The 243,793-nt window shown below is 43.3% G+C and overlaps 1 protein-coding gene across 1 annotated transcript; it reads right to left on the bottom strand.

Annotated features, from left to right (window-relative positions):
- Nucleotides 1–3,296: 3,296 nt before the first annotated feature.
- Nucleotides 3,297–183,215, bottom strand: ETFA (electron transfer flavoprotein subunit alpha). The gene is made up of 12 exons (XM_069222028.1): nt 183,060–183,215; nt 156,638–156,787; nt 125,092–125,173; nt 111,407–111,489; nt 109,177–109,276; nt 99,436–99,546; nt 97,086–97,187; nt 84,770–84,838; nt 83,987–84,069; nt 37,553–37,618; nt 17,353–17,433; nt 3,297–3,472 (listed from the first exon to the last, which is right to left on the bottom strand). Exons 1-12 carry the CDS (start codon nt 183,102–183,104, stop codon nt 3,434–3,436), a joined length of 1,011 nt encoding a protein of 336 aa, XP_069078129.1. The 5' UTR covers nt 183,105–183,215; the 3' UTR covers nt 3,297–3,433.
- Between the last annotated feature and the right edge of the window lie 60,578 nt (nt 183,216–243,793).

Genomic DNA, 243,793 nt, shown 5'->3' with positions numbered 1-243,793 from the left:
GGGTCAAAAATCCAATGAGGGATTATTCAATGAGACCTCCACATTAGAGCTCATTGTTTTGAATATAATTACTCTTGCCTGCTCTAAAATTTGCAAAATGTACAGTCATGTTCAAGTAACAAGGGTGTTTCTTGAACCATCCCGAGATTTCCCGTCGTTCATTTTCAATAGGGTGCAACCTTATGGTGATTTACTTACTCTTGCGCTCCTTAAAAGCGCTTGCTTTTTCCAGGATGTTTTGTTACAGGATTTGTTTCAAGCAGCATATTACTCTTGTAAAATGCATACTGTAAAATGGGTCACATCCAGGTGTTTATAACGGGCCACCACTCAGTTGCTGCTGAAGGCAGTGCGAATCTCCGCCAGTGCCCGTCAGTGGGTCAAAAAGATGTTCACAATAGCTGCCCATACAATCCTTGGCCTCTCTGAAAAGCCCACAGAGCAGTGGGTCAACCTTTGCCAGGTGCAATTATGACTCTACGTAAATGGTAGGGTGGCACTCTGTGGGAATTTTAGTTTACATGTTCAATCAAGCCCTTGCTTAGGCAGGTCACGCCCCTTTAATGGACCCCCCCACACACACTTTTTTCACCCCACTTAAAGCCCTGGGCTATAACTTTAGTTGCCCTACCACTTTCATGCGCAGCGTTATGAAAATTCTCCCTATTCTTTTTTGGGCTTCTTCATTAGGCTCTAAACCATCCCTGCCCATCTATGAACAGAATCTGGGAATAAAAATAGTCTTTGCTTTGATAGTGGTTAACGAGGGTGACTCTGATAAAAAAAATCTTCTAAATTGTTTATCTTTTAAAATGTTCCGACTGGAAACAAACTGTAAATGCATTCACTTCTACTCATTTAGATACTGTAACTTCCCCTGCCTAGCTATTTTATCCATAAGCTTCAACTTCTACAGAACTATGCAGGGAGATTGGTGCCAAGTCCAGTTAGGGCACGGCTCTACAACCTTTTCTGTAGTAGGAGCTACTTATGTTCAATGAAAATTAACATGAGCCACTATTATTATTAGTGTATTAATAGTGACCACATCTGAAACGATTACCTTAGTGGCCACCCATGCAAGATTATCAGCCGTGGTTACCTTAAGAGGCTCAGACAGGATTTCCAGTAGTATTGTAAAAAACAAAACTTCATTGATTTGGAATGCCTCTAAAGGTTTCATATACAATAGCCACACCTGCAATGCCTCAGGCACCAAAGTAATATTATGAGTAAGAAGCCTCCCCAACACAGCGTGATTTTTCACTTAAATGAGAGCTCTAAATATATTCTGGAAGTTCAGCCACTTTTTTTTCTAAACATCATGAGTTCTGGAAATACACATTTTTCTTCTCAAATACACACTTTTCAATTATGGTATACCTATATTAATTCAGCCAACCTAAATCTTTTAACGTAGTGGGCTGGGCAACACACAGGCAAGCTACTTACAGGTAGCTCGGGATCTCCCATTAGCTCAAGAGCTACTGGTTAGAGAAGCCTAAGTTAAGACATCATATCTCCCAGAACTGGCTCCCTGTGAAAGATCATTCTGTAGTGACATCAATGCCTCTCCTGAAAAAAACAAATGTTTCCCCTAATCACTCCCAAGAAGTACTCGTTTTAGTCTGTACCAGCCCACAGGTCTCTTGTAATCGTAGGACTAATTCCTAGTCGTGGCCGTCTCTAAATTACAGCCCTGCAGACTTTGGTGGGCGTGCTTTTTCAGTTGTTGCAGCTCCAAAGTGAAAATCTGCATGGATCTTAGGCAGATGGCGCACCTACGCAAATTCAGACAAGCCTTACAGGTTTGGCAGTTTGCGCAATAACGTTCTTCATGGCGCCAGTTTTACTGAAGTTTTCGTTTTTCTGGGGTATATAATTTATGGTACAAAAATCCCCAGCAGGGGGAGCGCTGCGCTCCACAAAACATCTATTTAATCCAATCTGATCCTCAAGGGCTTTCTCCCACCACCTCCACCTGGGTGGCACCCTGCCTGACTCGTTCCCACACTTGGGGCAGTGCAGACCACTGCCGGGTCTCTCTCCAACACTTTCTTTTATCATGTGCCACCAATGGATAATGCACTCCAACCGGAGCACAGTTCCGCCATTGTGCCAGCCTCCAACTTTTACTCCTGGATCACTTATTTACGCACCAAATGCCTTGGCAGCGGCTCTAGCTCAGCAGGAACAAAGGACTGTCCCATTTATTCCCTAGCCATTGTAGCCCCCATACTGGTGTAAGCCTTGCTGAGCAGGCCCAGCGTTTCTGTACGATTACCGATATCTATGCACTTGATACATGGCTGGCTTCGAACGAACTGAGGTCCTTCTGCACACACATTGTCACAAATAGACGACTCTCTTCAGTTCAGTGTAGAAAGGTGTGACAACTGTGTATTTACAGCTGTGACAGAAACTTTTACAGTCACAAACTAAGCCATTTCCTGGCATCCAACGTAGTAGGGTCGACCGAGGGCTTGACATAAAATTAAAAGTGGCCCCGGTTAACAAACCAGATAGCTAAAGTGTCCCATAGTTGCAAACCAGGGCAGTTTTAAACTTGTTGAGACAGGCCGTTTTGTTCTTTTGCACGGTACGGGCTACTGTGTGCATGTGTGCTTTCTGCAGGCAAATAACAGTAAAAACTGCCCCATCAGACCATAAAATGACCCCACAAACTACTAAAAAAACAGCTGATACACCGATCTGTCAGACCAGGCCTTCGGGCACTGCCTGATTGCCCTGTAGACCAGTCTGGCCGTGAGTATAGGGTACAAACGTATTTGACTTATATTTTTGGCAGCACTTTCTAAATAAAAGTTTCAGTGAGTGGTTCTAGTGTCCCAGATTGGGTTATCTCTGGTACTTTTGGCTCTGTCCACCTCGTCCTCTACCTTCATAATTGTTTATCAAAGGTGCGTAGACAGAAGGGTTAGTTCTTTCTCAAGGCGTTTATGATGTCCTCTGCAGTGTTACATCTGTTTACGCCTCTGCAATTCACCCAAAGAAATGCTATTGTGAAGAGACATCCGCCAGCTGCCTCTGTATTTGTAGTAATTCTCGCCGTTTGCGAGTGACTAGCAAGTAAAACATTCATCAAAAGTGACGCAAGTCATTCAATGCAATTATACCCCCCACCCTAAGAAAAAATACTTCACAGCATCCACCGGATGGACAGCTCCCTGTATTACCACAACTCGCAAATGCAATAATTGTGGTTTTAGCTGCAGAATTAGAAGTCTCAAACAAAAGACTAGTTCAGTGATACAAAAATATAGCAGAAATAACGGTAGAGTGTAACATCAGTTGTTTCTTTTATGTAGGCAAATTTACAGTAAAATGTATAAACAGTTCATCATATACAGGTTTTCAGTTTCAAGGAACTGTTTTGTGATTTTATTAGTCTTAAAACTTGGACGGATTATTTTCACTTCTTTTTCAAAATTTCAGTCATCTCAGGAACAGCCTGTAAAACAGAATTATAGTGAGCATTAGAGTCCATTACAAAGGGGCGGGGGCTCATATTGCATTAAATATTCCTAATGAACAATAGTCATAATAAATACACCACATAGTTAAATTGTAACACGAAGAAACAGTGTAATTACAAACGATAGTTAAATTGTAACAAGGATTACGAACGTAATGACAAATGAGAGACTGCAATAAATAAAACCAAGTCATCTTCAGGTTATATATTGCATATAGTGAGACAGCCTTTACAACGCAGTCTTTACAAGGGTATTGAGTGTCCAGGGTGTTTTTAGGGTTTAGGGATGGGAAAGGGTATAGATAAGGGTGTTTTTAGGATCTAGAGGTAGGTAAGTGTATGGGATGGTGAGGGTGTTTCAGGGTTTAGGTTTTGGTAGGGTATAGGGTGGTAAAGAGGTTTAAGGTTGGTTAAGGGTATAGGGTTGTATGGATGTTTTGGGGGTTAAAGGGTGCTTGACGCTATTAAGTGGCAAGGGTGTTTTCAGGGGTGGGTAAGTGTACAGGGAAGGTTTTGAGGTAGGGGATTCCTTCCCAAAAAGAAAAGAAACATTTATATAATTAAAAGGGTAGTGAGAGCCTGCCCCTCAAATAAGAAAGTATTAATGTGAATATATATATATATATTTTTAAAGGGAATGGGGGTCTCGCAAAAAAAATTAATAACATTTTTATGAAATATCACATGTAAAAAAAAGAAAATGTAGGGGTTTCACAAGAAATTCTTATAACAGTGGGAGGTAAACATAACTATTTCACTTAAAGTTTTTACTAGTGAGGACTGTTCAGTGTAAGTCTCATCTTACCATTTGCTGGACATTAACAGTGTAGGATAAAGATGTATAATTTCGAACCAAGAACAGACAAATATAACTCTAGTCTTCGAATGCATTTATCACCGAGTCTTCTAAACATGAAACTCACACTGGATGCAAAAGACACACACACAAATAAAATCATCTACACGTGCTAAGGTTAGTTGGGAAATGTGCCGGTTTTATCTTCGATTTTTTTTTTTTTTTTTTTTTTTAACTTGTAAACTAATTCCACTGAGCCTCAAAACTGAATCATGATCCTGAGAATGGGCAAAAATTCAGGGAATAGAAATATACCGTGACCTTTCCGCCTACTACTAAAACAGCCATCTTGCAATGATTACCAGAGTCCATAAAACACTAATGGTAATGTTCGGCTATCGAATCTCTCTCCAGTTTTTTGTAGTTACTGAGATAGCCAATCAGGTAGATGGTGCTAGATATGCAACAAAAGTGTTCCTCATACCTGCAAATATGCAAAATGTTTTCTCTATGATAAACCTCAAGTGTTGTCACAGTCACCTTTTTCCATAAGTTAAACATGTTTTACACTAGAAGAGTGAAAGCGGTATTTATAGAAATATAGAAACAAGCAGTTTTGAAACTATTTCTTAACCTCGTACATGACCTGCATGTAGTGGAAGCTTTTAATGCTAGGGACGTGGCACTGGCAGGAACTGTTCAAGCCAGCTTGGAAAGCAGTCCTTCAATTCTTTCTCCCTGCTACAGTGGTAACCAAGTCACTATAGGTTGTGCTCTAAAGCTCATACCTGGCCAGCTAGAGGCAGAAATGAAAATGTCACTTACCCAGTGTACATCTGTTCGTGGCATCAGTCGCAGTAGATTCGCATGTTCTGCAATAGCTCGCCATCTGGTGTTGGGCCGGAGTGTTACAAGTTGTTTTTCTTCGAAGAAGTCTTTCGAGTCACGGGACCGAGTGACTCCTCCTTTTGTCTCCATTGCGCATGGGCGTCGACTCCATCTTCAATTGTTTTTCCCCGCAGAGGGTGAGGTAGGAGTTGAATTGTAGTAATAGTGCCCATGCAATGGAGTGACTAAGTATGCACCTATTTAAGGTTGAGATGATACATATATAAATAATTGAAGGTAACTTCCAAACTGCTACAGGCTCCCGGGGAGGCGGGTGGGCACATGCGAATCTACTGCGACTGATGCCACGAACAGATGTACACTGGGTAAGTGACATTTTCAGTTCGATGGCATCTGTCGCTGTAGATACGCATGTTCTGCATAGACTAGTAAGCAGTTATTTCCCCAAAAGCGGTGGATCAGCCTGTAGGAGTGGAAGTAGTCTGAAATAATGTCCTTAATACAGCTTGACCTACTGTGGCTTGTTGTGCGGATAACACGTCTACACAGTAGTGCTTGGTGAATGTGTGAGGCGTAGACCATGTGGCTGCCTTACATATTTCTTGCATTGGGATGTTTCCTAGAAAGGCCATGGTAGCACCTTTCTTTCTGGTTGAGTGTGCCCTTGGTGTAATGGGCAGCTGTCGTTTAGCTTTAAGGTAGCAGATTTGGATGCATTTAACTATCCATCTGGCTATACCTTGTTTTGAAATTGGGTTTCCTGCATGAGGTTTTTGAAATGCAATAAAGAGTTGTTTAGTCTTTCTGATGTTCTTTGTTCTGTCAATGTAATACATCAATGCTCTTTTGACATCTAATGTATGTAGTGCCCTTTCAGCTACGGTATCTGGCTGTGGAAAGAACTCTGGAAGTTCCACTGTTTGATTTAGATGGAACGGTGAAATAACCTTTGGCAAAAATTTAGGATTGGTCCTTAGGACGACTTTATTTTTATGTAGTTGTATAAAAGGTTCCTGTATAGTAAACGCCTGAATCTCGCTTACTCTTCTCAGGGAAGTAATGGCGATGAGAAATGCCACCTTCCAGGTTAGGAACTGTATGTCGCAGGAGTGCATGGGTTCAAAAGGTGGACCCATAAGTCTAGTTAGGACAACATTTAGGTTCCATGAAGGAACAGGTAGTGTTCTTGGTGGTATAATTCTCCTAAGGCCCTCCATGAATGCTTTAATGACTGGTATTTTATATAGGGAAGTTGAATAGGTAGTCTGCAGGTATGCAGATATTGCTGCAAGGTGAATCTTAATGGAAGAGAAAGCTAGGTTAGATTTTTGTAAGTGAAGCAAGTAACCCACTACATGTTCTGGAGTTGTGTGTAATGGTTGTATTTGATTAATATGGCAGTAGCAAACAAACCTCTTCCATTTACTTGCATAGCAGTGCCTGGTGGATGGCCTTCTTGCTTGTTTTATGACTTCCATACATTCTTGGGTAAGTTGTAAGTGCCCGAATTCTAGGATTTCAGGAGCCAGATTGCTAGATTCAGCGATGCTGGATCTGGGTGTCTGATCTTTTGGTTGTGCTGTGTCAACAGATCTGGCCTGTTGGGCAATTTGATGCAGGGTACCACTGATAGGTCTAGCAGCGTTGTGTACCAGGGTTGCCTTGCCCAAGTTGGTGCTATCAATATGAGTTTGAGTTTGCTTTGACTGAGTTTGTTTACCAGGTAAGGAAGGAGAGGGAGAGGAGGAAAAGCGTAAGCAAATATCCCTGACCAGTTCATCCATAGGGCATTGCCTTGGGATTGTTTGTGTGGGTATCTGGATGCGAAGTTTTGGCATTTTGCGTTCTCCCTTGTCGCAAACAAGTCTATTTGAGGTGTTCCCCAGAGTTTGAAATAAGTGTTCAGAATTTGGGGGTGAATTTCCCATTCGTGGACCTGTTGGTGATCTCGAGAGAGATTGTCTGCGAGTTGATTTTGTATCCCTGGTATAAACTGTGCAATTAGGCGAATTTGGTTGTGAATTGCCCAATGCCAAATTTTTTGTGCTAGCAGGCTTAACTGCGTGGAGTGCGTCCCTCCCTGCTTGTTTAGATAATACATTGTTGTCATGTTGTCTGTTTTGACGAGAATGTATTTGTGAACTATTATTGGTTGGAAAGCTTTTAGTGCTTGAAAAACTGCTAGAAGTTCTAGGTGATTGATATGCAGTTTTGTTTGATGTACGTTCCATTGTCCTTGTATGCTGTGTTGATCGAGGTGTGCTCCCCACCCTGTCATGGAAGCATCTGTTGTTATTACGTATTGTGGCACTGGGTCTTGGAAAGGCCGCCCCTTGTTTAAATTTATGTTGTTCCACCACAGAAGCGAGAGGTAAGTTTGGCGGTCTATTAACACCAGATCTAGAAGGTGACCCTGTGCTTGAGACCACTGTGATGCTAGGCATTGTTGTAAGGGCCTCATGTGCAGTCTTGCGTTTGGGACAATGGCTATGCATGATGACATCATGCCTAGGAGTTGTAATACCATCTTTGCCTGTATCTTTTGTGTTGGATACATGCGTTGTATGATGGTGTTGAAATTTTGAATTCTTTGTGGACTTGGAGTGGCTACTCCTTTTGATGTGTCTATTATGGCTCCCAGGTATTGTTGTACCTTGCGTGGCAGAATTTTGGATTTTGTGAAATTGACGGTGAACCCTAGTTTGAAGAGGGTTTGTATGATATGATTTGTGTGATTTGAGCACTCTATTAACGAATGGGCCTTGATTAGCCAGTCGTCTAGATATGGGAACACATGTATTTGCTGCCTTCTTATGTGTGCTGCGACTACTGCTAGACATTTGGTAAAGACTCTTGGTGCGGTTGTTAATCCGAAAGGCAGTACCTTGAATTGGTAATGTATTCCTTTGAATACAAACCTTAGGTATTTCCTGTGCGATGGGTGTATTGGTATATGGAAATAAGCATCCTTGAGGTCTAAAGTTGCCATGTAGTCGTGCAGTTTTAGCAATGGCAATACTTCTTGTAGTGTGACCATGAGGAAGTGGTCTGATTTGATGAAAGTGTTCACTACTCTGAGGTCTAGGATTGGTCTCAGCGTTTTGTCCTTCTTTGGTATCAGAAAGTACAGTGAGTAAACTCCTGTGTTTATTTGTGTGTTTGGCACTAATTCGATTGCATTCTTTTGCAATAGTGCCTGCACTTCTATCTACAGGAGATTGGAATGGTGTGTTGTTAAATTTTGTGCTTTTGGTGGTATGTTTGGAGGGAATTGTAGAAATTCTATGCAATAACCATGTTGGATAATTGCTAGAACCCAAGTGTCTGTAGTGATTTCCTCCTATGCTTTGTAATAATGACCTATTCTTCCCCCCACTGGTGTTGTGTGGAGGGGGTGAGTGACATGTGAGTCATTGTTTAGTAGTAGGGGTTTTGGGGCTTTGAAATCTCCCTCTATTTCTAGGGAATTGCCCTCCTCTATATTGTCCCCGAAAACCTCCTCTATACTGTCCCTGGTAAGTGGACGGTGTTGCTTGTGAGGTGCTGGCTTGTGTGCTTTGACCCCGAAACCCCCCTTGAAAGGGCGTTTTACGGAATGTGCTGTAATTCCCTCTGCTCTGCGGGGAGTAGAGTGCGCCCATGGCTTTGGCAGTGTCCGTATCTTTTTTGAGTTTCTCAATCGCTGTGTCCACTTCTGGACCGAACAGTTCTTTTTCATTAAAAGGCATATTGAGAACTGCTTGTTGAATCTCTGGTTTAAATCCAGACGTTCGGAGCCATGCATGCCTTCTGATAGTTACAGATGTATTAATTGTCCGTGCAGCTGTATCTGCCGCGTCCATGGAGGAACGTATCTGGTTGTTGGAGATGGTCTGTCCCTCCTCAACCACTTGTTTTGCCCTATTTTGGAAGTCCTTGGGTAGATGTTCAATGAGATGTTGCATCTCGTCCCAGTGGGCTCTGTCATAGCGCGCAAGTAGTGCCTGGGAGTTCGCGATGCGCCACTGGTTTGCAGCTTGTGCTGCGACTCTCTTACCAGCTGCATCGAACTTGCGGCTTTCTTTATCTGGGGGTGGTGCATCTCCAGATGTGTGAGAGTTGGCCCTTTTCCTAGCTGCTCCTACAACAACAGAGTCTGGTGGCAGCTGTGTAGTGATGAAAACCGGGTCCGTAGGAGGCGGCTTATACTTTTTTTCCACCCTTGGTGTGATTGCCCTACTTTTGACCGGCTCCTTAAATATGTCTTTTGCGTGCCGGAGCATACCAGGGAGCATAGGCAGGCTTTGGTAGGAGCTGTGGGTGGAGGAGAGTGTGTTGAACAAGAAATCATCCTCGACCTGTTCTGAGTGGAGGCTTACGTTGTGAAATTGTGCTGCTCTAGCCACCACCTGAGAGTACGCGGTGCTGTCTTCTGGTGGAGATGGCTTTGTAGGGTATGCCTCCGGGCTGTTATCTGACACTGTGGCGTCGTATAGGTCCCATGCGTCCTGATCTTGGTCACCCTGGCTCATGGTGGTGTGAGCTGGGGAGTGTGATGGAGTTTGTGCTGGTGAAACGTTAATCACGGGCGGAGGAGAGGGTGGTGGTGTAACTCTTTTCACCACTTTTGGTTGTGGTGCTTGTTCCGTCTGGAACTCCAACCTTCTCTTTCTCCTAATGGGGGGAAGGGTGCTTATTTTTCCTGTCCCCTGCTGAATGAAGATACGCTTTTGCGTATGGTCCACATCAGTTGCTTGTAGCTCCTCCTCAAACCTATGCTTTTGCATTTGGGAGGTTAGCGAGTGCTCTTCTGTATAAGAGCCTGAAGCTGGGTCGCTTGCAGTTTGTTTCGGCATCGAAACTTTGTCTGCGTGTTTTTTCGGCTCCGAGGTGACTTTTTTCCTTTTCGGGGCCGAAACCTCTCGGCGTCGATCTGTTTCGGTGCCGCTGTCTCGGCGTCGAGCCGTGTCCACACCGGCATCTCGGTGTCGAGGCTTGTCTCCAGCACTTTCTCGGTCCCGAGAAGGCTGCGTGCCGGTGTCTCGACCGGAGTCGGACGATCTCGGCACTGTTTGGGCCTTTTTCGGTGCCGACGGTCGGTCACCGAATTTATGGGTCGAGCCATGGCCTGGTGGCAGTGGCGTCCCCTGGGCCTTGTAAATGTTTCTTTGTGTAGTTTTCGACGTCTTACTCACGGTTTGTGTATCGTCGAATCCTTCGGAGTCTGAGTCTTGGATCGAGAAGGTACCTTCTTCTTCCTGTTCCTCGAACTCCCGTTGGGCTGTCGGTGCGGACGCCATTTGAAGTCTTCTGGCTCGACGGTCTCGGAGTGTTTTTCGGGACCGGAACGCACGACAGGCCTCGCAGGTGTATTCGCTGTGCTCAGGTGACAGGCACAGGTTGCAGACCAAGTGTTGGTCTGTGTAGGGGTATTTATTGTGGCATTTGGGGCAGAAACGGAACGGGGTCCGTTCCATCGGCGTTCTTCAGCACGTGGTCGGGCCGACCAGGCCCCGACGGAGGATCGAAAAACTACCCCGAAGGGCACCGGAGCTCTTCGATCTTCGATGCGGTGTGGAATCTAAGTACGCCGATCCCGAACGCAACAATACCGACGAAAATCTTCCGAAATTAGCTAATTTTCCGTTCCGAAACTCGGAGCGACAGGAACACGTCCGAACCCGATGGCGGAAAAAAAACAATCGAAGATGGAGTCGACGCCCATGCGCAATGGAGACAAAAGGAGGAGTCACTCGGTCCCGTGACTCGAAAGACTTCTTCGAAGAAAAACAACTTGTAACACTCCGGCCCAACACCAGATGGCGAGCTATTGCAGAACATGCGTATCTACAGCGACAGATGCCATTGAACACAGTATTTCCTCACTGGCCAGAAATCCATCACATCAGACAGGTGGGTGTCCTTCGGTTCATTTCCTCCCACACCAGCGCAACAGTTGGAGGAGCTATGCACAAATCTTATGTAGAAAGTCAACTATCGAACAGGTGCCAAACTCCGAGAAGGGAAGAGGATAGTTTTTGGGTTACTTCTTTGTTCTAAAGGATAGAGACCTTGCGCGTCCTTTGGACCTCTACTCACTGAATGCCCATCCTGAGAAAGGACAGGTTCAAAACGTTCAGTCTGGCTCAGATTCTTCCAACGCTGGACCATAAATACTGGATGGTGTCCTTGGACTTGCAGGATGAGTATTGCCATAGATCATCCTGCAGTCTCACAGGTATTAGCTGCAGTTCAAGGTGGGTGAGGAACACATTCAATTCACCATGCTGCCCTTCTGCCTTGCCATGGCCCCGTGGGTGTAAAAATCGATGGCAGTTGTCGCTGCTCCTCATCGGATGTGGGAAGTACATCTATTCCTGTACCTAAATGACAGGCTGCTGAAGACGTGCTTGCTACAGTCAGTCGTAGACCACCTTTGGAAGACAGCTGAACTCCTGAAATTGTTGGTTCAAACTTTATGATGGTCGTTTGATTGCTCTATCTTTAGCCCAGCAAGACCTTGCGGCGGGCACAGTGACAGGTTATTTATCAGGCCTTTCAGTATTTTCTTGACCAAACATCTCCGTTTAAATCACTAGTTGTGAGGCATTTTAGACAAAGCTTAATTTGCATGTTTTGCTTCTTTTCTTCTGCCCCCAATGGGATTTGACATTGGTCTTGACATTTCTCTTACGGACGCCCACTGAGCCTGTGCACAGCTGTATCTAAGGCTTTTGACACCCTTGCAGCTAGTAGAACTGTTCTTTATCAGAAGACTAGGATCAGTGAATATACTGTGCCTCGGCTGTTTTTGAGGTATTTCAGAGGAGTCAGCCTTTTCTCTAAACAACCGCCATCGAAGGACATGTCTGTCTGAACAGCTCCTGAGAAGCACGTGGAAGACATCTAGCTGTGATGACACAGGGCAGCAGCTTGTCTATTGATCAAGCCATGACTTCCTCCACATTCTGGCTAAACTTCAAGATCCAAACCATCACTGACCAGATGAAAAAAAAGGGTTTTCATGCGGTCAGGCAAAGGTATAACAGTCAATTTTGCCAATCCCCACAGTGCATGACTATAGAGACCTAAAAGACACAAGGTGCGTCCAGTGTGGAGTGTGAAAATCAGGGATGACGACTTTGTGGCCCCATAGAGTCTAGTATTAAAGGTCTGCAGGAACCATGGGAAAAGGACTTGGATTGGGTTTAGTGGAGAAGGCCTGTACGACCAGACTCTCTGGTGAAAGATGCAATGACAAACTCTAGACCTCACAGTACTGGTCTAGGTCATTAAGCTACTTGCCTGTAAACTGCTCAGGCAGCTAGACAATGCGCCACGAGTTAAAAAGCAGCAGAGGCACGAACACTGATAACCACACTGAACAAAAATACTTCCTCAGAAGAAAGCCCAGAAGAGTAAAAGATATCCCCTCTTTCCCCGACTTGCCAGCATCTGTGTTATAAGAGAGGACAAGATTATCTGCCTTCGCAAAATAGCTATTATCTTTGTCTGACATACCTACAGGCTAGGAGTCAAACTCGAAAAGCTCCTCCATGCACCTTTGGGCCCGAGGGAGGTGGAGGGAGGTGTTCTGCTAAAGGTCTGTCACTGAAGGGGGCCTGAACTTTTTCCTTTGCCACTTGCAAAACATCCAGCGGCTTCAAGGGGTTTTGGAAGCAGCTGTAAACTTGGCTCCAAAGAAGTTGATGTGATCAGTGCAGTGGGCTGCATTAAGCACACATGGGTTAATGCCCTGAAAGGAGTATGCTTTGACACAAGCGGTTGCCAGAACCTGTGGCAGTGCCAGGCCTTGAGGTGTCACGTCAACTGCAGCATCACCAAACTAGCAGGATGGCTCTCATCCTTGAGGAAACGGTTTGAAAAAGTCTGCATGCCTGCCAGAAAGCCTTGACCCTCGAAAGACTGGACAAAAGGAGCGCGGAATTCAGGCTTCATTTATATAAGCATCAGAATCATCTGCAATGGGGAGGACACGCCGGGCCTTGGGAATCAGCATTATGGTTCTGAAAGCTCCCAGGAGCGGGCACCTTCCTTTCAGGAAGAAAAGGATTTCTCCTTCCTATGGAGTACTATTTACTATTTGCGAGAGGCTATCCTGGGAGGTCATTGCCTGTCAGGAAACATACCTAAAGCGGAAGGAGAATGTTTTGTCATGTCTCTGCAGGCTTTGTCCAAAAATAGCTCGGTCTCCAGCTCTCCGATGTCCTTTGCGTGTGCTCGTTAAAAGGAGTCACAAGGTCCAGCTCCGTGCCCAAACACCACATATATGGTATATAAGGGCAATGTCAGTGACATGAGTTGAAGTCTTAAGTAGAGACACCTGACCTGGTTGTTTTAGAACACATAATAGAGCTGCAGACCGCATCAATGAGGCATGTAAAAGCAAGAACAGACTCCAGCTATCCAACTGGCACCTTACATGTCATCACTTCCTGGTTGGGAGAAGTTACGCTAGAGCCATGTGAAGCCACATGCCTACACTGGAGCGCTACTGCTGGGAGAAGAAGCTTCTAGATGCAGTCTGGTCGCTGCAGGAGGATCCACCGGATTCTGGATGAGGTGAGCTCAGCTGGGGATTGGTTAGCTGACTCGTGACCTCTCCACCAGTAAGGATGTGCTATGGAACTGCTCACTGTTCGAAAAACAAGCTGAAAACTGAACTGCTCAGGCAATCTCATGCCTAAGCAAGAAGTGTGGTACTACGTATCAGTCATGCAAGTAGTGGTGGAACAAACGGTACAAGTAATGATCATATTTATCAAGTACTTTTATATAGTGATGCATATCTCCTTTTAGTTACTTCAGAGCGCTTGACAGGCGCGTGGCAGAGAGTTACTGTCCAGACGGATAGGTAACTGACAGAGTTCAGAATGTTGAGTTAAAGTTAGTTCTGGATAGGAGCACTGGGTGAGGTGTTAGCAGCATGTGTACTGCAGGAATATAAACAACACAGCTGCCACACTTCTCAGCTCACTTGGCAATGTCCTTCAAGACACTTGTTTGCTTGCACTGTGCAACTCAGAGTTCCATAAAAGGATCCAGCTGGTCACTTTCAATACAATCAGTTGCGAAGATGTTCGCCAACCTACCAACATCTTAACTGCTACTGACCAATATGGCTCAATCATATAAAACAGAACGGAACACAAACAAAACACTCTAACAGACCACTTTGCCCAAGATAATCCCAGAACTGTAAAGGGCTCCTAGATTAGAAAAGCGCTTTGGGACCATGGAATGTTGAGGATGCGCTACACACATGCACTAAACATTATGTAAACATTGGCATTCATTTTATTACACTTCTTTAGAACAAAATCACAAATATCAGGCATTACATGCGATATTTGAATGGTAATTACACAGAGAACCATGCTGTGAGTCTCTGCAAGGGACTGGCACAATGACCGACTTTGGCACTTAACCATGGGAAGTGGCTTCATTGCATTCAAAGCAGTTCTATCAAGAGCAGCTATGCATGTAAAGAGCTTGTGAACACCACACAGAATGCACCTGAAAACCTATCGCTGTCGCTCGTGTAAAATATCAATTACCGCTTCTTTCATGGGGCTGAAGGTTGCCCCGGCTCGGAGAGGTCCCGGCTGAACGCGCCACTGATGAATATAACCACTCAATTATTTAGGACATCTACATTAGCTGGAAATAATGTGTTACTACAAAATTTATTAAGGAAATTGTCTACATGTTGTTTCTTCCGAATGTCACTTTGTCTCCGGCTTATTAAAAGGCCCATGTTTACTGCGCAGCCAGCAGGCATTGGTTCAGGAACAGCATTAAGTGCTGGCAAAGTCTAGGCCGCCTTCCCTCTGGTGCCCATGGCCAGCCGGTGCCAGACATGCAGATTACCTCTGCGGGCTTCACTGCAGCTTTGGAGGGTGCACAAGCTGTAATGTGCTACCTTGATATACTTAATAAATAGAAAAGTTCGAAAAAAGGTTACTTGCACGGGTCCTACTCATACCAGTGGAATGCAGAATATACATTGTTTCCGTCTTTACATTACTGTTAGAAGCGTGTCTAAGCTTTCGAGGAGCTACACGAAGCATCTTCCTTCCAAGGATATGAAATACCACCTCCTTCTCCTTAAAGGTCATTACCGTGTCAGGTGGTGTCAGAATGCAGGAAGGGTTCTTGATTAAAATTTAAATGACACTCCGGATACTCGAGAAGAAACAGCTGAGAGATGCTCATGAAACATGGGGGTATCAAAGTTAATGTGAGTTCAAGTAACAGGTTAATTTGTAAGATAATAAGGGCGCCTTCACATTGGACTCCTCTTTCACACCAAGACAAAGGCTTATTAAGATTAATTCCACCTCAACATGCCAAACAGATTTTACTTTGCTGAATAATACATGCAAGCTGTCAAGATAGTGTCCTTTTAGCATTTACTCAACAGAAAAAGCTGCAGCAACAGGGCTGCGTCCTTAGCTTCCAGCATATGAAACTGTTACATCAAAGAGACATGCCCAGTGACAAAAATGTTCCAGTCAAAATCCTACTTTTACGTTCCACAAAATAGACAACAGGGGGCGTATTAAACAAAGTTCCCAGGGGCACAATGGACGTTTGCACCAGTTTCTTGCACCCTCAGAGCATGCTGATATCAGTGAATCGGTCACTGACACTTAAGTGCACGCTTTCTATAACATGGACTATTCTGGGTGTACATTATGTTCCCACATGATCCCAACAGGATGTCCACTTATTTATTTTCAGGGCATTTTCACTTTATATCGCCTGATTTAATTGCATTTACCAGGAAGTTCATAATGTAAAATTAACTAAAGGATGCATTGCTTTTAGCAGTAATTAATATGCATCCAATATATCTTAAGGAATGATTAACGGGACAAAACAACGCTGAGTAACTTCTATCAAGCTATATAATGCCCTTGTTTCATTGAACATCAATTATAAAAGTCTTTTTTTTTTTTTTTTAGTAATTACAGTGTTTTCTAGTTAATATCTGAGTTTCAAAGTCTTATAACAAGCCATTTTGTCAATCTTCCCAGGTGTTCGTCAAAATAGCAATTCCATGTTAAACCTAGGTCTTCCAAAAAACTGATTGGTTATTTTTCCTGAAATACACAATAACACACATGGACAACTTGAAAAAACAATTACATCTTCCTCCCAGTTTCCTCACGTTGCGCCCCATTCTTGTATTTTACACTGTTACAGATTTTAATTGATATTTACTCCATCTCAAGTCTGTCAAAGGACCTGCTTCACATTAGGTACTGAGCATCATTTAGTTCAGTCAATAGCCATCAGTGTTGTTACGTCGAGATAAGTGAGAAAGTTTCTCTCATGTGTGCTTTCTTGTGCATTGTACAAATTGGGATACCCAAACGCACCTCCATTTTTAGCATTTTGCAATATTGCTTTTTACCATCTACACGCAAATTCGTTAGGTAGTTTGTATATGGACTTATGTTTTTAGTAACATATACAGTATACAATCAAACAGAAGCACTAACCTTTGTAAAATACTAATGTAAATGGAGTTGATTTCCCCCCACAATAGTACATGTAAGATCTCTTACCTTCAGAATGTTCTTTAATTTGTACTAAAACTTGATCAATATTGTGCTTCATTGAGTGTTTAAGTCATTAATGATATGGCTATGTCTTGATTATTAAAATACTAAGAGTGACTGCCTGAAGGGTTGCAAGTCTAACCCACTGAACATGGTATTACTATGCGATGCCCACAATCACCCTGGGACCTGGACTTGAGAATATTCTGGGATGCTCACTTCAAAGAGACCAATTCTAAGTAAGATGTACGTGGAACTGATTGAACCTCTCCCCTTAAAAACAAAATAAGTAGCTGGCTGGTTCCATCAACTGCCTTTAAAGTCAACTATAAAGTGAGTGAAAAGGTAAAATACATTTTCTGGTAAAGTTCACAGTGAGGGTAAAGTAAAGAAAAAAAAAGAAAGAAAATAAGTAATTAAATCTGACTGCTGTCAAATGTTAAAAAAAAAAAAACTATCCAACAGGCAAAATAATACACTGAAGTGCACATGTACACACAGAACGTTACAAAGTAGTAAATGGCAGAAAGCCCTGATCAAGATGCAAGTATGAAGAAAATTGCACAAATAAGAGTACATGTGGGTGAACAGGACATGTTCTGAAGGGCAAAATAACCCTCTGCTGGGTTTAATAAAACACATACCTTAAATAAATCGGCCACCAGTCCATAGTCAGCCACTTGGAAAATCGGAGCTTCTGGATCTTTGTTTATTGCAACAATCGTCTAAAAGAAGGAAATTCATTCATTTATTTGTTTAACAGGCACATTTAACCAACAAAATAATATGAAGTTAATGGCCAGCCTAGATATAAATAGTTGAATTAATTTTGAATTCACATTTGGGTGTTTTCAAATCACTGAAATTGTATGAATGAAATTATCAAACAGGCGATTTCAAGAAAACCTGACACGTCAAACCGCCTGGAAGACTTTACTCTCCATAATGTAACAATTCCAAGAGTAAGAAAAAGAGTTACTTACCTGTAACTGCAGTTATCCAGTATTGGTATCTTTCATAGATTCACACGCGACCCACCCTCCTCCCATGAGAGGGTCCTTCTATACTAAAGGATGTGGTTTTCACTTGTGCTCGAAAATCTGGGGGAATCAGCCTCTCCTGGGAGTATTCCAGATGGTGCTGGCACCTGATTGGTCATAGTTCAGAATTGGTCCTTTTAAAAAAAAAAAAGACACAGATAGGCTATTAAACTGATAGCCTACTGCCATTATAGCTCTTGCATACTTCTTTATTATGGTACCGTAGGACTCACACTTCATCGATGGGGAATGATTCAAGCATGTGAATCTATGAAAGATACCAATACTGGATAACTGCAGTTACAGGTAAGTAACTCATTTTCTTATATAGTATTGGTCTTTCATAGATTCACATTCCTGAATCAGAGTAGTAAGCAGTATTGTAGACAACTGAAGTACCCTTGGAGTAAAAGCAAAACATTTTCATAATAGCCAATACAACATACCCATTTTTATGTATCTAGAGATACATCTAAAAATGTAAACATTCATCTTTGAACATTTAGATCAATAAACGTCAATAGGACAAAAAAGTGGCAATATACGTTTGACTGAAAAAAACATTAAAATTAATATGAATAAGCACCTCTATTTAAAGAGGATTACTGGAACAGATGACGTAACACAGCTTATCCCATGACCAAGTCACTGCGTTGCGGTGACTCTAGGCAGTAGTTCTGCATGAACAAGTGGGGTCTTTTCCATGTGGCAGCTCTGCATATCTTCTCCAGTGGGATGCCCCATGCCTGCGCACTCACTGGAATTTCTGGTACTGCAGGTGAAAATTGTAGGCTACAGATCACAAACCTAAGGACAAATCCTTAGCACAACTATCCTTGAAATGCTCCAAGACTAAGTCTGCTTTTTAATTCAAAGAGCCTGGTGCCATTGAACCACATATTCGTCAGGAACGACTGCATTTCTCCACAGAAAACGTTTGGATGCATTCTGGCATAACGTCAGACCACCCCACTGGTGCCCACAGCATGATCCACAGTCTGTGGTGTTGAAACTGCCTATTGGCCATTCACCATGAGCGAATAAATTCTGTAGCGCCTCGGGTAATGCAAGCAAGATATTACTCCTCATGTCCCAAACGGTTTCTGTTTATCAACTCGAAAAGCAAACAGCATTATGGGAACTCAGAGCCAGTATGGCTAAGCAGAAGACTGTCTGCCCCAGTGCTTCAATGAGTTGTGATTCCCTAGCTGGCCGAGTCAGATAGAAAGCATTAGGGTTTATCATAGGTGTAGGAAGTTGGCTCTGTATATACTATCTCAAAGTGAGAGATAGTGTGCACAGAGTCCAAGGGTTCCCCTTAGAGGATGACAGTGGCAAAATTAGATAATACGAACGCTCTATTTTGTGGTAATGTGGTCGAGTAGTAGGCTTATCAGAGGGTAGTGGTTAAGCATTTGTTGTACACACACAGGCAATAAATGAGGAACACACACTCAAAGACAATTCCAGGCCAATCATTTTTATATAGAAAAATATATTTTCTTAATTTATTTTAGAACCACAAGATTCAAGATTTGAGGTAAGTACATAAAACGCTAGGTACTTCACACAGTTAAGTATAGAACTTTGATTCAAGGCAGTAGCACACACAGTTTTAGTTAAAATGGCAATAAGCAATTTTAAAAGTGTAAACAGTGAAAAAAATCAACAGTTCCTGGGGGAGGCAAGTTTGGTTAGGTTTATCAGGTAAGTAAAGCACTTACACAGTCAGTCTCCTGGGCATAGGCAGCCCACCTTTGGGGGTTCAAGGCAACCCCAAATTCACTGCACCAGCAACACAGGGCCGGTTTAGGTGCAGAGGTCAAAGGCGGGCCCAAAACACATAGGCGCCTATGGAGAACAGGGGTGCTCCAGTTCCAGTCTGCTAGCAGGTAAGTACCTGCGTCCCCAGGGATCAGATCAGGGGGGTTTGTAGAGCACTGGGGTGGGACACAAACAGGCACACAAAACGCACCCTCAGCGGCACAGGGGTGGCCAGGTGCAGTGTGCAAAGTAGGAGTAGGGTTTGCTATTGAAAGCAATGGAGGGACACCGGGGTCACTTAGGAAATGCAGGCAGGGCACAGGGCATCTTCTCGGGCCAGCCACTGACTGGGCTAGGATGAGGGCCGCTTGCTGGTCACTCCTGCACTGGTGGGTGGTTCCTCTCGGTCTTGGGGGCTGTGGGTGCAGTGCTTGCTCCAGGCGTTGGGTTTCTTGTTACCAGGCAGTCGCGGTCAAGGGAAGCCTCTGGATCCTCTCTGCAGGCGTCGCTGTGGGGGCCCATGGGGGGTGACTCAGGGTCCCCACATCGTCGTAATCACCTGGGAGTCCTCTCTGCGGTGTTGGTTCTCTGGAGTTTTTTAACAGTGCAGCTGTTCTCGGGAGTTTCTTGGCCCTCCGGGTTCAGGGCAGTCCTCTGAGTCCTCAAAGGTCGCTGGGCCCCATCAGATGCGTCGCTGTGCAGGTTCTTTGAGTCTGGAGACAGGCCAGTAGGGCTGGGGCCAAGTCAGTTGTCGCCTCCGTCGTCTCTGCGGGGCTTTCAGGTCAGCAGTCCTTGTTGTTGTTGTAGGAATCTGATTTCGTGGGTTCAGGGTCGCCCCTAAATACTAAGTGTAGGGGTGTGTTTAGGTCAGGGGGGCAGAAGCCAACGGCTACTGTCCTGGAGGGTGGCTACACCCTCTTTGTGCCTTATCCCTGAGGGGAGGGGTGCCACATCCCTATTCTTATTGGGGGAATCTTCCAAACTCACGATGGAAGATTTCTAAAGACAGGGGGTCACCTCAGGTCAGGGCACCTTAGGGGCTGTCCTGACTGATGGGTGACTCCTCCTTGTTTTTCTCACTATCTCCTCCAGCCTTGCCGCCAAACGTGGGGGCAGTGGCCGGAGGGGTGGGCATCTCCACTAGCTGGGATGCCCTGGGGTGCTGTAACAAAAGGCATGAGCCTTTGAGGCTCACCGCCAGGTGTTAACAGTTCCTGCAAGGGGGAGGTGAGAAGCACCTCCACCCAGTACAGGCTTTGTTCCTGGCCCCAGAGTGACAAAGGTATTCACCCAACGTGGCCAGAAACTCGTCAGAAAGCAGTGTCTCCTGGGGCAGGCCTACTGTGCCTAGGAATATGTTAACTTACTGGTGGAGATGACTAAGGCTTGGACCACATCAAAGGCAGCAATTGCTCAGAAGATGAAGCAAAGTGGGTGCAAAATTCCAGTCAGCAAATTTGCCGTAGTCTGCCTTGTCGGCAATTGTAATTCTAGCACCTCTCTGAATGACCACCAAAAAACAGATGCTCTCGTCAGTAAGGAGACTCAAAGGTGAGTCCACCTCAGGTTCAAAAAGGTGTCAAGGCCACTAGCATTTTGTAGGTCCAAATACACACCAGCATTAGTGTAGTGAGGGGGAACAAATTGTCTGTATCAGCATCACGGGAAACATGTTGAATGCCTTTTACAGTGTCGGAATCAGATCCAAAATTAACCTTCAGTCAACTATAATACTGATGTTGAGGCAAGAGCATCGTAGGGGAGTCTTCCCAGACCAGGGGCTGGGCTCTGGTAATTTCGTGGCATAACATCAGCCGAGATATAGCCAAACCTGGCTCCAGATCCAACGCTAGCATTGGGGTCAAATCTGAAACTGTCATCAAACTGGTGGAATCAGCATGGCCAATGAGTAGAGGTACAACTTGGTACCAGCAGGGAGCAGGACGAGTGTCTAGAAAGTTCACAGGCACCAGGGAGGCCCTGCAAGTAGAAGGCTTAGGTGGATCAACGAGGCCCAAAGGTGCTCCAAGGGGACCTTGAATCATCTAAAAAGAATGATGCAGTGCCGCGCGTAAGGCGCCTATCTGCTGTGGAGTCAATGGCCCAGGAAATATGGGGCAAATCAGATACAAGTGTTGAATGGAATTAGAGTCTAACAAGAATGTCGACAGTGCAACCTCTCCCTTGAGAGATACAGCCAGAGACGGATGGATTCCCGCTTAGGTTATTTGTGCTTGCACTAAGACTTCTCTATTAGATTTGTCTATGACTTATGAGAGAACAGAGATTTGGACAACGTCAGTGAGCAGGCCCAGGACTTTGAATGCGATCAACTTACGCTTGTTGTGTATGGCGCCTTGTAGCGCTACTTCATGCTGTTTGATAGACTGGGGTGCACAAGTCATGCTTGGATCCTAACCACCAAAGGCAGATGCCGGGCAGAACCATGATCGACATCTGAACCCTGCAGGTACAACAGTGTTTAAAGCGTGTAGTCTTCAGAGGGGCATTTTCCTTAGCACACTTTTGTTTAACAAAGATATTCAGTATTCTTGAACACAAAAAATGTTCGGGAGCAGAGGTCCAAACCGGAGTCAAAGTCTGCAGAAAAAAAGAACCAACATCAGTGTGCAGGGCTGGCAGCTATATAGGACTCAGCATCGTCACCTGTAGAGCCTGCACAAAGCCACTGCTGTTATGCGAGGAAACCACCTAGCTGGACGCAGGTGCTGGAAAAAAATTCAAATCCAGTCTGGAGCCTGGGGGAATTCTAAAGGTGAGGAATCTGCAGTTAGAAATACTGATTAGAAGGGGTATTTATTTAGCCTTATGTAAACCTCCAAATTATAAGTATATTAAGTACACACTATATGATTAAGTGTCATTTTAGAAGATTTTGCAGGTCTTCTCTAAAAATTGTCGGAATTCATCCAACTAAATAGAGAAAATTAGTTTTGCAGTAAGAGTTACTTTCTTAAAGAGGTATTTATTTGGGCTTATAAAAATTCCCGTAGTTATAACCCCATTTCAAGTACTGTGTATGCCCAAGTATCATTTTAGAGTAATGTGTAGGTCTTCACTAAACATTCACTAGGTCACCCTTACTGGGCATTTCCTCTGATAGGAGGGACAGGCTGATGAGCCCAAGAATCAACCTAAAACAACAAGAAAACTTCTAGATCCCAACCTCAGAATACTTGCCATTATGTTTTTGGATATTTAATAAAGTGCTGTTTACGGTGAGGAGCGTAGCTCATGACAAAAATATTTTTAAACGCTCAGGAGAATCCCAAACATAACATGCTGCAAATAGGGCAGTGTGGTAATTACTGAAACCTCATTTGCAAATTAGGGTTTAATCCTAGGTGTACCATTTGACTGATGCTTAGCAAACCACTTTAAAACCGTGCATCAACTTGTAAAATTGTATTAAATAAAGATACAAAATTCTGATTTTATAAAATGTTCAATGTTTCAATTACTCTGTCCCATGACCTACTGGCTTCTGCGATCTGGTCTCAATTGGACCTCACATACACACTACTGTTCTCTGTACAACACTTGTGCAATAACAATAGCTAAAAAAAAAAAAGTAAAATAATATTGGGTCACCTAATGAAATTTCATGCTGTATACTAAAGTCTGTTGTTTATCATCGCGTGAGGACATTTAATTTGACTAGTCACTGGTGTTCCTAATTAATCATGTGCCTTCAGTATATGATCAGCAATCTTCACAGAGATCACATTGCTCAATGTTCCTGTGCTCTCCAGGTAAGTTCTCACTGTATAAGTATCACTAACACCGGTATAGTTAGGTTCTGAATTTACTCACACAAAATCAGAGAATCTTGGCCCTGGGACCCCATACATGGGGACCGGCCTAATTATTTAAGTTTTTTTTTTTTGGAAGGGGACTGAGTGGCCCTCTCCACAGGGCAGATCTTGGCCCTGTGATAACCTCAAACCAGAACTAAGGAGTTAGGGTGTCCCTACCCTGGGCACTTGTATTTTTTAAAACTTTTTTTGTGGGGCTCGGTTGAAGCCAAGTCCCAAGATGGCTGCCAACACTTTTTGGCTGAAGTGTTGGCAGCCAATCAGAGCCGTGCATTTCTCTGCACGAGCTCGTTATTTGCGAACCCTTTGCACCTCTAGATATCTGTATTTCTTTTTCTTTTAATATCTCAAAATCTACTGAACGAATTTACACCAAACAAGAAAAAGGCTTCTTTCAGGACCAAAAGCTACATTTCGCCCAAATTTGGTGTAATTCCGTTCAGCAGTTTGGACTATAGTTGTGTTCAAAATCCCTATGGGAATTAACATGGGAAATGCACCTTTTTGACCTCTCCTCCACTTTCTTTCTCAGCCCCCGCTTGACAGAGAGGATTCTTGGAACATTTTTTTTTTTTTTTTTTTTAGAAAATTTAGTTAACATTTGTCTAACAGCACCAAAGATATAGGCAAGTCAAAAAACACGTCTTCTATGGAAACATGGTCCTAACTACCTAGTGGCAATTGCCACTAGGTAATTATTATTTTGTTTTTAATTCCGTGGTATGCAGAGGCAAATCTTTACAAATTCGCTGATTTGCTTCCCGTTACCATGGACAAAAAAAAATGCCAATGGCAACTAGGCATTCTGCTATGAACTGCCTGGTCTGTGAGAAATTTCCAACTTCCAGGAGAGTCACATGAACTGTTTGGTTAATGGGCAGCCTGTCCAGTGTTCCTTCAATCTTATTTTGCCACCAAGAACCACACAAACAGCATTGACCCAGAGAAACTTCTAAAACTCTGTTTCGCAAACTCATAGGGAATTTGGGCGGTTTTTATAACCTAATTTCGCTCCGAATGCTCATTTTAAAAAAAGAAGAAAGAACACGTGGATTTCGGCAGATGTGTGATTTGCTAAATTCTTTCGCACCCAAGCCTAACCATTACATGCATCGGTTGCATTGCTTTTTCGGGAGAAAAAAAATCCTAATTAATTTCTATTATTCGATAGCCAGCCTGCTTGAAACAAATGTATCACTCAGGGATATCTGGATATCTTTACATATGATCACGTTGATTTTCGGTTATTATTTTATTTAATTCATTTTTTATATAAATCACTTTTCCCGGCCACTGACAGCAAGTGGTTACCTGACAGATTATGTGACGGTCGTAAAAATCATTAGGCACCGGTAGGTGGCAGTGTGTTCATTGTTAAAGGTTTTTGCTGTCTGTGCTCTGTTCACACATTAAGCTTCTGACCGACCACATGCACACATGGGCTTTTTCTTCTCGAGCACGACTCTGTCGCCAATATATGAGCTGTGCGGTAGTGTCCTTATACCTCAAATACTCCGTTTACTATGCTGTATTATTCTGCCTCACGTTACTCCCTTATTTTGGACAGCTGTATCCTACTCTTCCACATAACTCCCTTATATTCCTCCGCTAACTGACGGTAGTTCCTTACTCCAGGTAATTTTATGCTCCTATCTCACACTGCTTCATAGTTATAGCCCCTATAATGCATGAGCACCTGCGATCCCTGTATAAAAGACCGTGTCTCATTTCCTTACAGGCGATTTGTGATGTCCGAAATGACGTAGCCCCTCAAATGTTATATTTTATTACAGTTAAGTTATGGCATCACAATACCTGCTGCCAGCAGCCAGGGGAAAGACAGGCCACAGAACATCATTAAAGCTGCACAAAAAGGAAAGTTGCATTTTCTTTGCTCTGGTTTTGTGGAGGAACAGTGAGCGATGTGCAGAAAGGAGATATTTGTGCGAACATGTTTTTTCCCCAACGCTTTTGAATCTCTGTATCTTTTGCAGTCTGAGCTAGTGTTTTCTTCAATCTGACTTGTACTAACCTGATTCTAATATAGTTGTGCACCCAATAACTAACGGCTTTCTGGTGTGTTTAATTTGCACTAAAGAGTCTAATTTTATTTCTGTGGTGCTTACAAACATTCTCTTTCATATGAACGAGGCCCACACCAAGGATTTAAGTGATTGGTGGAAAGGTTATGGTGTGACCATGAGATACAAGGAATAATGTACCCCATGCTACATATTATACTTCAGCCACATTCCTTTAGATGGTCACAAAACTCCTCTGTGACTTGCAATATCCTTATAATGTACAGCAGGGAGCACTTTATCCCACATATATCCTTGGTACCCATATCTGATGTGGATTTAGTCGTTATCAGGGGACTTCCTTACTCTACTCCCTACCTCTCAGTGTACCTATTTCTCATTATTTCCTCCTTTGTTTGAGTACTCCCTTTGTGCCCATATCGCATGGTAACCCCTAACAATATGCAAATGTAGCTGAAAATCTATTATTTGACATGCTTTCCTAGTCAAATTTCATTTCTGTGCCCATATTTTAGCACGCTGGGACTGTTTGGTATGAAGGCGCATTTCAGTGCATAGAGATAGGTAGAGGGTTCGAGCAACTTAAAAACATAATATGTAGCCAGAGAAAACGTACGCTATAGTTTGAAAGATGCTCCGACATGTTTAATTCTACTAATTGTCCAAAAACGAGACCCGGGGGATGTTTGCAAAAGACTGATGGGGGAAGGTCAGCATTAGGAGTGTGGGAGACCGAGTTCCAAGCTGAGTGGCTGTTCAGCGGATGTTGCTGATGTTCTAGATTTCAGTGGTTTGAGAGGAAGGCTTTTATTACTTATGAAGCACCTAGAACCATCCTAGATATTCAATAATTTTGTTCAGTTGAAAAGGGCATTTTTGTGTATGATTCTGTGTACGAGGCAGCAGGCTTAGGAGCGCCAAGTATAGATTGGAAAGAACTAGTGTTGGGATTGAGCCAGAGGGATTAGACAAGGCACATTGGTGCTGGTGATCTCCCATCTTGAGCAGTTGCCATCTGTTGGTCAGGGAGGATTTGAACCATCTTAAGACTTTGCCACGAAAGCCAAATTGTCTAAAGCAATATTTTGTGATCAATGGTGTCGAAGCCAGTCATTACGTGTAGCGACACAAGAAGGCAATCAGCATTTTTTTAGGATTTAAACTATGTAGCCAGCACTTTTAAGGTGGTGGTTTCAATGCTGCAACCTGCTCTGAATCCTGATTGGTGGTTGGCTAGTAGGTGTTCTTGCATTATCATGATCATGGATGATGAAATTACTGTCTTTGCTGTTTCTGGTACCACTTGGGCTGACAATTCCTAGTTTCTCTTATTTCGTTTTTAAACTTTCTTAATGTTTTGGAGTTTATTACCTCTCCCAAACATTCACCTGAAGCAGATATTTAAATTTACTTTTGAGTATCATAACCATGTTGATTTTGAGGTTCATAAAACAGAAAAAACTACAGCTGGAGGAAAATGGATGGCTCTTGGAGATAGCTGATGACTGACAATCAGAAAGTACTGAAATTACATAATAGTTTTGGTTGAGTTCAATTATATGGAGACAATCACATGTATCCAATATTGCTGACATTATTTGTAAATGATTTATCATGTAGATTATAAATCATAAAAACGGATATATTTTCAACCTAATCATATACACCTAAGAAATAAAGATCAAATCCAAACCATATATTCATGACATGCCCCAATTACTTCCGATTGGTTGCATATTAATGATTATCTGGAGTAAATAAGAGGCACATACATTCTCTGATGATTTTACATATATTTTTGCCTTACAATGGCAATTACAAGGCAAAACAAATACTTCCTCCCAATTTAATAACTGGTTAGGATAGCTAAAGTTTACGTGCACAATGGAGTGGTATATAGCAATTAAAAACAAATACTGACATTTGTATCAATCCTAAAACGGGTTGTAATTTTGGAAGGTCATTTTTTTTTTTATTTGGATGAAAGGCAGTGCATGTGTAGTCGCCTTTACTGGTTATTTCTAGTCTTGTCTCAAAGCGTGCTCATATTTATTAATTTTGCAGCGGTCCATCTGCATCGCTGACTTCAAAAAAAATTACTATTTGTGAGATACTCTTGCTGCCGACACTAAATGGCATCTACCTGCTTGTGCTGCACAGGGATTGGCATTTCGTTCAATGTGAACTCATATACACAAACATCTGAAGGAGAGATTGTGGTCTTTGACCCGAGATGTCTGAACAAACACAGGTAAGAAGAAATGAGTACCCGCCATAGTAGAGCAACTAGCAAACGATAGTGGTACACATGAAACAATACTAGCCCGGGTTCAGCTTCAAGCTAAATATTGCATAATAAAACCCTAAATAAACTTTACCTTATGGGTTTACTGGAAGTAATATTTAATATGTGCTCAGGATGCCTCGCCTCACGAGTAGGTGTACTCACCCATTTCAACAAAGTGCTCTCCGCAACAGTGAGCCCATCCGCACCCCCTAACAAAGTGTCGGGCAGATGAGAACCCGGCGATGAAGCAGGAAAGCTAGGTTTGAGTGTGAGGGTTTGTATTAATTTTTTTAAAGGATCCAGGCACACTAACAGTGGTTTTTCCATAACAAGTAATCAGTGGAAGAACGCCCAGGACCGGATAGCTCTTTGCTGTTTGAGACAAAGGTGTTTACGCAGCCCCTACACCCTGCAGCAAACCACTCAGGCCTACATGTCTCCCTCAGACTAATGTTGTGGTTTCCACACAAGGCCCACCGACTGCCTCTATGTTTCCTACTTTGTCTATTTCCCCCGGGATTCCAAGGTAAACACTAGGACGATGGAAGGCACCAATCATGCTAAAGTATGGTATTCAGTAGTTACCAAATCAGATGAAACATTTCACATACTGGAGCAGCAACCACGTAATTCTCGGAAAGCACACTCCCTTCCTTCCTTCCTTACAGGGTACTGAACATCTCTGTCAGTGAGGAGTGTTATTTTACGTGCTGTCAGCACGGCACCAAGCTATCCACCCCCTAATTCAAAGACACGGGTTGTAATCTCCCACAAACTGATAGTGTGTGTTGCCACGAAACCCAAGAATTAGTAAGTGTGGGTTCCACTGTGGAAGGGAAGAAACCCAGAGTGCTCCTTCTGTCCTGAAATCAGACAGGCAAGAAATGTGATCAGAGTAATGGCCAGGCACTCAGGCAGGCAAATGACTATGGGGGTGGTCCTTCGAGGCACATCTTCTATGTATAGGGTGATGGGCCAACTCCCATCTTCCCTGAATGCTGTCTGAAGTTACGCCTAGGAGGTTGGGTCGAACTGATGGTGGGAGTGGTATTAGGCAAAGACACAGTGATGTCTCACTGCCAACACACTAGCGGGACAATTAAAATGCAGTTTCCTCACCCTTACAATTTTTTACTGAGCTCCCTGGTTTACTGACATTATAACCCCAAAAGCAGAAAGGCAATATCCTGCTATGGTTTCCTAACTTTGTGAGAGACATGACACGTGGTTCGATATATTTCCTCCTATTTGGAATTTGTAGTTGGCAAGCTTTAAAAGCAATGAAGCTGAAGAAAGGACTGATAATGACCGACTATAATATATAAATTAAAGACATGTGGAAACCTACTTTTTTCTTCACTAAATTGAGTCTCCATGGTATTCTACCTTTAAAGCCACATCAGGAATTTTTGAGTAATGACGAATTAAAATACAAGGTATTTGAAAAAAAGCTGTAGTTCTGATGAAAAACAAGAGGCAGTTTCTTACGTTTTACGTTCAATACAAAATATCTTGGAACAATTATGGCCATCAAGACGCATTCCATTTCAAATGTATCATCCACTTAACAGTACAGGTTAAAATCTTCTATTTCTTTTTTACATCCAGAATAAGCAGGCAAAATAACTGTTTGAAAGCGCACATTCAAAGACACAACAATATATTTTGCCTCTATGAAAAATAATTACTGAACTGAACAAGAGTCTGAAAAAATATTCAAGTTCCTTGTATAAGTACAAATAAATTATACATTGAGCCCACAAGAAAGCTTCTCAGGGTACCTCTGAAAACATATTCTTAAGTGTAGTAGCTCACAGTGCCAGATAATTCATAGCAGAGATCGGAAACTCACTTGAGACGGTCGCCATAGTTACAGGTTTAAAAAAAAAATATTTATATAAATCTGTTCCCGTGTGCTGTGCAAATTGTCGGTGCGTACCATTGAGCTTCGAGCACCAACCGAGAGATCATAATTCAGACAGAAGTCTAAAAATCAAACCAGAAGTTTAAAAATGAAACAATATGACTTTTTCTAAAGGTGAAATATTTATTCAGAGGGCAGGATAAATTGTTTCAAACGCCAATATTAAAAACAGTTCTATACAAACTAGATATTTATGGATGGGAGTAGGACCATGTGAAACAGCAGAGTATCCAGCATCTTTTACATGACAGGACGTCTGGTGGTGAGCAAGGGAATGAGGAGCCAGGAGGCCCGAGACTGATCTCACTCTTACTGAGATCTACTAAAACAGGGTGTGCTCAGACCTGGGCCTCTTAAAAAGCAGACACTTATGCAAATGCTTTCCAAATCGAGACTGACAACCCCATTTAGAGATGTCGAATAAATCATTTGAAATTCTTTTTATAGCTTTAAACTCATATATATATATATATATATATATATATATATATATATATATATATATATATATATAGATAGATATAAAAAACGTAATTTCTTTTTTTTAAAGCTAAAAACAATTGTTTTTAGCTTTCACATCTTTATAGATTGGCTTTTGTGAGCCCTTTGCTTTGGGTCTCTGATCCAGGAACAATCATTGGTTAGTGGACATTATCCATAGATGAATCTTGTTCACTACTCGTGCATGGGGACCACAGGTTCAGCTGGAATCCGATTTGACAGCCAATAGCCTGGTATATTATTTTGTATTACTCCCAGGTTGTAACGCATTCACTGTTCAGAATCAGCAACTGGTTTGCGACTTTAGAATTTTTTTCTGTTGCAAATATGTATAAATAAAACAGCCTATTGAAAAGGATCCATTGAATCCTAGCTCTAACAATAATTGAGGCTGGATTTCCTTTCCTGTGAGGGGCAACAAACATCCATCAATGTATTTTGTTTATTGAAAGCCCTATATCCCTTAAAGGGAAAGGGGCTGCATTAAAAAATAGCATGATGCCTAGAAAAATTGGGAAGCCTGCAGTAGTCCCACTAGGCCACTGTTTGCTCTCCCCAGTGTCCACATACAAGGTGGAAGCAGTTTGTTGTGGGGCAGCTTTCACTTTGTGGATTCATAACCACCAGGTTTTGGTGTTGACACTGAATAAGTATGAAATAAAAAATAAAAGATATAGAGGTTGCAAATAATAGATTTTGTTACAAATTGCTAGGATGGCGGGGTGCATATTTCAAACCTAAATCTCTAAACAATTTATAATAGGTTGCACAGTTAATGTGACTCGCGGACATTTGCAGAGACTGTGGATACTGAAATAAAAAATAAAAATAAACTGTATTTTTAAAGATTTGTAGGCTTTGTGACTACAAAATCCATTGGTACGTCGGAACCTGAATTATTCCTTTTGCGCACTTCACTTATCTAGGGTAGCAAAGCGAAGCAGTCAACGCTTACCCTGGGTGAGACCTTAGTCTACCACCTCCAGACTCGAGCCAACTTTGCAAACATCATCACAAGTTCATTCTTCCCCTAGTCCCAAACACCAGCGCTTTCATCCTCCTATGAGACCTCAATTTCCATCTTGAAGACCATACCAACCCCAACTCAGGTGCCCTTATTGACAACCTTGTGCACCCGTGAATAATCCAACGTGTGCCAGAGCCCACCCACACTGCCGGACACATCATAGACCCTGTCTTCAATCTTTCGACAACATTACAATCAACACCCCAAGACCAGTCACCACGACAGTCCACACCATGGTCAGTTTTACAATTGACATCCATTAAGCCAGAAGAGCACCGCAGCAGACCCAGCACGCCAACATTAGAACAATCTAACAGAGGTGGACTGGACGACTGCCATACAAGAGAACAAACAGGAACCTACAGGCATTGTGGCATGCAACATTGAGAACCTCGTTAAGTGGATCACCAACTGCGCCAACACTCTGGCCCCTGTGAAACGAAGCAAGGCAACACAGCAAACACCAGAACACAAGTCAGCTAGTACACAGAAGACCTCAAAATGACTAAGAACACTGCAAACAACTGGAATGGAAATGGAGAATCAGCAATGGGGAAGTGGAAAAAGCCTCTGTCAAAGCCTCCCAGAGGAGGTACCACCAGTACCAGACTAGTTCGTCAACCCCCCACATCGAGTCCACGTCACATCACACCCTAGGGAACTCCACTGGGTCCCTATACACTAGAGCACATACTTCAAACTCCTCACCAACTCCTACAAAGCACTCCACTATACTGGCCCTGCCTACCTGAACAGCTGCATTCACTTCCACGAACCACGTAGACACCTGCATTCTGCCAGCCTCTCATCAGCACACACCCCGTGCTATACACAAAAGGAGAACAGGGGTTGCGCCTTATTGTACCTGGCTCCCTAAGTCTAGAATAACCTCTCACAACACATCAGAGCCTCTGCTCTCTTCTTGACCTTTGCAAGAAGCTGGAGACCTAGCTTTTAACGTAGGCCCCCAGAGCTGGCTTTGCACACCTGCTACAGAGTGCCTAGAAACCCTGAGAGATTAGCGCGCAATAAAACCAATGATAACATAACTGCACACAACTCAACCAAGCAAAGAAGTAAGGTTCTCAATAAGGACCACACAGATTTTAGAGAGGAACAAACAGGCTCTCTCCCTTGCTCATTAATGAAGAGAAGATGACATGGGTCCTCAGACTAAAGTTTATCTGCAAAGAGTCATCAGACGTCCTACAGCCTGGCGCGTTAGAGTATGTGTGAGGGTACACACCGAGTGCCCTCCCTAAAAGTAGAAGCTGTCCTCTGCTGTCATACGCCCCTTAAAAAACATGGCCTAACTCCAGCGCCAGCACACAGCGGAGAGTCCACAGGCGGAAAACAGGACGGACCAGAATACGCTGAAAGGGGAAGGGAGCATCGCTCTCCAAGCGATGCAAGGCGTTTGTCCCTACAGCGTTGCTTCCGCTACTCCCTTACGTAACGTGATTAACCTCTGCACATGGACAAGAGGCCCAGTGATGTCATTTAAGGGCACAGCCCGCACTGAAATGCACACCAAAGCTACATGCATTTAAATCCCAAAATTGTAAGAGGTACTCTGCGCGATGGAAAATATACAACTTCATAAATTAACAAAATATAAAGTATAAAGTAAACAACACATCTTAACAGACATAATGAGAAGATTTCAGAACAGGCAGTTTGAAAACACGCACAAAATTATCCTTCATAAAGAGTACACAGGTGAGGTGTTTTATACATACAATTAACTCCAACAACTTCCTTAATATGTGATTATTTCCACTGAAGTTAGCTGATCTGCACATCTGAAGCTGTGTGAGGGTTTACCACCTAAAGAGGAGAGAGGTGCAGTGCTGCTCTTCAATCGATGATCACCTGATCGTACAACACCACGAGGATCCGAATCAACAACCAGACAAGAAAACTACTTTCAGTTCAGTCCCAACGCCTCCTGAAATCAACAGTGCGTAGCTGCGCTCTGCTTCCATCATCAGAACGGCTCATCGCCCAGGTAGTGTCAAAGCCCGTGGCTCTAGCAATGCAAGTGATGCCCTCTGGCACCAAATACTGGTGACTGGAGAAAATGAGGCCATGCATGTACTCAGGGGCCTGAAATATTTCTGCTTCCATTTGTGAAGATCAGTTTAGGATTTACACAGCATGCCTGTATCTCCAGGTGGCAACATATGTCTAGAACCACCCATCAGCCTGGGCCTGGCTCTGGTGGCACCAACTGGAACCTGGTGCAGTTCTGATCAGCAGCATGCAACGTGGGCATGGCTTAGCTGACAGTTCTGGACTATGCTGTTGGCTCTAAGATGGGTCCAGAGGGGGGTCCCCACTGCTCCCCTACACCCCCAAGCATGGTGAGAGCCAGGTGCAGAGTTTTTCAGAGGAAAGTGAGATCCTGTAGCACAGCTGATAGGCGCTATCTGGAAGAAAGAACATGTCGCTAGTTTTAAAGGTAAGAAATGCTGGGTTTTTGTGGATCTGTTTCCGTGTGTTGTCCTGTGACAGCCTTAGATACTTGGCAAGTTTTATTTGACATTTTCTGGTTTATAATGCTGAAAATAATCTTATCAGAACTGACTGTGCTTTTCCACTAGTATCTTCACAAGCATCCACTTTTATGATTTTCATTGTTGAGGTACATTTTTTTTTATTTTTGGTAAATTAACACAAAGAACCTTTGAACTACTAGAGCTATTAGCTTTCCGCATGTCTAAATGTGATGTTTTTATAACGGGTAATGTCTTATTAGCCAACAGCACCTTAAATATTCGGTGTACTTTAGATAGAATTGCAATGTTTAATTGCATGTGCTGTACCTTGTGTAACGCCCTTATGACCACCCAAATACCCGTTACTCACATTAACCACCACTAGGCAATGTGCCCAAGGCAATGAATAATGCTGAAACAGGATAAAGTTCTTTACCACAGCTCAATCAAGATACTCTCCTGATCCAGGCATGTTCCATGAGGCACTCCCTGGACATCCCCATCCCAGAGTTTGAATGCATGTTTAAATGGCTGCAGCATGTTCCTCCTACAGCTACATTCAGAGAAACTAAAATTCTCCTTACTTCCCTTAAGTAAACCAGCTAGACGCTATTAACACCAGCAGTCTGTGCCCAATGCCAGACAAGTCTAACCCCTAAAGTCGAGACCCTGTACGTGATATTTAGTAGGTTTTTCAACCAACAAGGCTTGTGGGTGGAAGCCTCTTAAACCTCAGCTTAGCACAGTGGCAGGACTCCACATTTCTCCCTAGCATTCCGATACTGATGTGACTGATCGGAGCTCAACGACCCCAAACCATATACAGGCGATGAGGGGACCTTAGCCGGGCCATAAGCAAACTGCAGCAAAGTGGCATCAATGTGAGCGAAAGGGCCTTGTGCAGCAGCGTCCAATCAAGGAACTAGGATTCTCTTAATAGGGGCAGCACAGGTACTCTCAATTGCAAACTCTATGCTCAGTGGCAAAGCACCAGAGCTTACGGCAGCCGCACGTGTAACTTGATGTTCCCATTCAGAAGCATGTGCCTTCATGATCAAGGCCCATAGATCTTTCTACTCAGGTCTAATGGTTTGGTTTTGATCATTGTCAAGAAAACGTAACTGAGAAAAGTGCTGCGTGAATTTCAGCTTTCTTGTCTCTCACTGGGTCCAATTCCAAGAGTGGAGATAATACAATTATCATACATGCTAACCTGGATAGTTAACATCCAATAGGTATACATCTTTAACAAACTTCATGGAAGACTCACTGTTTAGTCAGGGTTGTTTTATTTTTAATCAATACATTAAATGATTTTATCTTTCTGCATGTTAAGGTACTACGAGCCAATGAACCGAGCACTAAGGAAGCACTGAAGCAATTACAATTCATAAAATGTGTTGAGAATAGCATCTGAATGTTTGTACATTTTGACCATCCTCAGTACAATGTAATGGTACTCGCATGCCTTAGGTGTACTACTGACTTGTTGGCTGGGCGATAAACGACCTATTTCAAACAAAGAGCTACAGGTCAAAAATTCATTAGTACCACATAAACTACTGCTATGTTTTTATGAACTGAGTGATTAAACCGAGAGAAATTAAATCAGTTTTGTTATAGTAATGCACTGCACAACAATGTCAAGAATCAACCGTCTCTATAGTATGAGCACACAACCCCAAAATTAGAAACGGTGATTGTATAAGGGCTAACAGACCAAACAGAAAAACTTCCAAATAAGTAATGAAACTTTCAGAAACTAGAGACGTTTCCCTGTGAGATCTATTACCATGTGCAGTACTCAAACATATGTACAAAAGAAAAACCAGTAAAGCAGAAAACATACTTTTAGCAAATTTGTGGACAAGGCCCTATGTCGGTCATGCAATGAGTACACAGCCTGTGGTACTGCACGTAACCCTGGGTTCATCATACCCATGTCTAAGTGAAATCAGTTTTCTCCAGCAATATGACACACAACAACCTGTGTCTTAACATTTAAAGAAGTGACTTTGGAGATTAATGGAGCAATCCAAATAAAAAATATACACAAGCGCAGTCAAATGGCCCTTGCCAAGGCAGGTTATACAAGAACTTTATTGTGAGAAGACTGTGTCAGAACATGCATAAAACACATATCTGTTTACTCGCGATATTTACTATAAAACACTGTCTGGAAGAAGCACGATCAGCACGTGTTAACAAACAAGAATGGTGGGTAATGCAGACAGAGGCGTAAAACAAAGAATTCACCTGGAAAGGCATGACGGATATCTACAATTCTAAATCTAAATTACCCCCTTTACCAATTATACTAAAATAAAAAAACATTGGTCTGCTCCTTGTTACGCCCATTAGTTGTAGACTGTATTCAAATATTATGGTCACTCTACAATTTCATCAAGACAGAGGTTGCAGGTCAAGTTAATAACAGCTAAGTACTCAAAGCGTAATTTACCTGTATCATAACTCTTAATTCTAGTGCAAAGGTCTCTCAAATTTTCATTCAATAGGTATCCTGCTCATTGATTGTCTGGACCAGCAACCGATTCTGAAAGTTGCCCTTCAATGCCCAGTGCCATGTATGCACATATGTAGTTGTATGCCCAAACCCCCCCCACACACGCTCATAGTTATCTCATAAAAAGATGTTATGCTAAAGGTAAATGAGTTGACGAGGGTTTTCAGGTTATCATCACTGCTACAACATGGGTCTCCCCCCCCCCCACCCCCCCCCCCCCCCCAAAAAAAAAAGGGAATTTCACTTTCAGAAAGAGGAACATCAGAAAAAGGGAGGAGAAGGAAATGAAGCTTCAGGCAGTCAATGTCTGGCCAAACATACTTCGTACGTCGTCTTAGTCTAATTGAGCATCACTTACAGATGACATTCCTTGAGCACATTGCTGGCAGAACACTTGCGGGAGGTCAGGGTGCCCAGTGACTGGACAGAGCCAAAACGGGCTGGTAACACAGATGTGTATTATTTTGAAACGCATTACACACAAAACATTAAAAAATAGTCAAAAGGAGCTATTACAAAAAAATATAAAACATAGTTCCAAAAACTTTCTTATTAATTCTCTTTGTTCTTAGCCCTAAAAATCAAAGCCAAAAGGAATATCTGACTTAACTAGTTCAGAAAAGGACAAGATGTGGCTGTTCGAATGAACAGAGCACTGTGAAGCAGCTGGCAGCTTCAGCACCTTGAGACACTCAAGAGTGATTTGCTGCGCTTTATAAATCCTGATTTATTGACTGAATACTGAAGGTGTCTGAGGCAAATTGATTGGAGTTTGCTGATGGCTTTCAGATGAACACATTTTGACCAGAAAGTCTCCTGTTTTGTTATGGTATCCTAAGGCTTATTCAGCTAGGTCATTCACTGCAGGCTCTCCTGCAAAATTGGACTAGCTTTCCTTTGGATGAAACAAGACACCATTATTTCTGATTAGACAATTAAGTGATCTTGATTCCCTATTTGTTGTGATTTCAATATCTTCAGATTTACCACCCAGGGAGGTCCCTCTTTGAGAAGGCTGCAATTGTGCCTTACCCAGTTCAGGGCTATCTGTAAATCCCCCCTTCCTGTGTGATAGGGGAGGAAGTGAGAGACAAGTATCAAGAATACTAAAATTCCAGCAAAAAGCTAGGTCACGGGGAAACGGAGATCCATCCAAGAATCCCACAGCTGTTGTACGGAACCAAGACTAGAACATATGACCCTACAGCCCCACTGCTCACACCCTAAGTTACTACTTAGTCCACTAAAATATTCCTTTTTTATATTTACACCACAAAGATGCAATGCAAAGTAAAGTTTCAATGCCCAAATGAGATCTTAGTCATTGCCACAGCAAACCAAAGTCAACATTTATACCGCGAGCTGACCACCTATTTACTCATTTCTGACACTTGCACATACCTTGCTATCTTTCATCCCCGCCAGGTGCTGAATCGCTCCAGATATTCCAACGGCGATATAAAGCTCCTGAAACAAAAAGTGTTCAAATAAATAATAGATCTATGGATGGTAGCGATTAATTTAAAAGATACATATCAAACATTTACAGATTTCCCAAATGGCAAGTTTGGTATCTCAGTCGCTTTCCTTTTCCATTGGTTGCTTGTATACGGCACATTACAACATAAGTCGCTTCTAGTTGCTTGGCTGTAGGGAAAAAGCAAGAAAAAACCCTGCTCGGTTTGAAGACCCTCGCAAATTAAGTGGAATGCAGTCCAGGTTTATAAAACCAGGGTCTAACAAAGTAAAATACAACGCTCCAATAACAACTGATTAACTAGAATAGGCCACTGCACAACAACAACAAAAACAGAGTCCCGGGGCACAGAACCTAGACTCTAAAGAAGTGGCAAGGTCTCGCGAGTCAGAAATTGGATACTAATAACAAAGTGTTAAAGCATCTGATTCGGTACAGCCAACTTCCTTTGTTGGTTATACAGAACCCCAGGATTAGGACTTCACTAAATACGAACAATGACCCAGGAGGGAGGATTAAACAAAAGTCGAGATAAACAAAAGTCGGGATATCAATGTGTGCCTGTATCACTGCGCTATGTTCACAAAGGTGTTCATCTTCCTTGAGTCCTACAGGTTTCTCTAGCCAGAGCACTCACTGCTACTGCTTCAGAGCTGCTTTCCTCTGAAACTGGGGCGGCTGGTGGGTTGAAGACGGGCACAGAGAGTGCAGCTGTCTGGTGCTTTCTAAGTGATACAGGATCGGCGCTGCAGGGCTAATTGTCCTAGAACAAGGACTAATGCATTTTGGAGGGGGAACTCTGTTTCAAACCTTTGTACATGTGCTGGATTAGACTTGGTCTCATTGCAAAGGAGAAAACATATTGTGCATAGGTACCATTTCGTGATAAACCCCACAGTGGGCTTGACACTATCCTGACTCAGAGAAAGATATTCTTTCATCTTAAATCTTTGTCGTTCCTTTCCAGGTATCAATGGATGCATGACAGGCGGATACTCATCCATAACAATACGGAGCAGGCAGAAAATTCCCAATTACTAGAACAGCACTGTAAAATGTTTTAAATCAGGGAACTAAAGCCCTATGATGAAGGCTGTGAGCACCTGGATCAAGCAAAACTACCTCAAACTAAATCCGTTTAAGTCTGAAATACATCTAGTAAAAATGTAAAGTACATTTCTGGGTCGTGTCTCTCTGGATTTCCTCATTGGGCAAATGGCCTACGCCTGTTTCTACAGTCCGGCATGTTGGTATGATACTAGACCTGAATTTAATCTTCATACATAGAACTGTTTTGTGACTAGGAGTGGTCTCTATCTGCCACCAGCCCTCTGCCAAATATTCCTTGTTCTCGCATTTGCCCATAGAATTGCGCCCAATGCCTTTACAGGGTCCCGAATAGAAATGGAAAATCAGTTTATCTTGGCCACCCTTAAAATAAAAGCATATTTTGCCTACAAACGAATCCAAACTTCTGCAGCCAAACGTGTTTTCAATTTGAAAAGATTCAACTCTGTATCAGCCATCTACGATGAGTACATTGCCTACCTGCCGAAGAACAGACTGTGCTCAAGTCCGCTTGCATTATGTGCAAAATATATTATAAAAGAAGGCCTAAATATTTACTAAACTAATTCAGGAAATAGGTTCAACCCCACAATTTAAGATCGCAGAATAAATCAATATTTGAAATCACATCAATAAATTATATTAAATAAGGTCCAACAGCCTTCGTGATTAAATTCAGGAAATCCTTAAACACCTGGCTATTCTCCAGATACATATCTATATGATGTACCTTATGCTACGCTCAGCCAAATACCCTGTCCGAGTTAAAAAATATATCACAACAAAAGCAATGGGGCTGGGGGGATTTTTGAGTGGTCCAGGAATGCTTACTAATGTTACCCCTATCACACACAACCACCCACCAAATCACTGACACACATCAAATAGGGGCAATGAAAAGATCTCCCATCAAAAGTGCCACCCCTTCTTTGGAACAGGGGCCCACTTGGTCCCTAGCGTGAAGCTGAACCCTATGATGAAGTATGTCACCTAGGTGAGTGAGGGTTCATTTCCTGAATAAGGGATGTCCTGAATAGTACCTCTGGTATACTTTTGAACACTTGATATTGAGTAACCCTTGACAAATAGTTGGGCTGTGGCTAGCGTGGAGCGTCACATTTGTTTAATTATTTTGAGTTTAAAAATAACTATAAATAAATACATACATGATATTCGGCACAGATATTATCTCATTGACTAAGCACCCGCAACTCATTTCTGAACCAATAAGCTTTCCAAAATTCCTAGAAAACCTGACCTTTTGTATGCCTAGGATTCATTTTATTGCATTTAGTTTCTTCATATTGCTCCTTTCCAAGTGTTTGAGATGCATCATTTGGCAGCAAGCAACAAATAATAACAATTTTAGGGCCTGATTACGACCTTAGCGGATGGGTTACTCCGTCACAAAGATGCCCGATATCCGTCCGTCACATTACAAGATCCATTATATCCTATGGAACTTGTAAAACGGCAGGTGGGATATCTGTCACGTTTGTGACGGAGTATCCCATCCGCCAAGGTCGTAATTAGGCCCTTAGTCACAAAGTACTGCAGGCCAAGGAAACTATGGTGCTCATTACGAGTCTGGCGCATGACCGCCAGACTCGCGGTGGCAGCCCCACCGCCAACAGGCTGGTGGTGGGACCACCACATTAAGACTGTGGCGGAGTCCACACGGTAAGACCACCGACACCGCCAGGCTGTCGCAAGCCGGCAGCCTGGCGGTCCCGGTGTTTTCACATCCTCCAGGGCGGTGTTGCTTGCATCGCCACCCTGGGGATTAGGAGTCCCCATCCGCCAGCCTTTCCATGGCGGTTCACACCACCAAGGAAAGGTTGGCGGAATGGGGGATTCTTGGCGGCCCCATCGAGCATTCCACTGCCCGAATTACGGGCAGTGGAATGCGTGACTGCTGCACCCGCTGCACCGCCACATTGGCACCAGCTCCATAGGAGCCGCGTCAATGTGGCCCGGTGAAATCCTATTAGGGCCAGCGGGGTTCAGGCCGCACAAGGGTTGGAAGAGTTTGGAGGGCAGCCTCTGCCGCACGCCATACTCTTAATGACCATCTATGTGTGTACCCAGGAGCCTCACATTTTAATATACATATAGTTTTGTGCATGTATACATTTACCTCATTTCAAGTTGCTGAAACATTCTCTGTACAATATTTGTAGTATCTGTTTGTCCTTTCTGCTCTTTCTCTCCAACAAACAGCTTATTTACATTTTCTGGTTATATTCTCATTAGTTTTCGGTATCTACACGCATCCAGCATATTGGCCTTTGTACCATAGTTCTTAGTGATCTGATGTGCAACATTTCTAATCGAATGTTTACACAATCCTCTGAGAGATAAATTAGGCACCCCTGAAATGTTAGACACCAAAAGGAAGATATCCTGGAAGAAATGCAAGCAAGTTAGGAAGAAGAGACCGCCCAAACAGTAGACTGGAAGCAGTTTTTCACCACCTGAAGGATTAAAGATGGGTCTGCTACAGTTGATTTCCGGAGTCCAGCAAATAATCCCGGTGTTCAACCAGTGGAGACTGAAAGGGATGCATCTTAGATTACTAGAGGCATGGCTCCTGGAGGACAAGGAGCAACTGGAATCATTAAGCAGTAATGGAGTTGCACTCGAGGTAAAGATCAACAATTTTCCTACAGGACGGTACTAGCCAGCTAAAGAGCGCTCTCCCAAGTGGAATATGGAAATGGACCCTATGAACTGGTTCCTCCAAGATGGTACCACAGCTCTCAGTTGGACCCTAGCTTGAAAACGGTCTAAAAAAAAAACAAAAAGCTTAATGCATTCTGGTGCAGAAATCAGATAATTAATGGAGCAGCGGAAGCCACGGAAGGGACACCACCAGGGCAAGTAAACTGATTACGTGCCTTGAAGTGTGACTTAAACCTAAGGGATGTGCCATTCACTGAAAGCACCAAATCCCTGATGTTGAAATTTGTATTCTGCAAGTCCAAAGAGTTTACAAGTTGTCACTGTGCTACACTGTTGCTAATAATTGAGCTGAAGTCTGCAATAAGATGTTTGAATATAAAACAATCAGGCTGTGCACTTCTAGTGTTATAAAAGATCTCATACACTGTCTCATCAAGGGAAAATGGCAGGAAGAGAAGACATTCACCTTCTTTGAAAAGGTTCTGTGGGTCCCAGGAGAAGTTACTGAACATTGCCCAAAAGTATTTGCAATGCTGAGGAATAGGTTTCATGCTGACAGTGGGTGTCCCTTGGTGGATGACTGTCATGGCAGACAACCGAGAACTAAGATACCCAAGTGATCTGTGAATGATGGTGGAAGTGGATGGAAAGATCTTCTGACTGAAGTACTATGTGCCAACTGAGATGGTAGTCTGGTGGTTGCCTGAGCTGGAGTGGGGAGGGTTGAGCATGGAGTCAATAGGATACTTTTAGGTCCAGTTGAGATCATTGTGGTAGGCAAGAGCTTTCCTCTGAAGGGACTCTTTAAACTGATTTGTGGAGCCAGATGAAAAGGAGCGTGATAGAAAATCCAGCATTCATGAACGAGAAGCGAAATACAGTTCTTGCTCAGCCATCTTCTTATCTGTGTTGAGAATACATTGGCAGTCTTAACATGAGTGGGCAGCTGACAGGTGTAGTGATCAATCTCATCTTACAATTGCAGCTCACAGCAGGCCATGACCAAGGGGGCATCTGCCTACCTAAATGAAAGACAACACTATCAGTAAATACTGGTACATTTCCTTGCCATAGCTTTCAATGGTTGTTGCATGGGAGGGTAATGCCTCCTGCTCCTTCCTTGAGACTGAGTTGTAGGGTTTCCAGAAACAAACGCTATGTCACCCTATACCTGTTGTCCCAAAATTCTGAGAAGTCTCAGCATTTGGTTTCACTAAAGCTAATGTAAGAACCTGGGGATCCATGTGATGAGCTGCCACTGCTTCAACCAGAAACAGACTTGCCACCCATGTGCAAGAGTTGGCTTTGGTCACTATGCCCACATGGGGAGTATGGATTCAAGATGAAGATGCAATACATCTGTCGTGGAGAATAGTTCAGTGTACTGGGACAGCTCCACCGGCTAGATGGAGCAGCCCATAACTTGGATCTTCTACATTCACTCAGCTGGAACACGGCATTTGACACTTGAGACAGAACAATCCTGCAACACAATTTTTACATTCCCAGCTGTTAACAACTGCTGTGGATGACCCTAGATGATAAAGTCAGTGCAAGAAGCGGATGGATGAGATGCAGCACAAGAGGTCGATGGAAGAGATGCCACATCACTGAATGAGATGGCTTTGTATTACACAGCATGTCGAAGCACAATGTGCTAAATCTATTTTAAATCTCTTCTTCCCCCTTGTTTCTTCCCCTGCAACATGCAAAATATGGTGCCCTGTCAATCGGGTATAGATGGCTCTTCATACACAAAAAGCACTTCTTCCGAGACCCCATCCCACACACAAGGCTGTTCCCAAGACAGTAACCTCATTGTGTGGGTCAACTGCTGTACACAAGTTGTGTAACGATGTAAATGGCTTCAATCTGAAACATTATGACACAGGTGGACCCACGAAGAGTGGCATAGCAACAAAGAAATAAGCAAAAGAGCAATTAGCGGCACAGAAAATTAACTATGAATAGGCTGAACATGAGACGCGCAGGTTTAAGTCCACACCGAATGGTGGAGAACAGCAAGAGTGTCTAAGTTTGCGCAGGACCGGGTGACCCCTGCATGCTCTCTGCATAAACATGTATGGTACCAGCTGCACGTGGGCTTGAAAGAGAGTCCCTTAGAAGCAGTTTCCTAAGGGACCACAGTCACAGGATACTCGTTGGTGCTGTAAAAACCGACAAAGAAAAAGTGGGGCCATTGTCCCAATGCTAAGGACTTTTTGCAAAATGGTTAATTTACTCGGAAGGTTAGAAGAGTTAGGAAATAAAACTCAGAACCTCGTTCCTTGTGGCAAAGTAACAAGAAGGAGATTGCAATACTCTTCCTGAATTGTGAGCACAAATAAGAGTAATTAGATAACTACATTGAAAAATTACATATTTTGTTTTGAGATTCTCCTTCAAGGACATACACACTACGGGACAGGCTGTTTAAACTGATCATAAAGATCATATTACCAGAAAAGAGCTCTAAAGGGTCTCTTCACAATAAATGAAGGCCAAAAAAGATTGGTATAAAAATGTTCTTGTGTAGTATAGCTCGTAAATTACTTGGAAATGTTAATCACAAAACTATCTGAAGTGCCTGAGGCTACCTCAGAGCACGTAAACCACATTTGCAGGAAAAGATGACAAGATAGATAAGTACACTAAGTTTCCAGAAAAAAATGTGTGGAGCCGTTTTGACTGTCAGTATAGGGAGTATACAAGGACATTCAAATGAGTTCACTTGCATGCTAGAATGAGACGCGGAATGTCCCAACAAATGAAATGATGGAAAATCTACAAGAAAAAAAATGTATGTGTTATTGTGTTTATCATGAGAGCCATGAACACAGGAGCAAAGAGTTTACACTAGGGAGAAAAACAAAAACGAAAAACAAAAAAGGTCTTAAAGTTGCAGTGAAAGCAAAGATAATCGTCTGTATACTTTATTTAAAAACACAACAAGTTTCAATGAGAAGACTGATCTGGTCTTGCAAACATGTGGAATAGTGAAGAAGCGTGCAGATGAGGACTTAAGATTCATTGCTCAGAACAGATGTGCAAGGACATTTCTAGTAAAGGCAGGGTCTTTGTTCTGATCTCTGTAATAAAGGCAGGGCTTTTGTCGCGATACACCATACACACAGCCTTAAAATAATTCAGCCAGTGTAGGACTGAAAGATGAGGAGATATCGTGGTTCTTCTTTTAAGGACAAGGATAGCACAGTCTGCTATGTTTTATGTGACATGAATCTTTTGAGCCCGGTAAAGTGGCATTCCCAATAACAAAGACAGACTTAATGCAAGATCGGTCTCGTGTTTACTGAAAGAGAAGGAGGCGAGTCGGTGGGTCTTCTTTGGTGCCTTAAAACAGAAAGACATGAACTTGCTTATTAAAATGGCTATAGAAAATCACTTCAAGATACAAATATATAACCTATCTAACTTAGACTCTTATACATTTCTTAAACTTAAGGCAGGTCTAAATAGAATGAAAATACCCCAAATAGCAGACTTAATTGGCTAGATTAGAAGCATAGCGATTATGAACATCCACCTGAGAAAGTATAAAAACAACTATCCACAAGCAACAGCAAAGAGTATGCCCATATACACGCGAAATGGAAGCATCTTGAGCGATACAAACTCCATCAGAATACACATGATCCATCCTATGGGAATTTGCAACCAAATCCAAGATTTCACCAATCATAGCCCAATACAAATGCTTGACATTGCATAGAAGCTATTGGACACCTAACAGGTGTTTCAAATTAGGTCTCTTAAATTCAGATAAATATTTGGACTGTCTCGAAACTACAGGCAACTTTGAACATATGTTTTGCATCTATAAGTAATGAGATTTTCCAAAACAACAACCGACTTAACCCTATCACCATTACTCTAGGGCCCTTAGACATACTATTAACACAAGGAGTCAAGCCCCTCTGCAAATGCAAAAATTACAATAACATTTTACCACAGAGGGTGGGCATGGGTATACTGCTTGAGAAGTGCACATAATATCACCCATAACAGAAACTACAAAAGCAATTCAGATACAAACACTGATCAATTATACTAGTTATCATACAAATAGCCCCCAACATTGTTCTACCTATCTTTCTCTTATATAATTCAGCTCGGACACATACAGTAACACCACACCTTTTAAGTCTCATCCTACAAAGGCTCTCTTGATATAACATTAATATGAACTCTGATCAGGATTCTTCCCCTCTTTCCTCTCTCTCGCCCCCTTGTTCTCCACTCTATCTTACATCTTGCCTCAAAACCAGTACATGAGCACGACTCAGCTGCAAGGACAATGATAAGAACAGGTACCATTCTCATGAAGTTTCACAGGGGTATGCGGATTTCAGCCCACATTTTTTATTACAGATGGACATTTTGCCATCTGCACTGCAGCACATAATTAAACAGCGCTGCATTTGCAGGTGGCAAAATGGCCATGTGCACATTGGGGAAGGCAGCGGGGGCAACGGGTGGGAGGAACCCCCATTAAAAAAAAAAAAAAAAAACATTTACTTAGGGACAAACACTTTGTGTTTGTCTTGCGGTGAAAAGTCTGCAAATCTTTCACCGGATCTTGATATCAACACCACTAACATGGAATAATGTATCTATGTAACTGCAATATCATACGTGTATTGGCTTCTTTGGTTTGTTTTCCGAAAAGGATTTTAAAATTATTGAACTAAAAATGGAAATCACTCCAAGATCTGTACGTTCTTAAAAGGCACATGGGGGCACCAATATCAGACGTTTACTAAGATATCTATCTGCTTCCAAATAATATTAATTAGGTTTGCCAGAATTACACTTAAGGAGTTAGAGCCCACCAGGCTCCCACTGACCTAAAACAGTTTCCTTAAAGTTAGACGAATGAGATGACACACCCAGAGTTAATAGTACGACTAACTGGGTGTCCTCAGCAAAAGCATAAAATGTTAGTCCATACAACCGGACAAGAAGTGGTATTGGTCCCACATAAATATTAAACGGCGTTGGGCTTAATGACGACCTCGAAATAACCCCACAAGGTAAGGACAAGTAGGGAAGGAGAGAGACCACCAGAGGGTGTCCTGAAACAAAAATATTAAAATTCATTCCAAGGTAGGTTTCTGTACTCTAGCCACCCAAATATGGTTTAGGGGGGTGGCAATAGAGGCTGTGTCGAAGGCAGCCAAAAGTTTAAAAGGACTGGGTTAGCAGAACAAAACTTCAAAGACAGTTATAATGCCGTTTAGGACAGAGATCAGCACTGCCTCAGTTCCATGAGCTGGCATGAAACCAGCATTATCCATCTTCTGATTGTACTGACAGACAGAGAGACACTTTTAAATGGAATAAGATGAATAGATTCTCCTTACTGGTCAAAGTCTCTCCCTCTACCCCCCACCACCAAACCACGAGCACTTGATTTTCAAATTTAGAAAGTAATGTAAATTTAAATGGGTTTAATTTACAAACAAATCAATCACTTTGGCTGTGAAAACCCTCAAAAGTTGAGCCCTCAAGCTGCAGTCCTCATTCACGTTTCCAGACTGTCTAGAAGCGGTTACTTACCCTTGTGCCCCTGTATCAAGAGATGTTAATAAACAACACTTCTTAAATGAAAACATTACGGAACTATTTTTATATCAAGTTAGTGCCTCGTCTCTAACAGCCTAATGCTACAGGCAGATCTCAGATCTACATTCTTAATCTACAAAATGCACTTCATCTGATTTTGAACGCATCAGTGCTGTCACTGCTAACAATTGAGCCCTGGATCTTGCTTTAATTACAACATGCTTGTTAACTTTTTGTTTTAGGTATCTGTAAGTCGACAGCCTAACTTTGAAAATCAACAAAATATTGTATAGAGAGTTTTAAAAGCGAGACGGTTGAGGCGTAAAGTTGTAGGTGACTCCAGTGCATGGCTACCAATGAAGCACACACGCTGCTGCTGAATTCCTCACACTGAATTGCCTTTCTGAGCTATCCACACTGTTCTGCGGAGCGATCTAGTGGTCACATGGGGAGAGCAGGGGCAAGCTGTGCTAATGAAGACCCACACTTAGCTTATTCAATTTTCAATGCTGGCCTTCCTGTTTGCAATCAAGATAGGAGTTGTTGTTAGAAATGCCCCCACAGTAGCCCTATATTTGTTTTTAATTTGTTCTTGGCCCATGCTGCAGCAGATAATTATCTCCAGAACTCCCTGCAAAAAATTACATATTCCTGTAGAGAAAACTGAAGACAAAGAAAGAGGATTATGGAGTTACTTGGGAACAGGATGATGTGGGCACGGGAAGATGAAGAGTTCATTCAGAGATACTTTACATGAGAGCGGTAGCTCTGCATGTGGTTGACAGAGTTTGCATCTGTGAGACAATGGTGTGAAATAAGAAAAGTCTTAGCCAGGGTGTCGGGACATTGCGGTTTTTGTGCATCGCTGGAGATGCTGGGGTGCTTGGTTCCGTCTTCAGACAGCCATTGTGGTGAGGTACCAAGAACTTGTTGTCTCAACAGCAGTAATGTATTCTGAAGTTGATTACAAAGAAAGTGGTAACAGATTTCACAGCCTGGCAGTGTAGTTGTGAATGCCTGTTTGCAGGTCTGAACTTTCCTACAGGGAATTTCAATCCTGGCTAGGTTTTGAGAGTATGCAGAGCCCGATTTTCTCCCTCCTCTCAACACCCACCTCTGTGGTTATATTTTCAGATACCTGCAACAGATGACTGATTTCATAGTGGCAAGAGAGAAGCTGTGAAGCTGATGTGGAGTGCCTTGTCAGCACGATGCATGAGATGATCAAGGTCCAGACAGTATCTTAGACGCGCTAGGATAGGCAATAGTGCTTAATCCTGAGTTATGCCGGATGGTACCATGCAGTTTGGTGTGTTTTTGTAACGCAGTATATAAAGGAGGGATGAAGTTCTATTTAGAAACTAAGGGGTTTGGTGCAGAATGCAGTGGCAGTGTCGAAGGTGTGAATGTTGTTATTAAACCATGTTTGGATAACTGAGTGAGAATCGGATAAACGTTGCCTTTCTCCGACTTGAGGAAATCAAAACTTAGCTCACTGGAGGGCAGACTCTTAGGCTCTAGATGATTTCTGGGAAGATATCTGGAAGAGACCTTGTGGTATTGCCGGTCACTGTGTTTGTTAAGTGCTCTTGTTATGGAGCAGGACAACCGAAGTCCCCAACTTCATGAGAGCTAATGAGGAGATCATTGGGATCACACTTGTCTATTAGAGGAAAAAAACACCATATTTACATGAGCAATTTGGGATGTCCTGTACGAATCAATCACTGCTCCCTGGATCTACATGCAGATATCCAAAGAACAACCTGGGCCAGCGAGAGGTTGAGAAGTTCAAAATGCATTTGTGCATTTTGTCTAGCCAACCACTTGTAGAATGGTACTTTTATTGCTACAGCAAGGACCAAATCAGGATTGTTAGTCCCACCTGATTATATAGTCCATATAATTAGGGAGGTGGTTAGCAAGATGCCTTTCACTAGCTTTGTGCAGCATAGAGGGATGCTAGTTACTAAGGTAGGAGCATAAAACCCTGGTTTTTTTCGAGAAGGGTTAGGGTCTAGGCTACTAGATTGTGATAAGAGTCTGGGGGCAGAGATAATAGCGTTACACTGTGAGTTAAAGGACATCTATATTTGATAAAGACATCAATTTCATAAGACTGAGTTCAGGTAAGCAACTATATTTATGAGGTCCTCCAGGCAGAGGTGAAGAAGGTGACTAAGGAGGCGATGAGATATGGAGAGGATTGAAACTAACTTTACGAGCACTGACATCATTACATATGTCTCTCTCGCTTGCCCAGACTCAATGGAATTGGCACCTATTCCATTCTTAAGTCAATCAGTACTTCTAGAGCGTGGCTCATCACTCGAGACGGTATTCAGGCACTTGCTGCAGATAATTAGTCAAAGAGCCAGGTCTTGAGCCCTTTCCTGAAGTGGGTCAGCGAGGGTGAGGTGCAGAGGTGGAATGGGAGGGAGTTCCAGGCTTTGGCAGGAAGATGGAAGAGGGAGCCTCCACTGGAGCACCATGTGTGCAGTATTTGTGCGAGGGCGTGAAGTGCAGAGCAGAGGTTCCTGGGAGGCCGGTGAAAGTGCAGGCGGCGGTTCAAGTAGGCAGGTCCTTGGTCGTGGAATGCTTTGTAGACGTGGGCCAGGAGTTTGAACTGGCATCTCTTCTAGATCCGGAACAAGTGGGGGTGCTGGGTGATGTGGGCTCTCTTGTGCAGGTTGAAGATCAGTCTGGCGGCTGCATTCTGGATTGTACAGAGTCTTGGCATGAGTTTGTTGGTACTGCCTGCATAGAGTGCATTGCTGTCACCCAGACGGCTTGTGATGAGGGCCTGCATCACATCTTCCTGGTGTTTGGGGGAGACACTTGAAGACCTTGCAGAGCATACAGAGCTTGTGGAAGCACACTAAGGAGATGGCGTTGATCTATCATTTCATGGAGAGTTTGCTGTTGAGGATGATGCAGAGGTTGCCGATGTAGTCTTTGGGTGTGGGGTGTTTCTGAGTTCCGACGCCACCAGGAGTCATTTCAGAGGGTCATGTGTCTGCCGAAGAATTTCAGTTTTGTCCATGTTGAGCTTCAGGCAGTTGTCCCTCATCCAAGCCAACACGTTCTTCATACAGTTGTGGAAGTTGGTCTTCGTCAGGATGGGGTCGGCTGAGAGCAAAAGGACGAGCTGCGTATCATCTGCATAGGAGATAATGTTGATGTTATGTGATCTGACAATGTCTACAAGTGGTGTCATGTAGAAGTTGAAGAGGGTTGGGCTGAGTGATGAGCCTTAGGGGACACTGCAGATGGTGTGCTTGGCTTGCAAGGTGAAGGGAGGGAGGTGGACAGCGCATCGTCTGTGATTCTGATCTGGCATAATATATTAATGAGTGTGTGGTGGGAGACTGTGTTTAAGGCTATGGAGAGGTTGAGTAGGATCAGGGCAGCCGATTCTCCTCTGTCTAGTAGGGCACAGGTGCCTACATCAAACATCAACTTAAGGCGGTCACAAACATGCAACTCCCCATCTATATTTGCTTCAAGGCATAACCACTTTTCTACTACGCTGCCAAAAATTGCAATGCTTTTTGTGGTTGTGCCTTCCTGCCTGGGCTACTGCAATAGCCAGTAAATAGATTTCCTTAGGAGATTCAAGACAAACTGCAAAGGATCCACAACTACAACAGATCAATAAAACTACATGACTACATCACATCCTCTCTGAAATCTTTACCCTTCTGCACAGAAAACAGAATCCTCCTTATCCCAAGCTACCTTTGGAAAGTCATTCACCCCGACCAGCCTTCCAGGTGCCCAAGATGAGCTTTCCTGAAACTGCCTTGATGGAAGAGCCCTATATGAACAAGGCTCAATCCTCTGGAACTCTCAAACCCTCTCTTTAAGAGTTGAGAATTTCTGTGGGTTCAGAAAAAGACAAATGTTAACTTTTACGCTAACAGAGAGAAAGGCTGTTATTACCATACCATCATGCCTACCTTATTTTCTGACCTCATCCAAATATCTGTGCCGGTGTTTATCACTATTTGGGTTTTCACAGAAGCCTTTCCAGCCCTTCACAACTGCAAGATTACAATACTTGTGGAGAAGTTTGATATTCATGACCTAACATAAAATAAGGGGCTACAGAGTTGCATCATTTAAAACAACACAAGCAAAAAGAATGCAGAATGGAATGCTGAACAATGCAAACATTCACCCCCAGTCACAAAGATCTGGGTGTAATCCATCGTTTTTTTTGCCCTTCATGCCACCCTAGTGTGGACCCAGCTATATGGAGAACGGCTGCGCTTTTTGGGCTTTGGTAGGCTGACACCTGGAAAAACCTATATAACATTACAAAAGAGGCCCAGGCATCAGAGCATGTATTATTTATGCTTTCGTCAGAGGTAGGCAAACAAGGAGTGGCACCAGGGAGTCCAACTTGGTCCTGAAGAGGAGCCTAGGGGTAAGGCTCCGAAACATGTAGTCTAGGAAGTCGGGTACATTACATCCCCCATATCTGCAGCCCTCTTTTTACTCATACCGTCTCCAAGAGATCTATTAAATCATTAGCATCACTAGGAGACAGGTATTTTTAACTCACCCAAGACCCCACCCACTCCTATCCCTCCTATGATTAACATTGACAAGACTACATCAGTGCTCCCACGTATCCCGTAGGTCGTAGCGGAGCAGGAAGAAACCCAATGATGAAGCATGCCACCAAAGGGTAACCCTGGTGGGTGAGGGTTTTTCAAACAGGTAAATCCTTTTTCCTATCTATCCTGTGGTAGTTCTTTTAGCTGGGCCTCTTTTGTAAGGTTATATAGGCTATAAGGAGGACAGACCCAGCCCCACAACCTCCTTCTCCCTATTTGTTTTTGTATACCGGGAAAAACCTACCAGACACTTCTGAAAACTAGACATCTGGAAGAGTCCAGGGTGGTGTGCTTCACATGCACCTTACCCACAATGCCTTGCAAACCTCAAATTATGACTGTGAGGAAAACTACTGAAATCTGTGGGCGCCACATATTTCCTACCACAGAGCATTCCTCCAAGCCTCTCAATACAAATGGTACCATACTAACATGTGTGGGCCAAGAGACCTTGACGAAAAAGGCCCTAAAGGCTGTAAAGTGCTGCATGGACAGTTCAACAATAGGGCAGCTGTGGGATTTGGGGCCATGCTTGTCTGCCACACAGGGAAACATATAAACCAAAGGCATTTTTAAAAAGAAGGCAACCAGGTGATTCCAGGGTGGTGTGTCTTTTGTGAATCCCATGATGTTTTCTTACCCACCTATCAAACTGAGGTCAATAGGAGTCTCCACGCAAGGGCTGCCATTGTCCTTGGTTTGATCCTATCCTGTTGCGCCACTAGGGCCAGCCACACAAGTGGTGTAGCGTTGTTATCAGCACAGGTGAGGCAATCCAGGGTGGTAGGAATTGGGAGGATGCCAGCATATTACAAACGTTTCCATCACAGAAATGTAAGGAAAATGAGTGATTTCAGTCAACGTTTGAAGTTTACAGGGCATTGTGTGCATAAACAAACCTAATGGGATCCATGCAAGTCCTGCCATCCTGGATTCCCCTAGGTGTCTAATTTTCAAAAATGTACAGGTTCGCTAAGTTTCCCTAGGTGCCGACTGAGGTAGGGTCCAAATCTGGAGCTACTTACATCAGAAAAAGAGGGTCAGTTTGCAGTGAAAAAAACGTGCTACGTCTACGTTGCGTTTTGGGCCTTTTCCTGTTTCAGCACTTGGTCTACCCACATAAGTGAGGTATCTTTTTTTATTTTATTTATTTATTTATTTTTTTTAAATCAGGAGACCTGGGGGGGGGGGGGGAAGAGGGGATGCCAGGTGGAAGGAAGTTTGTGGCTCCCTGCAGATTCCAGGACTTCCCATCACAGAAATGTGAGGAAAATGTGGTTTTTTTTTTAGTCAGCATTTGAGGTTTACAAAGGATTCTGGGTAAAAACATGTTTGTGAAAACCACTCAAGTCAGGGAATCCTGGATATCCCTAGGTGTCTAGTTTTGTAAAATGTACATGTTGGCTAGGTTTCCCTAGGTGCCGGCTGAGCAAGGGTCCAAAATCTAGTACTACCCACACTGGAAAAAAAGGTCGGTTTTCAGTGAAAAAATGCAAAGCATCCATGTTGCTTTTTGGGCCATATCCTATCACGGCCATTAGGCCTATCCACACAAGTGAGGTACCATTATTATTGGGAGACATGTGGGAGCATAGAATAGTAGAACATCTGTTACTACCAATTGGATTTTGCTGCATTTCTGCCTTTCAAATGTAAGCCAGTGTATAAGAAAGATGACACTTTGAAAAATACCCTCCAAATCATATGCTAGTATGGGTACCCACAAATTCAGAGATGTAGAAATAACCACTGCTCCTAAACTCTATATCTTGTGCCCATTTCAGACATACACAAGTTTCCTTGATACACTTTTTTCACAATTTCACAGTAAGAATTGGTCTATACTAGGTACTCAATGAAAAAACATTGTAAGTTGCAGCTTAGTTGTTTGCTCTGGGTACCTTGGGTTCTTGGAGAACCTACAAACCCCAACACCTATATATCCCAGTGACCAGAAGGGTCTACTGGACGTAATGGTATATTGCTTTTGTCAATCGGCCATTGTGACAAAAAATTACAGATGAAAATGTCACAAATGCCTGTTTTTTCCCCTTCTCATTTTCAACAGTTATTTTCCTCAGAAAAACCTTAACGGATCTACACATGACTCCTTGCTGAATTCATAATTTTGTCTACTTTTCAGAAATCTAAAACTTTTCTTGATCACCCATGGTTTTCTTGTTTCCACTACAAAATGGAAGTAGGTTGAGAGCACACAAAATAGGGTAAAAAGGCTACCTCATAGATAAATGCCAAAACTGTGGTACAAAATTAGGTTTTTTGATTCAGCTCAGCCTGTTCCTGAAAGCTGGGAAGATGGTGACTTTAGTAGAGCAAACAGTTTGTGGATGCCATTTATCTGGAGCACTTTTTCCCATTTTTTCTCCAAAAACTCAAACTTTTACTATCTTTTGCCTATTTTCTCAGCCCTTTCCCTTTCCAAGGGAATCCACAAACCTTGGGCATCTTTAGAATCCCCAGGATGTTGGTTGGGAAAAAAGACACACATTTGGCATGGATTGCTTTTGTGGACAAAAAGCTATGGAGGCCTAAGGGCAAACTACCACAAATGGCCAAAAAAAAGCTTACAACTGGGGGAGGGAGAGGCCTAGCAGTGAAGGGTTTAAAGGAATACTGTTTATAAAACAAAGACAGTGATCCTTATAGTAAAATACCACATGGTATAGGTTAGAAACTGGACCTCTATTTGGCAGAAGCATGCACCCTGTCCAGGTAGGGACCGCACTCCTAGTCCGGGTAAGTCAGGTACACAACCTAAATTAATCTGTGCTCACCTTCTGGTAGCTTGGCACAAAGCAGACAGGCTTAACTTAGAAGAAAATGTGTAAAGTATTTGTGCAACATTTACTTACACTAACACAGCAAAAGTCACCACAAAACGACTCAAAACCAGTTTAGAAAAATAATGCATATTTATCTGACTACAATAAGACTAAAATGACAAAAATCCAATAGGTAGATCCTGAGATATGCAATTTAAAAAATGTAGGTGAAAATAGCGTGTGGAAGCGCGAAGACCCAACGGTGGTTCTCTGGTCACGCTAGACTGGCACTAAGTCAGACATACAAGTCAACCGCGATGGAGCGTGGGCCGGCTATAGGGACCCACTTGGGCCACTGAACACAGTACTTTCAATCCTAGTGCGCAGTCTGTGCTGTGTTGTTTTGCAAGGCTTCACATAGTTTGGCATCTGTTCTGAGAAGCTGTGCAGCGAGGCTTTGCGAGCTTTGGCACAGCTTTGCATTGATCCAAGGGAGCTGTGTGGCGAGGCTTTGGGTAGATTGGTGTTGCTTTGCGGTGGTTCCTGTGAAAACCATAGAAGCAGAGCATCTTAGTTTCAATTCCAAGGGCCCAGGAGTGGCGCAGCACCACTTGGCAGGGTAGACCCACAGATAGACAGCAGAGTCCAGGTGCTGTAGCAGGTGAGTTGCAGAAGTCTTTCATGTCCCCGAGACTGAAGAAGAACAGGGAGCAAGCCAACAAGCCCTTGGAGATTCTTGGTTGCAAGGATGTAGAGATCAAATCAAGTCTTTCTCGCTGCAGGCCAACACAGCATAGTAAACAGCAAAGTGGTAGTCCCTCCTATAAGAGCAGCAGTAGGCCAACACAGAACTGCAGTTGCAGAATGGCAGGTCCAACTGGCAACACAGCAGTCCTTCTTCCTGGCAGTGTCCTTTGTTTCATTAGAATCTAATTTGGTAGAGTCTGGGGTCCAGTATTTATAATTTATTGCCCTGATTCTGGAAGATGGGAGAAACTTACAGGGTTTCCTTTGAAATGTACAGATGCCCTGCCTCCTCTGTTCTAGCTCCAAGCTGGCTAAAGTGACAATTAAGAACCATTAAGCCCTATTTGTCAGTGGACAGGACACGTCTATTCAGGTGTAAATGAGGCAGTGCTAAGATCTGCCCACCATCAAGCCAGTTAATGGCCCATTAAGGGCCATCAAGTCACACCTAAACTCCCATTGTATGTGGCTGTCTAGAGGGAATGAATAACGCTCAGCTATCACCCAATCCAGACATGTATTCAGAGGCAGGCAGAGGCACAGAATGGTTAAAGTAAGAAAATGCCAACTTTCTAAAGTGGCATTTTCAGACTTACAATTTAAAAATCAGACTGTACCATTAGTTGTGATTTTAAAGTGTATGCCCATAGACACCGAACTCCACATGTCTGTCTTTTCTCAATTGGGAGTTACACTTACAAGATGTTTTAAGGTAACCCAAATATTATCCTATGGGAGAGCTAGGCCTTGCAACAGTGAAAAACGAATTTTGCAGTTTTTCACTACCTGGACACGTTAAACTTAAAAGTACATGTCCAACTTTTTAAATACACTGCCTTTGGGGCTAACTAGGGCCTACCTCAGGGGTGACTTACGTGTAATAAAAGGAAGGTTTGGGCCTGGCAAGTGGGTGCACTTGTCAGGTTGAAATGTCAGTTTAAAAATGCACACACAGGCCCTTCAGTAGCAGACCTGAGTCATGTTTAAACTGCTACAGAAGTGGGTGGCACAGTCAGTGCTGCAGTCCCACTACTATCATGCCCTGGGCACGTGTTGTGCACTTTATTAGGGGCATACAAGTAAATTAAATATGCCCATAGTGGTTAAGTCAATGTTACCATGTTTTAAGCAGAGAGCACATGCTCTTTAGCACTAGTTAGAAATGGTAATGCGCATTGAGTCCTACAGCCAACAAAAACGAATTCAGCAAAAAGTGGAAGGAAAAGGCAACAGTATGTAACTGCAGGGGGAAAAAATGACTGGAAAGTGGAAATGTTTATGGAAGACTCATAGGTGTCTATCTAGAAACTATTGTTATTTTTTTAAGGAATTATGTAAAAAAAACACTCAAATAAATCTACTATATCTTCCAAAATAAGGAACTATGGGTGTCAACGAGGAAGAAGTAAAGGATGAGTGGCCACCTTGAAAAATAAAGGTGTCCACATAACACATTCATACTAGCAGAATGCTGGTAATTCATGAAATGTATCAAAATATCTCAAGGACTTCAAGTTTGAGGGTAACCCTATCGAGCACAAAGATATACAAGAACATACAAAGTTAAAAAACACAACAAAGGACTTAGGCAAAAGCTGCGTTTGCCACTTGGCATCTGGTAATCATTGGCATCTTCATTTCAACTGGGTGTGGTTTGTGGTGCAGGGCCTTGAATCAATGTGCATGAGTACATAAAAAACTGATAACTGACTGATGTCTGTTCTACATTAATCCTTTACCCACTGGTGTTAGGAAGTAGTAATTGCACACAAACCATATTTTGTTTCAGCTGCAACAGAGGCTGCCAACTTAAAGTGCAGTGCCGATGGGATAAGCGATATGCACAAGTATGAACATTATCGTGGAGTCAAGCAGTACATATAAATATGTTCTGTAAAGGTATCCCCATGAGTGAAAGAACAGTACACAAAACAATATGGATACCATTCAGTAACGCCACACACATAATGAAAAAAATCTGATGAAAGCTGGAATTAGTTACGGGGAAAGGTATGGTCATCTTAAGGTATTTGGACATTCACTCTTGCTAGCAACTTAAAGGCACTGCAGCCAGCATTGTCTTTAAAATATATACATATATATAAAAAATAAAGTGTTATGCACCTTATTTTTCAATTACATTGTGCTCTCGTGATTGACAATGCAGTCAAACTTGCCTAGAAAACTAAAATGCTATCTACTTCTTGTGGCTTCCTAAGCATGACTCACCCCGCTGGCTGTGACCCACAGCACAGGTGCTCATCCATGAACTACGATTCACCAAAATGCCATTAGGCCCGAAACAGCATAATGCTCTCTTTGATCCAAAATATATCACTCAATTCATCCGTTCTTTCATCATCAACCTCTCAACAGCCTCCTGCTTGCTGCTGAGAGACTAGCTGAACAGCAAGAGGTAGAACATACGGAAATAGAACTGTGCATTCTTATAGTCCAGTTCCTTTTTAGGTCTTGCCTACACAGCGCGTGCACTGTGCTGCGAGACACTCAGTAGGCTTACAGCCAGCTCACAGTATACCAGTGGTTGTTTTCATCGTCAATCTCATTTGCAATCTTTCGATTGCTCGGCTCCCCTAGGCTTCCCTTCCTTTCTTGTGTTAGCGCCTTCCTGGACCATGGATCAAGTAAATAAGTTCTTCATTGTATTTTTGCAACCCACTATTTTTTTCACTTTATAATCATGCCTATTTTAACACAGGAACAAGGCTTCTTATTTATGTTGCTTTCACGCTATCTGCACCTGTACGGACTTGTCTCTATTCATGCTTTAGTTACATCAACAACTGTACTACTCTATGCTATGCCACTCCATTCCACACATTACCATTCTACACCACTCCACTGTACCCCAGTCTGCTCTATGCAACTCCAGGGTATGACTCTCCATTCCACTCTGTACCACATTTCCCAAAGGGCACTACAAGGTAGCAGGTGCCCATGGCTGTCCCAGGTGGTCATTTGATACATGGCTTGCAGAAGAAGTTATCCCTGGACTTAAACCTTTACACTGTTCCCTACTTTAAGACTGTCTCCAACTCTTTCTTTAAGCACTGCAGTACCGAAACAAAAGGAAAGACTGAACCAGGTGTCAGAGGAACCAAAAGCCCAGGACCTTCCTTTATTGATGATTTAAAAGAGACAGACGGTTCTCTAGTGGAACCCAAACTCCCCTCTTCATCTTCTCAATGTTTATAGGACTTCATCTCATGAGGAACAAATCTGCAGCGCGGTTAATAGTATACCATGGTACTGCAGTCAGCGGCAATTCACGCCACATACGGTGCACTCCCATCCCGTCCTTCCTCATATCTGTAACGTGCACATGACGGCATGCCTGGGACTGCATCTGTTAAGTTGATCCAGCATTTATTCATAACCAAGATCTATATGATGTAAGTCAGTTCCTTCAGAATCAAGACCTCCATCTGTGGAAGTCATACAGACCATATCTCACTCTCAATAAATCGATCATCACCAGATCAGAGAACCACACACATCCCTAATATAGCTCCCTTCAGCTCTGCCTCTTTTTCTTCCAGCAATGTCAGCGCATGTATGACAGGAAGAGCTAACTGCATGAATGAATGAACAGGAAATGTATATAGCGCCTTCACAACCATGCTGAATCTAGTATCTTACCCAACAAACCTGGCTCATGTCTTCAGTGTTAACTTCCCAGCTATGACTTATGAGCTTACTGAGTGATTACACATGTATTTTAATTCAGTTATTTTAGCATCACTTTTGATGGTTGATGCTATCCCAAGCGAACCATTATTGCTTGGATTAAGATCATTACCTTGGTTCTTAGGGTCATAGGGGTGACCCTGTATGTTGACCTCCTGGAGGACAGACAGTAATAAACAACCTTTCATGCATGGAATGGAACAAACCCCGTGTCTTCCTACTGCAGGTCAGTCGGTCTCAGCACAGTGTACAGGGGATACTGCGAGAAATATCTTACACACACTGTATACAAACCTGAAGGTCTGAGTTCCCAGTACAACATACGTAACGCAGCCTCCAAAGACCTATAGAGCTCCGGTTCATTGTGTTTGACATTTTCTATAGTGTGTAATAAAACTACGGTTTCCTCATTCTTATCAGAGCGTTAGCATGTAACCATACAAATGCTCAACTTTCAAAGTCATTCTTTAAAACTTGGAATCTCAACATTGCCACCCGACGCACGCACCGCAGAGCGGTGGTCGAGTTTTGGCCAGAAATATTCCGACTCGATTCGGAGACTTTGAGGGCTTTGATCATGCATGCCGTATAATCACTCCTAAAAAGCATGCTTAGGGTGTCTGCGGAGCGCGGGGCCACACAGCCTTTCTTTTCACCCTCTTGGGAACGGCCCATCAATTCCTTTCAGCTAAATGCACTCACATATGAATATTTTAGTACAATTTAATGTTGCTGCACCAACCCCAAAGGAGCAGGGCATCAATTTGTGAACACAGTTCTCTTGGAGTTAAAAGCCAGGCTGATAATGCAGTCTGAAACGGCTTGTCAATCATCGGCTTTTTCGCATGTCGCAGGAAGGAAGCCTGTGAATTCAGGCCCAGCTGCGCTCCAAGTTTTCGGCTGCTGAAGTTTCCCGCGCTGCTGTTTTTCAGAGTAAATATTCCAAAAGCGATTTCCCAAGCTCGGTCCGCGTTCCCCAAGCGGCTCCCGTCTGCTACCCACCTAACAACCTCGACTGGGTCATTCGAACGATAACACCTGCTGGACTGTGAATCAAATGCACAACTAACATGCTTGCAAAAGGAATCTAGCTGTGAGAACGTAAATGGTCAGAAAACAAACTATTTTAGGGTTTTCTGCTAAGCGCTACTGAACCACCCAAATAGGGGGCACGGTGTAATAAAGCAAATGAAATTATCAACTCATAAATGTTATGAACATCGATATTTTATTTCCTGGGCGTTTTGTATTTACATGTCTTATTTGACCGTCTCAAAAACAGGCCATAGTAACAGACAACCTTAGCAAAGTTTGGATACGTGATGGTATTCCTACCACGAGGTCTGCATTCATTTTCATTTAAGCAAATGCCCCTACTTTAATCCTGGTGGAGTGGGGGCGCAGGGGTTAATGCATTCTGTTTAGCCTCGAGGACGATAACAAAGCCACTCTATGACTCACTAACGAGCATCACACCACCTCTCCTGTGGGATATCCAGTGGGGTCAAGGGTCACACAGGAAATAAAGTATGAAACAGCACCTGGCTTACAATTCTTTCATGGTACTTGCCAAACCACCAGAATAAAAAAAATGCAATGGGTATTTTGTATTATTTTGCAGTGCTTGAAGGGATTGTATTGAATAAACAAGCATTTGCAATGCAATAGGTCTTGCATTTGCTGGAGTTAGAGCTACTGGCACTGTAAATTCATAACTGGATTTTTTTTTGACACATACACTGGTCAACCCTGCCTCATAATTTCGTCTATTCCTTGCATATAATTCTAGTGGCCATGCCTATAACCAAAACACTTCCCTTTACCTTCTTCCTCTACCTCATAATGAGCAAAGAACAAAACTGCTGCAGCATATTGAAATTCAGATGTCCCATAATAGGGTGAACACCTGATGCCTCCTGTAAGTGTTAAACAGCGCCCAGTATTACAATTCATAACCTCTTAGTAAACATGTCCTTTCAAACGCCCCCTTAAAGAAGACAAATATATGAAAAGTCAAAAATGATGTGCCGCACACGCCATGCTCCATAAAAGACATCTTATCATTGTCAACAACAAAGTTTTCCAGCACCACACGTGAGAGTTTCACCCACTCCATGCTGTTTCCTTTTGTATGTATGTATGTATGTATGTATGTATGTATTTTGTATTTATAAAGCGCATTCCGGCCGTGGCATCGAAGCGCTAAGCAACAGTGGGTAGAATGACGAAAAGGAAAAAAAATAGAGAAAAGAATAAGACTAATGAGGAAAAAGCCAAGTCTTTAGCTGCTTCCTAAAGGTCAGAAAATTGTGTTCCTTCGTAATCGTCATTGGGAGCATATTCCAGTGTTTGGCAGCAGCCACTATGAATGCTTTATCGCCCCATCTGGCCTTTATGAGTGCGAGGGACATGGACCAGGAAGGATCCTGTTGATCTAAGCTGACGACTTGGGACATACCAGTGTAACTTTGACTACAGTTATTCATATACACGCATATACAAGGATTTATGTGTCAGACATATCGTCTTAAAGATAATGCACTTTGTATCCTGGCACTTGAGTTCAGATTTTTCTAATGGGTTAAAATAGGACTGCAAATCCCGGATGCCAATAAAGGCGATTCGATAAGTCATGCATGGAACTGGGTAATATAGAGTTCTGCAGCTAATTAATAGTCTAAACAAGTGACCAGGGATTACACACACATTTCCAGCAAGTGCATGAACCACCTGATTTACCTTACCATTACTTTACCAGCTGGTTACTAATAACTATACCCGCAGGTGGTGCCTTAAGCTATTTTAAAATGCAGTATTTGATCCATTAAATAATGTAGGGCAGTTTTAATCGCGCAATCCCCTGCATTTCTGTTCCCTGCTGAGCAGTTTCCCAAGACATTTCCCTTTTACAAGGTCCACATCAGTTAGCCAGTTAATAGCCCAAAGTTACAGGAAAGGAGGCTCCAAAGGATATTAACCTTCTCTGATCGATCTTCTGTTGAGCAAATAAAAGATTGGCAGGAGGTCATGATTTCAGTTCATTTTTAAAAGTGCATTGTGGGAAATGCAGTACACACTTTCTTAAACTGGATTAACACAGTAAAGATACACGCTTCTAAAAATAAACCAAAGGTAGGACTGGAAACAAAGACCTGAACGCCTGGAAGTCGTTCAAACAATGTTGCCTCCCTGGCTCAGACTTGCAGCTTGGATCATCGACGTGCACTGGATAAGAAACACAAGAAGCTATTTCAGGCTGTCACCCTACCACAGGGTCTTCTGGTACTTGTAGTATACAACTAGCAGCCACAGAGACCTGTGGTAAACAGCGGGACTGGGTGGAGTGTTCTCACTTGAAATGCAGCAACATAAGCTCGGGGAACACAACTCCCAGATGATAAAACAAGCACTCTGCGCAAAGGCGCAGACAAGCACCGAACCAGTGTAGGGATGGCCAAGAGAGAATAAATGGTGCTCAGTTAGAGAAGAAGGGGGTTGAGCCGGCCGAGCTCTGGCAGATGTCCAGGCTAACAAACTCATGTACCCTTTCTATGCTCAAAAAAGGGCACAGACATTAGGGGGTCAGCATCGAGAAAGCAGTGCTTTAGGGAGTCTAAGCGAGGCCTCTCGGAGTATCTATCAGGGTGCCACTGACTGGGTCTTCCTCGGCCAGCAGGAATGTTCTCTTGCTCAGGATCTGATGGAACAGGCTGTTCTCAACTCTCTCCAACGCGGAGCCCTCCTTCCTCTTCACCCTGCGATCCGCGCTCATCTGCGAGCCCTCCACCCTCGCACCGGAGAGCAGCAAAGCAATGAGTAGACTGAAAGCGACGGCAGCCTTTGCAACTCTCACCAGATCAGGCCAACTGGCCCAAAATACAAATCCAGCCGGGACAGTAACCAGGAAAGAGAAAAACTGTGGACAGATAAAAGAGAGAAAGAGACGACCAGAAAAAACAAAGGAAATGAGCTAAGAGAAAGAAAACACAGAATGACAAACCATAAAGGGGAATACTAAAGTACAGTAGCGGAGACATGAAAAGAAAAAGCACTTGCAATGCAATGGGTCTCGCTTTTGCTCCGGTTAGAGCTATTGGCGTTGTAAATTCCTAACTGGACTTTTCTTGCCACATAAATTAAAAATGAAAAGTAAAACATTTGCTGACGTAAGCGAGCCGATTCAAAGCACCATGGCCGCCATGAGCGTGAAGGAGCTACACAAAAGCAAAAAAGTTAACTCGCTGTCAAACATATTGGAAATCGTGCAATTATCCATGTAACAGGGTCAATCTGTAAGGCGGTAACAAAACCTCCCCCCAAGGAGGGACAAGCCCACGCATGAGTGTAAGTGGTGAGTGTGGTTAAAAGCCCACAATACATGCAACAGATCAAAGCTCTTGCGCGCTCGACCTAAAAAATACTTGATAAAGTAATGGTGGCCAGAGACTACGGTATAGTTTACAAACTTGTACGAGAAATGATATGAACTCTACTAAATATCTGATGAATCTTAAGCAAGAGGAGTGGTACATTCACAATATGAGTGTTCACTTAATTCAAATGTACAAGTTGCTTACCTTCAGTAACACTCTTTCTGGTGGATACTCTAACCGCAGATTCTTAACCTAAAAATGTTTCCCAGGTGCCGGATCTGGAAAACTTTTCTTCATAGCAATGCTCCTGCACACCACCAGGTAATGCTGTGAGACTCAAAAGGAATCAATAGATTTGGGCTATTTCATTATCCTTCAACTCTCCCATCAGCAGTTTTGCCTCAAGTCTCTGCAAAAGTCCCCTAAGGGCTAAGCGGATGGCGGAGTAGAAGGTACCTGAAGAACTGGGCTTTATACAGGCCAAACTTCTCTTGCATCACAGCAAATGGTTACAAAATTGCACCCTCCATCACACAAGTTCCTATAGTGTCTCACTAGTCAAATCCCTAGTCAAAAAGGATGCCCAATAGCTTTGCTAGTAAAGGATTAGTCTTGAGAACATCACACAATGCCATAAATCTGTACCAGTGGCTAGCATAAATGGATTTTGTGGAAGGAAGCCTACCGGCAAGGATGAAATCCACCATTTTAGGCGGCAGATTAAACAGTCAGTTGCCACCACTCAATGTCCACGTATGTAGGTTTAGATTGTGCAATTTCAAGGGGAAGATCCTGAACCTGCTGCTGAGACAGGAGGACCTCGTTAAGTGAAAGCCTAATCAGAGGACAAATACTCAAGTCCAAATGATCCAGGTACCACTCTCCTGCCCCTATCTAGAGCCACAAAGGTGAGCTAGGTCGTACCTGATCTTTTTCTGAACTCTGTGCAGGAAAGAGGCAGGGAGGGAAAGTGTACATGAGTTGAGAGTTTCAGCTCAACCCGGGCCAGGGTTATCCCCGCAATTAGAAGATTCCCTGTTCCACCTCAGAATGGAGACACAGCTTATGATCCAGCAGGCACTGTACACTCAGTTCATATGCTCTGGCATTTAGGTACCCTTTCAGGTAGTTTGCAATCAAGAAAATGCCCTAGCATTCCAGACACTACCAGGGATGCAGAGCTTCCTCACACAGGACTGAGGCACCACTCCACCTTGCTTGTTGCCATGAGAACTTTCACGAGCCTCCAGCTGATGTACAGCAGAAGACCTACAGAGCCAGATGAATGGCCTGAAATGCTAGCAGACGGATGTGGAGCAAACCCTGTACCGTAGACCAGACCCCCCTGATCACAACCACCCTACCATATGACCTCACCAGCCCTGCAGGGATACATCGAACACCACGGTCAGCTCTAGATATGGAGGAGAGAGGAACCTGCTGCTGGACCAACTGTCGTTGAGCAGCCACCACTACAGATCGAAATATCTCCTCCGAGACCTGGATGCCATTTATCACATTGCCTTAATTCTGCACCCAATAGAACTTCAGATTCCTTTTCAGAGCCCACAGGTGCAACCTGGCATAGCCAACAATGAGACTGCAGGAGGCTATATGATGCCAAGAAGCCTCAGAGCTACTCTTACTGTGATCCAGGGGCAAGCCTGCACCATCAAATGAGATATCGTCTGTTAGACCTGGCATCCTTTGAGTGGTCTTCCCCCAGACTTTTTACCTTTCACCTTCTGATTTTTGTGGTATCTTTTTGTTGGCCTTAGGACTCCGAGCACTTTACCAATGCTGACCAGTGCTAAATTGCATGTGCTTCTCTCCTAAACATGGTAACACTGGTATCTCCACAATGGGCATATTCAATTTACTTATAAGACCCTTGTAAGTGGTATACCATAGACTCAAGGCCTGTAGATGAAATACTACTAGTGGGCCTGCAGCCCTGATTTTCCACCCACGTCGGTAACTCTTAAAACATGCCTCAGGCCTGCCATTGCAGGGTGTGCATGTGCAGTTCCACTGCCACTTCGACTTGGCATTTAAAACCTCTTACCCAGCCTTAAACTTCCTTTTCTTACATGTACGTCACCCCTAAAGTAGGCCCATAGGTAGCCCAAAGGGCAGGGCGCCATGTAAGTAAAAGGCAGGACATATACTCTGGGAGTCTCATTACCAAGACATGTTGAACTTCACAGTCGTTTTTCATTACAGTGACTATTTTACTCAAAGGCCAGCATTGGGAATTCCTTACTACACTTTTAAGCTGCAATTCCTCATCACAAAGAGGTAGATGATAATGTTTCATATCATTGGAATGGTACTAATAAATCCTCTTTATTTGTAAAGTCAGATTTATGATTACTACTTTAGAAATGTCACTTTCAGAAGTGGGCATTTCTCTGTTCTCACTGCTCTGCGTGCCTAACAGCTTGTATCCAATATACATCTGGTCTGGGTGACAGATACATTTGTGCATTCCCTCCAGATACCCACAACGCAGGACACTCAAATGCATCTGCATTCATCTGCATGGTGATGGGTCTTCCTGGACTGGAAGGGTGGAGGGGAACGTACACCTACACTTCAAGAGGAAGGTGTTTGTCCCCACAAAAAGGGCCTATTACCCCCTACTGATAGTCTGGAGCCAGGGCTGGGTTGAAAGGGGGATCTGCACACTTCAGAAAGATCCTTTGAAGTTTTGTCCCACATCAAAGGCACTTTTTTAGTATAAGTACTGGGGCCCTAACACCCTGAAAATGACACACTCTCGGACCAAGAAGAAACCCTGTCGGAGTAAAGACTGCTATGATGAAGGATTGCCTCTCCGCTGTGACTGACTGTTCCCAGGAGCTACATTCCCCACTTTGCTGAGCTGCTGAAACTAAGGACCGTATCCAGAGTATCCTTGAAGGCGTATTGGCTGGTTTTCTGGTTTTCCTTTCATCAGGGGCTTCACAACAGTTCTGTGCCTTGCTGCCAGACCTGCAAGACCTTACAACAGCCCTACATTTCACTTTAAACCTGCACGACAATCAGCACGTTGTTGCAGAGAGCTCCACATGTGCAGCCCTCTCTAGATGTCACTGAGCAAAAAGAGAACCTTTCCACAATGCTGACGGATTACTGTAGCAACCCAGAATCATCACTGTGGCGACACAACAGCCCCACTCACGTGAGCAGAATCAAAGCAGTGCGCCAACGTCCTCCAGTTCACCTGTGTCCGGAAGGCGAAGGTTCTGTGACTCGGACCTGTACAGTCCCTCAAGTCCTGAGCTTTTCAGGCAGCTGTGTGCTTCCCGTCACCCCTACCCTGAGAGGCCTGTGTCGCACTTCTTTGGGGACCCTGCCTGTGTGCACCTTCTATGTGCGCCCAGCTGCCAATGCTGCACATTTCCAAGTGTTCTGCAGCAGAACCTGTTTCGTGACTGCTTGAAAGGACCCCTTCCGCTACCTGAATAAATTAGCCAAAAAGATCACCCCCTCCCCCACACAAGATGAAGCTGTGTGAAGTCAAATACAGAAGAGCAACTTATGTCACAATACCAAGATAAAAGTACTGGCTTCTTTGCAGATATACAAACGCCCTCTAAAAAGGGGACATTTAATCCTGAGGAACAGTGTAAACATCCAATAGTCTGTACATCTTCACTCTAATGGCTAAAGACAAAGACCACTGTGCATCCAAATATGGAAGGAAAGAAATTCATGAAGGATCTGCAACTCTTCCCAAACCAACAAAGCTCTTTTAGACCCTTTAACACAAAATCGGAGAGGTAGGCTTTGAGGTAATGATAATTAGGCAGGATCTCCAAACGTCATCAAGAAAGTATTTGGTGCAGAAGAGCAAATTTCAGAGCTGGAAGACGGTCAAGGAACTTAGGGACATAGTGACATCTGCTTCAGTCCTCTAAAGACCTGGCTATGCGTGTGGAAGACACAGAGGGCCACTCTCACAGGAACAATCTGCAATTTATCTGTTTCCTGAAAGGTGCAGAAGGGAAAGACCTAGTGGAGTTCTTAAAGGCCTGGCAAACCTCAGGTATAAAGGTGGATACATTCTCTCCCTGCTTTATCATAGAATGTGTGCACACAGCAGTGACAGCAAGGGCACCTCCGGGAACCCCTTCCCCAAGGCCCATGACAGAGTGCTTTCTTAACTACAAAAAGAGAGATGTCATCCTTGGTGGTCAGAACCAGGAGAGAGGTGCTCTTTCACTCAAGAGAAAATTCTGTCCTTCCCAGATTACTAGGAACCACCAAAAGAAATCAAGACACCCCCACACACCTGCCCCCAATAGCAACATCATGGGCATGCCCACAAGAAGACTCAGACTGTGATGGGCGTAACCAACTATGGAGAGAATCACAACAGAAGGAACCACACGGCAAGACGCATCAGAGGGAAGAGGAAGAAAATCAGGCACATCTCATAAATTAAGAGCATAACGCTGCTCTGCTGAACCACTGATTAAGTAGCACTTGGCGTCAGGCACTGGGATATAAAAACCAAGGACTGAATGAAGGATATGGAAACAGCATCCATGTGCATGCCAACCTATCTTTAAAGTCAAAGCTCTCATGACAAAAGGTACCATGACCATTAAGCAGACTGCATTGAAACGGCTCCTTGCAACTTTGTCCCCTTCACCTAGCAGTTGGTGGCATCACCAAAATAAGAAGCTGCCAAAATATAGTAAAGTAGGACGCTTGCATTAGTTGTTACATCCCATAGACTGTGCAGCTTCACACTAAAGTTGAAAAAGGACAACCCCTTGCCCCACCCTTCACTGCTTATGTGCACACCACGCTCAACAACCCGCTAACAGTTTGTTAGAGCAATAGGTCTGACAGACATCTGGAAGATGAAACACCTACAGGAATGACAATACTACTTCTCCGGGGCACATACAATCTGCTGTATATTACATCATACATTCATACCAGCAGGGAAAATTCCTATCACTGGAGGAATAAAATTCTTGGCAAGGGGAATTTCAGGGCAGTAGTGACAATGGGAGTTAGAGAAAGAGGAGCCAAATGGAGACTGAATGTGTATGTGATAACTAACTCTGCAGCTGAAGTAGGCATCAGCATAAGCACTGCACACATTTTTAAGGAAAACAAGAGGAGATTGGACTCCCCAAGGATGCTATGGGAGGCACACTATGCCATACTTGGGGATAAAACCCAGAATACTGTTGGTCGCAGGACCCCATCAACACAATATGCATAAACAAGCCCAAGAGAAAGTGACTCCACCCCAAAATCTCAGGCACGCAATCACTGCAGTGATCCACAAGCAGGGGAGGCCCAAAGATAAGTGTGCAACTTATCAGCCAATTTTCTTTACAAATGCAGAAATTAATATTGGTGAAAATATTGGTAACTAGATTGCTGAGAGTCATCAACTTCCTCATACAAAAGGACCATTCAGAGTTAATGCCCTGGAGTTCCACCAGGCATAATCTTAAAAGACTACATGATTGGCTGGCCACAATTCAAACCAAGACAGAAGCCTTAGCAATAATCTCCCTAGATACTGAAAAAATGTTTGACTTGATCCATTGGTCATTCCTTTCGTAATTGAGACGCTGTCCTATACTGGGATCCCACAGCACTGGTTAGGCTGAACAAGGTGATCTTTCAAATATTCCATTTGGTAAGGGGCACCAGTCAAGGATTCAACTTCCAATTCGTGGTGTAACGTAAATTAGCCAAGCACTTTCACCTAAAGCACCAAACCTAAATGGTGTATCGTAATTCCACAGAACACCACTTTTTCTTGATTTTATGTATGAAAGATCAGTAGACCCATAAAAGTTTTCAGAAAGCTACCAAGCCCTTTGGCATTCTGTAAATCGATGTAAGAGGCATCATCAATATAGTGAGGGGCTAGCAAATCATCCCCCATCACCAACATGTTGGGGTGTCCCCCACTCTAGGATCAGAGTCAGAACCAAAAAAGCATTGGAGCCTCTGGTGATATGTGCAGTGCAACAGAGGCAGTGGGTTAGTGTCAGATTGTCTGATGATCAGTTGCGCTTTTGCAAATGCAGAGCATGAAGTAGGTCAGGCTTGAGCCGAACTTGTTTCGCACTGAAAATTTACACCATGCTCTACTACAAGCCCTCGATCTGCTGCAGGGTCGACAACAGCCCGGTAAAGTTGACGCACACTGGGAACAGCTGAGGAATTGGTTCTTTGGCCGGTGACCTCAAAGGGGGTGAAGCTAACCTTCTCTCTGGAGTCAGAATGCCAGGATGGAGGTCGACTTCCACTTTGCTTTTTTATGCTTGGACTTGCACTTGCCGTAGGACTTTAAGCACAGTGCATTAGGGCGCATTTGTCACACAACTTAAGTCTTAGCCCGAGCACAGACCCTCATGCAGGTCTGTGACTGACATACCTTTCCTGCAGTTGCATCATCTCTTGAAAATGTTGTTTAGGGTGTGGTATTGCTCCCTAGCACTCTTAGAAAATTAGTTTAGAAGCTGTGAGAAAAACCAACAAAGTTGGGAGTGGAGCTCAAGTTCCATGTCGGAAGGCGAGGAAAGAAAGGAACTAATGTGAGCAAACATGGGGTGGTGCTTACATTTGTCTCTGCTCTGTCACTTCAGGGGAGGTTTATAGTCCTCTTAGAGGCACACGGCGCCACCTTGCAGTGCACTGGAGCACTGCTATGGAGAAACGTTTCCCGATCCACTCTAGCACTAGGGGAATATTGCAAGGCGAGGAATCTGAGGTTAGAAGTAACCATCAGAATCCAGCACTATATAGTGGCAATCTGGGTAGATCACGTTTCTCTCTTCCAACTCTACTGCTTGGTGAACTACCCTCCAGTTGATTTGATTTTCATATATTTTTCAATTTAGGAGTTCCCCGATCTGTATTTTACATGTTTATTTAGTCAGATGTATGTGTACATATCAATGTTCAATTGCCAATTGTTGTTAACATATTTGTTTCAGTGCAATGTGATGATTCTGGCTGCTCAAATACATTGTTTAATATTTTCTTCTACCATATTCTGACATCTTAATTTTCTACTAATTATTCTTAAATAGATATAATTCGATATCTTGATTTCTTATTGCTTCTAAACAGTAAACAATGTTTAATGGAACAATGAAATGCCAGAAGGGCTTCTATATTGATTGTTTATTTTATAATATTTTATAATATTCAACAGTGCTCAAGTCAGTGTATGGAAGGAAACTTTAATTCAGGGACTCCAGGATGAGGTTCACATAGTAAACACCTTTCTTTTCTGAAGGCTACAGAAAAGGCCACCAAGACTTCTAAGACAACATAGTTGCTGAGGCGCAGAGTCGAGAACAGCTGTCTCTTTATAGAAACCTGTTTCTATTGCTCAAAAGCAGGTAAGCATGTGTGAGCAAGGGCACTTATGAACCTCAAATAGGCCTATTTCTGTGCTATTATACATTCGGTTAGTTGAGAGAAGAGATGGCTAATGTAGTGAAATCTTAAATTACCATCATAATGTTACAGTATTTCTGTTCTGCCTAATGATAAATATCATTGCATATCACTATCTTGTTCATTTTCACAGTAACTACTATTCATATTGTGTGAACTAATATAGCTTCTGGATTTTAATAAAACACAAAATACATTAACATGTGTGTCTACTGATGATGAAAGACAGTTTGGGTTCTACCAACTATTCCTGTGAGTCTCACAAGACTGATGGTCACCCAATATGCCCCTTACTCCTATAATGTTTGGCAGATACGAGAGGTTGCAGTCCATCAGATTATCTGGTAAACTGACTAAGTCCTTAGTGCCAGATGGTCTAGAGACCCACTTCTCAGGCCATGTTCTGGGAAGAATCCCAGCAAACATATCACAGTACACAGCATTTTAACATAACAGCTCCATAATCAAAATCTAGTCTCTAAACCCAGTGGAAGGAGTAAACAACAGGGTTATCTTAGAATATTAACCAACTTAAGTAACACCAATTTTTAACCTTCTGCTGCTGCACGTACTCCAAATTTGCCCTTTCTTCTTCAATTTTAAACCTATTTTTCATTAATCTCCAGGGTTTGAGACACTAGTGTAGTTTGAAAAACAATTTGTGAAGTTCTGGAGACAAGGACTTCCTGCTTCAGAGTGACTGAGTGATTCAAGATGTATCACACCATCTACGGTTATACATTTCCAAAGGGTAAACATTTAGCCCAATGCTTTTTGGCTTCAATCTAATTTAGGTTCACATTTAATGAAACACCACCTCTGTTCCTACATCTGTAAGCTAACCAGCAACGTTTAACACAGTGTGTACCATCTCACCAATTTCTTTCCAGACCCAACTGATCAGCACTGATTGTTTGCACCTTACAAAATGTTCAGCTTGTCAGTCTCTCCCTTTTGCCTTCGTATACCACACGCTCTTCCCCACAAACCATTTTTCATTTCTTTCAGTGCCACATTCACCATGAGAAACACTATCAGCAATTAAGTACATCATTTTGCAATATTCACCACAATACTAAAGACACACAAAGACCCTTCCTGAGAACCAGAAAAAGGAAATATAGCAGGAAGGGCAACAAATAAACCAACATAAAGCAGCAAACAACCAAGGAGAACATCCAACCTAATCTCAAGAATGGCCATAAGTATTTGGGTGATTACGGCTGCAAAGTGCACACAGGCAAAATTGTGACTATTAGTGGTTACTACGTGGTCAGCTGTGAATGACAATGATGTGACCACATTATTGTTCACACATCTGACCAAGCTATATCATACTCATACTACTTGATTTTCTATTTTATAGCATGCACTCTATTGTATCACATCTCAGACGGAGTATACAAAGGCAAGTACTAAGGGACAGTAGTAAAAGGTGGCTTTATACAGCATAAAGATTCAAGGAAACAGTATTAAGTTTAAGCCATCAGAAATGAAAAGCATCACAAACGTCACCTTCCTTTGCCAGATAACGGACCTCACGAGTGTGATGTCTCTTGTAATGGCAGCATGAAGTTCACTAGGCACAGTCATGTAAATTATTTTTGTAAATCTAGAACATTACGTGAAAAACAGCTAGCCTGAGTGCCTCAAAGTAAAAAACACCAGAGACTCCTCATGCAGAGGAGTTCTCTGGTTTTCTGGTCCCTGATTCTAGTTTATTTAATAAGGTTTTAATAAGGATTCCTTCTGTTACCCTTCCTTTAAAAATGGTGTGGAATCCAGACCCACAGAGGGTGGCACGCTTCACCATTGGGACCCCTCCTTGCCAGCAAAAGATATTCGTAAAAGGCTCATCATGGGGGGGTTTTGTGTGGAAATATGTTGCACTATAGGCAATTTTGATTTCTATTTGGGTCTTACTGCAGTTAAAATGTTTGATCAACAATCAATAGGCAGAGAAGGTCCTAATACCCAAAGCATAAGGTTGTGGTAGCAAAGGAACAACACTATAAAGTAATTACTAAACCAAGAGGCACCCAAAAAACTGCTTTTGCCATAATCCACCAAAACACATAAGGACGGTGTATTCAAATCCCCTGGAAATCCAATCTCTTCTGTCAGAAAGTTACTGACCTCAATTATAATCGCTTCCAGAGAAGCTCGACCTCTTTCGTAATTAAATGACGCAGCTGTTCTCTGACTTTCTCTCTACTACAAGCCCAAAAAACCAAAACAAGATCACTTTGGAGCGCAACTACTGCTGTTACCCAGATTGAGAGATTCTCTCTTTGATAAACATAATGGTAAAACATAAATGAGGAGGTGGCAGACCTTATATCACAAGACCTTCATCTACTAACCCAGAAAAAAACTATTATGAACCTCCGAAGCCACTACTCAATCACCTCACTTGACAGCGAAAAGTAAATTGGGACAGAGTAGCTGTAATTCTCAAGTACTCTTTTCAATGAGAGTGTATTCACACCGTATGTTTCGACACCTTTTAATGCCTGGTGGTAGAGCACCTAGTGGTAAATCTAAAATCTTCCCCATGCCATGATACCAGACTTTATATAATTTTTTTTTACTAATCTCCTGGTAACAATTCCACCACTGTCGACAAATCTATCAACCACTCAGTTGATTCTCCCCTCAAGTAATATCATCCCAAGTGATGATAATCTCCACTGGGCTAACTGCAGTGACGGTGCTGTATCCAAGATGGTTTCCTTCCAGTTGAACAGTGACCTGGTTGACCGGTGTACCAAGCCAACATCTGACAAAGGCGCGATCCTGGACTCCACAATTCCCTAGGGGATCTGTTTCCAGGTTGAGCATCTTTTACTGGACCAGTTCCAAATGCTATTTTAAGTTTCATAAAATCTTTGTTAAATGGCCAGTCAACTTCTTTCTGACGAAGTCTGGCATTAGTGCTGCACACAGACTAAACTAGACTCCATAAATCATAATCACAAAACTCCTGCATTACAAATTCCTGCACTGGGCATACGTCACAACATGACATAGCGTGCTTCAATCCCACACGATCCTCTCAATGCCCTAAATGGGGTGTCCTTGATGCAAACTTTGCTCACATGACCTGGACTTGCCCCGCCCTGGGTGGCAACTGGACCAAGATGGTTTCCTCACTATCTACAATGATCAGCTCCACACTAGCCCCTACCCACTACTGGCTCTCCTAGGATATGTTGACGATGTCCCCAAGGCGGCTCACTGCTTTACTGCTACTGCTCTGCCCCTTGCCAAACCCAAAATTGCACTACATTGGGGCAGCAAAACCTGTCCTGCTGCCTGGCGAAGAGCATGATTTATTGTGATAAAACTAGTGAAGATTATGCCACATTACAACCAATTACTTGGAGATCTAAAGATATTTGGGAACCACTGCGTGACTATTTGCTAATGATGGACTCCACCGGCCATGACTGTAATGCCAAATGTCATCCTCTTGGGCTTTGCCCATCCCCTGGACTTGTCTGTGACTCAGCTATGAATACTGTATATTCTATGTACTCCCACTTCCCCCTTTTTCAGCTGTTACTGGCATGTATTTTCTTTACTGTACATCCTTTAATCTATTGATTTACATACCTGTATGCTACTGTTATACTATGCAGTTTATTCTGTATCCTGGTCCTTACAGAAGCACTACTATTAATGTCTGTTGTTGAAAAAATGAAAAAGTTTAAAAAACAAAAAAGTGGCTAGTCAGATTCACTGACATGGTCCAGAAGCATCAAGAACATTGATCTCATTGATTTGGAGTATTGTATTATTGCTCTATTTAAATGCTCAGCTTCTGACCAGAATGTTTACACTGTTGTACCCCACTACAAGAAGACCATGGGCACTACTGCTAACAACCTTACCATATTGTGAGGATTCTGATGACCTATATGGTGTGGCATTATCAGTCAATGGGGACCTTTAGGACAACAGAAATCTAGCAGTGGTGGGGCTAATTGCCGGTTGCAGCAGATCCAGCGGCTTCCTCTGGTGAGAGCTAGTGTCCGCTTTTGAAGATCAATCTGCTCCTAAGTCCAGCAGAAATAGGTGTAACTTTTGAGTCCTGAAGGGAGATCTTCTTGACTGCACATTACAGTCTGCGGCGATTCCTTGCGGGTGGCCACTAACTAGCAAGGATTGGCTACTTCAGCTTTTATGTTCAGCCAACTGATCCATGGAGTCACCTTTTAGGTCTGGGGCTCTGGAGCAACTTTTCTAAGAACCAGCCACCACAGGCACAGTCCTCTCATCACTAGTCCAAAAAGCAGTAGGTGCACCCCAGAGGTTGGTGCATACTTTCTTGCTAGGTCCAGGGATCTGCAGGGCTTTCCTTCTTTGATCCTTTCTCCAGTCCAGATGTGATCTGAGGGTCAGAGTGCCAGTGGTGCCATATTTATGCCCAGAAAGTGCCATGGGTGGATGATGAAGGTCACTAGCCAATTGGCTACCAGGACTTCAGCCTTTATTTAAGTCTGTACTAGCCAACAGGACTTTTAACTGTACCAACAGTAGAACGACAATTTGGAGGTTTTACCTTTAGGATATATTAAAGTAGATGTCCCACTTAATATACTGCTCCCTGCATTAGGGCTCGATAATCACATATAAATTTGCAATTAAATCCACATTCTGCGCGATGTTACTAATGCACAAAAATATAACAAGCACAAAAACTCTAGGGTTTATAAACACTAACAGCATAGTTTCAGTAGAATGCTTGGAAGTACTGTCTAGTCTATTTTTTTCCAGAACAGTACACGGAATTGTGAATGGAAATTAGGCCTGCACGAACTTTCACCTATGCAACCATAATATTGTGGAATTTTGCATTATGCATGTTAGGGGAATTATACCATGTGTATAATTTTGGTGTATGAGCACGCAAAAAGGCAAAGGACCAGCACGCAAGAATGTGTTTGTGGTACTTGTGTTTTTTGCACTTTTTTAAAGAGTGAAACGCATCTTCACATTTATTATAGATGTACGGAGGCATTTTGCTGTAAATCTATAGTGCTAAATGTTTTTTACATCTTATGTAGTTTTGCATATTTTTAGCAGAATTTCATGTAATTATGCAACATTAAATTATGCAAATTTTGCACATTCCTAGTGGAGATCTGTGATATTTCAGGAAGTTTTAAAATTTCCCGTTTTAGAAATCTGCCACACCTTCCTTCTTGCAGTATCTACAGATGCAATACCAGGTCCAGTGGAAGATGGATTTAGGACCCACTTTGTAAGTGGGAGGTAGGTGACACCTGGCACAGGCAGTTAATTTGATACCAAAAAGCTGGATTGGTAAATCCATGCATATGAAATTAGAGTCAGGTTGCACTACATACTTGGCCTTAGAAATCGCACTGACTTCACTACACTACGTTAATCGGTGAACAGGGCGTGCTCCATACCGCTGGAAACGTCGGAGCATGTATTGCGTTTCTACTGTCACTAACAAGGGACCTCTTAAGAAACATGCTATCCTGGATTGTTTACCACTCCTTAAAACGATTCCAAATCGAGTTGTTCTAGTCGAACAGGGGGGAGAAAAAAAAACTCCAGAGGAAGTACACCTTCTGATCTGGGGTTAATCACGAATACCGTTGTTTAATAAATAATTTTTTTTTAAAAACCTGGTCAGTAAAAAAAAAAAAAAAAACTGCACCGTACGCCTTGTCATCTGGGCTCGTTTTTAGCACATGCCAATGGCTTCACAATGACTTGCCGTATTTACTCCATCAGGTGCACCTCCTCTGAGGGTATCTGAAAGGGCCTCTTCCTAGCTTGTGCAGCAGGTGGTTCCTTTCAAGATGCTGCAGACCGGAAGCAGCCAGGAAAGAATTACTGATGGTGTGTTTTCATGTGGTACCCAGTTTCAAGTAACAGAACACGAGGAGAACATGCCTTTGTCTCAATAAGAACTCCCTTATCTCCGATGGAGGGTGTCTACAGACCTGCAGTACTGTACAAGCAGACACAGGAGGTGTGCAGCTGGGCTGACATCAGAGCTCCCAGGTGACCTCTGCACTAGTCTCCAGTAGTACAGGTTATGTTTCAGATTCTCCACAGACCTCATGTTTTTGGTTCAACTCAGCTGCTAGCTTAATGTTGACTTTAACCCAGAATGACTGGGTCAACCGAATAACTACTGCCGCAGATACAAAAAAAGCAAAGAAAAGGCAATAAATGCCAATTCCAACATTAGTGAAACTACTCCCTGCTCAAGAACATATTTCACTTTGAACTTATAGCTTCAGCGTGTGCATGTGCAAAACACTTTAGGGAAATGTAATGAACAGAACACATGAATTCTACTAATAGCAGAAATGTCTGCTACAGCTGTACCAAACACTACTGCTTTGTACTATGCCCTTACATAAAATATCCTGCTTCACTAGCATCTTGCAACACTCTAGGGAAGCTACTATTCTCCAGAACAGCCCCCTTCTCCAGGCTATAGGGATGGTAAGAGATGTACCAAGAGATAAATCATTTAGGCAGGGAGAGACTGCCCACCAGATGAACAGTTCTGGCATTACCGGAAGCACAGCAGGTGGAAGACCATATCTCCAGAGAACATCCAAGAAGGCAGCTGTGCAGAGGCTAGCCGCCTGGGTAGTTTGTTTATCCTGGAGACACATGATCATTAGGGGTGGGTAGGGAGTTCCGCTCTGCTGGCGGAGCTAATGGAGTTTTTGGCACTCTGTGCTCCGCTTGGAGTTTGCCCAAAAACTCAGCTAGCCATGCCAGCGGAGTGGAGCTCACCCGGTGTGCTCTGCAGCTCAGTTATAGACTACAGAGCACAAGCGCACAGTCTGCGCTTGTGCTGTGTAGCCCATTACTGGGCTGCAGTGCACACCGGCGACGGATCAAGGGTCAGGCCTCCCTCTGCCTGCAGTCTAGGAGCAGGGGGCAGAGGAAGGCAGAGAGCCAGGCCGCAGTGGACGACAATAAGGACCCCATACAGGACCTAGGTAAGCCCTCGTCGCTTTTCTTTTTTTCTCCTTCTTTGTCCACACTGGTGCACAAACAAGGACTGAAAAGGCAGCTTTCACTGCCTAAGGCCCTGGCCTGAATTCAGGCCCGGGGCGTAGGCAGTGAAAGGTGCTGTTTCAGGCCTCTTCTGCACCAACCTGTCCCGTGTGCAGGCCGGTGAACAAGAGGCCTGGCAGCTTTTGCTGCCTACGGCCCTTGCCTGAATGCGCCTGATCTTGGAAGCGCTAAGCAGGGTCAGGCCGGGCTAAGCGCTTCCGAGATCGGACGCATTCAGGACTCTGCAGCTCACGTAACTCCTCCTGCGTGGAATTCCACTGAGTTTTTAATCAACTCCACAGAATTATGTGGAGTGGAACTCTGAACTCCGCTGAGGCCTATATCTGGAAACAGTAGAGCAGAAGATCCTGAGGCCGACTGCAGGAGTAGCACGATAAGACCCAGGAGAGGGGTGAGTTCGTGAGGTGGAGTAGGAGAGCAACACCAAACTGGGACATGTGGACCAAGCTCTGGAACGGCTGTTCTTGGGGAAGCTGATCTGGAATCCTCACGTTGCAGAGAGGAAACTGCAGACCATTTTCACAAGAAAGACCTTGTATCCTAACGTGCAGATTTCATGAACTCTCCCAAAGAAAGTAAATAGACGAGTATAAACAATTAATTTAACAGGAGGACCTCGCAGCAAAAGTACAAGCTGAAACACACTACTAAAAAATTATGACCTAGTGGGAAATGGCCATGATGCAAGTGCCATGGAAGCTTAAGCAGACCACAGTGTTGACAGTCGAGATTTTCTCAGTGGATATGAAAAACCACATCATAAAGACTGAGACAGATGTTAAAAGGTCTCTACTGCCTGCGGACTAGTTACCGATAGGAGGATCAATACAAAGTTAGTAGTGATTTGAAAGCTGTGCAGTTACCTCGATTTCATTTCACACTTTGAGACCAGGATAGAAGATCTGGCAAACAATGTGCCGGCTTCTAGAATTAGACTGAGCTGTACTAGCCATTACAGCTAATGAAAACATGACAGATTTAATGCAAAGCTTCCTAAAGTAAACAGTGCTACAGGGGTCCTCCTTTACTCCTGTGGAGGTCCTAAATGCAACCTGTCATTTAAATAGCGGTCCAGTGGCTATATCCGATTTGGGCGCCGAAAGAGGAGGCTGAAAGCCCAGTGCAAATTGGTCAACTAGGCAGTGAGAAAGAAATAAAAGTGCTAAAAGAAGACACAACAGAAGAGGCAAGAACTACCACCAGGCAAGAGGGAGTTGATAATGCTGGGTTTTGTTCTGGTTCCCACCCAAAACGAGGGTAATGCGTGAGTGCAAGACATTTGTTTTCTCACAAAACGCTGTCGTTCTGGGGTTTTTGGAACAGCAAAGTGAAGGCAGGGACTTAAAGGCTGAAGCCGGGCGGGCTTGAGACATCAACCTCCCTTGTTTACATGGGAATGGTTATTGATTGTTTGATTTCTACCACTCTGCCCCCTTTACCAATTATTTAAAGAGGGGTTGGCAAAGGGTGCTGTTGCTGATCGAGTATTGTATTTTGTTTTTTGCTCCTTTGCCCATATTAAGTAGCAGTGTATTAATCTCGTACAGGTTCTCACCCATTCACCTCCTCCGTACCGCCAACTCATGTCGGTAATACTGAGTATTTTTGGTTGAGATACACGTAAAATGATCTCTCTTATGCTTAAATAATAGAATAAAAATGGTCACTTGGATTTTTGAGACTTTGCAGAGTGACTGGAGGCAAACATATGACGGTGCTAGGATCAATAAACTTAAAACTTTAAAATGAAAACATCCTGCACTGTAGGTGAACAGAAATAGGAAAAGCAAACCTGCATTGGTAAACCCAATAGGTCTCGCCTTCGGGAACTATTGGCTTTGCCAATGTTTTTTAGCAATGTTGTGCACCATCCACAATGATGCGTCCCATAGCTAAAGAAAAAAAAAAAACAGACTATGATGCGGCTGCCTCATTGTTTTGTAGGCTTGCACATGCATACAAAATGACAAGGATGCTTTTTATTTTTTTATTTACTAATCCAGGTTGGGTAAATACAATGAAAACAAAAAACGTGCTAAAGCTTTTTTTTCAAGCCTGGGGGGTAGGGGAGGAAGCAACACAGTGGAGGGTAGGGGAAGCAACACAGTGGAGGGTAGGGGAAGCAACACAGAAGCGAGGGTGGGAGACGCTACACAAAGGGCATCGATGGGGGCTGAGAAAAGCAAATTAGTGAGAACAATGTGGAGCTGGGGGAGAAGCACAGAAGGGAGACAGCAACATTGACAAGCGGATCACAAAGCACAGTGAGGGAGAAGCACACAGGAGTGAGAAAGCAAAAGGGAGCATGGATTGGGGAAGAGAAGTACAACAGCGAGACAGCTGAACACATATGAACTCGTGTGAAGTGGCCAAGATAAAAGAATTAAGTTGATGTAGTAGTTCCTTAAAAGTGAGCAGTGGAAGGATACACATAAATTGACTCGGCTTTAGCGGAGGGACAGACACAAGATGGGCAAGGCAAGTCACTGAATGAGAAGTAAGCAAATGAGAGCGACAGTAAAACTAACCAATGGTAAGCAATGAGCTGGCCAAAAGCCTCTCTAGACAGCTTTCCTGTCTGGGAGGCTTGACCCAAAAAAGGAAAGCAAACATTTACACCATCAGTGGGGTTATCTTTTTAAGTTATAACATTTGATTATTTACTGATGGTTCCTGAAGTGTGATGATTGATGAAAGGGTGGATGCGTAGTTCGAGGGTTGCATGGGTAAATGTGTGTGTGTGTATAGATAACAATAGGTGAATGGATAGATAGGAGGGAGAGTTAATACATGAATGGTTGAGTGAGCTGAAGGGAGGTTCTGCAAAGGGGTTGGACGGATGGACAGACAAATGCATGAGTAAATCAATGAGTGGATGGGTAAGTGAATGGGTAGGCGAGTGAATGGGTAAGTGAATGGGTAGGTGGGTGAATGGGTGAGAGGATTAATGACAACATCGATGAGAGTGGAAAGTCGTGCATGAATAGCTAATGTTGATAAGCGAGTTAGTGGAGTGGATGGATCGGGTGAGTGAAAAGCTGGATAGTGTGAGTGAGGAAGTAAATGCCATTCATTTTGGCTGTGAGAGGAAGGACACACTAGCAGATGACGTACTAGGTCCTCCAGGTATGCCAGTTCACCCTGTGCGTTTTAATTACCTAGTAAAACTGTAGCACCTTTTCTCTCACCTCCTGACATCCCTCTTCACCCAGGTCACTAATGCGACAACCCTTTTCCACCCACTCACATACAAAAAGTCACTTGTCTTTTTCCTGATGTCTAACTTCCCAAATGACTAACTTGTTGAGTCCAAACTTTTCATCCTCTTAACATTTGTTCATGTAAGAAGAAACATTTTTAAATTATATTGATAATGCATCTCTAAATAGCCTCTGAATAGTACCTGAATCCACCCATGTCACTTTCTGCTCCAAGGACATCTTCGTCTCAATGTAGCACTGCAACATTACAAGGGGTGAACCGAGCACATACATATAGGAAAATGTAAATGATTTTCCCACTTATCATTTTATTGTTTACTTAGGGTGTACTAAATGATAGTCACAATCATCTTCCGGTACGTTCTTATTGTTAGGTATTCTAATTTACTTTTGCTTTGCCCTACTATGGCAGTCAAAAGGTTATCTCCAGCTGAAAACAAATTCTTCATCTATTGCACATTTAACAATATCAAAATGCGCATCGAAATGACATTTACATTTATTTTCTAACTCATTTAAATAATTCACATATTGAAGAAATGTTTTTGTGTGCGCACAATCAAACTCATACACAATCATATATATGTATCGCATTTTAACATCGACAAGAATTTATTTACACTCATTTGCTTTTCTGACTTCTGTACAGTAGAAGCTTGAAGGTAAATTATTTCCTTTCCGTGGATGCCTTTGGAATTACTCGTGCATGAACCATGTAAACCAGTGTTAAAAAAACATTTCTCTGCCATAATGTAGTTTTGGTCCCTACAGCAACTCTGTTAAGGGCTTCAAGAGAATTAATATATGGTATATGATCAAGAGAACATACAATTGTTCACTGTCTGTACCCTTATGCTCTGAATTATATTTTGGTTACAGTTCTTTTGAATGTTATGAACTTTTCATCAATTTCATTTTGAATATGGGTGACTTGGTCTATGTTCTGATCCCACAGTGCTAGAGGACACTGTGGGATCCATTTCCTTTTCCATTGTTTATTAAAGGTCATCTTTAATTCCCCAATCATGGGCAACCTGGAACAATTCTTGTACAGTGGAGACTGTGGTTTGCCACTGTGCCACTTACAACACCAGGATGTGGCTGGATTTGGTGCAACTTCACCACAACAATCAGCCAGCCATCTTAGCTGAAGTAATCAATATGCTAAAAAATGCTGTCAGGCCGCCTCCCTGTGCTGGGAAGGGCAAGCAAACTGTGTAGTATGGAACAAAAGGTTCATACACAAAATACACACTTGTTTGATGAAAATGTCGCAGAATTCTGTAAGTGATTGAATTAAGATAAAGCCTTAGCTAATGGAGACATGCAATAGATGGGCCACGACTGCCTATCACTCATCCAGGATCCAACACTGCTCTTAGATGTATGGTCTTTCAAGAGAGAAAGTATAGCTAGTAAGATGCTGGGTAGAAGTTGTCATACCAAAGACGAGATTGGACTGACTCATTAGAAGAATGGAGGAAAAAAAAGTGTATTTTGAAGTTTTTTTTATTTTTTATTTCTGTTGCACCAGCTCAACTCGGAGATGTGCTGAAACGGAGTTCAATATGTGGAACCTTAGAAATAGAGTTCACACCTTATGAAGGTTTGTATCCAACTGGTTGGATGACAGAAACAAATAGGTGGACCATACTGGGAGGCTTAATGGGTCATTAGGTTGGAAGACCTTGCCTTGATATCTAGTAGTGTAGCTGTGTAATAATTTATGTACAAGGCATTTGTTCTAAAATTGTATGTGTACGTGCCTCCCTTTTTCACGAGTACCCTGGTGATATTGATCCAAAGGGAGGTGTAAAAGCAATGTTTGGGGCAATGATGTGTGGTTATAAAGAGGCAGAGATAAAGGCGCTGTTCTTGATCTCAGATGGCACTACTTTGGCAGGTCTGAATGTGGCCTGTGTAGATTCAGATGGAAAACCGGAGATGGTTAGGTGGATTGGTAAGGTTGGACACATACCACTATATTTTGAGGTGAAGAAGGCAGTCTGCAGATCACTGATATGATGAATGAAGTGGAAAACAAATAAGACTGGTAAGTGATGAGAGAGATCGTGGCATGCGTGGCCAGAATGTGTGGCACATTCTGGTTGTTTTTCAAGAAAAATGTGAGTTTCCTGGAATCAATATAATGTAGTTTGTGTGACTGTTTAAAGCGAACACGTCATGTTGAGGCTTTCTATGATCAGTAACATGACTGATATTGGGAAAGCAAGGCTAAATGTCAGGTTTGCGGAGGAGAAAGAACAACAGACTGGTATTTATGGAGCTTTTTGGAGGAGAAATGCAGGATTACTTTGTTAACCAAGTGTCTAAAATGGCATAGCTTTAATTCTTCCCCTGGCCAAGGTGCATAAACCCTTATTCCAGGTCAGTATTTTTGTTCATCCCAGAGCTCAATCGGATTTGTATTTCATGCCTACACTACTGTGAAACCATGCTACTGTTATTCATATTATTAAGTTTGTCCAAAAATGTACGAACATTTATTCAGGGATTTCAGACTGAATGGCCAATAGATATTAGCTTCCCCACCAGCTCATGTTTTTGTGAAGCCGCCCTACTCAAGTTTTCTGGATCTTTCTCAAGTTTTCTGGCAGAACCCCATCACTGCTAAGCACCCAGACAATGATGCTAATGGTCTGACAGCACTTTTTCAAGCTCATAATATCCTACACTTTATAACACCTGGCAGAGTGCTTTAGCTGTCTACAAATTTACCATGACCGACAAGACTCTCCAAGTAAATGAGGCAGAGTCTCTCCAACCCATCACTTGCTCATCGATGCACCATTATTTTATCATCTATATATGACCTCAATACTGATCAAATGCCTGATCAGAGCAACTTGTTTGTATTGGTTATCCATCACACCCACAGACTCTGCATGTATGTTTTCCTTTTTATAGATCTGTTTCAAACAACTAGGAAACAAACGATTGTAGCATACTTTTCAATTAAAAATTAATTGGATTTGGAATGCACAATTAAGCATATAGAAGATACACACTCCTCATACTTACAGGTGCTACTATTTTCCCGGTCTGTCCAACCTGCATGTCATTGGGAACAAAGCCCGCGTCCACGGCGGCACGAGAGGCACCAACTAAAAGAGAAAGAATCAATCAGATATACACAATGACACGAGCATTACTAACTACGCTCACAACTAACCTGTGTGGCAAAGCCAATATTTTTTTTTAAGTGTTCAGGTGTAAAGTTTTATGACTTTTTTTTTTTTTTTTTTTTTTTTTAACTAAACAGTGTAAAACGCAACTAACAAAATCTATCTGTACTCAAGGACAATGGCCAACATTCTTCATAAATAACTTCTATGCTTTGGATTAGGATACCGATTTATTTCAGAAATTCACATAATTAAATAACGTATTTTAAAAAATCATATGTCTCATCTTGAAATGGCTAAATGGCTAAAAATGACTAAAATATCTCCATAAGTAGGAGAAGGTGGACTATGCTTCTGATTGAAACATTTTCAAACTCGGTAACGATCGATGTCAACCATGCTCTCAGTGACAGAGTCCAACATCTATACTGCTTTGTTAAAAAGATGATAAATGATTTTACTGTGAGGTACTTGTTGACATATCTTCAAGAATGTCCAGTTGGAATGAATTAAAAATATGGACTATCAGTGCTGTCAAAGATACACTTTCAAATCCCAGAAAGATGGACTATTCATCTATGGTATATGAAAAAACATGTATTTTCCTGCAGAGCCATTACTTTTAATTTACAATTATAAAAAAAAAAAAAAACTTTAAAAAGACAGCATAAAATATTACCGGCTGCATGAAGCAAATCAGCAAGGTCATATAAAAGCTTAAAGTTTTCTCCATTCTTTAATCCACGCCCTGTGAAGAAAGTAATTGAGTAATACTATTTAGAGAATAAAATAAGAACTATTCACATGTGCGCACAAACGTTTTCAAACACATGTCAAACAGCAAAGAAAGAGCACGGAGACCTACACAGCACTTGATATGTGCTCCCTCAGGGCTTGCTCCTCTCCCTTTATATTAAAGTTCTGGAGGAGTGGTGCCTGTTGGGGTTTGAAGGGCACAGGACAAACAATCAGACTCATCTTTTGTGCCACTGTGTGATAATGGCTCTTCACTAGGCGACCATGTGAAAGGGACTGATATTATACGTCACAGCACAAGTTATCAGGGTGCTAATACTCTGTGATATCACTATGTTCTATAAAGATGTACACCAGTAGTTCCCAACCTGTGTGCCGGGGACCCCTGGGGGTCCGCGAAGCCTCCTCAAGGGGTCCACGACTGCTTAGAAAATGTAATAATATTAGGTTCCAACTATCAGTAATGACTTAGTGGGGGTCCCCGGATTCCAATAATGAGTCAGTGGGGGTCCCCGGGCTCCAGTATTGATAAGATGGGGGTCCACAGAAGTCAAAAGGTTGGGAACCACTGATGTACACCACACTGCCCTTACAACATCTGTACTCTAGGTTTTCTCCAAGTCTGCTTTCAAATGTTATTCCATGTAAGACTCCAGAATCACTACTGCAAAAAAGATGTAGAATTGGCAAAGATCTGCTGTTACAAGCATTTGTTGCAGTTACTAACTTATACACGTTGCATGAGTTTTTCAGAGCAATCAACCTGACTTTTAGCCGTTATTTAATTTGGTGGAGCTAGTGCAAAAGACTTGAAATTCCAGCTACATGACTATATTAGATGTCTAAATCAGTATTTGCTTATTAGACAGATGTAGGTCAATGCAGAATGCTGAACTACCTATACTTTCCGAAATCCCACCATGTTCAGTGTATTGATTGGCAACTGTATACATCATCTAGCTCAAATTCAAAATTGTTTAAATTCCTAACAATCAAGGAGGGTGCATGCAAGATGGCTGCTTAGGAAGACGCTTCTCCCTGAGGCTCCATAAAGCTGCTAATCAGAGAGGCCCCCACCGTAATTGTGCGGTGGCAGTGGCAGAAAGATGCATTGTTGCGCTCACCCCCTGAGGACTGATAGTTGACAAATGTTGTCCTGTTGCCGCTGCTAGTGGGCCGATTGCGACAGCCACAGCCTGCTGACCTGAATCAGATTGGTGTGAGTGCAAAGGCAGTACCCTGCTGGCTGCGGAACGGATTGTGGGCGAGCAGGACTTGGAACCCCACTGTTACATGCTGGAAACGGGGTGATCAAGCTGTGAGGAGAATAGAGATCAGCCACACAAGTGGATGTGGCACAGACTGCGATTGAAGTGGCAGACAAGAAAAGCCAACATAAGGATAGCATGTTAGGCCCTGTATAAATGTGCTTCAGGGGCACTCAAGAAGCCTCTTTCCATCCTTCCCTCAAGATTAGAAAAAAAAGACTGAGGGACACTTTGAGAACTCATTTGCCTTTTAAAAAAAAAAATAAGGACTACTCTCCAGAATGAGAATTCGGAGGTCTTTATGCAAAAAATAATGTTGATAATATGAGCCCTTTAAGAAAGGGACTATACATCTTCATTGGTTGGAGGTGGATTGCTCGGACTATCGTAGGGGCATAAAAACATTCAACATAAGAATTTTGATTGAACAGTTTGCTGGAAAGACTAGCTAATGCCTGGAGAGAGATGATGTAGCACACCTCAGTAAGTCTAAAAATATAATTAAAGATGTATCCGCAAGCAGATGAGGCCAAAAATTCATTGCAACAGGAGAATCATCCACATACGTTGATGTCTAACTCAACATATGTGGATGACAGCTCATGATGGATGGCAATAAAGCTATTGCTGAAAAAATAGACAATTTAATGATTAACTAACTCTGCTTAGACAAAACATGGCTCAGGTAAGGGAACGTACAACCAAAGCAGAGCATAATCTCTCTCTTGGAAGATACTGCTAATGACCAAACGGAGGCGGTGCGGTAACTGACAACCAAAAAGCACCGAGGACCTGGTTGCTGACTTAGAAGATAGGTCAAAGCGGAATAATGTGTGCATTTTAGGTGTGCCAGAGGAATCACAGATGCATCGGATGGAACTTTAACTTTGATTCATACCGAGCTCATTATAGACAGTGTATGCATGGAAGGCTTAGAAGTACAGTAGATAGAGCGCACAGGTGTCCGTCACAGCATTTCCCAGCTGGGGCACAGCCATGAATGATCATGGTGAGATTGCAGAAGAATCAAAACAAAATAAAGATTTCAACAGCCACAAGACAACAGTATTAGGTAACATAAAATGGAAATTGGATATTCTTCTATCCTGATTTTGACCTGAACACGCAAAAAAGAAGTAAGACATTCAACAAAATCAAATGGAAGCCACAACAGCTAAATCTTCCATATGCATTGATGCTCACAGCATATTTGAGAATCAATGGTAAAGAAAAGAGGCACTTTTTCAAGCAATCGAAGGTTGCAACTGACTATGTATTGGGACTCAATACCATGTAGTGTATGACAGCTAGCTCACTACTGCATTAAACGATCACTATATGGGGGAAGGCTCACTAATACGATGCAGAACATATGTGATTATGGTGGCACAGTAGGGTGGAGTAGGTGAAATTGAAAGAATCCGGTCCAGGATGCCCTAGTACTCCGGTCATATGGACTGATGCAGTCCAATTTCACATGATTTTCTTGATGTTGTATTGTTTTGTTTGTTCAATAGAGTGGGGGGGGGGGTACAAATTATAAAAGATGTGAAGGCTGAACTGAGGTTAGCCTACCAGAGGAGCAAGGAAGTATATATATAGGAAGAACTATAGGGAACTCAGAAGATATGTTGATGGTCAGATAAATCAATCATTACGTACTACAAGGGATAAATGGAGCGATCTAGTGACAATTTTCTGTATTCATGCCAGATAGCAATGCTGCAGGAGGCACACTTTACAGCTCAGGAGAATTAAAACTTAAAGGGGGGTGCGTTTGTTCCTGTGGTATGCTGAAACTAGTTCAATGGCGAGATGTGTAGCTACATGGGTGTTTCTGGCAGCCCACTCCAGCGACAAGGTATATAAAGATCCCAATGGTAGAAATATTGGGGTGGTGGGACGCCCTGTGAACAACTCACTTTTCTTCTTACACGTATGCACCAAATATTGATACACTCCATTTTTCAACAGATTATGGCACTCTTCACTCAATATTGAAACCAGAAGATTATGGATAGGAGACTTCAACTGAGTACTGAACAGGCCACTGGACAGCTGTAGCACAACCCTCAGAGTGCAGAGGCAATCCTCAATTGCACTCCTAGAGGCAGCAAATACATGAAATTTAGCAGAAATATGGAAGAGACAGCATGTGGAAATATGGATTTACTCTCCACCACATGGTACCTTCCAAAAGATAGACCATGGTTTTACACATCACGAACATTTGGAGGGATATTGACAATATGAGTATTTGACTCGCACAGGGTCTGATCATGCACCCCTACTGCTCAGGTGGTCTTGGGAGAGACAGGTGACACCAATATCAGAGTGGACATGACAACGTCATTAGATCATCCAAATAGGGGGAACACTAGGGATGCCATTAAAGGATTTTTCTCTCACAATACTAATTCTATGAGTTTGGATGGGACCTTATGGGAAGCCTTACGTTTTCTATTAAGGGAAACTATATAGGTCTAATATATGGTGTGGAGAAAACTCTAGTGAGCAACATCAATAGACTGTAAAAATAAGATCCAGGAAAGAGCTAATTTGGTGTCCCGGAGTCACTAGAATTGAAGAGAAAGGAATAAAACTGTGCAATCCTTACAGTAAACAAGAACCAGGTTATGAAAACATGTTATAGGCTATTTGCAAAAATGCAGCACAGTCATGGTGACAAATCAGGAGATCTCTTGGCGTGGCTGGTTAATAAGGAGGGGATAAATAAGAATTGTAGCTATAAGGCGGCATGATGATGACCTACTTATGGAATAGAAAGCAGTAAATTATAGGTTTAAAGAATGTTACTCTACTCTTTGCAGTGAACAGGCAACAGTCTACTCTGAGGACACAGATTAGATTTGAACAAAAGCATACTTACATAAACTGAAAACGAAAACCAGGAAGCTACCGAACTCCACAGAGGTAGAAAATATTAATTGGGCTATTCAGCAATAAGGTAAAACGCCAGGCAATGAGGAACTACTTGTTGAGTTTTAAAGAGAATATGTAGACATAGTAGAGCTGGAGAAAGGCCAATTGCCGGGAACACCCAGCTAAGCGTTGATGGTGGTTCTTCCTAAATCAGCAAATAATCCCTATGACTGAGATATAAAGGCATCTAATCAATGAAATGTAGACAACAAAATCCTGAGGAAATTACCAGTCAGATGGCTGGCACTGTCAGCAGGTGAACTGATACACGGAGGTTAAAAGGGTTTCCTAAATGGACGTAGCAGAAGTACAAATAACAAAAAGCATTTCTATTAATAGAACATGCAACTAAAACCCAAACACCCAGCGCAGTAGCAAGTTTAGATGCTCATATAGCATCTGTCATGGTTAACAGGAGGTTCACGACCAGGGTATTTGAGAGATACCGACTCGGAGACCTTTTTCTTAAAAGGTTAGCATAACTAACAGCGACTTCCCAGCATGGGTTTACTAGACCGGGCTGCCCCCTGGTCTTTGCACTAGTAATTGAGTTGCTACCAGAAATATGCAACAGACACTCAGCAGGGATCACTGTTACACAAGCAAGGCATATTATATCACTGTATTATGGACTGTGCTGGACTGGGAGAGAAACTGAGGAAAGAATGATAAATGCTAAGGGTAACAGGAGCGTACTCTGCCTTCCAGGTGAATTTCAGCAAATCAATGCTGTACTCATTAACAGGTGCTCACCTATGCCAAATTAGCAAAATTCATTGACGATACAAATTCTGCTGCTCAAATACGTTGGAATATTTATGAGTGAAAACTGAGAATATAAGACAGCAATCTTACAGCGTTTTTAAACTCACGTGAAGCTAGTATTATCAAGAGAATTAAATATCTGGGTCCATATTTAAAGGAAAATGACGGAGCGCACCGCTGCACCAAAACTGTCAGCGCCACACTCATTTTCACAATCATTTTCACAGGGATGCGCTGTATTTAATTTAATACAGCGCACCCCTGTGTTGTCCCCTGCACTGGCACTAAACGGAGCTGCCAACGCAGGAATCCTTGTAGCGTTGTGAAAGGATGTCTGCGTTGAGGGGGTTTGATTGTTTATGCGTGGAAAGGTGTCCCTTCCTGCAAATAAACAATCACTAACGGCGATTTGGCACTTGTGTGTGTGCTGCAGGCCAAAGCATCATTTTGAAATGATTGTTAATGTGCGGGAAGGGACACCTTCCCACACAAACAATCATGTCTGACACTTTGCTCTTTCTATGCATGCTGAGAATGCAGCACACACAGAAAATACAAAAAACGAGGAGGAATAAAAGTATTCCTCATTGTGCCTTGCTAGCATCACCCCTTAGGTGGCATTAGATTTGGACGCTGCCTCAGATTTACGAAAACTCGTAAATTTGAGGCAGCGTCAAAATGCAATGGGTGTTGCTGAGGTACACCCACAGCAACACCCATTGCATGCCCCTTCCACGCTAAGGGCTGCGTGTGAAGGGGTCGTATTTACAAGGTGGCATTAAGCCACAAAAAGTTGGCTTAACGCCACCTTGTAAATACAGCGCAGGGCATTGCGCCACCGTAGCGTCACAGTAAGTGACAGCCCGGTGCCGCTAGGGGCTCATAAATATGCCCCCTAATGTCTCAGATTAGATGAATTGCTATGGATAAAACAATAGTGGCTCAGCGCTTCTCTGCATTATGTAGCACGTCAATGCTAATACTGCAAGTGTGTTCGCAAAAACTAGACATGCTAATTAGGAAACCATCGTGGAGTGGACGCAGACCCAAAATATTTTTTAGGAGTGTTCAGATTACCCTGGAAGAAGATGGTATGCTGGCCCGGATTTGCAGAACCTACTATAGGGCCGCACAAATTATGTATGAGATATACTGTTAAGAGCCTGGACATACTGATTCAACAAGTAAGCTGATACAAATTTTCATATATTCGAAGAAGCTTGCAGCTGCTATCTAGGAAAAAAATAAATGATTACCTAAATATGTACATCAGACACTCAAAGTCTGGAACAAAGTGGATATATTTGGCACACAGTTCGATTTCCTGTCACCCCAAGCTTTCTGAAGAGTGGTATTCTAGAATTTAAATCTTAATGCTTGGAAGATATATGTGAAGGAGGCCACCTAATTGGATTTGAAGCCTTCTGGTGCCATGTGGGGGAAATCACAAATACCAGCTTTCTCACATAAGAGAACGGCTGGTTGATAAGGAAAATGTTTTCTAACGTCCCAGGCAAACCAGAGGTTTGTTAGGTAATGTTGAAAATGCTAATATATCTCTGGGAGATTAGAGAAAACTGATATCTAGGCTATACCAAATATGCTTACTCACTACATAAACACACAGGAAAAGCTAACTATGCCATGAGTAACAGCATGTGAACGGGGAGGAGCCAAGATGGCGGCCGTGTCGGACGCCTAATCTGTGAGCTCCGACTCAGGCCCACGACAATAATCCTGCAGGGCGCTCCCGGAGGGGAGATTGGAGCCCCAAACGCTGTATCCGGCCGCCGGAGTCCGCCGTGCAGCCGAGGAGCCGTGCGAGACGGTGAAGAGTGACGGAGGAGCCGGCGACGGCCGGGCTCTACGGTGTGAAGGAGGCCGCGGCGCGGTCGCGCCTCGGAAGCCCGACCTGGTGGAGTCGTCGGCGATCGGCACGCCCCGGCGGCTAAGGAGCGGAGGTAGGAGGGCTTTGGCAGAGGGGAGGCCTTACAGAGTGGGGACCGCATACTGGTGCGGCTTCTCCCCTCCTCTCCCCGCTGCTTCCCCCTCCCCCGCTGGACGGCGGCGGAGCGCTGCATCTGGCCCGGCTGGACCAGCTCTCCCCTGCCGGACGGGATGCTCCCGCGACAGGAGAGGAGGAGCAGTGGTGCGGAGGTGCCACGGCTGGGCACGAGGGGCAGCCCGGCCGCGCTGATCTGCCGCCTGGAGTGGCTCGAAGGAGATAGCAGAGGCTGCATCGACCTTGCGGCCTAGGAGCCGCATTGGACACACGGGCGCTCACCCGAACCAGGGGTGTAGCGTCCAAGTGCTTGGGGGACATCCCCCCACCGTTCTACACAAAGATCAACTCCTCCCCCCCCCCCCCCAGCAAATGAGGGGACAGCATTAAGCACAGCGTTATTTAGGTGGAGGGGCTGACTGGACAGGAGGGCCTGGGCTCTCTTCCCCCCACCCCCTGCCCCGATGTCTTTAATCAAACGCCGACCTCCTCTTCCGGCCTCCCTGCTTTATTTCTGCAGGTGGCCACGGACACGCGCAGGAGCGGTGTCTGAGGCGGACCACAGGGGGTCCCTGGGCTGCCCGGAACCCCAATTGTTCACTGTTGGGTAGTCACGCCGTGGGAGCACCCATATACACTCCTGTCCTGGAGCATTCGACCACTGGCAGCAGGGCCCCCGCCCAACTGATCCCGACCTGTGTGCTACAAACCGGCTTGCTAGGTTGGGGCCACAGGCAGGCCGGAAGGGACCGCAGCGAGAGACACACAAGAGACACAAAAATGGCCGGGAAGTCCAAATCCGCTAAAAACCAAGAACGTAATGCGCCTGGCCCGGCATCATGCGACCAACAGCTAATCCCAACCTTACAGTCACTGGAGAGCACACTCCAATCCCACTCTACACAATTTGAAAAAGTGCTACAGGCAATCATGGACACTAAATCCTCGTTAGAACTCAGAATAGACACTGTATCGCAAGATCTGAATTTACTTAGAGTGGACCATCGCAACTTGGCAGAGAGAGTGAAATCGACGGAAGATCTACTAAACAATACGAATCCTATAGTTTCGGATAACCAGAAACAAATTCAGCGTCTGGATGCAGAGGTGAAGATCCTATGGAGGTGCGCCGAAGAAGCAGAAAGCAGATCCCGGCGCAATAATGTGCGCTTCGTAGGGTTTCCTGAGAGTTTACCAGAACAGAGCTTGGAAATATTCATAGAGCAATGGCTAATCAAAGAAGTGCTGAGTGGGTCCCCATCGAAGTTCTTCTCTGTGGAAAGGGCGCACAGAGTCCCGGGGAGGCCGCCGTCCCGGGTCAGCCACCTAGACCACTGATAGCGAGATTCTTAAACTATAGGGACTGCGACCTACTACTGCAGCAATTTCGCAGCAAAGGCCCATTCCGACACTAAGGCTCAGTGGTCCATGCCTACCCAGACTTCACACAGGAGGTACAGAAGCAACGTAACTCCTATGTAAAAATTAAACAATGCCTTCGTGAGCACAATATTAAATATGCTCTCCTCTTCCCTGCCAAACTGAGAGTAATATCAGAAGAACGTACTCACATATTCACCTCCCCCTAAGATGCCTGGACCTGGTTGCACGCCAAAGGCTTAGCACAAACTCACGAGGGAACGAATGAAGCAGAGGAATGGCTGACCCTTTCATCGCGGAAGCGCACCAGGAGATGCCCCAAGGGTCAACCCACGGAGAGACAGGCAGCAGAGGAAAGGGCAAAAGTGTTGAAAGAAACCCTGCTGCTCACACAGAACTCTTTTGAGGCATTCCGGGTGGGCCCCACGGCGGGCTCGGACTCCACGATTACAGAGGCGCTCAGGGGTCTGAATGTTACCCCCAGAACTGCAGATGAACTGTGAACGTAAATAACTAGTTTGCCCCCCCCCTGCCCGGACGGGGTGACAAGCGGACAGGGAACAGGGGTAGCTGCAGCAGGAGCCGATCTGCTAGTCATGGTGGCTACCTACGAGTGTCTTTTGAACAATTAATTCCTCCCTACTGTGAACACTGTCTAACATTCTAGTGCAGGCGGACTGGGGGGGGGGGGGGGGAATAACACTTCGGGAGTGCCCATACATACACATATACATACACGCAGACTATGTGTGGGGAAGGATGTGAGCCCCGTATAAGAGCCACATCTAGCAATCAAAATGGCTCCCCCACATGTATTCGCACGGATACAGGTTTCATTACGAAGTAGTGTGTTGTGTGGTTTACTGCGTGTTAGCAGTTGTGTTAGGGAAATAGTTAGAGCGGACGGGGGGGTAGTTAATTTGTATGTAATAGGTCAACTCAGAGTACTAAGTACACTGCCGCGGTCATCAGTCTTAAGCACAGACCCGGCGAGGTGGTTGGGGGCCCGGAATGGCATCGCAACCCGGAGCAGGTTCCATAGAGATACACCATACAACATTACATGTCCCAACACACAAATCTAAATACACACCAATATGAAATAGTCACGTGGAATGTGAGAGGCATGGGCAAAAGAGCGCGGGTGTACGCACGTCTCAGACGCCAGAGAGTTCACATAGCTATTCTACAAGAAACACACCTACTGGAGCCTGAGCTACAGGAGATCTGTGGGAAATGTGGCGGGCAAGGAGTATTGCTATGGATAGCAGGTGGCGTCCCATTTGCCCGAGCATCGCATAAGATAGATCAAGGGGGCAGATACGTAGTAATAGAGGGACAACTAGATGGGAGACACTTATCGATTATAGGGATCTATGCCCCCAACAACGCATTGGTGGAATTCTTGGGTACACTCAACCCGGCACTACTAGTAAACCCCGCAGCCCCGGCCATATGGGGGGGCGATTTCAATAGCTTACCAAATGCAGTGTTAGACAGAGCAAACCCCCCCAAGAAAGGAATAACAAATAGAAATGCTAAGTGCCCTTTGCAGACATGGGCGGAAGATATGAGACTCCACGACTTATGGCGCATGCAACACCCCCAACAGAGGGAATACTCATTCTACTCAATACCCCATAAAGTGCACAGTAGAATAGATATAATCTGGGGTACCCGGACATATCTGCATTGACTAACGGGACAGAATACATGGCCAAGACACTATCCGACCACTCACCGCTTAGAATGACATTAAATTGGGGGCGGAGACACTCGGCGATCCCTACATGGCAATTACAGGCAGAAGCGCTCCAGGATCAGGCATTTGCAAAGGGAGTGGACACGGCACTGAGTCAGTACTGGGAAATCAATATAGACTCCACAGACTCAAGAGCGGCAGAGTGGGAGGTGCACAAGGCGGTAGTCAGAGGGCATTGTATATCGTCCACTTGGGGAGTGAGGCGTACCCTACACGCAGAGATTAGTAACTTAGAAAAGGAACTGAGAACACTCGAAACAGCGGTGGCATGGAAGGAGATACTCTACACAGAGCTAAAAGAGGCGCGCATAAAATACAATGAAGTAGACTCTTGCCTTCGCCGACATGACCACAAATATCATTTAATGCGCCTACAGTCGGAGGGGGACAGATCGGGCAGGCTGCTGGCGTGGCTGCTTCGGGAGAACTGACAGCAGTTGCCAATAGGGGCTATAAAACTAGACGACGGTAAGACAGCCACCACGCAAGAAGAGATAAATGGGGCGTTCAGGGAATACTATACGAATCTCTACACCAAACGTTCGGTCTGCACAACCGCACAAATTGAATCCTTTCTTGCAGGATCCCAATTGGCGCAGCTATCTCAGGCAGACGGCGAGAAACTGGAGGCCCCTCTGTGCGCAGAGGAATTGGACGTAGCACTAGCACAGATGCCCAGGAATAAAGCGCCAGGAATAGACAGCGTCCCAATAGAATACTACACGAAGTATTCAAAATACTTAAAGCCTCACCTGTTGAAAGTATTCGAGGAGGCATGGAACCACAAGGCATTGCCCCCCACGCAGAGAGAGGCTATGATAGTGGTCCTTCCCAAGCAGGGGCGTGACCCTACAGATGTCAAATCCTATAGACCACTTTCACTCCTAAACCTTGACTGCAAAATCCTGGGCAAAATATTGGCTAACAGGTTAGCTCCCGTCATACACACTCTGATACATGACGACCAAAATGGCTTCATCCCCAAACGCAACACCTTTTTAAATATCCGCAGACTGCCGAGTGTACTGGGGGGCACACCGCCGGATGCCTATGAGGAAATGGTGCTCTCACTAGATATTGAGAAAGCATTCGGCACACTAGGGTGGGACTTCTTATTCGCCACCATGCGGAAAATGGGAATTGGCCCTAATTATATACAATGGGTACAGACATTATACACCAACCCACAAGCTTGTGTGAAAACGGGAGGAGTTATATCTGATAGCTTCCCTATTGCTAGAGGCACCAGGCAGGGATGCTCCCTTTCCCCGTTACTGTTCGCAATAGCAATGGAACCATTAGGTTACGTGGAGTGGAGTGGTAGAGAGGGCCTGAGACAGAGAGAAAAGAAATAAGCACCTACATAAGTTCACAGACCTAGCATATGTGATGTACAAAAGACTGATAGCTATGAACTGGAAAGCGGCCATAGCTCCAGATCTGAAAACCTGGCACAGCAGGACACTGCGGTGGGCTAGCGCAGTCTCACTGGTACTGCAAAAATTAGCAAGGGAGGGCCAACACCACACAGGAAGTGAAGTCTGGGAAACTTTAATAAGCAGACTAGAGGCCAAGAACGATGAGAGACCGCCATGAAATGGATTAGATGTAGTCCCTGAGATAGTCACACTTATACCTAACCAATCTCAATACCCCAAGTAAACTGGAAAGGACAAAACTATAAAATTAGAGAACGCTCCCACACCCACCACCTCTACCTGTTGCAACCCATAGTGACTAACAAGCAAGGGGTCAATAACCAGACCAGGAACATTAAGCTCCGGGGAGCCACGCGCCACAAACTGACACTAGTTTGGGCCTCCCCCACCAACGTAAATAATCACATATCATTAGGAAAGAGCATCACCAAGCTGGGGAACACAAGGCCACTAAAGCCACACTGCTAGTCTTATTACCCAGATACCGCAGTTGAACACTTCCTGAGTATAATAACAAGACCTAAGTTAAGTTTTACTGTTTACCTGTATGTTAATTGTATAACAGATCTACCATATCCTGATATTGTAAATGTTAAATGTCGGAAGAAGATCCAAACTGAAAATTCAATAAAAATATATATATTTTTTAAAACAGCATGTGAACAGCCACATCTGCTTACCTCCAGATATCACCACTTTTGCACTAGTCAGCTCTGGTCGATCAGTTTTCGTCAGATTCTGTTCAACCCACTGAGACAGACCAACTGGTGAGCCCGCCGCCACTGCATGGAAAAATGACCATGATGAGCATTTTCAAAAATAATCAAATTGGCATAAACATTAGTGTTGCATGATACGTTTGCACCGAGTGAACGGTAAGAATCGGTTCTTCCAGCAGGCACTCAGCACAACAAACCACGTACAAGTGGCTGGCCTACCTTATTAAAAGGGTAGGTTCAAATGGGCAGACATTGTTTCATATGGCGCATTATACAGTGCTCTGGACTCCAACTGGGGAACCCCCAAGTAGCGCAGTAAATGCATCTCTTAACAATCGGCTAAGAACATTTCACCTCTGTGGATTACAAGCCAGAAGTTATGAATGAAAAGAACAATAAAACAAAAAGTGCGCGCTATGGCAATTGCAATGAGACCAGTTGAAGGTCACAAAGAATGACTTCACAGAGTGACTCATGCTGGAGCTCGACTTCTGAAGAATGTTACCAATGCAATGCTTGCAACTGAACTACCAAACCCACTTTCAACCCAACATTCAGAATTTTCATTCGTGTCCAAATTTACACACTCCTATACACTGCCCAGAACTACGCCTCCACTTCCTTCCACTCATGCTTCCCAGTGCAGACCAATCTTTAGTCATCTGTAGTAGTCCCATTTCAACCCTTCTTTGCAAAGGTTTAACGTACACTCTGTGCCAGACACTCCCACTCATCAGATAGGTTTCCCTAATATTGGTGCTAGGTACGACTGCGCTCTCAGGCAGACTTCTTCAGGCTCCATGATACAGGCCCGAGAAAGTCAATGTCCCTTCTCCATCCTCGTCACCGGTCTCTGAATAAACATTTCCATCAGTATCCTGAACCTAAGGGACATCGTAACCACATTATCTTCTGGAGCTGCTTAGCTACTAACTCACACTAAACACCATTACTTTCCGGGGCAAGAGACCACACTGGTGCTTTATGATGCACGTGATACATGTTCTCAATGAATGCATAAACATAGCAGGCCCCAGAATACATAGAGTCTACTCTGTCATTTGAATTACACTTTTGTCTGGATGCTGCGGGAACGAATGCGACTCAAAGAACAAAGCAATCAAAGACTGCAGTTTGTTCCCAAAACAAATGTTGTAAAGCGATCATCTAAACAGGTAGCGCTCCCAATGCCATAAAAAAGAAGGCAAATGGATACAAAAACGAGAAACCCTTAACAGTAAAAAATAAATGAAAAAATAATAATAATCATAATACCCGAGCTCCAAAAATCTGATGCAGAACAGTTGGTAAAAGCAAAACAAAGCTGCTAGATTTATTTACTGCAAAAGGAAGGACCATGGTCCAAGAATGACCCAGACATTGTGGGGTCGGCTGATCAGGCATTTAAAGGTGACAAACAGAATTGTAAAGGGTACTTTGCAGCCAGACTAGTCATCTGTCGACGGGTATGAGAAACTGTCACAGGCCGAAGTTCCCTTACAACGATTATCAGTGTGCCAGTCTAGGTCTGCAACTTCTGCCAGTCAATGCAATGGGTACCCACTATAGAAAGTTAAGTACCAACCTCTCGCAGGGATAGACGGTTTAGTGTGCATTCATAACCTCAATTGGTATGAACTACTCCAATCCAAGAGGACTTTACCAAAATAAAAACAAGTATTCAACATCAAATTGTGCATGTCTATGTACAATAATATCACTATAAAGAAAACTGAAAAGTTTCTTAAACAGTAGCCACAAAATGTAGTCTAGTGGCAACACTAGAATATCAAAAGGACACTATTTTAAAACTATTTTTAATTAAGAAACTTAACCCAGCGAATGTTATCTGGTTCGGAAAAAACAATGTACTATGGGATTATTATAGAATAAATCGTTTAACTGTTTTGGGATTTACTTGCAAGAGTGAACCATAAGCAAAACAAGCCAAAAGACCTGACGAGCCCACTGAACCCGGATTATTGATCTATTTTGCAATTCAAAGAGTACTCTGGGGCAATGAACTTCATTGCACATGGGACCGTGAGACACTGGCTACATCACTTTATACCTAAATACTTTCAAGAAACCCTGAGGCTGCGCGATGAGTGGATGTGCAGAACAGCTCGTGTATCTCAGGCTGCCCAAGACTGACTCTGTGGCTGAACTCAACAAACATCAACGGGGTATTTTACAGAAGTCACGTTACTCAGCAGGGAACTTCTAATTACCAACAAGGAATCGAAAGCTCCCCTCAGTAGTACCGGGCTTTAGCGCGGGGGGGATATAAAAAGCATGGGAAGGCACTCACCTTCTTCTGAAGAGGCACTGCCGCCGCTCACTGGTGCCGCCCCAAAGTTAGTGCCTCGCACAGACAGCACCTTCACAGCCTCGTCACACTTCACTGTGCACACTGCATTTCCTGGGGGATGAGATACATGGGCTTTAATCAGAGATCCGTACAACACCGAGCTGTAGGTTTAAATCTACGTCAAGCATCAAGTAACCACACCCCAGGATAGTCGGAGCACACAATTCCAGGATCACGGTTCCCAGCTGTTCTGTGCGTGAATATTCAAAGGTCGACCTCACTTATTTATATGCAAGCACTGTTGCCATAAAATGTGTGTCTCGCCACTGTGAGAGCCGGGACAAGAAATACAAAGCTGGCAAAATACCACTGACGGCCTAGGTAATGGGTAAGATGAAATAAGCAATGGTGGACAAAATGTAAATCCAAGAAGTTCACACACAAGCCCACGAGACGCCAGTAAATCCTGCAGTAGTGTCTCAATATTTTAGAAAATATACCCCACAATGAAGTGCATGTAGCTGCCTGACCTGAAAAACTGCAGATAATTTTGGGATTTGGTGCCTGAAAGTTGTGGCCTGCAGGACATCATGGCCACTCTGCTCTAAAGGCATGCATGGGATGGTAGGGGTCTGTAGAGAATTGGAAAGACATATAACAGCTCTCACATAAGGAATATGGGTGCTGCACACTATCACTCGTTGCTGGAAAGAGATTAGCTGTTAAGGAAAGTGGCGATCTATCTTCTCATCTATCGTGCAGGCTGGAGTAGGCCAACCAGGGTGAGAAGCTCCACTGCACAGTGAAAGAAGATTCCATGGGCGACTTGTTCCCGAACATGCTAAACTAGACCAAGTGCTCAGAAAGATCAAGACTACAACTCTTCAGATGTGAAAACCCAAGAGCCGTTTGAAGAATCAGGCAGAGCAGAGTTGGACCAGCCTTGAATCAGAAGCAAATTGGCTGCGACAGGCATCCATTTTTTCTGCTGGTAGGCTCCCTTCCCATCTACTTGTAACATTGACGGAAGACGCAACAGACAAATTACTGTCGGCATGGCTCCATGCAAAAGGAATGTAGCATAACAATGGTGAGCAAGCTAAACATGGCTCTAATATATTTCTGTGGGCTGACCCTGACCACAGTGATTACTGTGATGCCTACCCCTCTCATAGGATAACACTGGGTTACCTCATTACATTAAAATAGCGATAACTTTCAATTGGGAGAAAGTAGGAAGCTCGAGTTTGGTGTCTACCATTAAATATGGTTTTATAATACAATTATTTAACTAAGATTTTAAGTCACAATGGTGAAAATACCACTTTTAGAAAGTTGGCATTTTCTTGTCCTAACCATTTGCACATAGCATCCTGGGTCACATATCTAAGAGTAGCTGCAGTTGGTCTTTGTGTATTGCTCCAAGACAGTGAGACAAAGGGGGAAATAGGTGTTGGCAGGATGGACAATCGCTGGCTTCATGAGGTTCACACTTGCCACATTTGCTTTTTACAAAGCCACTGCCTGAGCACACTCACAAAGGTTTTGACACTAGTCATTTCTGCCCGACACAAGCTGGGGCCAGGCCAAGGAAGCAGGACGATCAAGTCAGTGCTGTGGCAGGAACTCTCGAGAACCTTCTTCCAATTCAAAGCTGACACCAGGTATAAATAGTGGACCCTCTGACCCAGCTCTTCAGTACACCCCTGGACCTGTGGAAGACTCAGAAGGACTGCTATGCTGTTCTGCAAGGACTGCTACTCTGCTGCCTGAGTGAGAAGGACTGCACCTGCATCTTGTACTCAAGAGTTATATGGTTGGCTGGCCTCCTGATCAGAGGCTCAGGGACAGAAAAGACTCCAACCTCCTTGAACTCAGCACCTGGACTCTGCCTGCTGTGAGCCTTTCCTCCCAGGTGGTGCCACCCCAGTGCTGGGCCGTTGTAAATGCACCTAAAGGTGCTTTACCAGCCCAGCTGTGGTCCCTTGGGCAGAACAAATGCATTGTCTCGCAGTCACACATCGGAACAGCCACAGCAATATGCATACCCAAAACAGGACCCACAACTCCTTGGAACCGCCACAGCGCGACGCATCCTTGATGCAGGACCTTGCAGCCCAGATTAAGGTACTTTGTTCCACAGTCCTAGCATGATCCCTGTTTCCGGACAGCACTCCATCATAGTTGCCCTGAACATGTGGCTTTGTCCTGGTCTGGTGTGACCAGATGACCAAGGTTGGCGCTTTGTGCTATTAGGCACTATTCCCGCTTAAATCTTTAAAATTGCATATCTCAGGTTTTACTGATTGGGTTTTTGTTGTTTTGGTCTCAAATATATTCAGTTTTACTCTGTTATACTAAGTTGGTGTGGAACTTTTTTGTATTGTCTTTACCTTTATTACTGTTTGAAGTGTTGCATAAATACTTTACACATTGCCTCTAAGCTAAGACTCACTGCTTTTGAGCCCTCGTTAACTTGAGGTTTGTGTTTCACTCTGACAAGAATTGTGGCTGCTGCTTGAGTAGAGTTTTTCACCCCCCTACACAACAAGTAACTGACATTTCTACATCCACCAATTACCAGCTACCCCCCATGGTAACTGTGCAGATGTGGATTTAGCGGGCTCTATTATGGGCAAAATCCCATAATAATTCACAGTCCTACAGGTTTCTATGCAAGTACATGGTAAATGTGTGCTAAGAGGAGTGTTGAATCAAAGGAAAGGGTTGGCAAGAGTATTTCTAGGGAAGTGGAGGATGTAGCCAGGCAGTGGGAGCATTACATGCTCCCCTGTGATTAACAAGTGAGTTGTATGGGGAATTTTACCAGTCAGATTTTCTAACTTGTAAAATCGTGCCCAGATTTCCAATACCTCGGAATTCAGATTGCAGGAATGCCCAGCCACTTATTATTGGGTTCAGCAGTAGCTCATGCAGGGATACTGTGCTATCCAACCTGGAATCAGAGTTTAACTATATGTTACTTAATTAGGCCAGGAAAAAATAATCATTTCACACATACACAAGCAAGATTTAAAGAAGCCTGAAGTGCTCAGTTTAGATCTACTGCTCATTAAGATGTCCTTTACATCATCTTTGTACAATTAAAAAGCGTATTCCAAAGCGTAAGGCAGCCAAGCTGGCAGAGGAACACCACATAAGATAGTGGATGCATTAAGCGACTTCGGAGAAATTCACTCCACTTATTATAGTCAGTGGAACTCTTCAAGTGGGGAGTCCTTCAATTGCGTGTCCTTGCCTCCAGCATTTGTTGCCTGTGTATTAGTGATTTAAAAACCACTATTAGTGACTTGGAAAAACACCTTCTCTCTCAGGCTTGCACCTCCATTGTGCTTGGGAGGAGTCCCTTTTAACAATCTCCTCTTTGCTGATGACAAGCTGTTTTTTTTTTTCCAAAGACCACAATGGGGCTTACCAAAGTTTAGTGAGATTTGCTGGGTTTTGAAAGAGAACGGATTGTTAACTGATAAAGACAAAATAAGTTATATGGCCTTCAATACCCACATCTCACCTAGATCCACTATTACTCTGGGCCTTGTGTGACTTGAAAGGGTCACTGAACTTGGTTACTTAAGGGTCCGAATTTGAGTAGAATACTGGGCTGCCATCTTTAAAAAGAGCATTTTCTTAGACTCCAAGTCTAAATTTGACATATTGCTTCTTCTTTTATGACATTAGTCCACATTGAGATATGAATCAACAATCAGAGTAGCATAAAAACGTTAGATAACTCAAATCACGGAAGAGTAACAGATGGTGGAGAAAGTGTTTTCTTCAAACATGAGAAGAGCAATTTAGCCCTCCAATATTTATTGACAGAATCGCTTAAGGGTGCTCAAAATTACACACAGTGAATCATTGCTTTCAAAATTAAATAAGTATCTATGAAATTGTGTTTAAGTATTTTAACACTAGCATCTTCCACACAAAATGGGAACTGAGTGTACTCCCCTAAAGGTATCTGCAGATTATGAGAGTAGGTGGTAGAAACTGAGTTAATCACCGTTTCTCCATGTCTAGCTTAATGTATTATTCATAAACAATAGTTGGTCTAAAGCATCTAAAATCAAAACCATACAGCCTGCACCTTATGTAACGGAGGCACTCACTTAGATAGTTTCAACTTTTACAGTAACCCGGTTTATTCCACCTCTGTGTGACGGTTTCAAATTACTTTTTTGAAACATTAGTTTGCCTACAATAAGAAAGTACCTGGTTATGAAATTGATTTAACCATGTTTTGAGTTATTTGCTGTTTTGTTAGCATCTTGATGTGAGCAACGTGTTGCAATTAATATATAATTTCTGCTGAGCGTTTGCCACTGGTCCTGTTTCTTTTTAGATATAGTGTATGTTTTCTTTGCCATCATTATGTTTTGTATAATATCATGATTGGACCCAAAATTACTCTTATATTGATTGGTTATACATATAATGTATAAAGGTGAACTGAAGGTCCTACTCGAGAGTAGAAAATAACTAAAAGGTCAAACTGACGAACTGGGAGTAAATAGACAGTGTTAAGTAACAGCAAAAAGCAAGAACTGTGACAGCAAAGTTTCTAAGCAGGAAGGCATGGTACTTTAATTAAAAACCAGGTGGCCCCTCTCCCCTAAATTTGAATCCTGACAAGGCCATAAGCCTTTAAATGTTTCGCAGAACGGAAACCACGTACTATTATAGCAAAAAAACGACACTCAGGATAGCTCATAGAAGTCTAGCATATGCTTATTACAAAATAGCCAGCAGGCATCACAATAAGCAAAGGCAAATCTTTGCAATAATGGGACCAGAGCTTCGTACCCTGATCATTGCTACCAGGCAACGCTACAAGCCATACATTTCGGCGTGAAATGTATGCACTTTTTCTCACTGTAAACGATTGAAAGGCAAACACGTGATGGGCCAAAACTACAAATAGGTACAAATGAGCAGGTACCAGATGTTCTCATGGGAAGACTTCAAGACCACCTTAGAAGACAGATACAATTGTCTCAGGTACAACAGCTGAAAACATTCATCTCTGCAGTTATCACTTTGCTCCGCCATCTTCACAACGAGGCTACACTTACTAGGACAGTTGAGCAAAAAATTGGCAATTTACACCACGAGATACAAAAATGACCACGCTTTTTTAAATGCAAACAGTGATGTATATACGTTTTGCTCTCAATTAAATCAAATGAAATAACAGCAAAAACCTATTATGTAAAATGCTTGGATGTAGCTGACTCAATCCAATAAGTGCTTTATCAAAACAAGTTACATTTATTATTACTTTGAACTCCTGGAGAGGCTTGCATCCCAGTAAACTGACCGTAATCAACTTTGGACAGAACGGCAATCTTGACAAGAGTAGCCCCGATCGCTGTGATCAGAAAAGGAATTATGCGATGTGTCTTTCGGAAATGGAAATTGAAAGATTTTATAACATTTGTAACGTTTATTTCGAGAGTAAGATCATGGTTGACCAGAATTCAATGTTCTTACAAATACTGAGATGGACATGAGGTTCCTCAAAGGTTCTAGTTCATCAAAGAGTAGCAGGTCTGATCGACCTCTTAACACTATCATTAACATGCCCTTTAATATTTAGGAGAACTGTACATGCATACTATTGCCAGATGATATTTATTATTCTCAATTAAGTCATAGAATTTCAAGTCCCTGCTGTTCAGCAACACCAAGACTGCAGACCACTTTTCCCATCAGTAATTACTTGATATGACTGCAACCTCAAGAGCATGCAACTCTGCCCTATTACCGTGGGGCGCTGTTCACCGTCCATGATGTGAAGAAAGCGGGTTTACTCTGTGTACTATTCACATTAAAATGCAGCTTATGGTAAACATGCGGTGCCTACTGAAAGCCAGCTTTCTGCCAGCACAAAGCTTTTGTAAATCTGCACCTCTCTGGTGCTTCATCAAGCAAAGTCTGTCATAAATGCAAAGAAGGAAACTCTATTGCACATGTTTTGCAGAGAAAGCAAGCATATTCTTCTAGAGTGGAAATTTACAGTGGATATTCTGTTTAACGAAAACGTGCCCAAACGTCCAACAAAATTATATCATCTTTAGTATAAATGTTCACAAATGACTATCTCAGCTGCTTATATTTTCCACACTTGCATCTTTTAATTTCACCGTCCACAGGCAAGATAAAAACAATTATTGGAAAAGCCAACTGTCCTTGCTATTGTCAAAAAAGCAACACAGAGGGTGGGAGCACAGAGTCAAATGCACAAGGAGGCGGGTGGGTGACAGAGCAACGTAAGGGGAAAGACGTACACGAGGGAGACAGCATGAAAACACATGCACTCGCATGGAGTGCTCAAAACAAAGGAAAAAAGTAGTGCTAGAAAAGCAAGCGATATAAGCACAGACACCAGTCAATTAAAGCATTGGTAAAGAGGCCATCCTCCATGGGAGGGACACACACCAGTCTTACAAGCAGGGGCATGAATAAAAAGCAGGCAAATGAGAGGGACAAGGAAAGGCATTCAATGGTAAGCGATGAGGTCTCTGAGCCACTCTGTGTTCTTGGTAAGCCACAATATGCCTCCTAAAAGACAGCACATGCGCTGTCTAGTAGGCTCGACCTAAAAGTACTTGCCACAAAACTGCAAGGGGTTGTATAAAAAACTCAGAAGGGAATGAAACACCCCCATAGGCTTCTATTTGAAAGGCTGGGCCATATGTCTCTACAATATGCAAGGTCCAAGAGAAGCGTGGGTTCATAAATGTTTTATGCAAGCCAAATACATATTGCACTTAGGAAATCACTGTTACACATAGGTCTCCGCACTCTCACAAGACCTCAGTGTGGCCATGTGACGGCCAACCAGGAAATATCTTGTGTCAGCCTCGTTATGAAAATACCAGAGAGCTGATGAGATTAAACTACCTCGATCAACGGGACTAAAACATCACAAATCAAAAAATCTCATTCTGGTCCATTTTCAACTTAAACTGTATACAAATTGTCATTGTATCTGCTGTGGTGCTTAATCATGTCACAGCCACTGTTGCTAACCACGTGGAAGACACACCCACTTCTAATCAGCAACTTCAATTTTAATGAAATACTGTGATACGAGTCAAAACTGGTGTTCACTCTCTCTCTGCAAAACTATAATCTCAAATTGCAACTTTAACAATATTTCCTATATGTATTATTACACAGATGCCTCCAAACGACCAATGATTTCAATTCATGAGCCCTAAACCAGCAAAGTAATTTTCCTTCAGATCCTATTAGACAGAAAGGATACTTGTGCTGGCTAAAGACAGAACGCTCCCCATGGACAAGTAACAAGAAGGTCACATGCTTTTCTAAAGCAATTGAGAGGTTCAGTGCCTGAGTTATTACATAGGAAAGGGCTAGAGATTCAATATTTCTCAGTGATATTGTTTAAAGTGTTTACCTCTATGCCCTTGATCAAGACAAATGATATGGTTCACTATTTCAACGCAACGGTGGTTAATAACCAGCAGTAGCTTAGCGCACACTAAACATAAAGGAAACTGTATCAATTTATTGACTTCACATTATGTGCATTTGTTGCATTTCTCACAAGAACAAATTACTACTGGCACACAAACCAGAACCATATCCTGGATACCCTGAGTGTGACAATACTAAAAATGGTTAGGTTTCCATATGGTTTATGTCTGCAAAGGTGCTAACGTAATATTTTTTTATTATTTATCATTCTCACACAGCGATTCTGTAACTCAAGGTATCATCTTCACATTACAATCAACGGTGGAAAAGAAAGCATTGAATCCAAAGCTAATACATCTGGTGAGCAAGCAGTATATAACTACAGCAATAGGGATGCACTGAGAACAGCAAATGACAAATTGGAAGGCATTAGTTTAGGATGTGAACTGGCAGAAAAAAATGGGGTTTACAATATTACCTGAAGGTGAGAAAAGTACTCTGCTAATGTCAACAGGGGTACGCCATTAAATTGAGACACATTAGTGAATTGAGACCCATTTCTAAGTTTTTGTGCACTTATGTTTCGGTGAAAGCTAGTAATCGAAGAACCGCTGTATCAAAGCAACAAAACCATACTCTTATTCTTGAGATCTGAAGTAACCTCTTAGTGGGCAGCAGGATTTCATTACCCTGCAGCCAAGACACAGTGGCCTTCCCCTCACACAAACGTTGGTTCTAGCTCCCATTCTGTTGAGTCTGCATATGAAACTGCTGAGAACCCTAAAGGAGGACGACACATATATGTATTCACTACTATGCAAAAGATACACAGATCTGCATAAAGGTCTTCTCAATGAAATGCACATGCACTCAAAATTCTCCTGCAAAATGTACGACTGGTGGTCCTCCAACCTACTAAAGTTGACTAAAGTTGACGGGGTGGCTCTGCTCCATGCCTAGCCAATGAGGTCCACACTTTGGCTACGTGGTTCAAATAAAACCTACTCAAGTCTCCACTTGTAAACCATACAAAATCTAAAGCCAGAGCCACGTTTTGTGATGTTAAGTAATTTAAGTCATTTCTTTATGTAAATGACTTCCAACGTGTTCGAAGCTATATCATAAATAAGAATCAACAACTCTATTTGGGCAGTTTGTACCATTTCCTCACTAACATCTATCAGGAGACATGAAAAATGCAGTCATAGTTCCCTGTTGCTGAGCGGCTTTCATTGGGTATCATTCGACAGTTAATTAAGGCTTAGATGCTCTCTGATCACATATTAACCAATACACCTGTCTACCTTTGATCTGGGCTCAAGGTATTTGGTGTCAGCATGAAGTTAAGACGCTTCTACAATTTTAGACTTGAGACCAAAACACATCAATGCTCACAAAACTGAAAGCTAAGCCTTCTTATGGGCAGCTCAATCACTATGGAACTGTCTGACATTATCAGATGTGCCAAGACTCTTATGATTTTCCAGTGGAACTGAAAAAACAGCACTTCAAACTGTACCTAAATGAAGTACGCCTACGCTGACCTGATCTCCTTCCACGGGCGTTTACACAAAGTTCAACTTCATTTTAGCAACAGGTTTGTTCTTTCTCGCATCCCCACCTCACACCGTTCTATCACCCGTACTCAAACAGAACCCATGCTTTTAATAACCTTAACTGTTCTAACAAGTTATGTGGCAGTGCTGGTTTCAATGTTTGATCGCCGACCCGTGTTACATGTTATAAACATGAGCCATGATCTCAATGCAATAAATGGTTTTATGTATAGCATGAGGCCACCATCAGTGAGTGTGCTTTATAAGAATGCAAAATAAATAAGTCTTCCTACCTGTGTGCATTGTCCATCCTCCTCTCCCGCTCACCCTGCATTTGCCCGTCCCGTCCTGCTCTCGCTACTCACTGCAGGACACTCATTCGCACTCCCTCATCGCCCCTATCCACATCTTACAGATCTCATGGTAGAGGGGAATGAAAACATGAAGGGTTTTGAGGACCCTTCAAGGCCGTCACCTTAAAAAAAAAAAAATCAATCCCCACGCATAAGCCACATCATCTCTCATTCCAGAAGAATTTGTAATTTGGACTGAGGGCTTTCCTCGGAGAAGAAAAGCAAAAGCTCGAGGATATTCAAAAGAGAAATACTTAATCTAAGTCCCACAAAATGTTTGCTTCTGTTTATGCAAGTGTGTTCTGCCTTTTTAATCACCTTTCTCGTCTTACATCCCAAAATGAGTGTTTGACTTGTGACATCCTCACCTGCATAGATGGTTCGCACGAACGTATCCGGAGACTTGATTGCAATGACATCAGACACGGGGGCTACATCGAGCTTGGCAGCTACTCTTGGCAGAAGACTCTGAAATAGAAACACAGAGACTGAACAAAGAGATGATGCTTTCAAAGCTTGCATGGGTGCACCAGGCAGGCTTTCACTGGACCATCCACGGCTATCTGCAGAAGACCAAATCAGAGGCCTGCGCCTCTCCATCACTACCTCTGTCCACTCTGACATCAGATCACTTTCTAGCGCCTAGAAAATAATATGGGCCATGTCTGGAACTATCTTACATTACCAAATAACTATCGTTACTCGCCTAACTCAGAATACCATTATCGTGCTCACACTTCCAAGACACTGACAATGTAGCAAACAGATTATAGCGGGGAAAAAACTCTCAGGCACGTTCACCCTCACGGTGCGGGCACTCCACTAACTCCACTTTAACATTAAGCTAATCTACAAGATCGCTCTGCTTTAACCACAAGTGTGCACACATAGCAAATCCCCAAAATTCTGTAGCTGTGCAATAAACACATCTGCATGCCCAAACAAATCTATTTTACAGCAACATAAATCAATGCAACTTAAAGCAACAAATCATAGTGCAGGTAGCACGACTATAAAGCACACCCTCAAAACATCGACAGCAGAAACATGTACCTCAGGAGGAAACAGAGCAGCTCTGCCTCACTGGGGCAAGAAGCAAAGAGAAATGACACAATCCTAAATGCTGCACCATACTGTTGTATTGTGAGAGTGTCCTCGCGCTTATAGCGAGAGCGGCCTCGCGCTTAGGAATGAAAGAATGTGTGTATTTACGAATGTGGACGGTTGTTTGGATGAGATGCGGGCAGAGAAGGATGGTCAGAGATGTTGGGACTGTATTTTCCTGTAATTAGCAATAAACATCGTAAGAAACTATTGCGGCTGGAGGATCATTAATACACATACCAGTGCCACCATCCAGTGGGCAACTGTTTGATCTCAACTGATCGGGGTAAATCTAACTGCTCTTTCTAGGAGATACTGCTAAGCAATACAAGCTCAGGTAACAAGTGATGGGGCCTCTGCTCTGATCACTCGGAACCTGAACCGAAGTCAGTCACTGATTTTGGAGAATGGCTACTCTCACTGAAAGTACTAGTCAAAAGCACTGTAGCACACAACACATTTAATTGTCCTACTAACAGTAAAAAGAAAGCATAAAAACGTAATATTTACATGGTCTTAACACGCCTGAAAAGTGATATTATGGCGTCCTTTTAAAGCCGTGCTGCAGTTACTTTGGGTTTCACATTCCAGGGGCTGCTGGCGTGTGCGAGGGTGGGTGTTGACAGGGGGCTCCGCCTTGAAGGCGCACTGTTTCACATCACTCTAGGTTACGGGGAATAGCCAATAGAAACACGTTCTTGATTTTCTACTGCAGCTTCGCATCTAGAACAGAGGGCTACACCAGCAATGCCACCTCCTCGCCCCCCTGCTCTGGCCTCTTGTTCTCTGAATGGAAAGTAACGACCCCTCATAGTTTGTGCTTTGAGGCGGCCTTGTGGTGGTAAGGTGCTATACAAATAAGACCCGACGAACAAGCTGAACTTGTTAAAAACAGGTAAGTGCGCTGAGGAACTACTAGGCTCTGCTAGCCCTGGAAACAGGTCATTGTCTTGTGTGACCTGCAGTGTAGGGCTTCGTACTGTAATCAAACCCTAATCTACAACCTGGGTACCGGATACAGAGTCCTTTTCCACAGACTGACTGCTACATGGCGGATAATCATTACTCGCGCCTTAACACAAAGAAAGCTGCTGGTGCCATGCGTCAGTGGACGCCGAGGATGTTCTGCCCACATTTAGGGACTACTTTGGGGGGAGGCGTGTCCCGTGACAGCTGTGTTCATCAATTAACCACATATCAGATGTGTGCACCGTGACCTGTGTGCAGTAATGCCCCCCTCCCCCCAGCATTCGTGCACACGTTGGTACCGAGGCAGAGTACGGACTCTGCAGACTTTGCGAACACAGTCAGTTTTGGCAGCTGGTTGTGGCCAATCCGCATTTGTTCTGTGCAGTAGCGGGCCCAGGTCCACCAGAAGCTGCTACAGATCATAACAAACCCAGAGCATTACACATCTCTGGCTGGCGATCACACCCAGCAGCAGGCTCCCAACCCCACGGTAACAGATGTGTTTGCGTTTCGCTCCCCGCTCACCTTCCCAAAGGCAGATGCTCCGGCACAGATGTGAGTGAAACTGAACTGCTTCTGAGTCGCCAGAATCAATGGAGTCAGCTCCTCTGGGGGTAGAGAAGAGATGTCAGACTTCGAGGCCGTTTCATAGGAACACGACTATTGCGCCGCTTACTAACAATTGTTACAGCTTAAAAACATCAGTCAACGAATTCTTTAGTGTCAACTTGAGGAAAAACGAGAACTGTTTTTTTTTTTTTTATACACATTAGTTTAGTCTCCAAGTATGGTGATAAAAGCAAGCGACTTACCCTGCGCCGATCCTGGTCGATATGGGTGTTATCCATGGAACCCACCTCATGCCTCTAGTGCCATCTGGTGGCAGGTCTTGCAAACCAAGGCATTTGGAGGGTAAGAAGGAGGCATAAACTGGATAATTTAGATGCACCAAATCAAGGCGAACCCCCATTTTGGTCAAATATCCCGAATTCATCATCACTAGTGTATTTTAGCTTAATCAAACGTGTGTGTTCGGGCAAAATTCGTAAGCTTTAGACCAGCAAAAAACAATTCAAGTGGAGCTAGAAACCGATACCACTGCAGGCAAATAGTGCATATAAATAGTGCATATGTTAGATACTTTACTCGCGCCCTGGGGTAGAGTAAATGCAGCTCCTAATTGAAGTGTCACACTCACTGGAGGAGGACGACTTAGCTCAGATGGGACACGCCGCACAGACGTGAAACTCACCACTTAGAGGTATAGAGATTATTTAGAACCACAAAGAAACTACTAATATTCTGCAGATGGCATCTCAAGCGAAAGACTTAGGAACGTCAACAGCCCTGTTTACATTTGACACTGTCCTGGAAGGGCACGTTGAATGCTGAACTGTAGCTCCCCCCTCGGTGACCAGCTTCTCACTCATTAGAATAGTGTCATTCACACAGGATACCTACTTCAGAGACACTCATTCTCCCCAAATCCATACCTACTGAAGAGAGGGGCAAAGGGGGGTGTACACACGTCAGAAGTGGGCACGGAGTTTGTGCACACAGTGTAGTCCCTCTGGCCCGTACACTGAAGTCAATACCAACAGAGCAGGGTTTGAGGCGAGACCCAGCTGGGAGCTCTACAGATCTCCACGGCAGCCACAAGCCTGACATCTAACACTGCAGAGGTCTTTAACGATGGAGAATATTCTAAGAAAACTTCAAGAAGGGTAACTTTACCATCTCAAAACATTCGTCTCAGCTGGCTACAGCAGCAATAAAACAAACACATCCATGAACAACCAAACGCAAACTGCTTGTTCTCTCTTACAGAGACCACATGCTATGGCGCTTATGGCTTTTCATTTCAACAGACAGCACCTAAGGTAAGTGAAAACGCACTGGCAAAGCCAATAAGCCTTACTATTGTATACATAAAAATAATACTTTATAGATTTGATGGGTTTGTGTGTGGTTGTGTGGATGGGGGAATGTGGTAATGAGTTAGGAGTGAGTCACCAGTCAGATACATGAGTGCAAGAATTAATGTATTACTCAGTGCACAGACAAGTATAGGCAGAGTGAGTTCATAGATGGAAGAACGAATGAACAAGTAAGTGCACTGGAGGATGGCGGGATGGATTGGTAAGCTCATGGATGGATGCAGACAGGCTAAGCCGATTTTACAGGCTAAGGCTTCAGACATTAGTAAAAGTGTCATAAAAACACCCAGGATTATACCGGGCCTTGGCAGGGTTATGGCAAGAATGCCTATATTATATGCAAAGAATGAACGCCATTACGTCAATGCACAAATTATGTAGCACTGGAAGCCACCATGCCAACAAAGCCCACTTGTAGGAAGGTGGCTCTGTATGCACTATTTCAAAGTAAGGAATAGTATGCACAGAGTCCAAGGGTTCCCCTTAGAGGTAAGATAGTGGTAAAAAGAGATAATTCTAATGCTCTATTTTGTGGTAGTGTGGTCGAGCAGTAGGCTTATCAGAGGATAGTGTTAAGCATTTGTTGTACACACACAGGCAATAAATGAGGAACACACACTCAGAGACAATTCCAGGCCAATAGGTTTTTGTATAGAAAAATATCTTTTATTAGTTTATTTTAAGAACCACAGGTTCAAGATTTACAAGTAATGCTTTAAATGAAAGGTACTTCACTTAGGAACTTTAGGAACTTTGAATTAGCAAAATAGCATATACAGTTTTCACATAAATGACATATAGCTATTTTAAAACTAGACAGTGCAATTTTCAACAGTATCTGGGGGAGGTAAGTGTTTGTTAGTTTTTGCAGGTAAGTAAACCACCTAAGGGGTTCAAACATGGGTCCAAGGTAGCCCACCGTTGGGGGTTCAGAGCAACCCCAAAGTTACCACACCAGCAGCTCAGGGCCGGTCAGGTGCAGAGGTCAAAGTGGTGCCCAAAACGCATAGGCTTCAATGGAGAAGGGGGTGCCCCGGTTCCAGTCTGCCAGCAGGTAAGTACCCGCGTCTTTGGAGGGCAGACCAGGGGGTTTTTGTAGGGCACCGGGGGGGGGGGGGGGGGAAACAAGTCAGCACAGAAAGTACACCCTCAGCGGCACGGGCCGGCCGGGTGCAGTGTGCAAACAAGCGTTGGGTTCTCAATAGGAATCAATGGGAGACCAAGGGGTCTCTTCAGCGATGCAGGCAGGCAAGGGGGGGCTCCTCGGGGTAGCCACCACCTGGGCAAGGGAGAGGGCCACCTGGGGGTCGCTCCTGCACTGGAGGTCGAATCCTTCAGGTCCTGGGGGCTGCAGGTACAGAGTCTTTACCAGGCGTCGGGCCTTTGAAGCAGGCAGTCGCGGTCAGGGGGAGCCTCGGGTTTCCCTCTGCAGGCGTCGCTGTGGGGGCTCAGAGGGGTCAACTCTGGCTACTCACGGTCTCGTAGTCGCCGGAGAGTCCTCCCTGTGGTGTTTATTCTCCACAAGTCGAGCCGGGGGCGTCGGGTGCAGAGTGCAAAGTCTCACGCTTCAGGCGGGAAACGTGTGTTGTTTCAAAGTTGCTTCTTTGTTGCAAAGTGGCAGTCTTTGGGGAACAGAGCCGCTGTCCTCAGGAGTTCTTGGTCCTTATAGATGCAGGGTAGTCCTCTGAGGCTTCAGAGGTTGCTGGACCCTGGGAACGCGTCGCTGGAGCAGTGTCTTTAGAAGTGGGGAGACAGGCCGGTAGAGCTGGGGCCAAAGCAGTTGGTGTCTCCGTCTTCTCTGCAGGTTTTTCAGCTCAGCAGTCCTCTTCTTCTTAGGTTGCAGGAATCTGAGTTCCTAGGTTCTGGGGAGCCCCTAAATACTGAATTTAGGGGTGTGTTTAGGTCTGGGGGGTTAGTAGCCAATGGCTACTAGCCCGGAGGGTGGCTACACCCTCTTTGTGCCTCCTCCCTGAGGGGAGGGGGGCACATCCCTAATCCTATTGGGGGAATCCTCCATCTGCAAGATGGAGGATTTCTAAAAGTTAGTCACCTCAGCTCAGGACACCTTAGGGGCTGTCCTGACTGGCCAGTGACTCCTCCTTGTTTTTCTCATTATCTCCTCCGGCCTTGCGGCCAAAAGTGGGACCGTGGCCGGAGAACTCCACTAGCTGGAGTGCCCTGGGGTGCTGTAACAAAGGGGGTGAGCCTTTGAGGCTCACCGCCAGGTGTTACAGTTCCTGCAGGGGGAGGTGATAAGCATCTCCACCCAGTACAGGCTTTGTTACTAGCCACAGAGTGACAAAGGCACTCTCCCCATGTAGCCAGCAACATGTCTGGTGTGTGGCAGGCTGCTAAAACCAGTCAGCCTACACGGGTAGTCGGTTAAGGTTTCAGGGGGCACCTCTAAGGTGCCCTCTGGGGTGTATGTTACAATAAAATGTACACTGGCATCAGTGTGCATTGATTGTGCTGAGAAGTTTGATACCAAACTTCACAGTTTTCAGTGTAGCCATTATGGTGCTGTGGAGTTCGTGCATGACAGACTCCCAGACCATATACTCTTATGGCTACCCTGCACTTACAATGTCTAATGTTTTGCTTAGACAGTGTAGGGGCACAGTGCTCGTGCACTTATGCCCTCACCTATGGTATAGTGCACCCTGCCTTAGGGCTGTAAGGCCTGCTAGAGGGGTGACTTATCTATACTTCATAGGCAGTGTGAGGTTGGCATGGCACCCTGAGGGGAGTGCCATGTCGACTTAGTCATTTTTCTCCCCACTAGCACACACAAGCTGGCAAGCAGTGTGTCTGTGCTGAGTGAGGGGTCCCCAGGGTGGCATAAGACATGCTGCAGCCCTTAGAGACCTTCCCTGGCATCAGGGCCCTTGGTACCAGGGGTACCAGTTACAAGGGACTTACCTGGATGCCAGGGTGTGCCAATTGTGGAAACAAAAGTACAGGTTAGGGAAAGAACACTGGTGCTGGGGCCTGGTTAGCAGGCCTCAGCACACTTTCAAATCAAAACTTCGCATGAGCAAAGGCAAAAAGTCAGGGGGTAACCATGCCAAGGAGGCCTTTCCTTACTCCACTCTATATACAAAATTAGCACCATTATACATATTGAGGCTTGCTCCATCAGAATACTCATTAATGCATGCTCAGATTTCCACCACCATTGGTCCATCCTAACTACGGGTCTAGATTTACTCCATTACTCAGTAATCGCTAGTACAAGTTCAGATTTGCACCCTGGAATCATGAGTGTTTGACCATAGTTGTCCCTTAACTTAGAAGACAAAACTGCACAGGCACGTCTGAACAATCAGTCATTCATTCATATTCAAATTTGCAATGAAAATGAAGGCGGGGTGTTGATAGGACATACAAATCCACTGACAAAAGTGCAAGTTCCCCTCCAAAAATGTCAATTCACAAAAGGAAACGGCCACTACCACTGTAGTATTATAATAAGCCACGCAGCCTTAAGGTTACACCCGTCCAGCGGTGAAGTAAGTCACACACTACACAAAGGGCACTCACTAGAACAGCAATCAAATCACACTAAAAACCAACGAGCTTAAGGAATGACATTACCGTGACAGACAACGGACAGGGAGACTAAATGCAATAAAGTGCAAGTGGGATAACTATTTACATGAAGCAAGAGTTACCACAACATTAAGTCAACATACGAAGAAAAGAATCGCTTCGGAACGTGGACTGGTGCTGCTTGCGGACACCCCTCTCTGTGAAGTTAGGGGATGCCCATAAAAGTACGGGAACACCTGGGACTATTGGATAAAATATAGAAATATTTCCGGAAAAAAGACAGATGTGAAGAACTGAAATATGTCACTTGCCTGGTATGGGCTATAGTTCCTTTTTCCCCTAAGGTATCTTTATTGTTTTATCATAGAACAACACACATATCTAGCACTAGAAACACGGATACGTTTCTCAATGGCAGTTCAACGATGCAGTCTATCGAAGTGCACTCAGGCAAACTCGCATGGCGTGAGGCCATCAGTACAGTATAACTCAGTGCGGTTTTACCAGGTGGAAATAAACCATGAATAACAATGTCAACGCGTGCAGCCCTCCCTCCCAGCCTTCTGAGGTAGGGAGTAGCGGCACTTTCGCCTGCCTCCCTCGTGCCACCGCCGCTCTATCACAGGACTCATCAAGGTACCAGGGCACGTGGCCAATTCCAGGTCCCTGCGGTACATCTGCCTTCCCTGTCCACAGCGTGACCCGGGTCACGCCTTCCACACAGGCCTCGGAAACACGGCGGTTGTGCTTCTGATTCCTGTTCCAATTTCTCGAGAAAATGTTCCATGGATCCATAGGTAGGCATCTCCCTTCCCCGGCTCTCGCGTCTGCTTGCACTGCCAGCTCCGCCTCAGCCCATCCCACCAGATCCCTCCTCCGCAACTCCACCACCGGGGCCTGCTGGATCGGATCTTTTTAGGTCTGTACCCACGAACAGTCAGAGTCACTCGCACCGAAGTGCTGCAGCATAATGGCTGGATGGCTTCCAAGAGCGGTGGCAGAATCCCCCAGCTCTGTACTGTAGACCAGGGTATCGAGCCATTCACTCCATCAAAGGCCATGTGATAGTCTATGAACCAACAGGCTGCTTTGTTTTACTTTTAGCGTCCCCTGGGTGACTAAGGAGAGGCCAGGAATGTGGTCTAACTACTACTGGCGCCCCCGATGCCAGTTTGTGTGGGAGGTATTAGGATGGTGGATTAGGCCCAGGATTCTGGTTCTGTTGTAAGTATTCTGGCATAAAATTTGGAATCTGCGTCGAACAGGGCAATTATCCTGTAATTCCCTGGTGTAGACCTTTCTTTAAGATCAGGATAAACCACTGCCATGTTGTGGGGACACACGGAGCTTCCAATGCATAAGAAGCTAAGTTAATTAGAAGCGGTGTCCAGTAAACCAAATTAGATTTTAAGAGGCTGTTTGGGAAAACGTTAAGACTCAGGGCACCATCTGATTTGGACCCCTTGATTACTAGCCTTATTGCATTAGCCTTCACAAGGGAGGGGACGTAAACTGGTGCAAATGGGCAGGATCACTTCTGACTCAGATTAGTATATATTGCTCTAAATTGGCTCACTAATTAAACTGCCCTGCTTTACAAGAGGCTGTGGGCCTAGTGTGTCTATAAATGCCAAAAAGTCCTTTACGGAGTCTGATTTACTCATTTCTACAACTTCTGCCCACTGAGATTCCATATGGACTCTCTATGCCTCCCATATCTTCTGCTTGTATTGAATACGCAGCCTTCTGTTAGTCGGGTTCATGGGGAGTGCCCCAGCTTGTTTAGCCTCCTTATTTATTTTCTTTAAATCTCGGATTTCCCGAATGAACCACGTGGCTTTGAGTCCTTGATTATGCCAACATCTGCCAGTTGGATTCTATGATGGGATCAAATGAGTGATAAGTTTTGCTGAGGGCTACCTGGGTCATAAATGGCCTGCAGTTGATCCCGAACACCATCATGAACAAGCCAGTTGTCTATTTGTATACTCCCGGGGGGTGTTTGTATAAGGAAGAGATGGCGCCCCAAGTAGTGAATTTATATCTCCAATTACCACATTAATTATAAACGGTGCACTCTATGGGGATAACACCCTTCAACCCCCATTGATTGACAAACCAATCAATTAATAATATACCACTCAGAGGCACTCGTTACTTATCATAATACTCACAGTAGATACCTAATTGGATATGTTATATAGCTAAGTAATATCCCCAAATATTTCATACAAACAGTGTCCCATCCTACAAGTACATTTGTGAAATGATCCCACATAGAAGCATGCTAAAGTCTTTGGTTTGATGCCATATTTAGCTAAATTTTAATTAGTCACCGTATTCCACCGTATTTCTGCTTTATATTCTCATCACATAGATACACCCAGGATTAGAGCCAACAATACATTCAGTAGTTCGATTGTGCGCTCATTGGTTCCATGATGGCCTCGCTTGTGGCGTACTCGCGACCGGTTGAAGGTGGAGAATTTATTGGCCGATATGGCGTTTACGATGCTAAACAAGAACTCCAGCATACACTTGGTCAGGAGAGGAATAAAACAATAGCTGAAACTAACTGATCTCAGATATAGCGTTGTGAATTGTTCCACAATACAAATTCCCAGCCCTGAGGAAGTCGTTGGACGAAACACGTGTTGGCTGTGAGGTCATGGCTGTCGGATCTCCCGAAGTATCATATACAAGATTTAAGTTGAAATCACTCATTAGTGTGTAATGCACACATTTGGATTTTTGGATCTGCAGACTATAAGGGATACCTCCAATTGTCTGATGGCCCCAGCTTTAAGTTTAGCATTAGAGTGAAAGTATACAATTATCAGAACCAGAGGTCTGAGAGAGCTGCTACACGCCTCTAGAGTTATAATGATTACATGTAGATTTTCAGAACCAGAATTTATTCTGTTAAAGTTGAAGACCACTGTGCTCATGATAAAAACACCTAGTCCCCCTTTTGCCCTGCCCCCCTAGTTGCCCTTTATAGTATTTGCATTAAAGGTAAGGTACACTGGAAGGGTCGGTGGCTCACACACCCAAGATTCTTGTATACAAATAAGTTCATTCTGTGTAAAAAGGAGCAAAAGTCATCATCATTCAATATTTTGGACAGGCCTACAACGTTCCATGAAAACAGGGAAAGTGATCAATCATTTGGCTGTGGAGAAGTGGCAGCAGCTGTAAAAAAAATAATAATAATAAATAAAAAAAATCTTATTGTGCCTCTGCATGGTAAAAGAGTGTACCCCTACCTTGAAATGCCCAGCTGTATTGCTGTCTGGATGCCTAATGCTGTTTCTCCTTCACAGGTGATCACAAATCATGCATGTGCGCCATGACATGGGCTTCTTTCATAGACTGCAGTCTTGTTAGACTAAGTGGTGTGCCAAAGCACTACCTTCATAGTGCTGGAAGGCTACTGCCTTTACCAGGAGCTAAGCAGCACAAGTGGAGTCACCATACTGTGAAGGGATCAGCAGCAGTGAACAGGTCCTTTTTATCTTGTGTCACTGGAGTGAGGCCTACAGGCTCACTCACCTTTTAAAACCTCCACTACTATGAGCTAAGCTCACCCTTGGTCTACATCAGGTATATATGGAGTGCTGCGCAGGAGCAGTAAATGTGTGTTGATTGTATGTGTGCCTGGGAAGGGTCCAGTACAAGGATGAAGCAGTGCATCTGTGTATAGCACATGTACTTGGTGTATGTTGCCTGAAAGGAATACATTACATGAGAGGTATAGTGCTGTGCAGAACATGCACAACGAAACAATGTGTTGGGTGCATATGTGCTTGCATGGAGTACAATACATGAAGGTTTGAGTGTTGCGCAGCGCGCACAAAGCAAGTCTGTATGCTGGCAGTGAGTGTGTTTGTAAAGAGCACATCTTGGTTAAATATAGAAAAGCTTCAGTGCTGAACAGTGCACATAGACTGAGTTTGTGCGCTGAATGTATATGTACATGTAAGTGTACAATGCATGGAGGAACAATACTGGACAGAGAGCGTGCTACGGATGTACGAGTAAGTGTGCCTGAAATGGTACATTACATGGAGGACCCTGGATTCCATTTTGAGAATCCCAGGCCTGCCTGGTGAAGACATGAGGAAGAAAGGAAACCCTCAGATAGTTTTGTGCATTGCTGCAATCCTGAGAGGTGGGTGGGGACACACTGGAGGGAAAAGGAAGACACTCCATTTACACTTCAAAAGACTGCACTTTGGTTCAGTGATAGATCACGAGGAAGGAGCCTGGGCACATCTCAGGAAGGGAGATGGGGCATTGAGGGTAACATGAAGAGTAGGGCTGGAGGTCTGGAATTAACCTTTTCATGCACATATCACTGTGACTGACATCCAGGTGTGAACTCTGGTCATTTCCACGAATTGTGTTGTGGACAATCAGGTTTGTAGTCGAGCCTGTTGTGACAGACATCTTTTATGAAAGAAATAATAAAAGGAGAAATGTCTACTTCAAAAGAAGCAGAACCCCAACTTCAGAGAACCCGTCCCTAAATCACATTTGGTCTCTGGAAAAGGACTATTAGAAGGGTAGGTTGAGTTCCCAAAAATGTGTCACCTGCCAAGCAGCCAGACGGGCTGTGTGAGAAGGGGAAGCTCTGAGAGACTTCTCTCTGTGACCAGGACTGGGGACCAAGGCCTGCTAGTCTCCCTGCTGGGTGAGGGGACACCACCGAGGGAAACCAACATAACCTGCCTTGGAGCACCTGCGTCTGCCTGCTTGCCAGGAGCAGTGTACACTATGAGGAAGAGGAAAGCGTTGGATGGAGCAAGGTCCAGTGGGGGAGTCCTACATTGAGGATTCCCTGTGTGGGGTGCAGGGATTCAGCTGTACACTGATCGTGCTATAACCCATGTGCAGGATTGTCTTAAACAACCCTTGTATACCAGGAGAGGGCCAACGTAGACTGAGTTGTGTGCCGAGTACTGTGCGGGTCTTGATACACCTGTACCGCAGCACTGAGCTGACCCCGTATGCCACAAGGTGCCAATGGTAAAGGTAATAGTTCAAAGAGTGCCAAGACTTGTGACCGTCTGGGCCAAGGTGCTTGTGCTGGAATAATCTACATCCATGTAACCATATGCCTCGGCAATCCCACATGCCAGGAGGGGCTGCTGACACCAATGTTGCCAAAGGTTTTGGGCCACCACCTGAAAGAGAGACTGAGGCTACGATTCACAGATTAGACCCATATTGTGAGAGAACTGCCTCTGACTAAGGACTGCCAGAGACACAGTGGACGACGTTGCACTTTCACTGGCTCCAGTTGGGAGCTGAAGAAAGGATTCCCCCCCCTTTCGTTGAGCAAAGTCAACTTACCGCATCTTCACGAGCAGAGAGTTGCTCTGACAACTGAGACACCTCCGACGGTGCCGCTTAGGAGAGAGAGCCACAGCCATCAGGTGCAGCCACATGGGTCATGAGCAGCCCAACTTCTCTGAACAAAACAGGACTCACTGATGCGTGTTGAGGGAACTCACTGTACAGCTGAACTCTCCCGTGCTGCAACAGCTGGTAAGGTGTGAAAGGGGCCAGTTGGGCCCCAGGGGACTTGCTGCCAACGGTGCTGTGGCATCATAGGAGCTATTGACAGCATTCTTGAAGAGTCAAAGGGAGAACTCTTGAGTACGGCCAATAGTTTGCATTCCCTAGATGTGACAGTCAGTGAACAAGGAATAACCCAGAACACGTTCCACGAATAAGGATGCAATAGGAATTTTCCTGACTACTACTAGAGCTCCAACCTCAAGGGGGATTTTGTTGTTGCTTCTGAAAGTTATACTTCTTTGCATGTGTAGCATTAGAAGTAAAATACTACTTTTCTTATAAAAGCAAGTATGTGGCTGGACATTGAGTTTATGTTTATACTGTTTGCACTGAGTTATGAATCGTGCTCACTGACCTGTACCTACATTCCCCCCAGGGGTGTGGTATTCCAATAGTACAACTCCCAGGACATATAACTTGAGGTCAAGGACAACAAGTTTTCATTTGTATTTTGTCCTTGGGGCACGTAGGCCCAACCCCCTGCAGATTTACTGTATCACATTATAGATCAAAGAAGGGCACTGTCTGCAGTTCAGGTAATATTTTTGTCCATATGTTAATGCTGTTTGAACTTGTAATTATGGTTCATTAATGCAAAGCCTTTAGTATTAGGGTAAGCGCTCTAAGGAAATGTTGTAAGCTCAGACTGCACTGGTGACAGTGGTCAAAGTATAAAAATGTGTACACACGTTTGCAAAGTTTAACAACATAAAGCTATTATATAATGCTCCCAGAATGCTCTTTGATTAGATGTAAATATTTACATGAACCTGATTAAAAGCAAATATTTGCAGAAGCTTGAAAGTAAGACTGAGACTTTGCTTTCAAATTAAATGCTCACAAAAATGCAACTAGGAAACAACATTTTGCTAAACTACTGTGAAATGTAAGATACAATTTCTTTGAAGCACCATCCACTAAAATGTGTTGATGCATGCTAGTATTTCCAAAAAATATTCATAATGGAAAATCAGTGTAACCAGTTTCAACAAGATATTGGGAAACAGGGAACTAAACAATCATTGGCAAAACCAATAGGTGAGACACCGATGGTCAGCCTTTTGGTTTTGTCAATGCGTGTCTAGTTTTGACATGGGTTTTTGTAAAACTGAATTGTTGCGGGAGCTGCCAGGCCCTTACAATTATAAGAAACATTGGCAAAAAGTAATAATATTTTCTGGTCTCAAAAAGCACACATTGCCACAGTAGTCTCGGGCACTGAACATAACTACTTTGTGTGCCAATATGCTCCTTGTGAAAGTGAAGAATGCTTTCACTCACAGTGAAGCCAGTCTATAGACAGAGAGACAGAATTGTAATAAAAACAAAAAGTCTTGGTTAACTCAAGACCTAATTAGGGGCCCAAGTCTCAAAAAGTCACAGAAGTGCACCAGTGACATTACGCCCTTGAGTTTTTGCAGATTTACAGCTTTCACGAATTCACAATAATTTACAGAAGTAGGCCTGGAAATCGTACTCCCAGATAATATTTGTGAACTCCATTTTAGCATGAGCAAATATGTAGGTATAGAATTGCTCATGCAAAAATCCGTTCAGCATTTAGAAGTTCACTCTCCCTCCAACCACTATTTTTCCCAACTGTGGAAGAAGTTTTATTTCTGCCTCTGTCAGGAGAAAATTTCCAACATTTCTCAGAATAGGAGAAGATTAAAAAAGAGTTGGTGAGAACCCCTAAAACATGCAAGTTAGCAGGTTTGCACAGGTTCCAACCCTGAAACTATTCATTAACTATAACTCCAGCCTCAGTATGTAGATCTGTGGAAAGAAGGCAAAATGCTGGAATTGCTAGAATTCAAACCCTAATATAGTAGGGTTTGAATTCTAGCATAATCAGAATTCTGGCATAATCAGACAGGCTATTATCAGAGCTTTTATAAAATTAGATTGCTGCATTAATGTATCCCCGCACTATGTGGCAACAAAGGGGCAAGTAATTTTTTTTACAGGACAAGTAGATTTATAAAGCAACCTCTCCCATGGACAAGCAGTTGATTACATTTCACACCCCTGATTACACCCATAGGAGAAGTCTTGCTACTGGACCATAGCTACCACTGAGAGTCAAGTACAGAAGGGCAGGGCAGTTGAGCAGCGTTCCTAAGTAGGCTGGGCCACTGGAAATCAATACTAAAAGCCCAATATGGTTGATCCCAGTAACCCCTGAGTGCCCTGTGGGCATCTGGAATAGGTTTTGACAGCAGCAGTGTGCCTCCTGTCCAGGGTAATGCAGATGTTGCCTGTTGTGGTGATGGGTGCCATGTCTGTGCTGTAATTGGGTCAGAATCAGGACTGTGTGGGGTCTGGGAGCTGCTGGTTGACAAGATGGTCAGTGAAGCATCTGTTAATGAGTTTCTCTAAATCCTTGGCAGGTATGGCAGCAGGGAGATCAGTTTGTAGTTGGTTTAACTTGGTTGGGTCTGCTGAGGGTCTCTTGGGCAGGGGAGTGTCTGAGCCACGTTTCCAGAAGCTTGGAAACTGGGCAGAGTTGATGGAGGCGTTAAGGATTGGAGTGAGGGCTTTGCTGATGGGATTGAGTCAATTCATGAAGACATGTTGAGGGCAGAGTCCGACAGGACTCCGAGGTGGATGGACTTCATGGGAGCACCAGTTTCTTTTATTGTGATGGCAGGTCATGTGGTCAAGGGCAGTTCGTTACCTGAGATGGGAAGACTTGCTGCATCTGATTGCTGGTCGAAGTTGGCCTTTATGGATATAATCTGATTTTCAGATTCAAAATACACTGACGAGTTGGGTAGTGTATGCTTCCCGGGCTATAAACTTAGAGAACACTTCAATAGAGAAAAACAGGTTAATAGAGATCCCACTTTCCTTCCTACAGCCTGATAAAGGTACGGAAAGGACCACTTATTCTGGAACCGGACTCATTAACGGCAGTTTCTCCCTTTTCTAAGAATTCTAGTTTTTGGAGCATTCAACCAATTAGAGGGCAATATTCCTGGTTGGCAACAGATTGTAATGGCATTAATGTAACATGCACCTATTTTACACAATCTCAGCGGTATAAATTACTTAATCAACCTACTGCACTTGGAACGTGTGACACATAGAAACCAATTGAGCTACCTTACATGCATACACATTTACAGTATTTCAACTCACCAGGCAGGAAGCCTTTGTAAGCATCATGCTGAGCCACAAATATTTTTGAAACACCCTGCACTTTGCTCAATTCTTCTGTAACCTACAAAAAACAAATATACACAATGCTCAGTTCAACACAATTAGTTGCTACCTAAACAGAAATGGAGGTATACAATTGTCTGAGTCAGCAATATGACAAACCAAGCTTTTTACATTTTAATGAATATCCAATGAAATGGAAATCACAAATTAAGTATGTGTAATTTCTCAATGACTGTGGTATTAGGTGCACAAGCAAGGAAAGAGTGACCTGGCGAAGGGCGAATGAGGGAAGATGTACTAGTGTCAGGACTAAGAAAGCTGCTGAAAGAAATGGTCAGGTGGAAGGAGAGAAACGAGTGGCACAGGGATCTTGATAGCAGGACTTACACCATGTAGTTGTACCAAGAGAAACATGAAGAGACCCAGAATCCTAGACGTGCACTTAACTTGTTTTCATACATGAGAAATGTTGACAATACATACAGCGAGTTACGCAATTATGGACAATGTATTTTCTCAGGATTTTACATATGTTCAGCAGAGTTACACTGTCCGTCGCTATCAGCATCTTTCCCCCTAATTGGACATAAACAGACGAGTATATCACAGTGATTTTTGCAAATACCCTTCTAGACTGATCCAATGCCCTTTATTTACGACTGTAAAAAGTGCTGGGCCTTTGTTGAAAGATGATTCAGGCCAAGGAGGCTAGTTGGGGACAAGGCCCCCCTCACTCTTCCAAAGCTACACAGATGCTGGAGAAGCTCCACTAGCTTCCGATTGTTTTGTTACGTTAATAACATTTGTAGCACACGTAGCTGCCTCAGCAACAGGGCTTCCCAGCACTATCCACTGAACCAGTATACATCACCAAGAGAGCAGAAGTAGAGGAAATAGGACCTCAAATAGATGAAAAGCCAGGTGTAGAGTTTTTTCCTGAAATCAAGATGATTCTGGATATTTCTTAGATCGCGACGCAGACTGTTCCAGAGGACAGAACCTAAAACTCAAAAGGAGGGTCCACTTATTTTTTTCCGATGGAACTGTGGAGTCGCAGCCAAATAGCTCTGCCGAACACAGTGCTCTGTTTGGAAGATAAGGTCAAATTAGATCAGATAGAATAGGGGCAACTGGTGCATTCAGAATCCTATGCGCTGTACTGAGGGCTTTATATTGGATTTGCCTCTACATCGGCAGCCAGTGCACCTTGCAAGGAAGCCCCGAAGCGGTGCAAAACGTAGGGAGGGAAAACAGTAATCTGACTGCCGTGTATAGGACCAACTGTAACCTCTTTAGGATCGAATTCTTGCAACCTAGGTAGAGGATGTTGCAGTAGTCAACGAGAGATAGATTGAGAGATTGGATAATCTTCTGACGAATGTGCGGTTGAAATAGGCCAATAATGGGTTTCAGTCTTCTCAGAAGACGAAAACAAGTGCCGGCCAGAGTAGTTACTTGTTTCTTGAAACTGAGGGAGTTGTCCAGCCAGAAGCCAAGGTTTTTCACAGATGATTTAGGTGAAGTAGTGGGCTCCATGCTGTCCACCCACCAAAGATCTTCCCACAAATTAGTGTTTACTGAACAGTAGGATCTCTGTTTTACTGGAATTTAATGTTAAACTATTATTTCCATCCAGCCGGCCACTTATAGCATACAACTCTGGAAACTGGTGATGTCTTGAGGAGTCAGCGGATAAGATAGGGTGGGTATCATCTGCATAAGAGACAATAGAGACCCCAACGTGTTTCACTATCTCTGCCAAAGGTCTGACATATACATTGAATGAAGTGGGGCTCAACAAAGAGCCCCGAGGTGCCTTATGTTCCAAGATCTGGAAGAGGAGGAGTGCACTGAGTCTCCTTTAGAGTGCTTTATTTTCTATAGCTATACATTGCCAGTCACCAGTTTTCATCATGGCTGAGACATCAGTCTAATCATTCTACTCTTTGCTTGTTTGCACATATTCTTTTCTTCTTCAGATGTCAAATTTGGAAAACAGCCTAGGTGAGAACACACATGTGAAGCCTCGGTTCCCAGATTATGAGCCTCCGTTCCATGGAATTCAATCTATGCCTACCTTGTTAGCTTTCGAGTGTTCACTAAAATATCAGGCTTTTGTTGCCCTCGATAAATTTAGTTCTTCTGCAACACTATATTAAGGTTTCTTCTTATTCACCTAGTGCCATGAAACCAGTACTGGTGCCCATGCAGTGCCTAAGTACAACTTTAACATAACATGACAAATGTCTTTATGTGCATCATGTTCATGATTCACACTTTTGTTGAACTTGGAATTCAGATAAAGCATCTTTGGTGCCAACATTTCTGATTTGCTGAGGCAATGACACCACCCCTACAGGATACTAGTTCAAGTTTTATTTAAATAGGTTTTTGACCTCACCAGAGGCCAATAATTGTCATCTTATAAAACCAAGTAAAATCAGTCCCTTGATTTGGCTCAGCATTAATTATGTTTTCTTGTGGCGAAATGTGGAAATGAGAAAGCTCATTTTGCACATAACATTACACTGCCCAAAAACGCTACTATGCTGCTGCCAATATTATGCTTCTACCAAACAGACTGAGATACGTATTACATAAAAATAACATTACAATGACTATCAACGCCACCTGCTGTTTTATTAATTGATTGTTTGGGTGCATTACATTTTGGCTGTAATTCTTTTGCATCAGTGTTTGCTGAGCTCAAGTGTACAAACCTTTCTTTGCTTTCCCAACAAGAACAAACACATACCCATCAGTGAGTTGAAGGGTATACAAAGCATCAGCCAGCTTAGTCTTCCGAAGACATATTTAGAACTTCAGGGCATTTTACTAATGCTCAGCTTCCTCTTCTAAAATGGTTGTACTGGCTTTTGGCATTTTTCTAATCTTATCTTTGATCCAAGCAACAAAGCTTCTCTTGTAATTACCAGCTACACCCGCCAATGTGAGTAATGAATTATTTTTCTTTTTTTACTATTTCAGAATGCAAGTAATTAATTTTACAACTCTGGATATAAGAAAGTCTAATCGTTATGCTTCCAGTTTGCTTATTAATCACATTTATTAATCTTAAGTGAAGATTCTCCAGCCGTAGATTCCAATCGGGAAGGCTTGAGAAACAGGGAAAAATCTCTGAATTATCTAATCATCACTTAAAGAAACAAACTACTTTCTTGTGCTTAAATATACAAAGAATCAATTTTTGCAGTTAACTATTTCACAGCAATTTCTAAGTGAGATCGTAACTCAGAGGATAACAAGATCCATTTAATTCCTTAACAACTGTAAAGGAGAAATTGAGTCAGTTGCGAGTTCGGAGAGAACTACTCTCATAGCCTATACAGCAATTATTAGAAATTATATTGGAGTTAGGAGGACTGAAGGGGGCCGGGGCTACAAAACCTATTCAACTCTCAATGCTTGGAGCATTGGATTTTAGGGAAAATTCAATACTTTTCACACAAATCCCCTCTAGCTTGGCCCAGCCCACACTGAATTCTAAATTCAATATTTCTCCAAAGTAAAATGCCTGAAGAACTACTTTCCCTCTAAAAATGTGTAGGTGTGGACCCACTTCTGTTTTACTCTCCAAAGACTCGGTACATTTTTGCACCTTAGCTGCAAAAATCACAGTATTTGTTTTGTGTATGTTAACTGTTAATTTATTCTTCTTACAATAAAGTGTTACAGTGTCTAATTTGTGCTACAAACCTTTAAGAGCGTTATAAATTATGACACTGTCAATGTAATGAATGCACAATACTGTATTATGTGCTATCTTGGGGAAAAATGAGTCAATTGTCTAAATTAATAATTAACGGTCAGTCAAATCTGAAGTAAAAAAAAAATAAGTGTTGGGGCAAGTAAAAAGCCCTTTTAATGGCCATATTTAGGTGATTCCAATAACCTATCCTTCTGATTAGCCTCCACTTGGGCACAACTTCAAGACTAAAAGCAACCCCAGAAGAATGCTCCAAGCTTTTAGTTTGTCCAAAGAATTGGTGTACCCACTCAGTTGAAGGCTGGCCGAAAATAAAAAATAAAGACTTCTCAGTTTCCCCACCAAGTGCAAAGCATTTTGAGCCGATTTTCATAGTATGAAGCAATGGACAACTGTTTAACAACTTGGGAGGAACCCTTCGCGTTCCAGAGGAACAATATCATTTTTCTCTGCCCAGACTGAAACTTTTCTCAAAGCCAATTTTGCAACATTTTTGAGATGGCGTCTAAAATGGAAATGAGAATACCCGCAAGCAAATCAATTTTATAATGCACCCTTTACAGGTGTCCGTGATTTTCCTAGAATAAAATACATGCTTAAACAAGCATTTGCAAAGCAAGTAAGTCTGGCCTTTCTCATAGCTGCAGTATCTCAAGTCATTATTAAACATCCCCCTCGAGTTAAAAGCAACAGTTTGAAAACATGAACAAGGCTGCCTCTTGAGTTAGAAACAACTGTTTATCAAGTATATTACAAACCCGCAGTACTTCTAGCCACTATTAGAGGTCCCTCTCTTGTCAAAAGGAGCTGCTTCAAACGTTCTTTACAAGACTGAATGGCTGTGGCTTCCACAGAAATACATATATACTTTAGCTTAGATCGCTACGAGATATTATCTGAAAGGAAGAGAGAACTGTATTTCATACTGACACTCCTTCTGAAACCAAGCAATTATGATTCTACTGTGATGTAGGTAAGTAGGACTACGAAAATGCAATACAATTCTATTTAAAAAAAAGAAATACTATATACTTTTTCTACTTTAATGACTTGCACTTTTTTTAAATATGGTAATTAATTATGCCAAAGTTGGTTTATGACGAGGAGCCAATATAGCTACTTTAAATGCATTTTTTGATCACTATGGAAAGGAACACTTCTGATTACATCCTACTCTATATATGTGTCACTGGTTAATAAAAGTGTCTTCAACCTTATTCTTAGCAAACTGAGTGTTGTATGATGGCAGTTGCTTCTATGAAAGCCTGCGAGCTGTGGTAGGAAGAAGCAAAATGCCAATGTGGATAAAGGTATTTGCTAAAAAGTTATATATATTTATACACACACTCCTAGCCATAATCTTTGCTTCCTAAACTGTTTTTTTATTGAATATATATATTTTTTAAATGAAACAAAATCAAAGGTTAAGGCTATGTTATAGTTGGGAAAACTTTATTAACTACATTAACTATAACTTGCACCTTCTCCATGCTCTGGTTAGACCCTTGCATATTACATGACAAAGCATGTGAAATCACAGCAGTTATGACAACACTTGACATGATTTGTGGGAACACATTGCATGATAAAGTGACACGTTATGGCTAGTGTAGTGTGGCGAAAAGACTGTGTACTAAGGTGTGCGACTTATATTAACTGGAATGTGGTACCTAAATTCTAAATTTAAGTTATAGTTATACCTTTAGAATTTCTAATGTTTGTATAGTTTAAGTTGGGTTTGTATATATGGAATAAATACAGTTTCCCTAACTATAACATAGCCCTAACCTTTGTTTTTTCCATTGAATTTAAATGGTTTTTATTTTTTAATAAAAATGTGTTTTAAATCGTAGTGTTGAGTGTCATTCAGCTGAGTGTTAAATGGAGAGTTGTAGAGGATAGTGGAGGATAGTGTCAGACAGTAGCGTTATATGCTGTAGCGTTGTATAGTGGAATAGAGTGGAGGGCACAGAGTGGAGTAAAGTGCTATTCAGTGTTGTGGTGTGTCTTGGACTGGAGAATCGTAGAGTGGAGTGGTGTGTTATACAGTCGAGGGGTATGTTGTACATTACAGGAGAGTGGAGCATCATGGAGTAGAGTGTCGTACAGTGGCAGAGTGGAGTAGAGAGTTTGTATAATGTTGTGGCATAGAATGTAGTTCTGTTGAGTAAAGTGTTGTACAGTTCAGTGCAGTGTTTCAGAGTGTCGTACAGTAGAGTGTCTAATACACTGGAGTGTGATAGGGTGACGTGGCATACAGTGGACTCTGGTACATGCACTAGAGTGCTGAGTCATATGGTGGTGTCATAGAGCGGAGTAGAGTGGCGTCTCCTAGTGTTATACAGTGTAGCACAGGGCAGAGTGGTTGGGCATAGAGTGGAGCAGAGTGGCATACAGTGTATGTATAGAGTATTGTACAGTGGACTTTCACAGAGTAGAGTGATACAGTGGAGCAGCGTAGAGTGGATTGTCATACAGTGGTATAAAGTGAGGTAAAGTATGCTGCAGTGGAGAAGACTGAAGTTGAGTTGAGTGGAGTCGCATATCGTAGTTTGGAGTGAAGTATAACAAAGTAAATTCACGTGTCACAGAGTACAGTGGCATGGAGTAGAGTGGAGCCACGTAAAGTGTCAAATTGGAGGGGTGTCTTGTACAGTAGGGTGGGATGCTGTGTCACACTGTTGGAAAGTTCCCCCCATCATCTATTCCTCCACCCTGCATAACAACCCACAATATGATTCGAAATTTTTGACTTTGACAAATGTAAAATTGAAAGAGTGTAAAGGTAGACTACCCTTCCTGCATTATTAGGCCCCACTCTTGAAGGTATTTTTTCAAATAATGCATCATAACCGTTGTACGGAAATGCCTCTTTTTGCATGATCACCCCCAAATGTTTTGGACTGATCATGCTAGTTTTTCGACACTGAGTGTGCCCGGAGGCCTGATAACCAAACCTCAGTGCCAGTGTTCTTTCTCACCCTTTTCAATGTGTAAGTTGAACTGGCTACCCCCAACTGGTATATGTTAACTTACTTAGAGATTCATAGTATATGGTACCAGGGGAACATAGGGCACATAAGTGAAAATGTCCACAGAGGGCCGTAGCACTGATTGTACCACCCTGAGTTTGACAAAGCACAACATGGGTCCCAGTCTGCAGCAGAAGAGTAGTACTAAAACTGCTAGTATGACTGACATTTAAACAAACTTGGAGCTTCAAGATGGCGGTCGCACTTTAAGAGTGCACCGGACCCCTCCATCATCCGCTGCCATCCACGAGCCACTAGTATGCTCCTTCTTCAGCAAAAGTGCATTCTACTACCTCTGGACCTGCCCTAGGTGCTGCACATTCAAAGACTGGTGTTGGTGGTCCATCCGTCAGCTGTGAGGATTCATGAGGATCTCACTTCTCCTAAGATGGCAGCCCTTGCATGACAAGCACTGATGCCCCGCTGGGCACTGACGTGCGCACGGGCTAAGGCACCTTTGTCAAGCTGCAGGCAGAGTCATCGCCTGAAGACCCGGCCTGCTGAAGACCAGGAGGTTCGCTCCCCGCTTTCTGGCACCCCCCTACGTCTCTGCCCTGTGGCCTACACATACAGCGCAGGAGGCCCTGGGGCTCACGTGGCTGTGATGGAAAGCTGAGGGCTCAGTCAACGGGAGACTGCCCTGCCACAGATCTTGCTGGCACACGAGAGCCTGCCCCCCTTCCTGTTACGGAAAGCACCTGACATGAGGTGAGACTTGATAACAGGGGGGTGGGGCTCCTCCTGGGCCCCCTGTTGTGGCTGCCAGATCGGGGCTGAAACTGGTGTGACCTCCCATCAGCTACTGAGACCAGACACACCTGTGTGACGGCACCCAACCCTGGCGGCCTCTGCCTACTGATGAAGACAGCGGGCAGTTGCCCCATCTATTGGATGCTGCTTTGGGTTGGAGGACCACTCCCCGGACTCCAGGTACGTTCGGCCAGGCGGCAAGCCTCCTTCAGGCCCTATAGACACGAAGCCTGTGGGGATGGAGTTGAGAGGAGGCCTTTTTGCTGCCACTACGTCCTTTGGTAACTTTTTACTCTCCTCCCCTCCATGCTGCAATGGCGCTGGGGCTTGGATGTATTGCGGCCCATGACCCAGAAACTGGAGTCAATCCCGACCAAAGGGCTGAAAACAGTTGCCAGGAGGCACCGCTCTGACAGGCCCAGTTCTCTGCGTCTAAAACTATACACGGCCCACCTGCCTGCCTCCCCTATTTAGGATACCACGGTGCACCCTGGCTGGCTTGGCCAGAGATAAACAAGTGCTTTCTCCCTGCCTATACACCTCAACAGAACACTGGCTGGCCTGCATGCCTGGACTGGACTTTGAGGTCTGGGACTGCCAGGGATCTGAAGCGGTCTTGGCCGCTCCTCATTGGGAGTATCGGGTATGGCTCCTGCCAGCGATAGCAAGAGGGTATGCCGTGTGAGCGAGCCCAGGACCCTGCTGCCATCGCCCGCCCTGATCCAGCGTCTCCTAAGGACTGCCCTGCACCCAGCAGGCACTTTGCAGGGATATCTCACCACTCACCGGCTAGCCTCCATCCCTGAGATGGTGTCTGGTTTTGCAGAAGGGGTCGGAGTCGTTGGCCGCCTGGGACCCGAGTTCGCGACTAAAGACCCAGCTTACACCCCAGTGACGAAATCACTGTGTCTGGATCTGTGATAGTGGGCCTAGCTGTTCGTGCTGCCGCACTTCTCTGACAAGCAGACTGGGATCCCTCTGTGAGTCCACCGCAAAGTATTGTCTCCTCTCCGATAGACTGTCTGGCAAGGACAGACCTCACCACCTAGTGGCTTCCCAGACCCAAATGGACCAACACACGACAAGTCAGGGACTAATTGGGAGTGGCCCTGTGGATAAACTGGTATCACCAGAGAGGGATCGGATAACAATCCTCCAGGCCATCCACACCTTCAAAGATACTGTGGAGACCAAGATTCGGGCGGATCACGTCGATGTACCTCTTCTATGCCAAAACCTGCACAACGCTACAAACAGGATCACCAAGGCAGAAACCCACCTGTCCATGGTGAAAGAATGTCACCAACCTGAAACCACAGGCCTCTCAACTCCTCTCACGCACAGCGGAGCTCCATCGCTGGGCAGAAGATTTGTAGAATTGCTCCTGACAAGATAACTTGCCCTTTGTGGGAATACCTCAGGGCGTGGAACCCCTGCAGGTGGCAGACTTCCTTGAAACCTGGATTAAATCATGGATACCATCAGGCCAGCTGTCCCCTTGATTTACCATTGAGTGAGCAGAGGGTCCTGACCCCTAGGCTGCCTCCAGGGGAGCAGCCTAGGCCCATGATTACCAGCATCCTCAACTTCAAAGACAGAGACACAATCTTGAGGGAGGCTTGCTCTCGTCCAGATTTTCAGTGTTTCCTGAATACATCAGAGAGGTGCAGAAGCAATCCTACGCATCAGTCAGGCAGAAGCTCCAGTCATTCTGCCTCTTCTATAGGCTCCCGTTACCAGCATGGCTCAGAGTTGTTCACTTCTTTGACAACCTGGAGGCTGCCTGGACGTGGCTCACCGAACAGCAACCACTCCACAGGCACAGTGGCTCCCTCCCTCTAAAGACCAGGTCTTCTGAACCGGTCTTGCCAGTCGCAGCTCCAAAGCCAAAAAGGCATTGCACCCGCTACCATAGAAGGTGCAGCATGAAAAAGTAGAACTCACTTTCCCCGTGCCATCATCCACGGGACCTGCTGCTGCTGCTGCCACATCACATTCTTGCTTGCCCACCACCGCAGTGGATTCCCAACTGAGTCCAGAAGATCTCCATACTGCAGCCTCCCACGGAGGAGATAGCAGACACCAACCTGTCGCAGAGCCCAATATATAACTTGTTGGCTGCCTAATCCCCCGCAGTACTAAAGCAAAAGTCTGTTGCTGCTTGCTACATGTTTAATTTCCCGATGGCTGCACTTGATCCGACATCACAAGTGGTTCAACACTCCACTTCCAGTTCCAAGTTGTGCTGTGCATTAGTTAATAGTTTGTGGGTGACAGATGCTTCTGGGGTGGAAGTATGGGGTGAGGGTTGTCAAGCGGTTGGGCTTGTGTATAGTTGTTTTCTGGTGAGGGGTTTGGGCTTGTTTTTATACCTTACTGTCTTACACTGCACTCAGATACATGCCTCAGTTGCAACTATTATGGTATAACCGGGGTACATGGTTACTCAACGTACATGCTAGTCAAATTCTATGGGTAAGTTCCCACACAGGATCAGGTACTTCTGACCCCTTTAACCCCAATGTGATCTCCCTACACAACCATTGGGTCCTTACGGGTGTTGCCCCGGAATGTTAATGGGCATCTGGAGCATGTGAATTATCCACCACTCCACTTCCTGGTCCAAGCTGTGTTGTGCATTAGTTATTAGTTTGTGGGTGACAGATGCTTCTGGGGTGGAAGTATGGGGTGGGGCATTGTTGAAGGGTTGGGCTTGCGTATAGTTAAGTTTTTTGGTAGGGGGTTCTGGCTTGTTTTCATACCTTACTGTCTTACACTGCATTCAGATACATCCCTCAGTTGCAACTCTTATGGTATAACCTCTGTACATGGTTACTCAACGTACATACTAGACAAATGCTTTGGGTGAGTTTCCCTACAAGATCAGGTACCTCTGACTCCTTTAGCCACAACGTTATACCCCTACATTACCATGGGGTCCTTTTTGGTGTTGTCTTGGAACATTAATGGGCTTTTGGAGTGCGTGAAGCATACCACAGTCCTAAAATACACACATAGATTCCTCCCAAGCTGCCTTGATGCTCCGAGAGACCAATCTGCTGGGGAATCTTTGTCCCTTCCTGGCATTCCAGGGCTATGATAGGGTCTTTCACGTTGGCTATACCAGTGGTTCTCGAAGAGTGGCTATCTTATGATGTCGCTCCTTCCCTATATACGTTATCAGCAAAATAATAGATCCTCAGGGTCACTTTCTTGCCCTTTGTGGAACGGTTAGGGGTGGACCATCAATCTTGATTGTGTGTATTTGCCCCCTACAGCACTGGAGGCCTTCCTTTGGGATCTCTCCAAGTTCCTGCCGACCCTGCGGCGGTGGGGGGGAGCGACTTCAATACGGCCTCTGACCCAGACGCCACAGGCCCTCCCTCTGTTTCTCGCCAGGCTGGTGCTCATCTTTTGGATTGTGCATCCAATGCTCAGTCTCTGATGTATGGAGGGTATGGAACCCCCGACACAGTCAATACACTCATACCTTCTCAGTATACCATACCCAATCCCACAGACCTAAGCTTCATGCCAGCTCCAGACTGCCGAGCGGTGTATCAAATCCAGATTCTTCCAGGGGAAGGCTCACACTCCTCTTTTCTCTGCCTTGGCTCCTCCACAAGTGCCCCCCTGTCCCATGTAGTCTCTTAACGCTTGGTATCTACATGATGAGTCCTATATGCACGCCCTTGGTGATGAACTGAAGATCTATTTCCAACTTAAATAGGGTTTGGTCCGCTCTGCTGGCACCCTTTGGGCAGCCAGTAAAGCTACTATCAGGGATTATGCCAAGGGCCAAATTTCCGAAATGGAACAAGCTTGCTTCCAATACCTCACTCAACTGGAATCTCGCACCCTTCACTTAGAGGAACACCTTACCAATGATGCCCAAGGAGACGTGCCACAGCAAGTGGACATAATACTCAAGGAGATCCGCCTCCTGTCACTTGAGACTGTGAAACAACTGTGGCATGCCTCGACAGCCAGGGTCTATGGGTAAGGAGATAAGAACGGCAAGCTGTTATTTTGGTTGGCCTCCCAACCACAGGTGAACAGAATTATCCCCAAGTTCACAGACGAGCATGATCATATCCACTACAACCTTTGGGATGTTGCACATACATTTGCCAATTATTACAGCCGGCTATATATGACACCTGCTAAACTTTAACCCAACCATGACCCTCACTTTCTACATGCAGTATATGCCTTCCATGGCTGTCTTCCTCAGAGACTCAGCTGTTGGACCAGCCATTAAAAAATGAAAAAGTCAGAGCAGCCATTTCTGCAGTAACCTACAGGAAGACCCCTCGCCCTGATGGGTTTCCCACAGAATATTACACAACACTACGGAAAGTCCTGAATCCCCACTTCCTTGCTGTTTATAACTAAGTATTCAAAACTGGCACCTTTCCACCTAAGACAGATGCTACCACCATCATGGTATTTCCAAACACACAACCCCTGTTGGCCTCCTGCTCAGACTATCGTCCAATCTCTCTCATCAACAGGGAGGTCAAGATCTATGCCACAATCCTAGCCACCCATCTCAAACAGAACCTCTGCACACTCATACACCCTGATAACTGCGGTTTCATGCCAGCCAGGAACACACAGCACTACCTGACATGACTTTATGTTGCCTTGGCTCATCGTCACCTGCTCCCACCCCATTTGGCTTTGCTTCTCATGGATTTTGAGAAAGCTTTTGACACAGTGGACTAGGCCTACTTCAAATGCGTCCTGTTGCAGGCTGGATTCGGGCCCCGCTTTCAGGAGCTTGTCTGCACACTTCATGCTAACCCCATCACAAGAGTCCAAATCAATGGTGCGATTTCCAAGTTATTCCGTATCAGGAGGCGGATGTGGCAGGGCTGTCTCCTATCTCCCCGCCTTTTTGTGTTAGCAATCAAACGCTCACACACCTTCTCCGCTGCGACACCCAGGTGCAGGGGTGGCGATGGGACAAGGGACACTAGGAGTGAACTGGGCTTTATGGGTCTCCACAGTAATCCAGCTAAGTCTGTTTTGGTGACCCTGGACTGTGTTGCTTGAAAGACTGATATCCCTGTGCGCCGCCTCAGCATCTGCTATCTAGGTGTCTGGGTAGAGTTCCACCATGAACTCACCTGGTCCCTTAACCTCAAGCCCCTGATGCCCCAGAGGACCTCCATAGAAGGCAACCCCTTCCGCTGAACATGATGGTTAGAATTGCCCCCTAAAACATGATGGTTCTACCACAGTTTTTCTATGTCTTCCAAAATCTCCCAATACTTTTATCTCGCTGCTGGTTTCGGGACCTACCTAGACAAACCAGCATCCTCATTCCTCTAGCACAACTCTAATCCCCGCCTGGCCCTTAATCATCAATGCGCCCCTTATGATGGAGTATTAGGGATGATCAATCTTAAACTCTATCTAGCCCCACAACTCTTGGTGGTCAGTGACTGGATTAGTGGGGGTTGGTCTTACCCCGCTTACCAGTTGAAGCTGGCATCCCCTCGGACGATTGCCATGCTTTACGGGTCCCAGATTCCTACCTCTATCCCTTCAGTGACTAGAGTGACCTTCCTCACTTGGACGTCTACCCACCAATGTGCTATATGGGACACTAATCTCACACACCACACCCCTGTGTGGCATGGCACATGGCTGAGGGAGGTGATGGAGTTGGAGGGCTTTGAGAGATAGAACCGCATTGGGTAGCGCAACTGGGTGACATGTAGTTGGAGATCCACCTGCAAGCTTTCCAGGAGCTCCAGAATGACTTTGCACTGACCTCCATGCAATTTTACAAATACTTGCAATTGTAGGACGCTCTTCACGCCCACATGACACACACCTCTTTCCCCGAATTCAGCCCCATTATGGCAAGTTTCTCATGGGCGCGTTGGGTAGAGGGGGAATGTCTCAAATCTACCATAGCTGAATTATCAATGCTCCCGGCACAGTGGACCACCTTAAGACCCATTGGGAGGGTTGGTTGGACCCCCTTGTAGCAGACAACTGGCGAGATGCTGCAATGGCACCCTCTAGGTTGCGCCTGGTCCAGACCTATTATCTACATTGTGCCTACCTCACACCGGCCAGGTTGCATCATGCAGACCTCCTCCCTGATCCTGCCTGTCCTCACTGTTCACATGCCCTGCCGACTTGTAACACATGGGCTGGCTGTGTCTGGCAATTCAGGGATACTGGACGGCTATGGTTAGAAAGTTGACAAACGTGTTGGGAAAGGAGATGCCCTTTAATGCTGCTACTTAGAGTCTTGGAGGGCACTGGGGGCTCGAGCGCAGACAGGGCGTTCTCTGGAGCTCTGCCCTCCTGGGGAGAAGTGTGAATGACTCCCAAGCACAGGAAGAATATAGGCCTCCTTAAGGAAGCTCACAGAATGTTGGCCCAAAAGGTGAGCTTCAAAAGACAAGCCATCTTTGATGGACAAATGGCCACCACAATTGGGATGAGTTGCTCCTTTGTTCAGGTAGATCGGCTGGCGGCGGAAACAGAAAGGGAAAACCAGTTGCCAGACCGTGTTTCTGTGGGGATGCAGCCCTCAGGTAGCAACATCTCTTGGATGGACTACCATGTGCTCCACATGAAGCAAGGGGTTCAGACCTCCTGGGAGTGGGCAGACGAGTGCACCCTGGGATACTTTAGATGCCACACGTAACTGGAATTAATCATAAAGTGGGAGGGAACCTGGCAGCTTATTGGCTACTTACCGCTTAACCCACGAGGGCACTTTCTGGACATAAATATGGCACCCAGACCTCAAATCACATCTGGACTGGAGAGAGGACAGAAGGACTGCCCTGCTGCCCCCTGCATCTGGCTTGAAAGGCTGGATAAACCGTTAGACTGCACCTGCTGCCCCTTGGGCTAGTAAAAGAGGTCTGTGCTTGTGGTGCCTTACTCATGGAGAAGATTCTCAAAGCTCCAGAACAAAAGTGAGCTCCAAGAGTCAGTCGCTGACTCCCTGTTCTAGTACCAGGGCCATAAAAGCTGAAATAGCCCATTCTGGCCAGTCAATAGCAACAAACCTCTGATCGTCTTTGACCCCTGATGTGCAGCCAAGAAGACCACTCCTCAACGCCCAAAAGTTGTACCCAAGCCTGTCTCACCCGAAGAGACGTCAGAGTGCAGATTGGTTGTCAAAGACAGACACTGCCTCTAACCAAAGGTAACTGCTGGGACTGCTGTAACCGGAGACCAGTAACACAGTCATAACTGGACTTCTGGTGGACCACGTAGGACTTTGAGGGACATCGACCCATGTGGCCAAAGTACCCCTACCTGAACTGTGGACCAAGGAATAACCCTAGGAAGCCCCTCATCGACCACACAGCAACCAAAGCATCCTACAGCATCCTGTATCCTCAGCATCAGGACCGGTTCGTTCAAGTCTATGGTGGTCTGTGCATAAAGTGTGGAACTGGACTTAAGACTGCTTTGGTGACCAGGTATTATCCTAATACTCCTTACTGGCCCCCTGACCTTTTCACTGTCAGAACTGGTTGCCCAGTCTGGGCTGAAGTAGTCAATCAATACTCTTTAAAAGTTTTAGAATTTTTCAAATTTTACGGTTACCAATGCTTGTTTGTGCTTTGAACTAAAGCTGAGATTTACCTTTTGCTTAAATATGTGCATTTTCGGAATCCTCAAACGGATTTTGCTCATCTTGGCGTCTACAAATTCATAAGCATTTAACCTATTTTTATAAAATGGTGTCAGACTTCTTCTCTGTTGAGTAACTTTCTTATTCTGTTGTTTGGTGCAACTAAATGCTTGAAACTAGTTCCTTTGTTTAAGTCTTGCTGCTTAAATCCACAGCTACCCAAGGTCCAGCTAGAGGTTTTACAAACAAGCGTGACTGGAGCCAAGAAAGTTTTGTGGGTGTATTACACAGTGCGGCTACACAACCACACCATATAATACACCACAATCCTCACATGTTAAGCTTCCAGGATGTCTGAACAAAATAACCTTTTTTTAACCCCTTCGCTGCCAGGCCTTTTCCCCCCTCAGGTGCCAAGCATTTTTTTGGCTGTTTGGGGCAGTTCACGCTTAGGCCCTCATAACTTTTTGTCCACATAAGCTACCCACGCCAAATGTGCGTACTTTTTTTTTCCAACATCCTAGGGATTCTAGAGGTACCTAGACTTTCTGGGTTCCCCTGAAGGAGACCAAGAAATTAGCCATATTACAGCGCAAATTTCTTTTTTTTTTTAAATGGGAAAAGAGGGCTGCAGATGGCTTGTGGTTTTTCCCCTGAAAATGGCATCAACAAAGGGTTTGCGGTGCTAAAATCACCATCTTCCCAGCTTTCAGGAACAAGCAGACTTGAATTAGAAAACACAATTTTTCAACACAATTTTGGCATTTTACTGGGACATACCCCATTTTTACTATTTTTTGTGCTTTCAGCCTCCTTCAGTTAGTGACAGAAATGGGTGTGAAACCAATGCTGGATCCCAGAAAGCTAAACATTCCTGAAAAGTAGACAAAATTCTGAATTCAGTAAGGGGTTATTTGTGCAGATCCTACAAGGTTTTTCTACAGAAAATAACACCTGAAATAAAACATATTGAAATTGAGGTGAAAAAACCAGCCATTTTTCCCCACGTTTTACTCTGTAACTTTTTCCTGCGATGTCAGAGTTTTTAAAGCAATATACCGTTATGTCTGCTGGACTCTTCTGGTCGTGGGGATATATAGGGCTTGTAGGTTCATCAGGAAACCTAGGTACCCAGAGCCAATAAATGAGCTGCACCTTGCAAAGGGTTTTCATTCTATACCGGGTATACAGCAATTCGACTGATGAAACAAAGAGTGAAAAATAGGTATCAAGAAAACCTTTGTATTTCCAAAATGGGCACAAGATAAGGTGCTGAGAAGCAGTGGTTATTTGCACATCTCTGAATTCCGAGGTCCCCATACTAGCATGTGAATTACAGGGCATTTCTCAAATAGCCGTTTTTTTTTACACACTGTCGTACATTTGGAAGGAAAAAATGTAGAGAAAGATAAGGGGCAATAACACTTGTTTTGCTATTCTGTGTTCCCCCAAGTCTCCCGATACAAAATGGTACCTCACTTGTGTGGGTAGGCCTAATGCTCGTGACAGGAAACGCAACATGGACACGTCACATTTTTACATTGCAAAAAACATGCCAGATTTCAAAGTGCCTAGCTGTAGATTTTGGCATCTAGCTCAGCCGGCACCTAGGGAAACCTATCAAACCTGCACATGTTTTAAAACTAGACACCTAGGGGAATCCAAGATGGGGTGACTGGTGGGGTTCTCACCAGGTTCTGTTACCCAGAATCCTTTGCAAACTTCAAAATGTGGACAAAAAAACACCTTTTCCCTCACATTTCGGTGACAGAAAGTTCTGGAATCTGAGAGGAGCCACAAATTTCCTTTCACCCAGCGTTCCCCTAAGTCTCCCAATAAAAATGGTACCTCACTTGTGTGGGTAGGCCTAGCACCTGCGACAGGAAATGCCCCAAAACACTATCTGGACACATCAAAATTATCAAATACAAAACCACCTTTTTTTGCTGGGGGTGAGAGTGGGTGTAGGGGGGAAGGGAGAGGGCACCTGCGTTTTTGGTCCTGGGCTCAGCAGCCATCTAGGGAAACCTACCAAACCCAGACATTTCTGAAAACTAGACACCCGAGGGAGTCCAGGGAGGTGTGACTTGCGTGGATCCCCCAATGTTTCCTTACCCAGAATCCTCAGCAAACCTAAAATTTAGCTAAAAAAATCAAGTTTTTCCCACATTTCTGAGTGGGATCACCGCACCGGGACAAATTTCCTACCACCCAACGTTCCCCTCAGTCTCCTGGTAAAAATGATACCTCACTTGTGTAGGTGGGCTAAGTGCCCGTGACAGGGAAGAGCCAAAAACATGTCGAAATAGAGGGGGAACCAAAGCTGGTCCAAAAGGGCAGTTTGAAAAAAAAAAACATTTTTAGGCTGACAAGTGCAGCAGAATGTTTATCGGTTTAGATGAGACAATGTTGGGTGGTAGGAATTTTGTGGATTACTGCAGATTCTGGAAGGTTCCATCACAAAAATGTGGGAACAATGTGTGATTTCCAGCAAAGTTGGAGGTTTGCAGGGCATTGTGGGTAAGAAAATGGTGCGGGGTGCATGTGAAGCACCACCCTGGAATCAACCAGATGTTTAGTTTTCAGATGTGTCTAGGCCTTATGGATTTTTCCACATGGCAGCATCCCAAAGTCAAAAAAGTGCAGCCCTCACCATTCCAAGGGGGACGATTTTGAGAGTTACCAAGCTCTCATGGCCCAAATGTAAAACCAAAACCAAAAATAATCAAATGTCCTCTTGCTTGCCATGGGATAAGATGTTTCAGTGTGCAGGGGGAGAGCTGAAAGACTGTTACCCCCTTCTTTTGGGGTGGGGGCATAACCAAGCCCATACTGGTTGGTAGCCACCACCCGACAATTTTGATTTTTTTTTATTCCCTGGCATCTAGTAGACTTTCTGCCCCCAGGGTGTGGATCGGGGGTTATTGCCCAATCTGCCCACTGGTGGGCAGAACAACCTTGGCCCCTCTTATTTTGAGAAAGAAAAAAAAACGTCCCTGATCTCTGTTGGGGGGCAGATGAGCCTTCCAAAAATAGGCCAATAGTAATGTGCCCCCATGGGGAGCGACCCTTGCCCAAGGGGCTGCCCCCCCCCAAACCAAACACACACATAAACACACACCAATCCCTGGTGTCTAGTGCTTTCTGCCCCCCCTTGGGGGCAGTTTGGCCTAACAAAAATAGGCCGATCTGCCCCCAAGGGGGGCAGAAATGGCCTAAAAACAATTTGCCCCCCAGGTGAGTGAGCGACCCTTGCCTAAGGGGTTGTGCCTCATACATAAAAACATAGTAAATAAAAAATATATATATATATATCCATGGTGTCTAGAGGTTTCTGCCCCCCTGGGGCAGACCAGCATAATTATATTAGGCCGATCTGCCTCGGGGGGGGGGCAGAAAAGGCCTAAAGGTATTTTGCCCTTCCCTCCTGGTGTCTAGTGCCTTCTGCCGCCCTAATAGGCCGATCTGCCCCCAGGGGAGGCAGAAGTGGCCTAAAAATAATTTGGCCCCCCGGGAGCGACCCTTGCCTAAGGGGTCGCTCCCCACATATTAAAGAATATATATACATATATATATATATATATATATACACACACACATATCCCTGGTGTCTAGGGGTTTTCTGCCCCCCCGGTAGGCCGATCTGCCCCCGGGGCATGGGCGGGGGGGTTGGGAGGTTCAGAAATGGCCTAAAATTATTTGGCCCCCTGGGAGCGGCCCTTGCCCAAGAGGCCGCTCCGCTCATGACAATTACAAAAAAAACAAAAACAGATATGTTTGTTTTCCAAAGAATAAGAGTAGTTTATGAGTCAATTTTGCACATTTCAATGCACGTCTTGATTTTTATTAAAGTGATAACACCCTACTATTAACATGGGTACTAGCAGTCACATTGAGTGGACTTTTTTTAAGTGGATGTGTATATACGCACAAGCAAAATGCAATCAGCCCAAGTGGAGATAGGTAATACCTGAAGTATGCTGATCCACTGTTCTAAACTGGGTGCTGTGGTCGGAGGGAGCAGAATTTGAGTGGCATCTGAGCAGTCCAATGATACAGAGAGCTGGCTAAAAGCCTCCTACCTGGATTATTTTTATTAAGATTTTTTGGGGAAAATATTAGTCCGGGAAGACAAATGAAACTCCCTTTCGGTCAGACATTAAAATGAAGAGTGATCGAGGTCCACCTTCGAGGCTTTTGCCTTAAAAGTAATATGAGTACAGTATCTGTACTTGCCGCCCAAGTCGTTTCATTCACAGAACCTCTAAGTTACAATTAGGTTCCATCAAATCAAGGAGCTCTTCATCAACAGCGTGTTCTTCTACGGGAGTAGCAGATCTCCTAGGCTACAAGACTCTACACACCCAGAGAGATAAATAACCAGAGACGACTTGGACACCACACATTCCAGGCCAACAGAGTTAGGATTGCTACTGACCCCGCAATTCACCAAATGTCTGAACATTTCAGAGCTAACCATCATGATCAACTGAGTCTATGTGTTCCTAAAGAAGAGAGATAATTTGACCTTAAGCAACCTTCTGTTCTTGTGCTTAATAAAACAAACCTGGCTTCTTTCTCTGGAAGACAATTCTTTATAGGAGTGTGCAAGTAGTTCAGCTCTAAGTTATCTAAACAAAACCAAGGTTTATGCATTCCAATTCCTCTGTTAGTTATGTTCATTTATTTTTACTATACCTCATTTTCACACAAATAGCCACCCAACCAATTAAATACTCATACTCTACTAATGTAACATCAAGTGGAAGGATGGCAAAAATATTTAGACTTAATTGAAACGTATAAAGTCTTACTAAAACTTCATCAGAAAATCTTGCGTGAATATGGGAGGGTGACTTACACCTACACAGGGCACATAGGACGAGCTTACAGTGAAAACCGATAGTATTTCCACATTTAGTTTATAATGATCACTTCTTTATACCTCAGTAAAAACAATATAGAAACAAGTTGCTTAATGTACTTTACAAGCCAGCTGATTTATACAAAAAAAACGATGCTCGTCTAAAAACTGTCTTTAACTGAAAGGATTTTTGGAACTTAACCTATGTCTCTTTCCACAAAGTAGATATCAGCGAACATTCAAATACCATATGTTGTAATATACTGACAGAGTTTCACTGCAGTGCCAGCCTATTTTATGTTGTTTTTCTTTAGGGGCTCACGGTGCATAAAATAAAAAATATCTATAGCAAATAAGCTGAATCAACAGTAGTTAAGAAAACGTACTAATCTAATGTCTATTTCCTTACATGGATTTTCCAATGGCTATCTCCCATTTTCTAAAATATTTATCTGCACCCTTAGGCAGCTGATGTCAGAGCCCCCTCCTGATAGGCGCTTACCTGGTTAGGTGACCAATCCCCCTTTCTGGGCTATTCAGAATCTCTCTCTTGGGTGGGCCCTCAGATTTGGCTTGCAAGATTCCAGCAGGACTCCTCTGCAACCTCTGCTTTCACTTCTCACTGTTTTCTAGCCTTTTCTGTGCCTATTCTGAGTACAAGTATATATATTTGTAATAATTTATTACTTAACTCCTGAGGAGGTTTGTTACCTGTCTAGTACTTTGTGGTGATTTGGTCCAAAAATAAAGTACCTTTATTTTTGTACAATTTAGTGTTTTCTTTCATGTGTGTAAGTGCTGTGTTACTACAGTGGTATTGCATGAACTTTGCATGTCTCCTAAAAGTTGCATGTCGCCTTGGCTGCTCACCCACAACTACCTCTAGAGAGCCTGGCTTCTGGACACAGCTTACACTTCACTAAGAGGGGATACCTGGACCTGGTATAAGGTGTAAGTACCTTGGGTGTCCACCACACACCAGGCCAGCTTCCTACACATCTCACTTCTCTTTGTTTTTTTCAGGAATCAACAAGGGATTCTAGCTTAAGTCTGCAAACAATGTAAATATTCCTGTGCCAGTAAACACATCATCTTAGTATATACCTGGAACAGTGTAATTCCTCGCATAGTAGCTCGAGCATAACTTGGGTGAAAGCAGTAAATAATCTAGATGTGAATGCTGATAGTGTGCATTACAATGTAATTTAAAATGGCTAGCTGCAAGGTAAACAGCCCTCTTAAGCCACCTAAGCTTTAGGCTGCGCGGCCTGTTTTAAAGTGTCATCATTACTTGGGAGAAAAACAATATTTATAAATCTAGGAACTCACCAGCGGAGTCAAAAACACAACATCATACTTTTAGGTGTGGCTTAAACAACTATTCTCACAATATCTATATCCTTTGACATCCAAGTGTTTGAAAAAATAACGGGGCTGTCATAGTAACTGCCAAAACTGGGGAAGCCCATCTTGGTTGAACATATACTTTCTGAAGAGTATCAGTTTCTTTTCACTCAAATGAGTTTCTTGAATTAGCGTAATGCCAGCTTTTAGACATTTAAAAAAATCCACTATTTTACCTGCCATCTTAAGGAATACATTTTAATGAGCCATATGTAGATTCTACCTACGTAGTAAACTTCTTAAAGATCAGTATCCCCATAGAAGATAATTATAAAACTCCTCAATTGAAAAAAAGTCTAGTCTAGACTTGGTAGTGAAAAAATAATAAACTTCTCCACAGCGCAGACCAGATGTACACCTTTACTTAGGAAACGCCAAGAGCTGCCAACTTCCACCACAAAACCACCAGCCTCTTGAATAAACATAAAGAAGCAAAGGTTAATATAACAAGAGACAAAGAGTAAGCCTTATATCATTTTTTAGTTGCAAGCATCAAAACATACTCTATTACTTTGCTATAACCAAAGCAAAGACTTTGTGTGTGCGCCAGTTAGGTAATTCAATTGGCTCTGGGTATTGGTGCTTAATAGGTTTTCTCAAGCTTCCAGATCAGTAAGTAAAGTAGACTCATAATTAAAATTAAGTCAGTTGGTGGAGTAAATCAATAGGTGGTAGTATCACCAATAAAGGTAATTATATTCATGTATTTATTTATTTTAATTTTCAATGTATACAAGTGAATAAAGCACGTGCTGGATCTTGGGGGGGTGGGGGGGGGGGGGTCAGAGTGATTTACAAAAACAATGGAAAAATTACTGAAGACAGAAGAAATATATATAAGTGAATGAGGTGCTAGTCGACCGGTAGTTGGGATTCTACTGCTAAGACCCCTTCATATTCAATCAAAGGGTATTCTTTCACATGGCTTGGGCCTGTGCAGGAATTAGTCAAGTCAAAGTTATTCAGAAAGTTGTTTAGTTGCAATGTCTGAGAGTCTGTGGAGACATTCCATTGAAGGCTGAAGTCCCCTGTGAAGAAGCTGTTGGTGGATGAAAGACTGCTGAATGATAAGAGTTTTATCAGCTGTTTGATGAACAAAATACAGAACGTATATTTTTGAAGGAGTTGCTTCAACTGTCAGATTCTGACCTCCATGAGCTCGAATGTGAAGAGGTTCTCGGTTTTGAAGCAATTTAGCTGGATGGAGTTCTATTGATGACTATGACTCCTCAACAAGAACTGCCCTGTTGAAGTAGTCTCTTTGTTAGGTCAGGTGGGACCAATATATTGATCAGAGGATCCAACTGAACAGGTCTCCATAAGGGATGGGATCATATACCTCAAAGTTGTATGATAGGATGGTCTCTCCAATCCTGACAGTGATTTGCAGCTGATCAGAAGTTGTGAGCCATACATTTCAATCTGAATTAAACAATTCTAGCGGTATGTGAAAGGGCTATAGTTACAGTGATGAGATTTCTAGGTCTGCAATATGTGTAATCTGTTGAGAGTTTACCTTTCTGTGTCCCATTACAGTGTGGATGCAGAGATGAGTGTGAATAAACATATTGGCTGAGTAGTAGTCCTTCAGAAGCAATACATTACAATTTTTATTTGCGAAAAATCATTAAACTCTATTGCCCGTTTACCTTTTTTTGTGTAAACTGATCTTTGAATTAAACGTGTAATCACTGAACACTTTTTGTGCTCATCTTTAGCAAATTGGGAATGAGACTCCAGAGCACTACATTATATACATTATTCTTCATTTAGATTCAATTATTCTTCTGCTCTAACGCATTACTATTCACAAATTTGCCATACGTGTTAGCAAGTCAACTAAGTGTGTTCATTTCTCAATAGTTATATGCGTATGAATTATTTACTAATTAGTTTATGAAAGTATTTATGACACAATAGAGCAACATTAAGAGACTGGGCGGTGCAACTAATAAAAGCAAGGGTTGCTGAGCCAAGAAGTTATGTTTGATCCTCTCTGTTATGTCCAGTTTTCACTTATGAACCTTATGAGTCCCCACTTTATCTAAGGATACACATGAACTTAATTACTTTTGTAATTTATCAAAATATTGTGGTTACATAATTGTGGATCAATCGAGATTATTTTCCTTTCAGATTATGTAGACCTCTAATAAGTATTTGCAATCCATGTATTGTGTGGGCCAAACCATAGACAAAGGGATACCGACTTGGGGCCCTAGTACAAGTCTGGCGGTCTCAAGACCACCAGACTTGCGGTAGCAGTCGGACTGCAGCTGCTGTGGCGGTCTGACCGCTGCATTACGACCATTGCCGGTGGACCGCCCAAAGACTGGGATCTTTTGTTGTGCAGCCATTTTAGTAATAGCTCCATGCACGTTATTTTAACACACTAGGTCGCTGTGCACTTTAACCTAGATATATTTTATTTGGCTTCGCATTGTTATTTTTACAATAACCATTTCTACGGTCTTGTTTTATTTTCATTTATCTAACTGTTTTTGCCTAGCCCAGCACTGTGTTCTTGAACAAGACATTCTTGATCACTCTGTGCTTCATTCAACGCTGTAGTTTGGTACATTGCCGGTGAAAGTGGTAGAAGTTTAGTCTCCAACATTCGTAGAAAATACATAACCTTAAGTAGGGACATTTTCTCAGAACATAAGCTGTGTTATTATAAAAACACTTCCTAGCCCCATTACGCGTTAGAGGGAGATTCCAGCCAGGGAACCACGACTGTATGCTGATTGCTTCGCTACAGATGCTAACACAGACTACAGGCCTTTGCTCAGGTATGAGGGTTGATGTCTTCCCGGGGGAACCTGAAAGGCAGAATTAGAGTTTAAGATGCTGTGCTCAAATTATGACTTAGATAGGAAATAATCCATCGATCATAGTGACAATATGATAGCGTTGTTTTTATGCTTCACTCATCTCGTCACAAATCTAATACTGTCATGTTCTGTCGTCCTGGTTTTTGCAGCTCACGCTTGCTATCTAATATGCAGTCGTTTCATTAAACTCATTATTAAAACATATACTGCTTCTGTTTGTCGTTTATAAATGAGACTGAATTATAAAGGAGAGAACCGAAAGCGACCTGAGTGACCACGACTTCCCTGAGAAACCAAGTATGTCATGCGCTCGGCTGCCCAATCATCACTATCCCCTGGTAGAGATGAGGCACTGCTAGTTGGCCGGAGCAAACCTGGATTTAGAGCGACAGGTGTCACCCGCAGTGGGTTAGACTCAGTCTCCCACACCGTGGATGATTCTGCTGCTCGAAATCCAGTAGTCTCATTAGAATAATGAGTGCCTACACGACACTTTGATTCTAACGGGAGGACGGTGGTTGTGGTCGTCATCAGCCACAGCGGCACTGAAGTCAGAGCCGCCAGGCTGATTACAACCATGCTCTCCGTCAGCCTTTTCATGGCGGTTTAACCACCATGTAAAGGCTGGCAGAGAATAAGTACTGGGGGTGACGGGGGGCCCTGCATTGCCCACAACATTGTTGTGGGCAGTGCAGGGGCACCCCTCCCAAGCACCAGTGGAATGCGCACTAACTGCTTAGCAGACAGTGCGCATTGTGAGGGTGCTAGGGGGGTCCCCTGTGCGATGGCATTGGACTCAGCTCCATGTGGAGCCAAGTACAATGCTGCTGTACATTTTCCACTGGGCTGACCGCTGGGTCAGCCCAGTTGAAAACCCGTAATGGGGCCGGTGGGGAGCCCGCTAGCACCATGGCGGTCTCATCAGGCGTTTGGCAGACGGGTTTTTCCGACCACCTAACTCGTAATCAGTCCCAAAATCTTTTTGGAGTTAGATTCCACCACCACTGAAACTTTAACGAAAAGGAATTAGTTTTATAAATCTCATGTTATAGTGGAGCAAATGCCTTTAATATGATCATCTATTACCAACATCTTTACAATATTTTTGCTTATAATAAGAAAATACATATCAAAAGTAACTCTTCCTTTTTTTAAATGTACATATACACACACACACAAATATATAGGTAGATAAATTATAATATGATAGTACCATCACTGAGATCACAAAACCACTATTGTGATTTGGACATTATGGATCAAGGAATGCATTTTGAATCACATGGTGATACAATTTGCTAGTCAACTAGTAAGTTCCCCCAACGAAAACACTGTCCATGTACCAGGCGGCTATGTCTGATAATCCATGTGTTATGACATAGGCACCCTTATCTTAAAGTGTTTAGGTTTTAGGTCTGATGTGCTTGTTTAACTTTGCATTGGATTCCGATTTATACTTGTTTATGTTATTTACAGCATTGTATAACCACGAAACGTGGGCTATAGCTGTCAATTTTGGAACATTAAAAATTATTTTGTGTTATGCAGTCTGGAATCACTAATGTGGTGATATTTACAGTGTGAAGCAAATAAAAACTGAGGAAAGATCAACTAGATTTGTATTTTTATTATTTTTTGCAAAATATAATTTTGTTAGCCTCCATATATCAAGTTGTCATTCAGAATTATGCAGATATACTCTCTAGAAAATTAAGTCTGGCTCAAGCTCTCTTTAGTTGGTGTTTCCAGGTGTTTCTGGGGATGCTTCCCCAGGGGTTTTTGGGATAATATTTCCTAACACCAGTTTCTGAGGGAAATGGTACAAAATTCTCAATCTGCAGACAGGGATGCAACTGCTCTGTCAAATGCAATCTAGTTTGGCCCAGATGTTTTAGGTGGATGTGTACCAATAAAGAAGATCCTATTGCAAGGTTAAATTCTGAGATGTGGATAGACTAGGGACTTTAGTAGCAAATTAAGTAATGGTCTGAGCTCTCTGAATCTCTTCCTTAGTTGGACGGCCTTTTTTGTGAAGGTTAGATAAATTTACATTTTAGGTCCTCCAATAAGGTTACAATTTCCTTAACAGTCTTTCTAATCAAGGTGAAATCTTAGGACATTAAATATCACAACGTGGGCTTCGTTTGGGGAATATTTTGTGTCTTATCTACTTCTAGAGATGGTGAGGATTTTATTTTATTAAGCTAGTTATCACTCTACATTTGCTGCCTTCTGTTTCTTCAAAAACACTGTAAATAGATAGGTAAAATGGACAGTGTCTATCCTTGAGGTCAAGTATTGCTTTAAAAAGAGCTACCACCATCAATAAGGATGTTTAGAAATATGAGTTGCTTCAGAATTATCTAATACTTTGATTTCCAAACCTGACGCTCTCCTATTTCATTTGGCAATGTCCTTACTATTTGAGGAAACAGTGTTAATGTTGTGCATAGCATTCTCTTTGGTCTCTCTGAGCTCCAGTGTGACGAGGTCTAGCATGGTAACGCCTAACTACTATATTCAGATGTGATGGACATAGAGACTCTCCAAATGTATATCTCTTAAGCAGGTTCTTTATTGACTTAATGATCTACACAAAGAATAAGCTACAGAACACTCAATTTAATATGGCTCTTCTTTAATGTAGTCAATCCAGAATAAGTTGGCCACTGCACATGAAGCAACGCTCTTTTATACTCAACTATGTTTACTGAGCTCACTATAGAGAAATCTCATGACATTTGAGCTCAAATATGGGTAGTTGTAGTTAATGATTCCAACAAGTCACTATTGCATCCCGCGATTGATCGGTTGAGTTGAAACTTGTGAAAAGTTGATCAAATCCTGCCCTTCGTCAAGTAGCAAGGGCAGGTTCCAGCCTGGCCTTGAGTTTCTCAGGAAATGTGCAGTTCCAGGGCACACACATCAGACCAGGTCTCTAACAAGTATACTTCGAGCAGACATATGGCCTTAGATTTCAAGACCACCCTACTACAGGCAGCGACAGTAATCCTATTCTAGATTGCTTTAGCACCTGTGTGTGGCTCCACAGAAACACAGGGTTTTGGTCACTATGACAAGCACACACAAGGCACAAATATCAAGCAGTAGGACTACATCCCCAGCTCAGTTCCTCCTACAAACACTTCCAACGACATTTCCATTATCTGTTCCAAGATAGTTCAGCCAAAAAAGCTGTTCGGAAGGAAGAATCTTCACAGCAAAAATGTACACAAGGCTGAAGGGCTATGAAAGCTACAGAACATGCAGGCCACCTTAGGCCTCATCCCCTAGACACTCCATGCTGTTAGCTATTGGGACCTTGACAGGGTGGCACTTTCATGAGCCACTGATGCTGGAACTTGCACCATCTCAACAATGAGAATAAATGTGTGCTCTGTGCAATGATGTCACTGACCAGACCACACACATGCTCCTATAAAATGTTTAGGTAATTTGAAAGCTGGGCAAACGTGTCCCAAAGGAGACCGCTCTCTTTCTTCTTCTAAGTATTCAACTTCCTCTGCTTATACAACCAAAAGCAACAGACATCATTTGGGGGCAGGGGGAAGAAGCAAAAGAGACACAAAACTGCTGCATATTTTCCCACATGAATCTCATATTTCAAATCTATAAATGGTATTGTGCCCTCTGTTCCTTCAAAATACATGATTCTCAATACTAATGCTAGGGAACTTTCAAACATTTGGGGCGTAAACACAGTGCATAAATGTCAATGAGTAAAGTAAGCTAGTGACCCCCCACAAATACATTCCAGGGTGTCAGGGGAGGACATGAGAGAATCCTCAACAGGAAATATTTGAGCCATAAAATTTAAAGAGAGTTATGAAGGGGCACTCATAAAACACACCAATGCATGGTCTATAGAAGCCCCCTGGATACTACCTCGAGTTTGAAGCAGGTGGAACATTGTGCCAAACAGTGCATTTTAAAGCTGATGTTCAAACCCACAGAATGAAAAGACAATTTTTGGCATAGAAATTGATACTGTCTATTACAATTCATCAAAGGTAAAAAGCACCTCCCTTCAACATTCCTATTTCTTTTATTCCCCCGCCCCCTTTTTCTAGGCATATGACGTGATCAAGAGTTTACATGGAAGCAGAAGGTAGGAACATGTTACAGAGCTCACAATCCTATGCCTTAGGAAAGCATAGGTAACCCTAAGAGTAAAGACTTTACAAGCTCAGATTTGCAGACTTAGATCTCACACAGCACTTATACACTCTGGTAATAAGGTTGTAAAACGCTATCAATTTAGATAATGCAATGCTTCTGAATGAGTTATGAAGTAAATGCCGCAGAATCAAAAAGTGACACTTTAGACAAAGAAGATTGTCACATCAGCAACAACTGCCTCCAATTTGTATGAATTATCAATGAAGCGTCAACGTGAATTATTTTGTAAATACACTAATTTTGTTTCCATTAATATTTTAAATAAATCCTCTGGACTGAAAGACTCATTCATGTTGTCCCAAATATCAGCTTGCCAGTCTAAATGTCAGTTCTTGTTAGTAAATACAGTAAAAACACCTATGCCCTCTTGTACATTTCTTAAAATATTCTAATTTGTACCCAAAGACTAGGTTATACATTTTTAGTAAATAAGCTAATTTGTGGACAAATAGTGTGCAATTTTCTGAAAATGCAGTTATTTTCTTCCCAAATATCTTCGTTTATCATTTTGTTATGTCAATTACTGCAGTTGTGCTCAGGCTCATCCGTAATATGGCAGACGTTGTCATTATTTGCCCCTGGTATTCCCGCACATGACAGCTACACCATCTTGTCATTCTGTGTCTCCCTGTGCACGAAGATGCCCATGTTGTCCCATTTCTCAGTATCTGTTCCCACGTACAAGTCATAATATGCCCTATATTTCAGCTACTTCGTGTGACCTTGTGCTCTATAACGTATCTAGGCCATGTGGTGCACCCAGCCATGCCATGTGTTTCCATTATCTCCAAATGCCAGATATGCCATGGTCTCGGCATTCTGTCCTCTGCCAAGTCATGCCATGATAATTATATCATATCAAGCCATGCAACGATAAGCGAATTTCCACCACCTGTCAGCTATGCTATGATGTACACTTCCCTGATATGCCTGTCATGATGGACCAGAATTGAAGCCTTACCATGTTTTTTTGTTCTCCCCCCCACATGCCAACAATGCCGTTCCCTTTTTCCCAATAAGCAAAAACACCATGATGAGCTCTTCAACCATATCCCAGCCAAGCGTTGATTATTTATCTCTCCCTCCATCTGTCTGGCATGCCATAATGTGGCCCTTCTCCTCATATAGCTGTGCAAAGCCCATATTGTTGCCAAGCCCCTTATCCCCACTAGCCATTAGGTCACCCTTTCCCTCCAAATGTCCGACAAAATGCCACCAGTGTCTGTCTAATACCATACACATGCGACTGGTCCAAGTGGATAGAAGGGAAACCCAGTCCAGTCAAAAAAACAAAAGGTGATGAATGGGGGCTTGGCAATAATCTAACCTCTGGTTAGATCTCAACCCATTTTTGCACACAATGCTTCCTCAGATTAAACCCAGCCATTTGATAATCATATTTGGCCCTGCTCTAATATGAACAGTTCGTCCTGAACTGCCAAATTAGACCCTCACTGAACCAGAAGACAATCATTCCAAAACGAGTTTTGGCCTATCTGGGCCTCGGGTCAGGTTGGTTCCAGTGGTGCAGTGAGCGTGGGACAAACATCTTGGCATACTTTTTGTCTGGAATGGCACAGTGGGCGAAAAACAGTGAAGCATTCCTCTCATCACCTACTGTGTATACTGTACAAAGCTTTAAATGGCCAAGGGGTTGTCAAGACATGGCCCTCCATGCTCGTTGTGCCACAGGATCCAAGCTACACATAGCCCAACCAAGGTCGAAACCGGTCTATGGTTGCCTGTGGTCCTTTCTGGGGGAGCCTCACCTGGCAGTTTGGGATAGAGGAGGATCAGTGGTAATTTGCACAAGGTAGGCCACTGTCCAGCGTGGCACAGAGGTTAGGCTATTTTCAGGCATTCCCCTCATCACCGTGCATGTGTATTGGGGAAGCCCAAATCAAGCCATCAGTGTCTGTATTACTATCACCGGTCAACAAATACATTTTGGAAGGTACTGCTCACTACACCCTAAGTAGCGCACTATGAAAGCCCACAAAGCTGTACAGTTCTGCTGTTCCTAACACATCTCCATCACTCCTTGCGCTACGGTGCTCAACAGGTATTCATGCAAAAACTGTCTTATTGATCATCATGAGGGAGAGCGTTGACACCCCACTGGGAAGACCCTCTATGCCACGTGGTAGATTATAAAATAAAATACAGGCCAAAGAACTAGCATTTTTGGAGTGCATCTGCGCAAACTAAGGCCAGCACCTAAGCTGAGTTTTAAACATAATTTCTTGGGTGCAAACCAACCCTCAAAAACATGTCTAACTCTCACATGTGGCTAAGGGGCTCTAGGGGCTCTAGGGGCATTAGATCTCAAACTACCAAAGTATGGGTCTTATCTCGTAAAAGTGAAAGCTCAGATAACTATTGTACAAGAAGGGAGGAGCAGGAGACAAGACAGAAACCTCAGCAATGACATTCCAACATACTTGTGAGAGACATGAAAGACAACTTTTAGGATTTGGTCAAATGGAAGGCTAACCCAGCAACCAGGACTTCAGTGATCCAAATTCGAGAAGCAAACTACTTATAGTTGTGCTTCAAATAGGATCCCAGGCCATTATATAAATTAGTCAGCATCTGAGTCATCTGCATACTTACAAAATAGAAAGTCAAAAGACTGGATGAGTTTGATTGGGGGGGGGGGGGGGGGGAAGAACAGACATTAAACTTGCTGTGGGACCAAGTGTCCGAGGAGGATAGGATTCGAACCAGGTGCACTCTGTATCTTTCACCAGTTACTAAATTTCACTGCACTTCAATGAGTCTACGTCGAGCATCCCCTAATTCTCCAGAACATATTTGATTCCCTGGTTCTATTGAAGCCATCGGGATACAATAGGAGTTTGACTGAACTTTACAGTGGCTTAAAATAATCCCCAGTGTATTGGTTGCTCATTCATGTCAGAAGTGGCAGGTAGCGGGATACATGCAATCTCCTTAATGTGAGCCATTTACACGTCATCATCAGTAGAGTGCTCTGAATGTCGGTGGCATTAGCGCCAACCTCACCTGACCCTTCAGAAGTAGTATGAACATGCTTGTATTCATTGTGACATCAGGAATAAGTAAACTTCTCACCTTGCTACAGTTGGTGCCAGCTACTAGGCAAGACACTTCGCCCCCGAGCTGCTTGGCTGCAGTGATGGCATTAAGGGTGATTGGTGTAAGTGTATCATTGTTGTGTTCTGCTATTATCAGTGTGCTTTGAAACCGCTGCAACAATGAGGCCTGGAAAAGAAAACACGATTGTTCACAACTTACAGTCACAATCACAAGAAAAAAATATAGCAGGCACAATTTAAATCAACAAGCCACTGTAGATAGAACATTGGCACCAGTATTGTTTCATTACACTTTGTTTACACGAGGGCGGTAATTCAGCTTCAGGAGGGTCAAATCCATGACAGATTATCGAGATAGCCACAAAAAGTAGATTTGCAGAAAATAAATATAATTTAACTAATTTACGTATTCAGTGGCCATCATGAAAATCAGGCTAGAAGATCCTTCCGTGACCTACTATGTGCAACTCTGCTTTCAAATGCCGATCATCAGATGGGAAGACAGAAAATAAAACATTCCTATCGACATAATATGAAAAAGACAGGAAAACTGAAGTGTCTGTTCTGTTGCTTTTCTCCTCAGTTTCCAAACCCCATAGGAATCTTCTGCAAGTGTCACTGAAGTGGTGGAACTACATGTGAAAACTACTGTGACATTTGCTTGAGGTTGAAGAAGTTGTATGAGTGGTGCATCTACTTACTTTAATTGATAGTTTTGTAAATGTTGGTGAAGTTGGGGTAGGTGCATTGCTTTACTGATTCCTTGTGTTTGCTGGCTAGAAGTGGGGGGGGGTTCAAACAATGGTTCCAAGAGTAATGTTACTGGTAAACAACAAGGATAAAATCCTAAACATAAGCAAATATCCTGTTGCATGGATCGAGTTAACCATATGTAGCTACTGGATATATGATCCCTTGGGTGAGCAGAAGCTACCCGAGGGGAAGAGAGACCTTCATATGGATTGTCACAACGTTGCTTAAGTTCTAAAACTATCCACAGTAGAAATGAAAACAATCAACGGGAAGAGAATAGCAAGTTAAAGGAAGCCCTTTTTTCATTTACACAGCATGTATACTTTTCAAATCTGAAACTGAATACCTTATTATTTATTTTGATTTGTTTTTTTGCAGTGCAGCATGATTATGTTAGAGGTCTTTACACAGAAAACATGGTACTGAGACGTAAACACTGCTCTTAAATCACAAGGAGACATTTCTCTGTAATTTGAACCCAAGTAAAGCAGATTAGGGACTCATACAAATTAGTAAAACGTAACTGCAGTTTTCTCCTTGCAGCGACTAACTGGATGGGCCTAAAAGTTGTACAAAGACATGGTGGACAGCTGCTTTTTGTGATGGGAAATTCAAGAGTACATAGCGAGATGCCAGTCATTTTAAGAATATGTGATTTTTTTGTAGGTAATTATTAAAGGACATAAAAGATAGGATATGTCTTTTACTTAAGAGGATCATATTTCCTATTTCCCGATCAAATGTAACATCTACATCTTAGTGCTGTTCTCTGTCCTGGGAAACCGCAGATCCCCGGTGCTAGCGTAATGAAGGAAGTTGGAGAATTTGTAAATTTTTTAAGTCAGTGGCGGCCGTAGAGATGTGAAAGATGCGTCCAGTAGAAGGTTTTGTTTAAATAATTAGGGTTACCTGGGCTAAGAGCGGGGCCTACGTGTTCCCCACTTCACATATGATCTATGAGCTGTGCACTGCGTATCAACTGCAGTGAGAAATAAGGAGTAGAAGGAGTTTTTGAGGCAAGCAAGTTGGCAAAGACATGGTTGGATCCTATGCAGGAAAGAATCTCTTCTCTCCTGTAGGTGCCTTGGCATGTAGAATCTTACAAACTTTCTCACCAACCACAGAAAAGTATATACATTAGTCCAGCATAATATTTTTCTGCCTTTTCACAGCAAATGGCTATTATGTTGGCTTCGGGAAACATACTTTAGTTTTCTTTGCCCCATGCAATTGTAGAACAGTTTTCCAGTTACAGATGCTTTTTCACGTGAGAAAGGCTGGGGGCATGTAGTTAATTTGTAGGAAAACATGTTTGGCTTATCTTGCCACAGTTCACAGCCCAATGGTGCACATCTAAGGAAAGGACATTTTCATTAACAAATCCGTTTATAGCAATAATGGATTATTTTCACACCAAATAAACACTCCATTTCTAAGCCAAAATCCTAGACGTTTCTGGCACTGAGATAGCTTTGCACCATGGTTGAGAGAGACCCCACAGGGTAGCCGATGATTATCAGGGTGTATTTATTAAATCTCATTGCAGTTTTTGAAACCCGGGCCCCGAGTTTCCAGTGGCATGTTGGTATTGGTGGCAGTGTTCGAGCCCTTAAAAACTGATAGATCTTGGATAATTAACCTAAATACGTTTACCTAAGAAACAACCGCCAGGTTCGTGCAAGGTTGCAGATGGTTGGGCCTTCTTGCTGCCATTGCTCACTGTCTAATTAGAGCCTTGCTTTCCATACTTAAGAATTTTGATGGCGACCCTGGATGCTTGGGAAGAAATTAGATGAATGCAATACCTTTGCATCATGCGGGATTGATTAAAAGACAATCTTCACCTGATGGCATTTACACCAAGTTTATACTGACCCACTGCAAGGACAGAGACATTATCCATCTGCACGATCCACAGGTATTAAGTCAATATATTTAGCGCTCCAAGCAAGCAAAGTTAAAAAAAACTGTGGTTTAATTTGGACTCTTAAAAGTCAGTAGATACCCAGGTTACCTCTTGCCTTTCTTCTTGTTTCCTCTAAACACAGCAGTCTTTGGTGAACTCATTATCCTCAACTGGACTTTCACTGTTAGTTCGGAAAGATGGCCCTATCATCCAGGCTTGGGAGTTTTTGTCTTGGTTACCAGTGAGACAAGGAATACTTTTTCAAGTGAACTGACTCACATTGAACTTCTAGTAGTTCTAGTTTCGTTTTCAAATTTATCGTTCCTCATATGTTTTTCCAAATTGCTCATGCCTCATATGCTATCCTCAATATCTGGAGAACTAGCATCCAGAGAGGAAGAGACAATTTGTTGCTCAGAATCTTTGTTCTGCTTTGATGACCTTTAGCTGAAGAGGACGAGTTTGCTGATCTACACTAAAGACTCAGGTGGCCAACACCTATCATACTTTATAAATGCAGTCAGTAGTATGAGGCACCCCTGACTGAAAAAACTGGAACAGTAATTGTAAAGGTGTACAAGACTTGAAGGACGCACATCTTAAAAGGGGTAACTTGTGCATTATGTCACAATAGGTTTTCCAACCCAAACAGGCCTCCCAAACAATGGAGCGTTCCAAAAACCTTCCTGTTGAATATTACTTAATAATGAGTAACAAACGAGCCTTTTTCTTTTCACTGAATGGCCCCTTTAAAAATTTCCAGAGAATTCTTAAGCCACGTGCTCTTTGTGTGTTGTATAAAGATAATACTTTTATTTATCTGTTAACATAAAACAAGATTGCTTTTTTAAAATCACGTTTTGTCTAAATGCGCTGAAACGAGTATATGTCTTCTCTCTGTATGATTTCAGGACAGGAAAATACTTTCCTCTGCTTCTTTTATGTCACTTCATGATATTTCTTTTTAGATAAGGCGTCCAAAGGCACTTTATCAAGATTTTTGAGTTTGCCCTTAAAGGTCTTGGCTCATTAACTCTTCAGAGATTTATTGTTGCACAACTACATGCTTTTCATTTTCGCTTTTAATGAAGTTTCTCTTTGCATGCACTAAATGCGAGACCTTTCATTTCTTGGACAGTCGTAGCCACGTCGTGTTTGAGACCATATTTCTAATCCATGGCTTCATTCACAGAGCCCAGCGTGACAGTTAGCTTGGCCTAATATATTGCCCGTTTGATCTCTGTTAACACCCTAGGTGGAATTTCGCCTGCCTATAATTTGTTGAAGGCCTTCTGATTTAATTAATATCTGCGCTTTACCGGCCTGATGTCATTGCAGGGTTAGTTGGTACACTGGGCAATTTCAAATGATGCGTTTCTGGGGAATTCATTTAAAATTTACTAATCAAACTCTTTTGTAATGTTAGTCGTCCCTCTATTTCCAATCTTGTTCCACATTGTTTGACCATTAAATTTTCTTTTGCTGTGATTTACAGCTTTCATCATGAAGATTCTTATTTCCATTACTTAGGTCGGGATTTTTTTTTATCAATTTCCCCACAGCTCACATTTTCACAATAGCCTGATTTAAAGCAACTTTTTGTATCCAGTCGTTTGCAGGCCGATTTTTTTTTAGCAGCGTTTTGTTTTGTATTGTTGGGTATGGTGTTTAAGGAAGATTATAAGGACACAGTGCACCCACATGTAAACTGTCTGTAAATGGCTTTGTAATACTCAAAATGTCAAATTATCCTCTAAACTCCTGACAAGTGGCCCAAGGTCAATAGGAAACATTTATTGTACCTTACTGTAGCAAAGTCCCTCTTTCTGGCATGGTTACCCCCGTTTTTTGCCCGTTGTCAGTGTGCTTAGAGTAGACTGTTTTCATTGGGATCCTGCTAACCACGACCCCATTGATTGTGCTCTCTCCTATAAATTTGGTTGTCTGGTTCCCTTTACACCCCACAATTGGCATATTGGTGTACCCCTGCAGGTCCCTTGTATATGGTTTTTAGGTACCCAGGGCATTGGTACACCAGGGGCCCCCCATGGGCTGCAGCATGCATTATGACACCCATGGTAGCCCATGCAAACTGTGTCTGCGGGCCTGCCATTTGCAGCCTGTGGGAAAAGGTGCATGCACCCTTTCATTGCTGGTCACTACACCCCTATGGTAAGCCTTTTCAGACCTAAGGGAAGGGTACAGGTCCATGTTTGTGTGGACACCCCTGGAAGAGCAGAGGTGCCATTATGAACTCTAGTTCCAATTCTCTAGACTTCGTAAGTGCGGGGAAGCCATTTTAGCTAGGTACTGTCCATAGGTCACTCCTATGGTCCAGCTACATAATGGTAACTCCAAACCTAGGCATGTTTGGAATCAAACATGTCGGAATCATATCCCAATACTGATGCAAGTATTGGTGGCATGATTCCATGCACTCTGGGGGCTCCTTAGAGGACCCCCAGTATTGCTCCTACCAGTCTTCCGGAGTCTGCAAGCAGGCCACGCTGCTGCAGCCCCCCAGACAGGATTTTGTTCTCCTGCTGCTTGACCAGCTCCAGCAGGAGAAGGCAAAACAAAGGACTTCCTGTGGGAGAGGGGTGCAACCTCCTCTCCCTTCGAAATAGGTGTTACAAGGCTGGGTAGAGGTAGCCTCCCCACGTCACCGTTTTGCTTTGAAGGGCATATTTGGTGCCTTCCTAGCATAATCTGGTGTGCACCAGTCTAAGGACCTCTGGTCCCTGCTCTGGCACGAAAATGCACAAAGGAAAGGGGAGTGACCACTCCCCTTTCCATCACCACCCCAGGGGTGGTGCCCAGAGCTCCTCCAGGTGGCCACTTGATCCTACCATCTTGAAAACAAGATGGGCAGAGGCCCCTGGGAGCATCTGACTGGTCAGGTTAGGAAGATGACATCAGTGACCCCCTTTGATAGGTGGTCATCTTGCAAAGTGACCAAGCCCATTTTGGGGCTATTTAGGGACTCCCTTGCGGGTGGGTCCCCGGATTCAGCATGCAAGACTCCACAAAGACTCCTCTGCAAGGACCTCTTCTCCTCCTGGCCATCGGAATCGCTGCTGGACTTCACAGGAACCAAACAAGACTGCAAAACTGAGACAACCTCTCCTTGCAACATTGTTTCTGTGGCTCCTGTCAGCAACTTGCAACATTTCCACAGCTGTGCATCCTCTGGGGTCGGCAAGACTTCAGCTGCACCAAGGTAGCAAGAAGGAATCTCCCTTGGAGTGAAGGAGTCACTCCCCTGCATCTGCAGGCACCTAAGCCAACGACATCTGGGATTTGCTGTCCTCTGGACCTGCAAAGATTCTCCAAAGGTGGTGGTTCTGAGGGGTCCCCTGGGTCCTCTCCGTCTTCTGTCCAACTTGGGAGACGGTGAGTCCTTGCCACTTCCTCTAGGACAGAATCCCTGTGCACCACGACTGTTCCAGCAACCAAGGATTCCTCCTGCTCCGAGGGATCTTCAGGCTCCAAGTAGCCCCAGCTCTCAGCACTCTACCTCTGCAACAACAGTCTCCTCTCTGCTGCTTCAGTGACGTGGGACTCCTCTTCAGGTGTGCTGCCAGGGCCTCACTGCGTCTTACTCTGCCTGCTGCCAGTGGGTTGCCTGTAGGGGCTCCGACTGCTTCTGCTGGCTCTGTCTTCTTAGGGTCAGCCTGGACTCCCCTCCAAGGGTCGAGTCCCCAGGACCTTGCTGGTCCTCTTCAGCTCTGCAAATCTCCAACAGGTCCAGTTGCATTTCCTTATGTTGTTTGTGGTCCTCCTGACCACTGACCCATCTGCAGTCCAGCGACCATCGAGGGACAGTTTCTAGGCATCTTTAGTGACTCTTCTGCAGCTCCAGAACTCAGTAGCTGAACTTCCTCTATCACCATCGACCCGGATCTTCATCCACAGAAGGGTGGGCATTGCCTCCTGCCCCACCTGGACACTCCGGTGTGGAATGGACTCTGTCCCCTTCGTTTGCAGGTCGTCTTCATCCAGAATCCACCATTGGGTTCCACTGGCCTGGTCCTGCTCTTGCAATATTCCATTTACAAGTCCCTATGTTAGCCTATGGGATGACCAGGTAATCTACCTCTGCCCTCCTGGTCATTGGGGGTCTTCTAGATACTTACCTCTTGGGGTTCCACTGTCTCCCAGCCCTTGACTAACTACTCCATATCCTCTGGTGGGAGACCCATTCTCGCATTCCACTTTTTTGGTATATGGTTTGCCCCCCCATAGGGCCCTTGCTAGTTTTTGCTATTTCCTAATACTTACCTGTGTATATTTTGTGTGTACTTACCTCCAGTGGGGGATTTGCCTATAGTAATCTAGTTTGGTGTTCCTGTAATAAAGTACATTTATTTTTGCAGCACTGTGTGATTTCTTTCATGTGTGATAAGTTACTGTGCGACTACTGTGGTATTGCAAGTGCTTAACACTCCTCCTAGATAAGTCTTGGCTGCTCACCACAGCTACCACTAGAGAGCCCTGGCTTAGACACTGAAACACTATCTATTAAGGGTTGCATGGACCCAGTCTAAGGTGTAACACCATAGGTGTCCACCACACACTGGCCCAGCCTCCTACACACCTTTTCGTTACCATTTGTATGCTTTGAGGGAACGCAGCTTTTGTTACTGGGGAGCAATATTAAGGCCTGTCTGATCGGAGACATCCAAAAAAAAAAAAACATGTAAAGCTTTAAAAACTGGAATGTCAGCATTTTTTAATTCCTCTTGTTTCTGGATTTCATGCATCTTCATTGATGACCACCCCCTCGAAACTATACGAATATTGTGTGCCTTATAAACTGTGTGGCAGCATCAAGCATTTTATGCCAAGCTATAGGCCTCACAAACTGGACACATCCCACATTTGGTGAGGGGGACCTAAAACAGCAGAAAATATGTCAAAACACAAACAAATTTCCAATACCTTAAAGTGGTCACTGATAAATTATCAACACAGTGAGAAGAAGAGTCTACTCTGTGTCCTCAACTGCAGCTGAAACAGTAATCCTGAAGTTTGAAGAAATATTTGGTGCCCTTGAATCCCTACTAAAGTACACACAATGAGACTACATTTCACGAATTCATAAACTATTCATTGTAGGAGGCTGGCCTGGCTTATAGTGGGTACCCTGTGGTACTTACACCCTGTGCCAGGTCCAGCTATCCCTTATTAGTTGAATAGAGGTGTTTCTAGCAGCTTAGGCTGATAGAAGGTAGCTATGGCAAAGCAGCTTAGGCTGAACTAGGAGCAGGGGTGTGGAATTTATTAAAATATCTACTTGTCCAGGGGACAGGTTGCTTCTCAAATCTACTTGTCCTGTAAAAAGATTTACTTGTCCCTTTGGTGCCATGTAGTGTGGCGCCAAATTATGGCAGCAATCTCATTATGTAAGAGCTCTGATAATAGCCTCTCTGATTATGCCAGGGCTACTACCATAGTAGGGCTTGAATACTTGCAGTTTCAATCCATACTGTAGCAATTTCCTTATTTTGCCACCTTTCTGCAGAGCTGCATACTGGGGCTGGAGGAAGCAGTAAGCAATAGTTCCAGGGCTGGAATGCCTTTGAGTCTGCAAACCTACGTGTTTTAAAGATTTTCACCAGCTTCTCTCTAATATTTTCCCATAATAAGAAAGGCTGGACATTTACTCCTGACAATGGCAGAATTAGAACTTCTTCCAGGGTTGGGAAGAAAGTGGTTGGAGGGAAAATTAACTTGCAAATGCTCAATAGATTTTCACATGAGCAAATCTACACATGCTTATTTACCCATGCTAAAATACAGTTCACAAATATTTTATAAGGGTACGACATATACCATGGGTGCACTTTTGTGACTTTCTTTAAGAATTTGGGGCCACATGTAGGTAGGTTCAGATTTGCGAGTCGCAAATCCGAATGTAGGATGGTGTCCCTGACACCATCTGTGATTCGCAAGGGCTTCGCAAATGCCCACCTCATGAATAATCATGAGGTGGGTCGCAATTTGCGACCCCCTTGCGAATGGCAGCCCTCACAGGGATGGTGGCCTGCAGGAGACAGCAGACCACCATGTCTGTGACTGGTTTTCAATAAAGCAGTTTTTTTTTTTTTTGTAATGCAGCCCGTTTTCCTTAAAGGAAAACAAGATGCATTACAAAAACGAAAAATGAAACGTTTTTGTTTCATTTTTTCAGAGCAGGCAGTGGTCCGCAGGACCACTGCCTGCTCTGAAAAAATGTTTACAGTGACATTCACAATGGGGAAGGGGTCCCATGGGGACCCCTTCCCTTTTGCAAAAGTGTTAGCACCCATTTGAAATGGGTGCAAACTGCGATTGGTTTGCGCCCGCATTCGCAAAACAATCCTACATTGCACAGCGAGTCGCAATTAGGAAGGGAACACCCCTTCCTAATTGCGAGTCGCAAAACTGGGTTTGTGCATCGCAATGTGCTTTTTGCACGTCGCAAACAGCGAAAGTCGCTGTTTGCGACATGCAAAAAGCTACCTACATGTGGGTCTTGGTCCCTAATTAGGTCTGGTGTTAACAAAGACATTTTGTTTTTATTAAACTTCTATTTCTCTCTCTTTCAGCTGGCTTTACTGTGAGTGATCACATTCTGCTCTTCCACAAGGAGCATATTGGCACACAAAGTAGTTTTGTTCAGTGTCAGGAACTACAGTGGCAATCAGTGACGTAACGAAACTGGAGGGTGCCCCTTTGCAAAGAACATGGAGAAGCCCCCTCTCCAGACTCACTCAGGGCAGGTGCTGTGCTGAAGGGGCCCCCTGGAGGGCGGCTGCAGAGCCTTTGTTATGCCACTGGTGGCAACGTGTGCTTTTAGAGTTCAAAAACGTTTTTTTATTTTTTTGCCAGTGTTTGTTACAATGTTGAGGGCCTGGTAGCTCCCACAACAATAAAGTGTTACAAAAGCCATGTCAAAACAAGACACGTATTGATGATACTAAAAGACTTATAAAAATATGTCAGATCAGTTGGCTTTGTCAGTGTTTGTTTATTTTCATGCTTCCCATAATCGTGTTGAAAATGGTTACACTGATTTTCCATTAGAAATATTTTGGGGAAATACTAGCATGCATCAAAACATTTTACTAAATGACACTTCATTTGCATCTAATCAGAGAGCATTCTGGGAGCATTATACTTAGCCTCATAGCCTAAACTTTTCAAACAGGTGTATACACAATTTTTTTTTTTGTACTGGAACCAACGTCAGTAGTGAAGTGTGACCTTAAAACATTTATTTACAGCACTCACCCTAATAATGAAGGCTTTCAAATAATGAACCATAAATACAAGTTCGAACAGCATTATCTTTTGGAAACACATTACCTCAACTGCAGAAAGTTCCACTCTCTGTAAACAGGCAGCCAAAGGGTTTGTGCTGCAGAGGGTTGGGCCTACTTGTCCCAAGGACAAAGTAAACATAAAAACTTGTTGCCCTTGACCCCAAACAAGATGTCCCGGGCGTCGGGCGATAGGAATTCCACATCCCTGTAGGAGACATGCAAAGCTCCCACTATACCACTTATATCATATGCACAATATCATAAGAAAACACAATACTCAGAGTTACTAAAAATAAAGGTACTTTATTTTTATGACAATATGCCACAAGTATCTCAGTGAGTACCCTCAGTAAGAAGGTAAGTAATATACACAAGCTATATGTACACAAACCCAAAACAGGTAAGTAAGAGTCAGAAAAGTAATGCAAACAGTGTAGAATTATGATAGGATGCAATAGGTGAACATAGGTCTAGGGGCAACACAAACCATATACTCCAAAAGCGGAATGCGAATCACGAATGGACCCCAGACCTATGGGAGCTTGTAGAGGGTCGCTGGGACTGTAAGAAAACAGTCAGGGTGTCCAGATACCCCACCCCAAGACCCTGAAAAGTAGGAGTAAAGTACACCTACTACCCCAAAAGGACACAATAGTCGTGATAGGGGGATTCTGCAAGAACCACAAACACCAGCAAAGCACTGAAGACGGATTCCTGGACCTGAGGACCTGCAAAGCAAGGGGACCAAGTCCAAGAGTCGCAATAGTGTCCAGGGGGGCAGGAGCCCAGAAAACCCCGAACACCGGAGGCCAACTCAGAGGGTTGAGCACTGCAGGACGGAGTGCTGGGGACCCAGGCTAGGCTGTGCACGAAGGAAATCCTGGAAGAGTGCACAGGAGCCGGAGCAGCTGCAAATCACGCAGTACACAGGTTTGCAGTCTAGCGTGGGGAGGCAAGGACTTACCTCCACCAAACTTGGACTGAAGGATCACTGGACTGTGGGAGTCACTTGGCTAGAGTTCCTGTGTTCCAGGGACCACGATCGTCAGGATGAGAGGGGACCCAGAGTACCGGTGACGCAGTCTTTTGGTGCCTGTGTTAGCAGGGGGAAGATTCCGTCAACCCACGGGAGATTTCTTCTTGGCTTCCAGTGCAGGGTGAAGGCAGGTGACCCTCAGAGCATGCACCACCAGGAAACAGTTGAGAAAGCCGGCAGGATAAGGCGCTACAATGTTGCTGGTAGTCGTCTTGCTACTTTGTTGCGGTTTTGCAGGCGTCCTGGAGCAGTCAGCGGTCGATCCTTGGCAGAAGTCGAAGAGTGAAGTGCAGAGGAACTCTGGTGAGCTCTTGCATTCGTTATCTGAAGAATTCCCCAGAGGAGAGACCCTAAATAGCCAGAAAAGGAGGTTTGGCTACCAAGAAAGGAGGATTGGCTACCAAGAGAGGTAAGAGCCTATCAGAGGGGGTCTCTGACATCACCTGCTGGCACTGGCCACTCAGAGCAGTCCAGTGTGCCCCCAACACCTCAGTTTCCAAGATGGCAGAGGTCTGGGACACACTGGAGGAGCTCTGGGCACCTCCCCTGGGAGGTAATGGTCAGGGGAGTGGTCACTCCCCTTTCCTTTGTCCAGTTTCGCGCCAGAGCAGGGCTGGGGGATCCCTGAACCGGTGTAGACTGGCTTATGCAGAGATGGGCACCATCTGTGCCCGTCAAAGCATTTCCAGAGGCTGGGGGAGGCTACTCCTCCCCAGCCCTTCACACCTATTTCCAAAGGGAGAGGGTGTAACACCCTCTCTCAGAGGAAATCCTTTGTTCTGCGTTCCTGGGCCAGGGCTGCCTGGACCCCAGGATGGCAGAATCCTGTCTGAGGGGTTGGCAGCAGCAGCAGCTGCAGTGGAAACCCTGGAAAGGCAGTTTGGCAGTACCCAGGTTCTGTGCTAGAGACCCGGGGGATCATGAAATTGTCCCCCCAATACCAGTATGGTATTGGGGTGACAATTCCATGATCTTAGACATGTTACATGGCCATGTTCGGAGTTACCATTGTGACGCTATACATAGGTAGTGACCTATGTATAGTGCATGTGTGTAATGGTGTCCCTGCACTCACAAAGTCCGGAAAATGTGCCCTGAGTGATGTGGGAGCACCTTGGCTAGTGCCAGGGTGCCCACATACTAAGTAACTTGGCACCCAGCCTTCACCAGGTGAAGGTTAGACATATAGGTGACTTATAAGTTACTTATGTGCAGTGAAAAATAACTGTGAAATAACATGGACGTTATTTCACTCAGGCTGCATTGGCAGGCCTGTGTAAGAATTGTCTGAGCTCCCTATGGATGGCAAAAGAAATGCTGCAGCTCATAGGGATCTCCTGGAACCCCAATACTCTGGGTACCTAAGTACCATATACAAGGGAATTATATGGGTGTACCAGTGTGCCAATGAGAAACTTAGTCACTAGCCTGCAGTGACAAATTTAGAAAGCAGAGCGAGCATAAACACTGAGGTTCTGGTTAGCAGAGCCTCAGTGATACAGTTAGGCACCACACAGGGAACACGTACAGGGCACATACTATGAGCACTGGGGTCCTGCCTAGCAGGATCCCAATGACACAGGGGCTAAAACATACATACATACAGTGAAAATGGGGGTAACATGCCAGGCAAGATGGTACTTTCCTACATTCATCACATGTACATTAGATTCTGAAAGATCGCTCATTAGAACTGCTGAGAGGGGAAAGGGATAGGAGGGGGCGTTAAGGAAGTGGGGCGAAAGTAAAAGAACGTCTCCTTCAGTGTTTTGTGGAAGGGGGCGGGGAGCTCATGCAACATTTGGCAAAGTGTTTGAAAAACATAATAAAAAAATAAACCATTCATGGCTATTTGAAATAATTCACTAAACAATGACAACGCCAGCCACTAACCAGCAACAGAAGCAAAACGTTGATGAGAACCCTGGGCAAAATGTGGCCTTGTTTGCTGTTCGCTTTCTGTTTTGATTCTTCATATGCCTATAAGAGTATTTTAGGATTGTTTCATCTAGTATTGAAAAAACTAAGTCATACACTCTGTGTATTGAAAAAACATCCATCATTGTGTGGTTTAGAATTGAAAAAGGTTGTGTGAAAAATATATTGTTCCTCATATTTTGTGCACCTGACACGTAGTACACCCTCTCATATATATATATATATATATATATCAAACCAAGGCCCTTTCAGGGTTAGAGTGACGCATAAATAATGCAAAAAACAAAGGAGAACTCTGGGAAGTTCCCAATTTAGGTGGAGAGCTGCTCTAGTAAGGAGCACTCTGCAACACCAGCGACACTCTAGATTTGCTCACCTCAAATGTATGCTTATCTAGCAAAGTTTTTAGGCATAGGATCAGCACAGTGCTACCCTCGCCGAGCTAGATAGTGACAAAGTCTTTTGCCATTTGTACAGCAAAATCTTTAAGCATAGGATTGACATCGTGTCATCCTCGCCGAGCTGTAAAATGACAAAAGCCATTTACCACTCCAGGCACAGTATTACAGCTTTGGACTGGTCAGTCAAATACCGTCCAAGCCAACCTGGAATGAGTAAAGCAACCCCTGACACGTGTTTCGCTCTCATTAGTGCTCTTCAGAGGGGTATAGCTTTGTCCAGACACAAGGGAGCACCCAGTATAAGTCAAACCAAGGCCCTTTCAGGGTTAGAGTGACGCATAAATTATGCAAAAAACAAAGGAGAACTCTGGGAAGTTCCCAAATCTAGAGTGTCGCTGGTGTTGCAGAGTGTTCCTTACTAGAGCAGCTCTCCACCTAAACTGGGAACTTCCCGCATTGTATATCGGGCGTGAGGTGCAGCTTGATAGTTGGGAGAGTGGGGAGGTTAGAATCCTGTGAAGTGGTGGTTTATCCTAGATGACCAATGCCAATTTAAAGGGTAGGTGAGGGCAATTATACACATTTTTACTGTTAAAGAACTTTGAGGGTGGTGAGTGAGGAGTGTACCCAACTCTCACAAACAAGTGCAACTTATTTTGCTGGTCCTTTTTAGTGCACATTGGACCATCAACTTAATATCAGCAGAGTTAAAGGCACTACTTAGCAAGGCCTCTATACCATTCATTAAAGGGGAAATGTAGGAGGTGGGACAAAGGATGATGCCACTAGTGATTTACATTTAAATGAGTGTAAACAGGAAGAAAGAAAATCGGAGCCATTCAGAGATGGGACGAGAGGCAAACATTAGGTGCAAATAGCAAGAAACTTTATTATGGAAACGTGTGATTTAAAAATGAGTTTGTTTTAATGTTAAGGGCCTAACCCTCCCAACAAAAAATAAACAATCCCTAAACTACTAAAGAAGAGAAAGGAAGATAAAGGCTTTCTACAAACAACACAACTTCTTAAGAAGGATTGGCGAGAATTAAATCTAAACATAATTCTTTGTCTCTCCCCATATGAATCTGTAGTGTAGCAATTCTTTGTTGCGGCTCCTTTGGAGGAACTATATATGAAGGGAGATCGAGGACAAACTATTCGTTTCCCACACTGGAAATGCATGCAAATACTCTCCTAAACAGGAAAGGGTACACCATTTACATTGCTGTAGAAAAAAGGTTTCTACTATAAAGAATATTCTTTTAGCAATGAAGTAAGAATCATGTGCAGGGCCAGTGCTTTCTTTAATGGAAATTCAACTATGAACCAGAATGCCACAGTCAGGTTCATGTTTTAAAAGAAGCCCAGCAAGAGGACTTCATTTCCCATCACCCCTCTGCACAGGAAGTGACATCGATGTTTTCTACCAACAGCATCTTGCTCTCCTCCCCCCTTTTCAGGACCTAGTTAATGGTGGCTGCGGCACAAATACATAGTTGGCGTACCAAAGGCAAGTCCATCAGCGCTGGACAGCGCCCAGCCCCAGGAACCCTTGTTTTACCCCTACCCACCGCTACCCTGCTCTGCTCCTCGGTGCTCTCAACCGTGACTGTCACTTGCTGCACTGCTGCCACACTGCACCACACAACAAGAAAGGAGCATAAGTTCGCATGCACTCTCCCACACTGCATACCCATCACTCCTACACCACCAGCACTACATTGCTCACACTCACAATGCAGTCACTCACTAACACAGACCAAACACCATCAACAGAACATGACACACATATGCATGCTCCTCAACACACCGCTGGCTCACCAAACATGCCACTGAGATACAAGACCTACTGCACAAACACACTCCAGACCTGCTGTTCCTTACAGAAACATGGCTAAGATCTACCTCTGCACTGGACATTACTACAGCCACCGCTCTGGTTACAAGATCACCAGGCAAGACCATTAGCACAAAGACCTGAAGGGGAGGCAACATCATATTCAATGATACCACCAGCTGGCCCACCTACACCAGTACCTCCAGCAGCTACATGGAACATTTCATCATGCTGAAGATATCCATCACTGACAACTTCTCACTGAGTGAAACCCTTGTATACAGACCACCAGGACCCCACACCAATACAGCCAGCGACATCACAGACTGTGGTGCACCCCTTATCATCAATGCCACCACCTTTATCCTCCTCAATGATCTTACTGTTAAAGCTCCTTAACCAGTTTCCACATTGCTATTCACCTAGAAGACCACACCGATCCAAACTTTATAGTCCTTCTATAAAGCCTTGCAAACCTTGACCTCAACCAGCACATTTCCGAATGCACCCACGCCAACAGACACCTACTGGACCAAATTTTCTCCTCAAACAGCGACATCACAGTCGACTAGACCGCAACTATGAGCTGGACAGAGTATGCCCTCATCAGTTTCAGCATACCCACAGCGCACCATCACCTAAATCACTCACATCAGCTGGAAAGCATCACAGAAGAGGAGTGGGTTAACGTCCTCTCTGTGCACCAGCATGAGCACATCAGCAACTTGCTGAAAGCCATGAAGAACCTCACGAGCTGGATCATCCATGTGCCAACACCTTCCACCTTGCAAACTGCAAGATCCTGACCACAGGCCAGCTGCTACACAGAGGGAACTTGGGCTGATGGAACACCACTGCAAGCTATTGGAGCGCAAATGGAGAACAAATCAAACACCACAGATAGACATCTTTAAATCAGCCCTAAGGCACTACAACCAGCAGAAACAGAACACAAAGAGCACAGCTTGTGCAGATCGCATCAACACCATTGTTAACAGCAGCAAGGAAATCTTAGCCATAGAAGATTTCATCGCTCCTCCTGCCACCTCCACCAACATATCCCCCTCATAAGACCTTTGCAACAAGCTCTCAGAATTCTTCTGTAACAAAATCACTTTCATATCCATCCTCAATGCCTACATCGAATCAGGCACTTGACCCAGACATTTGGAAACATGCTAATGTCACGCCCTGCTCAAGAAACCATCTGCTGATCCAGCCATGCTTCCCTATTACAGACCTATCTCCCTCCTGTCATACTCAGCAAAAGTCTTAGAGAACCCCATCCACCGACGTCTCACCAACCACCTTAAGAACCACAAGCTCTTCGACACCATGCAGTCTGGATTCCTGACCAAATTACAGAAACAGCACTCATCACCACCACAGACTACATTTGCATGATCCTTGACAGAGGAGACATGGCAGCCCTCATTCTCCTGAACCGGTCTGCAGCATTTGATATGGTCTCACACCCAATCCTCATCAGGCGCCTGCACAAGATTGCCATCTGGGGACACACTCAGCTGGATCAACTTCTGCTTAACGGACAGAACAGAAGCTGTCAGCCACACCCTTGCCCCTTGCTCTCAGAAGCCTGCAAACTCATCTGCGAAGTGCTTCAACGTTTATTGCTCATTCCCACCCTGTTCATGAATACATATCACCCTAGCCATCGTGAGCACATACATCAACACCTTCTACTAAGCCAACAACACACAGCCCATACTATCCCTCTACGACAAGACCTCCAATACAAGAAACATGTTCACCGCCTCCATGACCAAAGTCACTAACCAGATGAGAGACAACTGTCTCAAGCTCAACACACACAAAACATAAGTAGTGATCTTCAGCAAGAACAACTCACCATGGGACTCCAACTGGTGGCCATTCGAACTCGGGGCCCACACCGTGCACCCACGCCAGTAAACTTGGAATAATCATCAACAGCAGACATTACAGCACAGGTCAATGTAGTCACTGTATCCTGTTGCCAGACCATGAAAATGCTAAGGAAGATCTTTAAATGCATCCCAGGCAGGACTAGAAAAACTGTCACTAGTGTCCAAGTCACCAGCAAGCTGCACTACGGTAACACTTTCTATGCCAGGATCAACAAACAACTCACAAGACTACAAACCATCCAACACTCAGCAGCCAGACTCATCCTCAATCTCCCACACAGAACTGACATCGCACCACACTGTGGCAAGCTCCACTTGCTCCGGATAAACAAACATGTTCATTTTAAACTTATCACATACACATTCAAGACACTACACAACTTATGCCCCACCTACCTAAACAGTCACATCTCCTTCCATGAACCATCCAGACACCTCTATGCCACATAATTCCTACTTTCAAACATTCCACACACAAACAGAACCAAATCAGGAGAATGGTTATCCCAAAGCAGGGAGCGGTCTCCCACTCCACATCAGAACCTCATTCTCACTTCTTGAATTTCACAAAGAATACCTGGCTTTTCAATTAACTAACCTATCATATGCAGGTTAGGCACACACACCTGCTCAGCACCTGGATACCCTCGCTTTCTGGAAATGTAATCTCTGTGCTCTAATTGGTGGTTTTGAATTGTGATCCGTACAGGGAGCTGTGCAGCATAGCGAAGAACAGATCAAAGTGGCATTCAGAATACGAATAAGGAGACTTTTGATACAGAGACAAACAGACAGTAACACCAGTGATGAGTGGCAGATTCCAGCTCTTCTGGATAAAGTGTCTCAGATTTAGAAAACAAAATCGGCCATATGTCTCAGCATAGCACACACACACACAACTTTAATATACTATCAGACAACCAAGGGTGAGAAGGGGAAAATGCTGCTGGAGTGATGTTTAAAAGGAAATACAAAAAACAATTCAGCAGCTGCAATAAAACATGTTTTTCAGTCAGTGAGTGGCCGAGATATCAGGGTTGTGAATATGATAAAGTGCATCTTTTTGCGTTGTAACTCCCATTTTTTGTGGAACAATACTAGTTTTTGGACTGTGCACCAGGACACTGCCAACCAGGCCTCAGTGCATGTGCTCTAAGCCCTAAAACATGTTGAAATCGGCTTACTTTTAATTGCCATATTTAATTTTCCTATAAGGCCACAGCATATTGTGCCCTAAAATAAACCTATGGCATAGAAAGTCAAATGTCACCTATAGACTACATCCACTTGTGTGACAAGAAAAACTTGATTCTAAACCTACCACTGTAGCTTGACTGCTGCGGTTTTAATATCACAGCCCAGCCTGTCACAATAAACTTTTTTGATAGCAAAAACCTCCTATTTAAATATTAATATCATCTTTATGTAGGCCTAGTAGAGTACAAGGCAAGATAAATGTTATTTAAAAGTGGGACAAGTAGAAATATACAAGTCAACGCCTTTATAATGACTTGGTCGCAAAAGCTATTTTCACTGTAGGAAGGCTGGCTGCCTCATAGAGAATAACTGAGAAGCAATATTAAATATCAATTCTGATAGGGACCAGAAAAAAAATGATTAAACTATTTTTTATATTTTTTTGAAAGCCCAACTTAATACTGAAGTTGGATTTGTTATGAATAATAAGGAAAAGGGCTTTTAGAAAGTTACCTTTTATCTGTCTGATGCTCCTGGGGGGCTTATCTACATTAGTCCTCTAACTGTCATTGAGTTGGTGAATAGCCCTAATGAGGTGTGAAAAGTGCTCTTAAAGCAGAGACAATGGCCTGGGTCAGAGGAGATGTTTATTTTCCCCTGACAAGAAGACCAGCTGGGCTGTGCCCAGGAACTTAACGTACTTCAAAGGAGCTTCCCCATCCTAAGCAGAATACAGGTGACACCTGAAAATGCCACACCATTTGTCCTCTCAGTCAAGCAGGCGCCACATCCAGTGGGGGGGGGGGCGTAGATGGTTTGGAGTGACCCCAGAGGAGGGGCTGCTTACTAGCTAGACCACACCACTGGGTGGGTACACAGACTGTGCACAACTGGAGAAGGGTTTCTTTATCTTGGATCTAGCAGTACTGTGGGATTATTTGCAGTAGGGTAAACCCGACTTGCTGCAAAACTGGGTAGGTTTACTCCTCAGAACTTTTACCCTGCTGTTTAGGGAGCAGCAAGGAGGCACTCAACCCACAAGCTAGTGCATGGATTAAAGGTGGCACCCCAGGAGACCTTCTTCAGAACACTCTGGTCTGTGGAAGAACAGAGGAAGGGCTGCACCTGCTGTTTGACACCTGTGATGGCACCTGCTTACTTGTATCAAGAACAAAGGAGTGGATTTCAGGGACAGTTGGCTGGCAGAGACACAAAAAGCTGCAAGAGGACTTTTCCTGAAGTGCCCAGCTGCAGCACCAACTGGATCAGATCTGGACCCTCATTGTTGCCTCTGCTGGAATGAGTCTTCACTCTCAAGTGTTTTTCCTGAGGTCTTGGAACCAGTGGCTGTGTCTAACTGGACTTCTATCATCGCTGAAAATGTGGGGCTTGGAAAACCGTTGGACTTCAAGACCTCCGGAGGACAGAGATAAACCTGACAAACCACTCTGCCCAAGGAATTATGTCACTGGGCTGAATAAACAATATTCCCATGCTCGGAGATTCTCTGCAGCAGCAAATCTGATTCAGCTTGACCTCAGACTGGAGGTATCCAGCCTCATGAAGCCCTCATTGGACACAGCTCAGTCTTTCCCCACTGAAGGATTCTGAGCTCTGAAAAAAAGACTACATTAGAAAGTAAAAACCTTGATGCTGAAATGACGCCAAAAGTAGGTGAGCAGACTTCCCTGGGTGCCAAATTCAATATTTTCCATTCTGAACTATACAAAAAACCAAGTGGTTCACCAGGACCTTGTCCAACACTGATCTGACATTGTGGAACCCTCCTCAGAAACGTCCTGCTGGCTTGTCCCACTGAAGTATTTTGACATCCATTTTTCAGAGTAAGTGCCAAGTTAAAACCTCGGACCAGGTTGAACCTCGTTAGTGAATCTGACCAGCACTCCATCGCTATTGGCCTGAAATCGCGCCTTGGTGCTAGCCTACCGAAACCAGTTGACTTGCATTGTTACTTGATGCCTTTTTGGTGATATTTTTACTTAAAACTTTAAAAATTAATATCGCAAATTCTCGCAATTGGATTTTTGTCATTTTTGTGTCACCTTTTTCATTAAATTATTCTCAGTTTCTATAAATTAGATTGGGATTATTAGTGTGTTGTGTTTTCTATTTTTTAACTGTGTTGGTATTTTTAAATGCTTTACTGATTTTGTCAAAGTTAAGCCTGTCTGTGCCAGAGCTACTAGGGGTTGAGCTCAGGTTTAAAAATCACTGAAATCTTTAAATTGGCCTAAAAGGATAGTTCTTAATCCTTGTAGTGGACTACCATCCATGCCAATTAATAATTCATAATCTCACAGTCAAGTTATATCAACCAAAGCAAAGCACAATCATGCACTATCACCTAAAAAGTCGTTTTGCTAAAGAAGGTGGTCATTCCCAGCTTAAACAGAGGTTAATGGATAATGCTCTGGTGCTTTGTCCTAGCTGGTGAAATGCCATGTGTGGTAACCTATGAATACTGCACACAAGTTTTTTTTTTTTTTTTTAATAACAAAATCTATTGAATATTCGTCTTTAAACAGCTGCTGTTCAGTATAATTACTTTTCCAACAAAGTGAAGTAACTAACCAATGACACTTCCAGTCACTGTTTGTCACTGCTTACAGTTTATTGCCACTTTTATTCTTAATGGTGTAGCACGCCTAAGCAGAATTGAATGGCCCATAATCAATCATTGACTCTGGCGGATCCCAACCCTCACCGATATTCATGGACTGAAATATTCCATGTACTTCAGAGGATCTAAAGCCACCTATCCCTCCCCCAGTATATTACATATCTAGAAGCTCCATAATCCCTAGAGAATATACTAGATCACGAACATTGAAGTACCCGACTAAGTAAAGACTTCTCCAGACTTCAAACTTCAGAATACTTCATAGGCACAAAACAAATTCAAATGGATTGACAAGATTTAGAAGCTGTCCATAGACTTAAATCAATCCACACCACAATCAATTAAAGTAAAAAAACTATATCAAGTTGTTATCTGAAGCAGGAGGATTGCCTGACACTGACTGAGTAGGACAGGAGCTGCAGTGCTCCAGTCCGAACGCTGCCATCCAGTGCCACCCTGCCACTATCCCGGTCCGATAATGCTGACATTGGATCCTGCCGCCTGTTAATGCCACTGGATCCTGCCCCCAGCTACTGAGTCGACCCGAATGAGTAAGGCCTTCAGAGCAGTGTGCCCACATTAGTAAGATAGATTGGCATGCAAAGCATTTGTTGCTTGTGGGGGCCTCCACTGTACCATGTCTTGACATCTAAATCTGAAACGACCTAATAAAAATGTTGTTGCAAAAAGAAAAAAAACGAAAAAAAAAAAAAACACATAAATAAATAAATAAGAAGTGGCTATATGAAGCTCCTTACCTGCTACTGCTAATGGGCAGTATCAGAACGATCAATGCAACACTTACTGCATTTATAGCTGATCATCGAAGACAGCAAAGTAATTTTTATTAACATACTAACAATTACACATCACATAACTAGAAAGTTACATTCACACTGCTAAACAACTGTGCTTTATGGGCTTCAAAGCTGCGAAACAGACTTCAGTTTGGATACTACAAGACATTAAAAATAACTAAAATGAGAATCGGAAATTCAAATAATTGATGTTACTGATATGAAAGATACTGTAGGCTTCAAATTATCAAGAGCCTCTCCATTTCACTGGATCTAAAAGCCCCTACAGATTTCAGTGTATCCTTAACTCTAGAATGTTTACAATTCCTAGGATTGAACATTCATTTGCATATGTGATAATATTAGGTATTAATGTCACACACTCTTGGCATCAGTGGCGACCTGTAAAGTGACATCAGTAAAGTAAGTTTAAAAAAAAAAAAAAAAATGAATAAACATCAAAACCTCAGTAAAATATAGACTCCTGAACTAGAAAATTGTCCTACATGGAGTATAAATGCCACTGTCTCCAGTAAAAGACAAATGCAGTTCTTATTAACTGACGGGTGGGATGTACAACAGGGTCATTTGTGGTGGCAAGGCTTCCTTCCAGCTCTCAGCAGTGTTGCCAGGCAGGGCTATATCATGGACACTTTAAAGATTTGTTTCTCCAATTGTGTTTATGAATGCCTTTCCTACTGAGAACTGTGATAATCCTACTACTAGAGTTAATATATTTTATAAACTTTTACGCCCAACTTATTGTTTGACTCCCTTAGATTAATTTTCTTCCAGCTCCACTGAGTACTGGCTATCACGTATTTTCAGGTTTTTGGACTGCCTGACCTGCTTTAAATATCCTTTTTTTAAAAAAAATGTATAATGTCCTGAATGCTGGTCATACTTTACTTAATGATTCACTTGTGACCTGTCTAATTTAATTACAGGTTGAGGGATCTTCCAAATTCTATATCAGGCCTCATAAAATCATAAACATGTTACTAGACCTGCAGGTCGAGTAACAAATAACCTACTCGACCTAACTGTAATGTACTTGACCAGTAAACGCATCTCAAATTGATTGATGCTAGGCAAATAGTTTACAGAGTACCCTTTTTCTTCATTCTCACATATGTTTGCAACTTCAAATTTGTGAGCTCAACATTTCTGCAGTACAAAAAAACTCTTTTGTTTAAGTAGACTAAGTTTGCTGCATGCATCTCAAGCATCCAGCCCACATATAGGGGACACATGACCCATGACTTCTTTTAGTTTACTAACAGCATTGCCATGAGGGCAGGAGTGTTTCTCAGTTTGTTTAAAACACTTGCTTTTAATAAATATATTACTAAACCATGATGCTGTAGCATATTGTCATCTACACACAGTAAATTTCCAATAAATGTGCAAAAAACATTCCATTAACTTGTAGTTTTACTTATACAACTATATATAGTGTTAATCTATGAAAATTGGGTTTCAGAAACATATCCGTTGTACATCAACATGTAAAATATTCCCATTTGTTTTCATCCTATTAAAATATTTTTTTCATCACACACAAAAATAAACGAGCATTTGCAAGGCAATGGGTCACGAGTTTGCTCGCGTTAAAGCTATTAGTGTTGTAAATTCATAACTGGACTTTTCTTGCCCCACAAACTGAAAATAAAAAGTAAAACAGTTGACAAAAGTGAGCCGATTCAAAGCGCCCCCTGAGCGCGAAGAGAGAGAGAGACAAAAGGAAAAAGAAGTTCGCTTGCAGTCAAAGTTATTGACAAAAGTGCATTTATCCATGTAACAGGGCTGATGGCCAAAGTGGTAACGAAACTGCCCAAGGACGGACAAACAAAGCAGTTACCAACGAAAACAAAGGACTTGTAAAGGGCAAGCCCATGAACGAGTGATAGTGATGGCCATGCAGTGGGAGTGGTTAAAAGCCCAGATACATACCAACACATCGGAAAAGCAGTGCTTGCGTGCTGCTATGCTCAATATAAAAATGGGCTTTCACAACTACTGAAATATATTTTGAAATGTTTGCACAGTTGACTTAGTCATCTAAATGTGTGTTAAGAAAAACCTAAAACACTACATCCTTTTATTTTACATTCTAAACACCAGGTCACACAGTTCAGATTTCAAAGTCCTGGAACTCAGCAGTCAGAAGGAGAATTATAAACTGACTTTTGACCTCTATCTGTGAACACAGAGCAAATGTGAAATAAGAACAAAATTTAAAGGCATGTTTTATTGCCCTCCACTTTTCAACTGAACAGAACACCTGTTCTTTGTCAACTTGCCAGAAGGGCTGAGCAAATCCTAAAAATAGCTCGACCTAATCAACTAAGTCTCGCCTTAGCAATTGGTTGAATAGATGTTTTGAGCCCTGTATATGTCCTGACGATGACCTCAGTACCCGAACAGAGGTCAAAACGGTGTGGCCTATAAACACAATTAGACTTGTGTACCCACACATGCCCCTGAATTCCTTTGAGTAGTCTCTTGTTTTTTACTCTGTATACTATATTGTGTTTGCTGCATCGTAATCTCAACTCTTTGGGCACTCCATTGTCATCAACTTACAAACAAATACATTCAGTGACTGTATCCTAATGAACATATTGACTATAGCAACTTTGGCCATGCTGGTTTATTCTCCATGTGTGATAAATGTCAGTGTCGCAGATCGTTCCTACATCATCGAAATTCTTATTTGTTCTCTAAAATAAGTCCTCTGTGAACCACTGTTTTTTGTTTCTTTGCTAGAGATTAGTCATTGAACGCGTGGCACAGGCCATGTACACTATTGCACCTTGTCTCCAGAGTGAGCAGACAATCGGGAAAAACAAAAACGCACTGTTCCGTTACTCAGCAAGCTTGCCATAAGATAAACCTACGGGAAACTGTTCTATTTTGTCAACCATTAAAAAAATAGTTACTAAGAAAGAATGAAGAACTTATGTGCCCATACCACAAGGAAGAAAGACTTGATATGTTGTGCCCTTCATTGGTCATAGACAATAACACTGTAACATTCAAAACGCATAGTGAGTTGCACGTATGTATGTAGATATGTGGGTGCAACTACACTAGCAACGACACTCTAGAGCATAAAATATAAAATGGATTATTTTTTTACTACTGATTATAGGTGTTAATTGCCACCCAATGTAACAGTACTCATTCCACTGACAGCTTATAAACGAGAGCCAAAGCTAGCACTGCGAAGGTTCTAACCAAGGCCTTACACGTTACATGCATGTAGTAGCAACAGGCAGAAATGACACTGAAACCTTCACCAAAATCAGTGTATTATCTGTTTACACCAATATCTCTGCAACAAAAACGAACCCACTGTGCAATCGTATTAGGATTTCAACGTGTTATCTGCAGCTGATACACGGTGCTCTGCACAAAACACATTAACCCCCTCACTTATTTTATGATCATTCAAATTTGGGATTATGAGTTCGCAAACAGATCCCGGCAGCAAATGCAGAAACCACCATGCTGCGTTATATCATGAAATGTAAGAGACACACACACGTGTGTAGTCCGTGCCAGGAACGAATACACTTGGCCAGCAGACTAGCAAGGTAGCTCAGGACCTCGGGGCATCCATCGCAGCAAAGTAAGTGCAACGTAATCTTGCTTTGACAAAATCAGCCATTTAATCCTACAAAACGAATAAAATTAGCACTACCGGATCCATATTCACGCATGCCATAGTTCATGTTGATAAGCAGATGGAACTACGTAGCCACACCAAAAAACGGCAAAGAAACACAACAAAAATTCGGAGAACTAACAACATTAAGCTCGGTTGCACCTGCAATGGAAAGAGCTGTAATTTCACGGTATATTGGCCATTTCCGATTAATAATTATAGAAGACGGTGACCATTTGGAAAAGCACAAAGCCCATGCAAAAAGAGCGTCAATATTCTCTGGGTCTAAATCCCTCCATGATATTGATATATATATATATATATATATATATATATATATATATATTTATTATCTAGACGAGGCTATATTTGGTTAAATTCTTTGCAACCTGGTATCTACAGTGTTACTATTCCTATAAACAGGATTACTACTACAAATCACGGACCACGAAAAACTGTGATTTTCTCACGCCCGGCACAGGCCAATTCAAAAATTAAGTTAGCCTGTGTGACCTCTGAAAGTCGGCTAAACTGGATAACAATGTTTCCTGCCACCTGATGTTTAATGGGGTAGAAAAAGGACCCGCCTTAAGTTACTTCCAGATCAATGCTGTGTGTTGTGCAGTTTGAGTCTTATAGAAGAAGCTGTTAAATACCAATTTAAAAAAAATCCACAAAATATTCGTATAAACTATGTGTGTCCAGATTAAGTGATAAAGTATTGTGTTAATTTGATTGGCTAGTAACTTCAAAAACTTTCAACACTGCTTAGTGGCTGCTACGAGGAAAGCACTGAACTGGACCAGAACGTGCAGGTGCCTTTGCCCTTCTTTCTCGGTGTGTCATTCATACTGGTGTGAGCAAAAGTTCAACTCAGCCTTCCACGTCTGCGTCTCACTAACAGCAAGGAAGTCTTGGGGTTTCTGGCACATCCAAAGATCAGACAGACCTAATGACGACCCACAACACTTCACTGAGTCCGCGGACTATCACCCAACCCACACCCCCACTCCTCCAACTGCTCAGTCCAAAGGGAGAACCCCCATACCGCTCTCCTCAGCTGCAGCTTCCCGGTGCCTGACACTAGAAACATGTCTCGTGCTGAAGACTCAGAAGATCCAGAATGACCGTCGACCCCGGCTTAGGCGAAGGAAAGGGCAAGTACAGCCCACCAACAAGCCATCCCGCCTGCCATGTTAAAAGTAACCATGTTTTCAGCCACAGCAAAGAGCGTTACGAAGAAAGTAGCGTGATCTTGATTTACTGAATCAGATCTAGTGTCGCTACTTAATAAAAACATAAAAACATGTAGCTGTATATTACTGAATATGGTTCTTGAAATAATTATAAAACCCAATACTTCTAGACAGTACACATATATTTTCTCAATAAGTATAAAATGCGATTTTCTTTTTCGCACTAAGTTACAGCCTTTTTTTAAAGCCCAAGATGCTTTAACAAACTATGCCTATTGCGACATTTATAGACTACGTAAAAATGGCCGCTGGGTTCTGAACCTAGATAGGATGGTTTGAAGGATCACGCCGAAGACTCGCGATAGGACAGCGTGACCAGGAGCCGGGACACCTTATTGGCTAACTTTTTGAGATTCAGTCTGACCGGCGAGATGAGTGGATTGCCGCAAGGTTGTAACGTTTTGCTCTCCAAAGAGAGGTTAAGTCAGTAATGACTTACCTTCAAATCTAATCGCTCCTTTCCAATTGCTTTAGTTTAACTGAGAAGGATAAGCACATTTGGGACAAATGCGTTATTGTTTGGGGCCGCACAGAAGGGAACGGAAGCGAATACTTTTTGGGATAAATAGCTGCCAAGTTTTCACATTGCTTGTGTGACATTTCCGTGATTCCGATGTATTTATGAGTGACATTCTACTGCCAACTGCGTGACACTTCGAGTGACACTTTCTTACGAGTAAAACCGAGCATTAAACCCCATGTAAAGAGTTAAATGTCAGACATTCTCTTGAGAAATTTAAAGTTGTAAAAGGGCATCGAAACTGCTGCAAAGTCCGTGAAATGGAAGGTCAGGTACCTGGTTAATGGTCGGTGCCCTGCAGGCGAAATCTTTATGCAGTCTAGTCATAGCTTTGGCTTGTCATAAAATAGTATAGACGATTAAAGTGTCTGCTGCAAACCATGATGTATATAACATGGGGGTCACTGATTTGTATTCTATGTCAGGACCGGAGGCTTTGGATTATGCTTCTCTTTACTGATCAAAAAACAGCAGCCAAAGAGTTAACAACATTAAACTACAAATCCCATCAACCTTAGTAGTCCATACTGTCCAATCCCAGGGAATCCCCAACTATAAGAGTCTCTATGACAACCACTCCCTCTTTCTTTGCTGCTGCGCAGCCGAAGTAAAGTTCCTGCGTTTCTTCCATCGATTGTGTGTCAGATAAGTACTATTTTGTGCTGTTTTTACTGTTTTCTGGGTCCCGGTGAGTGGGAGCAGGGCAAGCGACACTCAGTAGTCGGGAGACGTTCCTTCGGTCTTCCCGATTCATTGGTAACTGTACGCACTTCTGTTCGTTCCCGATCGTGCTATTTGTTAAAGTCGACTCTCCACCCGCGACGCAGCTTAAAATCAACACTGCGTTCGCGGGGTGGAAAGAAATTACTTTTACTCAGTCTCCAAAGTAGTCCGAGCGAGTGCTGCATCAGAGAGCAGTCTGCTCTCTATTTATACTCTCTTTGCGGTTCACGCATGCGCGGAGCCGGAGGTTCCGATTTTTCATCGGAATCTCCGTCTCGACAGCGCGCAAAGCGCATTTAGAGCTATCTGTGCCCTCAGGTATGCCCAACGGGGCGAATAAACAGTCAGGCCTCGCCTAGGAGGCTATTGCAGGTGCTCCCTCCACATTACTGCAGACCCTAAAACAAAATAAATACAAAATTGCACTTGGTGCATGAATTGATTTCACTCTTTATCAAAGAGTAGTTTACCTGCTGGGGTTGCCTCCCCCCTTGAACTCCATTTGTATCCTGCCATGGCTTATTTTGCTGGGGAGGATGAGTATTATCAAGGGGAAGTGGAAGGTCACTTCCCTGAACAGATGGAGGAGAGATTGGTGCAAGCCCTTGGCCACCATGTTCAAGATTCTGTCAATCAAGCTTTAATAAAAGCGCTTAAACCATTTACCAGACCTCTGGTCAGATATGGACAGAGAGAATTAATGGGACCCCCGCCTTCTGGGTCACGAAACAACGAATCTCACTCCAGAGATCCTGGTTTTATCAATATGGGACTGACGGGCCCTTTATCTTCAGGAGAGATTCTCTCCCAAATGGCCTCGGCCGTGCTCAACGATCATGAATATAGCTCGGATCTTCTCCCTCCTTCTGAGGGTCTCCCTACTCCTTCCGGAGCGCATAAAGAACTTTCTCAATCATTTGACTCTCAATCGGACTCCGATGTTTCAGAACCTAAACTTTCAGGCAAGCGCAAATGGAAATCTAAACGCTACACCTGTGAGGAGGTATCCCTTCAAGGGAATTTGCTTTTTGACCCAGAGAACATCATTCATCCCAGGTCAACGGAATGGGTCCCTTGCACTGAAGTAGCCCATTATGTTCAGGATAGACTTAGCAAGGGCTTTGATAAGGATGTTCGTAGTATTCTTCGGTCGGAATGCAACGCAAATTGCGCCATGTCCTCCGAACGCAGAAAATCTTTCCTCATGCAGATAGACCCTAAATTGGCTGAGTTGGCACCCAGGGAACCGGGTCCCCTAGCTAATGGCCTCCTATTCGGAGAGAAATTTGTGAAAGACTTGGGCAAATACGTCTCCACCTTTACAGCCCTCGACAAGGCCCAATCCTCCATGAAACGAATGTTCACAGGTGGCCTTTTTTACCAGGGCCGGACGCTATAGAGGTCGAGCGCCAGGCCGTGGTTCCCAGCAGACCTCTTCCGGCTATGCTCCTAGAGGTCAAGGATACTACCAACCTACAGGTTTCTACCCTTCCAGAGGCCGCCGAGGTCGTGGACGTGGCTTCAGAAACCGAGGTTCAGATCGGGTCCAAGATTCCTCCAATGCAGGTGAAAATTATTCAATTTTCGGAAGTGATTCTTGGGGGGAGACTAGAGAGACATGCTCTAGCATGGGGTCGCATTTCCCAGGATCCTTGGGTGCTTCAGACTGTCAGGGGTTACAGACTAGAGTTTTACGACACCCCTCAACAGAGTTGCCCCCGTGTCCTCTCCTTTTTTCCCTAGCTGAAAGCAATTTTATAGACGCAGAAATCGAAAGTCTTCTGCACAAACAAGCAATTATATCCACAAGTCCTCATCCAAACGGTTTCATCAGTACCATTTTTCTAGTTCAGAAAAAAGGAGGAGGTTTTCGCTTGGTGCTAAATCTGAAGAATTTCAATCATTGGATAGTCTACCATCACTTCAAGATGGAGGGTATCCATATGTTGAGAGACCTTCTTTAAGAAAAAGATTGGTAAGTGCGTCTAGATCTCAAAGACGCCTATCTTTCAGTTCCCATTTTTTTCCCTCATCGACGGTTCCTTCAGTTTCAATGGAAACACCATTGGTACGAATTCAAAGTTCTCCCCTTTGGTCTGTCTTCCGCCCCATGGTGCTTCACAAAACTTTTCTGTCCGGTGGCCAAATTCCTTCGAGAAAGAGGCGTTAGCCTCATCATATATCTCGACGATATTTTGATCATGGGACAATCCAAGGAATTGGTCTCTCTGCATCTCTCCTGGGCGATTCAAATTCTCCAAGATCTGGGTTTCTTGATCAACAGCGAGAAATCAGTCACGGTTCCCTCACAAAATATAGAATTCTTAGGTTTTCAAGTGGATTCTATTCAGGCTCAGCTCAGACTCCCTTTAGTGAAACGAGACTCAATCAAGAAAGAATTACGGAAAACCCTTGTCTCTCCGACTATATCATTACGGATTCTAGCCCGACTGGCGGGGCTTCTGGCTTCTTCCATTCAGGCGATCTTTCCGGGCCCGTTACACTACAGAGCCCTCCAACACTTGAAGATATTACACCTGCGCCAGGGTCTCTCTTATACAGACCAGATCCCGTTATCAGAGGAAGCCAAGACAGAGATTGTCTGGTGGCTTCGTCACATGGAGGCTTGGAATGGCAGGGCCATCTTTGCATCCTCTCCGGAAATGATCATAGAATCAGATGCCAGTTGCTGGGGCTGGGGAGCTCGTTGTGGCTCAGTGGAGATAGGGGGCTGTTTGTCCTCAGAGGAACTAAACCTCCACATCAATTGCTTAGAACTGCTAGTGGGAACGTTTGCGATTCGTTCTCTCTCTCCCGACAGAGCCAGATGTTGCATCCTTTTGCGGATGGACAATGTTTTAGCGGTGAGATATATCAACCGCCTGGGAGGTACCAGATCTCACATGCTAGCGGAGATTGCCAAGGATTTTTGGCATTATTGTCTCCAGAACCAGATACATGTAATAGCGGAGTACATTCCGGGTCGCGCCAATGTAGTGGCGGATTGGAATTCACGTTTTTTGAAGGACAACAGCGATGCTGCATCAATCATTGTTTCAGAACCTTTCGGAGAGATGGGGCCCCTATGTAACAAACCTGTTTGCGTCCCGGCTCAATACCCAACTTCAGAGATTCTTCAGCTGGAGACCGGATCCAGTAGCTGTGGGAATGGACGCCTTTCTCCAAGATTGGTCTCACAGCATTCAGTATGCTTTTCCCCCTTTCTCTATGATTTAGAGGGTCCTTGCTCAAGTAAAGAGGCAAATGGCAGATATAGTGTTAGTGACACCGCTCTGGAAAGCCCAAGCGTGGTTTCCGGTGGCGATGGCACTATCATGTGCCACCCCAGTACGTCTGCCGTTATTTCCGTCCCTTTTCTGGACCCATCGGGATCTCCTCACCCTCTAGTCATTCAGAATCAGCTGCACCTCATGGCATGGAGACTTTCAGGAGACGATGGCAAGTGCCGGGAGTTTCAGGAGACTCTTTGTTCTTTTTGTCGCAATCCTGGGCCCCCTCCACCCATAAACGATATGAAGCGTCCTGGAAAAGATGGGTGGGTTGGTGCAGTGAACGGGATATTGATCCCGTGAGGGCCCAGATTCCCATGATAGCTAATTTTCTCTCAGAACTAGCTACACAGGGTCTCGCCTACAGAACGGTTAATAATTTCAGATCTGCAATTTCGGCAGGTCACCCTCATGTAGATGGTAAACCTGTGGGTGAACACCCTTTGACTTCCAAAATTCTCCGAGGTATTCGAATGGTAAAACCGCCTCAAGCACGTTACTCAGTTTTGTGGGACGTTGATATTGTCCTTCGCTTTATTAGGTCGTGGCCTTGCAATGATGATTTATCACATAAACAATTATCGGCCAAACTGACTGTTCTTTTGTGCCTTATTTCATGCAGACGCGTTTCTGATGTGAAAGCTTTGGATTTGACAGGTAGAGTATTTACTCCTACGGGAGTTTCTTTCTCTATTTCTAGAAGAACAAAAACTGCATCAAGATGTATTTTGTATCCTGCTTTTCCTCATAATCAAAAATTATGTGTGGTTCAATGTCTGAAGGTTTATGAGAATTCTACCCGTGAATCTCGAAGAGATGCAGGAGGTCAATTGTTAATATCCCTTCGGAAGCCCTTTGGCCCTGTCTCGTCGGCAACGTTGGCTAGATGGGTCAAATGGTTTTTGGGAGAAGCTGGTATTGATACCTCGGTATTTGGGGCTCACTCCATTAGGAGAGCAATGGCTTCCAAATCCTTTGGAGCGGGTTCCAGATTAGAGGATATCATGGCAGCGGCGGATTGGTCTTCAGATAGTATTTTTAAAGTATTTTATCATAAGCCCATTGTGGATATAGCATCTAATGTGGTGGATCAACTTTAAACTAGCATAATCCGAAGCCTCCGGTCCTGACATAGAATAAAAAATGTTCTAGCTATCGCGTCAAGAATTTTCAATTCTATTAAGGACACGGAGGCAAGGATTATCCCATCCGTATTTATTGACAAATGCAATGCTTGATGTTTGATTATTCGCATATAAATTTGTAATGATGAAGTGCATTCAAATTCATGTTCCCCCCCCCCTTAAAATTGAGTCTTTTCCAAAGGTATTATGATGCATTTCTCTTCATTTAGGTTCTGTTTCCAAAGGTGATTGAAGTTTCAGACTGGGATTTCGATCTTTCCTGTTGTGTTTCTGAATTCGCCAACATGTTCCGTGGCAAGTTTGAAGGATTGATGTGTGTTTTCGTCTATCGCAAAGAAAGAGGAGGAGCGGTTGTCATAGAGACTCTTATAGTTGGGGATTCCCTGGGATTGGACAGTATGGACTACTAAAGTTGATGGGATTTGTAGTTTAATGTTGTTAACTCTTTGGCTGCTGTTTTTTGATCAGTAAAGAAAGAGAAGCATAATCCTCGCCTCCGTGTCCTTTATAGAATTGAAAATTCTTGACGCAATAGCTAGAATTTTTTTATTTTATGTAGACAGCTCAGTGGGTTCCTACTGCATTAGCTACACATGATATGTTATCTAAAGGTGCTAGCACAGGTGTCTTAATTAAAAATGATTAATGAGTGTTTATGTATTTTGAATAATAATATATTTATGTAGAAAATGAAATAACATAGAAAAATAATGTATGCATTTGAAAATGTGACCTCGAAGAATGGCCACCAGTGTTAACGAAGTGTACTAATTAATGATTAATATTTATGAAATATTGAATATGTGTTAGACTAATGCAGTAATATGTCATATTAAGGGTTATGAAGTATGCTTTAGCTTTATTAATTCTAGGCCTTAACTTAGCGAGTGTCTTAGCCTATTTTGCCAGGCCTCATGTAAAAGCTGTATTTCTTAGCGTTTAATAAAAATGCTGACCAAGTGAGTTAAACTGTGAAATGTCTGTGGTATTGTTTAGATGCGCTCATAACAGAAGCTTTCCATGAGAACCAACTGCTAGGAGATGATGTTCTTGCTAATGCAACATTTTATGTGTAATGTGTGTGAGACTGACTTTCCCAGGAGAAGAACAATGAAGATACTGACTAAAGTGGAAGCTGCAACAATATTGTTACCTGACAAGCCAGACAATGAGGACATCACAAGACGAACCAATCAGCTATATGAGAACAGAGAAACATTAGAATTCATAGATTTGGTATAGTAGTTTTATTGGACAGTGTGTGAACATATGATTAACTGACCAACAGGGAATTAGGGGATAGTTTAGGTGAGTTGGATATAACAACGCGGCAGAGAGAAAAGCTTCAGACTAGAAACTTCAGATTTTAGGAGAGAGACATTCATTCCGACATTGGGCTCATATTCCCTGACTGAGAACCTGATGCCTTGCTGATCGACTGATGTCCTGAGGATGAAGACTGATTCTGCTTGCTGACCCATACCGAGGATAGGTATAAATTGAAATGTGATTATTATGCATATTTGCTTTTTCTTTCTAGGTACTAACTGCACTGTTTTTGTCTATGGCTCTACTATAGTTAGATGTTTTTCTAAATTGGTGTTATTAAATTGTTTTGCATGAAGCCCAACATGCTGATGCTAATTTGATGTTAGTTTAGGATTCTGACTTATGACAAAAATACTAATGCTTGATGGATTTCTCTGCTTAACTAAATGTATTTCATCTCGTTGACGCAGCTGACTCTGCTATTGATTTGCACTGTAACTTTAGAATGTGTTGTAGTTCAAGCTTTGATTAAATTGCGTTTCTTCTGCTGCTTTGGACAACCAGTGTTGTTTCTATATGTGTTTCATTTGATATTAATCTACATGACCTTAAAATTGTTAATATAGGGAAATAAATATAATAAACTTTTACTAAAGGTGTGGTTATTCATGACTGAATGGTCATGGTGCACGACAATTTGACAATTACTTACTCTATTGATTTATTGGTTACTAATGATTGTTGATCATCGTGTATTGATTAATGATTATGTACTGGAGCTATGGTAAGAACTTCTTAATAGCGAGTCAAAAGGTTCATCGACCTATTCGAGTCCCCCTTGTAAGTTTACTTATTAAGGTCAGGCACGCTAACACGGGTCACAAGTTATAATCATTCAAATATAAATAAGTAAATTATGAACTGGCATCAAGGAGCTGTATGCAAACAACAAAGCATAAGTGCACAATATAACTATTTTTCTCCGTCTTTTGTTACACTGCAATCTGAAAAACTGCCTATTTTTGTAGCCCCCCCAGGTTTTAGCAGCCTCTAAATATTGGAAATGTTTGTATCAGCTCCAATGTAGACAGCATTTTTCTACCTTCATGTTTTGCATCTGTAAAGAAATGGGAGTCGTATTTGCAAAGGTTACCTCATGAGGCCCGTAACACACTCAAATAAAGATAGAAACAATATGCACATAATCTGTCAAAGTTGAATTCTCCTAATCAGTGGTCGAAGTGCATTAAAAATAGTATCATTGAGAGTGGGTTAGTGAGCATGGTGGTCGGGTTCAAAGGTGTGGCTAAAAAAGCAAAACATTCTGTAACTTATTTCCATCTTTCATCTTCAGGTAACTACATATAAAGTAATGCATAGCTTAAATGAAAAATTAAATGCAAGTTATATTAGTGGGAACTGCACTATTTTACATTATGAAACCTCTATTATTAAATGCATTAGAGAGCCACATAATTGGATATTGGTTGGTGCAGTGGAGAATAGTGGACACATAGCACACACTTCACAGCTTAGCTGGTAACTCTCTTGTAAGACCGCTCAAAAAGAATAAATGTGTGTCATCAAGAAGCGTCATGTGACTCCATCAATTAAAGCCAATACTGGAATCCAAGCACCCTTTACATTTGCAGATTGACCAGTTGCACACATTTACATTTCTTTCAGGGAAGCAGGCACCCTGGCAGGAAGGCTTGTTTATTTGTCTCCCCCTCTCTCTGTTTCACAGCACAAGAGAGTGTTTATACTTCAACGGAAGCATTTTAACTCTGAGTTAACCTTCCCAGGACGGTTGTCTTTTCACAAAAAGTAGGGGAACTGTTCTTTTAAAATTAAAAAAGTATAGGCACATCGTGCCCCTCAGATCCCCCTCACTTTGACCACTACTTCTAATGAAGGCACGAGAATACAACACTCTGCCCCTGCAATGAATGAAAAGCCTGGGGCCTTTCCATTCTCAGTTGCCAATAAGTACTCAGATAGTGTAGCCACTTTAATATTTACATTTCAAGCACAAGAAAGGGCACAATAAGAACAGCTTTGCTGCAGCTTGTTTCCAAATGCAAAAAGTGTTTAAAATGAACACACACACTTGTTTGCTGTAGCATCTCTTTAAGGAGTTGCATCGTTCAGCTAACACTAGACAAGGTACGATCATAAGCATCTCTTGCAGCATACATTAACGCAGGGACTGATACAAAAGGGTTGTCGCTGAGGAGAAAGATACAAAGTAAACAAGCTGGCAGCTAGTCACCTCTTTTAGACCCTGGGCACAGCTGACATTCTTCCCAGGGCACACAGCAGAGAAGCCTCTCTGGCTGTACAGCTTAGAAGGAACTGCAGGGCCTTGAGTTTAATATGCCCGGCTTTACATTTAAGTGCAGTTTCACAGGGACCTGCACTCAGATGCTTTTCATTACCCCCTGATGCGTGCCATTTGGCATGGCGGTGTATATAATGCAAAACAACTTGTACTCTGATTTAAACCAGTGCAAATTGACACACAAGTCTTGCGATTAATTTACAGTTTTTTATGCATCCAATCCTATTTACCTGGTAAGCTAATACTCATCTGTGTCCTTTTAATAGAATCAAAGCTCCCTGTTGCAAAAGTTAGGACATTTTGGGCCCGATTTAGAGTTTGGCCGAGGGCATTACACTATCACAAATGCAATGGATATCCCGTGCGCCAATTCCAATTGTAGCCTATGGAACGTAACACGGCAGACAGGATATCCGTCACGTTTGTGATGGAATAACCTCTCCGCCAAACTCTAGGTCAGGCCTTTTGTGTTCTTTGACCAAAACAGTCTTATGCTTCTTCAATCTTATCTACCTCTTATGATGCCACACCTACAACAGGTTTGAAAGACATTTTGTAAATGTCGAATCTTTCAATAAATCAGCTGCACTCGTGATTTTTATTCTAGTCTTACTCCCATCAATATCTGCCTCCGAAATTACCCATTTCACCTATTTAACAAAAGTAGCTGTGAACACAGGTTCAAAAGGTTGTGCATAAACAAATAAAGCCTGTGACTAAATTCCCCTAACATGTCTTAACATTCTTTCAAGAAGCGCACAATAAACTAACAAGAGTTAGCTGGAAAAGAAGGATAAAATACCAACCTTTTAGATGTTTCAATCCTTTCAGCAGTGGCAAATGTCAAACCTTTAGAATAAACAGCTTAATGTCGAAATCCAGAGCTTTGACATCAGATACTCTGACATATTAGAAGACACAATTGCTTTGTCAATTTGATTGAAAGTTGCTTAATAGTAAAGTCCGAGTTGACCGGTCAAGAGTCCAGAAATTTCAGTGCCACATTCAAATCGCACAAGGAAGCATAACGTGGTTCTGGAGGAGAAGTTAATCATAATCCTTTGAACAGCTTTCACACAAGCAGATGTTCCACAGTGGATGCATTAGCAACCTAAAAATGGCTTATGTATATGATTTTACCATCCAGTTCTTATTTGGCTAGACCAGGCAGGAAGTTGACAATTTTTAAGACATGCTGTTAGACCTGGTATTCTCTGCAGGGCCACCCCAAAACATTTTGCCTTCTCTCCTCCTGTTTTCTTAACACATTTTTCTTGGCTTCTAGGACCCATTGAACTTTACCACTTCCTTGAACCAGTGCTATAGTGCTTCTGCTCTCTCCTTTAAACATGGCTAAATTGGCCTACATCCAATTTGCACATTTAGGGGTATATTTGTTAGCTGGTTGTGTCGTGTTTGCACCACGCAACATGGTACATGTGCAACGCAAACCTTAAATGCAATTTAGGAAGCCATGCAAGGCCACTTTGCATGGCCCTGAGTGGCACCATAAATCTGGAGTAAAGCAACACAGAGCAAACCGCAGCTTTGCCTTACTCTGCCCCTTCCTGCACAAAAACAATACTGCAAACAACACAGTCACCCTTGTACCATGGTGCAACGGTGCCTGCTTTGACGCTAGGCAGCCAAACCTTGCACCAGTGCAGGGAAAAAGGCAGGAATGCACTGTGTTGACTTAAATATGACACAATTCTGCCCTTTCCCTATCACGCAGTGCAGCAGAAACAAGGTGACTTGCTGCGCTGCGCTGTGCTGCACGACAAACTCATAAATATGCCCCTTAGTTTACTTGTAAATCCCTAGTAGAGAGGTGCTACATATACCCAAGGCCTGTAAATTAAATGCTACTAGAGGTCCTGCACCACTTTCGGTGCCACTTTTGTAGCCCTTTAATACACGTCTCAGGCCTGACATTGCACCCTAAGTGCAGTTTTAAACTGCCATTTTAACCTGGCAAAGTAAATCTTTCACCAGTTTTCAACCTTCCTTTTTAATATCTATGTCACCCCATCAGGCAAGATGCAGTATATTTAAAAAGTTGGATATGTACTTTAAAATTTTACATGTCCTTGTGGTGAAAAACTCCTTAATCAGTTTTTCATTACTTTAAGGCCTATCTCTCCCATTCAATAAATTTGGGTCACATTATTATCTTTAATAAGGGGTAACGTTTGAGTGGGAGCAGGTATTAATATCATGATGGCACTCAAATAACTTCTAATTCAAACCCCTCTTTAATAGTAAAGTTTGGTTTTAAGTCACAATTCTGAAACTGCCAGTTTTTACAAAGTTGGCATTTTCTTGTCCTAACCATTTGATGCTAGCAGCCTGTATCCCATTTTACATGACTAGGTGTAATTGGCATTTATGATCCCAGACAGTATGACAAAAGAGGACTGGCTGACAGGATGGGCTGTCCTGACCTGCTGGAGGAGCGAAGATGTCACCTACCACACTTGCACTTCAAACGAGCTGCCTCAGCACACACACAAAGAACTTCACACTACTCTTATGTGGCTCTAACATTGTGGGACCAGGACAGAGAGGAAGGAAATTCTAGAATCGTATGTAGGTATGGAAATCTAGAAGTTCCTACCACTTCAAATCTGGCTCTGTGGTGAACTCAGACCTCAGCATGACCGCCATCAGCACAAGTTGTGGACTTTGCGCTACAGCATCAATAGCCCACAGTGACCACCATTGTGAAGGCTGGGCAACGACCATCCACGATACCCAACAGGATCTACATGCTACAGTGATGACCATTCATGACATCAAGCCGGCTTTTCGAACTACAGTGATGACCATCATCGATGCTCTCTCTGCTTCTCGCAGCCCTCTCTACCACTAGTTGGCAGTGGTTTGCACTCTTTCCAAGTAGAGACCCTCCTCCTAGTCAGGGTAAGGGAGCCACACAGCTAAGATAACCCCTGCTCACCCCTCTTGGTAGCTTGGCTTAAGCAGTCAGGCTTATCTCAGAGGCAATGTATAAAGTATTTGTACACACAGTAACACAGTGAAAACACCACAAAAGTACTCCATACCAGTTTAGAACAATAGCCAATATTTATCTGAGTACAACAAGACCAGAATGACAAAAATCCAATAGACACAAGTAAAGATACACATTTTCAGAGATTAAATCTTAGTATGGCACTTAGAAACACAAAAGCTCCAGCTAGGGCAATCACGGTGTCCCTTCCAACAATCTGACACCACATGTGAGGGAATGCGGGCCAGTCACAGAATCGCACGGACCCCGGGTACAGGACCTTGGAAAACAATGAGGAAACAAAGACTGCAGGGGGGGTGATGGGGTGCCGGTGGTGAGGCATCGGTTCCTTACAACCAGACCGGGTCAATGAATCCAGCAAGTCAAGATGCGACGTTTCAACTCTTCATTGTCCCAGTCACACCATGGGGTCACAGGTGGTGCTGCGGAGTTAGAGTCGGCTGTCATGGACGTCAGTGAAAGGGCACTGGGGATTTACACTGTGGCAGGCAGCGTCAGACCTATGTTGCAGTTCGCGGTCATTGCACTCAGCGGGGACCACGGCCTCGGTGCAGTCGGCGGAGCAGAGTTGGAGAGCAGTACTGGTTCAGAAGTTGCTCTGGAGTTGATGTGCTTAGTTTCTTCTTGGTTGCACCAGAGCTCACTTCCAAGGGCCCAGGAACTGGATTTGGCACCACTTGGCAAGTCAGGACTCTCAGCAGGAGAGCCCTTACCCTGGCATGTGAAGTCTTTGATGGCCCTGAGACTTCTTAACAGGGGGCAAACTCAGTTCAAGCCCTTAGAAATCCTTGTAAAGCAGGATTAAGAAAGCTAAATCTAGCCCTTTGCCTCACAGGAGAGAAGCAGCCATCCCCAGGACAGCACAACAAAGCAACTGGCAGAGTGGCAGTCCCTCCTAAAGCATCCAGCTCTTCCTGGCAGAGTGTCCTCAGTCCAGAAGTGTTCTAACTCTGTGGTGTCAGAGGTCCAGTATTTATACCCATTTCTGTCTTTGAAGTAGGCAACCTTCAAAGAGAAGTCTTTGTAGTGCACAAGACCCTGCCTTCCCTGCTCTGGACCCAGACAAACTGCAGGGGGTTGGAGACTGCTTTGTGTAAGGATAGGCACAGCCCTATTCAGGTACAAGTGTCAGCTCCTCCCACCACTCTAGCTCAGAAAGACCTGTCAGCTTGGTAATGGGCCATTAGGATATGCAAAGCATACCTCAGCTCCTGTTGTGTGACTGTCTAGAGTGAATGCACAAATACCCCAATTGTCATCCTGACCCACCCAGGTATTCAGTAGACTGGCAGAGTGGTTAAGCAAGAAAATGCACAGTTTCTAAAAGTGTAATTTTAAAGCTCACATTTAAAAAACAACTTCACCAAAATATGTATTTTTAAATTGTGAGCTTAGAGACCTCAAACTCCAGATCGCTATCTCTTCCTAATGGGAAATTACACTTAAAATATATTTCAAGGCAAACCTCATGTTACCCTATGGAAAAGATAGGCCTTGCAATAGTGAAAACTGAATGCAGTAGTATTTCACTACCAGGACATGCAAAAAACACCAGTACATGTCCTACCTTCTGAATACACTGCACCCTACCTATGTGGTTGTCTTGGGCCTACTTTAGGAGTGATGTACATGTAGTAAAAGGGAAGATTAGGGCCTGGCAAGTGGGTGCACTTGCCAGGTCGAAATGGCAATTTAAAATTCCCCACACAGATACTGCGGTGACAGGTCTGAGACGTTTACAGGGCTGCTCATGAGGGTGGGACAATCAGTTCTACAGGCCCACTAGTACAATTTGATTTACAGGCCCTGGGACTCACTAGTAAATCAGATATGCCACTCGTGGAAAAAACAATCCCCAATACATTTTAGACAGAGAGCATATGCATTTTAGCACTTGTTAGGAGAAGTATGGGACCCAGAGTCCTAAAGCCAACAAAACAGGTCAGAAAAAATAGGATAAAGAAGGCAAAAAGCTTGGGGATAAGCCTGGAAAAAGGGACAGGTCCAACAACCACATACTGGACTCTTCATAGCAGACTTTGAGAAAGTAGCTTTTGCAGCAGGACTAACTGATCTCTATTCTGCCGCTGCTCCATGGTGGTTGCCTGAATTTGTGACTTTCACTCAGTCTCGCACAGTCAGATGACCATAAGTGTTGATTTGTGTTTTCAGGCTCTATACTTACCTTAAATCATTGAAATTGCATATCTTTAGTTCTACTGATTGGATCTTCGTAGTTTTGGTGTCAAATACTTTATTACATGTTACTGTATGTTTCTAAGCTAGTGTGAGAACTTTCTTGTCTTGTGTTTTCACTTTATTAGCATTTAAAAGCTGCATAAATACTTCACACATTGCCTCTAAGTTAAGCCTGACTGCTTTTGTGTCAAGTTAACAGAGGGTCAAGCACAGGTTAAGTTAGTGACTTTTGTGGTCCCCTCTAAGAAGGATTGTGGCTGTTGCTTGAGAAGGGCTCACATCCTCCTCAGTCAGCAACTCAATTTCTCACACGTGCTCTCATGGGATCCAGATATTGTTCCGTACACCAAAAGGACACTTTTTTCCTTTCTAAGAAATGAATCGTCCTAGTTCCAACTGAGTAGATTTCAGTTAAGAAGGAAAGTGATCTTGATGGCTTGTGGTTTGCCATCTACCCCACATATATTTTCCAATACACCAGTCTGACCTGATTTGGCAAGAAGTTCTTCCTGTGAATTTCTCAAAATTTGAGGAAAGAGAAAAAGCAGAATCAGAGATGCTACAGATAGTTCCAGAAGAACTGTGAACTATGGCTGAGATTTCTTTAGTGGAGTTATTAAGATCTAGTTCGGGTGTTTCGGTGATCTTTTTTTGTGTGTTTTTTTGTTTGTTTATTTAGATTTGTTTAAACATTGTTTGGAGCACATTTTTTAGTCCTGAAGAAGGTGGTGAAAGGAACTGAAAGACCACCGAAACGCGTTGACGCTAATTGACATTACTGGACCTAGAGGAGTAGGCCGGAATCGAACAGGGATTGGTGACAGAAATCGATTGGCCTATATTTACCAGAATTGGGACAGTTTACTCATAATAGACTACAGTAGATGTCTTCTTTTGTCTCCCTCACACTGGATCTTATTTTCTATGTGTGATTTGTTTTTATTGTTTTTTTATTATTTTTTTCTGTATTGGGATTGTTGTAAATAAGGGTTTTTTAACTGTATGGGTTTGTATTATGACATTATTATTATCAGATTCCTTTATTTGAGATTGATCATTTGAGAGATTGAATATTTGAGTCTGTGTGGTGATTGTTTTTTTCCCCTTGGCGAGTTTATTTGTTTCACTGAGTTACGGTGCCTTGTCCCCTTGGGGTGATAGATACAGGTGTGCCCTCTCTCTCTCTCTTTCTTTTAACTACATTCCACCAATAAGCAGTGAATAAGGGTGCCAATTGTCTTTGTAAATATGTCTGCTGTAAATGTACATATATATATATATATAACATATATATATATATATATTGCCTATTGCCTAGTGGCACTCACCACTAGGTAGTTAAGGTTAGGATTTAGTTTTTGTAAAACCTTTTTTTTTGTTTTGCTAATAACTTTGGCGCCGTTTGATGAATCTTCACAAAACTTTCAAGAAAATATGACGATCACTTCAGCATCTGTCTGGAAAGTTTTGGGGTGATCCTTCAAGCAGGGGTCGAGAAAAAGGGGGGGTCCCAAAACTCTTTTTCCCTACTCATTTTTTCATAGGGATTGTGAACAACAAAAGTCCCCAAACTAATGGATGGAATTACACCAAATGTGGCAGAAAGGTAGCTCTTAGTCCAGAAAGCACCCTTTTTGTTATTTGGTGTAAATCTGTTCACTAGTTTTTGAGAAATTAAAGAAAATCCAAATTTGTATATATAGGGACTCAAAGGCTTTGTGAACCCTCCAGATCTTATGCTGAGATCTGATTGGTTGCCAGCACTTTAACAAGGCAGCCATGTTGGGTCTCGGCTTCAGCTGAGTCCCAGAAAAAAAAGTTAAAGAAAAGAAAAGGAGCCAGGGTACGGACACCCTGACCCCTTAGCTCTGGTGCTGGGGTCCCAGAGGGACTCTCCCAGGGAAAAAAAGGATTTTTTAAAAACATTTTTGGTAGAAGCCGAGGCGGTTCCACTGAAAATAAAAATTAAAAATTAAAAAAACAAGTGCAGGCCTGTGCTTGATAATTCTGAGGCCCCGGGTGGACCAAGTCCTGGAGGCATTGCCATTTAGATGCGGACTGCCACCTCCCCGGGGCACCAAAGAAAACTAATGCGGGCGGGGGGCACCTGCCCCCCCCACAGCCCTGGGATCGCCACCTCTCCAGGGCACCAAAGTAAAACTAATGTGGGGGCCACCCGGCCGTGCAGCCCCGGGAACCACCACCTCCCACGCAGTCCGCATCGAGGAGCCAATAAAGCTCCTCAATGGAGGCCGCATGGGTGGACAGCTCCCTCCAAGTCACAGCAAACACTCTGCTTGGATGAAGTGAGAGCTGTGAAAGGCGAGTGGAGGTTTCCTGTGTTTCCCTGCGTGCAGAGATACAGGGAGGGAAACAGGGGAAACATTTCCTCCCTCTCTGTGGCAGCAATGCTGGCACCCACAGGTGGGGAGTCAGCTGGGACTGCAGGGGTCTTCAGGTTCCCCCTGCGGCCCCCAACATTGTCATTGGGTGCCCTGGGGGCACCCAGGTCACATGGCCATGCCCTGGGGGATGGGGTTCCTGGGGCTGAGATTGGCCCTGGGAAGTGGGGCTGGGAAGCCCCCCAAAAATGTAATTAATTAGACCAGGCAACTGGGGACGGAGTCCCAGAGGCCAAGATTGGCCTGGAGAGGGGACCTGCGAGACCCTCCAAAAATAAAATGTAACAGTTTAGGCCGGGCCCCGGGAGATGGGATCCCTAGGTCTGAGATCGGCCTGGGGGGTGGGGGCATGAGCCCCTCTTGCCCCAAAAAATAAATATTTAGGCTGGGCCCTGGGGGATAGATCCCTGGGGGCTGAGATCAGCTGGGGGAGTGTGGGGGGGCTATGTGGGATTGGGTTGTTATAGTGGTTGGCTATGGCCAACTCCTGCTCCACACAGCCAAAGGCCGTAAGGTTGGTTGTTATAGGGGTTGATTGCAGGGCCTGACTGCAGGCCAGGCTCTGTGGGCAACCGCCACCACTGTAGGTGGTTAGATTAACGTATAGTAATGAAAATTACTTTATGTTTTAAAAAAAACATAGAAATTCACTGAAAAAAACAAAGGTTGCAGAATACTTTACTGTTTTTTTCCAACTATCACAATTTATGCCTGGAACCTTAGTGTGTGTGTCACAATGTAGTATTTTTTATGTCTGCTCTCACAACACGCGTCTCCTCTGCACTAGGTGTCGGTGTCACTGTTTAGTCCAACATTTTTGTTTTGTTGATATTTTTCCTTCTGTTTTTTCTCTGGTGTAAGAGTCAATGTTAGCAATGTGCTTCCTTCCTCAAAGCCTTTATTACTTTTCTGTATGCTCTTTAATGTTAGGGTAATTGGTATGCACAACACTGTTGGCAATGTACCGTCCATCCACTGTAAACACACCATGTTGTTAGTACTTTTCCTCTAAACTGTGACACACTAGTGCAATAACGCTCTCAGCTTCTTTCTTGCAAGAGCTTGGGATCCTGTACCAATTGCGCACTAGGGCCCATATTTATACTTTTTGATGCAAACCAGCGCCGGTGCTGGTTTGCGTATTTTTTTTTACCGCCGGCTAAGGCCATTCCTATGCACCAATGCGGGCGCCTTATTTAAGGATTGACGTTAGCCGGCGCTGCGGGCTGGTCAGAGTAAAAGAAAATGACTCAAACCAGGCAGCGACAGTGTAGGGGAAAATGGGGGTTGTGCGTCAAAAAATGGTGCAAGTCAGGTTTGAGTAAAAAATCATGGCTCAAACCGGACTTGCGCCATTTATTGACGCACAACCCCCATTGAAATGACTCCTGTCTTAGCAAAGACAGGAGTCATGACCCCTTGCCCAAAGGCCATGCCCAGGGGACATCTGTCCCCTGGACATGGCCATTGGGCACAGTGGCATGTAGGGGGGCCCTAATTAGGCCCCCCTATGCCACTTTAAAAAATAAAAAAATAATACTTAACCTCAACTTATCTGTACTTACCTGGGATGGGTCCCCCCATCCATGGGTCTCCTCCTGGGGGGGCGACGGTGGCAGGGGGTGCCTCCATGGTCTGAGATCATGGAAGTGAACCCACAGGTCCCTTAACGCCTGCCCTCACCCAGGCATTAAAAAAACAGCGCACATCAGGCTGTGCGCCGTTTTTTAAGGCACGCCCCCTCCTGTGCGTCATAATGACGCAGGAGTATAAATAAGGCGCACAGGCCTTAAAGTCATTTTTTGGACGGGAACGCCTACCTTGCATGTCATTAACGCAAAGCAGTTTTCTGCATCCAAACAATGACGCACACAGAGGTTTTTTGACATCCGTGGGGTCGGGTGTCATAGTTTAAATATGGGGCAAGGTTTGCGCCGAATGTGCGTCAAAATGTTTGATGCACACTTGGCGCAAACAGAGTATAAATATACCCCTATATGCTTGATCCTGGTAACAAGCGATTAGAGCTTGCTGTAGCATCTTGTCAGGCATGCCAGCATCAGAGTTTTTTGGTGACAAGCTGGCTGCACTCCAGTACTGTAATTCTAGTGCAGGCCTCCTGCACCAAAACTTAAATACTGTGAATAGCGCACTTCCTAATAAAAGTTACAGCAACTGAAAAACTATATTACACACATCATAAAATTACTACACATCCTTTTTTGCAGAACGAGTAATAATTGACTTGTCAGTTACAGATTGAAAATAAAAAAAACATTAGAACGCCTGTGACCCCGTAACCCCAAACTCCGACCGAATCCCCTACACATTCTTTGTTTTTGGCTTTAACAATGCTTGGCAAAATAACCATTCTTTGTTCTTAAATGTATGCAAATTTGCGGTAAATACAGCTTTAATAACGTGTGCATTATCTGTTGAATTCTTACAACCAATATTTTGGCCTACATCAACAGTGCCATTTCCTCTGAAACATAAAGAAACAGAAGTTAGTCTCATGACAGTCTGAGGACTCACTGTGCTATCTGTACAAGTGTAATGTGAACTGTTTTCATCCCAGATATGTGTACATTTCCCTATCGCATCCTGACTAACATCAATACTTTTCCATAAAGATATCATCCTATAGGAAAATTCAATATCAGCATGCCATCGATCATACGCAAAGACTGATCCGGTGTCTCGAAATCCTTGCCTATGGACACAATCTGGGGGTAAAGGATTTATTACACTCAGTGGGCAGGTGTATTATTTCTAAAAATCCTAAATTTAGGCCATCTGGATCCAATCTACAGTGACAGGATGATGTGTCTTCGTCATACATTACATCTCTTCTTTGATGTCCTGTTTATCTGTGAGAATGTATAACACTTCTGCCAAAGAGCCATATTCTGTGGCGTTAACTAAGAAACATGCTACTTTAACATGTGTCAACTGCATTTGAGCCTTTATCCTACACAGGTAAAGATGTAATAAACACAGAGCTTTACTTAGGGGTACTTCTTCCGCTGAATGTAGCCTATCTGATCCAGTAGCGTGAGGAATTAGGGATCACACAAAACAGGATTCTGAATCTATGTCTAACATATGCCGATACCACATATTATCTAACAATTGAGTATGGGCATTATGGGTCACATTATTATTATTATAAGAAAGTCCTGTTCATACATATAAAATATTATAAATTAAAAATTAATTGCTATGGATAAGCAAACAAGATAGAATTGAGAAACAAAAGAGAAACAAGGAACAAGAAAACATGCTGTCTTTAAAAAAAACAGAATTGTCCAAAAGTAGAGGTGAAGGGGGGTATTTTTACAATGACAATCGTCTTTCCCCCTCTTGTTCCATTGATATTGTCTATGATGTTTGGTGTGATGCTGGATTCAGACAGACACCAGTAAGGTGGAATCAGGGCTTCCTGCCATTGATTTTGACTGTTTGTGGGAGTAGCCATTGTTCACAAAGAAACGTCTGTCTAACTTCAGGACATAGATGCCAATATGAACTTGCGGGCTTTGTTGTCACAGAGTAGACCTCCTGGTTTTTGTTGCGTACCTTTTTCCGGACCACCTGTTTAGGGAAGAACTTGGCAACCTCTAGCTCAACAAAAAAAATGCTGCACTGTATGCATCTGTGGTACTTCATTTGTAACACTAGGTTGTTTGTGAAATTTGCATATATATATATATATACATATATATATATATATACATAGTTTGTGTCCACCCTCCTGCTAGGTAAGGATGGCAAGAGCGTACCTTTCAGATTCATGAACAAAGAGGTGAAAATTGTTAGTATAGTTAGATAGATCCCAAGTGGGAGATGTGCACAGAGCTTGATGAAGTGCAAGAATGCTGGTACCTTGATCTGATGTCCGCAACAGTAGCTCAGGTGTGTCTTTGCAGGTAAGAGTCAACAATACTTTTATCAATAAGAGAAATTTGGGGCCCCAATAAATTGTTTTTGTGTGCCCTAAATCTAATGGTATCTGTCCTTTGAACAAGAGGTCACCGTACACAATTATTGAAGAGTAGCCATATCAATACTGTTATAGTCAATCTCCCTTCAATATCCTCAGAATGATAGATGGGTCAGGAACAATTGGAAATTCCGGTACCACTACATCATTCTACCTGGTGTGGATGTCCTTACTTCCAACACTGTCCTCTATGGTATATCCTTCTGAAAAACTATAACTGTTTTCTTAGAATTGTCATGACAAAGCAGTTAGGGCCAGATGTATCAACTGATTTTGCACTCTCAAACTGCGAAATCGGCCGTTTGCGAGTGCAAAATCGGGGTCTGCAATGCATCAAATGCATTCGCAGACCAAAAAACTGAAAATCGCAAAAATTGCGATTTTCTGCGTTGCGACCTGGATTTTGCGAATCGCAATTTGTGATTCGCAAAATCCAGGTCGCAAAGCAATTCTGCAAAAAATCGCAAATTGCGATTTTTCGCAGAATGGTATTTTGCACTTGCAAAATACCATGACCTGCAACCAGGTGGTAACCTGGTGCAAAATTAAAAAATGCAGTACAACTGCATTTTTAAATTAAATATGTAAAGCACACATGCCCTTTTGGCATGTGTGTACTTTACATGTGCAAAAAAAAAAATTGGGGTGCAGGAGAGGGGGCCTTAGGCCCCCAGCACCCTGGCCCCTTGCATTTCCCAAATTGCGATTTCTGTTTCAGAAATCGCAATTTAGGAAATGCAAAAAATTCGCAGCTATGGGCCAACAGGCCCATAGCTGCGAATGGGGCCAGTATCGCAATTTGCGATTCGGTAATTGCATTTGCGATTTTTAAGAAATCGCAATTACCGAATCGCAAATGTGATACATGGCCCTTTGCGAGTCGGTAATTGCGATTTCTTAAAAATCGCAATTACCGAATCGCAATGGGCCAGATTTATACATCTGGCCCTTAGTTATCCAATGTTTCTCTATTTTTCTTGGCTCAATGAAAATAACACATGCCTATAAGATATGATTATGGTCACTGGCTATCAAAGCGTCATAGTTTGGTGTCATCTCTAAAGCCTCTCTTTACAATATTAGTTCATCATTAGGCATCCAAGAGTCTTGACCTTGTTGCCCAAAAAGGATTTCTTTAGATAACTGAGCCTCTTTAACCAATAACTCTGGTCTCCTTTTTTAAAGTTTACACAAATATTTTTAAAAGCAGGACAAGTTAACAATTTTTTTTCTTGTCAATTGTGCAATACCCATTAAAGAGCATTCTGCAACTTTACACAGCAACATCATATAGTGGCCGCTTTTCATTCATATGCACACACTCACTTTCAGCATTTTTAAAAACACTTCAACTATTTCCTAAATATAAATCACAATTTTTTTAAAACTCTACATGGTAAATACAACCAGCAACCCCTAGTCCCTTCCCTCCATGCTTAGAGAGGATAACCTTTTCAAACTATGCATCTCTCAGACCATAGAATGACTTCTGGACATTATGTCCAGGACAGTAATTCGAGTGTTCAGATTGTACAAGGAGGTAAAGTTTAACGACATCAGCCTTTCAGCGGCCACTCTATGTCAAACAATAAAAAACACATTAGCATCCCCCAATTACGCATTACCCTCATTGACTACGTCCAATTTATAGTTGGAAACAACAAGTTAACAAGTTATGCAGCGTTCAACTACTTCTAGGTAATCAACAGCCCTCTACTCCAAACTGTAAATGCAACTGGTCACCCCTGGTCACTTTTCTCCGTGCTCGGATAACCTTTTCAAACTATGCATCTCTTAGACCATGGAATGAATTCTGGACATTATGTCCAGGATAGTAATTTGAGTGTTCAGATTGTATCTTGAGGTAAAGTTTGGCGACATCAGCTTCTCAGTTGTCCCTCTATGTCAAACACCGGAACACATTTTTGGCGCCTTCCAAATTGAATTTCCCCACATTGGCCACTGCCAGCTCATCACTGGGAATAATAAGTGAACCAGTTATGTAGCGCCTTTTCCTAATATTCTGCAACACGTACACAATCTTGCATGCAATACCCTAATGTCACTTATGACCTTCTATCTCCTTATCCTATGTATCTACATCTGTGTTTACCATTGCCAAGGAAAATGAGTAATACAATGTATACAAAAACATAGAACATAGTCTGCATTTGCCCCTCACCTTAAAAGACGGCAGTCCCCAGAATCTTTCCCAACCCCTGTGCACAGGCATAACCTCAGAAACCACGGTGTCTGCATACCCCATCAAAGATGCGCAATAATCTATGCAGTGGGGTGTAGGTGGTCCTCCTGTGTCAGCAGTCAGGTGGTAACAAAATGGGACCTTCTAGGTTGGCAATCCAACTGTTGCAGGGTAAATCAAAAACTTAGCAAGTGGAAAAAATACAGACTTCTCTTTGGCAATGGAAAAACTGCTCTTTACTGTTGTGACAGGGAAATTGCCCCTCAGACAGGCAGGTAGCTGGTCTCAATCTGCTTTTGCACAGGTAGCTTCTTATAAACAAAACCACACAAGGCATTATTACAAAACAGCAAATAATTAATCACTACATAGTTATACATCGGTTGTGAAAAACATGATGCCACCTGCGAACCTATGGCCCTAAACTTTAACCTAAATTTCTACACATCCTTTATTGGAGAAGAGCAATTGACTTGTCAGTTATGGATTGAAAACAGAAAAACATTAAAACACCTCTGACCCTATAACCGTAAACTCTGACCTCATCCCCTGCATATTCTTTATTATTGGCTTTTACCATGCTTGGCAATCTAACCATTCTTCATTCCTGAATACGTGCATATTTGTAGTAAATACAGCTTTAATAAATTGTACTTTACCATTGTGAACCTAAGACCTCTGTGTAGTCTGAACTGATTAGATTTCTTTCACCCATTGTCTAATCAGGTTACAGTCTATTTGAATATACAAAGTATGTGCCAGTGAGCCTGTGTGTTAAGATCATGAATTCCTTCATGCTTACTAAACACAAGATGGCCTTTAACTGCAACCCTTTCAAGTTACTTATTACATTATGTCCTCAAGTGAACTGTTCACCTTATTATGGTCAGTATTAGATTTGGGTCTATTATGTTCTTTTACTATATACAACTGTGTAGCACTTTCTGCTGATGTCTGTGTTCAGGGCTCGAAAAATCTACTCTACCACTCACTATGGCGAGTTTTGTTTTATGAGATCAAGGTATTTTTAGATTCCACTCTACCCTTCTGGCGAGTGGACAAAGAACAGGTGTTCTGTTCAGTCAGAAACTGAATTAGCAATTAAGATGCCTTTAAATCTTATTCTTGTCACATTTGCTCTGTGTTCAGAGACAGAGGTCAAATGTCAGTTTGTCTTCTTGCAATGCAAATACTTTTCCTTGTGACTGCAGAGTTCCAGGATTTTGTAAGGAGAACTGTCTGGCCTATGTGAAATCAAAGGCTTTTGGTATCAGGTGTTTCCTAACATACAACATGTATATAACTAAGTCAACTTTACAAACATATCAAAATATATTTGATAGCTGTGAAAGACCATTTTTTCTACTTCTGTGTGATGAAAAAAATATTTTAACAGAATGAAATAAAAGTCAGAGCACCTTACTTGGTGATGCGCAAATGATAAATGTTTTCTGAAACCTAACTTTCACAGATTATTGTTAATACACCATATAGTTTTATCATTAAAGCTGCTAGTTACTGGGAAGGTTTTTGGACATTTCTTGGAAATGTACTGTCTGTAAATGACAGTGCACTATCACGTCATGTTTTAAGTAATATATTTATTAAAAGTGAGTGTTTAAACATAAACTGAGAAACACTCCTGTCCTGATGGCAAAGCTATTAGTAAACTAAGAGGCAAGTCATGCATGGATCACGTGTACCCTATATGTGTGCTGGATTTATGATACATGGAGCAAATGTTTAGTGTATTTAATCAAACAAAAGAGGATTTTTTTTACAGCAGAAATGCTGAACCCACATATTTGAAGATGCACTTGTGAGAATGAAGAAAAAGGTGACTGTAAGATACAATATTTGCCTAGGATCACACAATTTGAGGCTTGTTTCCAGGTCTAGTACATCATAGTTAGGTCGAGTAGATTATTCAAGCTACTCGACCTACAGGTCTAGTAACATGTTTTATGATTTTTCGAGGCTGTGTGTTATATTTTCACATTCATATTCCACATTTTCTTTAATATTATCCTGAAATGGTATGAATTGTTGAGTATAGCAGCGAAGTTTCAATGTGCAGTACACAGAGTGCCAATAACATGATGTAGAGAAAGAAACATAATTAGGATGCAGCCCATAAAAAATAAATCATAGTTCCTTTTGTTAATTAGATATGAGAAGAATGTGATAATTTAAATGCGTTATACCACTCAGGATGTATAAAGGTTGGTGGAAAATGTCTGCATGCTTATCACAGGAAAAGGTTTTAACTTTTACACGTGTTGTATGATTTTAACTTTGTTAATCATTACAACAAGTTGTCTTGGGTGTCAAATTTGGAATCACCAGCAGAAATTTAAATGGTTTTATTTATGTATACATATTGGGAAATCTGTCAGATCATTGATGTATATTCTGTATTATTTACCGCCTTGATAAAGTGGTACAGACCGTGAAACTTATGTCCACTGTTTTATGGAATAATAATTATGATGATATTTTCCATAAGATTTATGATTTCCATTTGAAGAAAATTAAAGAATCAAAGAAGAGAATAGACTGGATTTGTTTGATTTACACATGTGTGCCTTAGTACATTTGTATAGATGAACTGTTGAAAAGAATTACACCAGTACAATTAACTGGTACTAGGGGGCATTAGTGCTGGGCTACTTAACTATGACACCGAAATCCATTACTATCACTAGTAGTATATAGGCCGCACTGCAAATTGTATTCCCATTTGCAAACCAGTTAGTGTATAAATTACACATCTATGGGTTGCAACTCTAAATAGTAAATCAAACCATGGCTACTCCTAAAAGAACCTTATTTGATGTATTGTGTTCCTGTTCCAAGGGTGTTATAATTTGAGTTCCATCAGTTAACTAAGGGAGCAAAGGTCTAAGGAGACAAATATTGGTACTCTGTTACCCATCCATGCTTGCTTTGTTCCCTTTCTTTCGTAAACAATATAATGTATTTAAAAAAAAACACTGGCCGAAGATTTCAAGAGTTGCAGTGGCTGCCACATGCAGTACCCCCCCCCCAACCAACAGTGATGTAGTGATTGCCACACAGTTCAAAATCCAGATGAATGCGCCGGCACTCGTAGCTAACCATGATGACTTAGGTCAACTCAGGCTCCTCCTTCTGCTTCTTCATCCTTCGCATGCTTTTCAAGATATTCAAATGGCTACCCCAAAGCTCAAGACGCACCATCACTCAGGTCCTCATCTCCAGCGGACTGGACTACAGCCATGCTCCCTACACAAAGATCGCAGCGCACCTCCTCCGACGACTACAGACCCTACAGAATGCTGCAACCAGACATGTCCTGAATCTCCCTAGATGAACCCACACCACCCCCTACCTCAGGGAACTCCACTGACTCTCTGTACAGAAAAGATGCTAGTTGAAGCTCCTGATCCATGCATACAAGGCCCTACACAATTGCAGACCCGCCTATTTGAAACACAGCTTGAACTTCGATCGGCTGACCAGACCCCTCCGCTCCACTTCTCTTTCTCTAAGCCTCACCCCCTGCATCTGACATAGCAGATCTGGAGATCACTCCTTCTTCTAACTAGCAGCAAGGACATGTAGTAAGCTACCTTTTCATCTCTAGATCTCTCCATCTCTTCCAGAGTTCTGAAAGACCCTGAAGACATGGCTATTCAGCTAATCAACTGAACCCTGCCAGCACCTGGGTACCCTCAAGGGTGACAGGAAGCGCTCTACAAATCTACTGATTGATTGATTTATTATTTATTAAAGACTATGCATCAGATTTTTTCCACCTTTTCATAATCGGGAAACACCATTCTATGGGTGTCTGTACAGTTTTGCCAAGAGGGTTGCTGATTGTCACCATGAAAATAAAAAAGCTTGGGTTATAAAAATGATTCTCTGTTGCATAGGGATATCAAGAAATCCTGCAACCATGTGGAAGCCACATACACCAGGTACTAAATAGGTCAAGTGTGTATGTGATTCTCCTCTTAGGAAATCCGATTATCCCTCGATTATATCATCATCAAAATTTTAATTCAGATTCAAAGAAATCTTTGAAAACCATATACAATACATCAACAGAATTCATTAAAATCACAATAAAGTTAAAAAAAAGTAAATGCTGAGGATAGCAGCAACTCGTACGAACAGACAGTGTACAAAATTGGTACTTTAGAATTATAAAACCAGACAATTGCATCATGCATTGGAACTTCTGTTTTTTTGCTTGTATAATTAATGGATAGCGTGAAGATAAAATACACCCTCTTGAAGCACAGTTCCTATGAGTAATAATAGCATTGCCATTTAAGTGCAAATGACACTTCATATTGTACAACCATCAAGGCACACCAGCTCCATTTTTATCATAAAGTGACCCGTGCCTGTGCAGACAGCAAATCCAAAAAGAGATAGAGAAGGACTAAAATATTTACAAATAGCAAGCTATATCCTATAACCCGCAGAGCACACATGCTATATTTTGTGATGTTACAATCTGGTCTAAAGGGGAAATATTTCCAGCAGGTGCTGAGAAACGGCCTTCTTACTTGGGCAACACTAAAAGGGTTATCACTTCCAATATATTAATTGAACTTTGCTTCCAGACCACATGTTTTAATTAGTGAGTAATGGAAATATAGCTGGAGAGTTTGAGGCTGCCCAGTAGAAACAATACTTTCACTTGCACTCTTGTTTTGTAAGAATTAAGGGCCAGATGTTCGTAGATGCAATTTTTCATTTCCTAAATAGCGACCACATAAAAATCGCTATTTGGGAAATGCACTATGATATGTATCAAAATACCAATTTCCTAATAGCGATTTCTACAAAGTAAGAATCGCTATTAGGAAATCGTAATGAAGAAATCCCATGTCATTTGAGACAATGGGCCGGTTTTGCCTTTCCAAAATAGTGATTTCCTATTAGGAATGCAAAACCAAGGATGGCTATGGGCAAAAATATTGGTGCACATGTAGAGCACACAAATGCCCTAGGTCAGTGGTTCCCAACCTTTTCACTTCTGAGGACCCCTACTTTACCATCACTGGAATCCCGGGACCCCCACCGACCCCCTGAGGAGGCTTCGCGGACCCCCAGGCCCCACGGACCACAGGCTGGGAACCACTGCCCTAGTGGCATGTGTGTATTCTACTACACTTTAAAAAAGCATCTTTGGGTGCTTTTTTTTAAATTTCACATGGTTACCATTGACTTGATGTCAATGGTAATTGCATTACCTAAATGCCCAAATTGCATTTAGGAAATGCTTTATACATCTGAATAAGAATTGCAAATAGGTAATCCCTATTTGTGATTTCCTATTTAGAGGATCGCAAATTGCGATTATTCTGGGTAGAAATCGCAAGTTGCGATTCCCTAAAGGGCTTTGTTCATCTGAAAAGCCTATTTAGCATTTCTTAACGGCCTGAAATAGCAATTCGGACTGTTAAGAAATGCTAATGGATTTATACATCTGGCGTTAAGGGCCCGATTTAGATGTTGGCAGTAACGGTCCCGCCGTCGACTTTGCAAAGGAAAATACGCCCGCCTACTAGGCGGTCTGCCTGCCTGACTTAGATGTTGGTGGGACCATAGGCAAAAGAGCACCCGAGTACCACTGACTCTGCCAGGAATTTCCAGCCGCCTTGTCTGCAGCATTGGGAATAGGAGCTGACGGCGGGACTTCAGCCACCTGTACCGCTGAGCAGATTTGGATATGCCTTTCCGCCAAGCCAAATGTGGTGGTCCGACTTCCACACCTGAGTTGGTGGATTGGAGGGGGAAGGGACACAAAAGCTGCATTTTTCTGTTTCTGCTTCTGTTTTGGACTGGACCCGACTGGACACCACTTGCGGTCGCTGCTGCCACTGGACCATGGAGGATACATGGCATCGCCTGACACAAAGGTAGGGATACTGGATGTACTATGTACACTGTATGAGCAATGCACATGAGCGCAGGACCTCTGCAGTAATATACATTTTTAAAATACCTCTGACATGCATATGTTGGGAGCTCATTTCTTTCAAAGGTTGACATGGAAACACTGGTGCATGACACATATTGCACACATACACAGTTGTTATTGCGGTGTCACTATGCATTGCCAAATGAATGATGGCATCACAATGACAATGACATCACACTTGTCACCATGTCTGTGTGTGCACATTGCAAGTAAATCTGTGCCTGTGATGTTGTGAGTCCAGTTGTGTATGTGAGTCAGTAGGTGTATGTGTGTGTGAGATTGCAATGACTGATCGAGTTGGAGGGAGCTGGAGTAGGTGATGTGGTTGTGTCCGTATGTGTGCCACAGGCATGTGGGTCTGATGTCTGTTGTGTGTTTTGTGGTGTTGTGTGGCGGTCGTTGTGATGTGTGCAATTGTGCTTTTGTGTGTGTGTGTGTGTGTAGATGGACGTGTCATTGTGTCGGTTGTGGTTGAGTTGTGTGTGTGTGTGTGTGTGTGTGTATGTGTGTGTAGTATCAATGGTGTGTGTATGTTGTGTCATAGATGTATGACAATGTGTGTTTTCTGGATGTAGATGTCATGTTGTGATGGAATGGAAATGAATAATAGTATGTTATGTGTTGTGCTCCCCCTTACACCTTGAGAAATAAGCACCATACCTCCTGACTTGTTTTTGTTATCTAGTTATAATCTCTCATGGACCTGAGGTGTCTGGTCAAGTAACACTGCAGGGATAGCCACTCCTCCAAAGGCAAACTGGAATTCTTAGAGTCGAAGTAGTCACTGTTCAAATCTGGTTGGCAAATGGGGATCTGAGTAGATGCTTAAGGCATCAATGTCTTATGGCCCATAACTACTTTGAATGCTTGCCCTTAGATATACAAAATGAAAATGCTGGCACCCAGATAAAGAGCAACAGCCCAGAAGAAGCCTTATTCAGAACACTCTGCTACACACCAGCATGGTATAAACTCCACGTTGCAACTGTGAAGCTTGGAATAGGAACCATTGCAACAGTCTAGATCCAAACATTAACTGCTCATCTGTTGCTACTGTCCAGTTATATACATTACAATGAAACTCCATATGATGACTATAATTTCAATTTCTATTTGTGAATATCACTTCTCTATAGCAGTCAGAGTCCAACTGGCTTAGGAAATAAGTCCATAGGAGCAATGTAGTTGTTCTTGTGTGGGCATGCGGCCATCCATATGTGGATCACCCGGGCCTCGCAGTTTCCTGCCTTCAAATCTGTTTACCACAAAACACTCCCATGGGTATTCTATTCTATTTTATGCACGTGTAGAGCATAGATATCACAGTGCTAACAATGCAGCCATGATTCCACCCATGTGCTCAGGGACGCATTAATTATCAAACAATCATGTTATGAGGAGTTTTTGGAATTTAAGTTTGTTGTTGGTGAGTCTCAGTGAGTGGGGAAGGGTGTTGTGTATTTGGAGTGCCCTATGAGCCATACATAGGGCTTTGCATTTAACCCCTTGCTCGACCAGGTAAAGTGAATTCCCCTAGTCCAGGCGAGAGAGAATAAGGGCCTGTGCTACAAGCCTTTTGGATTGGGGGGGGGGGGGGGGGCAAATGTAATATTTTATGGAGTATTCTGAGAATACCATAGCAGCATGTGGGCAGTTTTGTGGCCAAGCCAAGCCAGGTGGGGATTGATGTTATTGCCCATTACCATGAGCTCTGTTTCCTTCCCGTTGAGTCTGAGGCAGGAATCTGCCATCCACCCTGCTACTTTCTTCAGACAGGGTCCTAGTGCGGGGGATTGAAGGTCATGTCCTTGGGTTAGAGAGAACACCAGCTGGGTGTCATCGGCATACAAAACCAGGGATATCCCGAATGACAGTCAGGCGCGGCTCCTTCGCTATGGCGAAGGAGTATTGCCCCCCTGTCCAAGAGCCAGGAGATAAAAAATAAAAAGATAGTTGCACTATCTTTTTATTTTTCATTTGCTGGCTCAGCCAGAAGTGTAGGGAGGGGTGGGGCAGGGCCTTGGCGGATGGTGGGGGAGAGGAGACAGTGCACCTAAGTAGGCATGTGTGTTTGGCCTGCTGTCTCAGGCTGCCAAAACACACATGCACACTCAGGTTTCTCCAGCCTGGTTGCGTTTAACAGGTAAGCCAATTAGTGCCAGGCCTTTAACACATCATGCTTTACGGTGTCAAATGCTGCACTAAGGTCGAGGAGGAGGATGGCCACTGTGCCTCCTAGATCAAACAGCATTTTTGATATTCTGTTACTGCCAGCAGGGCAGTTTCAGTGCTGTGCTTAAGGTGAAAGCCTTTCTAGGTGGGGTGAAGGGTATTGTTTGTTTCTAAAAATATGAGAGATGCCAGTTTATTGCATTCCATCAAAGCAACACAGAAGACAGACCAAACTCTTCCAGTGTTCAGTGGGTCATTACTTAAATGTGTTCAGGGAAGGGCAGTAAGAAAGATTGGGCCCGTTGGAAATCAAGATAATCTGGTAAGGTTGGAGGTTGCATTTTACTTATTACATAGGAATGTCAGTTGATTGGTGCTAGCTAGCAGCCATTTTGGCTAACAAGCCATTTAGAAGTTACTTTCAGTACTAGGATGCTAACCAGTTGAAATTCTGTTCATGGAACAAAGGGAGTATCCTGAATTCTATGAATGACTCCGACCTGAGTAAATATATATATTTAATTTTGATGTAATCTGCTTACAATAGATGTGAGCGGAGGAAGCCACTTCAGTTGGAGTCTTTGATGAATATTACATTCCTGCTACTCATTTAGCAAACATGGAGCATGCTTCTAGGGGTTTGTCAGTGGTTATTAAATCCCACATTTCTATGGAGGCCCACCAAATTATGGGTATCATTTGTATTCTAGTAATCTTGTTGGAGCCTTTTGTGTTTGACCCTAAAATAGCTTAGAGACCTCAGTTTGGGTTCCTTCAAAACAACATGTATGTTCATACCCCTGCTAAGCAGAGGAAGGCTATTCTAATCAGCCCAATGTAGACCTAAAGGGGTCCACAAGAACAATCTCAAATGCAGGATTTAATAGTAACAGGATTTGCCTTCAAACCTGGTTTTCTGTAATGATTTAACTAATTGGTATGTGGTAGATAATTACAGATGTCAAATACCAATCCCTATCCGTGCACTACAAAGACCGAACAAAGCTGCAGAGCAATTAGTGAAGGCATTACAAGGTTTGGGGTTGCAGCCCCTAAATAGTCACATCTGATACTCTTGCTCTCTGCAATAATTTCTCAAATGATAGGAATGTGACACTGGGTTATATATTCATCTCTGTTCATCTTTTTCACAAAGATTAAGATTTCAGCTTGTTCATAAAGGAACTACTTGCCACAGTGTTTCGGTTTTAAATGTGATCTAAAGTGAAGTCTAACAAATATAGGTCATTTAATTGGTATAGAAAGACTGAAAACAATTAAGTGATCATATCCAATCAGAGATTTCTATCTTAAAAGGTCCAGCAACCTCCCAGCCTCCTTATTGCGCATGGATTCATTGGGCATTGGGATTCATTGGGCACACAGAATAATCTGTTAATTAAAGACCTATGTGTGCCTCCTGTTTTGCTTCACTAATGACCGAGCTGAAACACTCATGCACTGAAAAAAATCTATGGAATGCGCTTCTTAGTCTAAAGAAGACATTTATTAATTCACTTTGCAATAATCGTAAAGGAGATTAGCTTGCTGAAAGCATACGTTTAAAAATGGTCACAGCAATGAAATGAAAACATGTACAAAAGATTCTCCACTGCAATATACACAGCAAATATATGTCTGTATATGTGTGTGTATATATATATACATACATATATATATATATATAACATATATATATATATATATATGTATGTATATATATATTATATATATCACAATGCACAGCAGATAACAAGAATTAAAACATATGCATCACCATGAGGCAAGGGCACATCTGCTTCATCTCCCTCCTATCAGCATTAGATCACCAGATCCCAGAATCGATTGTGGAGAGATAGAGAGATCAATTATCCTCACGGTAAGGATGACACACCTCAGCATCCTGAGCATGTCTGAGATCTGAATCACTCCCCGGTCTATCTGGTCTCGAGCTCTTATACTTTGAACAGACAAGAGAGGAGAATTCTAGAAACTCCCTCTCACTACATATATTTATTATTAAAAAAATGCTGATTACTTTAAGTCAGCTTTGAAAAGAAAACACGTCAAGACTTGGCCAATATCCCAAGGTGCCCTCAATCAAAACAAAACCGTTCCCTGCCGTCCTAGTACATTCTTAGCAGCCTAAGCCCTTGGTGGGAAAAGAACACACAAACATGCAAAATAAAAACATGAGCACATTGTATAACGTGAGCATGGAAAACTACTTGCAGCTTTTAACATGGCGGTGGCCTGATGCTAAAATAAAGTCAATAGGCAAAATGAATCTGGTGGTCACTAACGTGATGGTGTGCTGCTAGGCTAAGTGCAACATGGAGTCAGTGGTCAAAATACAAATATCATTATACCTCCTTATCAGAGAGGAAACACAGTGTAATATGGCCTTTGGGGATAAGCCACAGTCTAAAAACCCCATTGTACTAAAGAAATGTTTCCAACCAAAAGGCAAATAAATAGAGAAACTAGAAGACTAGGGAGCAACATGGATTACCAGTTAGCAATTATAAAAAGTTTGAAAACTAATTATTAGAAATCATACTGACTAAACGTCAGGTTAAGCCGAAACAGTTGATTAATCTCCCAGCTACCGGCAAGTAAAATAATCTGCACTGAGTCTTAAAATTATTTAAACTCACAATCAAGTGTGGTACAGATTTGTACGATGCCTGTGAAATAGTATCAGTTTATAAGAGATTGGTGTGTGATTTAACCAACAGCTAGATCTAATATTGCTGTAAAACAAGATGTAGATCTGTCAGCGGCTGAATTTAACTCTATCTCCCTGTCACTTTTCAACTCCCTTACGCATTGCCTGCTGCACCACTGAAAAATCCATATGGTACATACATAAACTGGGCCAGATTGTCATCAAATGGAAATATATCACTACCATTATCATCTCATATCCTCCCAGGCTCAAATATATCACTATCGTTATCAACTCTTACCCTCCCAGGCTCAAATATATCACTACCGTTATCATCTTGTACCCTCCCAGACTCAAATATATCACTAACGTTATCATCTCATACCCTTCCAAGCTCACATATATCATTATTGTTATCATCTTGTACCCTCCCAGGTTCAAACATATCACTATCATTATCATCTCATACCCTTCCAGGCTCTAATATATCACTATTATTATCATCTCGTACCCTGCGTGGTTCAAATATATCACTATCATTATCATTGTGTACCCTCCCAGTCTCAAATATATCACTACCATTATCATCGTGTGCACACCCTTAATTGTTATCTTTCTCCATCTTTGTATTCAAAAACAAAAGATTAATACTTCAGATTTATTATCCAATCAAATATTTACATTTCATTCACTATTATATTAAAGCTTACATAGAACAATTTATCACAAGACATACCTAATGGAGAAAAGTATATAACCTTTAAATTATCATAAAAAGATCTAACCAAACACATTCACACTCTAAATCTTCAAATATTTAGTATAAGGAGTATATCACAAGTGAAGCAATCTCTTACGTGATTGCCTATTCAACTCTTATTCCTTTGATTCATCACGCACCTCACTACAGCCAATTGATTTACATATTTGTCATCAATTTTGTGCACATGATTTTGGCCACAGTATCTTAGCCTTCTCAGAATGTCACCAGTTTACACTGGCTCTTTGTGTCTTCATCACAAATTTTCTTCCCTTGGATGCGTCTTACCACCTTCAATTGCTACAGATAAGATATACCATCCAAAACTCTTTGTTTGGTAACCTCTCTCTCCATTCATCCTATCTTGTTGGCCTTCAAAGAACATTTATTCTACTCATCACATAAATATACAGAGGAGCACCATAAATGACTATAACTCCATGTTTTGAAATTCCCTTGATCACACCAGTTTCTACATATAAAAGAGTCTCTATATTCCAAATTAACGCCGGGGGGGGAGATATTTTTCCTGACATTACTTTCAAAAGGCGCCCTTGATCAACATAGCTCTGCATCTTAAGGCTCTATTACTGGCGGTAGCCATCACATACACTATCCTCTAACTTCTATGCAAATTCATGCATCAATTGTGGCACAATTAAAACCCATCCACTATCCTGGATCAGTAAAGGTTTAAGGGGAAGGGTAGCAGATGGCTGGCTTGACCCCTCTCTAGTAGCACCTATGCTTACACACACACACACACATACCCCCCTCTGTATCCTATTCACAGCTTCAGAGCACTCTGGCCTCTATCACTGCTCTTGTTCCAGTCAAATGGTCATTCCATACCATTCAAATGAATGCAGTTTCCCATCACATAACTCGTGCACCACACTGTAGTGTGGGATTTCTAGCATATATTCATCCTTGCTAATGAATCCAATGCATCCAGCACACCAAGCACTGCAAGCTTCTCTGGTGAAAAGGAAAGATAGTGTTGCTGCAGGTGGTAGATGGGTGAAATAATTGTGTAGGACAGTACAAGAGCCCCTCATGCACATCCTCGAGTGATACTAGCTAGAACAGTGTGTGGGCTGTGAACGAGGGCTCAGGATGGGGATCCTGTCGTGAGCTAGAGCACTGATGCCCAAATATGGACGTGCCAGTACAGCAGCATCAATGCCTCTGCCATGGCCAGAGAGATATCTGCATAGCTACAAAGTTGCTCAGGTCCATGCATGATGTGCTGCTCCAGGCCAGGTTTTTTTCTTCGAATTCTGGGACTTGTAATCATGTTTATTCCATTATAAAACAGGACTGTAAATCCCAGAATTCAAAGAAAAAAATATCACACATGGTCCTGAGAAACTTGGCAAGGCTGTCCTTGCTGGATCTGCTCTAAGAGAGGGAGGTGCAGGTTGTGCCTACAGCCATGGCCATGCTTTACAAGGGAAAGAGAACAGCTGATACATTGGTATATGTTACTGTAGTTCAATGAACTGATCAATAAAAAGAAACTCAATAAATGAAACACATCAATGAGGAATGAGAGATAAGTCAAGCAGTATAGATGTTGAAGGTTTTCCTTACATTTATGATCAAATATATAAGCACATCACTGAGCTCTATCCAAAGGGGGGAAGAGGACTTAGTGTAAATGGTGATCACAGAATGAAAAAAGAAATAAGCAAAAACAATCCTTAATATGTTTTTATGTGTGTATCAAAAACATGGCACCCATGGCTTGTTGAGAGTGGGGCCCATATTTACAAGCAGCCTGAGCCGCTGGTGCATTTCTTTTTGTGACGAACTGGCGGTGCAGGCTGCTGACCCATATTTACAAAGCCACACAAAGTTGCATTGTGCAGCAAACATAGAAGGAGGAAATCGCCTCCATTGCAACGCAGACACTCTTGCACCAAGGTGCAATGGTGCCCGCCTTGGCACATGGCAGCAATTTGTGCACCAGCACAGGGGGAAAGGACAGAAATATGCTGTATCTTGTAGATACAGTGCATTTCTGTCCTTTCCCGGTGGCGCAGGAAGGCACATGCTGCGCTGCCCTGCACCACGGCCCTTGTAAATATGGCCCTAAATTCTTTGTAGTAAAAAAAAAGTCTCTAAGCTAGGTCACTGGTGCCGTCTAATACAAGTGTAGCAAATGCTCTCCCACTCCTCTATGTGTAGTAGGCCCCAGTGGCGCTGCACTTGCTGTGCTATTGATAACTATGCCCCTGAATTATTGTGTGCATTATGTTAGGTGCATGAAGGATTGCCAACAGGTCACCTTCTACTGGGTCTCCAGCTTGGCCTCAGCATAGAGATGTAGCTAGCCACTTCTACTACAGCGCATTAAGGCAAACGATTAAGTGCCCTGCATTTCTCTACAAAATAAATACTAATTACTGATATTGATATCTTCTCTAAATGCCAAGTAGTGATAGACTGTAACTTGCATTGCTAAAAAAGAATCAAAACTTTTCATAAGAGTCATCAGTAGATAAGAATTTAAAAAGCTAATAGGTCTGAGTTTAATGTCCTAACACATACAACCTAAGAGGCAGGAGAACATCCTCAAATGGGATTCCTGAGCAGTGCGTCCACTCTCAGGCGAGCTCCTTTCTCAGTGCCAAGTTTCCCTGTCTTATATACCTTAAACTAACTCAAGGGGAAGAGTCTAGTAACCCCCTCCCTTTGGTTATGAATTTCATCAGTGGCTGTACTTAGTCTTTGTCGAAAACAAGCAAAGGAACGGGCCCTGCCCCAATGCGCTTTCCAGAGACACAGCTATACTTTTCCTTGATGAAAACATTCCCAGCCTGAGACTCTCTTATAATGTCTACCTTCCACATTTCCCATATTATTATGTTCCGGCATAGTGTAACCTTGTTCTGGTGAGGAAAGCACAAACATATTCTGTGTTGAAAACAAGTTAGGTGTGGAAAAACCCTGCGCTTCCACTGTGATGGCACCTGAAGCTAAGCACAAAATGGAGTCAATGGTCAAGATGGAGTCGGTGATCAAATACACATAGCATTACAACAGGGTGCAGTGTCTTTAAAAAATTGGACATGTCCAGGTAGTGAAAATCTCTTACATTTGCTTTTCGCTATAGCAAGGACTACCTCTCCCAAAGGCTATTATGAGGTTTGCTCTAAAACATCTTTTAAGTGTAATTTCAAATTGGGAAAAAATAGAAAAAGGGTGTTTGGTATCTCTGGACTCACAATTTAAAAACACATCTTTTGGTAAAGGTGGTTTTTAAATTGCCGGTTTGAAAATCGCACTTTCAGAAAGTTGGCGTTTTTTTGCTTTAACCATTCTGTGCCTTAGCCTACCTCCAATCCACAGCTGGTCTGTGTAAGGTTTAGGTGACAGTTACATCTGTGCATTCCATCCAGATAGCCATCAACCTAAGGACACTCAACTGCCCTTGCATTCCCTGTGCATACCTAAGGGTCTTCCTGGGCAGGAAGGGTGGAGGGGCTTTCACTCACACTTCGAGGGATGGTGACCTGACCCCGCACACAGGGTTGATAACCTCCCTCAGACCACCTGGCAGAAGTGACTGGGCTAAAATGGAACTGGGGCACTTCAAAATCCCTCTTTGAAGTCTCCCCACTCCAAAGGCACAATTAGGTATAAGTACTCCGCCTCTGTCCCCATCACTAGGAACACTTCTGGACTGAGGACATTCTACCAGGAAGAAGGGTTGCTGTGCTGTTTGCCCTGCTTTGTAGGCCTGCTGCCTGCTGCCTCTTGCCTGGGAGTGAGAGGACTGGCTCTAACTATATACATCCTGTAATCTAGTTTCTCCAGGGGCCTGAACGAGCTTGCCTCCTGTTTCTGAAGCCTCATAGACATCAAAGACTTCACCTGCATTTTGCTACCAGCATCTGGACCCGTTTGCTGAGACTCCTGCTCTGCCAAGTGGTTCCAAAATCAGACCTAGGCCCTTGGAGGTGAGTGTTGTGCTGCAACACAAGAACTGACACAACAACACAGGTGCGTCACTTGGAACCAATGCATCCCGCTGCAGAAATGCGTTTTGCCACTGCCCGCACCAAAGGTGCAGACACTGCTTGCCGACTGCGTGATACAATGCCCCAACTTACAACGCAGCCCTAGCTTGGTCGATTCAGCATTGACGCATCAGCCAGTACTCAGCACTTGTGAACATTGACGCATCAATGATATTACCTGATCAGGAAACGACGCAACACCTGCAAGCGAGACACACCCCGTCCTTGGATAAACATATCATCACTGAGTATCAATGCAACAAAGGTACTGTCAGTGGGTCTGCATGACTCCTGTACCTGGCCCACGCTCCATTGCGGTTGGACTGCACTTTTGAATTTGCCCCGGTCCAGAGCAACCGAATAGTTCCAGTTGGAGCTATTGTCTTCTAAGCTTTACATTTTGGTCTAGCCATTCAAAATTCATAACTTCATTTGTGTATGTTGGATTTTTGTTGTTTTGGTCTTGTTTGACTCAGATAAATATTGGCCATTGTTCTAAACTGGTGTGGAGTCCTTTTGTGGTGTTTTCATTGTGTTACTGTGAATGTGCACAAATACTTTACACATTGCCTATTTAGTTTAGCCTGACTGTTCTGAGGGTGAGCACAGGTAAACTTTTAGGACCAGATGTACAAAGCCATTTTGCCTTTCTCAACGGTCCGAATCGCTATTTTAGGCTACGAAATGCAAAATGGGATTTTCAGATGTACAAAGCTCAGTAGAAATTGCGATTTGCGATCCTCTGAATAGGAAATCGCAAATAGGAATTATCTATTTGTGATTCCTATTCAGATGTATAAAGCATTTTCTAGACTTGAATTGAGCATTTGGGATATGCAATTACCATTGACTGCAAGTTGATGGTAATCCTGTGCAATTTTTAAAAAAAAGCCCAAAATGCAGTTTTTTTTAAATTGCAATAGAGAACACTCATGCCCCTTAGGCATATGTTGTCTCTACATGTGCTCCACTACTTTTGGGGTGCTTTTCGTGAGGCCTTTTGCCCAAAGCCATATAGGCCTAATAGGAAATCGCTATTTGGGAAATGCAAAACTGGCCCATTGTCACAAATCACATGGGATTTCTTACTTGCAATTGTCTAATAGCAATCCCCACTATGTACAAATCACTATTAGGAAATCAGAATCTTGGTACATAGCATTTTGCATTTCCTAAATAGCAATTTCTGTGAAGTCGCTATTTAGGAAATGCAAAAATGCTTCTCCGAACATCTGGCCCTTCGTGTGTAACTTACTTGCCCTGACTCAGACTGTGGTCCCTCCTTGGACAGAGTGCAATCCTCTGCCAACTGGAGACCCACTTTCTAACAGTCTCACACCGGTGGCTGAAAGAGGCTGGTCAAAGAAAGGCAATAGTTGAAAGGAACAAATGCAAAACCAACTTTGTGTTTGAATGAAAGCAATAGGCCAGATTGACCCTTGTGCTGTCAAAACCTAGAGCTAGAAAGAAAGGTATTTGAGAGCAATGTGTGCTCATCGAGAGTTGAGAACTTTGAGCAGTAATAAGAGCAAAATAAGAATTCCAGCCCCAAAGAGTCTTATGTTAGAAATGTGCACTGTGAGGGCTTCAAAAGAGATACAAAATCAGCACTCCCAAAAGAACTATTACTCACAGGTGCAGACCTGCGCTGTCCTCCTCTTCATAAAGCACGGCAGTAGGATGCTTGGAGATCTGCATCAGTAGCAGTGTCCAGGATCGAATCTTCATCTCTTTTTTAAGGCCACTATTTTCCCAGTTATCCATAGTGTACAAGTCTGCATGATAAAAGGCAGCCAATGTGCAAATGCACGTTTTCCTCCCACAAGAAAAGCATAATCACCAGAGGGGAAACGTGCTCCCCGACACCACCACAAGGTTTGTGGGAATTCCAATCCTCTTCCCACCGTGGTAGGGGAGTAACTGTATCCCTTTACTGGAGCAAATGTGTGACTCTTTGCAGGGCGGAAAGGAGTCGGACAAAAGTTGGTGAAGCCCAACAGACTCAAGTATGTGGCCCTTCACAAACTTGTTGTGGTGTACATCTGAGCAGAATGAAAGGATTTACACAGGTTCCTTTAGTGGAAACCTGGTTAGGGTAAAAGCACAATTTTCTACTTTACGCGTGCATTGGCTTGTGATGTACGTGTAAAATACTCAGTTCTGTCTACATGTAGTCCCATTGTGGTATTGTTGTAATGTTAAAGGAGGCAATTACAGCAATTTCCTCAAAAATGTGTTCTTGCTAGTCTGGAGTTGCTTGCCTCCAGTATGCCCCCAGACACCAGCACCATAAGTTGCAATAGTCAGCTTTCTTGTTTTACAGACAGTGATGGCGGCCTATAGATGCATATTACCCAGTTTAGACGCAAATGTAAATAGCGAGGCTGTAGCCATTTGAAATTGTAGAAACCTTGCAGATTTCAAGTGACTCCATGTGGATTAATTATCGAAGGGCAACCCCGAATAGGTGAATGTAGAAGCAAATTTGAGTAGTGTGTCACCTATAGAAAATGGAGCTGGCCTGCTTTTGGGTGGCCGCATATCATGGCATTAGACTTGGATTTATTAGTAGAGAGGCTTAGATCAGTCATGAAAATTAGAAAATTATTTACAAGTTTTTGGAGGCCCCTCCCAGTTTGTGCCATGAGTGTGCAATTGTCTGCATACATAAAGACAGGGAGATGTTTGAGTCCCAACCCTCTGGGGATCTGCTGCAGCTTTAATCAGGAAGTCCTCCAGGTGGTTATTACAAAAGCTAAAGAGAAAGGGTGCCAGTATACCCCCTTGCCTGACACCCTTCCTGATCTTTACGTAAGGAGTACATTCTCCATTCGGCCCATACCTAACCCTACCTTCGACATCCAAATGCAAGTAAGTGAACAATTTTAGGGTCTGCTCCCTTTGTTAGGAACATTGCCAACAACCCACACCTGAGAACATTGTCAAATGTTGCACTTAAGGCCATGAACGCCAGGAACAGAAAACCCTCCCTGGCAAACACGTACTTATCAACCAGTAAGTTGAGGTTCAGGCATTGGTCCGGCATTCCTAGGCCACACCTGAAACCATATAGAACAGGTGCAAGGATAGAATTTTCAGATGCCCAGCTTTCCAGCGGTCTAAAAGGACACAACTCAAGATCTCTGCAGTCACATCGAGCAAGGATATAGGGCTATGACAGTGGGGATCACTGCTATCACCCTTTTTAAAGATCAGGACAACACTGGCCCTTGACCATGAGGCAGGCAGGGCAACACTGGTTGCATTCCTGAATACTCTCACCAATATTGGGGCCCAGAGGTAAAGATTGTCCTGAAAAAAATCCACAGGGACCCTGTCTGGTCTAGGTGCCTTATTAGAAGAGTATCTTTGGATTTCAGTAATAACTTCCCCCACTGTGATAAATCAGGAGTAATGCTAGGTTCAACCAGGTTGGTATCGGGACTACATTCAGGAGCAGCAGGCTCACAGTAGTTATATAGTTTGGAATACTAATCAACCTAGGCATGTTAAGAGATGGTATCCACAATACCTGCGCTAGAATTTGGTGCAAAGAAAGGGGCGTTAACAACTTCCCAGAATTGTACAGCATTTTGGTTAGCCGAGGCATTAACCATTTGAGCCCACGCCTCCTATCTAACAACATTTTTCCTTCCGTTAATAGCTCCCTTACACATCCTAATCTCTAGCTGGTTCCTCCGTAAACTCTTCAGGGCATGCAGAGTGGGCAGGTGAGCAGTCTCTATCAAACCATTTCACTGGTTTCAGAGGATGGCACCCTTCAGATATAGCTAGTTGTCCATTAACTGTTTTGCAAATTTTTGAAAAAGCATTTAGGTCTAACCTAGGGTCGAAATGATCACTAAGACAGAGATCAAACTGCTCCCTACAACTACCCACTAGATTAGTTAGAAAGGTCCCAGGGTCTCGCCATTTCCTCTGGAAGCCCCTGTTCCAGGTATCCCTAAGTCTGCCCTCCATCTTGTTTCCGGGGGTCCTCAAGTAGCCTATAGTGAGTCTCAATACCAGTGGGCTGTGGTCACTGAGTGCTCTGTCAAGGACCTGAAAGTCGGAAACTCTACTGGCCCGTGCCTTACATAGTGGGATAAAGTCTATTGTGGAGCCTCTGCCCCACCCTGTGTATGTTGGTTGGTGCAGAGCAGGATTCCCACTCAAGTAATTTGCCAATATAAGGTCATGGACCCACACACACAATCCTCTACAATATTACAAAGCCTAAGATTAAAGTCCCCCTCACCACATAATTACATAATCATTATTTATATGTGATAACATTTCTTCTAAATTACATGCTAGGGACCCAATAATTTTGACTTCATATCTCACAAAATTATTGTGGTAAAAATTAACAAGTATGATTGTGGGACAACCAGGAAGAGCCAGAGCATTGAGTTGGTAGAATGGAGTAGCGACATTAGATTTAAACACTTTGAAGGCAAGAGAAGTATTTCTCAATGTCAGAAGTCCACCACTATAGCATCCTGCAGCGGTCGGTGTTGCAGCCTTAATGTGCGTGTCGGTTCGAGCACCCAGGTTTCTTGCAAACAAATAATCTGATACTTAAGGGTGGTGGCTAACCAATTGCTTTCAGACAAGAGTCTGTCAATATCTGCTACGTTCCAAAAGACTACAGTCATGGCAGGAGATGCAGACCCATTATACACTAATTCATCAGGGTCATTGGCCTTTGTATACAATTGTCCATGGGTATCCTGACCATGGGATTATATTAATGGTGTGATACAATCCAAAAGGGGGATTGAGATTGCGGGGACCGATAGCAAAGAATACCCCATATTGATTCCAGGACAGATATAGTTATAGAAAAACCTAATAGTTCTGCTTGAGGGAGCTCACTACATTTTATTGTTTTCATCTTCTAGTTTCCGTAACTAGACTTCCCTCTCTCGGAGTCAACCAGGGTAGATGTAAGACTTTGAAACCATCAGGGCAAACATTCACTAAGTCCGATTAGGAATCATTCGATGTCCACGTTTCAGTAATAAATAGCAGGGCCAACCTTTTGGAGGATAATAGATAATTGGTTTGATAAGCAGGTTTTACTAGAGAACTCAATGCACCGTTCAACGTAGTGTTCTTTGTCCCCAGTGAATGGAGGGAGAATGACAGGGACTTATCCACCTTTGCTAACTGCGAGTCAAAAATAGCCAGGTTTGTGTCCCTGGCCATACACACATCTGCACCATTCTTCTCCCCATCCGGCTAGCTCTCTCATGCTAAAGAATGCCAAAGGTGTTACCCAGTTCAGCCCTATCCCCAGCAGTGCCTCCTTGGAGTACCTTATGCTTTCTGAGAAGTCCCTTGTACCATCTGCCATACCTCCACTATGCGGCCTGGCAACAGGCCACCTTAAATAGGCGGTGTCCTAACTGGTCATGAAAAATCCTAGACCACCACTCAAGATGGCATTTAGAAAAGTGCAATTCATAATGGTGTCAGTCTGACTTGTACTCCACGTCAGTCTAAAAAAAATAAGGATTATTCAAACTATGCAGGTCAACAAGAAAGAGGAAAATGTGTCCCCCTCCAATAAGTCCCCTACCAGTAGTGTCAAAATGATGAAAAGGGCCCAAAATGTTGTCTTCTGCAGTGCACATGGAGTGCTCCGGCTGGCAAAATTGTACTTTGCTAAAAACCCTTCCTTATTTCTGAATCTGATTACAGATAATCTCCCCTGTCCTACCTCAAGTCATTTTCATTAATTTCAATTCTCTTCACATCTTGTTCCCTAAATGTAACCTAAAGACAGAACAGAGCAAAAGAATTTTGATTAATGAGTACCAAATGTGACCAACATAAGTCCAGACGAGACACATCCAGGCCTTATTTGCTGCATACCCTTTGAATGTGTAAATGGGTTCCAACTGAAGTCATTGTATATAAATTCATTTTATGTGTCTATCTTGAGAATCATGCCCAGAATCCACCCCACTGGTTCTAGGCTGGACACCGCTGTTGTACAGTAAAGTATCCAGCTTTGGATCATGAGGGCAGGATCTATTCCAGATGACATTCAGGAAAACCGTGGACTGTGTAAAAGATAGCCATTTGGATTGGTAGTATGTAAATGCATCTCATAAGGCTGTCCTAAGAATGTTGCATGGCCTCTAATCTTAAAGGAGAAACACCTTCTGGATGATCTTTGGTAAAATTGGGTATACTGATGCTGTACAACAACATGAACACTGAATATTCTTGATGTGCTTGTGCAGATTACTGTGGTCGTTTTATTCAAATCAAATCAATGTTTATAAAGCACAGCTACTCACCTGTAAGGGTCTCAAGGCGCTGAGGGTGTTGTCCTCTAAGCTTCAGTTGAAGAGCCAGGTTTTAAGGTCCTTCTTGAACCGATGCAGCGATTGGGACTGCCTGCGGTGCAGGGGCAGGGTGTTCCAGCTATTTGCCGTGAGGAAGGGGAAGGATCTTCCACCAGCCGAGGTCTTCTGCATGAGGGGTACAGTGGCTAGTGCTTGTTGAGCAGAGCAGAGAGGTCTGGTAGCAGAGTAGAAGGTGATGCGGTGGTTGAGGTAGCGGGTCCTAGGTCGTGGAGGGCCTTGTATGCGTGTACGAGAAGTTTGAAGTTAATCCTTTACTCGATAGGAAGCCAGTGGAGATCTCTTAGGTGATTGGAGAGGTGTTTGTGGCGGGGAATGTCCGGGATGAGTCTGATAGAGGCGTCCTGGATATGCTGTAGTTTCTTCAGGTTCTTCTGGGTGGTGCCGGCGTAGAGGACGTTGCCATAGTTGAGTCTGCTGGTAACCAGGGCGTGGGTCACAGTTCTGCGGCAATTCTTTGGGACCCATTTGTAGATCTTCCAGAGCAGTGGGAGAGTCTGAAAACAGGAGGATGCGACTGAGATGACTTGGCGGGTCATGGTGAGCAATGAGTCCAGGATGAAGCCGAGGTTGCGTGCGTGGTCTGTAGGGGTGGGTGCCAAGGGTGAATGTCCACTAGGAGTCGTTCCAGGCTGATGTGGAAGATCCCAGGATGAGAATATCGGTCTTGTCAGAGTTTAGATTGAGGCAGTTCTCCTTCATCCAGGCGGCAATGGCTTCCATCCCATTGTGGAAAATCTTCTTGGCAGTTGTGGGGTTTTCGGACACAGAGATGATCAGCTAGGTGTCGTCGGTATAGGAGACGAAGTTCCGCCCGTGGCTCCTGACAATGGATACAAGCGGGGTCATGTAGATGTTGAAGAGTGTGGGGCTCAGGGAGAGCCCTGTGGAACTCAGCAGCTGAACTTCGTAGGTTCTGACAGGTAAGGTAGGAGTCTGACTCTCTGGGTTCTGCCAGACAGGAAGGAAGGTATCCATTGTAGGGCATTTCCGCGGACGCCGGCTGTGTGGTATCTGGAGCAGAGAGTGAAGTGTGAAACCGTGTTTTTTTGTAAATTATATTAACTCTCATTATTTCTTACATATATGTCTTTTTTGTTGTTGTTGTAATGATATTTATTGGGCACTTATGAGCTAAAATCAAATGATGATGACAATAGCTCCTGCTTTAAATTTAATTAACTATGGGGGACATCTGTTTCTCCCCTTCTCCACTTCTTACTTACTTTAATGTAAAACTAGGGGACAAACAATGTTTCCTTTGGTTTTTAGCTGGGACAGAATTACATAAGGTGTTTCCCACGGTTCTTAATGTGGAGTATCACCGGGTCCATCTACTCCTAGGATAAAATACACTTTTGTACATGCATAAGGTCCCCTTTTTGCTGCTTCTTAAAATGTAACAGATTTCGACCACCACCGAACAACTAGATCTTACGCGCTGGTGCAAGCTGCCTTTGTGTTTTCTCAGATCCAATTAAACATTTTTCGAACAGACGAACCTGTAAAGGGATCAATCCAGAGTCCGATTAATATCTAATTTATAATCTACTAATCCCCAAGATGGCCATAATTAGCTGCTTGATAATCGCCCCACCAGGCGGAAACATGCAGGGCCCCTTCATCCAATTATGTCATTAACCAGCCTCACCAGTTGACATGGCATCTGGACACGAGGCCTACAGCTCAACAAGTGCAGCAGGCGCCTGTGGCTTTTCAATACCGAGGGATCGAAATGATCATTTTTTACTGTAAATGCTGAATTTCTATGAAAGCTATTTAGCTGCACTAACCTCTTTTTTGAAATGATTAGAGAGTTTAGAAGGCGAGAACGTGAATTGTAAGAAGGAATCACAAAGGGAACAGAAGTGGTCTGTCGGTTTAGTTATTGGCAGAGTACACTGTGGTACAAGTTATATTCACCGCATCAAAACGTACAGTAAATAGTCCAGGACTCCATCTAAAAAATAGGACTTCTCCTTGCTGTTTGCTTGCACTGACCTCCTGCATGCAAGACCTTGACTGTTTCTGCTTTCTACAAAGGTAATACAGTCTCCCATCTATTGATTAGTTGATAATTCAACAAAATAGTTCTAATTAATTACACAACCGTATTCTGAATAACTGCTTCCCTTCATTTCCTGTTTCTGTCTGTCACAGCGCATAGAAACCCCTAGGCCTACGTGAGCTCTACAAATCCTTAATGATAATATAATTACTGACTTCTAACGTCGACATAATGCTGCCATAAAAGAAGAAAGTGCATCAGGTCTTTGGTAACACCCACAATGGCTTTATTTACATGCGCCTCAGCCCCACGTCTACCATAAGAGGGAGCGCCTAGAAGCTGGCTTTGTTTCAGTTTACGCTAAAGAGTTTGTTGGGACTGACCCCAGAGGATTCTCCCGGCCCTAATCCTGCCTGGGTTGCTGCTTGTGCTTTTCATATAACAACTAGTATTCCATTCCATCTGTTTCCATTGAATAATTGCCTTAATCTGCGCCGCACTCGTTTGCTGACCACCAGCCACGGCCTGTGCGTCCTAATTGGCTTAGAGGGAGGACCTTGTTCCCTGCGCACGTGCTTCTGACATTCTTTTTGTCGATAAACTCGGGCGCAAAGATGAGTCATGTATGTACACAGATAAACGATAAGGCTTCCGTGAGAAGTCACACGGACCCCGGCATGTTTTTTATTTTTTATTATTTAGTCGTGCTTAATTTTAGGTAATGTAGCGACATAGAGCAAAAAACATTAGCTAACCATGTATCCAATGTTTTATCTTAGTAATGTATAGTCTACTGTGATCTGTGAACGAAAATATAACTCGAAAATGGCAATAACGTGCAGGTCTAACGAAATGGTCCTGACGCAGAGACACTATATGGAATAAGCCTTTCATGTCAGGGCCGGCCCTAGGATTTTTGGGGCCCTGGGCGAAAGGGAAGATGTGAGGCCCTTCTAATTTGCATGTGACATCACAAGAAGTGACTTCACAGAGAGTGACGTCACGGGGCTTCTAATCTTCTTTGGTATCGCCAAGTGACCTTTCGTGGATATCAGTACCATGGATAAAAAGATAAATACCCAAATGAAATGTCAGTCTATTTTAAAACTGTATTAAGTGGATTACGTTAGGCTCAGAGAATGGAAAAGGTAGGCACAGGTTTCACAAAGATGGGTTTCCTTGCTCAATGTGAACTGATTGTTTCCAGATTAGTGCAGATAAAAGGTCCAGAGCACCATGGAATATTAATTGAATGGCATCACTTTTGATAAAAATTATACAAACAGTTATAGGGAACTAAAGTTGAATTCAAATACATATATCTTTTCATTTTTATTTGCAAGCTTTATAAATCACAGGTTAGAACTAAAAGAGTGCAGAGCTCTGTAGAAACTAAGCAAAGCATGTATTGTAGACCAGCGCCTTGCCTCCAAGTCAGGCTGCATAAAAGAAGGTTAAAATTACCCCTGTACTAAAAAGGCTGTTTAAAATGTGATCTTTTACAGTTCCAAAACAAATACGTCATTTGATTTATTTCTTTCATTTGTATCTTGTACTGCTGCATTTCTGATAGTAAAATTAAAAGTTAAGTTCCAGAATGCAAGAAAATACCAGCAGAACTACTCACATGCTCTAAAGGAGCAACAACTTGAAACCTCCTCTGGTGGAAGTCTGCACTTGTGAGGGTTACCGTTTTTATATACATTTCTTACACTGTAGCTGGAAACAAAGTTTGATGATGCACTTATTTTGGAACCATTAGTGAAGCCCGTAGTGAGGATAACACAGTGAACAGCTTTGGTGTGACTGTGTTCACGCAGGTGTGTGTGTTTGTTGCACCAGTATACCAGTACTATTTATTCCAGCTGCTGCTATGAGATGGGAGTTTAGGCCTTAGTATCATCTAGACAGAGGAACAATATCAGCAATTAGGTTTTGCCTCAAGACTACTCCATTTCTTGGCTAGCAATTGGAAGCTGACACCTTACTCATCCTGGGAGAATTGGTTTTATATGCTCTTGGAGTCATTAGAAGTTCTTGCATGGTATTTGATGAGGGGATGTTACTAAAGAGCTCTTGCTGTGATGGTGAACTAAAACGGGGACAGCTGTAGAGGGCCCACTATAGCGGGCACAATATAAGTGTATCAACAAGTGAGACTTATAGAGAGTCAGCCCTTCCTTATGGGGGCATTGCATAGAGCTGCAATAAGTTTACTATATAGGGAGGCTAGCATTGGCTGGCAAGGGTTACAAATATGCTTTTCTCTGCTGCGCTCCTGAAGAAGGCCCAGAGAAAACACTATTACACAGTTTATTTTGGACATTTACCCATTGCAACAAGCACAATATACACCTTAAGCACAGTTCATGGCACTATAAGGCTCTCTTTAGAGCCTTATTTTTAAAACAGAACATGCTACAATTTACAATTACTAGAGAAACATTCAAGTAGCAGTTGGGTGGTGCTCAAAATCTCATACATATGATGTAGTTATGCCTAACGTAAACACATGGCAAATACAAAAATGTCACACATAGGCAAGTGATAGCCAAAACATTTAAATATCCCCCACTTTGAACCAAAGCTTTTATGACATCAAGCAAGCCAAGCAAGTCATCGCAACCCTCCCCAAAAGAGCTCTCTTGTCTATTCCACCTAAGCATGTAGCCATTCATCCTTTCATCCTCGGATCCACCAGCTGATGTCCACAATTTCCCCTTTACATTCTGTCATCCATTCATTCGTCCATCCATCATTCAGTCTTTTACCATTCTTCATGTCTGTCCATCTGTATTCCCATCCATATTCAAACTAATCCATCCATCATTTCACTCATCCATCCCTTCATCCACTCTTTCACTTGTCCATCCACCCATCCTTTTGATCATCCATCCATCCTATTGCTCAATTCATCCACACATTCACTCCATCCTTTCCCTCGTCCAACCATTTACTCATTCACCCAATCCACATATCCTTTCATGTACTCATCCATCCATTCCTCTATTCACTCATCCATACATCCATCCTCACTCATCTATCCATTCCTTCACTCATACACCCTTACATCCATCCTTTTGCTTATTCATCCATCATTTCACACATTTATCTACCCTTTTTCCTGATCCATCAATCCACCCTTTCATCCTTCCATACACCCTTTCACTCTATCTATCCATCCTTTCACTTCACATATCCATCCTTACGTCCACTCTTTTTCTCATACACCCATTCACTCATCTATCCAGCCATCCACCCTTTCACTCCATCCATCCTCCCTTTCACTCTTCCATCTACCCACCCTTTCAATCATCCATTCAGCAGGGGGTTCACAAGTCATGTATGATGCACAGTGCCAGGATGGGAGGTGACTGTGACATTGGGTTTTGGTTCCTTTATGTTTTTTGCACCCTTATATAGCACGAACAAAGCCCAAGGTCTTTGGAGTGCTTTACAAAAGTACCAATCCCATTACAAAAGTGATTTGTTTTTTTTAGGCATGAGGAGGTTTAATGATTTGCTCAGAATCTCAGAATTTGGAGCCGTCACCAGGACCTGTTCCTGGACTACTTCCATTAGATTACTCCATGTGCTGTGAGGCCCAGGTGAGGGGGTTTTATCCCCTGGGCTTCACAGCACTGAAGCCAAGTGGAGGGGGACCCCCTGCCCTGGGCCACACAGCACTGGATAATGGTGGCAAGGCCCAGGGTCCCCATACCTGGACCTTGCAGCCTGATGCAGCGCTTCAAGGCCCAGGGGACTGAACTTTCCTAAACCCTGCCCTGTCTTTCTTTACTGGCTGCTCTCTCCTCCCCCAACCCACCTCTCCTCACCTAATGTCCAGCTGGTCCTTGGAACGAAGTGGCTTTTTGTTGCCTGGCAAAGCAAAACAGAACAGGCTGGCAGGTTCCAGAGCTGTTTTTTAAGCGAGGTGCTGCCCCGCTCCTGATGTTGTGAGCCAACACAACTGCTGGCTTTACTTCTGTTCGCTTCCTCACCCACTGTTTTCCTTTCCCTACCCCTGCACCCTCAGGAATGCCACCATGCTCTTGGATGATTGAGCTCAAGACAACTCCCTTGAAAAATACATTTGTGATGTGATCGGCTTGGGGAGGGAGCACTGGAGAAGCAGGTGGGCTGACTGATAGTTGGCATTTCACACCCTTCTCTCACTGATTCTGCCCATCACATACACTGCTCCTCTCCCCTTTCTGTTTCCTCAAGCCTCCTGCTCTTTGTTGCCATTGTGCCCCCATTACGTTCATCTGTCATCTTTCTGCTGTACCTTTACTCCATCATCTCTTCCCCTCTTCCTATATTAGTTTTTTCCTTTGTTGTACCCCCTTTATATGCACTGCACCTCCAGTATCTGTGCTTCACCCTTTTCCTTCCTCCTAGGTGAATAGGGTTGCCAACTGGCCGATTTTCTACCGGCAGAAGCAACATTTCTTAAAGCCAATATTTTTAACCCTTACCTGTACATACTTCAAAGAGAAGGTATAAATAGAAGCTGCTTTTAAATGTGTTCCAGAGATACATTAATGATACTTGACTAATAGTTAAATTACAGAAAGCCAAAAAAGTCACGTTACAAATGAATACACACTATTTGTTTTAAAGTTCTATTTAGTATAATGTCTTGGCCTTTGCAGACTTTTAAAAAAAGACAACTGGCCGGTACTTTTCTCTTGGAAAGCTGGCAACCCTAAGGTGAGCAATGTTCATTGTGAAGGAATGTGTTTCTGTCTTTTATTGTGAGTCCTGCAGGATCCCCTGCTTTTCATTCCTGCAGGGGCAGGGTTCACTTCACACCGAAGGGCACTTCAAATACCTGTCTAATCGCTGTTCTCATGCAGATGCAGTGATTAGATCACTAAAACCCTTGTGGCTGATGGCTGCAAGGCCCAAGGCCCATGATATACCCCTGGCAGGATGTCTGGGGTAGGACAAAACCTTTGCCAGACTTGTTACCCACTTTTCTTTGGCCCCAGATGAAGACAGTCTCAGATGCATTCTGCAGGTTATGTCCACTTGCCAGACCATTGGGAAGTCAGGATAAAAGCTCAAGACTCCCTTGTTTCCCTTACCTGTCATTGGCACCCCCTTTGAAAAGATGGGCATCAATAGTGTTGGGCCCTTGGACCCCAAAACGGCCTCAAGCAACAGAATTATTCTTGTTTTGGTGGACCATGCCACTAGATACCTAGAGGCCAAACCTCTGATGACTGTAACTGCACCTGCAGTGGCTAGGACCTTGATGGGGATTTCTACCCACGTAGGGTTTTGCACAGAAATAGTGTACGACAGGGGCACAAACTTCATGTTTGCCTACATGAAGTCAATGTGAGATGAAGGTGGGTGACATAAAGGTTCTCCACACCCTATCACCCTGAGACCAATGGGCTTGTTGAGAGGTATAAATATTGGACCTTTAAGCCAACCCTTCAGTTCACTCCTGCACCTGCGGAGGACCACAGAAGGACTGCCTGTACTTCAAAGGACTGCCCTGCTGCTTTAAGCCTGCTTTGTACTTCAGAGGACTGCTCTGCTGCTACCAGACGACTATCGTGCTGCTTGGACCCTGTTGTGTATTCTCAGAGGACTACCCTGCTGCTTGAGGCCTTCCTTGCAGCTTAATCCCGGGATTACCAGAATAATTCAAAGAGCTAGTTGGCTGGCCTCCTGTTCTGACCTACAGGGACACAAAAAGCTCCAACAACTTTTATCCTACACCTGAACCCTGTATGAAGTGAGTCCTGCCCCCCAAGTGGTGCCACCCAATCCTGGACATTTGGAAGTGGTGTTAAAGGTGCCCAACAGCCCAAAAAACAAAACTTTGAACTTACACATTTTTCCACCTATAAGTAGGCTGAGAACAGACAGAAGACCATGACCAACCTGCTCGTCAATCCGCCCGTCAGCTGACTTAGCAGCAGGTGCCACTACGTTCTTCTCCATATCAGCAAATCCTTTTCAGCAGCTCCTTTTCAGAAGATTATCCGGCCCCATGGAGGCTTGTCGGCTACATTCTGCTGCTTTTTCCTGCTAGAGATGTTCATCTTCCAGAAAAAGTGCCAAAGTCCGAACGTAGAAATCGTCACCGCACCTTTGTCCAGCATCTCCCCAATGCAAACACCTCCTTCTCGCACACGGCTGGTGGACATGCACTGCTGAACTTTACCTTCCCAGAATTTTTTTTCTTAAATAATTGTAACCACACCCCATTGCGGTCAGCCATTGCTTTTGTCTTTGCCCCTGTCTTGCACAACTAGATACCTGCGGTTGGCGTTTATGGAGCCAGTTTTAACTAAAAACTTTTAAAAAATCATAAGTCTGGTTCTACTGGTTGGATTTAATTTGTTTTTGTGTCAAGTCATTTATTATATTCTTCTTTATTTTCCTAAATTGGTGTGGGATTTATCTTGTGTGGTGTCTTCACTTTATTGCTGTTTGAGTGCTACATAAATACTGGACACCTTGCCTTTAAGTTAAGCCTGATTGCTTTTGTGCCAAGCTACCGGAGGGTTAAGCACAGGATAATTTAGTAACTTTCCTGGTTCACCCTGATAGGGATTGTGGTTGTTGCTTGAGAAGGGTCTTTACCTCTCTCTGTTGTATAGCTATTTTAGCCATATTTTAGACATGTTATTTTAGCAAACTAGGCCTGCCGCTGTGCACTTTAGCCTAGTTATATTTTATTCAGCATTGCTTTATTTTCTAGCAATAGCTACATTCTTGAGGTACTGTTTTATTTCTCTCTATCTTGTTGTCCTTTCGCCTAGGAAAGCATTACGTTCTGAGTAGGACATTTATTCCATTCTGTGCTTTCTGCAAGACTACAGTCAGATAGGGCTGCTGACAAATGTGGTATGCTGTTTCCAACATTCACAGAAAAACACACACTCATACGTGGGACCATTTCTTAGAATGCAGATAGTTTTGTGAACTGGCTATTTCACATGATACATCAATTCACCTTCTGGCCAAGACCAAGGCACACACCACCTAGAAGATACATTTTGGGGTTGCAGACAAGAACATTCCAAGTGAAGTCATTTGTTGTAGAAACTATGTAGTAGTATTCCCATATATGTGATGTTGAGTACTTGTATTGGTGGCTGTCCCCACCCCGCCCCCTTTTATCCTCTTTGTTCCTCTACGCTGTCCTCCTGAATCCTGCTCTGCTACAGGGACAATGACATTTACATTGACTATATGGTCTCTTCCAAAGGTCTGAATGTAACAGTGTTGTAATTTTCATTGTCTCCTTACTGCAGGGATTTATGTTTGTATTTTTTGACTTATCAAAAAATTATAGTGTTAAAAAAAGTTACTATTTTGAAAATGCCACTTTTAGAAAGCAGCTTTTTTCTGCCTAACCCAAATGTGGCTTTCTGTCAGTGTCTAGGGTCACATGGCTGTTGATGGCCCTTGTGTGGTGTAATGTGTATTCCTCCCAGACAGTTGGCAAAAAACCTGGGTTTGGGGAAGGCTGTATCTCTGCTGGGCAGGGTGGGATGTTGGTGTTATACACGAGATGGCAGCGCATTCTTACCGGTAGCGTTTTTTCAGAGAAAACAAGTCACGGGTAGTGTGAATATATGTTCGCATCGAATGAAATCGGATAATATTGAAGGGGTGCCCTGAGGAAGTCATGGGGACACATCCCAAAGACTAACCACGTGTTGGCTGGTGGAACTGAACTGCATATCTGAAGATTGATGGAATGAATTAAAGATACTGATTTGAAGTACCGGATTTTCGGATTGATTTTTGGCTGTTATTGAATAATGGACACCTAATTTGGAACAATAGTGATTTGAGTGGATTCTACGAAACGTGTGAACTAATTTTTTTATATACTTATGTCAAGACGTGTGCCTTTATCAGTTGTGATTGTATCCACAGTCTCTTGACTGGGAATGTTTAGGAGGTTTTGGGCGTGTTTTTCTCTCCTTAAGTGTACCGTCTTATAGATTTGTTCTTTTCATATTATATAATAATAGGACTTACTAGGGTTTTAGTGAGCACCAGTTTCCCTATAAACCGCTCCATTATCAAATTAGGGTGGGATGGGGATGGTTGTGCCCAGCCCCTTTCTCAGCTTCAAAGGGTAGCCTGAGGGCTGTATGCAGCCCCACCCTGACTTCAGAAGATCCCTACTCGATGTCTGGCAAATGCAACTCACACCTGGGCCTATCTGCCCTTTGTTTCACCAACAGGGGGTCTCCCACAGGTTGATCAGAGCCACCAGTAGCTCGCTGTCTCCCTCTCAGTAGCCCATACTTCATTGCCTGTCAGCTGGTTTGAAAATGAGCAGATGCTCTTTTGCATAAGGAGTTCATTCAAATAATGTGCATCCCATTCTGTGAGGCCTAGGAAGTTCACATTGCAGAGTACCCTCTTCTGAAAATGTTGATCATTTCTTTTTTTTCCTACTTCTTTCTTTGACTCCTTTATTTCTCTACTTCTCTATTTCTCTTTCTTGGATAGTCCACTTTAGTTTCTTTCTATACTTTTTTCCATCTTTATTCCCTTTTCCTCCCCTCTTTTTTGTTTTCTCTCATTTCTCATTCTTTCACACTCTTTCTGACTTTCAGTTTTTAGGTCGAGCATGCAAGCGCTCTGACGTGTTGTAATCTATCTGTGGGCTTTTAACCACGCCCATTGCAAGCCCCTCACTCTAACTCGTTCATTGACTTGCGTTTCAAAAATCCTTTATCATCATTGGTAAATGCTTTACACGTGTCCCTGCTTGGGATGATTTTGTTACCGCCTTGGCCATCGACCCTGTTACATGTATAATTGCATGTTTGCCGATACATTTGACTGTAAGCGAACGTCTTTTTCCTTTTGTGTCTCTCCTTTGCGCTCACATTCATGGCAGCCGTGGCGCTTTGGATTGGCTCGCTTATGTCAACTGTTTTACTTTTCATTTTCAATTTATGTGGTAATAAAAGTTCAGTTAGGAATTTACAACGCTAATAGCTCTAACTTGAGCAAATGTGAGACCAATTGCATTACAAATGATTGTTACTTCTTCCCTTTTGCCTTCCCTTTCTTTGTTTTCTTTCACTTTCTTGTTGTTATTTTTCACTCTACTATTTTCTCTTCTCTTCCTTTCCTTTGTTTGTTATTTCAGTTTCTTTCTCCTTTCTTTTTTCTTCTATTTTTCTTTGTTCTTTCTCATTCCTTCTTATCTATTATTCTTTGTTTTCTTTTCTTCTTCCTCGCCTTTCGTTCACTTAATTTTGTTAATTTCTTCTTATTTTCACTCCTTTCTTTTCTTTCTCTGCTGTGTTCTTTCTTTTTTACTTCTTTCTTTTCCTACTTCTTTCTTCCTTTTCTTTAATTCCCTTTTTTTCTTTTTTTTTACTTCTTTATTCTTTTGTCATTCCTTTTCATATTGCTCTCTTTCTCTGTTCCCATTTTTCCACTTCTTTCTTTTTTCCATTTTCTTCATTTCTCTTTCTTCATTATTTTTCTATTTGTTTCATATTCTTTTATCTGCTCCTTCCCTTTTTCCTTTCTTTTTCATCTTGTCTTCCCTTTTGTAATATTCAACAATGCTGTAATGCTCACTGAAGCACAACTGGAGGTACTCAAGTCTTAGGGGGTCATTCCGACCCTGGCGGTAAAAACCGCCAGGGCCGCGAATGACGGAAGCACCGCCAACAGGCTGGCGGTGCTTCCCTGCCCATTCTGACCGCGGCAGTAAAGCTGCGGTCAGAAAACCGGGGCCGGCGGTTTCCCGCCGGTTTTCCCCCGGCTGGGCGAATCCGCCATGGCGGCGCTGCAAGCAGCGCCGCCATGGTGATACTGACCCCCTTCCCGCCAGCCTGTTTCTGGCGGTTTTCACCGCCAGGAACAGGCTGGCGGGAACGGGTGTCCTGGGGCCCCTGGGGGCCCCTGCACTGCCCATGCCACTGGCATGGGCAGTGCAGGGGCCCCAGCATGCTTTTCACTGTCTGCTTAGCAGACAGTGAAAAGCGCGACGGGTGCAACTGCACCCGTCGCACACCTGCAACACCGCCGGCTCCATTCGGAGCCGGCTTCTGTGTTGCAGGCCGCCTTCCCGCTGGGCCGGCGGGCGCTAACAATGTTAGCGCCCGCCGGCCCAGCGGGAAGGTCGGAATGGCCCCAGCAGTCTTTCGACCGTGGAGCGGCCATATGGCGGTTCCCGGTCGCCGCCCGCCAGAGTAGGAATGAGGGCCATAATGTTTAAGTTGTGTACTCTTTTGGAATCCTTATGTTGGGCAGTGGCTCAGGAAAGGTTTCAATGATCTAAAGTAGCTCTCACTAGAGAAAAGGGCAGACACCCCTGCAACAGATAGTCTTGAGACAAACCCAGGGAAAAGGGCAAAACTGACCAGAGCCAGTTTTTGGATTAGGTGAAAAGATGACTCCCACCTACAGGCTGGACCTGGGTGTAAAAGTGGCACCCTCAGAGCCTGAAATCAGAACACTCTTGGACCTGCACAAATTCAGAAGAAGGACTGCCCTTCTGTCTGAAGAAGGAAGACGGACCTGCTTCTAAGGGTCAGTTGACTGACCTCCTGTTTGAGCTACTGGGATATAACAAGCTTCCAGAGCCCTCTCCTGCTTTCCAGATGACCAGACCCAACTGAACCTCACCTCGCCCCCTCTGTTGGCTCAGAGGGAGTGCTGTCCCCAAGGTCCTGAACCCCCGGCTGGAGTCATAGTGTACTCCTCCCTGCTCAACTGAAGGTTTAATCGGAGCTGACATAGCACAGACAGATGCAGGGCCTTGCATCGCAGCACTTAGCAGCTCCTGAACAGTGGCTTCACTGGACCCAATGCAGACCAGAGAAGGATGATACAAACAAGGGCTTCACATCGCAGCTCCTGATTGGCATCTTCACTTGATCCAAATGAGCATGGCACAGAATGACATAGGGCCTTGCAACATGGCACAGCTCCCAGTCAGCAGCTTCACTGAATGCAATGCAGATCCACACATCATAGCACCACACAGCCCCTGATCAGCAACTCACAAGACCTGACACAGTGCGATGCAGAGCCTTGCATCACAGCCCCCGCATCAAGGACAAAAGATGCAACTCCTGACGGCCACACCTGGTCCCTTAACCAGCGCGTAATCCATCTTGGTTAGCCTGAACTTTTGACTTTGTCCCAGTACAGCAAGACCAGGTACCCTTGTCGCACTACATGTATTTTGAGCTTTAAAGAGTCATCACTCCAGTTGTAATGTTTGGGTTTTCTGCCATTTGGGAAGCATTTTATTTATCAAAATAGCCTATGTTTTTCTAAATTGGTTTGGAAATTTATTTGTGTAGTGTGCTCACTTTATTATTTTTTGAATATCGCATAAATACTTTACATATTGCTCCTAAATTAAGCCTGACTGCTTTCTTGCCAAGCTACCGGAAAATTAAGCATAGGTTTATTTAATGATTTTTATGGTTCACCCTGACAAGGATTGTGATTATTATTTGAGGTGGGTTCTAAGCCCTCTCAACTAATAACCCAGTTTCTTACAAGTAGCAATCCAGGTATTGCCAAAAATGGATCAAGTACAGGATTACCAACATAATACCAAGAGATGATACGGGTTTATGATCACTGGAAAGGAAGCTCAGAGTCCACTTGAGTGTAATTCTGTCAAAGTATATGAATTGGACTGAAATGGTGGAGGATAACACATATTATGGGACATTTCACTATTAGGTTGCAGATTATCATTCATTCTGTGGTTTATGTACCCTTATAGTTTTCTATTGATGCATAATGTAATCAATTTGTTATCTGATATTGGAACATCTAATACTATTCTATTTAGATTTGTTACTTGCTTATACCTTCACAATTTGTCATTTATAACCCATAGGCATAATACAAATGATGTTTGATATATTTACAAAGAACCCATTCCAACATGGCACCCGTCTGATCTGGGGACGCCCTGTAATACTTTCTAGCATTTCATCACACTATATACTGTAACTATTGCAGTGCTTCCTGACTTGTGAACAAGGCAAGGATTCGCCAAAACTCACCACAATGATTTTGCCTAGATTCAGACTGCCTGGGTTGCAGTGGCGGTCAGACTGCCACCAATGCAGTGGTCTGGCCTCCACATTATGATGCGCCACAGTCAGACTGCCGGTATCGCCACTTTTTTGCCGGCCAACGGCCTGGCGGTGCTGGTGGTCTTAATCCGCCAGGGCAGCACTGCAAGCCGGCCGGCTCCGCCTGCTTTCACATGGTGGTGCAGGGGCCCCCATGACCAGCCCCGTCGTGCTTTTCACTGTCTGCTTAGCAGACAGTGAAAAGTGCAATGGGTGCTGTGGCACCTGTTGCACCGCAAAATTGCCGCCGGCTCAATTATGACCTGGCGTCAATGTTGTGGTCTGTTTCCCTCTGGGCCGGCAGGCTGAAACTCTGTTTCCGCCCAGCGGCAAACTCTTAATGGGGCCCACAGTAAGGCAGCAGCACTGGTGGCAACCTGCCTGCAGGAGTTTGGCAGACAGACTTTTCCGTCCGCCAAAATCGTAATGATCCCCCCTAGTGTTCAAGCAAGTTCCAGAGCCAGACATGCCTTTTTGGCAGATCCACAGGAGGTGTTTTTTGTATATATATATATATATATATATATATATATATATATATACACACAATCGAACCTGGCACAGTAACAGACGGCAGGCGTGGTGTGTATTAAAATTTGTTTTCTTTTCAGTTTTGTCACTTCACTACACTTGAATGGCATGTGCACACAGTGTTTGTATAAGGGTTGAAACAAAATGGCGACACAGAGGTTGATAAAGGCAAGGGATCTTGCCAAAACGCGTTCTGTTCCCATTTTGGATTGAATAAACACACACGCATTGTACCATGGAGTGCCTGTCTTCCTGTTAGTGTGGGGAGTTCATTTGGATTTGGAGACACTTGGCATGGTGTCATGAAAGGGCACCGCCGACGATCAGGCAGCTGACCTGCAACGCCATTTGACTGTATGGATATATATATATATATATATATACACACACACACACACACACACACACACACTTGAAAAGTATATAAAAATATAACAATAAATAAAAAGTTATTCCATTATATTTGAATTAAAGTTTTAACAGTAGCATGAATTTAAAATAACAAATTAATATAAACATAAAAAATTGTTTCATTTAACACTTTGAATTTAAAATACATAATAAACATAATGTAGAATATACATTCTTTATTAACAAAAATATCACCAACATATTTACAATTTAAAAAATGATAAAAATAATATTAACAGGAAAAAAATATTAAAAAGCATATATTACAAAATATAATAACTAATTTATCTATATTTTGATAAATATACAAAAAATAAATTCCAAAAAAGATGCATTTTCCTAAAAATAATAT

This window comes from Pleurodeles waltl, chromosome 3_1 (assembly GCF_031143425.1).
Source record: "Pleurodeles waltl isolate 20211129_DDA chromosome 3_1, aPleWal1.hap1.20221129, whole genome shotgun sequence".
Classification (NCBI taxonomy): domain Eukaryota; kingdom Metazoa; phylum Chordata; class Amphibia; order Caudata; family Salamandridae; genus Pleurodeles; species Pleurodeles waltl.
Note: the sequence above shows the minus strand (reverse complement) of the source record. Positions and strands in the feature narration are given on the sequence as shown.

Excerpts from the sequence above, each read along its gene's own strand:
- ETFA (XM_069222028.1), bottom strand. The coding sequence starts at position 183,104 with ATGTTTCTAGTGTCAGGCACCGGGAAGCTGCAGCTGAGGAGAGCG. Across the intron at positions 84,070-84,769 it reads TGATTTGCTTCATGCAGCCG|TTGGTGCCTCTCGTGCCGCC; the intron begins GTAATATTTTAT and ends TTTCTCTTTTAG. Across the intron at positions 17,434-37,552 it reads CGGGGATGAAAGATAGCAAG|ACGATTGTTGCAATAAACAA; the intron begins GTATGTGCAAGT and ends TCCTTCTTTTAG.